Below are 279,920 nucleotides of genomic sequence, written 5' to 3' on the forward strand. Positions count from 1 at the left end.
ATTTTTATTAGGGCAGGTAGTGACAGGATGAGGGGAAAGTGGAAGAAAATAGATTTAGACTATATATTAGGAAGAAATTCTTTACTGTGAAGGTGGTGAGACAGTGGAACAGTTTGCCCAGTGAGGTTGTGGATGCCACCTACCTCCTTGGAGGCATTCAAAGCCAGTCTTGATGAAACTTTGAGCAATTAGTTCTAGTGTGAGGTGTCCCTGAATATAGCAGGGGGGTTGGAACTAGGTCCCTTCCAACTCAAACCATTCTATGATTCTACAACTAGATTTATCTGCTCTGCTGCCATTACATCCCTGGCCCCAGCTCCCATAGTGAGATGCTCTGGATTGCTGTGTCTCAGTAAATCCTGATTTTCCTAAGCTGTGAGATGGATTTCGCACCCTACCTCATGCTTCATGCTCCTACAGGATTCCTGCTACTTGCACTTCAAGTGGGTATTTAAAACTAACTTGGCACCTCCAACCTACACCAGAGTCATAGAAAGAACCTCCACCAAGGCTGACTCACAGGCAATTGTATTGCATGTGACATGACAGCTGCTGTTGATTCTACCTTAATATCATTAACCTATGAAAATACATTCAAAATAACCATAGCCTGCCACGCTGCTGAACTTCATAAAGTAGTTCAAATCATGTTTGCTGCAGGTCATTAAGAAACTAGTAAACAGACTATTTAACAATGCTGCTAATGTAAATTTTCCATGACAGCAGTCACTGGTATCTTGCTGACAAATGATAATGTCATTGCAACGTGTCCTTAGAGCTCAGTAATTATTTCTGTATTCATGAGTTTATATGGCTGGAAGTTTTCCTGTTCTGAATGTAGAAACTCTCAGCAAAGTTCACACATGCCTGTGCATCATGAGCTCATATGACATGAAATGTTTAAAATACCTCAGAAGAAATATTCTATTCACCTAGGACATCACATTGTGTTCTTCCCACAACACAAGACTCCTCTTGAAACATTTCTTTACTGAACAATTGCTTTATCTCCTTACCTTACAAAACTGCTCGCTGGCCTTCAAGAGGTTTGGATAATGCCCTTAATAAGGAGGTACTTTCACTTTTGGTTAGCCCTGCAGCGGTCAGGCAGCAGGGGCACAATGATCTTTGTGGGTTTCTTCCAGCTGTACTATTCTAATGGTAATCCTGAAAAAAATGTTTCAGGGAACAAAGCATGAAATACTTCCAAACAACTGCAGCGAACTAGCTTTGAATGTGTCCTATATGAAAGTAGCTTTTGTTATTTCAAACACCCCTACAAATGAGTATTTTTGCTGTTGTGGGGAATCTTACCAAGAGCTAAAGCATAGTTTTATGATGGTGATTCTTTCAAGGTGTTTTTAAGCCTTCTAGAGTATTAGGAAGTGCAACATCTGAGTTTCTGTAGTTAAGATATAGTATCTAATATTTCTAAATGAGATTTATATATTAAAAAGTCCAGGACATGATTACATTTACCTCCAAGCATATAAAGAAATAAATAACATTACCTTAAGCAGTAGTGCTTACACATGAGAAGTCACATTAAATAAAGATGGTCTCAGAAAACAAGAAACTGGGTATCTTATAGAGAGGGATAATAGAGGATTCAAAGAAAACAGATTATTTCACATAGCTACATTACTACAGAAAAAAAAAAATGAATAAATGTGCAAATGGTGAACTTACCTGCAAGAATAATAAAAATAGACAAAATTGAACTTTGAACAAATTATGTCAAACTAAGCTAATTTCCTTATTGGATGGGATAACTGGAATACTGAATAAAGAACAAAATTTACTGTGTCTTGAGTTCAGGGAGACTTTTAATATTTTCCATATTCAATTATCACAGGAAAATAAGGGAAATGTCATCTGGATGAAAAAAATCATAAAAGACAGTGTGTGCCTTGAAAAGCTTTTCTGAAAGAACAGTTGTCAGTACCAAACAGGAACTTCCTTTCAAGTTGGTTACTTCTGAGATTTCAGGCCCAACTGTCCTCAACACTTCATTAAACGTGCACTTCAAAGTTAATGGATGAAATCTGTAGGTGTGTTAGGGTTACAGAAGGGTTACAGAAGTCTGGAGAACTCCAGAATTCAAAAGTACCTTAATAAAGACATAATCCAGATTAAAAAGAAGGGAGGGAGGGAGGGAAGAGAATTTAGTGCACAATAACAAAATGACAAATAAGGAAGAAGGACTTGCATTTTGTAACATATTAGAAACAACCTGTCAGTCAGTATGGACTATTACTGAAAAGGAAGGAAAGGAACACCTCCTGCAGTCAAGAATTTTGCAGGCAAGATCTGGGTGGGGATTGCCTCCTTGCTCCACAGAAATGTGCAACTGAAGTAGTGTGAGCAGTCTTAAATGCTGTCCTCCAAAACACAGGTAGTCGCTATGAAAGCACACAGCAGCAAACAGCAAGGTGGAGAAAAGGACTCAGAATGCATTATCCATGAAGGAAGACTGCAGAAATGGGGTTCCTTTAATCTAGGCAGGTAAGGAGTTGATAAACCTTCCAGGATACAGAAAGCTGTTAATAAGAAAGACAGTGATAGATCGGTACCAATTGTTCACCAGAAAGAACGATAAAAAGAACCCAGTGTAACTTTCAATAAAGGCTATATAGGCCAAATGCTAAGGGAAAATTGAGAGGAAAAATCTCAAACAGGACACCCTCAAAAAGTCTTTTGGCAGAAATTCTAAAAAAATATGTTCCAGATAAAATTCTCTGTGGGAAACTCCATTGTATTTGATTCTTCCCCAGTGCCAGGGGACTGGACGATGTAACCTTTGGAAATCTATTCCATCCTGCATTTCTAATTCAGCAACCACATGATGTGCTTTAGCAAGGACCATTTATGGATTTTTTATGAGTGCTCTAAGTGACATAAGGTTAGATAATTCCAACCTTTCACAGAGCATTTTCTTGCCCAAAAGGCACCCTACTTCTCTTACAGTGCTATTCAGCACAGCTAAAGACAGAGAAAGTTGTTCTAAATTGTATTTGGGATTATTTAAAAAAATATGACTATAAAGAAAATCTGTCCTGACTCACAAGAGTATCTGTAAAGATATTACTGTTTATTAAGTAATAAATAAATCAACAACTTCAAAATTAATTGTTTTTAAAGGATTTTAGTGCTAGATAAGATCATTCTAGCACAGATTTGCTCATGTAATTTCACCTTATAATGCAGCACATACCCACCTTGATTTTGGTTAGAAGAACTCCATTGTATATATATTTAAAGAGTTAACCGGCTAAAAACAGACGTGTATTGATCATCAGGATACTCCTAAGAACATACACTTCGGAACAAATACCAGGTATGCTTGCAGCACTTAAGTCATCAAAGAGTGTTCTGATTTTCTAGGAAAACATCCTAGTTGTACAAACAGAGAGCACGTGGCTACAGCTGAATGGCAGCAATTATCTAATCTGCAGCTTTCGCTGTGGGGACAGGTGCTGGAAGACAGTTACAGCTGAGGCAGACAGACAGATTTATTTGAGATAAACTTCAACTCTACCACTGAATAAGGAAAGTAAGAATATGCAAACTGTGGGCTGAAAATGCATTCTCTAATGCATACTAATGCATGGCCCATGTATGAGCTCTATTGTATGAGCTCTAATTAATGTGAAAATTAAGTAAAATGCAGAAACTGTGCATGTTAAGAAAAGCATTATATTTTTTGATCTTTTTTTTTTCTTTCCCCAGAGCTGGGAAATAGCTTCTTGTAAATAATTAATGCTTTGATATAAAAGTACAAACTGCATGATGGCAGTGTATTTGTCTCTCAGACTTACTGATATGGGTCAGTTTGGAACTAGGAAAGATAAGACTAGATCACGGGACATACTTGGGTGAAAATAATCCTTGTTATTGGCAATAAGCCTAATGAAAACTAATTTTATTTTAATGAACAATTTAATGTATCAAACTGCAGTTACATTCTACAAGTATGATTCTGTAGAAACAGCATTGAAGGTTTCCTGGTTATTGTGCCTAGATTTTTCTAGAAAAATTTATTTCAAAATCATAGGGCAGTGGCTTCTTCACTGCCAGCTCAGCAATTTCCCCATCTCCTTTCTTCTCACCTATCTGGCATCTAGTCTACATCCTCTCTGCCCATCTGTCATCATCCACACTGAGGCTTCTGCAGCTAGAGCTGATGTGGTAAGTCTGGAATATCCAGCATGAGCCACAGAGGGCCCAGCTCGCTCCTTCATGTGGGTGGAAGCACTGGGAAAAACAAGAGCTAAAAAAAAAAATCTACCACCCTCAGATTAAGGTGAATTTTCTGTTTGTTTTTTACAGATAATGCTAATTAGGTCAGTACAGCAAGGGAGCTGCTCTGGGTCATGAGCAGATGCCATTCTTTATACTGTTGTGAGTTTTTCCTGACTCAGCTGCTTACATTATATCACAGAAGTTATAGCAAGATATTTTAATGAGAACTGGTCAGAACATGAAAAATATTTTCTATCAACTGTTGAGAAAAAAATTTTTTGAGAAAAATAAATTTTTTAAAGGAAATAGCATGATGTTTTGATACTGGCTTTGCTATTGTTGTTCTTGTTTTCTTAACAGAATCCAAAGAAACTGTCCTTTATCATTTGAAAAATAAATATATATAGAAAAAAATGCTATTCATAATAATTCACATTCGAAATATCTGTAATAATCTAACTTGAGTTTCTGTCTCTCAGTGACTTTCTCCTGGGTTCTTTCCATCTTATTCCAAACTGAACTCAGTTTTACTGAGTTTTCAATTGCAGGGGTTTTTCATTGCCACTGATTTTGTACACTTAGACAACATAGAATCAATATCATACTCCCACTCAAAAAACATATTATTTAAATATTCCATGGTCCAGGAGGGCCATATGCATGCCTCCTGTCTGTAGCAGAAGAGTGTGTGCTGAACAGCTTTTTGACCTGCACACTCCCTTTCATGGGTGGCCACATCAAGGATGCTGTGCAGCATCCATGATCACAAACCAGATGCCTCCAGCACAGCCAGGAGAACTCTCACTCTCTCATACTACATTGCTGAGGTGAACCAACCACTGCATCGCTGAGCTCACATCCACTGTTTGGTCTCCATAAATATTCAGCAAATGTTAATTAATCTCAGTGAGCATCATTTTTTCCTCATGGAAGAATTCATTTCCACACCTTTGCTTCATCTGCACTTTGATGTCATACACCGTTTGTTGAACCATTCCTCTGCTGCCATCTGCCTCACTGCAACAAAATGTAACACAATATTGGTGGGAAGGTTCAGCCTCTACTGCCATATCATCATCCTCCGACATCATGAACCAACTTAATAAAATAGGAGGCATGTCCATAATGCGCTTATATTCTATGGTTCTGATCCAAAAACAGATCAGGGCCAAAGAACTACACTTCGATACCAATGTGGTGAGCAGTAAAATGGCATTTATTAGTTGCAAACACTGACTTATATATCCTTCTATGTGCTTCGTGTTCACCCCATTAGTTTGTGTCATATCCGACATGGCAGATAACAGAGCAGGGGAGGTCCTAATGCATCACATCCCGGTAACGCCCCGTTTGCGCCTAGTACAACAGAGGCATTACTTTGGAAGCAGCCCTCATCCATTTATTTTAAACACTATTTCATGTAAACTTACTGTAAGTTGGTATAAGCCATACAACACCTAGAAGACTAGCAATCACTCATGCATTATTTGTGCTTAGGATCCAAGTATTATCAGAAGTGATCTGAAGAAACCAGCATTAGCAAAAAATTGATAATTTTCACTATAAAAATAGTCCAGTTGGGCTCAGGTGGAATGCATTTAAGTTGGTGCAGTTTCCCACATATACACACTTCTAATTGACGAGGAAATTGCCCCATCCTTCAGACCTGCCTGGCATTCACTACTGCAATAAGCTGTGCTTAGGAAAGAAACATTGCTTCAAACATTCTTACTCTCTCAGGTACATCTCATGATGCAGGTCAGGTTATAAATCTGACCAGAAGAAACATATAGCACCATTAAAAATGTAACAAAGATGAGATTAAATTTAAAGGGCACAGATTCCAATTTTGCTCTTCTATGAAATTTACAGGGACCTTCCTGTCTGGGAAGTATTATAGAAGACTCTCACAATACTAATTGACTGAAGCAGTGAAATGGCAGATGAAATTCAGTATAAAAAAATGTAAAGCAATGCACATGGGAAAAATAATATTAACTATACATTGACAATGATACAGTCTAAATTAGTTATTACCATTCAGGAAAGGGATCTTGAAGTCCTTGTCGGTAGTTCCTTAAAACATTGTCTGCATACTCAGAAAGAAATGACATTTTTGGTACAAGTAGATAAGAAAATGAGTAAAATGGAAAACAGTTTTACACCTGGAAAAAAAAAAGTGTCCTATTCTGGGTGCCCTATTTTTTTCAAAAGTTGTAAGAAGACGTATAGAGAGCAGTGGCATGGAGTTCTAGCATATAGTGCAGACTATAGGATATAGGAGGACAAAATAGTTGGAGCGTGGATTCTTCACCTTAAAAAAGGCATGACTGAAGGGTGATATTATAAAGTATACATAACTATGGGCAATATGGTTCAGTAAATAGCTTTTACCTCTTTTTTTTTTCTTAGGAAAGTGCCAAGGATGGTAAATATTAAAGATGTAAAACCAAATAAATAAAAGAGTTTCTTAGAATGAGTTTTAGAGCTCATTTGCATAGCATAATGTGAACACTGAATGTATAAAAAATGCTCAAGATAAACTGGATAAATACATAGAAATTATGACCACAGGCAACTCTTCAACACATCAACCTCTCTGAAATCTTCAGTTTGAAAACCTGAAATCTGTGACTGTCAGGAGCTGAGAGCACTTAGCGAGGAAGGACTTCTCCAAAGTTCCCTCAAGTTTAAATGAATGACTGCTCAGATTCTCATACTTCTCCCTGATAAATCACCATCAGCTTTTTTAGCTTTCTGCCAGACAATCACAACAGCCTTTCCTTTCATGATCAAGATCACTTAGAATATATGTTTAATTTCTTAAATTTGGTACATTAGTAAAGAACAGTGTTAACAGGCACTGGCAGAAAGGAATGGGAGCAGTGGATGAACACAGCCAAAGCCAAATGATTTTACTACCCCTGCCTCAGAATCAACATAACACTGTTAATGAGAAGCACTATTAAAAATAATTACCTGTTCTGGTTACCCTAGCATTTAGATGAATGAAAAATAAGTCATTGAGAATGAAAATGCAAGAAAGCACTAAGGTAATTTCCTGAAAATGAGTTCTGTGACTGAAAGAAACCTATCTTGCTAACTACCTTGTTCTGGTGCACTGCTAATCTATTCATGTCTGCTGGTATCACTTCAAGAGGTGATGGGGTATCACGCCAAAGGGTGGAGTGCAAACAGCTCTAGATGAATGATTTGTATTTTATTTACTTTTATTGCCCAGAAGTGCTAAGCACTTTACAGAAGACATATCTTTGTCTCAGAGTTTACAGTCTAATGGATCTATCTGACAGGTATGTGAGCTACAACATATCATAAGGCAAGAAAGGACTAAGAAAGGACAGGGTGCCTAGTGAATTGTTTTCTTCATTGTTTTTTATTGCTGAAGCATCCAGACATAGTGAATGCTGCAGCGAGAGTTGCATCTGAAGCAAGACTAATCTAAATGACTGAATTCAGTTTCCAGATTGAAGTCAACCCAGATGGCTGTGCCATGGGGAGCCTTTGTGGAACAGATATTTGCCCACTTGGAAGGAGCTCATTCAGCAGCACTGACACAAAAGGCAGAGGGAGGGTGTTCTCTTTTTTCATGCTGTCACTACCTCACTGCACCTGGAATCTGATGGGGAGGAGTGGTGATGGATCTTTATTTCAGTGTCTCTTAGTGAAATCACTCTTCTCTTCCTCTTTCCTCCTCTCCATACTCTTAGTTCTCAACCTATCCTTGATAATAGAACAGCTTCTTTATGCCTTTCTCAGCCAAGTCCTCCTCTCCCTCACAAAGTTATGTGTCTTCAGAATCATAACAACGTGCCTTCTTAACAGATTGTGTAGCTGGAATTTCTATGTTGAATGCAAGAATGTACAAACACGAATCAAAGTCTCTGCTTCAGCATATGGTATTTATCAGTACATACGCATTACAAGTAGTGTTCACAAGACGAAGTATCTATGTCTATTTCATATCTTGCTTTTTCTCTAGGATTCCCGTAAGGTGAATGCCTCTGGTTTCTCCTCTGTAGTTTTACTCCTCCTGGCTAACATACAGCCTTCATTTCTTCTACAGCAAAAATCTTGTATTTCTCGTCTTCCTTCAGGGTCTCTTCATGAACATATTCAGTCCAACCACATGTCTGTCTGATGAAGAAAACAGCTAAATGTTTTCAATCCTTGCTAGAGGGAAACTGCATTGTATTTATACATCTTCTGCAGCAGGATTCACTCAGGTGCTGCAGTAGATAGTCTCAGCTGATGCTCTGAAAAAAAAAGTCCTCTCTAGCAGTGGCCTCCAGGCAAGGCCAGTAACAGCGGCTACGTGCCCTAAGGCAAAGCAAGCATTCACTAGTTCCATTCTAGTCTATCCCATCCTTAATGCTCACATATTCAGTAAAACACTTTTTAATCATTTCATTGTTTTTTAATCATCAGTAAATTACTTTTTCCCAAGTAAAATCTGTTTGCTTTTGACAATGACACAGTGGTCTCCCTGTCTTATCTTGACCCCATGAGAGGTTCCCCTCATTTTCTCCCTGTGTGCTGTAGATGGGGGCTGAGGGAGCAGCTGCATAGAACCTAGCAGTCTAGCTAACTACTAAAGCAGCAGCCTAAAAACCTACCTCCCCTTCTTCACTCTCCACCTCAGTCTTGATTACATCCCTGATGCCTTTTCTGTACCAGTTTTTCTGAAAGGTAAACATTGTGATCAAATACTTGATCGTCTACCATGCACTTCTCCAAACTTTGCTGTACTGAACTTTTCAACTTTGACATTGCATCCTGTCTTTTTCATTTGTATCACTTTACCAAATCAGCTATATATAGGAGGTGGTCTCCTACTATTTGTTTCCTCTGCTTTCCAGAACTAGGAAATGACCCAGAGATGTCTACACAAGGCAGTATAAAGGGGATGGGATTATCTACAGGAACAGCTCCGAGTGATAATGATACTGGAATAGTGGCTCTATTTCTGATCACCAATGTCAGAAACCAAAGCTAAGGAAATGCAGGTTTTAACAAATGAGAGTAGGTAACAACTGGAACAACATACCCAGGAAAATGATGGATTTCCTGTCTTTTGAAGTCTTTAAATCAAGATTGGATGTTTCACTAAAATATATGGTTTTTCTCCAACAGAAATTACAGACTTCATGTAGGAACTGCTGAGTGAGACTCCTGGTCAGCTCAAATTAGACCATTGTAAGAAATAGTCCCCTGCAGATTCTCGAATTAAATTGAAGTTACTATGTTACCATTATATTTGAAAAACACTTAAAACATACTCCTTAGGGAGTTTTTTAAGTAAAACATTACTCCTGATAGGCAGTAACTCACTGTGCCAATATAACGGCATCTAAATCGCTAATCTTGTTCACCTGGAGTACTGCATCCAGATGTGGAGTCCTCAGTACAGAAGAGACAAGGAGCTGCTGGAACGTGCCCAGAAGAGGGCCACAAAAACGATACAAGGGATGGAACACGTCTCCTGTGAGGACAGGCTGGGAGAGCTAGGGCTGTTCAGCCTGGAGAAGGCTCTGAGGAGACAAAAGAGTGGCTTTACAGTATCCAGAGGGGTGCTACAGGAAAGGAGTCGGACTCTTTAGCAGGGTCTGCTGTGACAGGACAAAGTGAAATGATTTCAAACTAAAAGAAGGAAGATTTAGGTTGAAAAAGCTTTTTATTTTTTACAATAGGGGCACTGGCACAGGTTACCCAGAGATGTTGTCGGTAGGGCCCTGTGCCTGGCCACACTCAAGGTCAGGCTGGACAGGGCTCTGAGCAGCCTGGTCGATCTGTGCATGTCCTGTTCACTGCAGGGGAGTTGGACTACATGACCTTTAAGGATCTCTTTCAACTCAAATGACTCTGTGATATGTGGCATGAATTCCATGTGTCAAAATAACTGAATAGTTCACAAGTTTCCAGATTTACTTGCTACAAGTAGTGAATAATCATCCAGCCACTTTGAAATGGAAATAGTATTCCATCCTCATTACTGTATTTCCCTGTTATTTCCAAAGTCAAAAATTTGAACGCTGAAGGATGGAAAAAAAAAATTAAGATCCATACTTTGAGGAAAGTTCAGAGAGACAAAGATTTTTTGGCAAGGAGGAAGAAGAAAATGACAAGCAAGAGCAAAACCAGAGGTCACAAAAAGCTATTGGTAAATAATGGACAGCACGAGACAGTGGATTCAGAGAAGGATGGGAATATATGGTGGAAAAATAAAGGAAAGTTGAAGACCTACCGAAAAATAAAGGAATGAGTATTCTAATATGCAGGTGAACTCTCTTTACCATTGACCTGTGAAGAAATCTCTCAAAGAGTAATTTATTTGCAGGAACACCACCGTCTACCAAAAACACACAGTCACGCACAGGTGCACATGCCCATGCAAATAGCTTTATGCACCTGTTTTCAGTGCTCTTTGCTTGCTCTTTGGAGGATGTGGTTGATGCTGAGGAACTCAGCATCATTCTTCAGAAATGACTGTCACCCCCTGCAGCAATTCAAGGGGATCTCTTTTTCCCCCATAGGGTATAGGGAATATGGCAAGAAAACAAGCTTGGGTGAAAGCAGACAGGGTTTTGGTCTTGGAACAAATGTATGTGAACACAAAACAACAAAGTTCACCTTAAAAGTCAGTATTATTTCATACTGCCAATTAACATTTCAAAATTAATTTATTGAGGCTCTGATCGTTCTGTGCAGAAATCTCTGCAAAGCCACAGGTAAAACCAGAAACTCCCATCTCTGACACACAGTTATTTTGGGATGATTTCATTCCCTATAATTTATTGCATGTCTTTTAATTATTAACTGCCATTTCCCCAGACCTCTGGCAGCCGCTTTGGCGGAACTTTCAAGGCTTCAAGCCCAGCGATAAGTGTTTGGATGCAAAAAGCTCCATGATTTTTCCCACCGAAGGTTAAAATAAATGAAGAAGCGGGAGGCGGAGGAGCTGGGAAGTTTTCCTTTCATTCGCTCGCTCCTTTTGGCACCAATGCCCGTCAGATCTGAGCGCATCCCAGGCTCTCGCCCCCATCTCTGCCGCAAACCCCGACAGAGGGGGGTCGTGCCGGGACGTCCCCCCTCCCCCACACCTCCGCAGCTCGGCGCAGGTGGATGCGCGCTGTCACCTTCATTAATAACAACCGGTTCTTAATGACAGCGGCCCCGGGCTGCAGCATTCCACCGCGATGGGGTATTCCTTGTTCTTGGCCCCTCTGCGGTGCAAAGTTCCGGATATGCAGAAAACAAAATAAATAAAATAAAAATAATGAAGAAAATAATAAAAAAAAAAGAAAAGAAAAAGAAAAAGGAAAAAACGAAACCATTCAAACCAGCGGGCTCTGATCCGCGGGGTCGCGCTTCGGGGCGCTCCCCTCAAAGGGCAGTGGCTCCGCGGAGGGACGCGGAACGTGCGCGGCCGCTGTCCGCCCGCGGCGGTGCGAGAGGCGGCGGCGGCGGCGGCGGGGGTTGGGGGGGGCGGGATTGGGGGGGGGGGGGGGGGTTGGTGGGGAGCACAGCGCATGTCCGCCCGCGCCGCGCCGCCGCCAGCCGCTCCCCCCCGCCGCCAAACTCACCACCATCTTCTGCATGTGCATCGCTCGCAGCCGGACACAAACCGCTCCCCGGCGATGGAGACTGCGGGAAAAGCCCGGCGCGGCGGGATGGCTTACTGAAACTGCGGCGGCAGAGCGGCAGAGAATAGGCAGCAAATCCTAAAGCAACAGCAAAATAAAAATTGAAAGAAAAAAAAGAAAAAGAAAAAGAAAGGAGAAAACCTCTCTTTTTCTCCCCCTTTTCCCTCTTTTTTTTATATATTTTTTTTATTTTTAAATTCTTGATTTTGTTTATAGCCGCCTCGTCCTCAATGCCTCTCTGAGAAGCATCTAGCGAGCGAGCGGGAGAAGGCGAGAGAGAGGCAAAAGAGAAGATGAGGATAATTTGCAGACAGCTTGTCTTGTTGTTTTCTGGCTTTTGGGGACTAGCAATGGGAGCTTTTCCTAGCAGCGTGCAAATAGGTAAGCGCTGCATTGGGCTGTGTGCGGGTGCCCAGGGGTGCCTTTGCGAAGTGAGTTGGGAAGGCGGCTCTGAAGGCAGCTTGCAGCTTTCTCCTCCACCACCATCCCATTTCCATACCTTCGCTGACAGCCCGCGTGCATTTGTGTATGTGTGCATACGTGTGTGTGTGTGACTGCGTGCCGTAGAAGGATGCTCATCTTCTGCCCAACTCGCTCCAGTTCTGGGGTGCACAGGGTGTGCAGGAGGGAAGGGCGCTTGGGGAGATGCCCCTGGGCTGCTCCGGCTCCCTCCAGCTTCCCGTTTCCTTGCCGAGTTGTGCGCTGAGGTTGCGGTAGCGTAGGCATGGGGCTGCAAGGCAGCTCTTCTTTCCCTTCCCATAGTTGGAAAGTTTGGGATTTTGAAAGCATCCCCACGTAGCCCTGTGTCTCCTCCTCACCCGTTTCCCATCGCCTCCCGCTTCCCTCCGTCCGGGCGCGTTTCGGATGGGACGCAGCTATCTGAATTCCTTCCAGCTCAGCTCCATCGCTGCATCATTGCCCGTGGACTTGTAGAGATGCTGCTAACGGAGCTGAGCGGCTCCCTGCCTGCACATGGCTGTGGAAGAGCAAAGTTCATTATATTCCTGTTTAGTGTAGATTATACGACACCGAGTGGGTATTTTTTTTTTTAATCTGGAAAGCATCGTTCCCCTTAATCAGACCGCCACTTCATGTGAGAGGCTGCTGAGTAGCTGATTTAGCAGTGTGTTCAGTCGCAGGGAGATGGAGGCTAAACACTTCCAAAGGTCACTGTAATCATGGCAAATCTGGGTATTTACATGTGAAAGGCTGGAAACCGAGAAGTCGGGAAAGAAGCATGAAGCGTTGGGGAGGTGAATATCGATTGAGGACAGTGATTTAAAGGCAGCGGTTGTGATTATGAATGTGATTAGTTCCTTACCCATTAAAGTCTTAGGACTTTCCTTACTGTGCAGCTTTGGGAGAGACGGTTGCTTGGTGTTACAAGACAGTGCCTTGCCAATAATTCACCCTACTTCCTCTCCTTTTTGCTTTTTTTTTTTTTTCCTGTTTTTTTGTAGGTGGTCTCTTCATCAGGAACACAGATCAGGAATATACTGCTTTTCGATTAGCAATTTTTCTTCATAACACCAGCCCCAATGCCTCCGAAGCACCTTTTAATTTGGTTCCTCATGTAGACAACATTGAAACAGCTAACAGCTTCGCTGTAACAAATGCCTGTAAGTAAACATGCCATTGATCTGACCACCTTATGGGTAAATTGCAATTAAAATAACAGGAAATCACATTGCTATCGTGCATTGGAAGTACAGCAGAAAGTCAGTCTTTGGTGTAGACACCCTAGCAGAAGAGCGGGGGGGGGGGAGGTGGGGGCAGCAATCCTTGTTAGTCCTAACTGGAGCACAGACCCCTCTCCTGCCTTGTGCTGACTAACCTGACATGACATTTACTTTAGTGTTATTCCTGTAGTTTCTTGCTTTCTGGTTTCTATGGAGATGAATTTTGTTATTGTAAAGAAAAATTATGAATGTCTTGAACCGTCCATAATCCCCACTGTTGCTCTTGTTCGCATTTGGGTATGACATGCCTTGTATGTGTTTGGAAATATACAATAATGTGTATGCTCATGAATGCTTTGCTAATGCTTGGAAAAGAGATAGGGAAGCAGTGGTGTACAGGATTATATATCTGAGTCAGTTGACGCTGCAGTTGATCTGGTGATGTCACTTGAGGCAGCCCTGCTCTTATATTCTAGGTTGTAAATGTCTCTTATCATCTCGTAATGCATACATCCTGTGGATATGTCTCTATGCATCCATACATTGGTGCCAAGTCAAGTTAGTATCTGATCTACTTGATTTCACAGACCACCTCAACTGGAACAAATATTCTCTTCCTACTATATATTTTACACACACACACACACACACACACACACAGGCGCACATACGCCATGAAAGGGAAACAGAAAATGAGATGCCCTTACTAAATACAGTAGCAGTTTATCTTTTTTTATTTTTAACAGATTATAATTAAGTGAATTTCATACATTTAGATCACCTCGGGGTCTTTAGCAGTGGCTGAAACACATGCTGAGTACTGCTTGGTCTCGGAGAGCAGCAAAGCATCATTTCTATTTAACTTCACGTATGTCAGGCTGATAAGAAGGAATTTTCTTTATTACATAAGACAGTGGGATACAGAGTGGCAAAGCTGAGCGCTGTAGTAACATCACGTTCATATTTCAGAATTTGATTCTTAAGGTTTTCCTCTGTGGCCTTTAAGTTTTTGAACCTCTTCTCTTCATTCAAAAGCAAATTGCCTCTGGATGTATGTGCCCTGAGCAGCATTGCTATTGAGTTTAAAATAGAAACGCGCTGGAGAAGGTCTTCCTGTCCACTGTGCCTTTAAAATATGTCTTGTGTTTCTCTCCAGCTTCTCACAGACATCTCTGTGGCACTTTTTAATATGTAAACATGCCATGCACTGTGCAGTTCTCATATATGATTTATTGAATGAGCACTAGATTTATTTATGAGTCTTCAGTACTATAAGTTTCAGATGACCTTGCCACCTTATTTAACAGGAAAAGCTTCTGAGCTGCCAAAATGGCTCCATTCATTTCAGGCAGGAAAGACTGATGCCCCATTAAGTGTGAATTCTATATTAAGCAATGTATTAGTTGTGTTTAGCATGAAAATCAATATCAAATTCCATGAGAAGAAAGCATTTCTGAAGGGCTTTTGAAACTGGGAGGTGTCAAATCTATGCAGGTGTAGTTCATTGAGAAAGCATTACAATCCATGTCAACTTTGCAGGTGCTCATTATATATTCCATGAAGACAAATGACACAGTGGCTTTTTTTAAACTTTCGTTTTTAGTGAAGGAGGAAGGAACTAAAAATACTGCATATTGAAATCAGTAGTTTTAGATAAAGTCAATTATCTTAGATTCTGCCTACTCATCTACTTCTGCCAAATAATTTCAGAGGCAATTGTTACTTTTTGGATTAAGGGTATTGCAGAGAATTTCCATTGGAGTGCTAGTGAATTAATTCTGATTTGCACATATTTAAGATTATCTAAAGTTGGACCGCTTCTGTGTGTCAAACTTCAGTGTCTTAGATTCAGACAAGGGTTTGTCCAAAACTTTCCCTAATTTCAGTGATCCACAGCAGATTCTTCTCTCTTGTTCCAACCACCTCAGGTTATTTCAGCTTAAAGTATTTGAACTGAGGAAAACCCATCCCTTTTTATTTGCTACAATTTATAGAAATAGTGATTCATAACCTTGTTCTTTTTTTTTTCTTTAAAGCGCACCCATTTTTATTTCTAAAGAATTTAATGACTCAGAGATGATAAATCTGTACTGTATAGGGGGAGGCAGAGAAAGAAGGAGAGTAAATGTATATGTTTATATGTGTGTACACTAATATAATTCTGTAACCATATTAAATAGATGTAACTCTACAGGCCTCTTCAGGTCTGCTCTTCTCACTTAAGCCAACATGTATTTTTGGTCCAACTTTGTGTTTACTATACATTTTGCAGTCTCATAACTTGTTTCTTACTTTCCATATAATACTGAAGAATATATTTTAAATAACAAATGTTCTACTAATGAAACACAGGCAAAGTGAACTGACGAGTGAATGAGCATATCACATGTCCCTTAAGCTAAATATGAGCAGAATCCTGCAAAAATCAATTGTCTGATAGCTGGAGGACACTGACTTCCATGCGATTGAATTTACTGGCTTGACAGAGGCTTCTAATGCACAGATGTGTGAGGTTTTCTAATCTAATTAAAGAAACCCCACAATCAGCTCAGAATTAAATGATTTCATGGCAATATAAAATGATGACTCTTTCCTGGACTGCTATTAAACAGTGGCTTTGGACCTTGTTACTTTATAGAAAAAGTCCTCTGTGCACACATCTCCAGATACAAAGTACAAAAGCATTATTGCTGCTGGGCTGAACTGAATATTCAAGCAAGTTCAAGCATGAAGAACTAAGATCACTTACCTCTAGATCTGTTTCCATGTGTACAGATGATACTTGTGAAGATCTGTGGCCTGGCTCGTTGCATGTGTTAGGGACACTTAAACAGGCTAATACAAAGGCTTATGGAGGGTGCGTTGGTGGATAACCGACTGCAATGCTGGAAAAAACATGAGATATTCTTTATTTTCATTACATATAAACATATAGCCAAGTGTACATACAAGCGCCTTTGGAATCTGAAGAATTTTGTATTTTCCATTTAATATCTGTCTTCTAATAATTATCGTGCACATTTTTGTGTTCTTTAAAAAGGTCTAGGCACTGTTATTTTTATTCTTAAGTGCAAATGCACATGAAACAGGTTGTTTAAGCACAGTCTCTATTGTAAGCAAAATGGATCTGATCTGTATCAGTTTGGATGTAGTCTTTCTTCTTCTTTCCCCTTCCCACTTGCGTGTTTTATTTAAACTCTGTTCGTTTTTGCACTGCATACATTATTCAGAGAATCTCTCTTACTGACAGAGAGAGCTGAAATTATTGCAAAACATGAAAAGTACAAGGTTCTTACTCATCGGAGCACAATACACCAAAGCTGAAACATTTGACTCTTGGCATACATTGGTTTTCACATTACAAGTGGGAGATTTTGCTCATGATTGGAAATTCAAATTGAGATTGATATCAGAAGTACAGACTTTGTGTTAGTTATTGGAGAGCATTTCATATATTTTTTCAGCTTAATGCTGAAAAATTTTCTCCAAAAGATTTGCATGCACAATATATTGCATTAGTAAATGTCAGCAAAGCCGTCAACGTTAAACCTGCCTGCATCAATTTGAGAGGAAGTTGTACAATTTCACAAAGAACCATCTGCCTTCCAACTCTTGTCTTGTGGTTGGGAATTTTTATGTTGATATTTCTGATGCAAGCCAGGATGGCAATTTAGAATAGTTTGACTGGAAGGGACCTTCCACGATCATTGCATCCAACTGCTTGATCTCTTTAGGGCTAACCAGAACTTAAAGAATGTTATTGAAAGCATTGCCCAAATGCATCTTGAACACTGAAAAGCATGAAGCATCAACCACCTCTCTATGAAGCCTGCTTCAGTGGTCAATCCCCCTTACGATAAATAAATTCTCTTAATATCCAGTCTGAACCTGCCCTAGTGTAGATTTGTATCACATATGCTTCCTGTTTTTTAACAAATCAGTAATCACTGCATTTATCTCAGCATCCATCATGGTATATAGTGCATAGGTATTAAATTCCGTATTGTGCATAGGTTTTAACTTCTAAGGGCCTTGAAGGAGAACTGAAAGAAGAAATGTTTTCTCTGCCCATTGTGGATGAGGCATTCTGGTTACCCGTAGACTTTGCACTCCAAGTTGCAGGGCTGATCCTGAGCCTAAGCTTGTTTATTTTTTTCATATATAATCTCTATGGATACAAGAAGAGATCACACCTGTTCCACACCTGATCACACTGTTTTTCAGAGTGATTTCCTTTTTCTTAAGCCTTTGACTCCAAGACCTCTGATTTTTATGGCTAAGTTTCATCATTAAAAACACACTACATGGTGTCGCTTAGTTGTAAAACATGTATAGCTGCCTTGGTTTCAGTTCAGATCATAGTACATGAGAAAGCAACACAGGAAGCTTTATTGTGGAATGTAAAGCTTAGCAGAGCACCATGCTACCCAGGTTACCATGTCTTTACTATCTTGCAAACAAGCTCGTTAAAACATAGCTAGAGTTGTTCCTCCATGCATGAGCAAAAATATGGCAGTCAAAAATACGTGCTCTCTTCACAGCATGGTGAACTGTGATATTCATGGTGAACTGTGATATTCTATTCATTACAGCATGACTTCACAGTGGCTCAACCTTGTTTCTGTCCCTGTCTTCGTTTGGTGCTTCCCACAGTAAGTGCAAAGGAGCCCACCTCACTCCCTCTTGCATCCTTCTCTAGTCTTTACTCTTAACATTGTCCCTCTTCTCAGCCAAAGTGGTCTGGTAAATACATGTGGCTTCTGATACTCTGGCCACTTAACCTAATAGATTCTTGTCATAGTTTATGAAGAGTCAGATCATTCTAGGAGGTGAGCTAGAGATAGGAGATTAAGATTTCACCTTTAATACAGGCAGCACTGACACTATCGGCAGCATCTTATGACTATACCCTTGGTCCAGGCCATTATTCCCAGTCCTCTCTTGATTATGTGGAAACCACTGCATGGGAGGAGACCTCTCTAAATCTATGTATGATGGGTCCATTTCCATTGCAGTCATATGAAGAAAAGGAATTATCAAGGACAAATTAAACAGATTAGAGGGCTGGGCAATCACCAACTTCATGATGTTTAAAAAAAAACGTGTGCCAGATTCTGCACCTGATGGTTGGACTAGATGATCTTGTAGGTCATTTCCAACCTAATGTATCTATGAATCTATGAATATTTTATGCAATGTTCTGTTCCACAGACTATGAAAATAAAAGTCCACCAATCCACTTGGTTTGTGAAAGCTCTCGCACAGGGTCATGTTCTGATTTTTTTACTGGAGAAGTCATTCTGGAATATGCACACGCATATACTCAGTTGAAATATTTGTTTCAAAAATCTTTCATGTGTAACCAGTCTTGCAGTTCTTGTTCAGGATTAGGCTAAATGGGAAAGAAGAGGTCTTGGTTCTTGAGTTTCATTTGTGCCTCATATTAAAGCTACATCTTTTCCCATTGAGTCAGTTCAGCTTCATGTGTGTACTGAGATGAACATATTCCTAATGCATATAACTTGGGGCAAATCAAACACTCCTCATGTTTCATCTTGCACACAATCCACTTCTCACCAAATTTTTATCTCTTCCCCAAAATTTTAATCACAGTAGGAAGTATTGAACAGCAGAGTTTGCTACATGTCATATGATCGGGGGAAAAAAAAAGCCTACTGGAATTTAAACAAAAAATTGTGTCGTGGAATAACTTCACTCTTTCCAACAGTTTGTTTCTTTGACTTTAATGCCCACCATCTAAGGGAGAGCTGAGGACCTGACACTAGAGGATCTGACTACCTCAACAGAATGCAGTTTCTGGTTGAGCTCCACCAAGTTTGGATTCACCCCAAGGGCAGATGAGAACCTCCCTCATACTGCCCTGTCTTTGGTCCAGTTCTGGCCTTGTGATGTTGGTTGTGAAAGAAAAGGCAGTACCATCTGGGAATCTGTGCCGAAGCATTCAGGAAGCTGAGAAAATAGGCTTAGATGTAGCATTGCTTTCATATAATGACTGTGTCATTTCACTTTAAGCAAGTTCATCTTTGATTTGCTAAGATTTTCATTAAATTTGATAACTAATTCTACTTAAATAATTACAACTCACTTTAGCAATAAGTGTGTAGCTTTAGCTTAATAATCTGTGCCATTTAAACTGTGATGGTCCTTATTTAGAAAGTGAATTTTGATAAACGTTAAATGTATTTTCATGGAATCAGAGAATCATGGAATAGCTGAACTGGGAAATAATCTCTGGATCCCTCTGGCCTTTGACCGATTTCCAGGGATCTCCACAGCCCCTGGGCAGCCTGTGCTAGTGCTCCATCACCTGCACAGCACAGCAGCACTCCTGGTGTTCAGAGGGAACCTCCTGATCTCATTTGTGCCCACAGTCTCTTTCCCTGGCACTGGGCACCACTGAGCAGAGCCTGGCTCTGTACTCTTTGCACTCTGGTTTCTGTATTTATGGACATTGATGAGATCCATGTGTGTCTGTTCTCTGAGCTGAACAGTCCCCAAACTGCTCTTTTGCTTTCAAGAGTATTACAGCAATCCCAAGGGTGCAGTTTGGAGTTCTGAGGTAGCATACAGGCATAGCATGGGCTCAGGTTGGAAAATTGGTGTGCTAGTTGCCTACAAAAATTGAAGTGAATTAAATCTTATTGTTCTGAAATAGGAGTAATTACAAACAAACAACAACAGTAACAAAAATCCCACAACATTTGAAGAGAGTGTTTTTCTTTAGTATATGGAGCTAGTCTCCAAGTAAACCACAATTCTTGAAAATGATTTATCTTAAAATTCTGTTATCTGAACTTGCTGATGGAATCAAAGAATATGTGTGTACTTATGTATCATTTACTGTATGAAGGATTTTGTGTATGTGTACCTGGGAGAACATCTACATTCAGAGTTTCCCAACTCTTAATGTGATCCCTGTACAATAGCTGTACAGCAGAGAGAAAACCAACCATCAATAGCTCCAATTCATCAAAGCCTAGATTTAATTTTCAAGGTCGTTGTTGAGAAAGTAAATGATGGGTCTTTGGTGAAGTATAGTCAGATTTCCTCAGTGAAAATTCAGAATATGCATTTCTCTGGCATGAAATAAGGCTTTCGTCTTAGCATTCCACTGGACTGGCTAAAACTGTAAACTCAAAAGCTTTATTGGAGGCTACAGAACAAATTTCATCTTCCTTTCATGGTATTAATGACAAAGATTGTGCTACTTCATTCCTATTGCAGAAGCTAACACAGTGCAGTGCAGTGTTTTTTTGTCTAAGACAAAAGCACTTTACAAGAGTAAATTAAATGGATTAACTTCAGCTTTATCATTGCAATCTAACTTTGTATATTACTCAAAATAGCTCATGCATTTCATTTTTAGATCTTGACTGTATTGAGACTTGCTTGTTCACAGGAGAGAAAGCTGTCTGCTTTGATTTCTTAGCCATTTTACATCCTACTATGAATTCTGCAAATTTAGGTTGTGAGCAGGTGCAGTTATTTCAATTTAAATATGTTAGGACAAATAATCTTGTCTTACAGGTCATATTTCTTAATATGTGACTGACTTAAAGGGGGTGACTTTTGTGCTAGTGCAAATGTGAAGAAATTCATACAATTGGAGAAGTGTAATTAAAAGGAAAATTTGGTCTAATGTCTGGATTTCCATTTCTCTGTACAGTTGGCTAGAAGCAATGATTTTGGACTAGCACAGCATAAAATCCTCTAGATTGGCCTGGGCTGGAAATCCTGCAACTCTGATGGGCATACTTAGATCCGAGTTGTGTGATGGGACAGAAAGCCCAAGTAGACCATGTATTCCTGTATAAATCAAGAATTATCTTTCTGTACTTAGGAAAATAAATTTATTCAAGAGGACCTGATCACAGTCTTGTTTTGAAATTTTGGTGTTCTTTACTTTTAAGCATTTTTCTCAGTTCTGTATTCTTCCTCTGCCTAGTTTGGGTTTTTACCTATTTTATTTATTTTTTTTAAGATCATGCTAGAGTTTAACAATGATAATATGGATTCTTACATTCTGGCATGCAGAGCTAGTTCTAGTATTTCCCAGTATCACCTGTCTTCCCAATGGGAACTGCTTATTACTGAGCACTTGCGAACATCTGTCCTTATCTGTGTGATAAAGTATGGGTCAGAAGCCTTGTTTCAGTAGTGTTAATTCTTTGTGAGGATGTTGTTTCTTCCCTTTTTTCTTTCCCATGATCCTGCCTGACTTGTTCAGGTAACGGCTGCTTTTGTTAGATTTCTGGTTCATCATGATCAGGTGGAACCAGAGTGTGACACACACACCATATTTATATTGGCCATGCAGTATGAAGAGGCAGATCATCCTCTTCACAACATTCCTCAGAAGCCGATTATGGATAGGCTTTCTGTGGGAATCAAGGGGGAAGACCTGCATTCACAAGCTGCTGTTCTTGCTTGGCGCTGGCCAGCTATGCTGACATGAGCAAAATCTGGCACAAATATTGTCCCTTATCCCACAGTTCTTTCTACAGGCAGAGCTGTGCTGAGTTAAGTAGGGGCTTTACATGCACTGTGATTGCAGGCTGGAACCCTTTATAAGGAAGAGATAGTAGGGTGAAAAAACAAAAAACAAAACAAAAAACCCCATACGTTTAGAAATTGGTTCACTACTGTGCTATTGCCTATTTTAAAAGAATGCCATATAGGCTGTTTTCACATGTTCCTCTTTTCAGTGTTGCTCTTACAAGCAGCCATTGCTCCTGAAAAACAGTCTTGTGCAGTACCTTGTCCACTGCAGGTTTTTTTCTGTAATTGCAAGTAGAGCACAAGTGAGGCAAAAAGCAGTTGCAGTGCTCATTCATTACCTTCTTGATGGGGAAAGGTTTTAAAACATTAGCAAGATTCATACTAAAATACATCATATTTTACTATTCATAAGAATCCCTCATTTTCTTACTTGCAGACCTTCTCTGAGGTAGATTCTATGCCATTTCTGCATGCACATCTTCCGCTTGATTTTATGGTGTGTTTGCATAGTAGTCTCTTAAGCTCATAAAATTTGAACTTCATTTTTATGTGAATGTCACCTGTTCTTACAGTTCAGTTTCCCAATGAACATCCATCAAATAGGTGTTTTTGAAAAGCTCACATATAGTGCAAGTTAACTGATGAAAAGAATTGAGACCTCTACTCTTTCTTTGTCTTAAAATCTTTTGAATTTAAATTTTGTCACTTTGCTGTAAAAAGCAGTGTATGTGTTAATATTAAAATTACTATACAAATTAATTAGGAATTACGGTACAAAGTATTCTGTTCTTGTTAATTTATTTCGCAGCCTTGTGTTACACTTCATTTCCTTTGGTTAAACATTTCACGTGGCCTTTTTTTCAGTGTCAGGGTCAGATCTGTTTCCTCAGTGGATAAAATGATTCATGTAATACATATTCAAGGTAGAGGTGGGGAAGAGAGAGAAAATTCTTCTAATGCAGAGAGTACAAAATGCAGATTATTCCTGATCCTCAAAAGATTCCTGTTCTGCTTCAGTGTTCCTGATGTACCAGTATTTCACGCTTTGAGTTAATGTGAGGTACAGATTTGGACAGTGCTGTGGTCAGCTCTGGAAAACTACATAGAGTGCAAGCGAAAAACCATTTATCAAGCACAGATACGTTCATGTAAAATTCAGGAGTAAAAAGCTCTAATATTAAAAAGAGGAAATCTATACATCAGTACACTAAGCACTTAATTTTTTAAGCCTTTTACAATGATAGGGAGAAAGGAACAAAGCTTTAGAGAGCCACAGTCTCCACAGAGTTCTGTTGGGCTATTTATTAATGATTTCCTCCCAAGTATCCTTCTACCAGGTTTGGTCATTTCCACCCAGTTAAACTGAGAGGGGTGTTGTTTAAGAAAGGACTTTTCAAAAACACTGCAGCTGAGAGGATAGTTTGCTTTGGAAATCAATAGTCATGTGCTCTTGCCTGACTCAGGAGTTTTTCCTAATCTCTCCCTTCTACTCCAGGCAGTAAGCCCAGGCAGGGAGGGAGCTGGCTCCTGGGGTTGTGTGCACAGCCAGGTAACACTGCTCTGCATCCTGCTGGTTGTGGTGCCTCCAGCACAGAGCTCTGCAGGATGTTTTCTTTCTATAGCTGTTTTTGTTCTGTTGCTCAGTATCTCTGGTCTGTGATTCTCTTGGGTAGTAAAAGCAACAAGGTAAGACTTGAGGTGATACCTTATTGTGTATTATTATTACTACAGTGGAGCCTGCTTTGGCAGGGGGGTTGGACTCGATGATCTCTAGAGGTCCCTTCCAACCCCTACAATTCTGTGATTATGTGATTATGTAGATAAGAAGAATGGGAAGCTCTGTGTGAAGGCACAAGCAAACGTCCGAGGAAAAGAGCATAAGAGGACATGGGTGCATTGGGAGGACATATATATGCATCTGTTGTGAGGTTACATATGCTTCATGAAAGTGGCTGGCAGATCAGAAGTGGTGCCATATGGGAAGTGATCCACATTACAAGTCCTTACAGATGATACAGAAAAGATGTGAAAGCAGTCTGGAGGATGAACTGTTGTCTGATGGCTGCAAGCATCAGTGCTTCAAAGAGGAAAAAGCAAAGGAGCTCACCAAAATAAATGGAGAGTGGGTAGAATGTAATAGTATTCAGTTTAGTGTATTTTAAGGCTAAATGGGACCATTTTGATCACCCTGTCTCAGTTATAATATATTAATCAGCCATTCTCAATTAATTTCTTTATCAAATCCATAATTCTTCTCTTGCTGAATACCCAACTTCTCCAAAAAAATCCTGTGTTGACTAAAGCCTGGAAGAACCATGGGTAAATTGTCATGCCATCAGCACAGCATACGTAATGTATCACTGTCTTTACCCGTGTGTGGTATGCAGTCATAGTCACAGAGTCACAGAGAGCAGGCAACCAGAAAAAAATTTTCTCCCTGGTTTTGTTCTTAGGTACATAAGTTCATAGGTTCATTAGGTTGGAAAGGACCTACAAGATCATCTAGACCAACCATCCTCCTATCACCATCCCTACCCACTGAACTACTAAATCAAATCCCTTAGCACCTCATCTAAACGCTTCTTGAACAGCACTAGGGATGGTGCCTCAACCACCTCCCTAGGCAGGCCATTCCAGTGCCTGACCACTCTTTCAGAAAAAAAATGTTTCCTCAATTCTAACCTAAATCTTCCCCAGCGCAACTTATGGCCATTCCCTCTCGTCCTGTCATTATTTATCACTGTCATTATTATAACAATTTATCATTATTTGTTACTGGTCTCTGATTTAGAGAGGGACTGCAGTCAGTACTGCTGGAGCAGAAGGGCAGTGTGGGACACACTGGCAGCAAGAGCCATGTCCCTGCAAAACACTTAGGGAATTACTGGGGCCATTCTCATGTTTCCTTGAAAAACTTCCAGTAGACACACATGTGGGTGTTTTTTCCCTCTCCTAACCCCACAGGTGGAGTGTGGCTTGAAGCACAAAGAATACAAAGATGGTTCATTGACCATGAGTATGTTTTTGCAAATGAATGCACACCAATTCCTATGATATATGTGCAAAGGCTTGTCTAGTGGCCAGTACAACTTAAAGGTCATGTGAGTTTCACATACTTCACTTTTTTCAAGCCACAGACTATGCAAATCTATTACCGCTTTCACCTGGAGGATTCAGGCTGTTAGCTTCAGATGAATGTGGCTTTGGAAGTCCCTGGTTTCTTCTCAGTTATGTGTCAGAGGAGATGGCAGTCTGAACACAAATATGACGATGAGATCTAATAGAGAAGAGCATTTGCAGGAAGCCAAAGCCTGAGCAAAGGAATACAAGAGGTGCTCCCATAGCTAGCTGTCTTTGATAACTCTGAAAAACAGGCGCAGTTGATGCAGTGCACATGTGCAGCATGCAGGTGGTGCGGTTTGTCTGTGCAGTCCAGGATGTGAAGGGATAGCTTTGCCCCTGTGCTTCAGGGACCCTCATGGACCCCAAGGTGGAACGTTGCCTGAGAGTGGGAGTCAGACTATTTGAGGCCATGCAACTGAAGGTTCTGTTTGTCCTCAGTTTCTGAAGTGGGAAAAGGAGTTCAAGATGCAGCAGAGGGTTGTGAAATAGCATTGTTCTATGTTGCGGAATAAGGCTTCTGGTGAGTGCTGAGAGCACTATGTGCAGCATAGCTTATGGCTTTATGAGGTGGAGCAGGAATGTACTGCTGGTGCTTGTGAGCTAGGGATTGCAGCTGGTGCAAGCTGAGATGGCTTTGAGGAACTTGAAACTGGACAGATGTTATGCTAAGCTGAAAATGTAGTATGGGGAGAGATGTAACATGCCCAGCAAGCCCAGTGGAGTACAACAGGATTCAATAGATGTGGGAGAGCATAAGACTAAAAATACTGTTCAGAGAGAGAAAACTGCTCCTGCATCTGCTGTCCTCACGGCAGTGCCCCAGTCCTCATGGTGCAGCAGGAGTTGCCTGCTAGGAGTGGCCACAGTGGCAGTGGTGGGCACGGCACTTCCAGCTGCACACAGCTGGAGGGAACCACAGGCATCCAACATCCCATCGCCCCGCTCCCCTTCTGCCCCGCAGCGCTGCGGCTTCAGCATGGTCCATATTGATTGCAGATAGCTGTCAGCTTAACCACTGCAGGGAAAGGAAGGGAAGGACAGAGAGCATCAGTTTCTTGGTTGAGAACAATAAAGGAATTACATACTTACAAAACCTCAGAAAAACTGTGCCAGCTCCCATCTCTGCCTCACTGTCCTCAGCCTGTCGTAGACTCTGTCATGGTCAATGCTTTAATATTTTAAGGGAGTGAATGGAAGAAGGGAGTGGAAGAGTTGTACCACAAAAGGCAGTTTATACAGTACAGATGAATTGGATTGCTTTCCACCATTCTTCTCTAAGTTTCTGACAGGGGTAGAAGGACTCCTGTACTTTTATTTCCTGATGAAAGCCCCAGGAAGCCCATCATTCTTTCGGTTACTGGTTATGATCGGAATCTTTTGCAGTTCAGTAGAGCTGGCAGGCACCGGAGCTTCACACCTTAATCACATTTCCTTTGTCAGCTTTTCACATACTATGTTAAATGAGAGACTGGTAGAAAATCCTTTGAGCAATTACAGTAATAGGATAATAATAACAATTGTGGATCTTTGCACTTACATAGCGTCTGTGAGAGGAAAATGAGATCCAGCATAATGTTGCCCCTTTGAAAAGGTGCATCTGTTCCCTCACAGCAGCATCCCTTTGAGAAACTGGTCTCAGTTCCACGGCCTAAGCTTTTTGCTTCCTTGGTTGTGGTACAGTCAGGGGAGAATCTACCTTCCCATTCCCATCCATGAACTACTGACTTCACAAATAATTGGGAAGAATTCCAATGAGAGGAGTCAGAAGCATGGGGAAGGGTTTACCTGTGTGGAGCAGGAGAACATTAAAAAGCATCTTCAGTTCAGGGGGAGCACACCTAAATGAGATATGTGTGCCCATTTTATAGGACGAGTGGAGAATGACAGGACAAGGGGAAATGGTTTCAAAGTAAAAGAGAGGAGGTGTAGATTGGATGTAAGGAAGTTTTTTACAGTAAGGGTGGTGAGGCACTGGCACAGGTTGCCCAGGGGGGTGGTGAAAGGCCCGTCCCTGGAGACATTCAAGGTTAGCCTGGACAGGCCCTAGTTGTTTTGTTTTGGTGGTGCAGCATGTAGTTTTCTGTGTTTAACTTCAGGATACAGAACAACTTCAACTCTTAGTGAGAGTCTGTCCCTTTTTCCAATCAGTCTGAGGAGATCCAGAGATGGGAGCTTCTGATACCCACCAGAAGACAGTGAGTAGGCTGTCTCCTGCCTCAATTACATGACTGACAAAATCAGCTGTGTGTGTTGCCTCAGTTAACTGATGTAGCATGATGCTTGACTTCCAGAAGGCACAGAATGGCTCAGAGCACCTAAAATGCAGGACATGCTACTCTCGTGGCTCCTAACATAGCCAGTTGTAACCCAGTGTAGAACCCAGGGCTCTTCAGTCCCTTTAAACTCTCCACTTGGGCTTTATGTTATATAATTGTAAATATATAGGAGGCACTTTACAGGAAGAGGCTTAAGGAGGCCAACGCATCGCACATCCTGGCATGGAAAGTCTGACAGCACAGAGGAAGCATGAATGGGATTTAATTTACTTGGACAGAGTTATTGTTCACTTCTGGTTGAAACTGTTGCCCAAAAGCCTGTGTAAATATGTGCGGCTAACAGAGAGCTGTCCTTCTGTACATGCATTTTCATATTTCTTTCAGCTAATTCAGTGATCTAAATACTAAATCTAGCAGTTAGTTTTTGGATTTATGGCAGTCCCTGAAGGACTTTGACTTACAGTTATTCATATAGGTAGTTTTTAAAATGTATGACAGAAATAGTAATTCTGTTATGGTGTTCTTTTTGCTTATTCAGAGTACCCTGTGTGAGAACAAAAAAAGAGCAGCTGGAAATTCCTGGGGCAAAGCTCTGACTCCAGGCTCTGCTTTCCCTCACAGTGTATGTCAGCCAGAGAAATTTCAGAGACTTTAGAAATTTTTCAGAATTTGTAGAGATGTAAAACCAAAGTGAAATTTAGCCCAGAGCAACTACCTAGCATATGCAACTGTATTTTAGAGAACCTGCTTAACTTTTTCCACTTAATTATTGTTTTCTGCTCTTCAGGGATATGTGGAAGCATTTTGTGAGTTATTATTATAAGGACCTTATCAAAAGGACATTACTATCATAAGGACCAAGAAGCAACTTCAGTTTTAAACCTGTAATATCAAAAGACTTTCTCATAAGAAGAAAGGGAGAAGTAGTCAATTGTAGTTGTTTTAATTTGTGACTAAAGTATAAAGAAAGAAAGAAATATATAATGAATGCATGTGGGTAAAGCTGCCAGGAGCGTGGGGTCAGGAAGAAGTGATGCCTGCTGCCAGCCTGCAGGCATCCTGGCTGGAAAGCAGGGCAGCAGGGCCCTGCAGGTGCACCAGGCATTCTCAGACAGAGGTAATAGCTTACAGACACTGGTTACCAATTTCAGACGTGCTACAGTGATCACTGTCATTAATAGCACAGAAGTAAACATCAAGGTGATACACTAAGTGACTGCAAAACTTGCAGGCTTTCTGACAAGCCAAACAGTTAGTGCTTGTTTGAGTGCCTTAAAATTGTGGTAGTTTTATTTCAGTCTTTAGGGTTAATACGCTATGATCATGTCTTTAGAACATGTCTGCTATGTGTTTCTAGCAAGAGTTTTTGAAATGCTGTCAGAAGATTTAGAGAGCTGCTTACCTTGCTTTTAACTCTGAGCAACAGCTTTGCATTGCGCAGTGTCCTCACATGGTGACGACTGTAAACACTGGGGTGTAATTGTCACATATATTTATAATACACTAATAGGAGGTAGACGAATAGACAAGGCAGGCTAAGAAAACTGAAGATGGTGCGTAAATAATAGATACTGGAGCAGAATGTGTGGAATTTTTCTTTCCTCCATTTTGCTTTGCTGCAGCTATTTGTGTGAACTCACAAAGTTGTTCCAGGAAGAGGAGCCAGAAATAGGACAAATGTACATCCATCAGCAGTGTGATATGAATTCTGAAAGTGAGCTTTAAATGTGGCGTGGACTGCTGAACACAAAATGAAAAGGATTAGCCCTACATTCTGTAGTAAATATTTCTCCAGCAGTCCTCATTCAAACTTTGCATATACTGAATAAAATATTTCTTAAACCATGTCCTTTCCGTTTTTTCTTGAATATATAATAAGTTGTATTGACTTCATGATAAACATTCCAGGAAATGTTTATTAGTTTGTGTGAGACAGATGATCTGTCATTGATTTAATGACATAAAGTCATATTTAGGTCCTTCCTTTATAAACATACAATCACAATTATTTTTCAGGCTAAATTAAAAGTTACACCTCAAAAAAGATAATGTATATATAGCCTATCACATACTTAGCTGTAACTTGAATCTAGGAAGCAGGATGCACTGTTGCCTGACTGTCAGGCTGGCTATAGAGGAGTAATCAGCTATAAGAAAATGATGAGTACCTAATTTTATATAATTAGAGATAATTATTGCAACTGGGAATGTTTTTAACCTAAAGGTGAATAAATGCCACCTGTGCAATATATATGTTCGTTCCTTGAAAGATAAATTTAAGTGTTAGATGATAGTGAAAGAGAAAATTGGAAATCTCTTTTTGTACATCATCTTGATCTTAGGCAGGTGTCTTACGGCACTTGAGATGAAAATGCCATTTAATAGAACATGCTAGTTGTGTACAGGCCTAGTGGTGGGTACGAGTTGCTGTTTTCCTTGGTGTGGTGGTCTTTGACAGTCTGGAGCAGGGCTTGGCGAGGAGGCTCCCTGGTGGCACTTACTGATGCCAGGCAAAGTTCTCCAGCGAGTAGCTGCGAGGAGAACTGCCCATGGCCACTGACACAAAGAGCAGTAGTGATCTGGGCTGTTTTCTACCAATGAGATGTCTGAGGCCTATCTTTTGGCACTGGTGTGTTGAGGACACCTGCTGCAGTAGGAGCATGAAGCCTAATGGGAGTTGTGCTTGTTCACTTCCCAGAGAAGGACTCAGTTTGGCTCGTGATTCTGACAGCATCTATAAAGCCTGTTTATTTTGTCTGGATAAAAAAGCCAGAAGGGTTTCTCTTAGAGCCTATATGGAGGCTTGGTCAATTATGGAATCAGTAATTTTGCAAAAGGACTTTAACCGTCAACTTCCAGTTCAATTTCAGTTTGTAAAATAAAAAGAATCAACTGAAGTCCCTGTCTTATATAGCTTCTGAGATAGCTGGAAGCTTCAGAAAAATTCACTGCCCAGCTTTATGTGCTTTATGTTCATTGGCATCTCCTAGGTACACAAATGGCAAAACGACGGTATTAACTCTGTGTTCAGTTTCCAGCAGTTTAAACGAAGATAGAAATTTCATTTTCTCTAGATGTTCTGCTGTTTTAATATTTTTCAATGAAAAGTTAATGCAATGGACCGTTAAGATGTAAGTGAAAAGAAATATTGCCTTATGATCCATCCAATATGTATTTTGCCCAGTGAGTTGTGAGGCACTGGCACAGGCTGCCCAGAGAAGCTGTGAATGCCCCATTCATGGAGGTGCTCAAGGCCAGGTTGAATGGGGCCCTGGGCAACCTGACCTGGGGGGGTGGCAGCCAGGCCACCGCATGGGTTGGAATCAGGTGATCCTTAAGGCCTCTTTCAACTCAAGCCATTCTATGATTCTGTGATTCATTTAGTGATTCTACTTTAGAGTATGGACGCTATTGTTCATTTCTAAGTTTTTTCACAAAAAAGAATTCAGCTCAAAGACACTGCAATTACATGCACGTGTAAAGATAGTCATACTCCTAAATGCTTTTCTGAACAAAGCATTCAATGCATTGCAGTGTTCTTCAGGCTAAGGCAGAAATATTTTACAAATGGGGAAAGAAAAGTGACATCTTTGCTTGAGGCCAAGGAACCAGTTGCCAGAAAGGCTGGATGGAACTAAATTCTCTGATCAGCTCCTCATCAGAGGGAGCACAACTTTAGAGCCATTTACATATCTAGATATTGGTGTAAGGAACTCACAGTGGTTATGTTTTATGTATGTCTTTATTCTCTGAAAGTGCTCTGACAGAAAAATAGGAGATTTTTTAAAGAGCCAATAAACTACTACTTGACAATATATTACTAGTGTACAAATAAACAGGAATTTATGCATATTTTCATCTTTTTGTGTTATAGTGTTGTCATGCCTTAGTATAGATAAGTTTATAGCCTTAGCAATATGTTTCATTTTCCCCAGTGTCATTAAAGATGTCATTTAGTTTTAGTGTATGGTGTACAATTGCTTGTCAGTTTATCATCAAGTTTAAGATGATATTTCCTGCAACATGGAGTACACTTATCCTGAGCAAAAATAATTCCCTGATTGTAAAGGGTAAGAACAGATGCTGAGATATTGTATTATTATTCTGTTTTCAATTTTAGTTTTATACATAGTGTAAACATCTCACACATTAATCCTTGCCTGAAAAGACTTTCTGAAAAAAAAAAAAAAATTGCCTCCGTTAACCTTCCCATTCATATCCACGGGTGCTCCACTATGTGGTTAATTACATCTCTGCCAATCTCTGTGTTTCTTTGCAGGGATAAACTGGATTAGATGACCTTTTAAGAAATCCTTGAAAGGTCTCTTGTGACACTAGTTTGTATAATAATAAGGAAATGTGTAAAGGAAAAATTATGTACATGTTGAATTTTTAAAAACTATGATGTAAGTGAATTACTAATTTTCTCTACCAGAGGGCAGAATAAACTTTCAAAGTTTTGGAAGTACTTCTGGTGTAAAATAAAATCATTTGTTCCAAGGTCTTATTTTTTATATATCTTTGCTATGTTTACCCAACAATGTTTGTGTATCGAGTTCAAAACAAACAACCAGCCAGGTTTCTTACCTGATGGATTGGGGACCTAAGGGACCCTTTACTGAAGAAAACTGGATGCAAAAATTTGCACAAGTTCAAGTAGAGGTTAGCTGTGTTCTTGAGAAAGAGGTCCATGACACCAAGCAACATCTGACATGGAAAGTCCCATGAGCTCTAAGTAGTGTGCTGGGAGGGTATTCAGGGGAAATACACACTTAAGGCCACTGCTGGAGATAGGTGGGCCCTTCACCAGGGTCAGTATTTCAGGTTCTTATTTCTGGGGTACTGCCAATCCCTGTACATTTACAGACTCCTTATGCAAAATTATGCGAATGTAAGAACAGACTAATCATGGCAAACGAATGTCTTTGGAGGCAGCTGTTTGATGGGAGGGGCTGATCTCTGAGCATGACTTCCTGGCAAGACCTGGAGGATGCTGATCATGGTAGTCAGTGTTGGTTTTGTGATGGTGTTAATGATGGCATGAGATGTGAAAAGGGAGACGCTTAAACTCTGTGGGGTAATTATGTGCTCCGTGCACGTGCCAGCACTAATGATATACCTCACAGGTATATCCAGAGAACGTACCCTTTCTGCTCATAAACATCAAAGGATCTGTAGGGTTACTGATTAGGAACTGCAGCTTCTTTTACTTAAGGAAGGCATGGATAATTAATGATTTTGCGTTCTGATTAGAAAATTAACATAGCTAATGCTGCTACTAGATAACTGAATTTTGGTATTATAAAAGCCTTTTGAAATGCAATTTGACAGAGCATATATCAGATTAAATTGGATTGATTATGGGAGTTTTGAAGTTGTTGATTTCTTTGAGAGCTCTGTTAATGAAGCATTATATTTTAACAGAAGCCATTAATAGCCCTGTTCTACTTAGCTAACAGCCCATTTGCCTCAGTAGGTAATAAAGTACATATGCAAGCTACCATGGGAAGCAAGGTGGGACATGGTGTTCCACCAGGTTCGCCACAGACCTACAAAACAGTTCAGATATCATGGTGCTGCAGTGGTCAGTTTTCACTGTGAACCTGAAGTGGTTATTTTGCATCCCACAAAACTGTTATCAGGAGACAAAACCATGGTTTTGCCCTCAGCCTGCACTATTAGCACTCGTGAACTGTTGCAAAAATACCACGTGGCAGGATGGCCTAGTGACAATATTCCATTTATTCAAGGAACTAATGAAAAAAATGGGTGCTGTGATCCTTCCCAAAATGTCAGTGAAGTAATTGCCCACAGTTTTCCTCAGTTTCTTCTTACTGAGCTGTTTTTCTCCCTAGTAGCCAATGCAACTGCACTGTACACTGAGGTACCATGGAAGAAGTACAAATGTGTGTTAAATGAAAACTAGGAAGATAGATTCAAAACTGGGAGTAATTAGAGGCTTCATCTGCATACCAGAAGATCTTCTCAAATTTTTTACAAGCTTCCACGTTTTGAATCTTGACCAAGAATGTATCATGCTACATATTCAAAACTTCGGAGAGAGGAATCCTGGGTGCCCCATTTCTGAATGTTGGCGCAGGAGCTGTGGGGCTCTTCCACCCACAGTGACATACAGTCACTCTAAAGGTCCCTCTGAAGTCAATGAGCAATGGCAAGGTATGACCCAAGGTATCATCCAGTGGTGCAAAGATAATACCAAGAGTTGTTTTTCATCTTCTCAGCTTTTGATTCTAGCAATGGTAAAGGAAAAGACATTTTCTCTGCTGACAGCTGAAAACTGCACTTTTTAAGGTCAGGAAGATAGAAGGTCAAAAAATAATAAAACCCATGCTGCTATCTTTTCTTCCCTTTTGCAGTGAAATTGCCCCTTAATTCACATTTTTCCAAGTCTGTCGTTCCCTACCATGGCTTTCTGGAGTTCCAAAATAAAGTAGCCTACAGAGGTGGCTACTAATAGGGGAAATACGTGACACTACAGACCTTTTGCCATACTTGCATGCATAGTCTGCTTTGTTATGCCCAGCAGATAACAAAAAAAAAATATTCTGTGAAGAGAGTTTTGGAGGTGGTAGGAAGATTAGGGATGTGAAAACTAATGTATTTTCAGGATATTTCTCTTTACTTGCCCTATGAATCTTGACTATAGATGGCAAAATCTGGGCTCTGTAGAGGTTAATAGGTCTGAAAGCAATAACCACTGTAAACCTAAATGCACCTGTCAAAGACTGATAAGAGCACAGGTCTGTCAGCTGCTCTTATTGAAAGAATCTGCATTTCTGTGGTTCCGGAATTGTGTCAGCCCAATTTCCTCTCTATTTTATTACTTTTCAGTAACAAAAAAATCTTAGAGGCGTTCTGGTGCCTTGCAACCCCAGAACATAATTCAAATTATTCATCACCGGAACTGCAGTTACAGTCTTGGCACATTAAAATTCTGCCTCATTGCAGGGGGTAGGTTACCCAGTATCTAACATTAAGGAGGAAAAAAAAAAACCCAACAGCAAAAATGCCTAGCTGGCATTTTATTTTAGACTCTTCTGTCTTGGACTAAATTCTATTCCTTTCCCAGTGAAAATGGCTTCACACGGGGTTAATTATACTGAGTTCATTGGCCTCCATCTGAATGTACAGTGAGTGTTGTCTCTTTTCTTTTAGTGAGTGTTACTTCTTAGTACTTTGGTTTTCATTTTGAAAAGTACTCTCCACATCCAAACTTTGTATTGTGGAACAGGACCTAGAATCAAGTAAAACTGGAGTTCCAATTAGAGAAAAATACTATAAAGATAAAATCAAAACTGGAATAGGTGGATTTCAACTGGAAAGGTGATTGTTTTACTGTATTTTTATTTATTTTTTAAGTGAATTTTTTTCTGAGGAAGAACGAGTGAGTCAGGGAAATGCAAAATGGTTAAAAGAAAAGGACTGACAAATGCTGAGATGGTGAGGAATCTGTTGTTAATGTAGTATCTTAGTCAAGATATCAAAAGAGTACAAAACAGATGGATTCACTGCCACAGGTAAAGAGGGAAGTACAAAGGCAGTCCCCAGACCACTGTAGCATACAAGCAGTTGTGCAAGCTGGAGCCATGTCCATCTAACCATCATCCAGCCTCCAGCAGTTGCTCCTGTAGAATACTTAGAGAAGAAAAAGGCCTGTGTGGGTGATGATTCCTGAGTGATCTGTACAACTTCCACCGGAGTGTAGAGACTTCTGGAGCCTGTTTATGTCCATACCATGCCATCTAATTCAACCACTTTTTCAGTCTTTCATGACTTTGCCTGATTCCTTTCTGAAGTCCTACATCCTGAAATCTAAATCACAGCATCCTGTGGGATATTGTCGCATTCATGCCCTACAGTGTGCTTCCATCTTTGACCTGTTGGATAAGCGGGAAGGAGTATGGGGTTTATGTGGTAAGACTTTGTTAGTAGGGATGGCAGCAGGATAAGCAGGTCCCAGCAGTGCCCCATGTCAGAGCAGAGCAGCTCCAGCTGCTCCCACAGGGACCTGCTGCTGCACTGTGAGTGATGTTGGGAGAGTGGATTGGAGGGAGAGAAACAGTGCTGTGGAACTGCACTGGGAGAGTGGTTGCTGGATGAGCAACATGGCCAGGTACTACACACGGTCCAGACGGTTCTTGCAATGTGGTGAAGACAACTTTCTGATGCAGGTGGGGGAGGAACCGACACTGAGAGGGGACCTGATCCAGGTTTATAAATATCTGAGGTGCGGGGGACAAAGTGGCAAGGCCAGGCTCTTTTCAGCAGTGTGTGGAGACAGGACAAGGGGGAATGGACAGAAACTGCAGCACAGGAGGTTCTGCACGAATGTGTGCAAGAACTTCTTTACAGTGAGGGTGATGGAGCACTGCCACAGCTGCACAGGGGGGTTGTGGAGTCTCCTTCTCTGGAGATATTCGAGATCTCACCTACCTGTGTGACCTGGTGTAGGGAACCTGCTTTGGCAGGGGGCTTGGACTCGATGATCTCTAGAGGTTCCTTCCAACCCCTACGATTCTGTGATTCCCTGAGGGATGGGGGAGAAGCAGCCCTACAGCCCCCAATGTCAGCACAGGGAGAGGGTAGGAGGTGCTTCAGGTGCGAAGCAGCAGTTCCCTGCAGCCCAGGAGAGGACCACGGATATCCCCCTGCAGCACACAGGCATTGTACAGTGTGCATCTACACGTGCAGTCATGGAGGAGCACATGGGGCAGCAGTGGATGAGGGCTGAAGGAGGATACCCCCTGCCTGTGAGTACCCCCACAAGAGCTGTCTGGGCCAGAGCTGCAGCCCATGGAGAGGAGCCCACAGTGGGGCAGGAGGGCTGGGGGAGCTGCCGTCCATGGGGCTGTGCTGGGTGCAGGCTGTGCGAGTGGGCCCTGTGGGATGGAGTCATGATGGAACAGTGCTGGGAGAGCTGTGACCTATGGGAAGCCCACATGGGGTCAACTCAGGAAGGACTGTGCCCCTGGGAAGGAGCTACTTGGAGCAGGGGCAGAGGACCACGGAGGAGCAACAGAGACAAAGCGTTATGGAGTGACTGCAGTCCCCATTCCTCTGCAGTGCTCAGGGAGAGGAGGTAGGAAAGACTGGCTGACAAGAAAGTGGTTTTAGTTTGAATTTGCTTTTATTTTAGTTCTCACTGCACTTGTCTATTGGCAGCAAGCAATGAATTACATTAATATCCCTTATGCTGAGTCTGTTTTCCCGTGGCAGTAATTGCTGAGTGATCACCTTGTCCTTATCTTAACCCACGAGCCTTTCACATTTTGTCCTTCTGTTCTTTTGAGTGGTGGAGTGACAAAGGGGCTCTGATGGAGTTGAATTGTCCATCAGGGTGAAACCACCACAAGGAGACAGGGGCTTCTCTAAAATGTATGCAGAAAGCTGCACCAGACAAACCAATTAAACTTTTAAAAATATTTTCTTAGAAATATCACTTAGTCAAATGTATGGATTTGACCATGTTTGTCATTTCATTAAACTGTTTAAGTTTTTCAAATGATGAAGGTTTCATCTCCATCCATGGCGGATATTGATTTTATTTTCAGAATCACAAAAGAACTGAAAAATAGGTTACTTAGAGAGTTTTCCTCCTGCATCTTCAGAAAAAGGCACTGTCCTAAGCTGCTGAAGTTCAGGGAGCATTTGGACAGCGCTTTCAGACATCAGGTATGGATTTTGGGAGGTCCTGCATGGAGCCAGGGGTTGGACTCCTTGATCCTTGTGGGTCCCTTTCAACTCAGGATATTCTGTGATTCTGTACAACTTTATTATTCATATAATAGTACGCTGCAACATCAATGTACCTTGCAACACAGAAGTACGTAAATCCATTGGCCCTGATGGGATGCATCTATGTGTACTGAGGGAGTTGGCAGAGGAGACTGCTGAACCGCTCTCTATCGTCTTTGAGAGGTCTTGGGGAATGGGAGAGGTGCCTGAAGACTGAAGGATAGCCAGTGTCACACCAGTCTTCAAAAAGAGCAAGAAGGAGGGTCCGGTAACTAGAGGCCAGTCAGCCTTACCTCTGTCCCTGGAAAGGTGATGGAACAGTTTGTTCTGGATGCCATCTCCAGGTTGCTGGAAGATAAGAGAGTTATCAGGAGTAGTCAGCATGGGTTCACCAGAGGGAGGCCATGTTTGATTAACCTGGTGGCCTTCTATGATGTCATTACTGGCTGGGTGGATGGGGGGAGAGCAGTGGATGTAGTCTTCCTTGATTTCAACAAGGCATTTGACACTGTCTCCCACAACATCCTTATAAAAAAGTTGAGGATGTGTGGAGTAGATGAGTGGACGGTGAGGTGGATGAGTGGCAGAGCTCAGAGGGTTATGATCAGTGATGCAGAGTCCAAATGGAGGCCTGTACTTAGCAGTGTTCCTCAAGGGTCGGTGCTGGGCCCGGTACTGTTCAACATCTTCATCACTGACCATGATGAGGGGATAGTGTCCACTCTCAGCAAGTTTGCTGAAGATACAAAGCTGGGAGGAATGGCTGGCATGTGGGATAAGCTGCTGCCATTCAACAAGATCTGGACAGGCTGGAGAGTTGCGCAGAGAGGAACTGGTTGAGGTTTAACAAGAGCAAGTGTAGAGTCTTGCCCCTAGGGAGGAATAACCACATGCACCAGTACAGGCTGGGGGATGACCTGCTGGAGAGGAGCTCTGAGGTTTGGGACCTGGATGTCCTGGTAAATGACAGGCTGGCCATGAGCCAGCAGTGTGTCTTGGTGACCAAGAAGGCCAGTGGGATCCTGGGGTGTATTAAGAAGAGTGTGGCTGGCAGGTCTAGGAAGGCGATCCTCCCCCTCTACTCTGCCCTGATGAGGCTTCACCAGGAGTATTGTGACCAGTTCTAGGCTCCCCGGTACAAAAAAAAAAACCATGGATCTACTGTAAAGAGTCCAGCAGAGGGCTACAAAGATGATAAAGGATGTGGAACACCTCCCTTATTAGGAAAGGCTGAGTGACCCGAGTGTGTTCAGCCTTGAGAAGAGAAGACTCAGAGGGGCTCTGATTTATGTCTATAAATATCTAAGGAGAAGGAGATAAAAGGACGAGGCTGGATTCTTCTAAGCAGTGTGTTGTGGTGTGTAAGTTAAGTGCTTCCCCTTAGCACTTCTAAGCAGTGACAAGGGGAAATGGCCACAAACTAATGCACAGGAAGTTCCACACAAACATGCGTAAGAACTTCTTCATAGTGAGTAAGATGGACCACTGGAACAGGTTACCAGAGAGGTGGTGGAGTCTCCTTCTCCAGAGATGTTCAAGACCTGCCTGGACGCCTACCTGTGCAACCTGGGCTAGGGAGCTGCTTTGGCAGGGGGTTGGACTCCATGATTTCAGAGGTCCCTTCCAACCCCTATAGTTCTGTGATTCTGTGATACCCATTGGTATATTCCTCAAAATAATTTCAAAACACTGTCTTCGGTATATTGAACAAACAAAAGCAGTAGCATTGAATTACAAAAACGATAGAGGTAGCTGTTAGCAATTATCCAGCTGTGTTTGTTAAAGTAGTCTCAAGTTTTTGTGACTGTTGGGTCAATGCAAATTCAGAAAAAAATCTAGCTGTTAAGGGCATTCAAGATTTGTCAGAGTACTTTGTAGAGGTGGGATTTTATTAAAAAGAAGTTCAAAATGACAGAGTAAAACAATCTGTAATATTTGTGACTTCTTTTTCTGGAACCACCTCACTACAATTTGAAGCACAGGGACTGTTTGAAGACTTCCTCTTGGAAATTGTACTTTTATGCTAAGTAAGCCCTGAACAGTTTAAAGGATATTAGCATGTCTGCATGAGTGACCAAACGATTTAATAAGTAGGCACAATACTTTATGTAATGTCAATGAAGTAAGGCAGCACACTGAGCTGGGCAGTGCTGAGATGTGGAAGTCTTATTCAGGAATGGTACAGTTCTCTGCCACAGTTGTTAGGACTCTGCTTTCCTTGTGAAACAACAGAAATCCATGTGCTTGCTTTAACCTCAATTTTATAGAACACTGAATTCAGTGAGAACAAGAAATAATCCTGATGACAGACAGTGTAATTAGATCATTTGCATTTTATTTTCTCTATAGTTTATTCCGACTCTGTACTTTATCACCATCTGCCTAATTAGGAAGACACCCATGGTAGGTGAGAAAATTGCTTGGATACTGGGGGCTTTTTGTTGGCTCATTTAGAAGCAGCAGAAGACAACTAGAATGAAGAAGAATGTTCATACGCAACACTTAGTATCATCCCAATTAATGTTTGGCAGAAGTCTTTTATGTAGGAAAAGCCATTAAAAAAAAAAAAGCAACTTTTTTATACCAGACCAAATGATAAGCCAGGGGACAGAACTTCTAATGTAAATTAACACGAAGCCTGAGCTCTGTCTTAAGTTCTAAAAGTGGCATAAGAAAATTGACTGGAATGTACAGTTTCTAATGTTTTCTAATTCTTTTTTTTTTTCTCTCTACAAAGTGAGTCATGTTTTTTTCCCTTAGTGGAATTTCAGTTTTCAGAATTAAATATGGTAACCTGTGAAATAAAGGTATTAGAATAACATTGCAGGCTACAAATATGTCAAGAGAAATCACTCACATCCTCTCCTAATTATTGCACATGATGTTCTAAAAGCAAATGCGAGATTTTTTGTCTCTATCAGACTGGCTTCTGGTTGCGCAGGCAGTGGCTGAGCAGGATTTTACATCAATATTCTCAGTAAAATTAGACAGCTGTATTAGTAATCTTGCTCCAGTCTGTGTGCTGACAAGCAGTGCATGAGTAATGAAAAGGTCTTTCCAATGTGACCCCACTGCTGAACACTAATGAACAGGGATGTGCGGTATTAGTTGATAGTACATACCAGAATTAGAAAAAAGAAATGCAATTTAAGGTCCTGCATACATATATAATGTTCTATCTAGTTTACTTTAGGAACAGTAAAGAAATGAGACTTCTGCGTTGGGTCTGTCTAGCTAGTATTTTCCTTATTCTTCAAGGAATTAATGTTTTTTTCAATAGTGATGTAGAAAGCTTCAAGAAATCACTGTTTCTAGCCTTACAGTCAAAAGGCAGACATATGACCTGTAAAAATATTTCCATTTAAATTAGAGTTTGGATGAACAGATAAATGCTTAAAAAGTGAACTGACATGCTCTGTTACAGAAAGTGAATATTTCACCTACAAATGCAAATCTGTCTACATTTTAGGTTTTGCTACTCAATACTACCTCAGAATTAGTAGTCAAGCAAATGAACTGTTTTCCATCTTCTTCTCTGACATATGCCAGCAGACCTTTTTTTTGACCAGTTATTTTTCTCGCTTTATCACAGTTTGATGATAATGGGCAATTGTGCATTTGTAATGGCATCCATTTGTGCATACTTTAGGCCACAAATTAACCCTTCCTATTCTGAAATTTCAATTGGTGCCACAGAAAGAGAGAAGAAAAAAAAGGTGATAAAATTTCCTCTCAGGGTGACTGTAACCCATAGGTGGTCATTCCAGTGAGATGACAGTCGTGATTTTGTCACAAGTCCATGGATTTAAAACCTAATGGCACATTGCTCGAGTTTGGCAGAGTCAACATGGGCATTTAACTCTGCATTACTAGCATCCACAACACAGCCATGCCTCAGGATAGAAATGGAAAGAATCATAGACCAATCTAGGTTGGAAAAAGGCTTTCCAGATCTTCTAGTCCAACTATCAACCTGCCCTATCAAGTCCAGTCATTAAGTTATGTCCCTTAGTGCCATGTCCTCACATCTTTTAAATGCTTCCAGGCATAAGGAATCCACCACTTCCCTGGGCAGTTTGTTCCAATGCTTGAACACTCTTTGAAGGAATTCTTCCTGATATCCAAGCTAACCCTCTCTTCATGCAGTTTGATACTGTTGATGCTACCCACCCAAGACTGGTGATTCATTAACTGGTGAGATGAGTTTTATTCTCCCGCAGACTTTCAGCTGTGTGTGCACAGTTTTCCACAAGATACTCAGGGAGAATAAGTGAGAAAAGAGGTGTGATAAGCTTCATGTTGGATAGGATGCATGGCAGGGTGAATAGTTGGTGCAGTGTTTGCCCAAGGAATCTTTGGCCCTTGGACCAAAGATGTCTAAAGTGGTTGGCAAGTATTTCATCAGTCATGCTACTGTAGACAATGTTGTTTGTTTCCATTCAGCTTTTAAATTAAATTAAAGATAGATAAGAATTGAATCTTAAAGGATGGTGATCACCACTCTTGAATTTTTACTCCAAACCTTTCTTTGTCCCAGAACAACTGGAAGCTTTGGAGAAGTTTATTTAACTTTTCTAGCTTAAATTTCTATTGTTTATCATTTTATTTCCCGAAGATTCTCTTTAAGAGCAAATTACCTTCTAAAAATGATGAATTCATTTAAAAACAAAAATAAAGCTTTCAACTTACTGTTTTATTGTTTTAAGTACTCTATTGTGTTCCACATTAAGTGTTTCATTGTCATTTCAAAATAGAAAAGGTGTTTTTCAATCTAACTAAACCATGTATGTATAGGATAAGGAATACCTAGTTTTTAACTGAGTGTGAAATCATCTATCTGTGATGTATCTATCGATCTGTCTGTGATCTGCATGTCTCTCAGATGATTGAGAAAACCAAGAGAAATTGCTTGGAAGACAAACCATCTTCCATGTGCAATACAGTGTGATTTGTTTAACTGCAACACCTAGCAGCTTGGTTCATCATATTGTGTCATAAGTGGTTATACTAATACTGCATAGAAGTATGCAGAGTGAGGATTCATACTTGGAAGCATAGTGAATGCAATTCTAGTGCTGACCTCACAAGAAGTCCATCAAAATATCATTGTTTCATTAAAAGTTAGCCCCTAATCTGTATCCTTGATCTAGGACAGTTGTGGACATAATGAACAAGGGAAGTCACTCATTATTATTGTTCCATTCAATTTGTTCAGTTTGGTTTCAGTGAGAATTTTCTTGTATATTTGCTGTTACTGTCCTGTGAGATTAGTGCCAAGGAGAGAATCATTTCTTACTCTGTTGAGGGTGTTCCATTCATATGAAGAATTTTCTCTTATTATTGCCAGTTTGAGAGTCCACTTTCAGACATATATTTCTGTGTTTTCCTCAAAGCTTTAAACAAATTTATAATTTACATGACTGGAGAGAACAGGTAACGTGGAAAAGACATCTAGCCCACACCTTTTTTTCAGCAGTTCTTTGGTGGCCCTTCTGGGCTACATCTCTTTTCTGTTAAGAGATAGGCTCAGTGTCTCGAGTGGTGCACCTGTACTTCCCGAAGTCATGTTGCAGCATTTTACAAAGTGGATAGAATTTTGGAGTAGAGAAATGTAAGGGACTTCTGCTTCTTTTTCTGTTTTACACTAGGTACTTTAGCATGTGGGTCTTTTGTCTCCATTTATCTGCTTGGTAGGCTCCTTTAGAACCTTCAGTAAAAATGCAGACAACATCCATATGTAAATGTATGCATACAGTTGTCGGATGAATGTGTGTATATGTCACACTTAAGTGATGAAGAAGATTGTCTTGTCACAAGTCTGACAATTGTAGTGAAGTCACTGTAAGTGAAGGAAGAGCTCTTATCTTAAGGGTAAAAAAAGCTGTGTGCAGGCATGCTTCATTTGTTAATGTTTATAGGAATGTCTGCATGGAGTAGCTAGACATGATTTTTCTCTGGCCTTCTATTTTTTTCTATTTGCTGGCAGCCAGGTTGATGTGCATGAGCAGTCATGGGGACCTGCAGGACTGCAACTCAATTCCTCCTCAGCTGCCCTGGACACTGGAGGAAATAATCACAGGGACCATGGGAAGTGGAAGCCTTTGTTCTTTGTGATGGAGAATTTTTGTGTTGGGAAGAATTACTCTGTTGCTGGACATGGGTAATCCCAGTCTTGCTCTGAGAGGTGCAGTTGCACCACAGTCTGAAGCTATGCTCTGCCTGTAGTTTCCAGACCTTAAAACTGAAAGTAATTAAAAAACTGTCTTACAAACATGATTTACTATGATTTCATACAAACAGCTCATTATATTGAAAATAGCAGAGGTTTAGATTACATGTTAGGAGTAAATTCTTTGCTCAGAGGGCAGTAAGGCACTGGAACAGGCTGCTCAGAGAATCTGTGAATGCCCAATCCCAGAAGATGTTCAAGATCCAGTTGTATGGGGACCTGAACAGCCTGATCTGGTGGGTGGCAACCAGCCCAAGGTAGGGGGTTGAAACTGGATGGGTTTTAAGGTCACTTCCACCCCAAGCCATTCTATAGTTCTGTGATTCAATGAGTCTGTTATTGTATAATGCATCTGACATACCATATCATCTTGGCCACAGAGGTTTTCTGATGCTTTTAAAGTCTCTTGGGGCTCCTGGATAGTCTCTGCTTAGACTCCATCATGCAACTACCAAGGGCAGTTGAGTCTGTTTCTAGAAAAGAAGGATTTTGCCCAATGAAAACCACTGAGGGATAACCTTAAGGCTTTCCCAATGGAAAATATAGCATACGTTTCACTGTAACCCTACTCAGTAACCCACTCCCACCAAAATGTAGCTGAGTGAGCTGTGAGTCCTGGTGTCTTTAATGGAAATATTTGTACACTTAAGGTAATTCAGGTCATGAAACCTACTCAGAAACTTACTGGAGGGAGTGGTGATTGTGTTATTGTAATATGTGATTTGAATATATAAAAATATTTTTATCATAATCTAGACAAACATCTGTAATCAGAAATCTCTACATAAAAATAAAGCATGGTTTTAAAAGAGTAAGTAAAATATTAAATAAAATTATATCTTACATTTTCATTTTGCTGACTGACAAATGTTAGCCATACATCTCTTAGACCATTGTGAACTGATACTTGTTTGCTGACTATCTGTATGTGGTTTAAATCATTAGAGTGCTCTCCTATTTGCCATGCTATTCTTTGTGTCTTTCACCGTTATGTACCATGATTTCTATAGACTGGGTGTTAAACTTCTACCTTGCATTTTGTTAGGGAGTCATAGTGATGGCACAATGAAGATTTGCATGTTTGACAAATGAAATAGATTTTCATGTACCAGGAGCAGTACACACCAGTACACTCCAAAGTAAGGCCTAAGTGGCATACTTGATCACATTTGTTGGATGATTTAGTATTTAGTGGGTAGGGATGGTGATAGGAAGATGGTTGGACTAGATGATCTTGTAGGTCCTTTCCAACCTAATGTATCTATGAATCTATGAATATAGAAATGAAGAATCATAGAATTTCTTAGGTTGAGTTCTATAAGATCATCAAGTTCAATCATTAAACTAGCACATCCAAGTCTGCATGTAAGCCATATCTTTAAGCCTCACATCCACAAGTAACTCCAGGGATGGCTACTCATCTCCTTCTCTGGGCTGCCTGTTCCAAAGCTTTGTGACATGTTCAATGAAGAAATTTTCCCAAATATCCAAACAAAACATCTCCTGGTGTAACTTGAGGAAATTGAACTGAACAGTATTGAAGAGTACTGTTTCTGGCTTGGAGGTGATATCAAAAACAGAAGAGTCGTGTAACTCATCTGGGGCCTCTTTAGAAGGCTGCTCTAGAAGGCCTCTCTAGTCATACACTATGAAATCTTGCATCTCTATGTGTTCTGTTGACTAAAAATCGTAATTAAAACATATAAAATATACATCAAAGTGTCTGCTGAGTATGAAATTAACAATCTTGTACTCTGCCAGGTTGACTGACAAGATAATATATATTTAAACAAAAAATGACAGTGGAGCTCCAACCAGGCTTCTCTTGAATTCAAGCAGCAATTAAATATTACTCAGTGCTCCTAATGAAAAGATAGAACAAGCAGTGAGGAAACCCACAGTTAGAAAATATCAAAACATAAAGCAATCATTAGCAGCAAGTCAATATTTACTACACTGCAAATATGCAAAGTATTTTCTTTTTTTAAAAAGAGTCAAACACGAGGCCATAGTAAATGTCATATCTCTGCAGTGATGACTACTGTAACTGCAAAGAGCTATCAAATAAATATGCTGCCAAATGCTATTAGCACTTGGGCTTGCTACAGAAATCAGAAAAGCTTGCATACAGTTCTTAAATGAGGGCAGCGTAAGTAGCTCTGGGCAATAATTCAGACTGCCTGATCATGTCAGTTTTACAAGAGAATGTAACTAACAATAGCTCACAAGCACCAGGAATAGTAAAAGCAGCTTGCTACACAATCCTGCATGTGGAAATTCAGGTTGTGGCTCATCTCAGTACTGCTCAAGTGGATGCGCCTTGCTTTATGTTGCTTTAAATGTAGATGAGGGAGAGCATTGGATGAGGGAGAGCGCAGGGAGATCAATCGGTATAACTGAGAAGAAAGAGCTAAATATGTATACAAACATTTATTCCAAGATCTCAGACCTTGGAGAGTTTTGAAATGAATTTGTTTTTTCAAGATGAGAGGTTCAATTTGCAAGATGTGGTAAAGACAGTATGTGGTAACATTAACCTGTGCAGGCAGTGGGAAGCGTGGTGTCACTACTGAGTAATGCTGGGAGCTCGCTGCTGAAGAAAAGCCGAATCACAAAATTACAAAACATGGGGGATTTAAAATGTACTAAATTCAATGAAGTGAATGAAAGAATACCTTAATTGACAGCATTTGAGGAAAAAAATCACAGCTGTTCCCATCAATATACTACAACAGGGACAAAATCTGTCACAGTGTAACAAAACTTTTTTATTCAATTCTGAGTTGAAGCTGCTTGACTTAAAGTATTTGTTTCCTCAGATCTCTAAAACGTATTGTAGACTTGACAGAGGACAATCAAAATAAATCACTGTCTAAACCTAATTTCATTATATAACTGAAATGGCAAACCTGGACTTAAGGTTGGCCTGCCAGATTCAGTCTCGTAAAATATTACTATAGCCTAATACTAATTACTGATGGCCTATTACTATTACTAATACTGAAATGTCAGTCATGCTTTTACTCAGGCAATGTACAAAGTTTAATTAACAGACAGGTTCATTAAAATTAATATTACAATTAATTTGAAATGTTCTATCATTTGAAATGTTCTAGCATTTGCCTTAAGTGGAGGTGACTTGAAAATTGCATTTGTCTTAACTGGAGGTGACTTGAAAATCAGAATAAACTCTCAGAAGCCCTGAGTTTTTGAAGGGTAGAAATTAGTATAGTGATGTTTTTTATTTTCCACTGGGTATAACAGCTAAGCATCTTCTCGGTACACTTTCAGCCCTAATATTTAACATGAATAGTATATTCATGAATTATGTAATGTTCAATTTGACCATGTTCATTAGTAACCAGTGAAGAATGCAGTGGCATAAAACATGTTGCTCAATATGGTGTCCTAATAATGTCTCTGAGCAGAAAAGTCTGCATGTGAGGAGACTTGTAATACATTTGTTACTAGCCATGCTTTTCTAAATAGAAGAAGGAACAGATGCTCAGGAACAGTACTTGATAGTGGTATTGAATAACCAGACCAGTGCTGTTGACTTATTTTCTTTCCAGGCGGTAAAACCACTCAGTAAGTCACATGACCATGTGGGGAGATTGGTATAGTTCATTTGCAAAACTTACCATACAGAATCCAGACCTCCCATTCAGGCTGGATGGAGCTTTGAGTAACCTGGCCTAGCAGGACATGGCTGTGCCTTTAGCACGGGGGTTGGGAACTAGATGATCTTAAAAGTCCCTTCCAACCCAAACCATTCTGTGAATCTGTGATTCTCTGTGCTGTATCTTGCTTGATGACTATTTCAGTTAATACAAGTACTACTTAAACCAGATGGAAGAGGGAATGTGATCTGGTAATTCAGTGTAATAGTGTTGCTAGTATTGCTGTATTTGGTTAAGTGCCTGTGTTTCAAAATTAACAAATTCACGTTTTACGCAGTTAGCTTTGAGGTAGACTTTTTAAAGAAGCATAGTACATATGTATATCACATCAGCCATTCATATGAAGTTTTTTGTGCTTTGTGAGTTTCCAGAAAAGGGAGATATTTTTTCAGGTAACTGATGAGACTTTTGAAATAAAAGGCAGATGTTTTCAAAGGATTACTGGGATTACTTTAAAAAATAAATAAATAAAATAAATATCTTCTATTAAAATTACTTGGTGATCTTAACTTTGGTCTATTCTTACACTTCTGTTTTCAAACTCTGGTGCCAAAAATTTGAAATGTGTGAACTATTTTAAAAGACTGTTTACAAAAAAGTAAGGAAATTTGTTTTTTCACTGAACAAAGGAAAACATTCTTCTGAATTTTTTTTCAAAAACATCTGCCATTTCTACTCTGTTCTGGGTTTCATAGACAGAGTAGCACATAAAGATAGCACAGTTACACTCTTGAATTGAATCCTTTCTCATTGTCAGACTCAAAGATGAATGTTTTCTTATTGCAAGGGAAAGTAATCACATTGGTAATAAAAGAAATACCTGTTCAGTCTGGAGAAATTAATGCAGTATCAGACAAAATGCCTGTATGAGTTCGGTATAACAGAGATACTATTAAATTTACTTTGCCTTTTGAAACTTCTATTATATATGCATTTCAGTTAGATATGTCTCGCATATCTGTGCACACTACTTAACAATATGACTTGGCTTTTGAATGTCTTTTCTCCTCTGTAGTTACAATAGAGGTGATGTTGTATTACTTGGTGTTAAGAAACCATCATCATTTAATTACAGATACTCTAGTGATAATATTATAAATGGAATATAAGCTCCTTGGGATAATATATTTTGAAAGTAACACCAGGCTTTAGTTTGGAGTAAATTATACAAACCAGACGACCTTTGTGCCTGCGATTGATCTCATCCAATCTAATAAAAAAGGCAAACAAAAACAGTCCCCTGCTGAAATGGAGATGAGTGAGAACTCTGTATTTTGGCTTCACAGTTCTTTGAAAGTAGTTAAGGAGCATCAGGATTGTTAGGAAATCTGTTAAATAGCTGCACCTTGTTCCCGGGTAGGAGCCCCTTACAGCCTGGTTGCAGGTGTTAGCCATGAGCAGTTTGGATTCTGTGTGAGACAGAAACAAGTGTTCCCTGCTGTATGTCTAAAATATCCATGTGCCACCTTGACCTGGCACCCTGGATCCTCACCAGTCCATACAGCTTTTTATTGCCATACATGTGCGTGATGGATTAGCTTCTGTGTAGCTTTGTGCAAAGTCACTGTAAAAGTACTGCCAGGTCCACATCAGAGTGGCATGCAATTCTTTCTAACATCTTGTTTTTGTATTTTTTTTTGGCAAAGCATGAGTGTCTGTGGGAAGTTCAAAGCAGGGAAAAGCAGACAGGATGGAAGCTTTTGGTCTTACTTCGTTGATTTTGTCATGAAAAGCCTGAGGTGTTGGCTAGAAGTGTATGAGTAAAACAATAGAATCGCTGGAGTTGGAAGAGACCCTTAAAAGCCATCTACTCCAACTCCTCACCAATGAGCAGGAACACCTACAGCTAGATCAGGTTGCTCAGAGCCCAATCCAGCCTGAACTTGAATGTCTCTGAGGTCAGGACTTCCACTATATCTCTCTAGATCAGGTTGCTCAGAGCCTAGTCCAGCCTGAACTTGAATGTCTCCAAGGTCAGGACTTCCACTATATCTCTGGCATTTTTTTTTCTATGTCTCCCAACCCTCTTCTTTTTGTTGCAAACTTCTTAATTATATCCAATCGAAATCTCCCCTCCTTTAGTTTGAAACAACTTTCTCTCATCCTGTCAAAACAGACCTTGCTAAAGGGTCTGTCCCTTTCTTATAGCCCCCCTTTAGATACTGAAATGTTGCATTCAGATCTCCCCGGAGCCTTCTCCAGGTTAATCATCCCCAGCTCTGTCAGCCTGTTCTCATAGGAGAGGTTTTCTATCCCTTGGATCACTTCTGTGGCCCTCCTCTGGATGCACTCCAGCAGGTCCACATCTCTTCTGTACTGAATATTCCACATGTGAATTCAGTACTCCACTGGAGGCCTCCGTAGCACAGAGTAGAGGGGCAGGATCACTTCTCCTACTCTTCTGGTCACACTTCTTTCGATGCAGCCCAGGATATGGTTGGCTTTCTGGGCTGTGAGGGCACATTGCTGCTCATGTTCAGCTTGCATTCTGCCAGTACCTCTGAGTCCTTTTCAGCAAGGCTGTGCCCCATCCATATATCCCTCAGCTTGTACTGATAGCAGAGGTCAGCATGACCCAAGTGACACTTGAATTTACACTTACACTTGAATTTATGGAACCTCATGAGATTCAGCTGAACCTGTTTGAGTCTGTCTGTGTCTCTCTAGATAGCATTCCATACCTCAGGCATGTCAATTGCACCACAAAGCTTGGTATCATCTGCAGTCTTGTTGAGGGTGCACTCATGAAGATGTTGAAGACCACTGGTCCCAGTACTGACCTCTGAGGGACACCACATGTCACTGATCTCCATTCAGACATCCATCCATTGACTACCACTCTCTTAGTCCTTATTCATCGAACAGTCCTCCCATGAAATCCATATCTTTCTGATTTGGAGAGAAGGATGTTGTGGGGGATTGTGTCAAAGGCCTTACTGAAGTCCAGATAGATGGCATCAGTAGCTTTTCCCCTATCCCATCATTGACCATCATAAGGAATGATAAGATTGGTTAGATGGGACCAGCCCTTGGTGTAGCCACGCTGGTAAACTGATGTGACTCCAACTGTTAAATAATAATTTCAAGGATTATTTGTTACCATTTTCTAGTGATTACCACATGCCATTGGCTCATAGTTTGGACACAGATGAGGTTATAGTGGGTTTTGGGTGGGGGGGGAAGGAATAGGTATTTTAATTTATTTTTTATTTTTTGCTAGATCCCTTTAAAATCTCAGGAGCTAAAATATCTTTAGAAGTGAGAATTGTGTAGTATAGAAATAGAAAGACTGTCTTGGTTATGTTGAGGTTTCTGTTCGGTTTATAACATCTTTGTGACTATGGCTGAAACTGCCTGGTAGCTCTTGATTTAAAGTTTTGGTAGTATGTATAGACTGTCTACATTATTGTTCTAAAACAAACAGCAAAGTATGTAAGAATCTTTCTGCCCTATGAGTTTTTCTCTTTGAAAACCATCATGTAGATAATATGACTTACTTGAGGACTGAAGCAGCTCAAGAAATTTTTTTATGTTCCCACATCACGTCTTTCTAATCGGACTTGGTAGCTACTTTGTATACCTGTTACAACCTGTAAGTCTTTGAATGCTATTCCTAAATATACTGTCATGAAAGCATAGCATTTATCATGAATTTAGCTTTGCAGTTAGACAGAAGTGTGATGCTAGTATGTATTAATTTGGTATAAACATATTGAATATTGACCATTAAAATGAGAATTTAAAATATGAAGTATAAAGAAAAGTAGGCAGCTGGTAGCTGCTTATGTGAGTCATCAGATGTTTAGATGGTGATTTGTATATCATGAACGTGTCACACTGATTTTCTAGTTCTGTTGTTCACTACCGAAAAGTCAGTTTGATACAAGCATTTCATTGCAACAGGTGTGATTGTATATGTACTGTATTATTGTTCATATCTGTAATTTGAAGGTAGTAACATCCAAGACACACACTGTTAGACAGCGTAGCAGCTTAAGGACAATCTTTGCCCAGGGAAAGTTCTAATCTAAGACATGAAATGACTGATTGACAAGTCCAAAGAAGAATGAATAAATCACAGTGCTCATATGTATTGCAGGTCAGTAGTGGTATCAAACTGTACACTACTTGTGAATGAAACAACTGTATTGATGCAAGAAAGAAAATAGCCTAAGTTTTTAACTGCAAGTTTTTTAGTAGTTTGCATCAGTAGTTTCTTGTAAAGGCTGTTTATACAATAGTGTTTGATCTTAGAAGTCTTTTCCAACCTTAACTATACTATGACTCTATTATTCACATGGTAACAATTTCTCACATTTTGAAGACCACAGTAAGAAGGCAGAGAAGAATGAACAAAACTGTGTAGAATAGATCGCTATATCCACAGAAAGAAACTGAACAGTCTGGTTTTGCAGAAGCCTGACCTTATCACTCCTACACAACAATCTGCAAAGTACTGTGTAATTCTCTTTCCATTTAAGGTCAATATTCTGGCTTCTAGGAACTGAGATCAAGAGAATCTTTCTGATATTTCCAATGTAGTAGTGTTTGAGCCTGTTTCTTACAGGAATAAAAACTTGAAGACTGATCGTTCCTCCAATGAGTGCACTTAGAATTGTCCTTTAGTATCTATAGAGGAAGAAAATCAAGGCAGGCAGAAGTATTCAAGGATAAAAATGGCTTTCAATAGAGTTAGCAAAGCTGCACCTTTCCTCTGATTTTCTCTGTGTTCATTCTGCTTCTCCACACAGCTTTCTTTCACACATTAAATGTTAATTAGATGGTAATGTACTCAATTAAATTACAGGAAACATTCTTGTGTTTTTATGCTTTGAATTTTGCAAAATCAGTAAGGAAATACATTAAAGGACTCGTGCAGATATAGTGCAGTTATATTCACTTCTCCCAAATGAGTGTTTACTGCATTTGTCTCATTGTCATAAAATCTCTAGAAAATTGACATTTTTGCACACATGCAATAATAAACATTGGAGTCAAAACAAAATGGAAGTACTTGTTCTTTGTCTTCTCACAAAAATTGTGAAATTTGGAAATTGTGAAATTTGTTAATAATTGACTGATAAATGTAAACAGAATAAAATTACACAGATATTGTCTTAAGTATATATTTGCAGTTATAATATTGCCACCTTATGTGCCCTGTCATTGCCCAGTGGCCTTCACAGATACATACCTTCAGAAGTGTGTCATACACTCATGGTCAGTTTGTGAAAGACGAAAGGTGGCAGCGAGCTTCAATTTGCAGTAGGTCTTTTAGCTTAGTTGTATGACCAGTCTCCTAGAACAAGGAGATTTGGCAAGTTTTCTTCATTGTAACTTGCTGAAAAACAGGAAGAAACACCTCATTTACAAAGGAGGTTTATGGCTAGCATGTTTTGATGATGAGTACATTATAGCATTGATCTGGAAGCTCTTAGGTGTTTATTTTTATTCCATGTCTACAGTTTGTACAAGCTGCCATAACTGTGTCTGCACTGTTGGCCTTTCCAGTATTAAGGTCTGGCTGTACATCCCATCAGTGTCCCAAATCTATATTCAACATAGACTTATTTGTAAGCCTATATGCTTACTTCTATGTTCCTGATTTTATTTTATTTCTAACCATAACTGCAGACAGAATAAAAGGCAGAGAGATAAACTCACTCTCTATAAGTGGTTTACACGGAATGAAATAAACATACTGAGCCTTTTTCATATTCTGTAGCTTGTCTTTGCTAACATCTGCACACTGCAAAGTAAATCAGCTGGTTGGTAGCTCAATGGGTTAAATCATAGAATCATCATAGAATCATAGAATGACTTAGGTTGGAAGGGACCTTACAGATCCTACAGTCTAGTTCCAATCCCATGCCATGAGCAGATTTGCTGTCTACCAGATCAGGCTGCCCAGGGCCCCATCCAAACTAGACATGAACACCTCCAGGGATGAGGCATCCTTAGTTTCTATCACAGCATCTCACCCTCTGAGCAAAAACTTTCTCCCCAGCATCTATCCCAAATCTCCCCTCTTTTAGTTTAAAGTCATTCCTCCTTGTTCTTTCACTATCAGGCTGTGTAAGGAGTTGCCCCCCCTTGTACTTGTAAGCTCCCTTCAAGTACTGGAAGGCCACATTGCGGTCTCCCCAGAGCCTTCTTTTCTAAACAAGCCCAATTCTCTCAACCTTTCTTCATAAGAGAGGTGCTCTTCATGGCCCTCCTCTCGACCCACTCCACCTGCTCCACACCTTGTATTTCAGTAGAGAATAGGAACGAATGCCAGTCAGGTATCCTGCCTGTGTCAAACCACCATACTTCTTCCCACACCAGAGCACTGAAGTCATCTCATCCTCTTGCTCTGTCCTCTACATTATGTGCTTCCTTGTGCAATTCCCTTCACAGGACTGTCCTTCCACTGTATTCCCTGCTTGGCAGTCTGAAACTTCTGAATAATTTGCACTTGCCCTTTATTATCTCCACTCTGTCTTCGTGTCTTCTTCTGAGCAACTCTATTCAATACACCAGTATTGCTAACATCGGATCTACAACTGCATAAGCAACGTTGTACACTTGCAGCACATTCTCACTCTTGCAGATTTGGCATCTGTCACTTTGTGATCATTAAGGTGTTTCTGTGAGGTTGGCTCCAACGACATGCCAAATATTCAGTTCACAGCTAATTTTGGAGAATGCCCTCACAGAATAAAAGACTGCTGTTTGTATTCCATATGGCGTACTGTTTTATCCATTGTTAACTCTGAAGATGCTTGCCATGAAGTCTATGCTTGTTTGAAACATAAAGACATACTATTTTCTTGAACAGCTACAATATCCTTTCTGTCATATACCCAGGTTACTAAAAATGTTCAGTTTTTCATTACTTATTCTTTGTACAGCTGCTAAAATAAAAGCTTTGCCATAATGCTTCCTACACAAGTTTCTGACACAGAAGAGTATTAGTAACAGATATTGTAAGGATACTAAAAGATCCAGCATTCCTTTTGGGCTGCATTAATATAAACTCTAAACCCTGAACATGGATCCCACTTCATGAACTCTATTCCTTAGCCTTCCATGAAGGTATTTCTCTCATACTCAGCTTTTTTGGTTAGTTCTAGTGTTAGTGTAATGTGCACGCATTCAATCTAGAAGAAATCATATCCAGGGCTCATAAACTGAACAGGATGCGGAATCAGGCAGCAGTAGTTTTGCAACAGGCAAATATTATTGAGTTGCATTATATCCTGTGTGACATTAGTGAGCATATAAATTGATCTGCTGTACTTTTTCTCCCAGTTGTCACCAGATGGATCACCACAGTTATGCAGCACCAGTCATCTGCCTTATTTCCACTTCATATTATCCAGTGGAAAGCAACCAGCACTAAAGTAAACAGCATGGTTCAATACCCTGTGCTGATTTATGAACACATGCAATACAAGAATGAAGTCAGAAGCGATTACAGTGCAAATGTAAAAAATGTCATTTTTGTGTACACCAGGGAACCTGAAGTTGCATTCCTAGTTTGGAGTCAGTGCACAGTGAAGCCCTTTCTCAGGAGAGAATTTCAGTACCCACTCAGCGGTGCTGTTTCTTGCTGTGATTCAGACTCCCAACCCAAATGCGCTGACCAGTGTGCTGCATTCTTGCCTGAGGGAGCAGAGGATGGTGTAGTCTCTGTGATCTTTGTGGTTCACACAGAAAACTTTCCCATTTTTCTTCGTGGACGTGTTGGGTTTCCGTATGGAGGTATGGAGGATCTCCCTCTTAAGATGCATTCACTTAACTATGTTAATCCTTCTGGGAGCTGTGGTATCAAAGTAAGCATATACTTTTATTCTCTAAGCAGCCCTCTAACAGGTTATTGGAATTTATAGCTCTTAACAATTTGCAGCAGTGTAGGTGAATAAAGAGTCTTTAAAATAAAGCAGCTGCTGACTCAGCCTAGATAGAGGCTTGGGAGCAAAACTGAGCATTCAGCAGTGCCAGTCCCTCCTCATCTATCTGCTGCATGAAAGTATTACCCTTTTCCTGCTAAGCCACAGAGACTGGAGTAATGTAAAGAGCTGGAGATATGGGTGTCTAAATAGCAGGAGATTGCTAGTGTTCGGAGATCCTTTAAAGGGTAGCTCCTCCGGGTATCCTCTCACAGCTGACAGGGAGAAATATTAAGGTTTACTTTACATCTAAAAGCTAACAGAACAGCTTGAGCAAAATCAGAAGAAATAACAAACATAGAAATGGTTCAGTTTGGTTTCCTTTGCCATCAAAAAATGGTAGAAGCATTTATGAAGCCACATCAGAACACGTCTACATTTTGATTACTTGAGATGAGTAAGGTTTGATATTCATCCTAATTGAGTGGCAGCCATCCAAACAGTTCATTGCTGGTATGTTTAATAAAGACTATCATCGCAGAACATCAGATTTATATAATTTGCTGTTGTCATATTATACAAAATAGACAAATGCTTGTTTGTTGAACGGTATCAGGAAGAGTTATATTTAAACTCCACATTCAAAGCTCATTGTTATATGAAACATCACTTTAACCCACAGATAATTATTTTAACTTTCCAGTTGTCCAAATGGCTGAAATATCTGCTTAAGATTTGTATATGTATTGAAAAATGTATACTTACATACAGCTTAGAAATAAACTGAAGTCAGACATGATGTTCCTTCTGGTAATTTAAAACCAACATCCTTTCAGACAGTTATATTTATTTCCTTGGATACTGGTAATATGATGAGAAATAGGAAATGTATAGTGGAGTAAGAATGTTGAATATATATAAAAATATTATTTCACAGATTCAACAGAAAAGAACAATGGTGTATTAAAAAGCTCAAGATTTATATTCTCCTTTCAATTCATTTATAATATCTGATGTTAGATTATTTATTTCTAGAAAATAATGGCCTTATAATTGTGTAACTATATATTTTTTTTCTAGTTACCTAAAATCATTCTGAGAATTTGGCCTTTCTCAGAGTGCTTTAAGAGCCATTTAGTTGTCATGCAAGGGGTCTTTCAGATACTGTTCACAATCATTATTTCATAGAAGAAACTAATTATGTACAATTTTGTATGAGCATATTGCAGCTAACTTTCAGTTTTAAAATGATAAAAAGAAAACACTGAATGATATATCTGAAGCAAGCAGAAGTTCCAATATTCCTGGTTTTTATCCTCAGAACCCATTACACGTTGCTTTTGAGTGAAATGTACAACTCCCTACTATGTGCCTACTTCATCAAGTAGAACACAAGAAACTAGTAGTATAAACAAAATCCCATAAAGAGAATATTGCCTTCAGTTATGGAGATAGAAGCATTCTGAAATTGCAAATGCAGTGAAAGAAATGCAAATAAAAATACTCAGTGCTTACAGATATTTGTGGAGAAACTTCTGGGATCATTAAATGCCTCATTTCATTCATAATATGGGATAGCAGCAAGATGCACCTGTGCAACGTATCGATGATGTGAGCTTTTACAACAAAATGCTGCGTGGGTTTATTCTGCAGGCAGATAACATGAGACAAAATAATCAGAACAATTATTTGTGTGTGTAAATACAGTGAACAGCGAAAAATAAATTAATAAAAGCCTTTTAAAATCTTAATGAAAGTGGGATATGTTTTGATTACTGTTCCATAGAGAGAAAATACTTTTCTTTGAAGAGCACATGATATTAGTAGTTAAATATTCCAAAGGCTACATTACACAAAATGAAGAAAGGTAGGTCTGGAGTTCATGTTCATGGCTTCAGTGTCTAGACATCTGCAAGTGAAATGAAAGCTGAATCCTGAACCAGCTGCTATGTATGAATGTAATTGCGAGTGAATATTGTGTAGCTGAGTGCAGTAGATTGAGCAGAGTGCAATAGAGAGAACAGAAAAAATATGTATTTTTAGTAAAGAAATGTCTTCATGTTTTTCATGTCTTCACTTGTGGTCAATGCCCTTCAAGGACTAGAAATTGGAAAGAATCCTGGTTCAAGCCAGGAGACTCTGGTGCAGCTCTGCTTATGTGTAGCAAGGGGAGCTTTGGTCCCAGCTGGCTGTGAAGTGAGATCCCCTGGCAAAGGCAGATGGTCTCTTCTGGAGCGAGCTGACGATGTTTTCAATACCGATAACCCAGCTCCATGTTGCAGCCTTAGCTGACTGTCAGGAAAGGCTGTGTGGGTGACTGCTGTCTTCCCTGATCCTCTAACCTTTCCCTTGTTTATGAGGGGAGTCAACCATGTTAGACTGAAATGCCGACACTATTGATTTAAGATAAAAAAAAAGATTTTGCTTTGAGAGTCTGAGTTTAGTAAGCACTCATGGCCTCCATTTAGTTCGCTTCGCTGTTGTCATGGTGATTTCCAACATGGAGGTGATAAAAAATGGCCTGAGGTAGTACTTGCAGCTGTTCCAGCTGCCTGAAAAGTGAATATGTGTCTGCAATCTTAGATGGAGGGTTGTGGCTTTCTAATTAGCTGTGAATTTCAGTCTTTAAAATAAATATAAATATTAAAAAATAAGCTATTGACATGTGTATTTATTTATATCCATAGGACCATATTTTAATTCCAGTGCAGTCAATACTACTAAATGTATCTGTATGTTGTGTTATAAGATTATATATTTTCAATTCTTATCTTTTTTCATTCAGTCTTGGGTACTGTAGTTCTCTCTGGTCTAGCAACAGAGATAGTCTTGTAAACATTAATTTTCTCCATAAAAATGTCCTTGAAAAATAATTCTATGCAATTAGCCTCCTATCATTTTGTTCTGCACTAACTGCAAATACAATGTTTTACTATTCAACGAGCCTAATTTATATTAAGTCTTTAGGTCAGGGCTGTCTGGTTACATCTATGATGTTATGTAAAGATGTCATATTATTGACCTAAATCATCATTTATCATCTTTTTTTTTTTTTTTAATTGTTCAGTAAGGACAAGTAAAGCTGTTTAATTACAAGGTGAGTGGAATAGGGAGAAAAATGCATTGTTGAAGGAGCTGGAGAGTTTTTCTCAGTCTTTACATTTTTCAGAGATGCTTTATAGGGAAGCTGAGGAGAATAAAAGCACAGTGTGTCTAAGGTCTCTATCTTCTTTTGCACCTCCTGCAGAAGTGTAAAGAAAGTGGACTTTCCCAAAATCTCTTCACAGAACTCAAAGGCTCTGTGAAGAATGTTCTGTTGGTGCTCAGTTACTGGAATCATTGGAGACTCTTCCAGAAGGCCCCATATTTCCTTTGTGCCCAATTATATTGCTACTCAGGCACATGTAATGATCTGGGAATGGGCATAGCCAACATGATGTCTTCTGGCATTGTCCATTGGGATACAGGGCCACATCTGTCACTGTACATTGTGCAGCATTATTCCTCTGAAGCTGAGAAAACTCTCCTTTTACAACTGAGAATAATCATTCCTTTCAGCAATGTTTCTATCTTTATCAGGTCCTTTTTACATGACTTATGAGGTATTTTCCTTCAGCTTTGAAAGAAAACTTGCTAGATATACTTAGCCATCGCTGACCTCAATTCAGACTGTGGGAAGGCAGCAGGATGGTTGCTGCAGAACTGTCCTAGCAGAATTAAATCTAGATCTATCAAAGATATTGCTTCATTTCTGTATATGTTGCCTCCAAACTTGGAAGCAGAGTTTTGGAGTCATATGAATCTGTGATCACAGCTTTCTGCTTTGGGCCTGAAAGCTTAGGATGCTTCTAGGTTTTTATCTTGGGCAAGCTACATCCAAGTCTTCTGTGTGGCCAAATGTGGCTCCTGTCTAAAATACTCATACAGACAGTAAACCTGAAACCACTTGTAGTTAGCGATCTCTAAGAAGGACGTTTATGTACAGTACTCAGTGCACAGTCAGATTAAGCAGGTTTGAGCTATACTCATGCATATATGTGCCTGATGCAGTGTCTGTGTCATTGAGCCAATTTAAATCAAGGAAAGAAGAAATATACAAGAGGATCCAACTCAGCTGTTGTCAGTGGATTTGAACATACAATAGAGGTTCTCAGCTTGCATACTGTTTGCTGTTCTCAAGGTTCTCCTGAAAGATTTCCCACACTGCCCCCAGGTACGGAGCTGGCCAGATATCTTGTGAGCCAGAGTTGGTATGCATAGCTCAAAGGCTGAAAAAGATAATGGAAGTGCTTTAGGATGATGCAAAGGGAAATAAGTTCACTAGGGCACACCGATCTGAATGCCTTAAGAGCATCCAAATTTCTTCCTGAAAACAGAATTAAGCAGTTTTTAGAGTTTCTCTAATTTGACTGAGGAGATCCTAACAGTATCTGAGGAATTCCATGACTTCAACTCACTCAGAGATCTAGAGGACAGTCAGACAATAATTCTATATGTATTTGCAAGCTCAGTTTCAGTCTATTATTGTAATTAGGAGCTCCTTAACATATATCTGTGTCTTTAAGTGTAATAAATTGGATAACAGAGGGTTGTCAGCTAACAATATATTTTGATTTCTATTTTTATTTTTACTTTTATTTTTTAATTATTTTTATTTTTATTTTTATTTTATATTTCTTCTGTAGTCCCTTCCTGTGCAAAAGACTGTCTTTGAATAGTCTGTCATTTCAGCCTTGCTTTTCCAGAGATGAAAATTGGGAAGAAAACAAAGTCATATTTTCACTTGTCACAGGCAAAACTGAAGCATTAGCCAAGTTAACCACATATAGCAACAACTGATAAGAACATACGATACATTGATGCTTTGATTTTCACAGTGTTTTTTGTAATTTGGTAATGATAATAACTGTTGGTGAAAACAAGAATACATAGTAGTTTTAGTTTCTTCCTTTTTTAAAGTTGCTTTTAGCTATCACAAAAATTATTAGTGTTGCAAAATTTCCTGCCTGCTTAGTTGAACGATAATATGTCCCTACAGATATTTTCATTTTTAATGCTACTTCCCATATTTCACAACCTGTTTGCAGTTTAAACTTAATCATGCTTACTTCCCTGTCATTGAGGTCTTTTAGAGTTACCTCAGAGATCTACATCTTATTTGGATGTTTATGGCATAATTCAATCTGACATATCGTACTTTGTTTATCTCAGTTAATGCCTATAGGCTTGATTCTAATAGATATGCAGAGGCAGAGCACTAAATTTGGAATAAAATCTGTATCAGAGAGTCTAATAGCAGTCCCTGTCCAAAACAGTTACTCTGCTCTCCTCTTGTCTCCTAAAATGTGTTAGCTTGGAAAGATGTATTAGTATTTTGTCTGCAATGAGACAATGACAGGAATTGGAGCCAGTCTGCAGAACTTAAGGCTCTTCTCCTGTTGCACGCTCTCTCTTTCCTTGTAAAATAAATACGGCTTTTGAACTTTCACATCTACTCTGCCACAAAAAATCCTGATCACCTCTATTTTTGTTTTTGTTCTTTTGTTTTTTTCCTTTTGCTCTGTTTCTAATAATGCAAAAATCTATTTATAAAGTTTAGCTTTCCTAGAAAGTCAGTCTGGACTGATGATATCCCCAGCATAACTTTATTCTCATGAGTCAATGAATTAATCATCACCTACAATTTGTTTTTTAACCTCATGGAATGAAATATATGGTTTTTTACCTTCTTTCATGTGTGTTCTGCAAGGATAAGCAGACACATGACTGCCATGATTTCACTGAACCATAGAATCACAAAATCATTAAGGCTGGAAAAGACCTCCAAGATCATCTAGAGCAAACACCCACTTACCATCAATATTTCCCTACTAAACCATGTTCCACAATACAGCATCTAAGCCTTTCTTGAACACAGATATCTTTCTATCTTTGCATTAAAATATTTCATAATGCTAGTCATGCATATGGCATACTGCAGTACACATGCTCCCCACAGTCCACTAGTACAGCTATAGTACTAGAAAGGGTAGTGCAATATGTATAGGCTGAGGATGCATCAACATTAACTTAACTGCTGTGTTTTTGTGTTTGAAGTACACTGACTTACAATCTAGAATGTGTTATGTTTCCTTGTCTTCAATGTGTGACAAAGCTCTGTCATCATCCTCATCTCAGAGATACATCTTCAAGAGATTTAGTAATTTGCTTGTGTCTGCCACCATACTGTTTTTCCATATTGGTGGTGAAGGATGGATAGATGTGAAAACAAGAGTTCTTACCTAGTGTACAGCGATTTTCCCTCATTAATGAGTAAACTGGTATGAAAATTGCTGTGTGTTCAGCTATGAGAAAACAGCATCTGGTATAAATAGTTTACTGCTTTCAGTTGAAAACCTGAAACATACCTGCCAAAACACTGAAGCTGCAATTCCAACTCAGACCTGGGTCCCTTTGTACCCCAGCCATGCTGGCTTTGCTCATCCCTAATTTAGGTGTGGTGTAATGCAATCAGAAGACTTGAATTGTTTGGAAATACATTTCAGCTTCATAAGTTCACTGATGACACAAAACAGGGAGGATTGGCTGACACAAGTGAGTGTCCAGTCAGGTCTTAAATATATCTGTAGAAGGAGGCTCCACAACCTCCATGCGCAATGTGTTCAGTGCTTCATCACCCTTACTGTGAAGAAGTTCCTTTGTATATTGGTGTGGAATTTCCTATGCTCAAGTTTATGTCTGTTTCCCCTTGTCTGGTCCCCACAGACCACTGAAAAGACATAGGCTGTGTCCCTTTGATTCCCACACTTAAGACATTAAGAAGAACATCTCTGAGTCTCTTCTTTTCTCAGGGCTAGACAGACCCAGGTCTCTCAGCCTTTCCTAAAAGAGGTGCTCCAGGCCCTTTATCATCTCCACTGGAGTCTTTCCAGGAGATCTAGGATCCAGGAGATCTTTTTTTTTTTTTTTGTATCAGGGAGCCCAGAATTGGACACAGTACTCCAGGTGAGGCCTCACAAGGGTAGAGTAGAGGGGGAGGATCACCTCCTTCAACCTACGGGCCACGCTCTTCTTAATACACCCCAGGATCCTATTGGCTTTCTTGTCCACCAGGGCACAATGCTGGCTCATAGCCAACCAGGTCATTAACCATGACCCCCATATCCTTCTCTGCAGAACTCCTTTCCAGCAGGTCATGTCCCAACCTGTACTGATACTTAAAGTTATTCCTTCCCAGGCGCAAGACTCTATAATTGCTTTTGTTAAACCACATCTTATTTCTTATTGCCCATCTCTCCAGTCTGTCCAGGTCTTGCTGAATGACAGCACAGCCTTCAAGTGTGTCAGCCCTTCCTCCTAGCTTTGTATCATTGGTGTACTTGTTGAGGGGGGACACTATTCCCTCATGAAGGTCATCGATGAAGATACTGAACAAGACTGGACCCAGCGCTGACCCGTGAGGAACACTGCTACACAGATCTCCAACTGGATGTAATAAAAAGACTGTGGCAGCAGAACAAGGGAGGTGATCCTTCCACTCTATTCTGTCCTGATGAGGCCGCATTTAGACTGCTGTGTCCAGTTCTGGACTTCTCAGTCCAAAATAGGCAGGGATCCCCTAGAAGGAGTCCAGTGGATGTCTATCAAGGTGATAAAGGACCTCAAGCATCTCCCATATGAGAAAAGACTGAGTAACCTGGGTCTGTTCAGTTTGGGGAAAGGAAGACTGAGAGGCCATCTGATAAATGTTTAGAAATATTTAAAGGGAGGTGGGAAGCAGATGGTTGAGGCCAGGCTCTTCTTGGTGGTATGTAGTGATGGGACAAGAAGCAATACCTAAAACCTGAACGTAGGAAGTTCTTCTATATTAACATACAGAATAACTAAAAGCGTGATGAAACACTGGAACATGTTGCCCAGGGAGGTTGTGGAGCCCTGATCTATGAAGATATTCAAGACCTGACTGGACACCCACTTGTTCAACCTATTTCAGGGTACCAGCTTTGGCTGAGGGGTTGGACTCGATGATATCTTGAGGTCCCTTCCAACCCCTAAAATTCTGTGATTCTGTGATAATCATCTATTTGTTGCAAATGATCCTTAAAGAGAACAAATAAAACTGTAGTAAAGTAGAAAAATATATATAGTGTTGAAAACTAATACTTCTAAATAATTTAATTTCTTATTTGTCTGTTTGTGTTGTTTTGGAGAAAACACAGCTTTATTAAGAAAAGACAAATGATTATATTTACTCATTATTCAGAAGTTCTGTGTATAATAATTAGCACTATACTTTTTTTGTATTTTCAAATTATAGAGTACAAATAAATTCTAATTGCTAATGATTTATAGAAAAGTTATTAATTTCTTTATAATAGAATGTTGGTACTGTGAAAAATTATTAGTGCAGTATGCATTTTAGACAAGAGTAGTGCAATAATTATTGTTACTATTAGTATTCTAGTACTAGCCAAAATTTACTGAGCCCATTGGAAACACAGAAGACAGCACAGCCTGTATCTTAAAAATGCATAGAGCAGTGAGAACAAATACACAGGGAGTCAGATTGATGCTAGCAAATGTCTCATTATTTACAGGTTTGATACTGTCTGAGTTTATATTTAACACATTGACCGTATTTAAGCTGTTACTGTCTGCCCTAATCCATCTGAGTTGGTGACCAACCTGTGGCTCTTGAGTAAATGACGTGCAAGCCCTTGGCAGTGCAATGTGTAGAGTTGTGTTGAGGCTGCCCATTACAGGCATTGCTGAGTAAATAAAACCCACAGTCATGGGATCTGAAGGATGCTTCCAAAGCGATTTTGACACCAAGAAATACATTCACACCAAGCCCTGGCTGTTCTGGTCTGGAAAAGCTCCTGTTAGGTACGAACTGCTCCAGAGTTTTGAACCTTCTTTCCTATTCCACTGCCTCCCAGTCCCACATGGGAACATACTGTCTTCTGTTTTAATCCCTGTGAAGCACCTGATAGATTGCATACTTGGCCACTTCTGATCTTATTTCTCTGTCAGTTCCTGGCTTAAAGTAATGTGGAGACCATACATGTTCCAACACCATGCCCTTTTGAAAGCATGGAGCCTCTGGGAGAGATCCAGCAAGGAGTAGGGGAGCTTGCAGTCAAAACAAGAGGCCTTATCGTGGAGAAATATAACAAATGGAGCATAAATAAGGGTATCATTACTAGTTGCTCAGTGGAGAGGCTGTGATGAAAAGTCAGGGAGTCAGGGAGACTGACAGAGATGACTCTTGCACATACCTCCATGCAGGCATCCCTGTGAAACAGAGTTTGAGAAGGAGCAATAGGAGGACAGAGAAAACGTGACTTAGTTTAAATGGAAAAAAAAAAAAAAAAAAGTAGTATCAGACATGACTTGTGTGAGTTAGGTGAAAAGAAGGACCTGGGGTCCTGGTTGACACCAAGCCAAACATGAGCCAGGAATACATCCTTGCCACTAGAAGACTAATAGTATCTTGAGCTGTGTTAGGAATGCACTGACAGCAGGCCAAGGGACATGGTCCTTCCCCTCTGCTAGACATTGGTGAGGCCTTGCCTGAAGTCCTGTGTCCATTTGTGGCCTCCCCAGTAAGTGATAGTGATTAGTGAAGCCCTCCATCACTAAGATGATGTGTGGCCTGGAAACCTCTCCCATGAGCCTGGAGAAGAGGAGCCTCAAGGCATCTTACCAGTGTCCATAAATACCTGAAAGGAGGGTGCAAAGGGGTCAGAACCAGACTGCTCAGTGGTGCTCAGTGCCAGGACGAGAGGGAATGGACAAAGTGGATCACAGGCAATTTCTTCTGGACATCAGGAAGTAGTTTTGTACATGTGTAAGCATTGGAACATTGGCACTGGTGTCCTAGAAACGCTGTGAGTTTGCTGTTTGGAGATCAGAAGCTTCCTGGACACGGTTCTGGGCACCCTAATTGAGCAGGGGTTGGAGCAGATGACCTCAGAGGTCCCTTTACAGATCATTGTGTAATTCTGTAAAAATTTGTTGAGTTATGTCAGAACTGTAAAGAAAAACTAAGTGATTCTGGAGGAAAGTAAAGATCTCCGTTTGGTCATGGTGAGTGATACTGTGAAATTGTGTGAGTTAGGTTGATTTATGGAAATTAATAAGTGGAGATGAGCCATCATTGAAGAAGCAGTACATGACAACTAACAGTGTTTGAGCAATCAAATTAGCAAAAAAGAGTGAGGAAAAACAACTCCAAGGGGAGCAATATTAGGAAAAAGCTATATCAGTTGTTGTGGAAGTAAGGGAATCAGTGAATATGGTAGACAATTACATTTGAGCTGAAAACGACAAAAATATAATTCACTGTTTTGCAGTTTCTCATGTGATAGTAAATTAACATTTGCCAACTGGTTTAAATTACAATAGTTGAAAATCAGACCATCATTAATGAAACAGGATGGCATATATAAAATGGACAAACAATAAATAACTTATTCGACCTTTATATATTATTTATAAAGGTCTGTGCATGCGAAGTGCTAAGCACTTTTCATTTTCATAGACTTAAACAACCAGCCTGTGTTGCTTTAGTACAGCACAGAAGGCAGTTAGGTTCATCAGAGAATTTACCCCGGTCCGTAAGATGTAGTCTTTTTTGTTGTCCTAGTAACATGAACCAGCTTTACAGTGATACCCAAGAGGAGATTAGAAATATATCAGTGCAAGAAGTAACCAGGCCTTTATGGAAATAGTGGTGAAAATAAAATAAAAGAAACTGAAGTCCACTGTTATGGATTAATTTAAATATCATTTACATTTAAGAAGTTGTTCTGCAAAGCAATCTTAAAAAAATCCTGTAAGGCAGATGAGCTCTGTTTTATGCAAGAGTGTTAAATGAGACTGGACTATCTAGGAAACTTATTGCAAGTCAAGTAATTATTTATATCAGGTGGCAAATTCACACCAGGCAGCAACTGGAAATGGAAACCATTGCAGCTGCAGTAGACTGCTCATGGGAGGTGAGTAAACAGTCATGGTCAGGATTTGCAGGATTCTGCACTGGGCCTATAATGTATGGGCTCCCCAAAGCCTATGGACTGTGTGCTACAGATTGTGCTCTAGATCAGTAAATGTGTGTGCTACCAGAAGCTATGGCTCTAGCATATGTTACTTTTAATTAAGCTGTGGAGAACAGAAGGAACTTCACAGTTAGATTTTTTTCTCTAGAAGAACAACTGTTGCAAACATACCTGCTCATCTCTATCAGATTTGATTAGACAGAACTTTTGTTACAACTGAAACCAGACACAAACTGTTATTATTTATTTTTATTTAATTTAATCAAATTTTGTATTAATTAGTATAGGCAGACCAAGTAAAACACTTTATCCAGCATCATGGTGGTTTCTTGTACAAATGAATGATTCTCTTAAATATTAAACTGTTATTTTTGTGGGTTTTTTTTTTTTTTTTTGTCTTCATGAATTCTGTGTCTACTGAAATAACACAGTTTAAGAGAATTAACTCAGTTTAACTACATTACAAAACCAGGTTGCTTTTTTATATTTTATATTTCTTTTTTTTTTTTTTTACAGAGTAGAGAATAGCTCACAGTACATTAGGAACTTTTCAGCCTCAATACTGTGGGATGGATTCCAGCAGATTTCATCGCTCAGTATATTTTCATGTCAGTGTCACTTTTTCTACCCCTCACAATCCTTCTGGTCTTCTAGTTGCAGCTGTAGGTATCTGAGGCAGTAGTGTTGCTGTCTTTGCTTATGAGGCAGCTAATCCATACATTTAAATTGTAGCATCACTCCTTTGTATTCAGCTTAAATTATGCATTAGTTTCTCTTTATCCTACTTCATTTTACAATTTGTGCAAACCTTAATATCTTTTTTTTCCTACTCTTCTATGATTTAAACATGTGCAGACAAGCAGCTACTAGTTTTCCATAATTTATGGAAGTTTTTCTGACGGTGGCAGATTTAAAGTTATTTTATTTTTTGAATTTTCTTTCTCCCCTTTCTTCCCGTCTCTTCTTATTTTGTATCACTTTTTCTTTAAAAAAAAAAAAAAAGCTAAAATAGAGTCTTGTGCAGAGTGTAGTGAGATCACCTCAGCAAAATGATGAACTCCCACCTTGCTGCTCTCATTCAGTCTTCAACAGAACAGGGGAAGAAAATGGGATAACAGATCTCTTCAGTCGAGGTAAGGGCAGGAAATAAACACAGGACTTCTCCCCCCACTTCTTCGTCTCATCCCTCATACTCTCAAGTGTTTTTTTGTTTTGTTTTTTTTTTCCTTTTCCTGTTCACTTCTTCCTCTTCATATATTCTGATGAACTTGGTTCATGCCCAAACTCTCTTGGTGACTCTTTTACTCTTCTGGACAACATTATCAATTTCACTGTTCTACTTGCCCTACTCTCTTACCTTCAGGAATAAACTATTTTTTTTCTTGAGTTTCTTTTATGTTTTTCAGAAATGTGATTGTTTTCTTCAGCTTCAGACATTTGGTTGGACATTAGTATGGCTACCCTACTGAATTCACATTTTCACTTCTGTTAAATAAATTTACATATCTTACAGTTTCTCTAAAAAAGTAAATGTATTTTATAGGTGCAATATTAACATTTACTTTCCTAAGTCTTAATCCACAGTTACGGTTTAACAACATAAAACAACTTTACCAGACTGGCATTTTACTCCTCATTGAAAATTACATTTTTCCTTCCTCCATGAGCTAGCCTTTATTCTAATGGTTTGAGCTTATTCCTCTTTCTTAATCGTAGGTCATTTAAAAGTTAACAGACTCATCTGTCAATAGGACGAGTAAAACTCACAGATATTGAAAATGGGAATAATTAGACTTGGAAGCTAAGTTTTCTCAGGGAGCCACATAGGCTTTTGTATTGTGAAGAAAGTTTAACAATATGAATTATCATTTGTCGAGTCCATCTCTGGACAGTTTTTGAGCACAACACACACTGACGTGGAAGTATCTGGTTTCATCTTTCCAAGTCTAAAAATGTGATCACTTTTGTGCTGTATTTAATGAGTGTTTCAAAACCTGATTCACTCAAGCTTTACTACAGAAAAACTGGTATATAATGAAATCCAAATCAGCTGTTCCTGTCTTAAAAAAATGTGGTTTCATATTGTCATACTTTTAAAACCAGTAATATTCTGATGTACTTATGCCAAGTTCTGACACTAATGAACATACATGTACATATAATATTTATGTATTTATGGTCAGGTGTATTTTGAATTGCATGGTTTTCAAAGTTCAATTCAGGTTAGTGTTTTGAGTAGCCCTAGCATCAGTTTTGACCAAATCACAAGTTCAAAATTCCTGTCTCTGCCTCATTTGTAGAGATTTTATCACATCTATACAGCATTCTGTGAGTACACTAATTACTGCAGATGCGATGAAAATCATGTAGGTGTATCTGTTGACATGTGCTGGAAAATGAAAAAGATTGATTTCATTGTTCATCCATATAGACTATAACTTCTGTAGAGACAGGCCAAGTGGCCAGGGAAAGTGGTCCACTATGGGAAAAGTACTCTGGCTACAGAGCTCTTTCTTAGGAGAGAATGAAAAATTGCCCACAAAGGAAGTGATTATAGGTAGACAGTTCTGAAACAAAATCTTCTTGATTATATTTAAAAAGAAACAAACAAACATAAACCATTTTGATATCATTTAAAAAATAAAAAAATATATTTACTAATGAAAACATGGAAGTTTTATGGTAATTAAAATGACAGAGACTTTTGATTTTATAGAAATGATGAAGTGATGGAGTCTCCATCCATGGGAGTATTTAATAGGAATGTAGACATGGCACTGGCAGACATGGTTCAGTGTTAGGGCTTGGTTGGGCAGGATCAATCTGATAATCTTGAAGATCTTTTCCAACCTAAATTATTCTACGATTCTGTGATTTTAGGTAACATTAGAAAAAGTTGATTTTCCTGTCATGCTGTACTCTGTGACATTACCCTTCAGTCTTTATTGATTAAAAATGAAGCCATTAGTTCTCCGTTATATGTTTTTATCATTTTCAGATTATTTTGTTGGTTTTTTTGTTGTTTTTTTTTTAACATATTTAAGCTCAAAAGATGTATGGAACAACACTAGGGAAAGTGAAGTCAGTAAATAATAATCTATGCAATCAAAGAACCTTCATGTTGCTTAAAAAAATCCAGCACAGACAAATATCTAATGTTTTTTCTCCTATAAGCATACAGAACAAATTATTATAGCAGACAACTTGAAGATATACACATGAATATATTTTTACCTCTATCTGTGTTCTGTATTTCTTGCTGTATCATCTTATGTTTTGTCCCTATTATATATTTAAAAACTCAGTTAAGGGAGCAGACGTAATTTGAAGAAAGTAGTCTTAGAAAGAGAGGATACGTTTTCTTGTTTTGTTTTGTTTTTTGACTACACAGTACACACAATAACACAATCAGAAAAATTGGCAGCATTCTAGATAAGAGAGGGCACTCAGTATCAGACACTGCTTAAGGCACATCTCACTAGCTGCTTGATTTCCTGATTGCTCGGCATTTTGCAGAAGATTGGAATTACACTAAAAGTAAACTTATGTGTTTTGTACAAATTATTTACTACTTCTTTGCTGCAGGGCTATCACAGAAACAACTAGGCGCTTTTCTGCTTTTTTTGCAGAGGACCTTTTATGATCAAAGATGGTGATAGCCTTGCGTCACCAAATCCGATGAGTGTAAATCAAAACACAGCACTCAGTGCTAAATACCCAGTATCAGACAAAACATCAGAAGGAGTTTGAAGTGCTGGTGGTTCCTTCTGATGCTGTTTCCTTTCATTTATCTGTTTCTGAGCAGAACCATTTCTAACCATCTGATGTCCTGGCGAAGTGTTCTGTGCAGGTCAAGTCTTACCCTTCGTAGAGAAAATTCATTTCAGATTTTCAGTACTCCACCATTCCCTATTTCCTCTGTTGGTGAATCTGAACTTCCCTTGCATGTGATATATGTGTGTGTGATATTCCTTAAGTGATAAATTGACAAAGTATATATCAAAGACCTTTTTTTTCCCATTCTCCCCATTAAATACAGCACAGAGATTTTTATTAACATAATCCCTATGTTTACATAGTAGTCTAATTTTGTTAATGAAGGACCTGCTATGCCTGTAAAGGAGCTGATGTCCACAGCTGTGTTTCATCATTTACTTAGATAATATGAAGAGGTGGCAATAAATAAATAATAGCACAACAGAACAAAATTCAGCCTCCATAGCAAGCTGGCAACTCTGTTCTGACATGTCTAGACACATGCCCTAGGCTGCACTGCATACAGTGGCAAATAATCCAATAGTGTTGTTTAATACACTCATTGATACATGTTTTATTTCCTGATGCTGAGGGATGACTTCAGGGTAGATTCCGGCCTTATGTGAGCACAAGCAAATCCCACTGACTTTGAAGCAAGGTGACTGCACAGAGGGCTGTGCTGTTGTCCCTCAGCCTTTATGGCAATACAATTATTTAATCAATTAAGTTGCGGTTTTGTCACACCTCATAGTACCCTCAGTCAATAACAAATGGTCAGTCTGTATTCTGGTTTTCAGTAAGTTATTTGGACTAAAACATGTTCCTGATTGTGTTACTAACATTATATCATAAGATCATCTGTGCATAAGAAAGTGCTTGATTTCCTTTTTGCAGTTACTGCTGGTCCAGATTTGGCACAATGTAAAAAAATATGACTACTGAGCACAAATGTGATATATAGCTTGATATATAGCTTGGCTCGTATTTTCAGAACTATATGTGTATTTATCTTCATTGGTATTGCCATTGATACCCTGTGTTTTTAAAGGCATTTTGTGTGTTTTATTTTGGCTTTAGTAGCTATGCAGGCTTCGTTCATGGCAGTTAACTACTGCTTATAGAGCTCAATGAAAATTGTGATGTCTTGCAGAGAAGCTCTTTTTAACCAATAATAAACACAGAAGAGTGCTTATTAACCAGTATTTGATTATTTGTCAGCAGTGTCCTGGGCTGTGTGAACAGGAGCAGAGCCAGCAGGTCAAGAGAATCAGCACCACTGAGAAAAGAGGCTGGGGGAGCTGGGCTTTCTTGGTCTGGGTTGTCTCAGGGGGACCTAACAGTATGCCCCAGTGCCTGTGGAGAGGACATCCCTCGGATGCAGATGGGCTTTTAAGTGGAACAGCGTGGCAAGAAAATACGCTGTAAATACGCTGAAATGAGGGTGAATCTGACTGACCATAAGGGAAAAATTGCCTCAATGAGGACAGTCAAGCTGTGTTGCAGGTTGCTCAGAGAGACTGTGCAGTCTGTCTCTGGAGGTTTTTGTCCCTAACCAGATGAAGCCCTGAGCATTCTGGTCAAACCTCAGAACTGAGACTGCTGTGAGCAGGAGGACCAGAACCCTCATAAGCACCTTCCATGTCTGAATAGCTCTGTGAGCCTTTCTCCATTTCTACCCTGAAACCCGCAAACTACGCTAGTAGGACTGGATCTTGTGCAACTCCTTGGTGTGCTTTCAGTGAGACAAACATTAAAACTAGTGAAACCTGCAAAGAAGTACAGTGACTCTTTCTAGATTATGTTTGATCTTTGGCAAAGGAATAGCTGGTGGCAGGCAGCAGCTCTTTCTTTCCTGAGCTATGTTGCTATAGGAGCATGACTACTGTGGAAATTTCATAAAAATAGAATAAGAAAAGCTGTGGAGAAATTAGGGTTTTAAAAAGACAAGTTTTTCTGTGATTCTGTGCATTATTTCTCATATTCAGCAACTCTTCTACTTCCAGTCGAGTTGTGAAAAATATTTTATGCCATTGCTTTAATAGCATCTTTGTTCCTTTGTGTGCCTGTGAACAAAACAAATCAATCAGGCTAAGGATAGTGAGTTTGATTCTGCAGAGCTGCATAGAAGAGAAAAATCATAGAGTGGGAGCATCGTAGGACCAAAAAATCATTAAGGTTGGAGAAGACAACTAAGATCATCTAGTCCAACCATCAACCCTTCACCACCACACTCACTAAACCACCTCCCTCATTGCTGTGATGACTTACTCCATACATTATTTCTGACTGATAGAGCTTAGGTGCAAGCTATCAATATTTCATTACACATATGGTTCACTGCAGCGGGCTTTACACAGTATAATCTATGTTTACTGAAGTTATGAAATGATTATTTACCAAAGTTTATTTTTTTTTGTATTTATGTATTTATATAATAAAATTCTGGGATCTAATTACCAATGTGTCTTCTGTATGTAGACATTTGTAGATCTTAGAACATTTTAAAGATGCATTTAATGTGATTTATTTTTTTATTATTTTTAAATACATGTTGTGATAGCCCTGGGCTACCAAAAATTGTTAGATTTTAATGGCAGAAGTACTTTTAAGAAATATGCTATTGTATCTGTATAAAAATGTTCTGTTGCAAACCTTATTCAGAAAAAAATCATTTCTGTTGATTTTTTTTCTGAGACAGAACCTAGAGTCGTTAAGAGAGAATCTCAGAAAGGAAGAACTTGCTTTATTAAAGCATTTTTTTTTTTTTTTTTTTTTAGTGCATCCTGCTAGAGTCATGAAAAGTGAAAAAAAAATGGTTTTAATATTATTTTATTTTAGAACTAAAAAGAAAAGACTAATTATATGGTTTTCTTAAAAATTCTGCCTACAGTGTTCTGCCTTCTTCTAATATGCCTATAAGCAATACCAATTCCTTATCCTAAGACATCAGGCTAATCCTGCACAGCACATGTACAGAAGTCACTCTGCACATCTGTGTTTGCGTGATTGATTTGGTTTGGGTGCACAATTCAGCTGTCATATTTCTTCCACCAATTCTTCAGCCATTGTTACTGATTTTATTTTTTTTAAATAGCAAGTCTGGTAATTATGAAAAATATATGCTAATTAAGACACGAAGATATTTTATAGATACACAAATGTTAATAGGATTTGAAATAGGAGGTAGCTTGAGGCCACTGCCATAACTAACAGACCATTTAAAAATTATTAGCATCAGGCCCAGTGGACCAGTGGAGAAGTACAGCTGCCTTGTACAGTATCTGCACAGCCCCTAGACCCTGAGTTTTACTCCAGTGATCACAGCTGTGGACTGTTCTGAACTAATTTTGCTTATTTCTGCAAATGCCAGCATAGAAGCTGCTAGCCTTACATAATGCCTGAAGTGATAGATAGAATACTTTATTATTGGTATAGCAATCTTTACAGCAAATTAACTTATGTACATCTGGATTAGGAGGGACATGCTCTTGCATTATTTACATCAAGATGTTAAATGTTTCATTAATTTTCAATGGTCTCTTTTAATGTTGAAGAATAACAGAAAGGAAAATAGAGTGGATTGCTCATTTGGTTGATTGACCTATTCAATGAAGTGAAGGGCTATGCTTTGGTCAGCCCTACAGTCTACAAATAAAATGAAAAACAAGCATTTCTTTTGAGGAGAGGTCTATTTGAACATAAAGTGACAGCTATTTTAAATCTTCTCTGATGACTGTGATAAAGAAAAATATTTGGCAGTGGCAAATTCTGTTTAATGATCTGCCTCCTTTCCCCTTCAGGCCCTGCAGTACACCCACCATTGGTTCGTTCACAGTGATAACAGGGTGCCAGCTAACCAATCTCAGCTCCCTTCTTATCTCTTCTCTTTTTTAAAACCATCACCAGCATATTTCCCAGCTCAGTAGAAATTCCAATTATAGATAGTCCATTTCGAACTGCCGTATGGATGAAGCCCAATTTCTGCCAAAGATGTGAGAGAACAAAATGAGAGGACTTGCACTCCTGTTTTAAACTGTGAAGTTGTGGAAATGCTTGCTTGAGATAGAGGCACAGAAAGACCTGAAAACTTGACAAGGAGAAAACAGGAATAATGATGGGTAACTTAAAAATAAATTGTATTACTGCTTTCTTTGTGTTAGTCAGTTTTCAAATACAGAAATCATTATTTACCTTGAGAATGTACATTTTTAGGGAAATGAGGAAAACTCATCACATGTCAAAAGATTTGAAGCATTGCATAAACCTAACATTAACAGCTGCTCTGGGATTTAATCAGCAATTTTGAGAAACAGTTTTTCTTTGCAGTTATGAGTTTAAATCAGTGGGTTGTACTGATATCTTTTTGTGTATTGGGAAATAGCATGAAAGATTACTGTGATTGAAAGATTCTGACATTATTTTAGTCAACAATGTAATAACACAATTTAGTAATACACTTGTGCAAACTGATTGATTCTAATGCCAGTTAGCAATTTCACTCTTAGAAGAGAATATGTTGTATGTTAGGCAATTTCAGTCTTTTATGAAACATTGCGTTGTTTACCTAATAGCTCTGACTCAAGAAGGACAGGTCAGGCCAAGCACCTTACCTACATCCTACAGACTGCTTCTATTGGGATAGCACCTAAGAGCTCCTTTTGCAGAAAAGTACATAATTTTGTTAGGTTTTTTTTTACAGATATAGTTATGAAATAGATGATCATTAATCACAGAACTCACTGTGATTATTTCATGGGAAACAATATTTTGTGGGTGGTAAATATGCTTTATGAGACCAGATGAGAGTTCTCACTTTGAATGTCAGACTGTAAGACAACAGCATGTTTATTTCTATAAATATATTCTGAATGAAATAAACTTCTCTTGATATTATAAATACAGAAAAGTATATACATTAGCCACAGTTTCAAAATCAGGTGCTTTTCTTTGGTGTATCTGCATTTTTCTTTAAATATGCCAAATCATAATATCTTAAAGTCATCATATCATAATGGCTTAATCATAATATCATAATCCACCAAAGTGGGAGGGACCCTGAAGATCACCCAGTTCCAACACCCTGCCATGGGCTTTTTGCCACCCACCAGATCATGCTGCCCATGGAATCTAAGTTAATGTCTGGCCCATTTTATAGTGGAGATTCATAAGTAATTAATAATACTATGACATTAGAATTTGTGATCTACAGAAATAGAAAATTATATATTAAAATATTTATATAGATGTATTTATTTATGTATTAAACCATTTCTTAAGTCTTGTCTTAACTGAAAGGAATTGTTTAGGAACAATACTCCCTTCATGTCATTTGATTCTGAGGCCTGCTTTTCTTATCAAGAGTAGTTAGAGCCTAAAGTCAGTAAGCACAGGAGCATGACCAGAATGCATCTTGTACTGAGATCTGATGAAGCTGATCTTCCATTTAGAAGTTGAATGGCTTTCACTTTAAATAACCTTGGTCAAACAGTTCATTTATATTTTATTTTTTGAATGGTAATTCCTTTTTCTAGTTGTTTTATTTATTTTATGAGACCTACAGCAATCTAGGAATGTCTTCTATACAAAAAAAAAAAAAAAAAAAACAAAACAAACAAACAAAAAAAAACCCACCAAAGATTAATTTTTCAGAGACAGAAAAAACATCTTGGTGTAAAAAAAATAGACAGTGGAAGATACATTTCCAGTAATCCATGCCAAGCATTTGATTTTAAAACCACCTCTCTATTATCGTCGCTGCTTCCCACCAGCATAACTGTAGGAAGCTAAGAAGGTACACAGGAAAAAAAGAGAATAAAGAAAAAAAAAAGAATAAAAAATGTCTCTGAGTTTTTTTAAGCCTTGGACTTTCGGCTGGCCCTACACACATGGTAATCCCTAATGTCATTTTGACAATGGATGTCCACAGTAAGCAGAATCTGCATCTAAATTCCCTTAGCTACAGTCACGGCATTATCAAAACAAGCAAGCCTCAAGATGCCGAAAAGTCTTCATTGCAGCAAGATGATAGTGAAGGCTACATAAAGGAAAAAGTGCAAGTGAAAGCACAGGTTGAGATTTCAGCATGAAATATCTTAATTAACTGTGATTTAGAGTTGTGTGGAGTCAAACAGGCTAAGATGCAAACTTCTGGAAAAGCAAAAGAAAAACTGTTTTGATATGGTTTTGTTTCTGTGAAGTTAATAGTAGTAATGCCTGGGACATTTGAGGGAGGGCTGCAGTATGAAGAAGACGATGCAAGAAATCTTAAAGAACTCATGTTGAACAAACCAGTGATGAATAACATTTATAATTATATTAGTGATTCTTTGGAAGTATTGTTTTCATTGCCATGACTTGATATATAAGTATTATAATCTTTGATTTTAAGATTGGAATACTGAAAGTGACTTGTCTATAGCTAGTGGAAAATACATAAAATGGGAGTTAGAATGAAAATACAGCAATACCTTTCCTATGTCTTACACCACCATCTCCATGGCATCGTTTACCTGTTAATTAGAACAAGGCTGGGAAAAAAGAGTAAAAACAATGAGATCACAAAATTCATAGAGTATTTCTAGGCAAAGTCAGAAGCATGTAAGCATTTTGGGACAGTTACTACTAGTGAATGTAAAAAGATACAATCCAACATAACTTCACATATCCTCAAAATCCATTCTGGATGTACATGAAAAAGTGAATTATGCACAATTTTTTTTACTTTACTCAGAGTTATAATATAGGAGAAAAATGATGAAGGATTGAAATCTCATATCCAATGGAAATAAAAACAAAATCCTCAAGTGTGAGAATACAACAATTAGCACTTTGCATATTTAGATCCCTGAAGGGCTTCTAAGAAGATGCCCTTGATTTCAGAGTAGCTGTGGCAGAGAGCCGTGTGCACTTTGTCATCAACTCTGTTCTTTCAAAACACTGTCACAGGCTGGAGAAGGCAGGAGAAGAGTTTCATTTCTGTCTTGGGAGGAGGTTTCTCTCCCTAACCAAGATGTATATAATCTCAAAATGTAATAATTCGTTCAATTTACATGAAATGATACTAGCTCCAAATTCTGCTTTGTGCCATGAGAGGGAAAGAAGGAAATAGAAGGACAGATTCTATCAAAATTAATCAGAATCTCTTGTAATGGATATCCCAACTGTGACCAAAAAAAAAAGCCAGAAAAGTTTTTTCACAAACTAGGATATGTATAATTAAATTATAGTATATGTTAACCCATAGAAAAGTGGGAAAAACACATGAATATTTCTTTATATGTGTCCTCTTAATATTGACATCACTTTCAAAAATGAGTAATCAAGTTTTCTGGCTTTAGCTATAACACCTAGATGTAGGAATAACCAAGAAAGAAGTGTTGTGTTTAATGTTTTTCAATCGACATTTGTGATGCATGACTTTTGAGACTTCTGAGGTGAATGATTCATTCTTCAGGTGGATAAATGCATTCCAGAGAAGGTTTTTTTTTCCTGTTATGTGAAGAAAAGTCAAAGTCAGTTGTGAGCTACTGTTTATTTCTGTCTTACATGTCTTTCCTTAGAAGCTCTAAGGACAAGTCATAGCAGAAATGATTTCAGCCCAGTCTTTCCTTTGTAGGTCAGTAGGACACTCTTGAGATGCAAAGTCTAGTAGGAAGTCCAAGAGCATTATTCACTCCAGCAGTTTACAGATAGCTAGAATAAATCAGAGGCAAGGTATTAAATATGCAAAGATATAGCTAAGTACAGAGTATTATTTTTGGTTATATTCTTTGACAGTTACACAAATCAATACAAGCAATGACTTAGGCTGTTAGTGAGGGGGTGTGGTAGCGTGAAATCTGTTACTGAGGGAAGAAAGTAGCCAAAATCCTAGCTCACCTACACCAGTGTTCAAAAGCTGGGCTGGACCAACACCACTGTGCATTAGGGAATGGTCTGCCTTGGTTATGCGATTCATGTAGAAGAAATGAAGACACAGATTTATGAGTAACATAAAAACAGAAGTCCACTGAAAGACAAATTGCTATTGTTCCTGTGCTCTGATTTAAAAGATAAAGCTATGAACCAGGCTAAAATCTACATTCCAGTTTTAATGACAAACACCTTCAGACCTTCCGTATAAAAGCAGGACCAAGTTAGCCACATCTTTTATGATTTCCTGCCTCCTTTTCCTTCCTTTTCTTACACATTTCAAGATCTCGGGAGAGATTTCCAAAGTCAAACAGAACAGTTAGGTGAATACTCCCCTTTTAAAGTCACATGGAAGTTCAGTAACAAACATACCTAATTATTTCAAAAATTGCTTTATTGCAGCTTCTAAGTACAGCGGAGTTCATGTTTTAATTTAGTTCAATTGAATAGAACACAAGGTTTGACTTTAATTGTTTACAAATACGATGTATAAATGATGATAACACTGAAATAGCACCCTTAAAACAGTTTAGGTCAGAATTCCTAACATATGCTTTAATATATTGCTCCAGCTCTCAAATTTCCTATGAAATTCAGTACATTACATTCTGTGATGGCTTTGCTTGCAAAAGTAGTGCAGAATTAGCATTTTTCTCCAAAAAGAAAAAAAAAAAAGTGTGGTGATTTTTTGTGTGTGAAAAGTACTAAATAGTTGTTCTTCTGCATAAGAAAAATCTGTGATTAAGTAGCTATGTTTGAAAATATATGTTTGTGTAATCAACTACCCATTTGATTAGATGCTCTCATATTTAAAATAGTACTGCTTTTTTTTTTTCAGTTCTGGCAAGATAAATGTCTGCTTAAATGTGCTGCTTTTTCTCTCTATTTAAGATAAAAAGAAACAGGAAAGCTACGTATTGTAGAAAATTGGGCCATCAAAGGATTACTTCTTAAAACAAAATTCAGACTCGTCTTTGTTCTGTTTCATTAAAGTTGGATGTGGGAAAAGGTTTCTATAAAATATCACATTGTGGGGGGGAATCAAGTCACTTTTTTTTCTTCTGCAAAGGAATGTCTGGATGAAGTTCAGACATTGAAGTGAAACAAATAACGTCATGTAAGAAAAAGAAATCAGTGAACAGCAAAAAAATAAATAAATTAATCACAGGCAATCTGGATGCATTATAAGCCATGAATTCTGCAGATATTTATAAGTGATCAAGATGAGCTTTCCGTCAGCTAACAAGCTAAAGAATTTTCACAAAGATCTCGTAACTGCCACAAAAGTATCCGAGTTGAAATGTTGACCTTACTTAAGCAACTGGGAATTTTACCACCGATTCCATCGTGTTTAACTGTTAGTCTACTTTAATTTCCATGCAATCTGTTATGCCCCTTTAAGTTTCTATTCCGAAAGAAAAAAGAGATAACTGTCAACATTTTGTCCTTGAGAAAACCTGTCAAAATCCTGGGAACTTTTTAGCAAATCCATTGGTCTTAACATTTTCTCTTCTCTGAGTTTGAAAAGTTTTGCAGTCCATGTGGTGATGGTATTTTTGTCAGTTTTTTAAAACAGACAAAAAAGAACTTCTGTACCAATTTGGATTCTCATTCATACGACTATGGAAGGTAAATGCTGCATATGAATTCTGTGTGGGAGACTGTTCGAAGAGGAAACTGTGGTTGAGTTAGAGAATGCATGTTTAGGTGCATTGATAGATGACTGTAAATGCCAGACCCGTGGTGTGTGGACTGCACCACAAAGGCACGAAGACTGGGTAATTTGTTGCAGAGAGCTGTTAAGTACTTTTAAAAATTAGAAAAGATTTGTTAGCATTCAGCACATGTGAAATTCATGAGAGGAGTTCTATCAAGTAGATTTGCCAAGGCATAACGGAAAGAGAAATTTCATAAATAAACCCAGTGGAAAATGTTTCTTGTGTAAAAATGTTCCATTGGATTTAAATTATTTGGAATTACATATTAATGAAAGTAAAATACCTTAGTGGTGGAGAAATGTTCTCATGGAAATTACTTGAAGATTAAAGCAGTTTTCCTCATAGAAATTTATGAAAGGCTGAGCTATTTTGTGTTCACCATCAAGAAATGAGAGTTGTCAGCACTTTCCAGGAAAACAGAGATGCATGGTCTGTATTGGAGAAATGCCTGCAGCCCTGGCTGGAAGGAATCTGTGCCCACTGAGTGAGGAGGGTTTCAGGGAAAGTCAGCTCCAAATCACACTGAAACTACAAATGGACAGGGAAGAAAAACACATAGGAAAATTTCCTTGAGTGAGATTAAAAAAAAAAAACAACCCTATAATATTAAATATAGCTATCTAACGTAGATGTCAAGTCTTTCTGAGTTGCAATCTATTTTTATTGCCACAGGAAAAGGACATATATACAGTGGAAAAATCTGCACAACCATTTTAAGCTAGGATGATCTATTTTCTGAACATACCTTTTCCTGTTGTGGAGATGGGAAAACCACCAAAAATACCTAATTTTTGGTGGAGGGATCAAATGAGACAGTCCTCATATCTCCATGTGTGCATGTATAACTAAAATATGTACATGCTCTTTACATGGATTTTTTGGGACTGGTTTGGAGAAAGCTTCAATCAGTGTATTAATTTGAGAGGAGCAAAGCTTGTTCCATAGGAAGCATAGAGTTCAGCAGCTGAATCTGTGAGTCAGTCATGTCTGGTCTCTATGGCCCTTCGTTTTTTGTTATTTTGAGCATCTCTCAGAATAACCTTCTAAAGCTAACGTTCTGTAACTTAGTGATCTGGTGGAAGACATCGCACAAAAAATATTATATTACAGTGTTCAGACAGATTTTGAAAGAGGAAAACCCTGTGCATGTTAATTAAGCTAATTCAATTTCTTTTCCATTCAGTAAGCAGGAAATGCATTATCATGTCCTGCTATTGTTTCAGGAACTTGAGCAGAAATAGCCTTTTAGAGACAATTCACTAGAATTGTTTCTGGAAATTTAATTATTAATTAAAAAGTGAAACAAGTCTGTGATTTGCTTTGTAGTATTTTCTCACATCTGCAGTTGCACAAAGAAAACAATACTTCCCAAATTACTGTATGATATAGTAAACCAAGATTTTCATTTTTTCTAGGAGAGTATTTTTAAATGAGCTGGCAAGTCACTTACGGATATGGTAGAGACCCACTGCTATGAGTTAAAGTGTAAACGAAACTCATGGCTTCCATACCTCAAGTTTGATCGATCTATCTGCTGATTTCTGAATAAGTACTCCTACACACTATGTGTTTAATTTTATTTATGCAACTAAACATATTAACCTCTATGACAAAAGCTTATGTGGTCTGTTTCTTTGAGTTCTAGAATTTACTGTAGAATTACGAAGTACAGGTCCATTAGGTTTAACATAATATTTTATATTCAGTCACACCTAGAGGCCATAGGTGATAAAGACTATTTGTTGATCTATTTTCAAACATCTATGAGGAGGCTAGCCTTTCTGTCAACTGCTCATAGTCTGAAATAGACCTGGCAGTTGAAAAGGTGGGAACTGAAAGATGGGAATCATAGAATATTCTGAGATGGGAGGGACACTTAGGAACTATTGATTCTAACTCCTGTCCCTACATAGGAATGTGAGATGATTTGACTTGGAATATGAATTTAGTTTCAAAGGGTCAGTGCCTGATATACTGGACTCATAATTATTGAACTATACTGTAGGAGAATAAGCAGTTGAGAGAATATTTGAGAGGGTAGTGTTTATGATTCAGTTTGTGGGGTTTTTTTTGTTTTTCTTTTTTACCAGAAAGATTTAGTTTCTTTTTTGTTCACCTCAATCATTAATACTATATTAAACTATAAAGCAATAAACTGATTTCTATTACAGAAAAAGTGTAATATTATTTCCAGTTAGAATGCTTGAGGCATGGTAGTACCAAAGTATGATGTGTGCCTCCCAAAGGCAGAGGAAGATAAATTTTTTTGCCTGAAGAAATTTATCTTGTAAGGGCAAAAGCAGATCATGTGACATCTACAAAATTGAAGTCATCATGTTTATGATGGGTATTTCTTTCATTGTACAGAGAAAACATAATTTATAAGAAACTCTTCAATTTTCTCCTTTTTTTGGATAGCAGTGTTTAGATATTCTTTTCTATGCAAGACTGTTCTTAAGATAGCAGTAAATGAGTCCTAATACATCTATAAAGTTTTTAATTTGCTCACTTTGGATAACACTGTCTTCAGTTCTATAATCCTATCCATCGTCTCATATCAATGATTTAACTGAAGAAGGTACCTCATTAAAGCAGTCTCAATGCTTGGAGTCTTGGAGTTTTTCTTAATGCAAGAGCATAATTTAGTATCAAATTAGCAGTCTTAAACATAAACTCAAGGAAGAGCACATTTAAATCAAATTTATTCTTGATTTGGTACAAGATGATTGAAAACTACATGGGGATGAATCTGGATCACTTGCTTTGTGATGTGGAGCCTCGCCTGACTTTGTGTCCTCTGTCAGGAGGTGGCAGTCAGTGAAGGGATCAGGTGGATCAGGGAGGACACAGAAGAAAAAGATGTTGAGTTCTGTGTAAAAGGAAAGGAGACCTGTTTGGACAGTTTAACAGGGAACTCTTGTCTCAAAGCTGTTTTAGGAGTTGTACTTAATCTCTTCTTAGGTCTTAGAGATCTCATGCAGATAGGTTGATAAATCATTTGGCCTTGGGAGACAGGTCTGTATTTAGATTAAATAATTTTCCCAATGATCCCTGTATCGACTAAGGTTGGCACAAAAACAAGGCAAAAGGCAGCTCCATGCACAAAGCATAAATTTCTCTGCAGTCCACCAGAGGCCCATGGTGAAGAAGGTAGCCCATGGAAAGCCCATGCCGGAGCAGGATCCAGGCAGAAGCTGTTGTCTGTGGAGAAACTCCCAGGCTGAAGCAGTTTTTTGAACTGGGGTTGGTGGGTGACCCATGCTGAAGCAGTCTGTTTCTGAAGGACTGCACCCCAAGTGAAGGATTTGTGCTTGAGCAGTTCTTAAAAAATAACTGCAGACCATGGGAAGGACCCATGTTGGAGCATGGGTTTGTGAAGGAAAGAAGCATGAGCTGAAAGAAGCAGCAGAAGCAGTGTTAAGAACAGATCACAACCCTCATTTTTTAACTGGATTTCCAAACCATTGGGAAATGAAGATATAGCAATGAAAGACCATTCTCATGTCTGGAAAACTCTCATAAACCAAACTGCTTTGAGCCTTGCAGTTTTGGTGCTTCCATGGTTCATGGCTTCATGGCAGACTGGTAGGCCTGTCAGTGTGTCTGCAATGGCTAACCAGAGGTAGGAGCCTAAAATCTAGAGGAAATCATTCTAAAAGAGAGGTCAGCACTTTGTTTCAGAGCCTGTGCCCTGGAAGTCTTAGGGTCATGGCTGTGAAGGATGGTCCTGCTACTTCCATGCTACACTGTGAGTTGGCCAAATTCCTGCCTATATGTTGTATGTACTATAAGGTACCAAGAAAAATTAATACTGTTGGCAGATGTGCTCTGCTTACCTGGCTTAGTTTTGTAAACGTCTTAGGAAAAACTGCCTCTTGAAGAAATCAGAAAATTTTGAGGTCTGACCAAATAATGAAACAAGACCAATATAGCTTTCACAAGGCAGACTTCTGCTTGCCTTGTGTCCTTTTTGATGCTACTGTTACTGCCATATGTGGGCTCTGACATTCCACTTGTCTGCTTTTAAACTTCGTGGGTATAACTTGGAATATCAGTAAATAAAAGAAATTGGGATTTTTTTTTTTTTTTGGCATTTCTTTTTTAAGTGAATGTTTTGTCTTTGAAGTGAGAAAGAAGACCACATATGCCATGACTGTATTTCTCAGTAAACACTGCAGTGTACTGTTTTTACCATCATGGCATTATGATTTACTGTTTTTAAATGAAGGTCTCATGTGTAACCTGTTCTTTTAAAGTGACAGTATGAATACATAATTCGAACTGCTAGAATAGAACATACTTAGTTCATATTATACATAGTAGGTAATAGTAGGTAATATTAGATAATATTATAGGTAAAAGGTAAAATTACCTTGTGTAGTTGATGTATTACATTCTGCTTATCTTTAGTGAGAGCAATGGTATTGCTAAATTTGCAGGTGAAAGTCATATGCGTAATACTGAAATAAAGTTGTCAGCTATGAAGTGATGTCTTGTTTAAAGACAAATTATCATTCAGTAAGTTTCAAAGTATGCTCATGAAAATCTGTTTGTCACTGCTTCATATTTATGGGAGAAAAATCTTAAAATTATCTTGGAATGCTAATACTAGACTGTATTTTACCAAGAGTACTTTAGTCCATTTATAATAAGTAAAATGCTTTTAGAATCATAAGAGAAATAAAGAATTGGGAAATCCAGGTAGTCATGTTTGCCTGGAGGCATTTTCTGAGAACAGTAGTGAGGTAGAATGCAAATCCTCATGGCTTTGCTGATTTTTGTAGTTGCTGCTGATTACTGTAAAATTGATTCAGGAGCGCTGCAGCATCTCTGCATATGTTTAAGCCTAATCTCCATAGTGTCATATGCATTTTTTGTCTCTGTGGGTATTGTACAGAGTAATAAAAAATTGTAATAACCTTCTTCATCTTAGCATTTCTTCTTATCAAGGAGCAAAGGACACTATTCAGTAACTTGCCAGTCTTGATCTGAAGTATAGCAACTTAAGCATTCTTGGTTTTGTTATTTCAAGACTTTGAAGATAGTCAGGTAATGTTTTATTGCATTTGGACTGTAGGCTGTGGCAAAGATAGTTTGCTTAGAAAATGCAGAACTATCCTGTTATTTTTAGTGAAAAGGTTAATATCATGTTTAATGATATTTCTGTTTTGGTTTTTTTTTCCTCTTTTTTCTGACATCTTGAGAATGATTCTGAGCTTTAAATCCACCAAGGGGACCATTTCACAGCTTGATACTGATTTCTTGAATTTTTAATCATGTAAAATCCTACTGTATGGACCATGTGTTAAGAAAAGTATTTTGCCTGCATAAAACTGGAAGCCCTTATCACCTTATAAACGCTTTTCTCTAAACTAAAAATACATTTATCAACTAGCACTTATGTGCACATGTTGTAGATTCAGCTTTTACTGTTGGTAATGTCAACTTGGCTGTGCTTGTGAAGGGAAGTCCTGATAATTCCTTACAGAAAGCGTTGTAGAACTTGGACAAATCCTTTTACAGAGGAAAGTAGCTTACAGGATGTGACTCTAGAACTGAATGTATAATTATTCAAGACATAAGAAACAAATGTTCTTAAAATCTTTAGAAGTAAGAAATCAAGAGATAAAGAGTGTTGTTGTTGTTTGTTTTTCAGAATATCAGAGTCTACATTACTGCTGCCAGTGAAAACTGAGACTTCCAAATCATGTTGATAGAACTGTAAAAGGTCATTTAGATTTATGAATACAAAAGGAAGATATAGGAAAATTACTGATACTGATATACATTGATGATGGAGTGAAAAATCGTGAAAATCTGGATATGGCTTAAAAAAAATAGGCACTTCACATTGATTTTCAGTCGAGGATGTTGATTTTGAAAAAAGAGGCCTGATGAGTAGTGGGAATTTGGAAATCACACCTTTCTCCATGATTCCTGAAGCATTGGTTTACTGAAGGGCAAATGGAATAACATATGTTTCTTAGTTGAGTTGTTAAATCAGTTGTGATATAAATGATCAGTGAACAGAAAGTATAATACTTGTTTTTAAAATGGACTTAGAATCTGCCAGCCATGCAGCAGCTGACATCAATAGTCTGTAGAGTAATTGGACAATTTTTTATGGAAATAAAGCTTTAAAATACAGCTCTAGACTTAAAATGGAGTAACATGCAACCAGGAATTAATAGGATAGAACGTATGGGACTAATCAATACCTTCATATTGCCCAGAGACTGAAGTAAAATAAGTATGCTCTTAAGGAAGGTTATCTATGAAAATAGATGCAAAGAGAGGAATTACAATTTAGGGGTGGAACTAAGAGTAAGATGGCAACAAATGCTAATAGAAGGTGTTGTACCAGGCTGGAGAACCATAACTGATGTCAGGAAAGTACTAAGAGACTGCTTTTATAACATATAACAGAGTTAAAAAGTCATAGTACACTGATGCAGTTTGCAGGTGAGGCAGACACAGACATCTGTAGATAGTTAAGGGTGGACTAAGAAAATAACTAGAAATGTGTAATTTTGAGGAGTACGGCAATATATGTGACATAATGGAAAAGTTGTATGTTGGTGACTAATAAACATACTGTGCACTAAGCAGAAACTCATCTTTTGGAAATGACCCAGGAAGACAAAAGAGCAGAATTTTGATCCTGAGATGATTGTCAGCCATTGCTGAGATGCATATTTAGAAGAAAAAAAAAGCAACGTGATCTTAAATTATGTCAGCAGAAGTGTTGTACAGTAGAGATGGGGAAGTAATGCAAAAAGAAGCAGAAAGCCTTCAATTGAAATTCTGAGCAGGTTGTTCATCTATGTTCAAGACAGACAAGATGAAACTGAGAAAGAAAAGAACAGCACTTTTTGGGATGATTAGGGAAATGGAGAGCCAGTCATTTGATGGTTTTAGGAGAACGTATGCTGTGTGATCCAGCAAAGCAAACACTAAGGGCTGTGTATCAACATATTGAAGGGGACCTTTGAAGAAGGAAGAAAGCTTTTTAACCATTAGAAATATTTATATATTCTGACTGTGAAAATCATTAGGTTAGGGGCTGAAACAATGAGGTAATACATAAAATCCCAGTATTGCCCTCCAGTGACTTGTTCCAGTTCTGGCTTCAGGTAAATCACTGAAATCTAACAAGAAAAATATATGAGTTTTATTTTTGCTCTTTATGCTGTAATGTGAAACAGTTAAAGCTGAACTGATTTGAATAAGACTGTTTGCTAAGAGTGTACGTAGCACCCTGACTGTGCTGATCTGTCTGGGTATCTGTGACTCCAGGCTGGAAGTGAGGAGAACTAGTCATCTAGTTAAAAAGGCATGCTCTGTGTTTTCCCTTGTTCAGTGTATTTGTAGGAACATCCTGGCAGAAGGGAGGATCTGGAACAGAAGAACTTAAGATATACATATCTATGATGACATCCTGTCTGTTCCTTTCTTAATTTTCTGAGACTGTGAGACAGCTAACTGATAATTATCACTCAGAGTTTCTAGTAAACTGTTCTATACTTCAAGAAAAATAGAATTCTTTTCATTGGGACCTATTAGCTGCTAGAAAGGCTGTACTTAAGAAAATACCCTCCTGTCTGTTTCTATGCACATGCATCAGTAAGCCCTTATCCAGTCAGATGAAATCAATAGAAGTCTTTCTTTATGTCTTAAATGATCCCAAGAGCAAATCAAAGTTCAGAATACATATTAAGGTCATTTGTTCATTTGTTTTTTTGGTTTTGAGTTTGACACAGATTAGAAATAAAAGACTTGGGGCAATAGGCTGGTCACAGTGACTTCCATTTTACTTCAGTTGGTCTCTTAAAGTCAAAAAGATGGTTCATTAAGTAGTTTGTTATTTTTTAGTGTCTTTAATAGTGTTAATGCAGAATGGGGTCTCCATGCATAAATGTGAGTGAACCTTCTACACACTTATATGATTTAAAATGTCCAGATTTCACTCATAAGACTGATGACATTTTTGTGATATTTTTCATGTTTTGAAATGTGAACACTCTTCTGCTTAAAATAATGTAAATGATCAAACCCTGATCGTGTACAGAGCTATGACTAAAACAGCACATGCTGACTTTCCACTGGTATGAAAAAACATATTATTTAGTTTCTATTTTATTTTAGAATTAAAAACAAAAACAAAGCAAAAAACCCTATAGATGATGTAAAGTTCTATGAATAGATTCCAAAAGTGACAAAATGTTATTTTGATATTTATGAAGACTCTCTAAAAGTAATGCTTCTTATTTATTTCCATGGAAACTACAACAGATAAAAAAGCACAGTTACAGTATGTGACAGAGCAAATTTCAAGCTACAAAAGTATACAAAACTACAAAAATTTCAAGCTATTTTTCAACATTTTTGTCTCCATTATCTATGTGTTTTTTTCAGTGATGAACAAGTGCCTTCATGCTTCACTCATAAAAATCTGCACCAGCAGAAATGACCCACTGTTTCAGAGGTGCTATGACAGCATCATTTTGCCCATGTAGTTCATCTTTTATCAGTCTGAACAGACGGAAGGCAGAAGGCACCAAATCTGGAATATGCAATGGGTGTGGTAGGACAGTCCAGTCAAGATTGGCAACGCACTCCATGGACTTCAAACTGTTCTGGGGTCTGCCATTATGATGTTGCAAGAGAAAGATTCTCTTCTCTGACCTGACTCTGGAAGTTTGAGCTTTCAGTTTAGTCAGCTTTGCAATTTAACAATCAGAGCTGATGGTTTGTCTGAGTTCCAGGAAACAATTTCCTATCCCAAAAGACAGAGCGCATCACTGTGTCTTTAACATTTTGCTCAATGGGAAGTTCACATATCACCATTCCACACACTGCCATTTTGACTCCAATTCATAGTGGTGATACCAAATCTCATCACTGGTAATGATGTGCTCCAGGAAATTGTAGCCTTCAGACTCATACTGGTTCAACAAGTACTGACGAACTTGCGTACAATGTTTTTTCTGTTTCTGTGAGAGCTTTCATGGGACCAACCTGACACAAACTTTGCGATATTGCAACACTGCCATAATAATTTCCAACACATTGAAGCTGATATTCAGCTCTATACACAGATCCTTGATTATAATTCTCTGATTGGTGTGGTTGAGCTGATTGAGACCTTCTTAAATTTGTGCTGTGAAAGCTGTGCAGGGCCATCTAGAATGTGGCTTTTCTTTCACGCTGCTGTCACCGCGGCTGAAATGCACCACCCATCACCTCACTTTGCTCACATCCACTGCTTGGTGTCTATAAACGGAAGCATCAATCAGTGTCAATGGATGCCATCTTTTCTGCATCTGAGGGTTTTAGGTACGCATCTTTGTTTCATCCACATTTCCATGTCAGAAGCCGTTCTGTCAGACTGCCCTTCTGCTGCCATCTGCCACATGGCAACGAAATGTAACACAACACTGATGGGAAGGTTCAACCTGCCCTGTTGTACCATCAACATCTGCCTCTGGGGTTGCAGACCAACATCATGAAATAGGAGGCATTACTTTCAGAGCAGCCCTTGTGTTTCTTGGTTTCCAGAAAGAAACACACATAAAAACTGAAGTTAACTATTCAGACAGAAATGGAAATCTTTAAATTAGGAAACAGGGATGTTGGAGTAAGTATATATTTACAGATTTATTCACAAGATGAACTCTTTCTTTTTCTTCCAGTCTGCTCCCAATATTCTAGAGGAGTTTTTGCAATTTTTGGACTTTATGATAAGAGATCAGTACATACCTTGACCTCATTCTGCAGCGCCTTGCACATCTCCCTCATCACTCCGAGTTTTCCCACCGAGGGTGAGAGTCAGTTTGTGCTGCAGCTGCGGCCATCGCTGCGGGGAGCCCTCCTGAGCTTGCTGGATCACTACGAATGGAACCGCTTTGTCTTCCTGTATGACACAGATCGAGGTGAGTTGTAACCTCTTTTATTTTTAGTTCAATTGACGTTTTCAGGAACTGTGTGTTTTTATATGGCATTGATAGCGTGAGGAGTCAAATTTAAAAGCTCTTTGATTTTAAGTACCTTTGTCTGGGTAGCTGTGTCGCTGAAGGAACAGTTCCTTCATCTGCAAATACTGGACATTGAATGCAAATAGTAATCGACCAGCTGAAGCCTGCAGTTCAAGTTTGGAATAATAAAACATTTTAATTAATGTTAGAGCAATAAAGATAGTTTGATAAGCAGAATTGTACAGCTCAGATCAGTCTTCCGGTCACTTCATAAGTGGCAGCATTAGCAAGAAGTTGAGAGGGATGACCACTTCTCTGTTGCACCTGCACCAGTGTGAGCTGAGATGTGAGCAAGCCCATTGTGCCTCTCATGCCTTGGGAGATCAGGACAGGCTCACCAAGCACGTGGCACTTAGGCTGCAGCACAGAAATTAAGGCTGATGTAGAGAGAACACAGCAGCAGCCTTCTCCATGTTCTTACTGCTTTCATCTTGGAGTTTCTTCTGCAATTGACCATACTTTTATAAAATATATAATGCCTCACAAAAGGCACTTTTTATTCATATTCTTCATTCCCCACTGCAGAGCATCTCAGAACTTTTAAGTGGTAAAAAACTAAAAGTGCATCACAGCACTGTGTCATTTACTGCCTAATTGCGAAGTAAAATCTCACGTTCTGCATGTTGTATTGTTCATTCTGGAGGCAAAACATTTTGCCTTGGCGTATGGAGGGAGATTCAGCCAACATGGCTGAGCTTCTGGGAAAGAGGCAAAATTTTTATGTTGATGGCTTACTTTCAGGGAAAAAGTGAGCATGGCTGTAGTCAAATAATCATTTTACTACAGCTGTTTCACTAAAGCTCCCCATGTGGACAGAGTATTCTGAATTGAAGCGGCTTTATTCCAGTGTCATTATTCTGCAATAGAAATAGGAAATCATTCTGACCTAGCTAAATCTGTTTAATTATTTCGTTACGGCTGTAGAAGTCAGTTTTATGGTATATACAGTCACTATATTTTAGTAAGTTTGTAGCACTGCCTAAATACCTGAACTTAAATTTTAAAAAAAGTAATGCACTAAAATAAAAAAGGGCTTGCTTTGTTCCATAATTACTGGTAGTGGTGTTTATTAGCAACAGGTTACAGATTCTTATGGACTGCCAGTGATAATTCACTGTCTGCAAAGCATGTGAGTTTAATCAAAAACAATACAAAGCATGTGCAAAAAAGCTAACAGTAATACAGCCTGGCCAGAATCACACTAAATTATAAAACAAACATTGCAGTGATTGCTGCATTTCCCAGGGAAGCACTCAGCATAACCAAGTGTGTGAACCATACCAGTAGGTGATGCTATGGGGAGGAAGAGAGGCTTAGTTGGTCAACTGGTCCCAGAAGTATGCACGTGTTCTACTACCTTGTGTGCAATGGTGTCTTCCCTAAGCTTCCCCCTCTGAAGTCATTTTTATACTATTTTCTTATTATACAGGTGGGTGATATATGCCTTTCTTCAGATTTCACTTTTAACAGTACAGGTAACAAAATTCAGAGCACATGCTTAGTGAGGGGTGGTCGCACCTTGGAGGTGGGTAGCTTTAGGGATGGATGTGTTCTTTGGAATTATGATGAGTGCATAAGGACTAAAATTCACCCAAAGCATGGAATTTGGTAAAAAAAGAGTGATAGACTTTTGGCCTAGGGTAGCAGGTAGATTTATCAGTGCCTTGGCACAACCAGTTGCCGTCACAGTATTGTTCTTCTTAGAGTCAGTACATCACCTTTTCCTGATGTCACCAACCACTAAGGTTGCCTAGGGAACTACTGCAGATCACAGAACTTGGCTGTAGAATCTCCACTTTGCTCTACCTTCTGTGCTGTTTAATGGCTTGCACTTTGCTTTTGTACCCAATGAACAATCTGTACCTTAGTTTTAAGTGAACAGTGCTATACCTTAATTTTCAAGTTGCCTGTGACAATTATTCTGCATTTTAGAACATGCTAGATAACTAAAAGAAAAGAGAAAAAATAATGAATTTAAGTGTTCTTACTCTAAACATCATAATGGGGAGCAAGTAAACAAGCACACAATTACAGTTGTGATCCTATACAATCAACAAATTGTCATGAGAAGAAGAGCAATACCAGCAGTCACCTTTCTTATCTAAATCCACATGCTTAATTAGATTGAGGCATCATTTTGCAATGTTGCACCAAGGGCAGTTTCAGAACATCTTCTGTAATAGTGTGGTCAGTGAACAGTTCTTATGGCACTGAACTCAGCAACTCTGAACTTATCAGTGTGTCTTTGATAAAGAGATGACACTTGCCAGCTGAATGCAAAGAGTGATACATTGGATTGTCTCTCAAAATCTGAATAGGTCTTGTGACTGTTTAATGCAGGAGAAAATAAGTTTTGATGTACCTTTAAGTATTTGAATAACTGCAAAGATATAATAATTTTCACTACCACTCCAAAATAAGATTTTGAATGTGGAACTCAGATATGATATGAAAAAAAAAGTAAATACATCTTTCAATGTAGTGTAATAAGAAAAAAAAAAATCACTGCTCTTTAATCACAGTAGGATTTCTGTGAGACCAGAACTTAGTCACATCTAGATTTTTGTTAAAGATCTTTCCTCTCCATTCTAGATGTGCCCGTCTCACCGTAGGGATGGGAACTGTCACATCTTCTTTTTTATATTGGTCCTATAAGTTTCTCTTTGCAGCTTAACCAGAAAGCTATAAATAAATCCTAATGCAGGAAGGTAAATAATAAGCATACATTCCAGCCAGACACAGGTGATATTTAGGAAGAAGGCAGCATTCAGCAGTGTTGTTCCCAGACATGCCTTCCCAGCCTTTCCATTCTACCTGCTTCTCTCTTCTGTTGCATGCAGCTCAGTTCTTAGAGGGCGAACAATTAACTCCTGTGACCAAGGTAGGTTTTTCTGTTGTATCACTCTGTTCATCTCTGGACAGCCCCTCAGCCCCCTGTACAACTCCAATCTTTTTGCTACTGGAATGCACTGTCACTGCAACTCTCCAGGTCACTGTCACACGCTGCACTTGGGTTTATGCCATGGAGTAGTCTTGGCACTCACAAACTCCAGTGAGGAGGTAGCTCCAGCCAGTACGTTAAATCTCCTTTTCTGATGTTCTGCCAAACTTGCAGAAAAATTACTGTCCTGTGACAGAATGTAGATAGTACGAGGAATGGTAAAGCTACAAAATGAATTGTAAATAGCAAGGGATGTTACAGAAAAGGAAAACAGGCTTTGCAAAAGACATCTGATCTGATGAAGGAATATGCAACTTGTTACTTAGCAGGGAAGGTAAGCAAATAAGAAGTGAGGCTAAAACCTTAAGGTGAAGTGTGAGAAGTTATAAGAGTCTTGTGCAGGCTTGTGTTCCTTGTCTGTGCTGTATGCAGTGTTCCTGAGAGCTGGGATGTTATCAGCACTGTGTGCACTGCCATGTATCTGGGGCTGGAGCCCAGAGAGCTGCAGGGCTGCGCAGGACAGTGAGGAGGACAGAGCCAGTAGGCTGAAAGGGCTGAGACCAAAGTAAAGCAGCCACTCAAATCTGTTTCCCAGCAAGAGTTGTCAGCCCCTGACTGTGACTAAGGAGTGATAGCAGGAGCTGGAGCTACCAGCTGGCCTAGCAGTTGGCTACGCAGAGACTGTAAAATAGTTCTCTAGAAATTAGGCATTGTCCATGAGCCTGTCTGTACCTTGGTTTTTGTTGTTGTTGTTTTTTTTTTTTTTTTTTTTTTTTTTTATTGCATCTTTTTCGTTAAACCAGCTCAGTCATGGTTGCAGGTGAGAAAAATAAGCTCACTGTGCACAACGTGAATTTAATTTCCCCAGACTTCTGCACACTGTCTTTATAGCAACTACTTTAAAGGTGGAACAATTGAATTTTATGAAAATCTGAACGTGGCAGAAGGGTTACACAAGTTCTAATGGCGAGTTCAAATTCATACAAAGCACTTAGAGCAGCAAAATTTGTTTATCTTCAAGCACCTGCAGAGGATCAATGAAATCTCAGATGTCTGGAGAAGGCAAAAAAAAAAAAAAAAAAAAGCTATAGGAAATATACAGCTCTCCCTCTATAGTTCTGGATTTTGGAATTGGTTATTAATAATCAGTTTATTAGGCTAATCTAATTTTCTTTGTTCAGAATAGCTGTCCCAGCAGTAAGCATCAGGTCTGCTTGCTATACTGAACTCCTCCTGCCTTTCATTCTCCCAGAAAATGTAGAAAACAGAGAAGAAGCTATAGCACGGTGTCTGGAAAATTATATGCCCAAACAGTTTTTAATGACACATTTTAAAAGTATCAGTATTTTTCACAAGAAGTAAGTGGTTTGTCTTTGCCCTGTTCCCGTGAACATCCAGTATGAACTTGCATGATCATAAAGAGCTTTAGTGGGTGACCAGCCTGGCAAAAGTAAGGAGAGTGATGCATAGCAGCTTTGGAGTTTGAAGTGATCTTACATAACAGATATATCAAGAAGAACTATGATAAAGGCAGGACAAAGAGTAAACTCGGAAGAGGAAAACCATAGTTACACATACAAAGTGCAAAGCAACTGACTTGACACCGGTATCTTCAGAAATGTCAGGAGTAATGGTGAGTCTTAAAAATAATATAAATCAAGACTATTGTACTGTTTGCAACAAATTAAATGTCATTTTGAGATTTAGGAAAAATATACTGCACGTAGGAAAAGGAAGATGGATGTTGTTCACTCTCAGCTGGCTGGGTTGCCATGTCAGATGTTGGGATTCACTCTTCAACAGCAGAGATTGAAAATATCTGTAAAGTTGAGGAAGTGGAATGGAATCAGAAGGATAAGACACGCAAAGGGCATGATGGTGGCATTACTGTGCCAGGACTATTTCCTTGCTATTTGAAAGCACTAGATACTGTTCACAGCTATGTCAAAGACATTCAGTATGAGCATGGCAGAAGTATCAGGCATCTGTGCTGGAATGGCACTGTGGTTACTGGTGATCACTTATGTAATTTTCACAAGTCCAGAAGAGAGGAGGAATGTGAAAAAGAATGAAATCATAACTTGTGAGAAAAAAAGCTTAAAGAATTGAGATTATTGTAGAAGAAGGTTGTTGAGGAGCAAAGACCAGTTCTTCTTTGTATCAGTTGTGATCAAGGCATCAACAAGAATTATTTTGTGGGGAGGTAGATTTAGGGTGTTAATAGGAAATATGTTTCAGTGGGGTTAAATAAGCACTGTAGTAAGTTGAGAAGATTGTGGGCATTCTTACCACTGGAGGTTTTAGAGAAGAGATTAGAAAATGTCTGCAGTGGTGATCTCCTTTACTACATCCCGCTTCTGACGATCTCTTAGGTCCCCTCAGGATTTATATTTATGTAAATTTTATGATTTCTCCAGGAAACTGGGAATGATTTCTCCACAATGCTAGGGACTCTGAAAATATAACTTAATTTTTTACTATGAAACAACTTTCCATAATATATTATTGCTATTCAATTATATATATAGCCTTTGTAAAACATTTATTGTGTTCTATTATTCAAAAATCAGATCAAAAGCATTATAAGTGACTTAAGGTAAAAACACTGTGAAATCAGGTTGAAGGGCTGTAATTATAATATGGCACTCAGTAAGCTAAGTTACTGTTTGCTGAGCATTCAGAAACTTCAAGAATTGGCCCTACATCAAGCTTTACTTGATATTTTTACTACACTTCTGAACAAATTTGTCAATGTCTTAATAATGAAAAAGAGAAGTAATATTAGAGCAGCTATAAAGTTATTTTAATATTTAGCTCAATTTAAGGAGCTAGACAAACCAAAGCTAGCAAAAATGTAGAAATACAGCCTGCATGTTTATTTGAATAAAAATACCAAATAAAGCTTCTTATTAGTATAATGAGTTAAAAAATACAAAATGCTGCTAATAAACGGCAAATTGAATGTGAAATTACAACACAGTACTGCCAAGAAAATATTATGCCTCTAAGTACTGTTTAACTCCAGATTATTTTCTGCATATTGCTTTTGATTCCAGACCTTATCACTCTTTATTGGCTGAAGCCAATGGGATGAGGTTCAACAAGACCAAGTGCTGGGTCCTGCACTTTGGCCACAGCAACCCCAGTTAATGCTACAAGCTTGGGAAAGAGTGGCTGGAAGACTGTGTGGAAGCAACAGACCTGGTGGTGTTGGTCAATGCTTGGCTGCACATGAGTCAGCAGTGTGCCCAGGTGGCCAAGAAGGCCAGTGGCATCCTGGCCTGTATTAGAAATAGTGAGCCAGCAGAAGCACAGAAGTAATTGTCCCTCTGTACTCAGCACTGGTGTGGCTGCACCTTGAGTACTGTGTTCAGTTTTGGGCCCCTCAGTTGAGCAAAGGCATTGAGGCCCCAGAGCGTGTCCAGAGAAGGGCAGTGAAGCTGAGAAAGGTCTGAAGCACAGGCCTTATGTGGAATGGCTGAGGGAGTTGGGATCATTCAGTCTGGAGGAGGCTCAGGGGAGACCTTACTGTTCTCTATTACTACCCAAAAGGAGGTTGTAGTGAGCTGCGGGTTGGCCTCTTCTCCCATGTACCTAGTGATAGGACTACAGGGAATGGTTTCAAATTGTGCCAGGGGAAATTCAGACTGGATATTAGGAAATACTTCTCTGAAAGGATGGTCACGCGCTGGAATGGGAGGTGCCCAGGGAGGTAGTGGAGTCACCAACCCTGGAGGTGCTCAGGGAACCTTTAGGCGTTGTATTGTGGAACATGGTTTAGTGAGGGCTGTTGGTGATAGATGGACGGTTGGACTGGATGGTCTTGAAGGTCTTTTCCAAACTTGGTGATTCTATGATTCTATGTTTCTATGATTTTATGTGAAGAGAAAGTTCATAACATACTGGAGAACATACAAAATACTGCACTAAGCTTGTCCCCTCCTTTAATATGATCTGTATTCTGTCTCAACTTAGTGAATACATGTGAAACAGTGAATACCATGTTTTTCATAGAATAAATCAGTGTTTCATTCACTGATAACTGGTATGTAGCAAATTTAGTTTGTCAAGTGTTAGCTCATTAATAATTATACCAGCAAACTGCCAACATGTTCTCATCTTCTTCACAGCTGATAACAGCTTGAAAATCTAGGTAGTAAATGTACACATGAAATAAAGATGCAGCTGCAACAACATCAGTGATGATACAGTGACTTCCTGTTTTTCCTTTGTCTTACTACCAATTAAGACAGTATAACTGTCTAGTAATGAACTCAGTGTTCACTACATATGCAAATCTTCCATGGGCTTTCAAACTGCTTTGTTAAATAAAAGTACACCTCTCATTGATTATAGTTTTTGAACATTAGACAAAGGTGGAGATTAACGGAAAGTGTAGATGTGGAAATCAGAAACTGAATGTGAGGTGTGCAGATGGGTGCTCTGATTCTGCTGTTCTATAGGAGTGGGTCAGATGTGGCTACATAGAAGTTCTGGAGGTTCATCTAGCTAAGCATGGAGAATACACAATGCAGCTTAATAGTGATTGTTGGATTGTTGGATCCTCGTGAGTCCCTTCCAGCAAATGCTGTGGTGGGATTTGATTTAGCAAATGCTAAGGGATTTGATTTAGTAGTTGGGTAGGGATAGTGATAGGAGGATGGTTGGACTAGATGATCTTGTAGGTCCTTTCCAACCTTATGAACCTATGAACCTATGTAGAAATACATCAGTCAGAATATATTAAATAAAGGGCTACCCATTGTCTCCCTGATCTAAAGTGTTTGCTTTCCTTCATTGTGGGTCAGTGGATGTTATGGAGAAGAAAAGGCGCATGTTCTTAAATTTTGCTTTTCAACTTGCTGTGTCAGTTAAGCATCTTTGCTCTGTCTAATTATTTGTGACAGTCCTGAAGAATCCTCAGAGCTTAGTTCTTTTCCAAGAAGCATTAGTCTCAGCCATACAAATATAACTCGAGTATGACTGTAGCTTCTACACGTTTTTGTATTGCAACATCCTAATGAAAATAGCATTTCTACTTCCCATGCTGTTTTCTAATGATTTTATACACATACAGTTTACTTGTTGTTACCTGCTTATGTAACACATTTCGTATTTTACTTGAAAGCTAAATAATATAGTTCTGAATACCTTTTTTCCATTTATTTAAGAGCATTTCTATAGCAGAAAGTTATATGTCACTAAGAAAGGAGGCGACCTTAGACTATGAGTAGTATTTTTGAGAAAAAAAACAAACCCTCTTGAACTGGAATTTTTACTCAAGATTCTCTACAAAGCAAAGTTAACTTCAGACACTCTTATGGCTTACTAGTACGGTTGTGTTTGTCATAATGGTCCTGAGCACAGGCTGTACTTGACTACATGAGTAGGCATTGTTCTGATTAGTATTTTTTTCACTCGTCCTATACAGATAAGTGTATAAAGTGCTGTAAAAATGAATGCTGTGATTATTTCATCCCATGTAATGTGCTTTATGTTAATACTAATGTGATTTACATTCATCTTTTGTACAGACTAAATGAATTCCATCCAGATTCCAACAGAGCTCTAAGCGGAAATTAATTGTTGTGATTTACTGATTATTTATCTTTCTTACCTTGCCATTTGTTACGTAGATGTGTATCAGTGGTATCACCACTGACAGAAGCTGCAAAAAGCTGTCTTCAAGAAAGGGACTCCAGCAGCCTTACACCAGAATATCCAAGAGCATTGTTATGAATTGCAAGGCTGTTCTATCTTAAAACGACACGTTGGTCAGTATTAGTGGTGCAGACAGTTGATAGATACAACCAACCATGCAGACCTCTAAAGAAGACCTTGAAAAGACTCAGATGAGGAAGCTAGCCACAGATCCAAATGCTTATGCTTTAGAAATTTATTTCAGCGTGGACATCTGAGTCCCGCAGCTGCTGTACATAGCCTTTTATATAGCCACAGGTGTTGGCTTCAGTGCTGGAGCAGAGAGTGGCAGCAAACAAAGGGGAGTATAGTCGATGCTGCCAGAGAGCAGACATAGTGCCAATTTAATACTGAATCTAAAACAAATACTTGTGCCAATTTGTTTATAAATGCATTTTAGTTAGAAAAATTAGCTTGTCTTTGGAGAGCATTATCTATGTGTGGGTGAATGTGCCAAGTTTTAATACAGTATAAAGCAGGGTTTTTAAAAAATCAACATAAATAAACAAAATATAGACTTACAAATAGCCTTACAACTTAGACTTACAAATATCAAAACATGTTTTGCTTAAATAAGTATCAGAATGTATTAGACCAATTTTTCTTGATCTCTCCATGGATTATTTAGTGAGACTAAGTTACCTCTTAAGTAGTGCAAGTGACTTCTTACATTCTTCAGTAAGAAGCAAAAGTAATTCAGCATTAGAATATATTGTGAAATAAACTTAAGTGTTTACTTCCAAGGACATTTTTAGAGCTGGGCATTTTTATTTCAACTGACCGATCTGTCATAGCATCATTTATGCAATCTTTAATTTAAGGACTTACGTTACCTACTTTTTATAACAAATGTGTATTCCAGTGCACTTAAATTTCCACTATTCTGAGATGTGTTTTGTCTGTGAAATGCTATACTTAAGGTATTTGCTTCATTAGTCACAGCTGAATCCTAGTTACATACATGTTTGTACAGCTAGTTTGTCTTTGCTTGAATTACAAAACAAGAGGTGGAAGTGTAGAGATCCTTTTAAAATGATTGACTAGTTATCACAATGCTACAGATGCTATTTCTGCCTCTGCACAGAGAATTTCCTTCACTAATATTTACAGATAATGGCATTAACAGCTGTATCTGATACCAAAATTGCAGTGACTGTTGAGAGATACTGTGCATTTTTCAATTGAAAACAGAGCTACCATAAGATCCTTAAGTCGTAAGGACTCAAAAACTCTATTGTACCACCTCCTTGGTAAGTTTTATTATTAATGTACACTTGGATGCTGCAGGACATTTTCCTGTGAGCAAGAGACATACATTTTCTTCCTAGTCTGACTTGGACTGCAATTGGTCAACTTTTAATGTAAGATCTGGGCATAATAAAGGACAGAATTTTCACCAAAGAGAGAAGCTGGGAATGCAAAACTGTGGTTGCTAGACTAAATGCCTGGAACCAATATGTACTTTATGTTAATCCTTCATTGTTTGTTTTTTTTACTCAGAAAGAAACTAGCCAGAGAATAATGGTTTTTATTCTAGATCTTCCCTGTGCTGATAAAGAGCCTTACTTGGTGTGGGACAGTTGTTATTCTGTAAGGTCCTAGAAAGACAATCATTTTACAGGAGCTCAGTTTTCTCTGTAGAGAGCTCAGAATAAGAAAACTGATTAAAAAATTGCAAGTTAGATACACATTCAAAAACTGTGCATGTAAAGATAATAAGCAGAGTGTTGTGAGTTCATTCAAATGAGCTCCTCATAACACAGAAATATATTTGTTGATGCTTGTTATGAAGTAGTTTGATTAGTACAAATGAAACAACATGAAAAAGACAGTTTACATTGTACGTAAACTTGGTATTAAGATAAAAGATAAAAAAAGATAAAAAGATAAGCAAGGTTTTAAGATATCTGTGTTTTCAGGTATTTTCTTTCTGTTAGTTAAAGTACTTTAATGGAATAAATGCTATCAAATATGTCTGATGCTCAAAATACTTTCAAAAAACTTAATCTACTGGAGTTACAAATACCTACTTTGCCATATACAGATACAGTTTACATTTGGTAGTATAAAGCAGGTTATGAACCTGACTGTCCCAAGCACAGACCTATTTCTGATTGCAGATTGGGCTCTTCTCTTGTGTGTGCTGATGGTGTAGATGGCTTTTTATATGTCTCTATATATGGAAATCCTTGCATATGTCGTTATATATATGGATAATAATAATTTTATTTCCTAGCTTTGTCTGGATGGAGAACAGCTGAAATCAATTAAATTGCAAAAATCTTACCTTAGAAGTTCAGCTCACACCACCAGAATCATAGAATTATAGTTTCGGTTGGAAGGGACCTAAAGATCTAGTTCCAACACCCTGCTGTAAGCAGGGACACCTCCTTCTAGACCAGATTGCTCGGAGCCCCTGTCCAACCTGGACTTATGCTTCTAGGATACCCAGAACCATTCTGGGCAACCTGTTCCAGTTCATCACCACCACAGTAAAGAATTTCTTCCTAATATCTAGTCTGAGTCTACCCTCTTCGAGTTCAAAACCATTTATCCTTGCCCTGTTACTACCTGTCCTTATAAAATGCCCTCCCCAGCTTTCCTGTAGCTCCCTTTCAGGTATTAGAAGGCCACTACAAAGAACCTCTGGCACCTTCTCCAGGCTGGAGAGCCGCAGCTGTCTCAGTTTGTCCTCATAGAGGAGGTGCTTCATCCGTATGATTGTCTTTGTGTTCTTTGTCTGGACCTTCTCCAACAGCTCCATGTCCTTCTTGTGTTGGGGGCTCCAAAATTGAACACAGTACTCCAGGTGGGGTCTCAAGAGAGCAGAGTAGAGAGACAGAATCACTCCCTCAAACTGCTGGAAAGTCTTCTAGCAGTAATTTCAAATTGTATGTTATTACATCTAATTTATAGTTTCACTCTCATTAAGTGTCACATTAAAAACAGAGTTTTACACTGTTAAACTAGTATGTCCCAATATTCTTCATGTTTTATTTCAAAACTCATTCAAAGTAGGATAATCTAAACCGGCTTACTTCCATGAAAAGGATTTTGTGTTTACTTTTCAAAGAAATGAAATTCGGGGAAAAAATATCTCAGTTAAATTTATAGAACAATTGCTTTCTTGAGAAATGAACATTCTTTATCTGAAATATTTCTTTAAATAAAGTTTTAAAAGACCAGTATGGCATTGTGTATATCTTTTAAGTTGTGCCTTGAATTAGATTGATTTCAAATCAGGTTGTGAGGAGGCAAAATTTCTTTCCCCTCTGGATTGGAATTTCTAGTTTCAGGTTCATAATCCCATGTCTTTATCATGTGCTGTGCATAGTACTGCAACAGTCTTCCATACATTCATAAACTCTGATCAGAAGGGCCTTCCAAAACTCAGTTTATCCATTTTGTTCCTCACATTTCCACTTCTTCAGGGAGATTTATTAATCTTCAAATGTGTTATATCATGAATCACCTCCACATCTATTTCTGCATTGTTTTCCGTATTTTAAACTATTTTCACATATTTCTCCAGATTTATTTTCTTGATTCTTCATTTTTTTATTTTCTTTGATCACTTATCACTGGCTTTCTTCTCTACAGTCCTTCTGCTTCTTTTCCCACACTTTCCTCTTCCACCTGTATGTTCATTTTTGCATTTTTGTCCCTGAAACATTTTTTTTTTTTTTTAGAATGAAGTGATTCTTAGTATTAGTTGATATCTCTACCTGCTGTGGAAGAAAAAGTGCAGTTTTGTATCCAGGTTAAATAAATAGTTCCCGATACACATTAATGCATTAGCACTCCGGTTTAAATGAAATGAAATACAGAAAGAATACAAAGCAATTATTGACTCATTTTTATTCCAAATAAGTTTAGAAAGGGAAATATTTCAAGTTTTTATGTACTTACATTATTGCTGCTAAAAACGTATATGGTTTTCATGTCCACATCTCATCAAACAGCAAAAAAAGAGGTTCACCGAGGGCATTGTCTTGTATCCTCAAATGCCCCTTCTGGCTACCAGACAGGAGTGATAATAAGAAATGCATAGAGGTGCAGTATTTTGTCTACACTAAGAGCTGAATTCACAAGTAGCCTAAAAGCCAAATTACATAATCTGTCCTCCTGCAAGTCAGGCGCGTTGCAGTGGCCATCGCACAGCTGCTGGTCTGGGTGGCATCCAGGCAGACATAGTCACAATTGGCCCTTTTCATCTGGGTCATTCTGAATTCCTTCAACAGGAAATGGAACACAAGCAGAAAACTTTTAAAAACACCCCAGACATGAATCAACAAAAGTCCGGAACATCTGCTCATCAAAGCTCATCAGAAAACAGTGTATTTTATTTACACTACTCTTCTGGATATTCTTAGAATGCCTAATGAGATTAGAAATCACTGGAAAATATTGTCAGTATGAAGTGTCCATTTCACTTTCCAGATATCCAGTGTAATCTACATAGAGTGTTTGAAATACAGTAAATCATATTCACAATGTTTGCAATTTTTTTTACTTATTTTAGTAGAAAGTGATGAAGTTTTATTAAATCCACAGTTGGCAGCAAATCCAAGCTGGCCAAAACCAGGTACTATATTTTAATTATTATTTCAGTTTCTTTTGAAGATTACAGAATCATTGAATGGTTTGCTTAGAAGGGACCATTAAGATTAACTAGCTCCAATCCCCCTGCTGCAGGCAGGGACACCTTCCACTAGACCACGTTGCTCAAAGCCCCATCCAGCCTAGCTTTGAATGCCTCTGGGTGGAGTCATCCACAACCTCTCTGTGTCCTGCCACACCTCAAGTCAGTCTACTTTATAACACCTAAAACCATACAGTTTTTCTGAGCCATAATCTGTCCTCAGTCAGGATCCTCACGTTCTTGTGCGAGAGGTTTTATTACTGGGATGGGTCAAATTTCAGCTGTTAGTTTACTTGTCCAGAGTAATTTGATGTTACGTTCCAGGTATTTCACGTGGAGGTGTTAAACTCAAAGATGTGTGCTGAGTTATCTGAGCTATTTCAGTTATTTTGAGGACAGGTTCACTTCAGCTATGTAGATCAAGCGCTGCCTTACAGTGATCATACTCCTCAGTAACCTTGTTCTTCCAGACTCCCTCTTGCTTCTCTCTGTGTACCAAAGGAAAGCAAACACTTTTTTTCCAAGAGTAGGATTTGTTGAGGAGGGAAGGGAATACTTTAATTTTACTTGCCCACTGATTCTTGTCTTTTTCAGATCTTGTAAATGCTTCCTGTCACCTCAGCAGTTTCCTCTGAGGCTTTTCTGTTTATAATCCTAGGAAAGCACCTTCCCTATCAGTGAGTGCTTTTGAAAGAAGACAATGTGGCAGCCTGGTCATCCTTTAAAAGTCAGCTTGGAAATTTGCAGTTTACTCAGTAAATTCCAGAAGCAGCAACACTGCTGTAATTCTGGCTTGGAGTAATAGGAAAACAGCACTGATGAATGTCTTAAGCAGCTGTAAATCACATAAGGGATAATTATTTTTCACAAGCGTGGAAGGGAATTTTATTCTGCATGTCTGCTTTGTGGCTACAAAATATTGCTGTCAATGCCAGAATGGATAAAAACCAGCTAAAGGATCCATGGAGAGGATTGTCTCTTTTTTTTTAAGCATACACTTATGCAATACGTACTACATACTGGACAGTCTCCAATTCTTCCCTCTTTCTCTCAGTGCATTTTCATCCATTGAATCAATTGTTCATCCTTTCTGCCTGACCTGTGGAAAATACATCTGTTGTGCAGAGAGGCCAAATATCAACATATGACATGTTTCAGTTACCCTGTGCCAGCCTTCTAGGAGGGAACACTGATTTGGTTTTCAACCGATCTGCTTCTGGATTCTGTTGTGTGAGTTTCTCACTGGGCTTTGGGGTCTGTACATACTGCTACTCCTCACCATTCTGGAAAGAGCTACGTGCTGATTTCTTTCCACCTGTGCAGCTGTAGCAGTGCTCTGCCAGCAATGCTAATGCTCCCTTGCCAGTTTTTAACCATTCTTCCAAGTAGTGAGAATTAATAACAAGATCTGAGTCATCTCTAAAGTAACCCAAATGCCCCTGTGTCCTCTTCCTTCATTATTATGTCATTTTTCAACTCCCGTCCAGTATAATAAAAAGGATCTCTTATAATCCCACAGCTGAGAAGTGTGTCAGGGCAGGCCACACCATTTATTCAGGCTACCCTTTTGCCTTTGTGGCTCTAAACATTTAAAAACCTTCAGGCCATATTTTCCAGTCCATGTCATGCTGCTCAGCTGGTGCAAAGTGGATGGATTCCAGCCAGGGCTGGCGAGTGGCCACAGCCTTCCCCTCATGCCCATGCAGGCATCCAGGAAGGGCAGCAAGGCCTCTGTCCTCATAGCCCCTCTGCAGGGCCATGTACAAGGCTATCCCACCTGGGCCCTGACATCTGCTGCCCTCACTGGGGCCCCGTGGTGGGTTAGGCATCATGTCTGTGTGCTGGAGGGGCACAGGGGGACATGGCTAACACTGCTGCCTCTATGGACATCCATGTTTCAAGCATGGCTTTTGGTGTTTAAACTGGAAAGCAGTAGAGTTAAAACAATGGAAGAATTTGAGTGAAGGTTAAATCCAAAGGGGCAAACTAATGAAACTGAATCATATAGCTCATAATGTTCACAATATATATACCTACTTCAATATAGATGCCATAACTTCAGTATCAGCCTCTCACTATGGTGTGGGCGATCCGATGTTCTTTCATTTGTTTTATTTCATTATTCTGCCTCAGTTTCTAAGCAGAATCTAAGATCTTAGAATACCAGAAAAGACTATCAAAAGTGAATACTAGAAGATGCTTTTGGATGGCTGCGTTTGGTTGGTACCATACCTTCAAGAATTGCTGCCAAATGACAGAATCATAGAATCATTTGATTTGGAAGGGACCCTTCATAGGTCATCTGGTCCATTTCCCCTTCGGTGAACAGGCACACCTGCAGCTAGATCAAGTTGCTTGGAGTCCCACTCAGACTGACCTTGAAGGTCTTCAGGGATGGGGCATTCACTATATCTCTGGGCAAGCTGTGCCAGTGCCTCACCACTCTTACTTCTTCCTTATATCTAATCTAAATCTCTCTTCTGTTAGTTTGAAACCATTTCCCCTTGTCCCATCTCAACAGACCCTGCTAAAGAGTCTGGTTCCTTCCCTCTTATAGCCCCCTTTAGATCCTGAAAGGGTAATATTCCTTTTAGGTTTAAAATATACTGTTTAACTTTTGTTTCAATAAGAATCATGGAATCATTGAGATTGGAAAAGACCTCTAAGATCATCTAGTCCAACTGTCTATCTACCACCTACCACTACCTATCTCACCCACTAAACAATGTTCCTTAGTACCACATCTAAACATTTCTTGAAGACCTCCAGGAACAGTGACTCTACCACCTCCCTGGACAGCCCATTCCACCACCCAACCACTCTTTATGAGTTTTTCCTAATATTCAACCTGAATTGTTAGCTACCCACCTCACCACAACCTCCTTTCAGGCAGTTGTAGAGGGCAGTAACATCGCCCCTGAGTCTCCTCCAGACTAAACAGTTCCCCCAGCTACTCCCCATAAGACTTGTGCTTTAGACCTCATTGCACCTTCTCTGGACATGTTCCAGGGCCTTGATGTCTTTCTTGTGGTGAGGGGCCCAAAACTGAACACAGTACTCAAGGTGCAGCCTCACCAGAGCTGAGTAAAGGGCAGTCATCACTTCCCTACTCCTGGTGGCTACACTATTTCTGATACAAGATAGAATGCCATTGGTCTTATTGACCACCGGGGCACACTGCTCATTCACGCTGTACTGAGCATCAGCCAATATCCCCAGGTCCATTTCCTCTGCATAGTCTTCCAGCCACTCTGCTGAAGCATGTATAAATGTTGCTTGAGGTTGTTGTGGCCAAAGTACAGTCGCTGGGTCTTGTTGAACTTCATCCCACCAGTCCACCAGCCGCAGCCCAGCTATCCATCCTCTTCACTCCAGATCCCTCTGAAGGGCCTTGCTACTCTCAGGAAGATCAACATTTCCTCCCAACTTGATCATAAGGAAGCTTACTGAGGGTGGACTCAATCCCTTCATCCAGGTCATCAATAAAGATATTAAACAGGATAAGCCCCAGTACCAACCCCTGGGGGACACCACTCATGACTGGTTGCCAGCTGGATTTATTCACCACCACTGTCTGGGCCCAGTCAGCCAGCCAGTTCTTTATCCAGAAAAGTGTACTTGTCCAGGCTACGGGATGAAATAAGAAAACTTGGCCTTTAGTCTCCAGAACATCTCCAAGCTGCATGATGTCATGTAGAGAAGAAGCAACAGAGTAGATGATACTCCAAGCAGCAGTCGCTCCTGTTTCTCCACCCTTTTAATTGTTTTAGCAGTTACTGGTGTGTTGTTTTGACTGAGTGTCGTGCGTCCCTTTCCCAGGGCTCTGAGGAATGTCTGTGCAGAAACAATCATAACCTTATATGCTCTCACCTCCATTCTCTTCCACCACTGCCACATGTATTAATCATGGTCTTTACAGTTTGGATGGCATCCTTGCTGATCTCCAGCTCTACCTTTGTCTGTGCTGTTTGGCTTTTCCCTGGTCATTTTGGTTCTGAGGTTGAAGTTCTGGAGGTTTGTTTCTTATTCTACAGCCTGCATCTTCCATTTACCATTAAGAAAAGGGAACAATACTGCCTGCCTGCCTGCCTACCTGCCTACCTAACTCTAATCACCAATGTGAAGATATTGAGACAGCTTCTACAGTTAGTGTGCTAAAAGGCATACCTGCCTGTGGAAATGTGAACGTGTTTTAATACTATGTTACCTACCACTTGGTGATCATGTGTTGATCTTTTCCTGCTTTGAGCTTGATGATCATGGAACGGTCATTGATTGTGAACTCTCCTCTGTGCTGCTTATAGCCCTGATGCGAGTAGTATGAGAGAAGGAATACATGTTTTTAGGTCAGGTACCTTGTGTCACCTCTGTTCTGGTCAAAAAGAGTCAACCCAGCTTGGTGAATTTTATTTTTTTCTGAAGATGTCTTCCATCTGTTTTGGGGCATCTGTTTGCACTTGAAAAGGTGTTAGCACTTTACTATGACAAGTTAGTTAGTATGGAAGAGTTATGTGGTACTAGCTGCTAAATTCCTTTTTTTCTCTGCTCAGTTTGTAGTAAAGAGGCAGTTTCTGAGGGCCTAAAAGTTATCTGCCTTGTAAAGAAAAATCCAGTCTCTGGCAGAGACTTGTGCTATAAAATTTGACCTACTTAGTAAAAAATGCTATTAGATGGATTTACAAGTGGCTCCATGAGATCAAACTGTCGAATATGAAGAATAGAACCTGAAACCTTTTACTATTTAATGCTGCCAGGTATATATATTTTTTTCAGGCTACTTTTTCTTGCCTGTTTCAGATTCTGATGCTAAAACCAATGCCAAATGCATTTGATCCATATATAACTTATGAATATCATCATGTCAAACTACTAAACTTACTACATTACAATTTGATAAACAGCATTGCTGTAAACAAGAAAGAAACCTTTAATCTGGATTTGCCACAATTAGTTACATGGTATTGTAAGACAGCTTTCCTCAGATCTCTGAAATAGTTCTCATTCTGGTTTTCTGCAGTCAAAACAATTTTTTCCTGACTTCGTAATGCTGCATCTCACCGCATGCTGAAGAACATGTGACTTTACTGCAAAGCTAACAGTACTGAATGTTTTCTTCTTGAGTCCCTTGCTTCAAGAGTCATGTTTTTGTAAAGGTCTCAGCACTCCTTTCTGTCCAAAGAGAAAACATAAGGAAGCAGATTTCTCACCTGCTTTGCTACAGAAAAGTTTGTGACTCCAGAACACTGCAGTGGCTCAGCAACTAGGGAGCAAACAAACCAAAAACCCAAGTATAAATTATCTGTAAATCTTACCTTATTAGCATTGTAATTATTATTTTTTTCTTTCAAGTATTGATGTTGAAAGTCTGCACCCTTAAGCGCAAGGAGAGGGCACTGCCGTCTTGAGCATGCTGAGCTCTTTCTGTTTGTGAACACTATTGGTACACTTTGTACGGTAAAGCAGAATTGCTTACTTTCTATGTAATAAAGTAAGGATTTCAGTTCAGCACTGTCATTTCCTATGTTCTTTATATTGGAGCTTATGCGAAGTCTTTCACATAGAAGATGTATGCATAATATTAAAAACCTATAGTAAATAAATATTCACTGACTATAGCAATAAACTTTCTCCATGATTTAGCTTTTAAAAATTGATGTAAATAAGTCTGCAAAGGGGGCTTCATTCCCAACTGTCAACAGAAACATCAGGGGCATTTATGCATTTATTCTCTGAAGTCTGGTTCCCAAGGCTCCTTTCTGACATGATAGTTGTGCCAGGAGCTTCTTAAGATAGCGAATTCACATTGAGGGAAGGTTGGTTTTATAGGCTTAGATACAGCCCAAGGACTCTCATGTACCTTTAAAAATGTGGGCACTCGTGTATGTGTGTGTATGTGTATGTGTATGTGAGGGTGCTTCAGAGTTTATTTTGCTCATTATCCACAAACATCAATAGTCCCTAGAATTATACCTCACCTTAGTTTGAGTTGGATAACTGAAATTGAGAGTACACCTATTCTTCATATGCCTCCTCCCTGTATGTTTAGCTCCAGAGGCTTTGACAATCTTTAGAACAGGTGCAAACAGAAGGTATGATATTAGTTTGAATTAATGCAGTTTACACCAATTTTGGATTTAATTGTCATAGCTGATCAAGAAAATGCAGGTTATTGATTCTGCATTTGTCAACCCAGTGAGGTTTACAGTGCATTTGACATGCAAGTATCGACCTTGATATGATGTTGGTCAATGTTATCTCCTAAAACATTAAAACCTTAGCTTCATCTAAATAGAATTGGATATCTGATTATTATCTCCTTATTCTGTATGAATTATTATATGTGACAATATATTAATTTTATTTGAATTTACAGATACATTATTTGAATTAAAAATAGTGTATTAAAGATCTCTGGTGAAATAAAATGGATTTATAAAAGCTGAAAACTGCAAGTGGAAACATAAATACTTATGGTGAATTTTCTTATCTCTTTTTAAATTTAATGTAGTATAATCTTTCTGTCATATCATTAATTTTAGGCTGTCACTAGTTTATGTGAAATGAAATTTAGAGCAGTTCATATGAATTAACATGAAAAATGGTATGAAAGGAGTTAATATCAGCGCTGCAGATCTGAAAGTATTTTAAAGCATATCTTGTCCTGAACTGAAAGGACCACTTGGGGATGAAAATTAAATTCTAGCTGAATTGTTTTTCAATTAAGAAAGTAAGAGCTTTTAAAACACTTTGTCATTTATAGATACTTTTCAGAAAGTGCACATGAACATGGCTGTTCCTTGAGCCTCATTCTGCTTTCACTGACATTGTTGATAACTGGGAGTAGCTCCAATGAAGTCAGTAAAGCTTCCTGAGGTAAGATGAGACCAAAATGAGGAATTTATTGTCACAGTTGTGGAGCAAATATCTAACAATGATGGATTATATCTTTATGGACTGTGACACTACCTCAATGAAGAAAAAATATTAGTGGCTTATAAGCAATTGATTTTTTTTTTATTTTTTTTTAACACTGAATCAAGTAGAACCACTGTTGGCCACTGCTTTTATGTAGAGAAACAACTGGAAAAGTCTTAAGAAATTGTACTGGATGTGAAGATCTTTTTAAAAAATACTTTCAGTTTAATAATTGGAACACAGTATTTTGCCATTTTACAAAGGAAATTATATGTTACTATAACTTCTGACAAAGTTTGCCTGATGGGAAACAAACTGGAGAAATGTATGCCAGAGACTTTCTAAAATATTCTTTATTTGCAGTTAGTGATCTTTAAGAATAAATTCTTAATAACTCCTTCAGATTAAGATATTTCATCGAATGTCATTTGAACTATTGCATGTCAATGTTGAGCTACATTTTTCATTTTTTAATTAGTAAATTATGGATTAAATTATTGGGTTAAAGAGCTTGATCTAGACTTCAATTTTTTATCTTTCTCTTAAAATGCTATTAACCCCCCTCCACAAATGTCAGCTTTACATTCACACAGGTTAGTTAAATGGTTGTATTTGATTCATAGTAAACAGTAAAAGTTACTGTCTGGTGCTAATGCCATTTATTAATCCATTTATCTTTTCCTTGATGTTCCATGTCCTCTGCAACTTATGTAATACTTAGTTATGATCCTCAGCAAAAAAAGTAAATGCATATTTCTCTTCTAAAGGAACAGATAATAGAGAGCAGAAACTGACACTTAATTCTATCTGTTTAAAAAGCCAATGGCAAAAGTTTCACTCAAGGACAGAATTTTAATAGCCAACAGAACTTAATTTAGTGGGAAAAAAAAGCAAAAGAATGGCAAACTATTAATTTTGTTTGAAAAAATCAGAAAGCTACAAAGATGTGGAAGTTAAGAAGAAAAAACTCATAAAGAAAACTACTTAAAATATCCATAGAAAAACTTCATCGTGGAGAGTCCTAGGTTAAGAAAGAATCGTATGGATAGAATCCAGACACTGGCAGATATAAAACATTGTAACTGTGGGACTACCAATGTTTCATGGAAAAGAAAATATCTATGGATTTTCCAGGCACAGAAGACATCAAGTTTTGTTTAGTGCCTATGGAATGATACAGAAGAAATATGCGTAGGAAGAAAATAAATATATCTGGTGTTAGAAGAGACCACGTGTGCCTCTTTCTCCATGTGAATATATATATACAAAAATATAGTAGATCTTAAAAAAAGGTGGCCATTAAAAAACTGATAAACAGTTTATTTATATAGAGCTTTGAAATTATACTATGAGAAAAAACATTCAGAATATTGCTGAGTATATCCTATAATACAGGATTTTACAAATGCAATAAGCTTCAGTTATCAATTGGACAATGCTTTGAGCAGCAATATCTGGACTTAAACTCCTACAGCCTAATTAGAAGACAACAACTTGTGTCAGGTTTGCAATTGATATCTGAATACCAGAGAGTATTAGAAAACTGATACAGAATCTATTGCATAACAACTGGTTTTTTTTGGCCTTCTTGTGAATTAGTTGGAGTTGCATATCATAAGAGGTGTGATACTGGATAACTTTGACTTTATTTTATTGTCTCTAAAATTATATTCCGTAAAAGAGGAATACAAATTAATTTCTAGTAAGTTTATAAAAAGCCTGTTTGTTAAAAATTTCTAAAACTGTCTATCTGTCTAAAGTTTCTCTTGGATAATTTATCCAATTGTATTGTCTAGTAGAACTCTGGTAATTTCTCTGAGATGACAGCAGACTTTGGAATTTTAAGATCAAATAGAAAAAAGAAGAGATTCAGCAAAACTGAGAATTAATCAGTCTTCTATTTCAGAATCGTAAAGTACCATAATCATAGAATCATAGAATCATGGAATCATAGGGTTTGGAAGGGACCTCAAGAGATCATCGAGTCCAAGCCCCTGCCAAAGCAGTTCCCTACACCAGGTCACACAGGTAGGCATCCAGGCAGGTCTTGAGTATCTCCAGAGAAGGAGACTCCACAACCCCCCTGTGCAGCTGTGCCAGTGCTCCATCACCCTCACCGTAAAGAAGTTCTTGTGCACATTCGTGCAGAACCTCCTGTGCTGCAGTTTCTGTCTGTTCCCCCTTGTCCTGTCTCCACACACTGCTGAAAAGAGTCTGGCCTCACCACTTTGTCCCCCAAACCTCAGATATTTATAAACCTGGATCAGGTCCCCTCTCAGTCTTCTTTTCTCCATGCTAAAGAGACCCAGTTCACTTGGCCATTCTTCATAGGGGAAAATAATGCAAATATACCTTTTTTTTTTTTAATCAATTACAGCATAAAGTGAATTTCTAGTTTTTGGAACAACACTTCATTCTGAATCTCAAGTTGAAAGATACAGTTTCCTTGCAAGGATCAGCTCCTGCATTTTGCATTGGGAGACTGTAAAACTCAAATCAGGTGATGACATTGACCTGCTACAGCCAGGCTAATATTTGGGTAGAAAATTTGAAAACTCAAATGCTTCAAGACAAACATTAAGTTACTTGTGGAGCAGATAAAATTATCTTGTTCGGGTTTGATAAAATTTTAAATTTAAGTGGCAGAATGATGGAAAGAAGGATAAGGGCACTTCTGTATTATATTGTGTTGACTGAGCAGTAGTGATACTTTGTGAAAGAGACTGTAATATCTGCTATCAAAGTCTAAATTGCCACAAACTATTTTACTGTTCAGTGGAAAACTATACATAATTCAATATTAAAATTTAAAAAATAATAATTATTGCCCATATCACAGAAAACATTGGGGTTTCCTCCATGACCAGTTTTAAGATGATCACAGCTTATCAAAGATGAAGAAATTAGGTTCATAGGTTCATAGGTTCATTAGGTTGGAAAGGACCTACAAGATCATCTAGTCCAACCATCATCCTATCACCATCCCTACCCAACTACTAAATCAAATCCCTTAGCACCTCATCTAAACGCTTCTTGAACAGCGCTAGGGATGGTGCCTCAACCACCTCCCTAGGCAGGCCATTCCAGTGCCTGACCACTCTTTCAGAGAAAAAATGTTGCCTCAGGTCTAATCTAAATCTTCCCCGGATTAGATCTTTTCTGAGTGACAGTAACAGAAGTATTGTGAAATCTAAAGAAAATATTTCAAGTGACTAATGAGAAAAACAGAACCGAATAGTTATTTTGATTCCAGGTAGTTTAAAAATGACGTGCTTGAAAAATAACCACATATATAAAGAGATAATAAATATGTCTCAAATCACTTTCAGTGAAGCTTTAAAGCAAAATTTTTCAAACATCACTGATATCTTTTTCAGATCTTAAGTATCGTCATTTCATAGCAAGGAGTATTTCTGCTGTATTTTTAATATTGGTGATAAACTGCTAATTAACAAATTACTGAATTGCTTTGCTGCAGATTGTCTCATTTGGAGGAATGACTACTTACAAGTTTTTGAACCAGAAATTTTTAGAGTTCCAAAAGTACAGACATGAAGTGTATTTGCACAGAGTAGACTCAGCACTTTCTTATCCCCTATGAAGATTAAAAATTTAATGATTTTCATACAAAACATATACTAGCCATTAATCTGTTATTTTCAGTTATTTCCAGTGTGTATCTGATAGAATGTAGTTATTTGCCATAGTTTTTCAAATGTACTTAACAATTTTTTATCCTGCCATTTTGAATGTTAATTTGACTGCCTTGGGACCCTAATTTTTATAAGACTTAGTGCTGCCATTGTTTTGCAAAGAAGAATTCAGTCTGATGTTTCAGAGTGTGCTCTAAAAGCTATTCTGTGCTTTAAAGTATATAGACAATCTGAATATGTCCTGATTGTTAGTAGTTTATCCACAATATATGATGAGTTATATGTGATATATAAGGTATTACTGATAGCCCTAGGAATTAAAAGTGTATACACTAATAGCAAATGAACAAAACCTTGCCTATCAGAAAGAAAAAAAAAAAACTGTCTAGAGTAATAAATTATTACAGGAAGAACTGGTGTATGGATTCATATTAGATTAATTATTCCACAGTAGCTTCCTGACTATGTGGAAGGTAGACCAAGTGGTCTGACAGCTTGCAAGCTAAGAGCCTGTACTTTGCCTGATAGTGACCCATTAATTGCTTCACATAATAAATATTTTTCAATGTCTAGTAATATAACATGACATTTAGGGACAGCATACATCAAACTGTCAGTCGTAATTCAAAATTCTTAGATTCATGGAATCATAGAATCTTAAGAGTTGGAATGGATCTCTGAAGGCCAGTTCTTGATTGAGTTCAAATCTAAGTATGAAATTATAAATTTGGACTTCAGTGAAGGGTTTAGCAAACTAAAATTAATAATGTAAGTAAAATTTGATCTACTACAGATATCAGTGTTTAAACCCCCAAATCTGGAAGACTTTGACTAAATTCAGTGCTTACCTTCTTGATTTTGTTTGATCTGACTAAGAGGCAAATTTGCCCTGAGTGCTGCAAAGTTTGCAGAGCAAGATTGCTTGTTCAAAAGTCTTGGACTGTCTAATATTCTTGGTGTATTCAAGCATAGATGGTAAACTTTACAAGTTACTTACTCATTCTCTGTTGGTTCCCAGTTTCACCTTACCTGGTTTTTCTTTTCTCTTTCTTATCCTTGAAAACAACTTCATCTGAGTAAGTGGCCAACCACTGACCACTGTGATTGGTGGTTTCAGGCATCTGCTGTCCTCCTGTGCCCATACTCTTCTATCATAAACTTTTATTCTAACTCATGGACTGTTCACAACATGCAAAACATTTACTCATTAGCACTGACAATTATAAATAAGTGCTGTACAACAGATTTGCACATAGCTGTACTGAAGCTAGCACATTTTTAGGCAATAGGCAGCTAACTGCTTAATGCTTTCTAAAACAAGCTAAAATAATCTCAAGAAAGTCCAGAGGCCTGCACTGTTCATAAGATGCAGAGCCTTTGTTCTTTTCTTAGTAAGGACAAAACCATTTTTACTGTTGTGCAAATACGATACTTCAAGGTATCTACACCTATTTTGGGGAATAAGTTTCATGGTTCAATATATGTTAGAAAACAAACAAACAAACAAGATTATCTGTTTTAAGTGAATGGTCATTTCTGCCAGTTTCCTTACAAGTTTATCCCCACAGTGTCAGGAATGAGTGGGCTAGCTTGCAGAGAGCAGGGGATCCTGGGACTGGAGCCAATAGCAGAACTACGCAGTCTACAGACAATGGAGTGAGACTGAAGTAGTCATAAAGGAGATGGTGGATGTTACCTTTTCTAGAAAGATGCTGGTGACATCCAGTATTGTAGAAACTATGTGATTTCAAGAGAAATCATGGCTATGAGTTAAGACATTCTGGCACAATTTCTTCTAGAAGGTGATGGGTCCAATAAGATTGGAACAACCTCCACACAAATTGCCACTACAATACATGAATGACTTTTTACAATACAATAAAATAGTTTGGAGTAATGAGCTAATAATTAGTAATGAAATCATTACAAATAATCAGAATGTTTAAAGCAGTAGTTCACATCAAGAACATTTAAAAATTGCTGTTCATTGGTAATGAATAGAAGAATATTAACTAGAAAGCTGATGCTGGGATGTGTTCCCAGACACTTTTTACTGCCTTGGTTAGAAACAACCATTCATTTGAGATTATACTTGCACAGATTGCATTGTGAGAGTTCACCAAAGTACTAACAGCATGCAATTTAAAGGAAGTGTGTTTCACCTTTTCATTTCTTAACTTTAGAGAGATCTGTCCCCATTTGTAGCTTTAAAATGAGAAACTGTGATCTCTCATTTCAAAGGATAAATCTGTCTGCTAAACTAAAAAAAAATCTAATGAACTAACAAAATAGAGATAAATTCCTTTTAAGACTTCAGTTAGTCTGCAGGAGAAACATTTATATTCTTCATTAACCAAATAACATAGCTCCTGTAGTTTTGATCAACACCCCTGCTGAGTCTTTGATTGTTTGTTCATCTTGGATTAAATTTACATATTCTGACTTCATTTATATGTGTTTCTTTATCTTGTCAGACTTCATATAGTTTTTAAAACAGATGAAAAGACTAGTTCCTATTTCACTTATATTTGAATTGTAAATTCTATTTATTTCGTTTGTATTGTAAATTCAATTTATTGTAAAACAGCATGTTTCTGGTAGCTTGTGAATGGTGAAGAAATGAAGGATCTCTTAAGGATTATAAGATCTGGTGGGTTGGTTGGCTGTGTTCATCTACCTGTTTATTTTACTATACACATTGCGTAGATTTTCTTGGTTTCATATATAACCAAGTGTATTTCCAGTTAAAGAATTTATTGTCAGTAGGGATTTCACCCTGAATAAATACATGTTTTACCAAGATCAGAACATCCGGATCTACATTAAAAAAAAAATTAGTGCAGAAGAAATTTTCTCCAATGGTTTTCTATTTGATGGAAAGTTCTGACCATGAGTCAGCAATGAGCCCTTGCTGCTTAGAAAGTTAATTGTGGCCTAGACTGTATAAGGCAAAGATTGCCAGCAGGGCTAAGAAGGTGAATCTTCCCCTCTACTCAGCATTCATGAGGCCATACCTGAAGAAATGTGTCTAGTTCTATGTCCCTTGGTACCAGGAGGCATGCTGGTGAGAGTCCAACAGAGGGACACCAGAAGGATGGAGGGTCTGAAGTGCCTCTCCTATGAGGAGAGGCTGAGAGAACTGGGACTGCTTAGACTGAAAAGTCTAAGGAGGACCTCACCAATATCCATAGATACCTGAATGGAGGAGTCAGAGAACATAGAGCCAGGCTCTTGTCAGTGATTCCCATTGCCAGGACAAGAGGCAATGGGTACATACTGGCATTTAAGTGGTTCCTCTGAACACCAGAAGCATTTCTGTGCTGTGTGAGTCTTGGAGTACTGGCACAGGCTTCCCAGAGGCTGTGAGGTCTCCTCCTTGGAGATCTTTCAAAGGCATCAGGGGTAGCCCTCATCATCCTGCTCTGGATGTCCCTTCTGGAGCAGGGGTTGGGCCAGAGGGACCCAGGGTAATTATGATTCCATTAAAAGTTTTGCTAAAGCTCAGTTTTAGTCTATACATATGGCATGTCAGCTTGATAATGATAAATCAAGGACTATGCACGCTTAGATGGCTTTCATGAACATAGCTTACCCCAAGTCCATAGGAATGTAGTAGACTGGAATCACAGAGAATAAGCTGTAGTGATTTGTGGGATGAGGCTGTGTAATAGGTTTCAGACAAAGCAAGAATAAGGCTAAAACACACATCTGAATCAAAAGCAAGAACATACCAGTGGTCCTGCTAAAATCATAAAATCAGAATAATTCATTTTGGAAGGAACCTCTGGATGTCTTCTGACTAAATCTTCTCCTGAATATGGGCTAACTTCAGCATTAGAGAAGGTTGAGGACTAGTCAGTCTTCAGGGATGGAAACCTCTGTATTTCTCTGGGAAATCTCTTCCTTTGGTCACCTTTAACTTTCACTGTGAACAATTAAAATTCTATTATTAGAACTTCAGTCTGCAGGGCTTCTTCCTTGTTTACTGTGTACCATCAAGAGTTTGGTTCCATCTCCTTTCCCTCCTCCCATTATGTAGTAGCACAGAGAGTAATATTACCTCCCTTAGCCTTCCCTCCTGTTGCTGCCTTCTGTCTCATATGAGGGCTGTGCAGGTGAAGGATGTAGCTCTCACAATTTAAATTTAACGTAACCAAGAAAGGCTTTGTCCCAATTTATTCAGCCCCAGGCAGGCAAAGCAATTATTCCTCAAAGAGTTAATGTCCTTCTGAGACTGCATTTTGAATAGCAATTCGAAAAGAGTAAGGAACCTTATTTGGAGTCATTTATGCCAGTAATAACAGTTTTCAATCTTAGTTATGGTGTCACTAGTATAATATTATAATAAGAAGGTTCTTTTCCTCTGCCTTAAGGTAAAGCTAACCACAGAGACAGAAAATGCATATTGTAGGTTAGACTCTGCCAGTTATATGCTCTCTTAGCAGAGGGAAAAACAAGCTGTGACACTGCTCCATTATGTATTCTGTAGATTATCAGCCCATCCCTTTCTGGGACAGCCAGTACAGAAACAGTCCTTGCAAAACAATGAGTGTCATGATTGAAATTTTTCCCAGCTTCAGTGTGTAGCACGTGAGGAAGTGGTCACAGAAGGACTAGGGATAATCTAATTGCGTGGAAATACTCCTCTTCTTCTCAGATATGTAAACACAGAGTGCCAAGGGCTGAATTTCTTGCTTCAGTGCCTCTGAGGATGGGGGCACAGCATATGGCTGATTGTGTTGTTGGTCTGCTAGCCACTGGAGAAAAAAGGAGCAAGCACCTTTCAGGTACTATTTCCCCAGTCTGCTGCATCTATGTGATCTGACAGAGGAAGACTAGAGGAGATAGAGATAAGAGGACACCATGGGTCTTACCCCCTGTACTCCCCTCACAGCAGACGGGCTGCTGGAAGGCAATAGGGATACACCTGGGTGACTGGAAGGGGACTGGAATGTGACTTTCTGGGTCACAATTCATACCCAAACCTGCCCCTGAGCTGTGCAATTATACGTTTTCTGTATGCAGGCTTCATGCTGACTATGTGATCTAAATTTCAAAGATTCTATTCATGCAACTGTGATTAGATGAGGTGGCACAATGGCTGTTTTTAAACAAATGCAGTGCTCTTGGCGTGTAGGATCAAGTTAAGTGCTGAAGAGAAGATGCTTAAATAATAATTTTCTTCAACCGAAGTTCAGTTTTTAGATTATAAATGATGGATTTTTCAGAGGGCTTTAGCTGGATTTTTTTCTCTCCTGGGAGATACATGTAAAACTCTCTACATCACTGATAAGGCAGTGACAAAACTAAGTTTGATGCAATAAATGGGATACTTCTAAGCTTTCTGGTGGCCGTACATTATAATGGTGTTTACAGCATGAATTAGCATAACTGTTCCTGCCAGGTTGCTCGTATAATTTTCTCTTTTCTCCAAGAGACAGTTCTTTACTTCTTTGCACTGAAAAGTTAAGCATCTCTTATACAATATACGGCTTCATAACTGAACCTAATGTTGTTATAAACTCCAACACAAATATATTTTATTTTCTTGATGCCAGATGGAATTTTTATCTCAGTGTAGCTCTTCAGAAACATAAATATATTAATGCAAAGCATCCAACATCTGATGATTATAAATGTACAGACGTCAGAAAATCTGAAGTTATTATTCCCACCCAGGTTGTATTTTTTTACTGGGTATCTCCAGTAGTCTGTATTTCTCATGAATGTTTTACTTAGTTTTCATTTCATATCTACCTTACATATGATTTATGATTACTGCAAGAAATGTTAATTCACATTTCCAAGGCTTTATCTGTTCATGCTCTTATATTTTTTTAGTGTGTTGTATATAGAAGAGTGTTGTGAGATTTTTTTATTTTTTTTTTAAGGGGAGGAGGTAGAGAATCAGCACAAAGTAGAGGAAGGAGGGAACTAAATATGTTAATTAAACAATTCCTGAAATATGCTGCTTAATTGTGTCAGAAGTGTCTCTCTATATTGTTGCTTCCTTCAGGCCTTAGGCTGTAACTGAATCATCATCTGATTGGGATGTATTTGTATTGTGACCTCTTAAAAATGTGCGTTATGATGAGATAGTGTAATGAGCAGAAGCACTTGTAGCCACTAAAGCCTCTCCTTGTCATTGCTTGTATGCAGCTGTTTACGTAAAGACTGACAATTCTGTGAACTCAAGATGAAAGCACTAGAGGGAAAGGAAAACCAAGTACATATACTCAGTAATATGCTGTGGAAAACTGCCAGGTCACAGTTTTTAAAGGATTATATATATTCTAGATCTGATTTAGAGTAATTCTGCCAGGGCAAAATTAGAACCTGAAAGGGAGATTGAAAAGTAACATAATTATCCTGACTCCTTTTTAGATATAGGCTGAATAAGCATGTACTGAACTGTGCCAGTCTGGTCAATCACAGTGACACCCACATGCTATGGAAATGCAAACAGTGCTGCTTTATCTCATGATATATCAAGTCACGTGACCAAGTAAATTTTGTTTATGGAGTGAGTAAAATCAATATGTCATAAGCTAGATCTCGTGGAACAACTAGCAGTATCTCATAAACCAGCAGTTGTTTATATCTCTTTTTGAACTATTCATTATGCTACCAAAGTTCACAGTTTTATAAAAAAAAATTTTAAAAAAAGGGATGAGAGCTACATGCAGAATGCCAAAATCACCAACTGCTGGTAAGTCCAATATTTGACAAGAAAAATTTGCTAAAACACAGAAATAGCAAAAACTTGCTCAATAGCCCTTCTCTTTGGAAATACATTTAACAAATGACATAAAAAATAGAAAGCAAAATACAGGGGCACCCTACTTTAGTCTTCCTTGAAATCATTATTCAGCTTTCTGGCTTCTCTCACACCTACAAAAATTACAATGACTGATAATAAAACATAATTAGATGGAAAACACTTTTAGTCATGATGTGTCTTACCAAATACACAGTGAATAATTTATTTCTTTTTTAATTTTCCAACCTTTCTTTTTCTACAGTTATCTCCAACACACATCTTGATCACTTTTTTGCCCTCGTGGTTGCAGTGCTGCTTGAGAGAAAATATTGAGAAGCTTGTAACAAGGAGGCCTAGATACAAAATGGGACCATTGCAAAGAGCTCTGATTCTTCTCCTCTGTAAAAAAGCCTTCAATCCCCCATGCAGAATTACTCTGTACATTGCTGAAAAGTAATCATGTGGGAGTATGGCATAGTCATGACTATTTCTTACACCCAGTAGCATGTAGGATGGAAGAGCTGCTAACAAAATGTCTAGGTGATCATTTCTGCTGCAGTTTTTCGAAAGCTTTGGCTTTCAGCTTCCAACTTTTCAGATATAGTACTCTCACTTGAATAGCTCTGAAAAGTGATTCATTAAGCATCATTAGAAATGACTAAAGACAAAGTGAACTATGTCTACATTTTGTGCTATTCTTTAATCAGGAACCTTTTGTTTGGGGCTTCTTGATCTGCTGTTTCCGGGACCGAGTCACTTTTTTATTATATGTGAGATTCCTAGATACTCAAGAAACAGTTTGAAAAAAATTTATTCTTAAATATTCTTAATAGGTGAATAGCATAAAAATTTTAGAACAGAATTAACATCATGATTAGTCAGGAGTAGACTGCACCACCAGAAGTGAAGCAGTATGTTGATTTGACAATTTTTTGTTGTTATCAGCATAGCACTTAAGAGTGGTAGTAGAGGAACCAGAGATTTACACACAGAAGCATAATCATTCCTAAAGTGATTTTATCTACTATCTATTTTATATAGATAGGATAGCAAAAACATGTCAAAAGATGGGAGAACTCAGTCACACATGAACAATATTAGCAACATGGCAGTCTAATCATTGTCAAACTTTCTTGCAGGGGTAATGGAAAAGCAGTATGTTGGAGAGGTGACTAAGCAAACACTCACAGTGAGCTGGTGCTCAGCCTGCAGAACCACAAAGGAGAAAGCAGTCATGAATGCTGGAAAATCTCAAAAGTTGGCATGAGATTAGCATCAGTGATGGTCAGCTTCTCTTGAACATATGAGAATGAAGTGGGGGTTGGTCAGAAAGGGAATTGAAAGTGAGTAGAAATATTTAATTTTGATGTAGTCATAAAAGAACAGGACAAAGGAGTACAAAGAAAGGGACAGCTTCACCAGAACAGTGAAGAGTCATTAAGAATTGTTATGGGTGGACATGAGAGAGGAAAAACTATGAATGAAATAATATTTGAAAAAAACTGAGAAAAAGAATGGAAACCATGGTGAATTTTTGCTGTGAAATGAATACAGTATGCTAAATAGTAAGGAAGTTGAATTACAAAATAATAAAAAAACTATGTTTTACGTGACAATTTTTTGTGAATTCTGATGTATAAGTTAAGAATCTGATAAAATAGATAAAAATCAGATAAAATAAAATATAGGTTTTAGTTTATTACAGGATTTAAAAAGGTCAGTTTGCAATAAGGAAAACTGTTCACTAGAAAAAAAAAACAGTTTGCAAAAGAGAGACACACTAGGAAAAGAAATGAATAGCTTATACATGAAGATGGCAAAAGCAGTTTTGACTGATACAAACAGGTAGTGGGAGGCAAGGAAAAACAAGTGAGATGATCTAAGAGGGACTTGGTGAAGATGAATGCATGAAGGAGTTACAAACAACTCCAAAATCTTAGAGAGAAAGGAAAACTGAGTGGTATTGTAAAGGCGAATGCAGGAGGGTCAGTACAAATTCCCTGATCAGAAGGATGATAACTAATGTGTGTGTTAGAGTATATGCCTGTTATGCATATTTTTAAGCTTAGAAAATAAAGGCTATACTCCACAGGGAAGACTGTTTTTTTTTTCCACTGTGCCCACATTGCTGCTTGATTTGAAGTATGAAGGCTGTTTTTAGAATTTAGTGGGTCTGTTAGAGTAAAAAGGGCATAACATTGACTGAATTTCCAAGGCACCGTATTAAATTTTTCTGTTAAGTGCTTTGTTCCCCTAATTGTATAGGTAAGTGCTAAAATAACTGGTTTATATTACATTTAGAGTATAATACACAAGGGGACAGATGTTGCTTTTCTAAACCTCCTTTGTTGCAGAAAAAGATAATGAGAGCTATATAAAGTCCTGAAATCATAACCAATTTATCAGGCCCACTGTGTGAGCTAATGCAAGACTAGAGACATAACTGCATTGACTGCTGATCATTTAATATGACTTTTAATGCCTTGAAATGAAAAGAGAGAAATTAATGGAGAAATAAAGAGAAAATTGAATATAAATAATGTTTTTTTTTTGACATTTTGAATCTTACCCTATTATTAGTCTTTTTAATATGGGAAAAAAAATCCACCATTCCAATCAGATGAGTATTCAAATTCTTTACTTTATTCCATATGAGAAATAAGAGAATACTCAAATGAATGTTGCAAAATAATATGTTTCTGATAAGAATATAAAGCAAACAATGAATGAGATCAGACACAAATGCAGTTTTCCTAGTTCTGATGCTTCAAAATTCCAACAGTACTTGTTATTTGTGGCGCAGTGGTTAATATTTGTTCAGTATTTCTGTTACAGTACTTTTTTTAGAAGCATAAAATTTCTGAAACTTAATCATTATGCCTTGCTTTACTCTAAAAATCAATGTCAAAAACATAAGCTAAATTACCCTGACTTATTTTAAGTAAATAATGAGGGAGAAGAAAACAAAGAACAGTGGTAATAATTTTAGGCACATTTGTGTTCCAGTGACACAAAACTTTGATAACTTTGATTTCTAGTCTGAACAGTTGCGTTTAGTCCTATAAGAGGCTTTCATGCTCTTTCCTGGTGAAAGTGCAGTGTTTATAGTACCATCACAAGTGTCTGTATCCAGATGTGATCTCATGGGGAATAAACAGGCAGGATGACTATGTGCAGCTAGTGAGCTGGGACCATATATGGAATCACATATAGTGATGAGATGGATCACTATATGGGTGCAGAGCAGGGAATGAACACATGCTTTTCAGGAAGGATGGGCTGGGATGATGAGGAGCAGAACGTGTGCTCTGGTCGAACAAACAACTGCAATGTGTGGTAGCTGCCTGTAGACACTGCAAAATGGCCCAGAGCATGGTATTCATTAGCAGAGGACAGATGAGGAAGGATGGGTGGTACAGTAATAATAACCTTTAACATACAGCCTAATTAAGTCATTAAGAGACTTTTGTATGTTTTTTCCTAATTTGGAGCAGTCTGATGGGAAGATGTAAAAGGATCTAGAGTCTTTGCTCAGCAAGAGGAAAGGAGGCATAATTAAAAAGTTGCAGCAATAGATTTTCTCATTCTGTATTAGGGAAAACTATTCAAAAATTTTCTAAAGGGGGTGAAGCACCGAGACAGATTGCCCAGATATTTTCTAGAATATTTAAATGTTAAAATGTTAAAAATGTTAAAAATTTATCTGGACGTACTTTGATCAATCTGGTGTAATTGGTCTTGCTCTGAGCAGAACATGGAACTGGATGGCCTACAGAGGTCTCCTCCAGTCCAAGTTATTCTGTGATTCTGTGACTCTGTGTAAACAAATGTGCACAAAATTATTGGTAACAGTTCTAGAGATAAACTGAAGACTTAGATTCCACATGAACTCATTTTGATAGCATATATCTAGCTTTAATTTCATCAGTAGTTCTTCTGATGTTGATGAATGGAGGCATGGAGCTGCCATGATCCTGGGATGCCACAATAAATGGAGGTTAAAGAGATTTTCTGTCTTATTTCCCCAAATAATCTTTCCACTAAATAGAGCAATATATTTTTCTAACTTCCCACTAGGAAGAACATACACAGGATTTGTTTCAGTTAAAAAAGACCAGACTTGCAAATGCACTTCAGCACAAAATTGCTGTTGTTTTCCATGGAATATTTGATGTTTTATGATGTTTTTCTGGTCTTTGTGTTCTGAGAGGCCTTTTTGAGAACTAAATACTTAAATCTAGTCAGTCTAATGGAGTATAATTTTAATGTTTATATTGTGATCTTCTTGAACATTTAGAATTTAGGAGTTAAGTAAGGGAACAAATTTAGTACTGGTAATGGAACTATATAATAAACGTCACCGATTTTTTTACTCTCTCATTCCCCGAAGAACTATATTGGAAAGATTGCAGTAGTTTGTATTAAGTCCATTACAATATTCTCCTGTGTATTAATTAAGCACTTAATTTCAAAATGAACATATTTCCTCTTTTAAGACTCTTCAATAATTATTTTTTATATTTTTATCTCCTCCCTACCTTGTGCTGCTTATTCTCAAAACTCAAACAAATGTGCATACTACTTAGCAACAGCAGGTTTATTATGATACTGTATGAAATCTTACAAGTTTCAGCCCCTAAGGGGACTAAGGAGAATGGAGTTTCCTCATCTTTAGTGTTTACTTTAGGAGGTATCTTAATTAGATATAATAGTAAGCATCTTTATTAGAAATATTGGAGACTGGACAAGCAAGTATTCCTCATGCACAATTCATGCCTTTCTCCACCAAAAAAAAAAGATATCTAAATGTATTTTTGATCAATTTTTCATTATTACAAAACATTTTATATGGTGGCAAATTATTGTGGGCAATTTATGATGTTCAGTCAGTCTCTGGAAACTACTGTTCAGCTTTTTGCTCTCCACCTTCCATCTTTTGTCTTCTTCAGTAGCTTTTTTATTTTTCCCCGTGTACTAGAACATTTTTCAAATCATACAGAGAAAGAAATCTGAAGTTCTCTTAGTTCTCTTGAGGGTATTCCACATCTGGAGAACTGAGGTACCACTTACGTGGCTACCAATCTTGGTTCAAAGTGCTGTAAAATACAATTATCTTATGAGATGTTATGCTTGGTTAAGTTATTTAAATGCTTATGCATTTCATAACTCTTTATGATTATATTGCTTATTTTCTCAATGGTACAAAAGTAAGTTGTGATTTAAAAAATATATTCCTGTAAATAGTGCTAATCATGATAAACCGTTTCGAATTAATTAATGTATTTAGGTCCTGTCTGTTACTACCTCCTGTTCAGACCATTGCCTGCAGTATTTTTGTGTATTTTTTATGCTACAGTCTTATACATCGAAGAGCATTATAGGAAAACACTGTGCAGAGGCATTCTAAGAAGAGATAGCTAATCCCACAAACTCCAAAATAAATCAAGATCAAGAAGAGCAGCAATATGACCTCTTAAAATACAGTTCCTAATTTGTTGAAAGAGCTAGAAGAAATTCTCAAGGAGATAATGGTGTTAGTTAATTCTGGCAGAATGGCTTTATTTTGTTCCAGACTGTACACAGGGCACACTTCTTCCTTTGCATTTTCTTCCACTCTAGAGAATAGAAAGCAGATGAGGGAGAACTCCATTAATCCAAGAAGAAAGGAAGTGATTTGGGACATTTATTAAACATGCTGAACACAGAGATAATCTGGAGATCCACTAGATTATTTACATATGGATTAAAGATTCTGTCTCCTAATGTGAAATCTGAGATCAAATCGCCACAGTTCATTGAATTTTTCTGTGATTTCTTGAGTGGAGCTCTGAGGAGAGGGACCTGAGTGTCCTGGTAGATGACGGGCTGGCCGTGAGCCAGTACTGTGTCCTGGTAGCCAAGAAGGCCAATGGGATCCTGGGGTGCATTAAAAAGATCATAGCCAGCAGGTCAAGGAAGGTGATCCTCCCCCACTGCTCTGCCCTGGTGAGGCCTCACCTGGAGTACTGCGTCCAGCTCTGGTGTCCCCGGTAAAAAAAAAGACAGGGATATCCTGGAAAGAGTCCAGAGTAGGGATACCAAGATATAAAGGACATGGAACACCTCCCTTATGAGGAAAGGCTGAGAGACCTGGGTCTAATCAGCCTTGAAAAAAGAAGACTCAGAGGGGATCTGATCCACATCTATGAACATCAAAGGAGAAGAGGCAAAGGGATGAGGCTGGACTCTTTGTAGAGTGTGGCAACAGGACAAGGGGAATTGGTCACAAACTGATGCGTAGGAAGTTCCACACAAATGTGCATGGGAACTTCTTCGCAGTGAGGGTGACAGAGCACTGGCACAGCTGCACAGAGAGGTGATGGAGTCTTCTTCTCTGGAGATGTTCAGACCCACCTACATGCCTACCTGTGCAACCTGGGCTAGGGAGCTGCTTTGGCAGGGGGGTGGGACTAGATAATCTCTAGAGGTTTCTTCCACCCCCTACAATTCTGTGATTCTCTTATTATAGCTAATAACAAAATCACAGAATAGTTGAGGTGGGAATGCACGTCTGGATATCAATTAATCTAATTAATCCTTTCTCAAAGGAATGTTACGTAGAGCAAGTTAACTAAAACTGTGTTCAGGCATGGTTTATGTGTGTCTAAGGAGAGAAACTCTACCAGCATTCTGACCAGCCTTTTCCAGCATTTAACCATCTCCTCAGGAAAAGCTGTTTCTCATGTTTAAATGGAATTTTCTGTATTTTAGTTTATTTCTGTTGCCTTTTGTCATCTAAGGGTTACCTGTTTCCATCTTCTTTACTCCCCTGTCAGATATTTATACAGATTGATAAGATCTCCAGGCTGAACAGTTCGAGCTTCTTTGTGACCTCTTCATAAGAAAGATGTTCCAGTCCCTTAATCACCTCTGTGGCCATTTTCTGACTCTGCAGCATGTTCATGTCTCCCTTCTCCTGGGTGGCCCAGCCCTGGACACAGCATTCCAAGTAATCCTCACCAAGGCAGAGGGGGAGGATCACTCATCCTGTTGGCATTTCACTGCCTGATGCAGCCATGTGAGGGCACACTACTGGTTCATATGTCATATTATGGTATGATGAACCATATGTCCATCAGGAGCCCCAGGCCCTCTTGACAGAGCTGCTTTCCAGCCAATTGACCCCCAGCCTTTTTAGAGACTGGGTTTGTTTCTCTCCAGGGGCAGGGTCTGGTAGTCCAGCATTCTCCTTTTGGCCTATTTCTGTTTCTTCACTTGTCAAGGTCTTCCTGAATGCTAGCATGTCAATCTGGTATATATTTTTTCAAATATGAAACAAATTCAGAAACTCCTACAGTATGAAAACAATTCAGAAATTGTTCTCTGTGAGATTTCTATCTGCTAAGTGGTGCAAAGGGTGAGTATATATTTAAGGTAAATTATCCCAGGAGAGAGGAAGAAGAATTTAAGACATTCTCATATCCCATGGCAAATTTTGTAGCTCCTCTTCAAGAAAGAGGGATTTTGAGAAGGGTATTCATTGCTATGCATAACCTGTAAGAAGTCTCATCTGTAGATGAAAAGTAATTGGTTTCCATAAATATGTTAAAAAGATAATGGAGAAAATGTAATTGTTCAAGCTCAAGGATAGTGTTGACTCAAGCACAAAACAGTATAGCAAGGCCTAAAAAGACATTAGTGAATGTATATTGGAAATCAGAATATCATTAGTAAAAAAAGAAGAAAGTTATGGAAGAGCCACTGAATTAGTTTTATGGAAGAAAGACGGAAGCACCTTTAAGAGGCCCATTGATGATTCCTGTCTTATATTTTGTTCAGGTGATACATCAACTTTCAGAGCTTCAAAGAGAAAATGTGCGTCTATATATTATATATATATATTGTGTGCTTGTTACTGCAGTGTTGACTGTAAAAATGATATGCATACTATTGGGAAGGATACCATATCTGGAAGTATACAGAGAGGGGACAGAGATGTATAATAATTTGTTAACTAGTAACAGTAATTTTTTTTTTATAAAAAATATTTTTAGCATCATATTTTCAGTAATAATAAATAGGGTGTAATTAATAATAATAATAAGAAGAAATAAATATTATGTTTTGCTATCTGGAAGTTGTTCTACTTGCTGGGCTCAAATAACTCTGCTCCTTCATTAGATATGGCAATCTTTGACAGGATTCTTAGGAAATGAGTTCATTTCCCTTCAGATTTTTTCCTATCTCCAATATTATACCAGTATGTTCAGGAAGACCTCTTGCTGTTCCTATGGAATGTTATGTTTTACTTGTTGAACAAAAAAAAAACCCTGACTTTCATACAAGCAAAATGCACTTGAATAAAATCTTGCATAAAAACAAACGAACAAGCAGTTTATCAGCAAAAAGCCCTTTCAAATTCATGTTCTACCTCACAGACTTTATTTTTAGCCTGAATATAAATGACTGAATGCCTGCAGTAATATTACTCTAACTTTTTAATGTTTCACTGGGAATATGCAAACAATCTTCTTTTAGGTTCATATTTCTTAGTTCGCAAAGTGTACATGTCCAAATGGGATGGGGAGTGGAATATGAAGGCATACTTACAGGGAAATTATAGAGAGCATGCAGCTGGCATTCAAGAAGGCCTGGGCCATGAGATTGGACTCAGCTATACGCTGATGCTGACAGTGTGTGTTTATGAGATTGCAAGCAGAAGCACCAGACAAAACTCTCTATTGAATTGGTAGTGATGATGTGGGACTAAATAGCATAAAAAGGCTTAATTCCCTTTCATCACTGAGCATATTTCAGTGTGAGCAAGAACAACAATAATAACTCTCTAGAGAATTGGAAGAGGTTTTAACTCAAGGTGATAAACCTGTGCCACATAATGAGGAACAGTCACAGTTTTTATGTGATTATCATCAGTATCTTTGAACTTGATTACTGCAATCTTTAGTTACTTCTTAATCTCACCCTTGGAGTGGCTATACACTTGGAGTGGCTTGACATTCTGTTCTCTGAGAAATGAGGAGGAAATTACTGAGTGTGATTTTAAGTGTCCTTTTCCATAGTGTTCAGAATTTGAATGTAGGGTTATTTCTCAATCTGTTGTCCACTTTCAATATCATTTTTACATTTTCTTGTGGGTACGTTAGTGATGTAACTCTTAGTTTTTGCTGAAAGAGAGCATTTAAGTAAGAAATAGCACTGTAAAGGAATTAAGCAGATGGACCAATAAGTCAAGTGATCTTGATTCCTGTAGTTTCACTGATGTGTCTATTGTTGACTCTGTTCTTGGAGATTGGACCGCTGAGGGCTAGCGATTTTCCATGCTACGGTCACTTCCACATAGACACCAATATGGAGAAGTAGAAAAGGGCCTTTAATAATGCACAGCAGTTCTTTATATACATATATCATCGTCTACTCCCCTAAGCACGCATCATTAATCAGTCTCAGAGCAGAGGAGGTCCTGTCGTGTAACATCCCGATGTCCCAGCCACGCCTACTACAACAGTCCATAAATCCCAGTAAATGCTATGAAGTTCTCTAATTCTGCATGGATTTGGTGTTCAAGGAGAGTCCAACATGGAGATAGATTGAGAATTCTGAAAAGACAAAAGGAGAAATATTAGGAAAAGAAAATCTGATAATGCTTTTTCTTAGGATATGCCCATAATATCTCCTGTTCTGAATTCTTCATTTCCTGATAATTTTGCAAACCCACAGAATGCCAATCTAGTATAAAATTTAATTTTAAGTACGTTCAGGTATTTCAAGTGACTGTCAGTACCTTATAAATTTATAGTCTATTTATTTTGAGTACTACTTTGTCAGTTTATCCCGCACATGTGGCTTGTACTGTCATGGAATTTGGACTGTGACATTTATGGGAACTAGTATTTTAGATATTTCTTTGCTATCATTCTAGTTACTGTACAAAAGCTGATTCTCAGGCCACTTCTCACTATGTAGATGTAAGTTCCCAAGGACTACATAGGGTTTGGCACAGGTTTTCTTTATGTAGGAAGGTTAGATGCTTTCCTGATTTTAATTTCACATCTTAAATGTATCAGGGCAGGATATCAGTAGCTGGCTCTAACATTTCCATTGCAATTAATCTATAGGACAGAAAAACTTTGGAGTGCCAAAGAAGCAATATAATGGAAGACTGTTGCTGTTAGTTAACTATGTATAATAAGGGATTTAAAGAACAGTGTAGCTTTCAGATTTTCGTATGACTATCTTGTACTGTAAAGACCTTATTTTAGTACCAGACATGAGATCACAAGTTCAATTCCTTAGGGGTTTTAGTAGACGCACAATCTCAGAGCGTGCCCGGAGCAAGTTACTGTACCCACAAAGGAAGTTCCTATTCAAACTGAATGCTTAAATGTCAGTTTACTGCAAGTTATCCTTAATAAATCCTAACATCTCACTGCCAAATGTTTTGTAGTGTTTATTAGCATGATAGGGTTTTTGAAAATTTATTTCTTACCGAGATATTGACTGACTCAGATATAAAGTGGCTGAGTTTCATAGTGGAAAAGAGATTTTGCTATTGCAGTCCTGTCATGGTTTTATGATTTTTGTTATTGGTATTCCACATCATAACATCATGTAGTGCATTGGGAGTTAAAGAGTTAATACTCCAGTTCTGTGGATCTCAGAACTACGTACCACAGAGGACCTTGCATTGCTTTGCGTTTTTCCATTTTCTGCTCAGAGGGAAAGATAAAAACTGCTCTCTTGTCATGAGACATAGTTTTTTTTCCCTTTCAGATTGGCCCAGCAGCAGGGCTCCCTAGCTGTCTCGCGTTCACTGTTATCGTAAGATTTTCGAGCACTCTCTCTCTTTCCCATTTTTTATATTGTATTATGTTATGTTATTTTACATTCCAATATTTTTTTAGTAAATTAGCTTTCCTCCTCGCTGCTGCTGTTTCATTTTTAGGCCCATCTCCATTTTCCTTGTTCCCTTTTCCCCGTCTCCTTAGCTGGGGCATGGGTTCTTGGGTCCCCCAGACCAATCATCATGGAATCGGGCTAAACCAGCCCATAGATCATTGACAAGTCCATCAGTTTGTCCTGCACTTCATCCATTTACTTCTTCTCTGCTAGGAAACAGCTAATGTTGACATAATGGCAAGCTGACAACAAACTGTCAAAACTGTCATGCATATTAAAAAGAAAAAATATGTTTAAAATATGATAAAATATATTTGGTTGTGTTTTAAGTACTCCATTCTTAAACAAGGCATGGCATTTAACTATCAAAATCTGCTGCTTCCTTGAAAGCATCTCTTGAAAATAATCTGACAACATATGCAGTAGCTTCTAGGACCATGGTTTTGACATGCCAAAATTCTGCCATATCTTCCCACCATCCCGAAACTGAGGCTGTATGAAAGTTTCACAAGAAAAAGTTGCACACAGAAGCTGGACATTCAGTCTTAAACTGCAAAAAAATCCTATTTCTGGGAAAAAAAAAAAAAAAAAAAAAAAAAAGGTATATAAGGGAAGGATTTAAATTTAGCATAAACCATCAGCTCTGGTCTAGACTGTAATTTGCTGTGTATATTACCCAAGTTCAACTGCAACTTTTAATGTTTTGTGACAGGACTTTAGTTTTAATATAGAGTGGTAACAGCCCTCCAAGGATGGGTCCCCATCCTGCCTCCCTACATTCCTCTTGTAACATTCTTGCCTGTATCTTGGGGTTTCATTTTCCTAGCTGCTTCTTTGTTACCTTTAACTTCTTTTCTTTGTCAATTACATTTTTGCCTGGCACAGAATTAGTTGTATGTTTAAAATCTAGTCTATGTACTAAATGGAATTTGGAATTAAATGCTCTCAAATTTTCACTACATGAGATTTCAAATACTGGATCCTTTTCTTCTCCCCTGCGCAGTTCCATCTAAGGTCAATACCAATATTTTATGAGTTATGCAAAAGAATTTGTCCTACCTTTCACGAGTATTCCTAACAAAAAGCAGCATTTACAGCATTCTTCTGTTTCTTATTCAATTTAGAATATGGATCATGCAGTGATTCACCTATAAAGTTGCAAAGGAATGACAGAAAGGAAAATACAAGTATTTTTGTACTTAGTGCTTCATACTTACAGTATTTTAGTACTTAGCTAAATCATTGACTCCTAAATATATAAATAAGTATGACAAATATTTATATAAAAATTAAATATTTATGTAATTTTTGTTATATTGCAAGGTTTTTGCCCAGCACATTTAGAATAAATTACTGAATATTCAGGTGAGAACATTTTTTTTTCTTTTAAACAGAAATGAAAAATACTTTCAAAATTTCTTATGATCTAATTAAAAAAAAAAAAAAAAGATGGAAAAAATAAAGATAGCCTGTTGTCATAGTATATTTAAGTACAAAGTCTTTTCTGAGCTTTTTACTGTAAATGTTTTGGATAATAAGACCTCTGAGCACATTACTGATATAAATACAAACATTTATTTCTAGCAGGGAGCCTACAAATTTTATCTACGTTCTCTATCATAGAGTGTATTTTACAGGCCTTTCTCATATTTCCTGATAGTTGTCTTGGAATCAGAATAACCTTTTTAATCTTAAAAATGAATTACCAATAGACTCTCGCTGAAAGAGGACTTGTTTATTTAAACTACCATGGAGATGAAAGTGAATATTAACATTTTCAGACAGAGATAAAACCTTTAAGAAGTATCTACCAAGTAATTACAACCTTTTTGCTTGCATAAAATGCATTCTTTGCTAAGCCACGAAGGTTTTTTCACTATTTCATTCAGTGGTACACGGGGAAAGACGCCATCATAAATAAAATATTGAACACAAGTAAAACTGATATGTTCTCGAATATTTTTCAATAAACAGATGGTTCGATGTTTGCTTTATTAAATTAAAGAAAAATCTCTTCATTGTGGCTGTCATGAACGCCTCTGGGAGATGCTCACAACATGTTCCAGAGTAGCTCCAGCCCAGGGGAGCCTGGCCTCAGGGCAGACATCTCCACAGAGGAAGACTCAATAATACAACCAGAATCTGATGTGGTTAAGGAATTACATAGAGCTTTATAGCTGCAGCTTGGTCTGCTGAAGACTCTTGAGCATCCCCAGTGAAGGAGCTATATGTGGAGTCTTCCCTCTTCCTTGCTGCTACCAAAGAAAATGCCCTCCAGTGTTAGTCATAGCCCACTGACCTTTCTGGAATAATGTCTCAGCTTTCAAGTTAAAAAGACTGGACATCGTGCATTAAGCAGGCTGGAAAAAAAATCTGTCTTGTATCTCTTGAGTAAAATAAGATAGTTGTGATAATTTACAGCATTTAAGGTGTTCTGTTATCAATTAGTATCTTGTCAGCTGCATTGAAAAAGGCAGTGAGTGAGATCAGAGGCCAAAGAATATAGAAAATATTACTGGGCATTTTTGTTTTTTTTCACAGCATTTTTTCAGCAATAAGCCTGAAGTCAGCAGTTTATAAGGACACTCAAGATGCATTTAAGAGCACTGTATTCATAGATGATTATCATCTACAGTATTTTCGACAATAGATACTAATATAAAAGCACAGCAGTGAGAATCTCAAAGTTTGGATAGAGGGCAGCTGAAATCAGATCTTATTTGCTATTTTATTTTCATTAGACGTTATTTACTGTATTCAACTTAAATTTTACAGTCTAAAATTGCAGGCATATGCTCTTGGACTTATGAAGTATTACATATCTGTTGAGTATGACTGGATTCTCAATTTTCATTGCTCTCATGTACAGGAAGTCTCTCTTTTTTTTATTTTATTTTATTCTCCACTTGAAGTTTTTGCAGCCAGTTCACAGATGCTCTGCAGCTTTTTTTTGTTATTGTTTTATGAAATGCTAAACCACTGAAGTGTGCAATTAAAGCTTCGCACTCTGATGAATGCTGTTTGTACCACACTGCACAGAGGGAGAGTGTATCGCTGCCAGTGCTTTTTCTGGGTAACAATTAAGCAGGTACCAAATTATACCTTTTTTTTTTCTCTCTTTATTCACAGAGATGTCCTAAACTGCAATAGTTAAGAAATGTCAAGTTTTATTACATGTTCTTTCCACTCTTCTTTTTTTCATTAGCTATTTTCATTTAGCCAGTCAGAAAAACTCCCTCATTTTCATTAAGATTTGGGATGTCACCGGAGTGCACTTTTCAGTGAACAAACACCTGTTCAGGGGAAGGAAAATACCCAGCTCTAAAATGAACAAAATCCTTAAGGTTGTTTACTTTCAGAATGGTCAGTGCAAGTGCCATTGGATAATGAAATGTCACAGGCACTTAACTTTTATGGAGCAGTTTCTGACTGGCCACTGTGTTCATTTTCAAACATTAATACCAAGGTCAGTTAAAACTAACCAAAGTCCAGATCAACATATGTTTAATAGCAGAAACTTGCCAGGATTTTATTACAATTTTCTGTCCTGGCTTGTTTTCAGACAAACCATTCACAGCTTTTAATGTCTGTATTCTTTCACCTGTTATCTTTGTGATTATACCTTGCCTATTTCTGCGTTTCCCACTAAATGTCAGTTTCTACAGCTGAAATTTAATTTGAATTGTTAAATATATTCGTTCAACCAGAGCTTTGAACATGAGTTTATGATTACTTCTTGGAATATAGCTTGCCTCAGTGGGATGTAATAAATTAGTCTAATCATATAGTGAGTACTTCATCCTGTGTTTGTTCCTGCTAGGAGCTGAAATTGTCTCTGTAATTGTATGCAAATCCCTTCCTCAGAATAATCAAAGGAAACCTATGTGAAGCTGTCCAACCTCTGTAAGAGAAGTGTAAAAGTAACCTAACTTTTAATTCTACTTAAATGAAAAGTTGTGCCTTCATATGTAAGTTAATAAAATGGAAGAACTTAGAAGGCGTGTTTGTGGTGGGCATAGCTCTCTTCTTCTGTTAGCTGTACTTATTTCCATCACAAAAGTTCCACAACCTGCAGTCTAATAAAGTGCCTGAGAATAAAACATATCTTTCAGAAAGTCACTCAGGCATCAAAGGGCAGAGAATCTGAAGCAACTTCTGAATAATGGCTTATGGTTAAAAATCTTCTTCACTGTTAATAGTTTGCATTTTATTCTCAATAGCGATATTTCTTATGCACATATCCAACTAGTTAAAAGTAGCTTAATGTATTAAAAAGAATGAAACATCTTAGCCTGAGTAAACTGCCTCCATGGTCAATAGAGAGAAAAGGAAAATTTCTTCTTCCCTGAGGATACGTGTGGTAGACGTTAAGATGTTTTGTTAATTGCCTTCAGAAGAGGCCTGTTTTCCCCCTACTGCTGGCTGAAGGAGGCCAGAGTAACTGGCATAAGCTTAGTAATGTAACTGTTAGGTGGGAGAAATCCTTCTCTAAGTCTCTTACTCCAAGGCATGTTTTAAATATTGGCCTCAAATCATTCTGATTTGTTTCTCTGAACTCTGTCCAATATTTTACCATTATTTTTTATATTCTGGACTTACAAAAGAGGTTTAGTCATGTAGAAGTAGCCCAGTGTTCAGTGTGAAAATCATATCATTCTTGCCTTCCTCTTCCCCGTGTCTCCCTCAAAGTTGCTAGACGTTTCCTTAGCTATCTGATGTCATCAAACAGCTCAGATCTGTGTATCTATAACTGTAAAGCAAGAGTTGCAAAGACATTCAAATTAGGGAATATTATTAAGTGCATTTTGCCTCATTGTTTCTTTTAAAAGGAGAGAGTGAAGGCAGAAGGAGCAGAACCAAACCTCTCTCTGTTCATTTCCATGTAAGATTTTTTTCTTTTGGGAGAAGTCGGATACTACACTATTTTCATAAGTTCATAAGTTCATAAGTTCATAAGGTTGGAAAGGACCTATAAGATCATCTAGTCCAACCATCCTCCTATCACTATCTCTACCCAACTACTAAATTAAATCCTTTAGCACCTCATCTAAACTGTGAATATTTCTTAGTGTGAATATTTATTGTTTCAGTCCAAGACTTGCATTTTTCTTCTAACTCTGTAATTACATAAATTCTGGTTTAGTGTTCAAAGTTTTATGGTAAGAATTTGCTACAATTTTAGAAATTTTCTTCACTGCTATTTGTAAACTTCAGAGGAGCTTAACACTTCTTACCTAATTCAATTCTAGCTGAACCCTTTGGTATAGGTCAAGGAAAGAAAATATAAAATGCTTATAGTACACATGATAGTGCTTGGCATGCATTTGTAACTATGCTCAGGTGTGTTCATCTCTTTGTATATAGTCTTAAGAAAGGTTATTGGTCTTGGTGTTACAGTTTTACTTCAAAGTCATTTAGTGAAGTGGGAATGATAATGGCATCTGGAAGCTAGGAGAGCATGAGACCAGCTGTCAGAGTGTCTTCAGAACCAGGATTTTTCTGCAGTTTCTCTCAACTTTTCCCTCATCTTTATAGCTTGGTATTTTGATGAAAAACCTTTACAGTGTATTTCATATGGAAGGTGAACAGTGAAATGCAAAGAAGGGGAACATTTTGGCTGCAGAGTGGGTTTAGCACAAATGGGACTTGACATTGCCTGAACTTTTGATCATGAATTTCCACGTACAGTAACCAGGCCACCTCCCATGTACTTGCTGAAAGCATGTAACCTGCATGCTGTTGTTTCTCTTAAGACTTTTCTGGAAAAAAGTTTGTGGTTTAAATATGTTAACACCATTTCTTAAGTCCTCCTCAGGAAAAGAAAATTATTACATCAGCTGAAGTTATACATGCACTGCTCTCTGCAACACTGAGAGAGAGAAAGGAAGTCTGACCACAGACAACTGATAGAGCTTGTTTTAGAGGTGTTTACAGTACCAAGAAGTTATTCAAGGTCATAGATATTAGGGAACCAAGACGCATAAACTCAGGTCATAACGGTAAATTCCTTTATCATCATATATTCTGAAATCTGTGAAGCAAACAACAGTAGAGACAATGGCTAAGTGGGATCCATTGTTTCCATAGTTTCATTTCAGCTCTATCTGTAAAATTATCCTGATCACTGACAGTAATGATGACATAGTTCCTAACCTACATCATGACATAATGTATGTATAGAACATATGTAATATAACAGATATAACTGAAACTACATAGAATTTGGAAAGCTAAATAAACGCTGACCTGGATTTATTGAGAGCAAGTCATGCTGTATCAAGCACATTTCCTTCTTTTACAAAGTAGAAAATTTTATATAACTTAAAAAATAAATATGTGTCTCATTCTATTAGGAATTTTTACAGTTTAAATTATTTTTTTATAAATAAGATAAGGAAATTTTGTGTCAATTAAATTTCCAGAACATGACTAAACAATCATCACACTTGGACTCAGAAAAATGTGAATGAGGTTCACTGTCAAATAAGGGTCTATTAGGTGGTGGCTTCAGTTTTTTGCAGTCTGTTAATGGCTTAGAAGAAAAAATATTGAAAATATTTATTTAATTTTCAGATAATAAAAAAGTGTAAGGACTGTGTCTACTTAGGAATGTGTGTTCAAAATATATAGAATTTGCAGCACTGCACTTCAAGAAAGATATGGATCAATTGCAGAATATCCCGAGGAGATAAAATAGCCAGAATCTAGACTAAAGTATGTTCCACAAGAAAAACCTGAAAATCATATTTCAGCAAGAGAAGAGCAGGCATGAAAGGAATGAAACAGCTGTCTTCAGTTATGTGAAGAATTGCTTTAAAGAAGGGAACAAACCATTTTCCACATCTACTGGGATAGGACAGAAATGAGTGGCTTTAAATTGTGCCAGGGGAGATTTAAGTTTGACTTTAGGAAACATCTCCTAGAGATAAGGATAATTAAGCAATGAATATATTACCTAGGAAGCTACAGAATCCTCTTTAGAGGTTTTTAAGGACAAACAAAGATACCTGTCTAGACTGATTTAAATATAATTTATCTGTCTTTGGGGATGGAGGGATAGAGAGGAATAGATGGGATTGTTTCTCGAGCTCTCTGTCTTATTTTCCAATCTTTCTGTCAGTTCAGTGAATTAGATCTGAAAACGACTCAGAACACACTTCTAGTTGTAGCTTTCACTCTGGCATCTGACTTAAGCAGTTTGTACGTTCTTTATGTTGAGTGATCTGGCTGCAGCTTAAATGTGGAGAAGGTCAATCATGTGATGAGTAATCATGTGTCAAAGTTTGTATACCTGAGCTTATATATCTCAGCTCAGGAAGCTGCATACTGAGCAAAAATATATAAAAACAATAAAACAAAATCATGTGTTAATAAGAAGATTTCAACTGTAATGAGGAAAAACTAAAATACAATTGAATGTGGGTGTTTGTAGTTACTGGATGAACACATTCAGTACAATCATGCATCATTCATACTGTATATTATTTGTATGGGTTTCATCAATTTTGTGTCAGGATTAATCTTGCTAAGGTTTGGCTGTATAAATGGCAGGTGTTTTCAAGAGCCTCATGTCCGGACTCCTTTTCTGTAGAAACAGAAAAGCACATCTGAGATAAATATCTAACACCAAAAAAAAAGGTTTTTTTTAGGGGAGATCCATCTCTGCTGTGGAAACCTGAATGATTAACTTAGACACCTTCTTTATAGACAGCTAGTTTTAAGTGACAGGAATCCAATCCTGATGGTCAAGTATATTGGCTTATCCATACCAAATGATTTGCTCATTTGTTCTCCACTTCTGCTGCTTGTCGAATTTATAACAAATACATTTCTTTCACTGATCCTCATATGAATTCCATCAGACTGAAGTCACTTTCATAAAATACCTCCAGCATCAAAGCATCTGTTGCTGTAGGGATCATAGATAATTTTTGGAACATAATACGTTCCTGCTGAAGTTACCTGGATCAGAAAAAAAATATATTTGCAATTCATTAATGTGCAGTATGTCATGTCTGTTTTGAAAAAGATCTGTGTTATGCAGAGCTATCTTCTACTCCTTGGGCCATAACAGAAATGCACTGTGTATGTTGTTCCTAAGTGCATTACACTGCTAACTCGTGTCAGTCACTGTTGTCAGATCGCCTGGCAGAGAAAAGAGCAGTAGTAATACATAAACAATGTGCCCTGTGCATCATAGAAAATTAATACTAAGTTATTTTCTGTCCCATAATACCACACCATGATTTATTACTGGAGTGCTGTTCTTCAGAGAAAGCGGACACTTTGCTAGATGCCTCCTGGCAAACCCATCAGCAACAACTGCATCCACTTAAAGGGACAGTGGAAAAGGTTTCCCAGAATTAAAAGGTTTCTGGAAGATGAAAGTTATTGGAATTCTAATTATAATTCGTAACTGATCACTGAAATATTTCTGGTGAAAGCAAACAAGCAAGAAGGCAAAAGAAAAGGAGACAGAAAAGGAAATGAGCCAACCACGTGCCTGCTGGCAGGAAAAAAAATCAAGAAATGTTTATCTAATAGCTTCAGTTTATTCTGAACACACTGAGAAGATTTAGATATCAGATTTTCCTTTTCATTTAAATGGAAATAAAATGAAGTCACTGACTACTGAAATAAAATTAAATGGGGGCAAGCCTATCTAGTGCAGAAGAAGACAAATAAAAACACCTGAAGGACCATTGAACTCCTAAAATTGAAAAATCATGACTTATGATTTCAGCTTCATGGAGGGAAGGGGCAGGAAGGGTAAATAGACTGACAGTGGCAGTGCAGTACTGGCAAGGAGAAAGTCTGGGCTCCCAAATTCATGCACTTATAATGTGCTTTACACACTTTGTTCTCCAGCAAGTATCTGTGATTGTCTTTGAAGAATTACTGATCTCTCATTAAACAGACATATGACCAGGTCCAAACCTGGCATTAATCTATGGCTGATGTGTTTTGCAGTGGAAATCATGCCTATGCAATGAGGAACGGGAGAAGTAGGGTTAAAAACATATGAGGTTTTGTTGTAAGGTACTTAGCTGTAGTGTAGTTCCTAGTAAGAAAATTGGGGGGGTTAAGCATTTTCTGGTGTGATTTTACAAGAAAAGAGAAAAACAACACTTTGTGTTTCTTTTTGTTTTTCAACAGGACAATTATTGGGTACCCATTTGGAGAACAGTAGTAGAATGTCAGATTACTACAATTCCATCTCACTATAAAACAGAAGTAAATAGGCTGAGAGAGCTGGGGCTCTTCAGCCTGGAGAAGAGGTTTGGGGAGACCTGAGTGTGGCCTTTCAGTACCTGAAGTGGGGCTGTAAGAAAGAAGGGGACAGACACTTCAGCAAGGTCTGATGTGACAGGACAAGGGGAAATTATTCCAAATTTCAAGAGAGGAGATTTACATTGAACATAAGGAACTTTGCAATAAAGGATGGTGAGGCACTGGCACAGGATACCCAGAGATGTGGAGGGAGCCCTGTGCCTGGAGACATTGAAGGTCAGGTTGGATGGGGCTCTGATCAACCTGATGGAGCTGCTGATGGTTCTGCTCTTTAAAGACTTTTCCTGTCCCAGGCTTGATTCCAGGGTAGTGAAGTGGAGCTGCTATTACTGGACATTGAGCAGTTGTCAATAGTGTCTGCATTTGATCAGTGACCCACAAAAGCAGTTGGCAAATTTCTCATCTGAGTTCATTAAAGGAAAATTCCATAGGATGACAGCTCCATGAAAAAAGGAGAAACCATTCTTGCATATAACATCTTTGCGTTTCAGAAAGACTTCTACTATGTTTCCAGACTATTTCAGTTATGCTTTTTCTTATTCAGAGATTTCCTAATTTAAATAATCAAACTGCTGGAAGGACAGGTATTCTGTTGATAAAGACCTCCAACCTTCAACCAGTTATGTTTGGATCCAGTAATTTGCATTTTCTCCTAACGATTTATCTGGATTTAAAGGTTGAATTAGTTGATGAGGAAAGGTTATTATATATGTCTGACTACTTCTTTTTCTTTTGTTTCTTGGCGTAGACCTAAGCATTTTTTTTTAATAATTGTTCAATGAAAAATAAAAAAGACTGTAGCTCAGCTGACAGGAGTTAGCTTTTTTTTTTTAGTTTGCTTTTGTGAAAGCAGTAATATTCCACAATACATGGGATGAAATTTAAACATATCACTGAATATCCAGAAAATGAATCACTTATCTGTCTGTGACATGTTTAACTGAGGATAAACAGCAGATAACTAGAAAACAAATGCTTCTCAGATCATGGCTGTGAGATTCATGCCTGCTGTCTTTACTTGGGCAAACACAACTCAGAAGTCTAAGAATTTTGTCTAAGCAGATGTTTCTGCATTGGTAGTATTATCCTGAGTTAGTGTCAGTTGTTGTTTGTTGTTTTTTTTTTGCCATATAAAATATTTGCAGCATTACATAAAACTCTTTTCACTTGGCTGTAGTCAGTTAATTTGACAAATAGTGATTTTCCTCTGCATATGTAATTTTGATTCCAGCTGACCCTGTGATTGCCTTTATTCATTCTACACGTGCTCCACCCTTGTCAGGCTGTTTTATTAAAATTTCTTCCTGTACACTGAGTATATTACAGTGCCATGACTTACCTGTGCAGGAATCTCACAGATCTCATGGAGATGTGTGCTGTATCCAGTTACTACAGATTGCCTGTTTTATGCTATATGGGAAAGAGATACTAACATGAAAATCCTTGTCTGAGTGCCAGCTACTGATGAGAAGCAGTAGAAGCTTGAAGTGCCTAAATGGAGGTAGTTGCTAATGAAATATGGCAAGTCAAACCTTGATCCAAGGTAGAAGAAAAGCTTTTCTATGTGTTTGTCTGATATTTGTCATGCTTTAAACTGGGATAAACTCCCAGTTTGATCAAAACACATCTCAGTAAAGTTGTCAAAATGAATTAAGAGGGGAATGAGGCGATGTCAGTTGCTCTTTCAAGCACCATTCATTCAGAATCAAAGAAAATGTTAATTTGTGTCAGGAAGCTGAATTACGTAAATGTTGACTGCCTTTGTAGCAAAGACCAAGTCAAAGCTACAGTGTAAATGAAGCAGGAACCCCTATAACACTGGAGTAGTTTTAATGTACATCTATATATGGAAATGAATAGGAAATTTGGTGAGAAATACAATGTTTGGGAAATAATCGCATCATGATTTGCAGAGATAATTGCAGACAAAAAGGAGATTGAATATAGCAACAGGAAGAGCAGACTAATTATGTAGCAATTAACAGGAAAGCTGTATGGTTCTTCGAAAAAAATAGCCGTCACAAGGTTAAAAATATATGCTGAGCACAGAAGTGCTTTAACAATCAGTGTATCAAGTATTTGAATGTATTTCCTAAGGTAAAACACTGTTTCAAAACTTGAATGTCTCATTTATAAGATAAAATATATTACACAATTTATGAATTCATTACTGATGTTTGATTTTTTTTCTTAAATGTATAATATGAATTGGAGAAAAAAAAAAATAAAACACAATCATTTCTAAGTGTGGACAGGGAGTAAAATAACAAGAAAATGTGGATTAAGTTAGTGCTTCAAGGACTGCAATTCTCAGAGGAGCCAGAAAGGAAATAACTGCTCCTAGATTTGCCATACAATTAGTGTTGTATGTCCCAAAATCTTTATAGTCTGATAAAAATGAGTGTCTGATTTTATTTTACTGGATAGCAAGCCTGGTTTTTGGTGGTTCTGTAGGTCTTCTAGCAACTGCACACTCACAATACTCTTTCTGAAATGTAACTTACAAGATCCCTCTTGCAATCAATGGAAATCTCAAGGCAGTACCTTTCATAGGGAGCCTGACATGCAGTGATGCTTCCAAGTGCATTGCAAACACAGCTGGGGATCCCTGTGCTTGAGCATGGGACTCTCCTGTGGAAGAGAGAAAGAAGGCACCATGTATAACCACATCATCATATGAGAGTTTGAAAAGGTGAAATCTTTTGAAACTAGTGGGAAAAGCCCAATAGAAAGATCAGATTATTTGTGTTTTGATTCTGGACAAAGTCACTTTCTTTGAATTGGATAATTTCTATCAGCATGTCAACAAACATACCTGCCCTTGTTTTTCTTAAACATTAACTCTGGATCTGAGGTGTGCAACCTTCATTGCTTTATACAAATTCCCCATTTACTCTAGATAAAAGTTGGGTAATACATGCTTCCAGCTTCAGGAAATGTTTGGACAAGTCAGGGCAAGATGTGCAAGCTGTCCTGTGTAGGCACAAGCTCCTCTCCTGCCTCTGTGCTGCACATCCCCAGTGAGAAAAATTAGAATTGGGATTGATGTGGCTGGAGGTTGTGGGCAGGGAGCCTGCCCTGGGGGTTCAGGCAGAGACCTGGGTGCGGATGCTGCCTTCAAAGTTGACAGTGGGGGCATCAAATAGTAATGACAAAGAGCAATAATCCTGCCAGTAGTAATAATTAATGCCTCTGTGGTGCCCTTCATTCGTTGACCTTTATTCACTCTGCATACATTGATTAAAGCTATATAGGATCTCTGAAATAGATCAGTGTGATTTTTATTCGCACATCTTCACTGGCATAAATATAGAAGTTATTCTGAAAGTAATGCCTCATTATTTATTTCCATGGACACTGTAACAGATACAAAGAGCACAATAATGCTGTTTGATAGAGCAAATTCTCACCTGCACTACATTATTTTATCAACACAGTCACCGCCAATAGCTTTGCATTTTCACCAGCGATGTACAAGAGCCTGCATGCTGCACTCATAACAATCTGCACCAGTGGGGGTGCCCCACTGTCCGTATCACCACTGCTGAAGCTCACCCTCCCCACCTCACCATGCTCAGAGCCACTGATTCTTCTTCACAAACATTCAGCAAGAGCTGATGAATGCCAATGGGTACTGTTTTTTCTGCATGGAGGAATTCAGTTACACACCTTTCTGCTCCTAAGTATAAAAGCAGAGGCAGTAAATTCGTATTGAGAAGCATCAGAAGTTGCTTGGCTTAAGTGTTTTCAAAAACAGTGCACACCCACAGCAAACAACAGAGCATCTCAGTGACAATACACTGCTTTTTTTAGTGTACAAGTCTTTCTGGTGAATGAGTGGAGCTGGATATTTTCTTTGTTGTATCACAAGAAATTTCTGGATATAGGTTTGTATGAAATCGATCTGGGAAACTGAATGGTTGACACGATGAATTCACATGTATAAATCACATGTGGATCATCCAGAATACTGGGAATCATTGCAAGAGTTCTGATTATAGCAACTGTAATTTTCATTAATTACATAATGTCTGCCAGTCATGGCTAATAACATAGGTAGGGACACAGACTCTGTGCAGGAGCCAATGTTAAGAACAATTCCTGTTTAATGAAAAAAAAAAATCAGAAACAAAAAAACAATTATTGTGTTACTAGTGTGTTTGCATTGTATCCTTTTCTTTTAGGTTATTCAATACTTCAAGCTATTATGGAAAAAGCAGGACAAAATAGCTGGCAAGTCAGTGCCATCTGTGTGGAGAATTTCAATGATGCCAGCTACAGGCGGCTTTTAGAAGACCTGGACCGAAGACAAGAAAAGAAATTTGTAATAGACTGTGAAATAGAGAGGCTGCAGAATCTCTTAGAACAGGTAACACTCCTTTTAATGTCGCTGTAAGCACATTACTGAAATTCCAAATGAGATAACACTGTGCATTGCTTTTTGTTTATTTTCTCAGTGGAAATGAGTCCCCCTGCTCTTCCTTTCGGTTTTTCTTCATGGGCTGGCATCTGTAGGTCCACATGACTGCTCTATTTGCCTTACTATAAAATCCTTATCACAACAGCCAGTCCCTAAGCACTGAGCCCCTTTCCCAGCACAGGGCTCTGGGCAGCACTTCCCTAACCTGATCTGTCCCATTCTGGGGCCATTGAGCTGGTAGAGCAGCACAGTGCTGTTGAAATACCATGATGCCCTTCTTTTGTATCTTCAGGGGGAAAAACTCACCTTGTTTGAGGAAAAATAAAATAAAGCTTATTTGAATCCTGTATTACTTGCAATTCACAAGACCATGTATTTCTATCTATAAAGTGTTTTCCATTTATTATTGTTGATATTTAAGCTGATAGCTTTATTACCTTAGCACGGTGTTGATGAACATGGGGAACAGTAGGATAAAGGTGCTGCTGAACTGGGAAGGAAGGCCAGGTTCTTCCACAAGTTATTCACAGAAAGCTGCTGTTATGTTAAAAAAAAAAACACTGTTCCAGACAAACATCTTGCACTGAGCAGTACCTGTACCAGTGTATAGATCTGACTCCACACGATGCTTGAATGAGGCCTTAAGTACTGGAAAAGAATAAAATAATTTCTTGAAAGGAGCTTATTATTATTATTATTATTAAGAGAAGGAAGAGTAATCTAGGTTCACCTATTCACTCCTCAGTGATCCCACAGTTGGGGTGCAGGGTTCGGTGCCTGCTGGCAATGCAAGACCTGCAAGGCGTGATTGCCATCTGCTGGCGGCGGGGCCTGCACAATGCTGCTCGCCCTGGGTCCTGATGCATCCACTGCTGAAGTCAAAGAAATAAAAAATGCCATTTGTGATACAGAAGTGCATAAAATAATCCTCACTGACATATATGCATCCCATTTTCTTTTAAAGGCAGAAAATAAAGAGAGAAACTGAGAATTAATAGCATGGCTGATTTAGAAAGGACTTTTTCTATTACTGTTGCCAAGAAAAAAATAGATGATGCTGTATTGCTATGATATTCATTTATTTGTTTTTTGTATCAGTGATGCCATAATATTTTAACACATGCTTTCTATAGTTGCGATGAAACTCTCTTCAGGTTCAACCTGTGTTGTAGTAAAACAGAATACCCATTTGAGGGTCTTCTAAAATATCTTTAGAAAAATACATACCCCCTCAGCTTTATGTGTGTGTGGATTTATATGCAAGTAACTTCTTTCACACAGCGTGCAAACATAAATTAGGGAAAGAATGCTCTGTTACCAGGGGTCCTTAATACACCCACCATCCTACATAGGTGTATGCAATGAGCATGCACTCAGTTGCATAGTCAACGAAGTCATTTGGTACACAATCAGAATTCACTGATCTTAGACATAGATTTTATTTCATTCCTGGAGATAAGATATATATATATATATTTTTTTTTTCTGATTTTGGCATCTGCATAATCAGTTCTTTTTGAGAATAATCTGTGATCTTTGTTCAGATCATTCAGGACTGGACTGGATATTGATTTTAATGGAACTAGGTTTTGACCTTCTCTGACTTCAGAGATGGTCTGGATTTTACCCACGTAAAATAGGCACTTAGTGCATATATGACACCGTAAAAAAGCAGTGCTTGTCCTCAACAGGGTGAGTCAGACTTTGTGAGCCTGGCTAATGCCTCGGCAGGGTAAGCCTGAAAGCTGATGCACTCTTCTTTCCATTAACTGTGGTGAGAGAGTCAAGGGTAGGAGCTACACCCAGCTTACAGTGTTCCTGTATCTTAGCCAGTCATACGAACACATTTAGGAAGTCATTCATTTGACTGCTGTCTAATTCAGATGGGATTAATTTTACCTAAGTGAATCAGCTATTCTGAATTCATGCTGGTGAATTCTCAAAACTAAGTTTAAAATCTTTGTACTGTTATGTGGGCTTTCAAAGTTCTCAGTAGTGACCACTGACGCATTTACACTAGACCTAATTATATTGAATGTTACTTCTGAATATTTCTGCAGTTTATTCAGGACATGGATTCTCTTCTTCTGCTCTGCAGAAAAGGACCTCAGTGTCCTGGTGTCCTGGTGTCCTGGTGTCCTGGTGAACAACAGGTTGGCCATAAGCCAGCAGTGTGCCCTTGTGGCCAAGACAGCCTGTGGTATTCTGGGATGTATTAGAACTGGAGTGGTCCTTCCCCTCTACTCTGCCTTGATGAGGACACATCCAGAGTACTGTGTCCAGTTCTCCAGTTCTGAGCTCTTCAGTTCAAGATGGAAAGGGAGCTATCAGAGTCAAGCAGAGTAGCACAAAGCTGTTTGGGGCCTGGAGCATCTTCCTATGCGGAAAGGTTGAGAGTCCTGGGGCTTTTCAGCCTTGAGAAGGGAAGATCGAAGTGGGATCTTATCGATTCTTATAAAGGGCAGGAGTCAAGAGGATGGAGCTGGGTTCTTTTCAACTGTGCCCAGGGACAGAACAAGTGGCAATCAACACAGACTGGAATATAGGAAGTTCCGTAAGACATGAGGAAAAGCTTTACAGTGAGCAGGGCACTGGAACAGGTTGCCCACAAAGGCTGTGGAGTCTCCTTCTCTGTAGATATTCAAAACCCACCTGAATGCTTTCCTGTGTAACCTAACTGTAGGGAGCCTGCTTTAGCAGGAGAATCTGCCACAAAATAGAAAATGCAAAATAAGATCAGTTTTTACAATAATCAGTCTCTGTCTTTTTCAGTCTGTATGAGGACTTTAATAACCTGAAGCAGACAGGTTTGGTGACTTTACAAATGGGCTGAAAGTTGGAATGCTCTTCTCTACATACACAGAGGAATTCATTAAGCTTCAGTGACTCTAATTAGATCAACTTTTTTTCTTCCTGGTTCTTTTGAAATTGAGAATGTAAGTTGCAACTATACTGTAATACTTTGCAATGTACAAGTAAATATTCTGAAGAACATTTAGGAAAAGTAATTAAATCTCAGTAATTAGATGGTATCTCTAACTATTTTTCCCTTAAATATCTGCTAATGGAGAGAAAGAAACTGGCCTGTGGGCTTGCAATTTTAGTTTCAAGTGAATGCCCACATCTATAAACATTCACACTTCTCATGCTGTGGACCTCAAACAGTGAAGTCTTGGAAGCATTTTCACTGTGTCCAGAGACTGAGTGTGTGGAGTGCTTTCTTGCCTGTATCTGGTGCCCACTTATCCAACTTGGAATCTCCTACTCACTTTCCTCTCCCACCTGCAACTTTAATCTTAACATTTTCCTTTTTTTTTTCTTTTTTCATATTTTCCTTTCCTTTCCTTTTTCCTTTCCTTTCCTTTCCTTTCCTTTCCTTTCCTTTCCTTTCCTTTCCTTTCCTTTCCTTCTTTCCTTTCCTTTCCTTTCCTTTCCTTTCCTTTCCTTTCCTTTCCTTTCCTTTCCTTTCCTTTCCTTTCCTTTCCTTTCCTTTCCTTTCCTTTCCTTCCTTTCCTTCCTTTCCTTTCCTTTCCTTTCCTTTCCTTTCCTTTCCTTTCCTTTCCTTTCCTTTCCTTTCCTTTCCTTTCCTTTCCTTTCCTTTCCTTCCTTTCCTTTCCTTTCCTTTCCTTTCCCTTTCCTTTCCTTTCCTTTCCTTTCCCTTTCCCTTCCTTTCCCTTTCCTTTCCCTTTCCCTTTCCCTTTCCCTTTCCCTTTCCCTTTCCCTTTCCCTTTCCCTTTCCCTTTCCCTTTCCCTTTCCCTTTCCCTTTCCCTTTCCCTTTCCCCTTTCCCTTTCCCCTTTCCCCTTTCCCCTTTCCCCTTTCTCATTTATTTTCTCCTTTCCATGTTCCTTGGCTTATGCAGAAGCCGTATCCACACTCTGTATTTTGACTTCTGCCTTCATGGAAAATTTCTCTCCTGGAACACAACAGTGTATCTGAAATCCAGAATTTGTGCACAAGCTAGCATGTACATTTTCAGCGTATAGTCTTCCTTTCAAATTTGTATGTATTTGTAGTGAGTCTGATATTTTGGACAAGGGCCAAACTTGTAAACCTTTTAGGGATAAAGTATGGAGAGACGGAGTTTCATTGTCAAATTTTCATTCTAGAAAAGGAGCAGTGTTAAATTCAGAAGATGAATTCAGACTGTCCTTGAGGCCTTATGTCTGATTTACTAGGTTTGACCACAAAGAAGGTTTCAGTTTTCCCTCCTGTGGCTTTGCCAAGGCACACCATTATGGTTTTCACATTAAAGCTACGTTTCTCTTCTTTAATCATGCTCCCCCACACAGGACTACATATTAACTGGTTGATAGTAGAGATATTTGAGGTTGATAGAACATTTTACTTGGTTTTTGTATGAGTGCCAGTTGGCATGGCTCAGCTCAAAGCATTGTTTAAGCACTGAAAAAAGGCATCACCTTGAACAAGGTCATAATTGCTTTGATTTGTTGATTTGATTCATCAGTGACAGGCAGTGTCTTCAGCCCATCTGAGTCAATACATGTCCACCTACACAAAACAATGTGCTGTAACTAGCACACCTCATGTCCCTGAAAGCCCAGGTTATGAAAGACCAAACAGAAACATGAATTCCTTTGCCATAAGTTTTCCTTCGCTTGCCCATTTCTATTCTGCTAACAGACAATGGAAAAGACTACCCAAATGGTAAGGAAAACTGCCAGTTTCTCAATCATCTTATTCTTCCTATAGTACAAGCCCCAGACACAAGTCTGCCACTGCTATTCACCCCAAAATCATGAGTCTCAGAGCTATGCAGGAACATGGAAAGCAATCACTTGACAGTCTGCTACATGTCAGATTTCTTCAAAACTTCAATTTTGAAGAAGGCACATCTACATTTAGCAGTCGCAGAGGACTTTTTATGCTTGTTGGATTTTTTTTCTAAAACCTTGTAAATAACCTCTCTAAAGCTAATGATGTGTTTCCCTTATTTACTTACCTGGCCCTTTTTTTCATTTGTTCTGACACAGCCAAAATAAAAATATGCCACATTTTTCATTAAACAATTAAAGTTACGATAGTCTCTGTTTGTATTGCATAAATCACTGGAAAGGGAGAAGAAGTCCCATTTCACTGTGTTCATGAAATTAAAGATAGATTTTATTCTTAGGTTTCCAGTTCACCAGGACAAAATAGTAAAAAGGAACTAAACCAAAGATCTAGAAAGATAAAATATTCGTAGTTTTGTATAACAGGTATAGCATATATAGAGAGACACTTCCCTCAGGAAGTGTCAATCTGCCTGGGGGTAGCAGGTCCCTGCAGAGGGATCTGGACAGGCTGGATCACTGGGCTGAAGCCAATGGGATGAGGTTGAACAAGTCCATGTTATGGGTCCTGCACTTTGGTCACAACAGCCCCAGGCAATGCTACAGGCCTGGGGAAGAGTGACTGGAAGACAGGGCAGAGGAAATGGACCTTGGGGTGTTGGTCGATGCTCAGCAGAAAAGAACCAGCAGTGTGCTCACGTGGCCAAGAAGGCCAATGGCATCCTGGCCTCTGTTAGAAATGGAGTTGCCAGCAGGAGCATGAAGTAATTGTCCCACTGTATTCAGCACTGGTGAGGTCACACCTTGAGTACTGTGTTCAGCTTGGGGCCCCTCACTGCAAGAAAAACATTGAGGCCCTGGAGCATGTCTAGAGAAGGGCAATGAAGCTGAGAAGGGTCTGGAGCACAGGACTTAATGAGGAATGGCTGAGGGAGCTGGGATTGTTCAGTCTGGAGAAGAGGAGGTTCAGGTGAGATAACTACCTGAAGGGATGTAGTGAGCTGAGGGTTGACCTCTTCTCTTGTGGAACTACTGATAGGACTACAGGGAATGGCTTCAAGTTGTGCTAGAAGAGATTCATTCTGGACCTTGGGACATGCTGGATTTCTAAAAGAGCGGTCAGGAGCTGGAATGGACTGCCCAGGGTGCAGGCACCAACCTGGGAGGTATTCAATGAACATTTAGACATGGTATTCACGAACAGGATTTAGTGAGAGCTATTGGTGATAGCTCATTGGTGATGGTTGGACTGGATGATCTTTGCAGGTCTTTTCCAACCTTGGTAATTCTGTGATTCTGTTATAGATGAAGACATTTCTAGAGATTAGTATTCTTCTGTCAAGGACCTCAATGTCCTTGTTTGTCAGCAACCCTTTCTACTGTGAGCCACAAAACATTCAACAAGTGATCTTTAAAGAGAACAAAAATACTCTTTTTGAATCAAAGGATGAAAACACTAAGGGAGATGAAAAACTCTCTGCTTGTGCATCACTTCTTTCCAAGTAGTGTTTCTATAGTGCTTCCTGAAATTAGCACACACAACTTTCTGCTTAAGATGTAACTGATATTTTAAAAACATACAACTAATCCACCAGTACCAGAGGAAGCAGTGCAACAGCTGAACAGTCAAGGCCCAACTAATCACACTTGTCATGGGGAATTTTTCCTTTTTACTTCTGTACATTTTATTTTTCATCCCACATTGTAAGTTAGTGTGTTTGCATTTCTGGCTTTTTCACTCAAAATCAGAAGTCAGGTCATCTTTAGAATAAAAGCTGAAATCAAAAAATTCAAAATATAAAATTTTATAAATTTTATAAAATCAAAAAATTAGAAAATCATAACTTCATTTCTATTATATATTTACTGATTTTCTATTTTATACAAGCAGAACACACATTTCAAAACAAATATGCCTGCGAAAGAAATCTGTTTTTATTTATTACTCAGAAAGGTCAAATGAAGATAATACGATATAGTTATTCCAGCTGAATTAAAAAAAATCCAAGTCAGGCTTAGTTGTTCATTTGTTTAATGTTTATTGTTATATCATTTTTTTCTGATTAGTATTTATTAATTTTAATTGTTAATTTGTATCTTTGCAAACCCAAAATAGGAGAATGAAGCCATTTCGAGTTGTTAGAACAGTAAGAATTAAGAACTGATTCCATTTGGATTTTGTGAGTTTTATTTTACTCTTAGGCTAGTACTGGCACAAGTACTATAAAAACCTTCCTTCCAAATATGTACCAAACAAGAAAGAAATAGCATTTTCTATAGCTAACCAGGAAATATTTGCAAACTGACTAACCAGATAGTGCCCGTGTGCTGGCTGGTGAGCCATCAGGTAGGAGTCTTAAGTGCCTGGTTGCCCCTTTATCCCTTTGGTGGCAAAATCAGATGGATCTCTGTTAGTATTAATAAGCACTATACAGACTAATTGTCTTGGAGGTCTTAGATGATGCCCTAAAAACATAATCTTCCTATAAAATATAGCTGTGTGTTAAAAAGATATTGTACTGGAATATAGATAGACAGACCCACAGACAGATCAGCAGTAGAAATATAATTTATGCAAAAAGCAGAGCTATGGATACATAGTAAAATGCACACATTTAAGAACATGCACGAAGATGTACTCCAAGATATACTTAGATTTAGTTAGCAGGATTAATATACCTTTAACAAATACATGTCATAGATTTCTTTTGTTATTTCTTCATTTACTAACTTCCAAGCTAGAGTGAAGTGTAATAAAGTGATGAACTGTGAAAAGATTTGGAGAACAACAGAAAATCATTTTGAAGTTTTGAGTGAAAATGTGTTATTTGTTGAACCATGGTATTTGTTCTTTTTACTTCTTCAGACACTAATAATATGTATCACTGGAGACACATATTGTCATTTGGTCAGCCATAGCTGATCGCAGTGCTATGACTTAGTTTGTGTAGTGTTCAAAAATGTGCCTACATGTACAATGAGTTCAGTGCTCCAAATGGATTTTAAAATTAAATAAAAAATTTTAAGAATTATTTAAATGGCAGATAATAATTTGTTAACTATAACTATTTCAACTTACTTCCATTGCTTTTTGTTGTTAATTAAATTTAACAAACCATATAATGAAACTATCAAAAACATGAACACTGAAGTTGAAAGTTAATGGTTATGGTCTCTTATTTATTTTTCTGACAGACTTCTTGCTGGCAGCACATATGAAACACCAGAGAGTAAATAAGTTACAAGGAACAAGACTGGAGTCTCACGGTCAAGTTTTATTTTTAGGCAGATACAGATCTGTTTTTGAAATTCAGACTGTGAAATACTTATGCTAACAGGCCCTCTACAAACAGACATAGAATAGCAGAATGGATTGGAACAGACCTCTAAAAGTCATCTGGACCAAACCCTTCTCAAGGGGGCGAGCTTGGATTAATTACTCAGGCCCCACGCAAGTTTTGAACAATGCCAGGGATGGAAATCTTGAAGCCTGCTTATGCCTTATTCCATCATTTGACTTTCTGAGGGTAAAAAAATAAAAGTTAATTAAAATAGACATCTTTTATCTAGTTAAATTTCCAGTAATGCTTCTTATCCTGTTGTTATGCATATCCACAATGAGTTAGGTACCCTCTTCCCTACACCATTCCATCTGATATTAATGCATGCTCATAAGAGTCCCCTGTCTCCAGGATGAACAGCCCCAGCTCTCTTAGCCTCTCCTCTTCCATCAGGTTGTCCAAGACCTCAGACTCCTCAGCCCTTTGCCAGTCCCTCTCCAGTATGTCCATGTCTCTTGCACTGGGGAACCCAGCACTGGGCACAGCACTGCAAATGTTTCTCGCAGGGGCTGAGCAGAAGCGAAGGATCATCTCTCTCAACCTGCTACCAGTGCAGCCCAAGAGGCTGATAGTTTTCTTTGCTGTGATAATACATGACTGGCTCATAGAAACATATCACAGAATTATAGAATGGCTTGGGTAGGAAGGGACCTTAAAACCCTTTCAGTTCTAACCTCCCTGCCATGGGCAGGGCTGCCACTCACCAAAACAGGCCGCCCAGGACCTCATCCATTCTGTCCTTGAACACCTCCAGGGATGAGACATCCACTGCTTCTCTGGGCAGTCTATGCCCGTGCCTCTCCACACCCAGAGTAAAGAATTTCCCTGTCACATCAAACTCATCCTTCAAAATCTCCTTTCTCCCATGTCCTGTCAGTATCAGATCATGTAAAAAGTTGGTCTCCATCTTGTTTATAAGCACTCTTCAAATACTTGAAAAGCTGCAATGAAGTCCCTCCAGAGCCTTCTATCAGAATGCCCAGTAAAGCTTATCCCTAGCATGTGTGTGGGGTATGTGTTCTGCTCTCATTGCTGAGTCAGAAGAAGGGTCTGGACAAAACGTAGGGCAGTAATCTCCACAGATAACCTCATTTGCTACTTGTTCCTCTGCACAGAGATAAAGATACCTATGGGTAGGTGAACTATGTATCACCACTAAATCTTGCAAACCCATATTATGCTTGAATTATCAAGATCTAGAAGGAATACCAGGATGATCAGATCAACCTCTGTGCTACTGCAAGTGACTGTATCTACAACGTTCTTCGCAAAGAGGGCACGTTTCTACATAATTTTGGGTTCTCATTTACTGCTACTCAGTGCTCTGCTACAGTCTCTGTAATTTCTCACAGATTTCTTGAGTAGATTTTAAATATAAGTTGAATTTAACCATGTCTGCATGATGACCTTAAAGCAAAGCATGGCCAAGTAAAGGCAGAAGTACATGCTGACTATGAGTGCACTTGTTTAGGACTTCTGTGTCTACTCCTTTCCAGAAGAGTGTATTGTTACTCAGAGCTTCTGTGTCTGTACATACATTTGCATACAAAAACATATGCACATAGCCATGTGAAGAATTTGATTTGGGAAAAAAAAAAATCTGGAAGAACAGCAGTGAATTTGCTTTCTTTTCTTATGTCTGTAGCAACTCTGTCCTCTCCTAGTATCTCCATCTCACAAAGTTCAAACCTCAGCATTCCATGTGTTAAAAGTCTTACAAGGTGTCTGCTGCAAGCAGCAGCATCTTCTGAATTTTGCATTGCAACTCAGTTTTGCTGTCAGAGGTACTCAGTCTGGCTCCTGCACTGTTTGGCAACCTGATCCCAGTCTTTTTCTCCTTCCCAACCCTACCACAAATTGCTAAATGGGATATTTCCCAGTAGATTTCTCAGCTCTGTCAGCACTCTGCAACAGCAAGATGAAGAGCCTCTGCTTGTCTGGGCTGTATTCGCCTTTAAACACAGAGGAGAAAACTGCTGTGCATCAGCTGGCATGTATTTAATGCTTCAGTGTACACAGCTGAATTTATACATAATCATAAAAAGAATGTTCATTGTATTTTGTAATACTAAAAATTAAACACAGGTATAAAGTTGTCACGTAGGAAAGTACTAGTACTGTTAATCTTATCTTGTAAAAATTACAAGCCAATAAAGTCTAATTAATAGCACGTAACATATGTATTATCAAGCATGGCAGGGAAGTAGCTCCATGGTGTCTTGGACTGCGTTCATAACTGTCTGAATAACTCTGTTTTTCAATGTATTCTTTTCCATCTCTGATATTCAGCTTCCCCAGCCAGAAATACCATGTTAGTGTTAGCACTCCAAACCAAATCTGTCTGATGGGTAAGATGGAGAAGACTGTCATTGGAACGATTGATTATTATTGTTACTGGCAAAATGAAAGTAAATAAATGTGTGAGTGGTGAAAAATACAGCAACTGACTTATTCCACTCCTTCTTGTTCTGATTGAAATATTTTGCCACTGGCATGCTAAACCTGAAAAAGCAGTGTTTGATTGCTGAAGCTTTCTAAATTGATAAAGATGTAGTTTTTGCTGTTTCAAAAAATATGCTGTTTCTTAGCTTAATTTTCAGTGTGTCTGCTAATTGAAACTGGCAACTGACATTTTTACAAGTGATATTTTGATCAATTAATCAAGAATAATAAATTGAAGCAAATACATACGAAGAAACAGAAATTAATCAAAATCATGAATTCATCAGAACGTGAGCTGAATCATTCCTCTACAATTTCCTCTGATTGAAGTATACACGCATAGAGATTCACTAGCTCAATACATACAACTGTTCATCAAGAGATTTTCATTATATATAAATATATGTTTAATTGCACAATGAAGATTTCTTTATCCCTTGAAAGTGCTGTGAACTTGCCTGGCCTCTCCTTGTCTCCACATTTCCTGTTCATCCTTTTGACTTGGATGAACAAAATGTAGGATTAGTTCTTCTCAGAGAGGAACACAGAAGCAGATCATCAGCCAAAGAATTTGTTGCATGCATTGCACACTAATTGGGTCATAAGCAGCATCATTGGACTTAGGATGCTTCAGGGCCATAGTAGCAGCACTCTGAGTATCTTTTTTTTTTTTTCCAAAGGTTTGGAGAGACCCATAATGTGCCTTTTCCTCATCACTCTTGTCCCTCTGTATTTGTTTGCTTTTCCCCTAGAGGTCTATAGAGTTGCTTCTAACACTGATGTCAATGTAACCTGATAGCTCTTTGAGGCGGCCAGCAGCCAGCACTGCTACCAGCGTCTTCCTCACCCTGCAGTCCGCAGGGGCTGCCTGCATACGTGCATTTCCTGTAGAGCAGCTGGGATTTTGCACTCAGTAATAGACCCACACCACAGAGTAATACAAATACATTTTGTCGCTACACCACAAACTGATGAAGTTTGTACCCAAGAAATAGCTCATTTCGTGAACAAATAGGCAGTAGAAGACAACAGATGAATAGAAATGGTTTGTGAGATTCAGAAAGTGACCTTCTCACACTCTTCCTGTCTGTCCCTTGCTGCCCATCCCTGGCTGTGTCTCTGGTGTTCAGACACCCAGCCAGATCTGCACCCGCTGCACAATGCGGGAAGAAACACATAAATTGTAGAAATACACTTCTGCTTTGTTCAGTGCCTTCTTGTACACTGTACCCTCTGTGGTGATTTTAGGCTTTTAACTGTCCACCATCTCCCCTGCTATAGTGCCCTTTTGAGAGCAATAACTTTTAAAATTAAGCGTGTTTTTCAATGGCATTTTTACAGCTTTGTAAAAGATTGATCCTTGTATCAGATATTGTATAAAATCCCATTTCAGTTGTGGTTTATATCATCACTGTTTCTGCTGCAGTATTTCAGGTCAAGTCTCAATCTTCTATCTTTAACAAGTCCCTAGACTTTTTATATTGTGTTAGACAGACTTCTTTTTATTGCATGTATTCTTTTTCTTAAGGAACCGGATTGTGAGACAATTCCAAAGAGGAGAACCTTTTTTAAAGTCCCACTGGTAATGAACAGCTATCACCCTTTGAAGAGATTTAACTGAAAAGAAATTCTTTCCACACTACCTTTACTGACCTTCCTCTGTTGGAAAACATAATGAGAGCTATTTCATGCTATGGAAGTTAAGCATTCTTTTAAAATGGGTTTTATGAAATATCCATTTCTGTGGCAGTGAAGGGCAGAGACTGACTTGAGTCCTGATTCTCTGCTCAGACACTGATGTAAGTCTGTAAATGGCTTTATCAAAGTTTGTGAACATACCAGACCTGGAGGAAATAAAAACAACTAAGAGAGAGAGAGAGAATAAAAGCAGACACTTAGACCTCTTATTCTTTTTGATAATGGAATAGTCCTGAATTTCCTAGACCAGACTATTGTTCAGATTAATACAAAGAATAGCATTGCCTGATAAAGTCAGAAAATTCCAAGTTCTGTATAAAGCCTAAGTTTCATTCAGATATCTCTGGCTCTGCCTTTACCACACTTCAAAGTCAACAGTATAATTCTAGTTACTGTGATTATCACTTGACATTACTGACATCAGAATAAGGCATACTAGATCAACAAGTAAAAGTTCTCACAGCATACTGTTCTTACAAACAAATGCATTTAATAATGTGAATCATTTTCAATAGAGTCTAATACTGTTTTATATTTTTTTCTAAATAACTTCTTCTTTTGTGGACTTAAAGACACACATACAAAATGATCTTTGAAAAAAAGTTGGGTTAGATTCTTAAATAGCACTGATGGCTGATGTCCTTAGTATTTCATTTTCTTTGATTCTCTGTTGCCACATTTACTGAAACAAAATATTCACTAATAGTGTGAGTACTAGTTAATACATCAAGTGACTTTTGTTGTCTTTCATACTAATGATAATTTGGGGAGCAAATTGTGCTTCTTTATTCATTTTTCTTCTTAAGTGTTGCTTATTTAATAATTTCTTCAGTTGTACATACAAGTTTTTTAAAAGAGCTCTAACCCTCAGTGCTACACACCTTGCTCACTGGATTACAGCATGCACATGCCCCAGATCACCCTGCCCAATACTTTCTTTCCAAAATCTCCCTGGAGGAAGCTGAGGTCACCTTGAACTCACACCATAATGAAAGCTAGTGTTAATATGTGTGTGTGTGCTGTTAAGGAGAAGTCAGAGTGTGAGCACTGAACAAAAATAAGTATTTAAAGATTGAAGTGAGGAAGAAGTATATGAAGAACAGGGATGGAGGGCAGGGATGGATCTGGCCCCTGGTGCTCTGATTGCCAGCACCAGTTTGTTTTTTAACTGAAGAAACCTAAGGCTGTGTACAGGGTCCTACCTTACATGCCATGCCAGCAGTTTTGTAATGTGTGGTTATTATGGGACTGGCAAAGCCCTTCGCTGGTGCCTGGCCCTCCCAGGCTCTGTGCTGGGTTGGGTTCAGGTAAGGCTATCACAGGAGGCTTTGACATCCCACTCTCTTCAGAGAGTCTATTTTGAAATGAAGATGTACCCAACCTCACACCACAAATGTGCCTGCCACTTGCCCCACAGATGCTGAGGGCTTCTGTAGGAGAGCAGGGCCCACAGGCACAGGCAGCATCTTAATTTGCCTCAGGAATGTTTTTTTTTTTTTGGAGTGAATCTCCTGAGTGTGGCCATTTGTTTTGTGCTTTGTTTCACATCATTTCCTGTGGCCTCTAAATACATTCATTTCTTCTGAGTGATGCCAAATGAGCAGATGTGCCTTAGATGTGCACCAGCTCCCGTTGTGAGTTCTGTCCTGAGAGCAGGTTAGAGACAATCAAGAGTAAACCCCTGAACCACGCTTGGAATGCTTATCAGCTCCCTAGCACAAACTGTTTACACCCTATCCTATAGAGTTTGCTGCTTTCTGTCATGGATATGATAGATGGCACAACTCTGTACTTTCTATGCATTGTTACTGAGCTTGGCCTTTTGGCCAAATTTGGGAGTGTACGAGGAGCCACGTGGTGTTTTAAGGTGTCCCCAGACTTAGAGAAATTCTATAGCAAAAGTTTTCTCTGATACTCTCATATACCAAAATCCCAATCCTCTTTTTCTCTTTCAGATTAGATGTTTAGGTTTGTTTCTTTTACCTCATTTCTCTGCTCTACTACAAGGAAAAAAAAACCAACACTCTTCCCTGACTCGCTAACACTCATATTTTTACTTTGAGGTTCATGGCTTTACCTACTGTTATATGTATACAATGGTTGAAGTCTCATCTCTGTTAGACTCCAGTCACTGATATCAGTTAAAGAATAGAGAAGGAAAATATTAGAGTCTGTCGAGCACTTTTAGAAGCTCCTTTTCTTGTTAGGAAAGACATTCATAGCCTCAATTTATCTCAGTGCTGAAGTACAACATAAAGAGGGGTGTTTCATCAGGTAGTAATGATTCCGATCCTATTTTATAGATCATAAGCTGTACCTTAAAGTATTCAAGAAATAAAGGTGAAAGTTGTTTTCGTGAAATCAGGCACATTTTTTTATGAAATCATAAGTGATAAATAACCATAAACACTCCCAGATTCAAAATCAGAATTGTGTTTAATCTTGGTTGAAAATGCAAGCCGTATAGCATCTTTTCTCTGTGTGATCAACATTCTTAGGGTGAAATTCATCTCAGTTAACATTAAGGATATAAAATGTAGGTGCCTACATCAGATCTAATCATCATCAACTCTTCTGGTTGCCAGCGGGGAAAAATAAGCACTTTCAGGGCACAAGATGTCTAATTAATTTTAGACGAGTATTTTAGAATAAGATGAATCATTTCCTCAAAGTGTCTGCTCTTTCTACTGACTTTAAAGGAAGCACAGACAACTAGATAAAGGTAGATGTCTACCTTTATTATCTGCATATAGAGACAAGCATTGAAAGAATATGCTTACCAAAAAAAATCTTCTTTTTTCCCTAAATATTCTGTATTTTTGACATTAAATCTGGGAATTCTGTAGTTATTTCTGCATGTATATGCTAGGAAAAAGCACAGCAGCAAATCCATTTAATCATTTGCAATACTTACTCATTTTGACTATATGAAAAATTATAGACATGTAGCAGATATACCTCAAAAGATACAGGTTTATCTTATGCTTATTTAATTTGACCAATACATTGCAATAATAGTCATAATTTGTGTTACAGAACCACACCAGGGAACAAATCACTAAAGGTGTTAAATGCCAAAGTGTAATCAGGTCCCAAGAGCTCAAAACGAGCTGGAGTAATTTCCCAAGCTGAGGATATGGCCCGCAGTTATCATGTCACGTTCATTTTAAATCATGTGCACTTGTATTGAAACTGTGATACTGTAGGTGTTTATATTGTGGGGTTTTAATCTCTATCATTTTCCCTCTACTAGTGAGGCAAACATATTGTCATTACCATGGACTGCAGAGGGAGAACATATGTAAAAGAACTACTGATGTAGATATTTATATGGTATTTAATTACTGATAATAAAAAAGGTAACAAATTGCTTATTTACTTTATTACATTAAAATAGTGACATTAATTGCTATCAATCTGCTACACATGGCAAACATTTACCTATATCTTGTTTATTCATTTGAAAGGAAGATAAAACGTTTAAAATGTTTAGGAGAAAAAAACATGTTTTTATGATTCTGTGAGTGGTCATGGTGGTAATAAGTTGAAAGTTGGACTTGATCTTAAGTTTTTTCCAACTGTTATGATCCTTTGATTCTGTGATATATTTCTACAAGCAGGCTTTCTTAAAGTGAATGGTAAACATTGAATGCCATTGAAAATATGAGTTAAAAGGACTCGTCGCTGGCATTAAACACAAACTGCATGGTATCACAGGTATTATTTATTCGGTAAAAACACTTCTAAAGTCGAAAAGAATCTATTAGCACCATTTTCCATGAGGTATTCTCTCCTCAATTTTGGTTTTCAGTACATCATATAAGTGGCAGTAACATTGGTACAAGGTGAGGGTTGTCATTTGTTTTGTCTAATCCTTGTTGTTGAGCTTGCCGTATCAACCATAACACATCAGGAGTGTTCCCCCTGTGCATGGCTAAAGGCTCAAAAGTGTATGGCTTCCTCTGGGGACCAAGTGCTGTGTTGTCCCTCTCATCTCCTGCATCACCAGAAGCCCCTTGTAGCTGGAGACATGGGGCTTTCACACCAGCAAGCCTGACTGACTATTTTTGCTCCATCCTTGTTATTTCCCATTCCCAAATCTTCAGTTTATTACTGAGAACTGAATAACACTCAGAGTACTTGACCATCTCAAAGTCAAATAGCTTTGATCCCAGGAGGTGAAAACCCAGTTTGATTCATAAATGCTGCACTCATTTGGAATGAAAAGGTACATTAGCAGGTAGGCTTTCTAGCTAATGTGTGACCTCCTGCTTCTGAATTTGTGTCCTGCAGGTAATTGCTGTACTTGATGAAATACTGTACTACAGTAACACTTTCAGTCATATGGAAGGCATGCAGATTACCAGTTCATTACTTTATCCACTTTAATTTTAACTTTTTTTTTTTTCTCCATGATTAAACACCTGGAAAGTTATGGCTACTTTACTGGAGTTAGACCATCAATGTTATATTGCTACAGTTAAATGCTTCAGAATTTGTATCTATATGGCTGCAAAAAACACTGTATGACACTGTTATTTTTTTTTGTTTTGTTTTTTGTTTGTTTTTCTTTTTTTTTTACTTTTCTACAGATTGTGAGCGTGGGAAAGCATGTTAAAGGATACCATTACATTGTAGCCAACCTGGTAAGATCCTTTTCTAGAACTATATCCCTGCTTGGTAAGTGAAACACTCAGTTTTGCTTTGGAGGCTCCGAACTTCATCTGCTATTTGTCACTAATGTGTGCATATAATATATTCTGTAGAGCATGTAAAAGAACTTGGCTTTGTTCTGCCATCTGTACAAGAAAGAAAGATACAGTGTTATCCTCTTAAATCTTATCAAAATCAGTGTAGCGTAGGACTGCTGTGTGTTTCCTGTGGCCGAATTAGATGCCTTTACAGAACTACACTATCTATGTTGACTCATCTTTTTAATATTAATAGCATAACAGTTATTAAAGTAACCTTTCTACATTTTCTTGGGAAAATTCATTCTGTGGTAAGAGCATCTATGTCCAGTCAAATCTCTAATTCAGTATTTTCACTCTAAGTCTAAACAGCACAGTCACACGAATAATATTTAGAAGAAGGCAAATGAAGAGCAAATGTGATACTTTATTATTTAAAGAACTCATTTTTCAAGTTGAAATACCTTCCTGGTCAAGCACAGTGAATGTAGGTCAGAGTCTAATGTGTACTTCCAATTGTTTTCTTTTTATTCTTCCCTCAAGGAATTTCAGTGGGCATGAAATATGTTACTGTGCTTTGTTACATTGGTACCTTAAGATGACTTCAAATTATTTTTAATACTTCAGGCTTTTGAAATAAGAGAAGTCTGTCCTCTTAGGGTCTAAAAACTAGACTTTCAACGTACCAGAATTATAATTCTCCAAGTAACCTTTCCCATTCAAAGTGGTTGAAGTAGAATACACAGTGGAGACACCCAGAACTACTTCAGGATGGGTGCATGCTCCTATCTACCAGCTATTCAATAACATGAGTAATATGGCTTCCTGATGTTATATGACTTTTCATATTCACTGTTAGTCTCCTTTAGGAAATGAATCAAATCTCTGTCTTGAACATTGCTGTGGGTTGTTCAGGGTTTTTTGTTTTGTTTTGTTTTAATCTGGAGTATTGGGTCAGTAGCCCACAATTATTTTTTTCTGAAATCTGTCTGTAAGATATAATAGACTTCTTTTTCTACTGTTAAATGCCAATCAGAGGAACTGAAGAATGTAAAAAGAAAAAAATTCTTAGATAATATAAAATGTAGCAGCTAGAAAAGGAGCAAAAAGATTAATGTTTTCTTCCTACTTTAACAGTCTCCGTTATGCAGTCTCTTGAAGTTCAGTTGCATCTCTAAAGGCAAATTTTACTAAAAGATTTGTTTGTGTGCTTTTGAGAGAAATGACCCTAAAGCCAGTAAGTCAGGAAGTCTATGCATGTTTGTTGTTGTTCCATGTTGGGGATCACATCAGATTTCAGATAGTTATTAGATCTGCGAGCTACCACCACCATGTTTCACAGAAGGCTGATTCTGTTTTCCTTTATTCTTTGCACTAACATTGAAACACTCATTTGCTGTCTCTGCATTCTAATGCTCCTCATATTATTTCATAACTTGTGTAACTCATAAATTCAGCCTAAACAACGAATCCTGGAATAAATATATATGTACGATAGTTCTGTTCACTCTGCAAACATGAAAAGAAGCAGGCATGTAATGAACCAAGTACCAGCACAGTGCTTCTTAAAATCTACCAGCTGCAGTGGAAATTGATGCAAGGATTTCATATTCTGCAGGCACTTTTCATTTGATTCTCCAAACATACTCCTTCTAAAACTTAACGGCTGCCATTCCCAGCAGTGTGTTGCTGAGCTGTTGAGACCACTCTAGCAATAATGTGAGAATTTGGTTTTATGGTTTTGTTTCATTCTTTATAACACAAATGGAAACTGTGAACAGAGGTTTGATATTATTCTCTGGTTTTAAGTCTAAGCTGCTAATGGAAACCTGCTGTTGCTCTTCTTTATGCTGCCTTACTGACCTAGAACAGATTGGACTCTGATCGATGTATAAGGGCAAACAAAATCTTAAATTCATTTTCTAGGGATTCAAGGATATTTCTCTGGAGAGGTTTATGCATGGAGGAGCTAATGTGACTGGATTTCAGCTAGTAGATTTCAGTACCCCAATGGTAACTAAGCTGATGCAGCGCTGGAAGAAGCTGGACCAGAGAGAATACCCAGGATCCGAAACCCCTCCAAAGGTATTGATAAATCTGAAGCACAACCAAAATATCACTCAGATGTTCAAATTTCTGATTAACATTGATAAATAAATGAGTTTAAGACCTCAATATTTAGGCAGAAGATAAGGCAGTTGATCCTATTGTTACTGGCAACTAATTATGCCTTGTCCTTGTGATTGTATGATGGAAACAAAGACTGCAACACATTTCACTGATGTACTTTAATGTTTTTTGTCAGCTAGTCTACAAATCACCTCTTTACTGACAGGAACTAAAGGTCAAACACTTAACTGACAACTTAATTTCAACCTATTTTACATGAATTAATCTAATTATCTAGATTCATTTAGACCATAGAGCTTTCCTGACAGCTGAATTCTTCTGTGTATGAGATATAACCACAGTTGTAAATTTTGTACCCTTAAGTTTTCATCTGGAATTTCCTCTGGAATTATTTCTGTCACAAAATCGGTGCAAAAATCATTTTCAGGCACGATCTTACAGTGCAATTACATCCCAATGTTCCTCTATCCTAATCCTTCACAGATGGATAACAAAATATTTCTGTCACCTATCATTTTCTTGTCAAGCAAATCAAAGCAGGCAAATAGTTATGGATTCATCAAAACAGCTCTGATTTATATGTGTACGAATACATGTCAGACACAGCTGTGGCTCTTCTACTCTGTGCAGAGCTCAGAGTTCAACCATTCCATGGCTAGAAGAGCAACAATTTGGCAAAGCATATAGAAAGCATCAGGATGGGTAATACAAAGGATATCTACATCATTTGGTGAATATTCAAGGAGTTTGTTTTCTTGAGGTAAAAATGCCAACAAGTATGCTGTGGTCTATGAAGTGCAGAGATCCATAGTACTGTTGAGTGGAACAATTTAGCCCATAAGACTCCTTGTCAATGAACAGAACTGTGATGCATCGTTCTAAGAAGTTGACATGATTAAAATGTTTCACACATAATTCAACTATGGTTAACCAAAATTCGAGACTATGAACATATCCCAGTGGGTTTATAATATGCAAGACAAAGAACAAGAAGGAAATTAGTCTTCAACAGCTGACATTTTGGCATCTAAAGGGAATTTCAATATCATCCCTAGGATTATGATCCCCTTTTCCTGATGCAGGAAGTTCACTGGAGGTGATGCAGAAATGCCCCTTTGTTTATGTGCTCCAAGCTAAAATCTGCTGGATACATACTCTATGCATTTAATTTAACGTGTTCTCAATCTGAAGTAGTTATAATAGTTAGTCTAGAAACATAGACTACCTTTGATGACATGCCAAGCCCCCTTTATTCTTCTGTACTGTTCAATAGTGTGTATTATTCACAGGGTTGACTCAGGTTTTCCAATAGGAAGAACATGCTCTTTATCATTCTAACAAATCCAACAACTTGGATTTCATCTCATTTATTCTTGCTTATTATCTTTTTCAGTTACTATTTCTTTTATTCTTTTTTTTCTATTTGAGTAAGTTGGATGGGTGAGTGGATTGTTCAAACCATTCCCTAAAGGGTAAAACAGCTAGAAAAAAAAATGTTTGAGGAATTAGTTTCTTCAATTTAATTTGTTTATTCTGATAATTCTTCAGAGGCAGATTTTTCTGCACTTTTGAAACATAGTTTAAAAACTGGAACTAGTAGGATGTACTATGCTCGATCCTGCAGGAATGCTCTCTTCTCAGTCCTGTATTCATCCCTTAGGGAAAACTGCTTTTGGTTTTGAGGAGAGTTTTTTTCCTGATGAAAGTGTACAAACTGCCGTGTAATGCATCAAGCTAGAAAGAGGTGAGACAGCTGATTTTTGCAAAGATATACCAACTCTAAGGCACTGTGTTTGTCCATCAATTTAGTACACATCTGCATTAACATATGATGGAGTGCTTGTGATGGCTGAAACTTTCCGCAATCTTAGAAGGCAGAAAATAGATATTTCAAGAAGAGGAAATGCTGGTGATTGTCTTGCTAATCCTGCTGCTCCATGGGGTCAAGGAATTGATATGGAGAGGACACTGAAGCAGGTAAGGGGTGGGCTTTGTGATTTTTGTGAATATTACATACAAGTTGTATACTATGTGATTTGGAAGGGTACTGATGGAAGAGGGGAAATGTATTTGTCAACTGCCAGTTGGAATCAGCTGGAGCTGTTTCGATGTTTTGGTTTAGAATTTGATATGAATGCAAAGGGGAATTGCAGCTATAGAAAATTTCTAGTAGTTCTAGTCTTACTACATAGTTGGGACTTGTGTCCCTGAGATGCTGAGCTCATAGGTTCATAGGTTCATAAGGTTGGAAAGGACCTACAAGATCATCTAGTCCAACCATATGGACTAGAACAGCATATCTGTTGCACCTGGCTATGCAGATACTGTCATTTAAAGAAACAGATTTTTCCATCAAATATATTCAGATATTCTTCTGTCATCCTGAATAAATGCAGATTTCTTCCAGGGAAATCACCTAGGTAGTATTTTTCTTTTATTTAAAAAGACATAACCCAGAGCCATTGTTCACTGATGTCAGGATTTTGAATTCCTGATGAATATGGATGCCCAGAAAGTTCCAGATCTCTGTCAAGATGATTTAGCCTTTCCTTTGAATAGGACAGTAAGAAAAATAAAAATATTGCATTTGAATTTAAATCATTGCAAATGAGCAGGCTCTGCTTAGGAGAAGCTGCTGAAAAGTGACTGCTGACAGAGCTGGCATCTTTATGCCTGGAAGCCTGTGTTTCAGTCCTGGAGAAAAATCAGCACAGATACAAATGGTCAAAGGAAAAGAGTAAGTGGTTTAAATCCACATTCTGACTGTTAGGAGGAGAAATAAAACATTTTATCTGCTTTGCATAGTCTCTGCAGATGCAAAGATCTGTAATAATTGTGGTAAGCATGAAATCAGGCTTCTCAGTTGGGTTGGATAGCTTGAAACTCAAAGTCTGGCCAAAAATGCTTGCATGGCTGGATCCTGATACAATTGCAGCCAGCAGCAATATTAACATGGTTTCTTTGGAATGAGATTCACAGTCTGGGTATCCTCCAGTGTAGCAGGTCAGAGCAGTAAGAAACATGTTTTGGTTCCAGCTCTGATAAAGGTGGTGTAAAACTGCCCCAGCCAGCCTTGTGGCTTTACATCTGTCCTTCTTCACTGTTTTGGTTTGAAAGCATTTCTTTCAAGCCTTGCGCATCTCACCCATCCTCTGTGATAGTGAATTGCTTTGCTGGGTCCAAGGTTGCAGGCAAGGTTACCTTTAAGAGCAGCAGATATTCATTTTATACATTTAATCAACAAGAGTGTGAGATAAAAAGATTTTTCCCTACTCTATGACATTTGGAGTAAAGAACGTAGGTCTGGAACTTCATGATGTCTTTTCTTCCGTTTTCAGGTTCGAATACAAGGATTGACAGGAAACGTTCAATTTGACCACTATGGTCGCAGAGTCAACTACACTATGGATGTCTTTGAGCTGAAGAACACAGGTCCTCGGAAGGTATGTGCTTACAGTGTTTGTTATCCTTATAGTGCTTGATCTAGCAGTTGGCAACCCCGCCCATGGCAGGGGGGGTTGGAACTAGAAGATCATTGAGATTCCTTCCAACCAAAACCATTCTATGATTCTATGACTGTGATTCTTTTATAATTGAGCTTGCTATGACTAAAGAGTTAAAATAAATTGGATTCTGTGTCATTTACAGAGGACAGTATATCATCTACATGGATGGAATGTCTAATTTAAGCAGAAAGTCTATTTTCTACTATATATTATTATTCCATGCGAAAATTGAGGAACGCAGAAGATGTTCATCTGAGAGAGACGAGATGTCAGGCAGTCTGTAAGGCAAGCTAATAGTATATGTCACATCAGCTATGTCTGAATGCACATAGACCATCACTCAGCCCAGTCATTCTGAAGAGATAAGCCTTATGTTTTGTTAGCCCTTTCCCTTTTGTGCTAGAATTTTTCAATTTATCATAGTATAAAACAAATAAAGATAAGAAAATGTACTAGTGCTCAATGGATTTATTTTCTTTGGAGGCACTATGGCCTGTTTTATTTGCTAGGACATCAGAAGAAGAGAAAGTGAGAAGCTGGAGATGAATAGGAGAATCATTGCTTCTTGAACAGGACTAAGGCAATCAGAATTAGATTAGACAGTCTTCCACTGTCTGTACAGATTTATTTTCTTTGGAGGCACTATGGCCTGTTTTATTTGCTAGGACATCAGAAGAAGAGAAAGTGAGAAGCTGGAGATGAATAGGAGAATCATTGCTTCTTGAACAGGACTAAGGCAATCAGAATTAGATTAGACAGTCTTCCACTGTCTGTACATAGGTGACAGGCCCAGTAAATCGTATCCCACATGAGCAGTTTATCCCCAAAGATAAGCTGCAGTGATGAAGAGACAGAGTGTTAAACTGTGGATCCATATCAGAATTACACATTAGGATGCACTTACTGACAGTATGTCCCAGTACAGAGCTGTAGACCAAAGCAAAGAGTGTCCCTGCATGTCAGGTATGCAGTCAACTTTTGAAAGTATGACATATGGCTAAGAAATACACTGGTAAAGGTGATTCTGTCTTGCTTCTCTCTTGAGAAGCCCTGTGTCCTCTGGCAAAGAATTTGTCTGACCTTGTTGCCAGCCTGGCTGTGTGCCGTGCTGTTGACAGCCGGGAGGATGTACAGGTAGCTGTGTTGCATCCAAGGCAAGTGGGGAGTGAGGTACAGTCTCTCCATTCCCAATACCCAGTGGTACTGGAGGGAAGTCTAGGCAGAAAATGTGAAGTTAATTAGGTCACAACTTAGGTAGCTCATTAGGGAGTTTGCTTAGTGGAAAACTAACTACCCCAATTGGCTTATTGTTCTTGTTTCAACATTCCTCATCCATTTTGGAAATGGTACCATTGACTTGCACCTTGCAGGGATGTCTCCCTCCTCTCTTCTTGCCTATGATTTGAAGGAAAATGTGGTAACAAAAAGAGGAGTTATGTCTGTGCTGCTCTGGCATCCCAAGGTGCTTTTCTTATCTTTTCAGACATGCTTTTCCTTTGTCTCTCTGCCACTCTCGAACCATTGCCTGTCTTTGATATAAACAGCCGTAACAGCTCTGAAATGTCTGGCTCTTCACAAGAATTTTTTTTTTATGTATTGTTTGGGATTTTATATGTGATCATTGAACCAATTCTATCTTCCGTCCAGCCTGACAAATCCTATATATTATGTGAGAAGTAACTGTACTTAATTGAACTAAGAGGCCTTCACCTTTAATTTCTTCTCACATCTTAAATAACATGATTAATGAATCACCCAGCAATCTTTTCAGAACTATTCTTTCCAGTTAGAATAGCACATGCCTCTAATCTTTAGAAGAGTGATTTTTGCTATCTACAGCTTTAAGGCTGGGAATAGAGCATTATAAAACTGCACAGCTAGTGAGAAGATTTCCATATAGTGTTGTCAAATGGGAGACAGTAACCTATGCTCCTGTTGTTTTTGTTTATGCAGCTTTCTATAGTAGGTTCTTGTCTGCAAGACAGTAGTGTCAAGATTAAAAACAAAACAAATCAAATCAAATAAATGAAGTTTACATATAAATTCACATGTATGTCTAAGATTTGGTTTCTGACTTCAAACTTAGTCAACCAAAATGGAAATGATCAAAAATGTAGTTATCCATTGCTTTTAGTGACCTATGGGCTTCAGCAGAAACACCTCAGTGGTTGATACAAGGTACACATGCCTTCAGAAATCACATTATTCATTCCAAAGCCAAAGTGTTTTGACAAATATACTTTGAGGCAGGTATTTTTGCAGTACTGTTTTATGAGTGATAAATTCAGCCTCTCCACAAGTAGACAAAACTGCTAAAAAGTCTAATGGAAGACCATATTGAATTGTATTTACTTATATAATAGCTGAATTCAGTCCTTTCCTTTGAGAAGTTTTTCCCCTAAGGACTTGAGATTTTGAAGGTAAACACAATGTATTTTAGTGTTCACAGAGTTACTGTAAACCTACATTCTCATACATTTGTCATATATATCTTATGTATTTGTTAGTAATCCAGTTCCAGAGTTGATTTAGTGCAGATTTGAGGTGCGCAGGTTTGAGGAAACACACCTATGCAGACATAGGCTGAAATTCCTTTAAAAATGCCTGCCATTCCTCAAAAAGCTCCTTTATTTCTGTCTGCATTTTGCTATGGCACTTACTTTTACAACACACTTCATCATTCATTTTCTACTTTCCTTCTGAACTTCCCGGCAGTGAACACCTGCACAATGAAAAACAATCAGTCATTGTTATAACGAGCTTCCCAAACTGCCAGGTTTCAGCGTACACATTTTGCCTCCAGTCGGTCACAGATTTTGACAGCAACTTGACATTTTCAGTTATCAGTTTTATCTTTGAATCTGCAATTGTCTGGATGAAAGAGAATATTTGTTGCAGTGAATCCTACTAGGAAACCAACTTGCCTCTCCACTGTATCAGCAAAACTGAAGCTTCTGTTTGTTGTAGACACATAAATCGAGGCTTGTATGCTATAGAGAAGGGAGAAGGAACACGTCAACGAGAAGTAACACGAGTTGTGGATTGGAAGAGTTTCTGCCTGTTCACTAATTGAATATAAAATATTGGCTCATACCTACTTATTCACCTATACTCTGTTACTTCATACATTTGTCATTCTCACAAATGCCCATTTACTGCTGTGGTGAGTGTGCCTGAACATGGCTTTAGGGACAGCTAAGGTGACTTACTTCTCAATAAATTGATTTAATAAAAGGAATTGAATGGAATATTAAACATAATGAATTGTTTAAGAATGCATAATATTCAGTAATGCATGTGAACTCGGGAACCAAAAACTCCCCTGCACTTCCAGAATCATCTACTGCACCACCTCTTTGTTCCGAACAAGATGATTACCACATTTCATAGAGGCAGAATCCCATGTGAAGATGAGCTTTATTCTGGGTTCTGCAAAACCATTAGAAATAATATTGGCTGCAAAATTGATCTGAATGTCCAGCCAGTTTGCTTCACACTGAAGTCTCATCCAAACCACAGACTGTTCTTTGTCACTGACAGTTGCACTGAAACTCTATCCAGACCCCATTTTCCCCTAAAATTCCTCTTCCACTTCTAGTGAGATGGACAAGGAGTTCCCTTCTTCCACCTCTTGCTCTCATGAATTCCTAATTAATAAAGGTAGGCAGGAAGGAAGAGTAGTTGCTGACTAGTCCCCAGCTGCTTCTCAAGTAACCTACACCAGCTGGAACTGCTCATCTTTGAAAGGAACCTTTAAGAGCACTGCCACTATCTGTGCCTTTCCTGGGAAAAATAATCAGTTGCTAAATTCAGTTCATTAGGATCTCAGTCAACTGGAGAGCCACCTTAGGTGGGAGTACTGTCCTGGCGTATCGTTCTACAGACACTTCTGTATTCATGTTTAGCCACCCAAAGACTTAGTGTATAGCCTGTGTGCAGTTTTGGGGCAGAAGTTACCGTGTAACCCCCAAGCATATCAAGGTTGAAGGAAAGTCTCCCTATTTCAGGCTGCCTTCATCCCATCTGCTCTCACAGCAAGTAATGCTGGCTCATGTCTCATGCTCAGCAGCATCAATACCAGTGCAGAAAGCACAGCTGCAGGTTGTACTAAATGCCAGAGGTGTGCACTGCAAAAAACTGTGTCTGTATGTAAGAGGAGAGCTTCTGATTCCAGGCATTCCAACTATGGGTGATATATACTAATCTATGGGTGATTTAAACATCTCTACTCAGTACTTCAGCAGCAGCAATGAACTAAGGCAGTTGTTTCACCTTAAGGCTGCTCTGGGAAGGGCTGTGGCCAGGAAGCCTGAAACTGATTTGTTTCACCTCTCTGTCAGCAGCAGACTTAACAGAGAGACTTTCAGACTGTGGTCATGCTTATCATGCTTTAGAGTGAGTAGAGAAAGATAAGTACTTTTCTAGAGGGGAGGCATATCATTCATGAGCTGCTTTATAGTGCTCTTCTCTCCACTGAGTATATAAGAAAAAAAATAACAACGGGACCTGTAATGTAGATACTAAAGGTCAGTACCAATGGAAAAAGCTTGGTAAAGTCCTGGGCAGAAGGTCATGGAAGACCCACAAGCAAAGCTGCAATCTGGATGTCTTTCACTGCTCCTGAGACCAGATGCTGTGGAGGATTAATGAATGAAATCTTTCTAGAGGAGAACAAGAACTCTTGCATCTCGTTTATGCCCCAATAAAGGATTCATAATATTGCAGGTGGGGTTTAATTTCTGTGCCTGGTTGAAGTAAATAGTACAAGCCAGTCAGGAACTGCTGAGGCAACAATACCAGGTCTGACTCCAACAATGCTGCTAGATGGTATGTATACACAAAGTGCTGAGTGGATGCTACTTTGCACCCATCTACAGCAGTAATCCCTTGGTACAAAATTATTTATGGATGATACTGTTTTTCATGCAATAATTGTATCTGCAATTTCACCAAGTACCTACTGTAAATTATATTCCTTTTATTTTGCAGGTTGGTTACTGGAATGACATGGATAAATTAGTTCTGATTCAGCATGAACCTACACTTGGAAATGACACGTCAGCCATGGAGAACAGAACTGTAGTTGTTACTACAATTTTGGTAAGGCGTTTTTTTTTATCAGTATCTTTTTTTTTTCTTTTTTTAAAATACTCATACTGCTATGTGACACAGTCTCCGTTAAAGTTATAGTGCTATTTAGTCTGCCAGTTCCTGGGTAAGTGGGAGGGTGAGAGCCATATATCTTAATTATCTAGGCTGTTATGTTTGTTCAGAGGTTTTTTGGTATACATTTGAAATAATGATTCACTTGATGTCAGATTTTTAAAAATAAGTTGAAATAATTTTCTTTCAGTATATAATATTTTCCATTTTTTACTAAAGTAATTTCCAAAAATATAAGTGAATTCTTTCAACCTCTGATTGATAAATGTTGACTCACAAGAAACTGGAAGGAAAGAAAAACCTAAAATCTCTAACTGACACAGTTGAACAGATGTCTATAATGTCAGTGTCCTTTTTGTTGACACATTATAATTTAAAAGTTGACTTTAGTCAGAGCTAAAATTCTAAGCACTATGGTTCAGTCAGCCAATCAGAACTGGTTTATCTACTTGCAATTGTAAATGAAAATATGAATTTAGTAGATACATTTGAACATATTTCTAAATGTACTTGTTCAACATGTCAATACAATTTTCCATTTTAATAATATCTAAATAAATTTTAGATTTTTCAGTGTTAGGTATGTAATTAGTGTTTTTGAAGAGTGGTTGCAGACAAAGAAGAATGCAGTTGTTTCATTCATTTACATTTTTTAAATGGTTTTTCAAAGCCTTTTTTTCTTCTAAATCTGTATTTTAAATGAAATATTTAACAATTTTGATTCAGAAGTCAGAACTGCCCTTTTAAGCTGATGTTTATAAAAGCCAATTGGCAAAGGCTGACCTTTATCTGACCACATCTAAGATTTTACATCTCAGTTCACTGCCCTTTTCACCTGTTTCATTTAGACAAGATATTTTAACTCTTTAGGATAAGCTACATTTTAAATGGGAAGGAATATTCTGCTTATGTACCTAAGCAACAATTTTCTAATTTAATAAAGTACTCCAAAGGAAAATGTCACTATATTTTCTTACTCAAAAACTCAATAGTTGCCAGATTTCCAGCAGTGTGTATCAGCATTTATACATTAAGCATGTTTTAAAAAATCTCCTGTTGAAGATTATCATTCCAGGATGCAAACCAACCAAACTACTATGCAGGAATTCAGAGTGTAAATCCTAACCAAATAGTGTATTTTTTTTAATTTGCATGGGACATTTAAAATAATATGTATCTTTTTCCTAAAAAAAAAGACTTGGTGATGGAAAAAAAAAATACTTCAGTACAGTCCTCCTCTTTTCAGCCTCTGATGAAGAATCCTATTTTAAGAAATTGATCAAGGAAGAAAAGAGTCCCAAGATGCTGCGAACATTCCTAACTAAGGCTCAAGTATTAACCACCAGTCTAGTAGCATTGAGCTAATTTTTCCATATGGATTACTGATCCTCTGACTGGATGACCAGGCACTGAACCACCAAGAAAAGTTCTGTGACTAATCTGAAATGTCTAGAACAGATGACGTTAACCTTCAACTTTGCCAAGCTGAGAAGAGAATGATGTGAATAACAAGCTTTCAGTCGAAATTTTCCTCTCATACCAATCCTGATATCTTTGACTGAAGCTACCATACATGAGTACTGTAATTTCCGTAAATAGCTCCAAGCTTAGGAGAAACAAGTAAAAAATAATAATGAAAAGTAATATACAAGATTTCTGTTTGCCAGAAAGGAAAAAAAAGGAAAACAAGAAAGCTTTTAAAATGTGTTATCTTGCCTGTCCTGTTTGCAATGAAGCATTTTGATGTGCGTAATAAATGTTATATTCAAAAGAACTTTTCCAGTCCCAGTATTGAAAGGACTGGTGGGATAATTTTCAAAAACAAAAAGCTGAATTAATATTCCAAAGCATGCCCTCTGTTTATGCAGCATGTCATTTTGGGATAAATTCATTTATTTAAAAGCAGAACTAATTCTTGACCAAAAGTGTCCCCTTTCAATGTTTTGAAAGCACAGTGCAAGAGAAATATATCAGAATTTGGTTTGAATAAGAGTATATGGTGCATTCTGCCATGAGCTAGTCATGCACATCTCCCATTGATCCCAATGGGAGCTGCTCACATGATTCTGAATGCGGATTACAACCATGATTCTTAATATTGAGTTACTGGGGCAATTAATTTATTATTCAGAAGCATATAATCGCACTCCTAGACAAAATATATATATATATATTTAACTAGAGAAACTCTTTCCCAGACAGCGAGTTTTTGACCTCTTTATCGCCCTCTTCACATTGAAGGGAGGTTGAATCATTGTAGATGGCATATAGTTTTGGCTGCATGCCTATTTTCAACATTAAACTGAAACGCTTCTGCAATCCGTGCTGTCAGACTTTTCCATCTTCAGAGAGAGGTGTCATGGCAGAGTAAGACAAGTTTACAAGTTCTCAGCATGGCTTGCTTTAATTTTTGCCTGAAGCCAAATAGCACATGTTGTTTTGCCTGCTCTTTCTTCACATTTTGTGTCTACGCTTATTTTGCTGTAACACGGCTGTATGACTATGGCTCTGCACTCAAAGAACCTAGTACAGGATTTTCTACTTGGCAAAATGTTATCTTCATTTGTAATGTAGTAAGAGCGCATAGAAATTTTTGTACAGTTTTAGTTCAGCACATAGACACTCAGTCTATCACCCACTAGTCAAGTGGTGATGGAGCAGCCCAGAGGGAGCAGGCAACACGGGCAGTGACATTAGTCTACCAGCTGCCACATAGCTCTGGATTTTATAGTTCCTGGGAGAGCCATGTGAGCACTTCATGTGCTGCACATCCTCCTGCATGCCTGGCCCTCATAGAATGGACAGATGCTCTCCCTGTGTGCAGAAGTGTGCTCCCCAGAGGCCCCAGCTTGGTGTACAGTACCCTTGCTATATGGCTGGAGAAGGGACACAATGTATAACCTTCTCTAATAGTAAGGCAAATATAGTGGTTTGTTCAGTCAGGAAAAGTAATCATCTGCTTTAGCAAGGGGTTTGGGTTGGAATGCTTTGAGTTGGAAGGAACCTTCAAGCCCACCTTCCAATCCCCTTGCCATGGGCAGGGCTCCCACCCATCAGGTCAGGCTGTCCTGGGCCCCATGAAGCCTGTCCTTGAGCACCTCCAGCAATGGGGCATCTACAGCTTCTTTGGACAACCTCTTCCAGCGCCTCATCACTTTTTGAGATGTTGAACTAGAATATATGAGAGTAGGCTGAGATGACTACTCCAGATTCTGTAATCCCTTTCGTGCTACAGACAACATTTTACCTACTCTGAGACTGCAAAACCTAAAGGTCATAAAAGTTCTGTAGAACCAAAGCTAGACATACAGTGAGCTGTGTCTGCATTGTGGCTTCCAGCTTAGTATTTTAAAGATAGTCTTCACATTGGCAGACTAATCTTGAAGGGCAGGATCTCATTCAAGACTGTGTCATCTAAATGTAGATGTCTTTACAGAGGGTCTCAGTTCAGTTGCCCGCTTAAAGTATGCAGTGACATTTATGATGCTGTAGGATATACTGTCTACCCTTATTTCTGTAATTAAACCAGCAGGATGAACTTTTCCTGCCTGTCTTATACCATATATGATCAATTCATGTGGATGTCTTAGCTACCATATGAGGTGGCACACATGGGATGACTTGTTCCCCAAGTATGTAAGCTTTTGTGAAAGTACTCAAAGATTTAGAGATTGATTCAATTATCCATAGGTAGGTGGCTAACAGTGAGTTTATCAGAGCTACCCAAATCTGCAGAATGACAAATGGAGGGGGAGGCAGGCTACCACCACAGGGCACCCACGATGACATACACTTCCAATAGGTGACTAAATATCACCCTCTGTTTTGACTGATATATGCTTGCCCGAGTCTTACCTCAAAAATTCTTTGATCTTCTCATAATAGAAAAATATTTTTTCATAAAATATATTTATTAATTAAATTCTTTAGTAGACTAGAAGAAAAATAACATTTGTTGCATGACAATTACAAAGACTTCAAACCGAATCCTGGACACTTTATTCCAAAAAAAAAAAAAGGTTCAGTTGGCTTCTATAGAGGGTGGGTTTTTTTCGGGATAAAGTGTGATGTGTGCCACTCCTGTTTAAAAAATGAGACATTTCCTTGCACAAGTATTTGTCACTTTTACAAGTTATTTTTACAGTGCTTAAAGATTTTGAAATTAACTTCTTAACAGTAGGCAAGTCATACATAGATCTGTTTAATATTTGGACTAGTTACATTCTCCAGCTTCCATTATAGTATGAATCATCACTTGTGAGCATTTTATTGTACACATGAATTTGTGGGAATGTGGTGGAATGATTTGTTTACGTCTATAAACATAATTGTTGCAGACATAAACTTGTATTTACATATGTTAAGTATTGTTATAAAAATGTGAATTATATAAGTAAAGCTTGCACCATTTAAAATATCTATTCCTGTGCTAGTCATTGATCATTTCAATGTGGACTTTTCCTTGATTTACTACAAAATAGAATATTATTAAACAGCTGAAATCTTGCAAGTATTGTGATATTAAGCCTCACTCAGCAGTAAGTCAAATCTATGTTTTCCATCAGCAGGTTAAGAGTTTATTGCTCAGAAACTGTAGTAAATAAAAAGCTGGTGGGGAGAAATAATATTTTTATTAGACAAGATGCTATAACTGGAAACAATGGAAAACCTTCTTAGTCTTCAGCTATTTCAGTTGGTCTAATAAAAGATAATGCCTCTTCTCAGCTATCATGCATCTCTTGTAGATTTGGGCCAGTATGGTTACACTGGCATTACCTCTGGTTTAGAAAATGCTGTTGTAATAGGCTTACAGAAGAAATAATCTTTTTTCAGTGTCACAGGTAGAAAGTAATATCAAGATACAGCTGAGTACATGCTACTCATTAAGATGTTTCTTGACTTTGCAGCTTGGCTTTGCAAGTTCATGTGCATCAGCTGCTTCTTAGGAAACCAGTAAAACTTGCCTTCTAGTGTCCTGATGCTATTGCAATAGCATCTGCACACCTCATTAGCTTTAGCCCCTAAGTCTGACATGGTGACGTGGCCAGAATTGAAACAAGTTCTGCTATCTGAATTTTCTTGCAAGCAGTCTGTTATCAGAAAGCCACATTCAGTCCCATCCACATTCCCCAGACAAATTCTTCCTTGAAAACACATCTCATATTGGCAGATAATCTAGACACAAAAATTAAATAAAATTATTTATTCTGTAAAATAGGTAGAAAGGAAAGAACAGCATGGTAAGCAAGAGGAAATGTGTATTTCCTTAATTTTAATTGTATAGCCTCGTGCTGACAGATTACACTCAATTGTGGCTTCTTTTAAAGTACCTACAGCAAGTACTACTTCACTGTAAAACAGATTCACATTATAAGTGATGATCTTTGTTGTATCTTACTCTAAATCAGTAAGATGAGGATCAGTAGAAAGAAAAGCAGAAGGGGAATGAACCAAAATGGACCCTTCAAGTCACTCAAGTGGCCTGCCAGGTCTCAGGCCAAGTGAATCTACTCTCATAGGACCCTCCACAGGATGGGATCACTACTGCTTGCACCTACCGAGGGTGGTGCTGAAACTCACCGCTACCGCTCTTGGTGTTCCCTCAGAGAGCTTGGAGAGAGGAGGGCTGGGATTTATGTTGCCATTAACAGGATGAAACATCTGTTGCTCTGTTACGCAGAGGCAATTGAAAAGGGTTTTTTTTGTTTGTTTGTTTTGGTTTTTTTTAGCAGCCCTATCAATGATGTGCAGGGAGCAGCTCAGTGAGAATTCTGGGATAAGCTGGCTACCTCTGTACCTGTCTGGTTCAAATGTTTCTCCAGATTTTATTTATTTATTTTATTTTATTTTATTTTATTTTATTTTATTTTATTTTATTTTATTTTATTTTATTTTATTTTATTTTATTTTATTTTATTTTATTTTATTTTATTTTATTTTATTTTATTTTATTTTATTTTATTTTATTTTATTATTTTTTGCATGACTTTAATTATATGGCTTTGGTTTGGGATTTATAAGAATGTCTGAATCAGAAAAGCTAGCAAGCACCAATTCTGTTCTTTGAAAAACAAAATGACTTTTCAAGTGCAGCAAGCAAATGCAATTTAAGCTTGTAAGGAGAGTCCACAGATTAAAGATACTGGAAAAGACATGGTATTACCAGTAAGTCAGGAGACATGCTGTTTTTCTCCTCTGATTATTTTTAACTATTTCTCTGGAAAAACTTATGTAGAAAGATACAGGTTCTATCTTTTCCTCTAATGGGAACACAAACTGTATATGAGTGAGGAACATTTGATTCATTTGCCTGAAATACTTCCCAAAACTAAGATATTCCACAGATAGAGGACAGTACGCCTTATCCCTACTTTTCTCCCTCCCTCCCACTGGAAGACAGGAGGTTGACATTAAACTCATTTGTTAGGGGATGAGAATATGAGGAATGACATGGGCTGCTGCAGTTTTCGTTAGAAGAGCTAAACACTGCACTACCAAAGTCACTGCACTGCATCATCACAGTGATTGTAATGTATAGTTAATGGTGTAGCCCAGTGGTCTTCTCAATGCCTGAGTCACATATGCCAGGACAATAACAGCTTGCTTGAAAATTGCTCCGGTTTTAGCCATCCTTGGTTGCACAGTGACAAAATGATCAAGAAATGTGTCAATCTGCTATTATCATCCTCAGATTTATATGGGCTTTTACCTATGTGTATACACAGCAAGGAGCCAGGTAGCATATGAAAGTGACCACTGCAAACACTTTTTTATGCTATATAGTTCCTTAGTGGAATTAATGGTGGTAATGCATAGATGGCCTACAATGCTGAATTACTACCCAAGGATTGTGGCCCACATAGGCACATCAATAGCAGAGAATATCACAAGGGAATGATGAGAGGAGATTTCTGGAGATACACCTGAGAAGGAAATATTCCTACTGTACTTACTTAATCTACATCTTTGTTTAAGTAACCCCTGCTGCTTTCCCATTCCCAAACTGTTTTATTTAATCTAAGATATTTTTGTCACATTGAAGTAAGTGAACTACGTAACTTTCTTGATTCTCTTTACACAAAGCTCACTTCTGCCATTCCTATACCGAGGTGTGTCATGAGCACATTTAGCACAGGTATTAAATTTACATGAAAAAAGGAAATAGTGCCTCCCGCATATAATCTCTCTCTTTTCAGGTTTTCTGCCCTTTCATTCTGTAATAGTAAATTGAATATACTGTTCAAACTTGTCTATCAAATTCTTCTCTTGGGTGGGTTCAGATCCAGCTAACAGGAGCTATGTTTTTTTATCTGAAAGAAGAAATTTATCTGGCATGCTAAAAAAAGTTGGAATTGATTTATGTAATCCTTCATTACTCCTTTAATGCCACGTATCCTTTGTTGTTAAACACTGAATATAGGTCACGTAATAGCTGCTGCTTAACACTGACATTCATGTAGTACATGTAGAACAAATTCTCAGGCTACCCATTTACCTTTATTTTATTTGTGTACTAATTAGATTTGTAGGAAAGATGTGACTGGGGCAGAGAACTACCAAGGTCAGTGTCTAAAAAGCAATGCTTGCCAATAGCCATCACAGCTATAGCCTCAGAGAAAATTGAAATTGCCAGTATTTTATGATGTAAATTCAAACAAAGGGTGACATTAGTGACAATATTTTATCTGGAACTGGCTGTTAATATGGATTATGTGAAGTCATTTAAAATACCACCAGGAACTATAGTTTGACGTAATGATTGCTAGAGTCTGAATCCTCACAGAGCCAGATAGGAAAATGTCATTTTAGTTTCCCAATCAGGTATTGTTCACTTCTATTGGGGCAGCATGGTTTACAAAGAATGTTAAGATCCACTTTTCAAAACAACTTTCACTTCTTTCTGATGGCACTCACTAACCAAAATTGTATTTTGATACTTTGACGTGCATCTTTAATATCAGTCAGCTTTATAATATCCTTGTTCATGCACATTACTCAGGTATAAAATATGCTCTCTTTATTCAAAGGAGAAGATATGCTTCCTATGGAACATATTTACATATTCTCACTAGAATATACATAGCCTCCGAGCAACTGTGCGTTTTAAAACCCCAAGGAAGTGAATAATTCAGGCTGTGCACCTGAAATTGCGTATACAAAGTAATTACATTTTGTTACAGGATATAGAGAGGCTGTGCTGAATTAACGCCTCCTATTATTTCCATGGAAACTACAACAGATACAAAAAGCACAATAACAGTATTTGATAGCAAAAATTCTCAGCTACGAAACAATATTTTTCAACAGTCACTACCATTAGCTATATAAGAGCCTATGTGTTGTACTGGTAAAAATCTGCACCTGTGGAGGTGACCCACCTTCCCCACTGCTAAAATGCACCATCTATCACCTCACTGTGCTGTCATCCACTGTTTGGTCTCCATAAACGTTCAGGAAGTGTCTATGAATGTCAATAGGTGCCAGTTTTTCTGCGTGGAGGAATTCAATTACACACATTTCCTTCATCCACACTTCTATGTCAGATGCCATTTTGTCAGACTGTCCCTCTGCTGCCATCTGTCACACAGCAGCAAAATGTAATAGAAAAGTGTCAGGAAAGTTCAAACTCTACTGCCATACCACCAACATCAACATCTAACATCATGGACCAACATCATAAAATAGAAGCCATTACTTTTAGAACAGCCATTGTTCTCACAGAAGTCAAAAGTGTAATTTATACCTTATATTATCCAACAGTTGTTTGCGTTGTACAGGTGCAACCTCTGATCATCCTTTATATTCAGTATGCATTGTACTGAGATCTTTAATTTAGCACAAAGTAAAAATTATATACGTACTTTGGTATTTTTTCTGATTATTTTTTGTAGAGGATGATAAAGCTTGTGACATGTGTAAGATTGTGTAAATGGTATATCCAGAGAGATTTCTGTTCATATATTTAAATACAAATATGCTAATACTATTCATGTACTTTTGATTAAAAGTATGTTGTTCAGTCAGTAGATTGCATGTTGCTTTTCAGAGTATATTCTGTATACTTCTCCTTTACAGTTGTAATTCTTTCATTATAGGAAGCCCCATATGTTATGTTCAAGAAAAACCATGATACGTTTGAAGGGAATGACAAGTTTGAAGGATACTGTGTAGATCTGGCATCAGAAATTGCAAAACATATTGGTATCAAGTACAAAATTGCCATTGTTCCTGATGGAAAATATGGAGCAAGGGATCCAGAGACAAAAATCTGGAATGGGATGGTGGGAGAACTTGTTTATGGGGTAAGCATACCAATTTTTGAAGCAGGATTTAATTTATTGTAGTATTAGTCATAAATTAGGAAGTGTGTGTGTATTTTATTTAAATTTGAAGTCACAGAAAAGAAACAGAATTCTGTTTCATATCTCTGTGCTTACATTTATTTTCAAGAGAAAATCAAATAGCTTCATGCAAATTTTGCTATTTTTTCAACCAGTACTTTATGACATCAGAACATCCACAGTTTTCACATCACTTAAACATTTGTTACTCTTAGAATTAATAGAGGACTTTTGAGGCCATCTATTCCTGATATATCATAAAGTTTAGTTGGGAAGAATATTGTTCATTGATTCATTTTCATGGAATGGGGACAGATCTCTTTGAAAAGATAGGACTCTTGGACTAGTTTGAGAAATTGTTGTGTATTAGGACAACATATAGGAACATAAAAATATTCCACTGAAATGTTCTCTGAAGCAGCATATATTATACACTGATCTGGAGAAGGATTCGTCAGAACGAGCATGATGGTTAATAAGTCTGATGACAAAGCAGTAATTGTGAAAATAGTTCCAACAACCACAAGAGAAATATTTGTAGTATTTGGTGTTACCAAAAGTAGCAAAAGCTCAGAGCTGTGCTTTCTGGTTGCTTCAGCTGCTGCTATCTTCACTGAGAACAGATCCAAAATTTTTGACAACCTTCAGTGATGGAATAAAAAAAATCCTGAAGCTGTTTAGATGAGAACAGTTCCGTCAATGATCATGTAACATGATTCCACCTTTATGAAGGACTACTGAGTAACAGCTGGCCCACCCACAGTGTCAGTTTTGGCCTTGCCTGTCCAGTAATGCTTAGGGCCCTGCTCTGTTTGGTCAACTACGTAAAGCTGACAAATTTAGTAGAAGTCTTCTACTGTAGCATCAGTTCAGATATCTCCTCGACGTGAAATAGACTTTATGTGGTAAAAGTATGGGAAACACTGTCCCCGAGTTTGGTGATTCCCCTTGACATGGGAATGGGAAGATTATGTAAGCCTCACAAACTCCTGTGTGTTTCTGGAAGCTCTTGAAGGAGCTAATCTCATGGAGGAAGAGCTGAGAAAGCAGCACAACTCTCAAAATGTTAAAAATAAAGGTTATGTACGGTACATCCTACACAAATGTAGAAAACTTATTATCTGGCCTTTAATTACAGTGACCATCAAGTAGATGTAATCATTATTCACTTTCACATCAGTAGTTTCTTTTAAAACATCTGAGAAATTTTACTGATTGTGAGAAAACCCCCTTGTCCAGATTCTGTAGAGTTTTGATAGTGGATAGAGTTTTACTAACTTATAATCTAATGAAGAGTTGTGGAGGAAAATTGAAATTACACTTTTTCTGTTTCCTGATCATTTGTGGGTTGTTGGGAAGTTTTGGGTTTTGGTTTTGGGTTGCTTTTCTTTGTTGTTGTTGTTTTTGTTTTCTTTTCTTTTGTCCTTTTTTTCCCTTATCTTGAAAAAATTACCTCATGAAACACAACCATCCCTAGTAATAGACTGACATACAAAGTGCCATTGGGAAGCTCAGGCAGAGGTTCATGCCAGTCCTAGAGTATGGCTGCTGATATTGACAGACTTGAAAGCAAGGAAACTTTCCCAGGCATGAGCAACTTGTTGCAAATAGCCTTAAGAGGACATCCCACAATACACGGACAGCGTTTCATTTTTTGAAGAGGGAAAAATGACATGAAGTCTCTTTAGAGGTTTAATGGTCAAGCTGAAAGCTTTCAGGAATGCTTTTTTCCCTAAAAGAACTAGTAGTACTCTGCTGTTGCCCAGTATATTTCCTGTAGCACACAAAAAACTCCTGTTGTTAATGTTGATTCCAGTATATGAGCAGTTCCAGAGAATGCCTCTGGGCACTTGAACTCTCTTGCCTGATCTGCTAAATTATCATAGATATATACAAAAGTCCATGGTATATTTCTGCCCATAGTTATTTTCCAAAATATTTTCTGGCTCCAGTTGGACACTAGCATGGGAGACAGACCCTCCCCTATGAGCAGCTTGAATGCAGCCATTCTGGCTTGGAGGTTCAAGGACTTTCATGGCAGACACAGCTTGTCCTGTGCCAGCTGGCCAGGAGCTCCCCAGCCATGTTCAACTTACTTTTACAGATGTAGCATTAAAGCAGATTGTTCTTCCTGCTAACGTACAAAAGTGTGCTATTTAAGATTTCCACAGGGAAATCAAGAAAACCATTCTCCCTGCAACCTCGTTGAGTCCTTGCCAGATGATTTACACAGCAGCAGGCCCCCATTTAGAGAAAGCAGGAAAATCAGCCCATCCTTCCTGCAAAGCTCTCCTGTAAGGGGCTGCTCATCTTCTCTGGTAGATCTGCAAATCATAATCACAAAGTCTGAATGTTTGGCTGTACTTCAAGCAGGGCTTTTTGTATGCAGGCAGGATTGAGAGCAAATTTGCAACTGAATTAGCAAGTTAACAAGACCTGCTTGGGAAACATTTTACAGATACTAAATGCCAGCCATATTAAAGGATAAACAGATAGCATTGTGCCACCGAGTGAGAGTGTTTCTGTACCACACAGGACAGTCCCTGTGTCTCCTGCTCTATCCACAGGGCCCTGGTATGGTGTAGCACTGCTCATGTTGATGAGGATGAGTGCATGAGCCCGTTAATCCTATGCTGCTTCAGAGCCCATATGCACCTTTTGTTGTTCTGGTAGCTGAACACCTTCAGATACTGTGCAAATGGATTGAGTGTTACCTGAGCTCTGTAGCTCTTTTTTTTCCCTATCATGTCACAGTGGAAACAGCATGAAAAAGTGCTGTGATACAGAGCTTAGCTATGACCGTACAGAAGGTCATAGCAAGGATTGACTTATTTTCCTATTCTGATTCTAGCACTCTATGAAAAACTATCAGAAAATCTTGCCCATTTGCCCCGATGTATCTGAATGCCCTCAGTAGTCCCTTGTGAGGCTCTATAGCCCTTGATAACTAGCTCACTCAGAGAAGAAACGCTAGCTGAGGTTGAAATACCATTAAGCATGTTTAACAGGTGTTTCCAAATGCACTGACAGTCAGCCTTGATTAAATATTTTTTGCCCTGACAGAAAATGCTACACTTGTACTGTTTCATACAAAAGGTTAGAGCTCATTTCTCTTTAAAATCTGAGAAGACGTGCTTCCATAGTTGAAATTACTTGCTGTATGATTTTTCTCAGATGGCTTTACCACCTTCATATGGACTGCACCAAGCACAAATTTTATTTAAAAAGTTGCAATAAGATATTCTGGAAAAGTGAAAATCTGCACCATCAGACTTAATCTTGTTCCATTGTTCTAAACTGGAAGAATTCAGAATCTATCTGTACGTGGTAGTGTGCAGCCTAGATTGAAATGCCACTACAAATTGAGTTGTTTTGAGTTTGAGGTATCATTAGTCTTTGTCCAAACAGATTTCGCTGGGATCATGAATAATTTGCACCATTTTTATACTGTTACTCATCTAAATGAATAAACAATTTCAACAACAAGGAGTTTATGTGGGCCTTAATGTGCCACAATATAGCCATAAAAATAATAAATAATATGATCAGACTGCGTAGGTTGGATTTTTTTCCAAATATTAGGCATCTGATCTTCCCAATTTACATTCGTTGTCATGAAACAAGTTTATCTACATTATGAACCATCTGACTTTAGACTGCAATTGTAGTGAAATGGGCTAAGTGCTTATTTCTCCTCTTCAACTTCTTAGGGTATTATAGGCAGCTCATTCTGCAGGCCTTTTAATTTGGTAAGAAGCAGCTCTTCCAATGCTTTGTGTACAACAGTGTGCTAATTAGGTCTTTAAACTAATCTCCACAGCTAGCGCCAAAGTGTAGCTGTCACTTTTCCACCTCACATAAAATCTAATAACTCTCAAGGATCCTTTTTTTTTTTTTTAACACAACCTACAGACACAGAAAAAAAACAAGATTCAGCAACACTTTTGAAAACCAAGCTGAGCATTTACATTGTGTTAATAAAGATATCACTATGTGACTGTGACAGAGAATTAACAGTAGTAGATTACAATTTCCCTGAGTCTTTCATGTGTTTGGTTTCAAGGGCTCCACAGAAGGCGTTCACAGAACTTGAGATTTAGGATTATAAATGACATTGACTCTAAGGATGGAAGCTGTCCTTCTAGAAAGAGGGTAGTGATGAGTAAGATAAAATACAGAACTATGCAGCAATGGCAGTAACTCCAATCATCATAAAGTCCTTACATTTCAGACACTAGAGTCAATTCATACTTGTCAGGATATTTGAAAGTCCATTTTAGACATTATTTGTCTTTATATTTTTTAACCATGAAATGTTACTTATTTCAGTCAGACTTGTGAAATCACAACACTTCAAGAAATGAGGTTTTTAAAAATGTCTTGTATCACAGAATTTAAAATGCAGAGAATTAGCAGTATTACCATAATGATTGCCCCAGATATTAACACCAGAAATATCGGTTGATATGCTTGCAAAGTGAAGATTTTAATTACACTACTTAAACTGTAATATCTTCTCATAAAGTTGGGATGAATATTTGCATCACAACTCATTCAGAATTAGATATAATCTGATGATTAATATATAATAATTTAAATATGAATTTTCATTTTTGGACCATTGTAATGAGTCACTTATTTAAATGTATTCAGAATTATACAGCTACAAATATAGATTTAAATTATAACTACATTCAATTAGTTTAAAATTGAATTCTAGAAAATATTTATAGCATAGTGTAACAGTTTATAAAAAAAATCAAGAGCATAATACTTGAAATGCATATATCTGTTTTAAAGTTTAAAGATGACAAAAATCCTACATTTCAGTTTCAATCTTTCTAGATCATGCAGGCTATTTATGTAACACTCGGATTAGACAAACTATTTAAGCACATCTTTAATTTTCAGCCTGTTTTAATTTCGTTGAAATTTGAGAGATTTAAATATGTCCTTCTGTATTTTACTTAGTATGTATGTACTGAAGAACTTGATAAAAGGAAAAGATGCTAAAATGTTGATAAACTTTGAGATATGTGCTGTATCTGAAGATGGTATTCTGTAAGATGAATTTGGGCAAAATGAGTATTTAAGAAAGAAAATGAAGGCAGTTAGATTATGGAGAATAACTCAGTTGTGCCTATGAAGATGCTTGGGCCTGGAATGGGAGGAAATACATGCAAGAACATCTCATATGTTGAGATCTGAAGCAGAATATGGCAATGCAGAAAGGCAGGTTGTGAGTCTACCTTATTTGCAACCAAAAAACAAATTTTTTAAATAAGAATACTTAGTCCATTGTCTAAGATGCTCTTAGAAGTGTCACAGAGCTCTTGGAGTGGGTCCAGAGGAGCACCACTAAAATGATCAGAGGGCTGGAGCACCTCTCCTGTGAGGAAAGGTTGTGGGAAGTGGGCTTGTTTAGCTTGGAGAAGGCTCACTGCGGCCTTCCAGTACTTGAAGGGAGCATATAAAAAGGAGGGGGAGTGACTGTTTGCACAAGTTGATAGTTACAGGACAAGGGGGAACGGTTTTAAACTAAGACAGGGGTGATTAAGGTTAGATTTTAGGAAGAATTTTTCACCCAGAGGGTGGTGATGCACTAAAACAGGTTGCCCAGAAAGGTTGTGGATGCCCCATCCCTGGAAGCATTCAAGGCAAGGCTGGATGTGGCTCTGGGAATCCTGATCTAGTGGTTGGCAACGCTGCCCATGGCAGTAGGGATTGAAACTAGAGGACCTTTGAGGTATTTTTCAACCCAGGCCTTTCTATGATCCTATGATTCTGTGATTCTATTATAAGATGTCCAGTGTAGCTGGTGAGCCTGGGCTAGCCTTTATCTTTATGAATCCACCTGGAAATACCACTATGGTAATCACAGAATCATAAAACAGTTTGGGTTGGAAGGGACCTTAAAAATCATCTAGTTCCAACTGCCCTGCTGTGGGCAGGGTAACAGGATAACAGGATGAACAGGAGAAGGTTTTCAGCAGCTTCTGCATCCCTGTTCCCCCCTCACCAGTGCATCTTCTTCCCATTTCCTTTTACAACTCTCATCTACTGCAATCACAGCTTTAGCTCACAGGGCAAGGAGCAAACCATAGTGTAATACTGGTCCTGGATCACAGAAAAGATGATTAGCACAGCTGCAATACCTTGTAGTTGATGTAGACACCATTGTTAGCAGCCATAATCGCCATCATCATCAGTAATGATTCATTCAAGACGGACATAAGCATATTTAAAGAAACAGATACTTTAAAAAAATCTCTCTGATGGAAGTGGATTCAACAAAGTTTTTTATCATTTAATGGCACAGTTTTGTATCCTATTTTCAATATATTTACTTTCTGTACTGCCTATAACTTGATTTCTTCATACTGAACTATCTTTTCCCCAAGATGTCTTCCTGTAGTCTTGTGGTATTTTGGCACGTTTGCTACTTCATGAAATTTGGAATTTCCTTGAGATTCTGATCTGGCTTGTGCAGAATAATGATTGTACCTTATTAAAATATAATAGTAAGCAACTAGTTCTGCAATCTTATAAAAAACACCAATATATTCAGTGACAGTTAGGCCATTTTCATTTTGCATCCTTCCTTAAATTCTTTAAATCTGAATTGATACCTAAAGCGACCTATATACACTGATGGCCACCTCTGTAAGACTTGAGAGACTTCTCTTTAACAGGAAAAGGAAGTATTTCTGTAGTTCTGCAAAATAAAGCCCTGCAGTATTTTTCTTTTACTAAAAGCATATTGAGTAAATGTAGACTATGATAGAATGAAACAGAAACATAGTATAAAGAACATGTAAAACGCACTGTCCTGATGTTGATAACATACCTTTGGAATTAGCTGCTTAGCTGAGTCAAAAAGCCAAATCCAATTAATCTATACATCTATATTTCTTTTTTCTTTATAGAAAGCAGAGATTGCTGTTGCGCCTCTGACCATCACTTTGGTACGAGAAGAGGTCATTGATTTTTCTAAGCCTTTTATGAGTTTGGGGATATCCATTATGATCAAAAAGCCCCAGAAATCTAAACCAGGAGTGTTTTCCTTCTTGGACCCTTTGGCGTATGAGATCTGGATGTGCATAGTCTTTGCCTACATTGGTGTCAGTGTGGTCCTGTTCCTAGTTAGCAGGTTTAGCCCATACGAGTGGCATACAGAAGAACCAGAGGATGGGAAAGAAGGACCCAGTGATCAGCCTCCCAATGAGTTTGGCATATTCAACAGCCTCTGGTTTTCCCTGGGTGCCTTTATGCAACAAGGATGTGATATTTCCCCAAGGTTTGTGTCAAATCTTTTTACGTTTGAATTTTATCTTCTACACTGAAGCGTGAAATCTTCCTTTTTATTTTCCTGGCAGTGTTTTGAATGTCATTCTTTAAGAAGCCTTTTCATTTTTCTTATTTTAATAACTACAATAAGAGTAACAAAATCTTCTTTGAATTTCAGCTGTTATTATTTACATATGTCAGTGTGCATAAATCACAAACAGTTCAGAAACAACAGGTACACACAGGAGGAATTCCACTGTGTGGGCTTCAGAGGAATCGCGTTCTTCCTAAATTAGTTCCTTTGTATTACAGTCATGAAATGCACACTATTATGCTACTTACCTTCTATGAATGAATGTCCCATTTCTGTTCTCTATTAAGTTCTGCAGTGCTGCTGCCAGAACATCACTGTCTACACGAGAGAGTATATTTGACCACCTGTATGTGAAAGTCACCCTGTAATGCCAGGCTAGGCCTTATGGAGTGGGTTACCTCAGATGTAATATATGATCCATCTCAGTCCTGTAGTTCTCAACCTTTTTAGATGTTCTGGAACTTTAGTGTGCAGTAACTACAACTTAATTTATGACCCATTCTTTAAAATTTGAATTAACAATGAGATTTTACAGCATTCAGCATTGACCTCTAGCTCTGCTATTACTGAAGTCAGAAATAACGTTACTGCTGATTAGTATTGGACATGCATTCCTCTTCAACAGCCTTCACATCAAATTGCAAGTGGTAAAATGGAAAAAGTAGTTTTTATGTATCATAAAGATAAACAGTTACCACAAAAGTGCCTGCTTCTTAAATAACAAAAATATGATAGGCTGAGTTATTACAGTTTCACACAGGATGTTTGATAAGTCCTTGTGATAACTGAACATATGTTATATGGGTGACAGGATCATTTTAATCCTGGAACCAACATTATGCATGTACAGATCTTTTTAAAAGAGAAAACAGAGAAAGCTACTGATTTGCAACTATTGTGCTTTACTCTTGTCTCAAAAAAGAGCTTACCTACCTAGGATTTTTGACAACATTTTTGCCACGCTAGGCATTTCCTGAAATAAGAACACTGGGATTACTGTTCAAGAAAATTCATACTTCTGTGTATATGAGATATGTGTTACTATAATGGACTGTATTCTATAGGCATTAAGATTAAAGAGAAAAAGTGAATATTAATATTTAAAATGCAAATAGTTTCCTTCCCGTTCTCTGTTACATAATGACATGTTCAGTAATAATGGTGCCTTCTTTCTCTTTCTCTCTTTGTGGCTGAAGAGACAGGAAAATGTGCATTATCTTATTCATGTTTAGATCCCTCTCAGGTCGCATTGTTGGAGGTGTCTGGTGGTTCTTCACGCTCATCATTATTTCATCCTACACTGCTAACCTCGCTGCTTTCTTGACTGTTGAACGAATGGTCTCACCCATAGAAAGTGCAGAAGACCTTGCCAAACAAACTGAAATTGCTTATGGGACACTGGACTCAGGGTCAACCAAAGAGTTCTTCAGAGTAAGTTGGCATATCCATTAGAGCAGCTTTCTCTACTGATCACTGTGATAAGATGCTTGGAAGGATGAAGTACTACTACTTTGCAATTATGTGTAATACGGTTTGTAACTCATGCAATACTTATTCTACATTTTTACCACCTGACTCCTTTTGTTGGAGTTTTCAGTTATTTTAATTCATGGAAAACTTATTGATTCTGTCACATTGGAGAGGAGAATTGCCCCAAGGGATACTGAGGCATGTGATAATTAAAGCAACATTGCACTATTGATTCATTTGAAGCTACAGCACTGAAATGATGTGAAGCGTTGAAAGTCTATGATGATAATATGCATTCTTGCAGGTTTTGTTTTTACTTATGGATTTGGCTGCATGCATTTTGCTTAGGGTCTTGGGTGGTGGATTGGAAATGCTTTTTTTTTTTTTAATTTAGAGACTTTCAGATGAATAATAAAGAGAAAATAAATATTGAGGGAATGGGGTTGAAGCGTTAGGGAATAGCCTAAATGGACATTCATATGTCTGTGCTATCTCTATTGATTACTTCATTTTCATTTGCTTTCCTACACATCTGTAGTTGACCTGTAAACCTCTTCCTTTTCCAGTCAGAAAACAGGGAGTCTAGATATCAACTGTACATAATAAACAACCCCTCCTGCTTTATTTCACATTTCCAGCAAACGAAAGTTAAACAGCTAACTGAAGGCGTGCGAATTTAGTATTTGAACATGGCTTTGAATAAATGTTGTAAGCCTGTAATTCTCCCTTGGTAACTAAATGATTCAAGACTATTAAGACTGATAGTTATATGGAAGGTACAAGTTAAGGCATTTTGAGAAGAAAAAAAGTTTGTCTTATTGAAAACGTACTGTTCTGTGTCAGGCACTCCCATGCATCTTGAATGCATTCAGTATGGCCACACTGAAGTCAATCAACAAAATTATGAATCGATTTTGTGAACTACAGACAGTATCAGTTCAAGGAGAGCTACTGAGCGCTGCCCAAAAATTCTGTAGAGAAATATTTTCATTGAAAGGTACAGCTCCACAGAAAACTTGAAGATATTTTCTAGCATACTTTTTAGCTGTGAAAGTATGGTGCCTTATGGGAGTTTACTCTAAGATAGTTTACTGGATTTCTTCTCTAGATACTGCATCCTGTATGGGACAAGAGTTTTATGATGAAATAAGTATCTTTCTCTTTGCACCAACTCTAGAGTGATCCATCAGAAATGGCTGTGGTGCTTGGTACTTCATATTTTTATGGGTATGTTTCAGGGACAAGTGTCTATACCTGTTTTCTTGCAGTCAATATGCTGCTATACACTGAAATGCAGTGTTACAGATGTTTTCTGAGAGCAGACTTTTTTTATCCCTGAGGTGGTAGAAGCTCAGTTTTTTATTCCTGGAAGCCTTGATTTCACATCTGACACCTGCCAAAACGGTGGCTTTCAGATACGGGAAGCTTATCCAAAAACTGAAACACTGTAATCCTTGAGATGTCTGGATTTCCTATTTTCTAGAAAATAACATAATCCCTCAGTATTACTTTTTATTTTTCTTCTCCTATGCTTAACCCATACATTCTTCTTTAGTTTAATTCATGCAAATTCTGGCATTTAATTAAGAGAATTCCAGTTTTAATCCATTAAAGTGTATGCATTTCAGTAGTTCTTTCAACAAGCATGAAGCTGTGATAATGATTAAAACCAAACAGGTTTATTTAATGAAGCCGAGAACCAAGCAGCTTTATTTTTTTTATTTATTCACTTCTTGCATTCTTAAGAACATGCAGTATTTTTTATGTGATTATACAAAAAAAAAAAAAAAAGATTCTCAAGGAAGTAAAACAGAATAAAGCAATTTGGTTGTTTTCTTAAGGGTTTCGAAACACTTTTGGAAGTAAAGAAGTCAATTCTTGTGACATAAAAACAGTCTTGGTCAAAATAATTTTGTGATTCTTTGAAATCACCCTGTAAGCACAAAAACTTTTTTGTATGAATCAATAATTCATGCAAGTAGCAAGATCTTTCCTTAAAAGGAAAAATATCCTTTGTCCTCTATAATAGCTGTTATTTCACTTTAATCTCCTAGTGTTGAGAAAAAAGAAAAAAGAAAAAAAAAAGGAAAATCAATGAATATACATAGGTTGCTCAAAAAGTAATGCCTCCTATGTATTTCCAGGGCAACTGCAACAGACATGAAGAGCCTAATATCCCTTGTTTTTAATAGAGCAAATTCTCATCTAAAAAACCAGTGTTTTACAACACAATCACCACCATTAGCTGTGCATTTCTGCCAGTGATGAATAAGAACCTGCATGCTTGTAAAACCTCGTACCAGTAAAAATCTGTACCAGTGGAGGGGACCCACAACCACTGCCACCACTGATGAAATGTACCACCCACTGCCTCACTGTGCTGTCATCTTCTGTTTGATCTCCATAAATGTTCAAGAAGTGTTGATGAATGTCAATGAGTGTCAGTTTTTCTGCGTGAAGGAATTAAATTACACACATTTACTTCATCTGCACTTCCATGACAGACAGTGTTTGTCAGACTGCCCCTCTGATGCCATCTGTCACATGGCAACAAAATGGAATGGAATACTGCTGAGAAGTTTCAACCTCTACTGCCATATCACCAACATCCACCTCTGACATCATGGGCCAAAGTAATAAAATAGAAGGCATTACTTTGGAAGCAGTCCTTATATTTTTGTCTTTATTTCAAACTATAAAAGAATTCATTCAAAACAACTCCAAGTACTAGATGCATTTTCAGATGCAGAATTTGAATTTTTATCAAGTTTTATATTGATTTGATCACTTAAAAAAAAAAAAATATAACTGAACCCCTGTCATCACATAGTTTTAAATTTCTGCCACAGTAATGTGATTGGTAGTGCTAAAATATCCAGTATTTGTATGCAGTCTACCAGGGGTTGGTCTTGTGACTGTTGCTCTTCAACATCTTTATTAATGATTTAGAAGGTGAGACCAAATGCACACTCACTGAGTTTGCTGATGATACCAAGCTGAGTGGGTCAGTTGACACAATAGATGGAAGGGATACAATCCAGAAAGACCTGAACAAGCTTCTAAAGTGGGGCCAGTTGAACCTAATGAGATCCAACAAGGTCAAGTGTAAAGTGTTGCACTTGGATCAGGTCAATCCCAAGCATGTGATGTGAACAGACAGGGAGAGCTCATTGAGAGAAAATTTGGATTAGACATTAGGAAATTATTCAGAGATTGGTGAGGTGCTGGCACAGGCTGCCCAGAAAAACTGTGTATGCCCTGGGCAATGTAATCTGGTGTGTGGCAACCCTGCCCAGGGCAGAGGGTTGGAACTGGATGATCTTAAAGGTAAAGATGCCTCCCAACCTCAGCCATTCTATGATGATTCTATGTCAAGAAATTTTTCCGGAAAACAGGAACAAAGATAAAGTATCATTGACAGACATTATTCATACTAGCAACTGTTTGCATAATCCATAAGCTCAGGCCTCACCTCAAACAATAGAACAGTAGTACATGGAGATTTTTTTTCCAATTAATCTATTTTTTTTGTTTTGGTTTGGTTTGGTTTTTTTGTGGTTTGAAACAATCATCAGTTTTAATATTAGGGTAACTTTTCTTTCAGCAATTACTGAAAATGATTACTGGCTGTAATCCATCAGGACATTTTCTTACCATTTGATTGTTTCTGATCAAAACATCAGAAAGTCATAACAGACATTCAGTCTGCTTTAAATCCAGACTGAAAACAGAAAAAGTCATTTTAAAGACACAATAAAGAAAAAGAAGACTTTGATTCTATCAGCTATTTTCTCTTATTTTCCTGTTTTGGAAGCAGCAAGAATTGCACTGTCAGAGCAGCTTGCTGGAGGAAGAAAGCTTACCTATAGCAGTCTCAGAAAAGCCTTAAATGAAAATCATCCTATCTTGACTGACTGCAGGGGAAAGCTGCTAAGCTTTCTCATATGATAATAAGGAATATCTTCAGTTTTCGCTCTGGGTTGGCATGTGCAATTTGAATGTTAACAAATGACAGTCCTCACAGAGCAGATGACTTATTAGACTTTCTGTATTTTTTCCTTCTTGACAGGCAAACAAAATTAGATCCAGAAAAAACATAATTAAATGAAACTTTTTTTTTATTCACTTAGGCAATAATTTCAAGTTAATAATAGTACTATTTTGTGTTGCATGCTTCTAGTTTTGAAGGAAGGTGATCTATTATAAGTTTACCTCATGAAATGAATATTAAGACGTAAGAAATAGTTAAAGATAAGCAAAAGCAAGTAAATATTCCTGAAATGTTGCCTGATTCATTATTGTTCCCTTTCATTTTATTTTTTTCTTTCTGTAATTTTAAATCCATGGAATTACATACAGTGTGAAGCAAAGGATGGCTTGGCTAAGACTCTGCTCTTAGCTGCTATTACGTAAATGAAAAGGAGCTGTGTCTGCAGTGGAAAGAGAGGGCAGTAAGTCAGAATGTGATTACAGACATGCACAAATATTATTTAAGTTTTAATGTGTTTGACAAACAAAATAGGGCAGGTAGACAAACTAAAATAAGCATGGATAATTTATGACATTCCAATGGATAGTATTTTTATCGAATATTTCTGGTTGAATGCTGCTTATTTTCAACTTAGATGTACTCCCCTATCAAGTTAGTTTCTAAGCCATAATACCATCAGTCAGTATTTGCTCAGAGAAATTACTCTTAACCTATGCAAAGTCTTGGTTCCAGGATTCTCAAAGCCATTCTACATTTAAATAATTCCTAGATGACATTATTGTATGTTTGCTTAAATATACTAAGATCCTTTGGTTTGGGGCCGTATAATAAAAGTACTATTTATTATTTTTAGTCTATACTAAAAGTCCTATGCTCAGCACCGCATAGGAAAGGGCTGACAGACCAAACCTCACTTTTCATGAAAGTCTTGTTGACTCAAAGAGAAGCTGACTTGAATCATGGCTAGAAAGAATCTTTTTTGTCCCACACACTAGAGAAGACAAATGCCATCTCTTATTAAATAAAAATTCTGCAGAGTGGTCAGCTTACACAGTGCTGGTTTGCATGTAAGTATTGCTGTTGCTGTATGAAGCAGAGGAGTTACTGAATTAATGTAACAAGCACGGGAATCTTCTCATCTTGACAGCAGTCTCACCGCTGTGTTTTACAAGTTTAAACTCTTCCCTTTCTGATGTTTTCTTTCCATATTTATTTATTTTTACATCAGGTTTATCATTCCTTATTTCTTTATTTATGAATACATCATGCATACCCAGTCAGGAAAATCTCCAGCTAAGTCATGAGTTCCAGCACATTCCTTGAGCAAGCACATTTCCCAGCCAAGTTCTTGCAGGATGTAAACCCAATTTATTTATAAACTGCTATTTTAAAAAGATACCTCATATTTATTTGAGACAAAATGCTCTCAGCTTTAAATCTCCTTCAACAGCTTTTTTTGTGCAGTTTTCTGTTTGCACATTTTATTGTGAGCCATGTCTTCAAATGTACAGAATCTAAACAGAAGTCCAACCAGTTCTGGATTGTGAATAAGCAGGAATCTTACATAAGCTATTGTGGTTTTGATGATGTAAGAAGTGTGTATAAGAGCTGAGAATTAACTCAAGATACAGCTCAGTATTTATGGAAGAATTGTTTTATTTTTTCTTTTCCCCATACAGGTTTCTTATGGATATTTATTTCATACATAATTCCCTAAAATGCTCCTTATAACATTTACTGGGTGAACTGCTACTATATAAAAATAAATTCAGGCTCTAAATATAAAGTTATTTTATTGTAAATACTAGAGGCTAATTGGTTTTATAAGTGATATTTTATAGTATCTACATTATTATGTCTTTTTTTAAATAATAATCATTGAATTCAAAGGAAACCATTATCCAAGTCAGACTTTCCCAGTACTCATTATTAGAAAAATTAAGTGAGATGATTTCATTTTGAGCACCACCACTCTGAAATGTTGCAACATTCTCTTGTTCTAACTTCTTTTTAATTTTCTCCAGAGATCAAAAATAGCAGTGTATGAAAAGATGTGGACCTACATGAAATCAGCAGAGCCTTCAGTGTTCACTAGGACTACTGCAGAGGGAGTAGCTCGTGTCCGCAAATCCAAGGGCAAGTTTGCCTTCCTGCTGGAGTCCACCATGAATGAATACATTGAGCAACGAAAGCCTTGTGACACCATGAAAGTGGGAGGAAATCTGGATTCGAAAGGCTATGGCGTAGCCACACCGAAGGGTTCTCCATTAAGGTGGGTGGAATAGTATAACAATATAAAATGTGTTGTTATAGTATTCCACCTTCCCTGATGTCCCTGATATAGCTATTTTTGTTTTGTGTGTGAACATGGTATGTTGTTTTTCTTTTCTTCCATTTCATATTTTGTTTGATCAACAAAGGTAACAGTTCCTAATTGCAATATGGATTTAACAGCTATAGTTGGCATACCTTTCAAGGCCATATAAAAACCAAACTGGTTGAACACTAGCTACTTGAAGTCAGCCTCAATAGAATTAACATCAGCTATTCTATCTCATCAGCTTTTTTCACCAAATTCAACCCTTTATAGAGTACTATGCATACATTATTTGCATCAGTAGCCACATCAATAATATGCCTACATTTTATGTTTTGTTCATTGATCTTGGCTGCCAATTTCTGAAAAAGAAGCTGCTTTTAATATCTTTTTTTTTAATGTCATCACTTAGAGGCAATTGTTCTTTCATTTAAGCAACTTGAAAAACAACCTCTATTAAAGCACCTTCTTATTTAGAAAACAAAGGTTTTGTTTCCAGCATTTTGCATTTCAGTACTGCCTTCAAAGTCACCAGCATTTTTGTTATCTTGGTGTAAAAAACAGTCAAGTAGGAGAGTTTTATATTCACAAACAGAACATCGTTTGCTCTTCATTTGGATATTCAGGGTAACAGAAATGTAGGTATTTGTTCTGTGTTAAAATTGGCAATATTTACCACTGTGATGTCCTCAGCATTTAATGCAAACAAAGTTGCCTTTTTCCTATGGTAGAATTGCCAATTTTCTTCAAAGCATAAGAGCAACAGGCAGATGGAGTCAGTGTGGCCTGTGATATCTTACAGCAGTAGGGTGCATGGGATTCAGGAGAGGGAATGGGCCATGGAACAACCAGCACTCCCCTGCACGAATTTCACCCATGTGCTCACAAATAGGGGTTAAAACAGTCTCTTACTGATAAGATAGTCACAAGTGAGATGAGAGAGATGCTGCAGGTGCAAATGGAGACATTGCTTTGAGCAGAAAGTAACAGGAGATGCCTGTCTACATCCATGAGTGCAGAGGAAACATCTTTTCAGATAATTAGGTTAGCTCTTAACTCACTGATTTAAACTGCATGCTATACTAAAGACCTCAAGGCTTAGCTGCACCACACTGATGGGAATGGAAATACTACCATGTCCTTCTGCAGCAAAAAAGGGGTTTGTACATGCAGAGGAAAACCAAGCCAGTTATTGCAGGGATTGATTATGAATTTTTGGTCCTTAACGTTCTGTACCTCTCAGATTTAAAAACTGATGCCTTTGCCACTGAATGGAGTGGTAAGAGAACATAAGGAGATGAAAGAGAGAAAATGTCAACAATAAAATGCTAATTGTAAAGAAATTATGTCCAGAGCTCATAGGGCTGTTAAAGCAGAAGGCAACAGATAATAAAAAAGGGGGATCTATTATCTGAGTATATTTCCAAAGCACACAGCCACGTTTTTAATTTTTATTTTTATTCTTTATATTACTATCTCTCTTTCAGTGCTGTAGAGTGCCTAGAAGAGTTAGGCAGCGCTGCAGCTGAGTGGAGCTGCTTTTCTTGCAGCTTAGATAGTCTGCTCAAAGTCAGAGCAGACTTCTTTAGAAATCATTTTAGCTGTTTGAGCATATATCCTAACAGTGGTCTGTTTACCCTGAGCATGCCTTGTTTTGCTCTTTAGTCCTTCTCAGTATTTTCTGCCAATTATTTAACACCAACAGTAACAGACAGCCTATTAACCTGAGCATTAGCCACCAGTAGTAGTTGTTTTATGTCAAACTTAGGTTTGTTTCAGGTTTGGTTGGCTGGCAAGATAAAATAGCTTAAAAGTAACAGGGCTGAGACATAAAATGGTTAGACCAGGATGGAAGAGGGCCTGTTAAGACAGCTTAATAGGAACAGAAATGAAAAGCCATGATCACAAGGATAAAGTATGAAAACCTGGTTTCATCCCAGAGATAAATAGAGCTCCCTTATCTTTCTGTGAGGCCACAACTTGGTCTATGTGAGAGTCAGAACGTATCATTAATGTTATATGATCAACAGCATTTAGTTTTTCACCTCCTAAGTTCAAACATGGATCAAAAAAAAGAGATAGGGAGAATCTTACCCAAGCTGAAAATCAGACCAAATCTTCTTTCAAGCTGTCTCGACTGGCTGTCAATGTCCATGTCTTTCCTGAGCCTTTCTTTCACATGTGCTAAGCTGCTTGTTCTCCTGCTGCACCCCATTCCCTCTCTAGCCCCAGTGACAAACCTCAATCAACACATTAGTGCTTCTTACCTATTAAAAAACATTAAGGAACTAACTTAATGTTCTGGACAAAAAGAAAGAACAAGCAACACCTCACACTTCTACCACCTGATCCATTTATCCATGTAGAACTAGTGCTGAGTGAAGAGGGGAGAGGCATACTAGCAATGTCCTTTTGAACAGAAAACACTCAAATGTAATTTTAACTGCATGCTTCAGTATTTTCTAAACTGTTTGAAATTATAGAGTGTGCTGAGTTTACCATTTGTACTGCTACTGGTCAGGTGACTTATGTAACCACTGCTAGCACAGATAATTGCAAATATTGAACATGCAGTTTGAAATTCATGAAGGGCAGACTAGTTTAAGCTCATTACATAAATTAGTCAAAAGACATAATTTGATGTGGGAGTTGAGGATTGTAAGTTATTTAATAATCATAATTTCCTTTTGGAATTATGTGTATGCCACAAATTACTTGATGTAATTCAGAAATAATTGCAAGTAACGCATAAATGTTAAACATTCACACTCTGTTCTTGGGTTGTTCAGGACTAAGGAAAAATATCAATTTTTTTCAAATGAATTATTCATAGCAAATTATTTACTAAGCTCTTTGAACACCTATTTCACTTGAGATATTCTGTTTTTAATCTTCATCCTATCTACAATGATTGCAAAACAGGAGTTTCTTCACTAAAAATGTAGTAACAGCTTTGTATAATATTGATGTATTAATACGGAAAACCAGGCCATACATTTTTTCATATGTAGCACTGACAGAAAGTGGGAGAAATGTAATCAGACTTCTTCTTTTTGATAATGATTTCCAGTCATCACATCACTGGGCTCACGTTCATTAGAGTGCACATACCCATCCCTTTGCTCATGCAGATGAAATCCACCTTTCAGAGTGACCAGGGCCCGGTCTCTCTTGCTCATGACCCTGTGCATGAGCAGGTTAGTGGATTTTAATTTGAAAGTCTTCTGTATTGGATTCCATGCCTCACTCCTGCAGTGTTCAACCAGTAGTTATTGGCTAACTTAAATGATTTGTTCTCAGCGCTGGTGGAGTAGTAGGATTCATTCGTATATCACTGGGTGGAAAAGAATGAGAAATGCCTGATGTGTGGTTCTCTTATGCCCAGTGGGCAGTATCACACTGCAAATCATGTGTTTCTCCTTCCTTCCTGCCTCTTCAGTGATATCCATTTCTAGATAATATGGTAAAAGCCTAACATATTTGAAAAGGAATGTGGGATTGAGGGCAAAGACTCATCACAACAAAAACTGAGTTTCTCTCATAGCACTACCCAGTCGTCCCTACTGCTTCCTCTTCCTACCACGGTAGGTATCTGTCCAGAACCACTGTGCAGTAATCAGTGTGACATAACGAGCGTTTTTCTCTGATGGTTGTGTACTGAAAGGGGGTTAAGAGAGTGCTGCTGGTCTGCTTATCCAGACCTGCCTTTGTAGATGTAGTGTTGTTAGAAGATGGTCTGGTAGCCAGACTTCTGGTCCCTGTGGACCACCCCTGGCTTGTTGGCCTTGCCACATGCAGTAATCTGAGTCTCCACAGGGCAGTACCTAGAGGCCTTTCACTGTGTGTATTCTGTGCCTTGCATGCTTACACTCTTCTGCTTTGGATATGTAGGCATCATAAACAAGTTTGAATAGCTGTGAAAATGAAAGTTGGTCACTCTGAAGGGTAAAGGAAAACTAAGCAAGGGCAGTATTGTCTTAAATATATGCTATGGTCTTTTTTCTGCTTTTCGTTCCTTGAAGCCCTTTGATGCAAGGATAACAGGTTGAGTTATAACGTCATTGTTGCCGTGACTAAGGACTTTGTGCTTTCACTAAGGACGTTGTGCTGGGCTGGCCTGCAGCCACAGCATGCAGTGTGAATGGGTGCAAGGTTGTCAGGTGATGAGTGCGGATGAGGCTCTCTCTGTGTCCTGCTCAGTGTGAGTGGTAGGATTAGATGCACCTAAATAATTAACAGCTGTTGTGTGAATAAGTGTGCTGATGAGATGGAATAAACTGGTGGGATTGATGGTGGCTGTTCACCAACATGATGAAATCCAGAGCTGTATTACATTCCTTCTATTGACATTACAGTGAGTGTTTATAGATATGAATCTGGGATTCAATATTTCATTATTCAAGTCTCTGTTTTTTCTGTATAGCAAAGAATAATGTCAGCTTGACTTTAGAAGGAATTGTTTATGTTCTGGTCAGGAAGGAGAACATGGCTATGTGGCAATAACCTGGTACATTAACAGACTATCAGCTGAAGTGCCAGTTCTTCATCCCTTCCACACTGTGTTTCTTGTAATGTGTGTTGGGGTAACATGGGAAAGGCATCAGTGAAGCAGGTGATGTGGATGTAATTTTCTGGTCGCTGGTGTGAAGTGCAGAAGTGCAATGGGAGCAAAGCCATGGATTTTTGTTTCTAGCCCTTGCAATTTTGGATTCTCCTGGTGAATGCTTGGAGTGAAAAGGCATCCCTAGAGTGTTCTGACAGTATCTTAAGCATTCATTTGTTTGAATTGCTTGAGCTGAAAGACTTTTACCTATAGGTGGGGATTCTGTGATGGAGGAATCTTTTTCTTGAAGGAACTTTTCGTGAAATCTCTGTGTGAGGAGCTTTTCAACCTACTGTCTTGATATTAGTGGCTTTATGACTAAAGTCCAAGTTTTCTTGAGATCAGTCTCCAAACTGTTGTCCAGCTGTCCATCCAGCAGCAGTTTGATGTCAGTGCAGAAATAGGCTCTGTGAAGACAAGTAGATTGCTGTTCAAAGTAATTCAAAGATATATGGATGTATTTTTTGTTATTTATTTTTGTCAGGACACAGAAAGTGCCATGAGTGCAGCATCATGGACACTAATTAGGTGTTTTTTCTAGAGAAGAAACTCTCAATAACAACACTTTTCTCTGCAATTTTGTGGCTTAAGTCAGGATTGTTTCTATCTTCTACCTTTCCACTTGCAAAAACTCTCCCAAGTAGATGTTACTTGAATATATTTGCTTGTTCATCCTGCAGTGGAGCTCTTTGTCCATACAGTGCATTTATAAATGCTTCTTCTTTTTTTCTTCTTTTTATTGTACTCTTTTCTTGTAAAGAAGACCCTTATCTTGGTTAAAAATTAGAAAGTTAATACATGAGATCACTGTGGAACAGCGGAGTGTAGGACTCTCATCTCTTCTATCTCTGCTCTCAAGATCTTCTTGTTTTTTTGTTTTTTTTTTCATTTAAAACAGACTTTCTTTTTTTCAGACAGAAATAATCAGAAATAATCCAGGTAGCAGAAACTAAATATGCCTCTGAGGCTCAGCTGAAGGAACAACTTGCTAACATTCATTGCCAGAGTTTCTGTTGACTGATTTTCTTTTGACCCCTGACTTTTATATTCTTACTGAAGAGTGGCCCACTCTCTGCCTTTTCACCTAGTAAATGTTATTTCTGGTTGACAGAAAACCCAATGCATTCTGAAGGATTTGACCTGTTTGAGAAATATCCATGCTAGAAGCTGTGACACTGCATGGGTAATGGGGTGTTAATTCATGCCTTGTTATGCCTAAAGTAAAGGGAAGAATATTATGTGAAGTCATACCGTATGATCTACACCATCAGTCAAAATGGGATAATGTTCACAATATGCATAAGATGTTACAGATCACATTCCAGTTTTCAAATCATTTTGCATCACGGAAACAAATGACCTTATAAAAATTCAAAAAAGAAAAATTCCCAACTAAAATTCTGTTCTTGATAAAACCAATGCAGTGCCTGGAACTATGCTGAGATACCTGTTTTCTTGCTTTAAAAGAGCAGAGGTCAAACTCAGTGATTTCACACCAATACCACATTTTAATCACCCATTATTCACCAATTGTTTCTGTATCTCTATAGCAGCCATAAACAATGCTAGCTCCTAGCTCCTTACAGTGCTCTTCTGAAATGATTGCCACCATGGTGATGCTGCTTACAGGCAAGGCTAGGAATTCTGGTGGAGTTAGAGAAACACATTTAAAAAAAATTGAACTTGCTTTTTCTCTATCTCTCCTCACTGTGAACATCATTTGTTTTCAAAATCTGGGGAGGTACAAAGCCACATGGTGGTACCTCTGCTTCTGTCCATCTGTTTCTTACTCCCAGGGAAGATCCCTGTGATCTTAGTGAGACCAGTTGTGAAATGAGATTTTTGAGCAGGTCTGACAGAGTGAGCTGGAGATACTGCAGTGAGGAGCACAGTGATAAACGCTGTGGAAACAGCAGTGAAACTTTTACGTACAAAGGTAATCTTTATCTAAATGTTGTACTAGCAGCAGATATTTTTAAATTTGCAGTTGCTCTCCATATAAGAGGTTAAACTACTATTCTACCTTTTCAACTTCAGGCATGGCTTAGCAGCACAATGAGGTGGGGTTTTTTTTTGTTTGTTTGTTTGTTTGTTTTTTCTTTCGTTTTTTACAGGATATTTAGACAGGAGCTTTCTCCTTCTGATATTTAGTTATTGCTGAAGGTGAAATTTCTGTGAAATTTCTTATAGAAGGATTGATGGGCACATCAACATCTGCAGAAGAAATGAAGACATCAAAAAAAAAATCATGTTTCTTCATTTGTTCTTTTGTTTGTCTGCTCCATGATTATTTGAATGCAAACAAAATAGGAGCTACCAAATCTGACCAAATGAAGTCTGTCACGTTGTTCACTTCTGTCAGGTGAAAAAGGGATGCATGTAAATAAAGCATAATCAATGAACTTCCCTGAAACTATCAGCAAAGAACCAGAATCTCTCAAAAATAAGGATATCATGGCTGTATATGTCTTACTGACTTTCTGGAAGTTTGTCTACCCTTGATAAACATTAAGCCCCAGAGTATGCCAGTGGGATACAAAAAAAGGATTATCATTGTTTCCCATCTACAGATACTTGAAGGACAAACTCTACTTCTTGGCACTTCAGAAGTAAATTTCTCCTGTCCTTTTCCCTGCTGTTTCCCCAGTCTCTTTTATAGCAGCTCAGCAGAGAGCAAGATGCAGCTTTTTATATTTTAACAATGCAGCTTGTTATTATTTCTCCTTTTTCTTTTTAGTACAACTCTTTGGCTGTTTAGGTGTCAATTTCCAGGAAATGGCCAGGCTTCAGAGTATGTATTCATTAAAGGCACAATCCAGCCACCCTTTGAAGTTGATGGTACAATTCCCACCACGTGAAAGATCTATCCCACTAAGATAGTAATTGTCCAGGTAAATTGTAGGTAGACTAAAGCAAGGGAGCAGGGCACTGAAAGGCATCTCAGCAGCTTTTAACAATACCTCTCTGTGGAACTGACATTTGGAAAACAAATAGCACCTTCACAACAGCTTGCAATTAATCTTTGTGGTAGCTGCAAAACTGCCCACTTCCAATTGATGGTAGGTACCAGATGGACTTCTGAGACAAAAAATAGACATGTAGTTTTTTCTGTACAGCCTTGGCTCTTGCAAAAAGTCCAAAATCAGATATAGGAAAAACAATTTCTTTTCTTCCACATGGAGTTTAAGTGAGCTGAGTATTTTCATAACTCAGAACACTGAGTGGTGGAGGGATTGAATATCCCAGTCGGCAAAGTGGAAAACTGTTTCCAATTAAGTAGAAAAAGATAAAAAATTGAGCTCTAAAATGTATCTTATTTCCTCACATCAGCAAGATATTCCTAAGGTGCTCAGGTTCCAGATAAAAATGGCCATACATGTATTTCACAAACCAACATGAGTTAAAAAGATTCTTAATAGAACAAATGCTTGTGGTCAACTGGTAGTCATTTGTCTGAATTGATCTACCTTGCATGTGGTAGGAAGTAGAGTCAAAACTTCTGCTCTTTCACTGTTGTCTTCAGATGTCCTTTGTGCAAGTCTGTCTGAATTTTTCCAGCTAGAAGATTAACTCCCATCTTCTGTTTCAGTTCTTCTGCTATCCCTTCCATTTAAGTCACAGAGTACTTAAGCTGAAAAAGGATTTAGCTCCTGTTTAACTATATCTTTTAGCACATCACATGATGCTGAACAATTCTCTCTTCTTTTGTTGAGCGAGACTCTCTTTTAACAGCTTTCAGCAGGACTATCAGGTTTCTACTGTCAGTGTTTGAGAACAATTTTCCTTATAGTTCTTTAAAGCCAAAGTTCAACTGGATGAAAGTGGAGTTATAGGTCCAAGAGTGACCTGATACAGAGACCTATTTTTCTGTTAAACTTCAGTTATTTCTTTCCACTCTGAAAAGATACATTAAAAGAGTAATCTGTCTCTAGGACACAGAAGAGGCAGGGTTTTCTCCCTCTCTCCCTTCCTTCCTCCCTTCCTCCCTCCCTCTCTCCCTCCCTCCCTCCCTTCCTCTCATGTGGCCTGGAATAGCATATATTCAGGAAGATCCAACTCCCTTGCACCTTCCATTATGAGCAGCAGGGATAACCAAAGTCTGCAGGTGAGAGTGGCCCCAACATCTGGCAGCCCATCTGTTACCTTCAAGGTAGGATTCCCATCTTCGTAATTATATATTAGTCTGATTCTAATCTACTGCTTATATGGTTTAATCTACTGAAGCCAAAATTTGCAACCATGTGTGTCTTAGGAGAGATTTTTTTATATTTAGAATGAGAAGTTTGTCTTCCTTGATATGGATGCAGGCAACTAATTTTGCACACATCAGTGTGGAAATTCTTTACGCAGAATTTCAGGTTGCCATAACTGTGTGATTCAGATCAATTTTGGATCATAAAACTGAGTATACAGAAAAAATCACTGTTTATGGTTGGAAATCTGTACATTATTTCCTACAGAATATTTCAACTTCTTGTGGGTAAGTTGAATCACCCTCGTGTTAGGTGCCTACATGCAAACATTCCTTGGCGATTGTTTTCATGTTTTCCATTTTAACCGAAAATTTTGAATTTGAAGCTTTTCACAAAAGCTTTTTATTGGTTGCAACGCAAAGAAAAAACAAACAAAACAAAACAAAACAAAACAAAACAGGAGCAAGGGTATAGGTTGGTGCTTCTCTCATTGCTGGTTTTAATTTAAAAAATTACACTTCTTTCTGTGTGTAATGTCTGGGATCAACCCACATTCAGATGCTCTGTGCTAAGATCCAGCTCCTCAGGTTTCAATCAATATGTTACTATTTCAATTACATTATAACCTTACCTGCTGATAGGGAGTTTGTTGGTTTTACTGTATTTTCCTTTAAATTACACATGACAATTAGTTTCAGTTGTGCAGAGTTTAAATAACATGAACTTGGGCTATGAAAGTGTTGAAAGTAAACAGAAAATCACCAGAGTTTCTTGAAGACTTCAAAAATTTTCCTATCACAGATAATTAAACAGACTGCTACTTATGGCATCTCTTTTAGATAGTGGGCAATTATCCAAGGTTATTTCAATTAGAGTGCTTTAGTTATCCAATTTGTAGGCCACAAGAGAAGATATTTTGGCATCAAATGAAATAATTGCAAACATTCTGACTGTATCTCGAATACGACATCCTTTCTTGGTCCTTAATTCAAGAAAAACATCAATATATTGAGCAATTTCTGCAGAAGGTTGTCAAAACTGTCAGGAACTGGAGCATGTGCTGTGTGAGGAGAGGCTCCCAGAGCTAGGCTTGCCCAGCCTGGGATAGAGGGCTTTGGGGAAGAGCTGACAGTGGACTCCACTGCTTCTGTGGTGGCCCCCGAGGAGACAGAAGTGGGCTCTTTGCAGCAGTGCAGGTCAGGAAGGTAAAAGGCAATGAACATAAAATGAAACAGGTGAGGTTCAGTCTGAATATAAGAAGAAATTTTTCCCCCATAAGGATAGTCAAGCAGTGGCAGCCCAGAGAGGCTGAGCACTGTACATTGTCAGAGGTTTTCAGGCAACAACTGGGCAAAGCCATGAGCATCCTGTCTACCCTCAGAAATGACCTGCTGTGAGCAGGAGGCCAGATCAGAGACATTCTAAGGTCTCTCCCAGTCTGTGCCATCCTGTGATCCTTTTGTGGCAATTACAGATACAACACTTCCAGCCATCACATTCAACCTCCTGGAATTCCAGGATTATTTGGGATGTGTCAGGAGCTTATGCAGCAAAATGTTTGTTGCTCTTCTAGTAGCTGGTCTCATCTGCTTGTACAAAAGCCGCTCCTTGGCACCACACTTCAGTGACAATTTCTGTGAATCACAAGTCAGTAAAGTTGCTCTCATCTAAATCCCAGTTGCATGCTGGAACAGCAAAATAGTAAGGGTATGTGAACTAAACAGAAAAAAGTGGCAGTGCTTTGTATCCCTTCTTTCCCTGGACACAGTGAACACTTAGCTTCCTGAGTGACCTTACAGAATTTCTGAGTGGTTGATAAACTTTGTGGAACCCCTAACAGTGAGGTCAGAAAGAAGTTTTTTACTGTGGGAGTCAAAGCCCTCAGTTTGGCTGTCCCTTACTTTCAGAAGGGTGTGCTGAAAAATAAGAAATGTTTTGTGGTTAAAGACTGAGTTGAGGGAATTGAAGCACAGTTATTTAAACTTAGTCTGCCTCTAGGAAGTGACTTCATTTGAGGACAGAAGGCTAAATTCTATAAATTCTTGCCTGAGAAGGCCAAAAGATTTCTGAGAGGTAATGAAATGTGGTTGACTGAGCATGAGGCTGGAAGTCATGTCAAACTGATGAGCTTAATTGTGATCTTGCTCCCATCTCCCAGGAGACTTGGAGGAGGTCAGCTCACCTTATGGCTTCAATTTTACCTTGGCAAATTGAGGGTAATGACAATTGCCCATCGACCTTAGAGGGATAGTGAAGATGAATTGCAAAGTGTTTACTGTGCTGTGAATATGTAAAGTCTGTCATTATTTCAGATATTGGCATCATTAACTTAAATCCGTGGAGATGTGTTCTTCAGAATGAATCCCCACTGTAAATTTATCAGTGTCTTTGATGAAGGAGACGGTTTTAGAGACAAAACAGTAGGAATGGCAAACTAGCTAATGGCTTGTAAACAGCAGTCCTTTTAAAAACACATTGTTCCATCTTTCCTCTAGAAAGCAACAGCAGAAATATCTATCACCAGTGGACCTCTTTCTCTCCAGCTTTTTTTACTAAAAAAGAGTGGCATGTGGGTATGAGCTCAGGACAATAATTGCAACAGTTAGATCTCTCTATCTACTGTGGAGATTCTTTCCATACCTTTTTTTTTTTTTTTTCTCTCTATCTCTATAGCCTGGCTGCCTGTGATTGAAACATTGGAAGCATGAGCATTACCTGTGACTATGTGTAGACTACCTGGCCATGAGTGCTGGTGAATTTGCGTTTTTTGCTGTGTGAATATCTGTACCAATGATCGCAACATTTATATAGCTGGTTGCCAAAGGGATTGGATTGTCCTTGTGTGTCAGTTTTACCTGATCTTGGGCTGATGTTCAACTGGCTTCAGGGCATTTTAATTATCAGCACAGTGGTTATTGGGCTGGCCATCTCATTTGATTGCTGGCACCATTTATGTTTGTCTCAGCCTATCAGATCTTCCCCATTAACTTCTGCAATAATATTCAGACAGAAAGTCCTAGGAACTCTTCCAGCTAATCCCTATTTTGGCTGCTGACCAAATAAGGCTTTATATGACACAACTGTAATTGCTTCATTTGTACGGTATTGATCTGCCATTAGACAAAACACAAGCCAGCATTTCACTAAGGCTCAAGTAATGCAGTATTATTTATTGTTTGCATTGCAGTTGCAGCCAGAGTTGCCACCTGGGGAATGGACCCCCTGTGTTTCTCTCAGTCCCTGCTTCTAATTAAAATAATGAACTTCAAAGTTCTTGCATTATAATTAGATGAAAGCTTAAGAAACCATCTCTTAGCAGGGATCTTTCCATTTGTTGCCTTCCTCCTAATCAGTTTTTTCTGAAGAACATCAGTATGAAGTCGCAACACATGTAGCAGTACAGAAATCTCTCATGGCTCTTCCCGGTCTAAGTTTAGCTCTCATAACAGTATCTTAGCCATGCAGACATCACGAGCTAGTGTCTGCTTTTGGAAACAGTAAAAATCATGTAATTTCTTAGTATTATCAATGGCTTCTAACCTGGTGGCCATGTCATTTTAATACCTTTGTGGACACTGATGTTGGTGAATAAACTCCCTGAGAAGTAAACTTCATTTTCCTTTGCATTTTTCCCATGTCAGATTACTGTCCCCACAAGGAAAAATTACTGAACAAAAGCAGAGTGCTTGAATGGCATCATTTTCAGTACCATACAGTATGCTGACAGTATTTGGCATTACAGTCTTTTCATGCTTCTTTTTCATTGAGGTGAGACTGAAACTTGGTTAGACTTCGACAGCTGAAAGTCCAGGCAGAATGGAGAAAGACTGATGCTGACTGGAAACAGTCCCTAAGCTGACAGTAATGTAGTTTGTGAAAAAGATGTGCATGGATGCTCAGTCAGGCGCCTTTATGTGTAGCAATTCCTCCATTCCTGATAAGGAGAAAGCAAAGTATGCTGACATACAGGTGAAATTCTCTTATTTTGTTTTGTAGAAATTTTATTTCAAAAAAAAACCTACATTAAGCAAATAATATTCTGACTTAGGTAGTAGCAGTCAATACTAGTGATGCACCAGTCACTAGTATAAGTTATTTAAATTTTCAAATTCAGTGTGGAGGAAATAACAATAAATAAATAAGCTGTCAGTAGTAATAGTAACCATTACTAGTAACCATTGTCTATCTAAACCAAGTTACTGAAGACAGCCATATTTTACTGGACGAAATGTTCATAAAAAGTAAAGATTAGCATTGCAAAGGTATTTTTGAAAAAGGAAATACAATATTATTTGAGCCTTTCTTAAAGAAAATTGTCTCTCTCCCTGCTGAAGTCACGACGCTTGCGGATAATTTATCTTATTAATATAGCTGAAATTCTATAGGTGGTATTTTAAACAACACAGACATGGAAAAGGGAGACAGCATGCCACAAGTGAAAGATTAATTATTTCATCATCTTATGTGCCCCTGAAATAAGCAGTGTTATCTTGTGTTGTTAGGTTTTCTCAATCTACTCATATGTTGTAAGGGTTGCATCTGAAAAGTCCTTGATATTTTCTAGTGAAAGCTTATTTTATTGTATAAACTCTGCTGCAATCAAGGCAGATGGAAGATTACAATTTCTTAATCTTAAACATCTCTGACATCTTAAAGTAATCAGGTGTTGTTTTGAGGTCTTGCTGCTTGCAAGGAAGGAAATGCATCATAAGGAATAGGATAACAGGAAAATATCATGTAAAATTAAGTATAGTCCCTCTTAGTCATATTGCCATTCTATATTTATTAAGATTCAGCCTAGTGTAAGTGACAAGTTGCAGAAGTCTGATATTGCCAATTTTAGACCAGTTTCCAAAAATTCCAGAGAAGCTCAATAGTAATGCATAAAGAAAGATTTGAGGTTTATTATATTACTTGCCTTTCTATCCAGAAAACATAGCATCATATAGCACATTGAGAAATGATGGTGTATAGAATCAGAAAAACTCATTTTCACAGTGAGTCCCACAGAATATTTTACTTTCTACGGTTCTTAGTGAGTCAGCAGTGAGCCCTGGCTTTCTGGAGGTCACATATGTGACCTCCACTTCTGAGGACAGATGATTCAGCCCAGGGCTAGGTCTTACCACAGATGAAAGCTGTGAAATTCTCAGTTGAGGGCACAATATTTCTGCCACTGCTGGGACATGTTGATGGAGTGAAAAATTAAAAGCTGCTGAAATGGCAGCCATGCACTTTGTGCTGGAAGTCTTTGATATACCCAAGTCTTCCTCTTTGCTGGGTGGCCAGTGTGTGATATTAATAGGCAGTATTAATCCAACCGTGATATCAAACATATTGAGATGGATATAGAGGAGAAACAACTTTCTGGAGTGTAAGAAACTGTATCCTATTTCTCTTCAGTAAGCATCGAACTGCCTGCAAAGGAGACACATTTTTCCTGGTCTCAGCCTCAATGAAAATATTCACTCCAGGACATTCAGAAACATAAACTTAGAATGTCTTATAAATATAGCAAAGATATTATGTAAAATTTACTGGGCAACATCAGTAATGTTGAATAATGTTTTCAGTCCTGCAGAAAACAAGCCATCCACTCAAAAAAAAAACCAAATAGTAATTTGTGCAGACAGTAAACTGCAGCATTTGGCTTTTTGTTGCAGAAAGAGTAGCATAAGCAGTCTGGATGAAATACGCCTGGATAACACAATGTAGTGTCACTTAGGCCTGCACTGATGCAGTCCAGGGAGGACGTGAGATGTGGTAAAGGGTCATTGCTGTGCCCTCACCACAAACCCTTACTCCCCGTCACTTATTTGCATCCTGTGCTCCTGCCACAGATTCCGTACCCATTCTCACCAATGCTGCTATTTTCTCTCAGCTGAACACCTCTAAATGTAAGTTACTGGAGAGTCAGGTGAAGCAGCATCCAAAAACCCCACTGTGTCAAGACTGAGCAGAGATCTGCTTCACCTATGGTGTGAAAAGGTACAAGGCTTTGTGCTGACCATACCAGAAATGAGTTTTATTCTGAAGGAGTTAGGTAAATATATTATTTTAAAATGCTCGTTTTAAACATTCCCAATTTGAAAATATTTTGATTGCTTTCAGCACTGTAGGATGAATAAACAAAGGCCCAAGATTCCCAGCGTTTCAGAATTGAGAAGGTTTCAGCAATGGGATAAAGGTATGCTCTGAGCAATTCCTAGCCATGCGGAAACTGAGTTATACCAATGCTAAGACACTTTTGAAAAATCCCACTTGAGCTTTTAAAATGTATTTTGAGTTGCAGGTGTTGGCTGCAGCAGCCTATTCACACAATCCTGCTTATGCTGAAACCAGCAAGAAAAACTGCACTTTGAAAAGGGGTGTTTTTCCATGTGAACAGGATTACATTGTTGTTAGCCAAAATTAAGATAGCTCCGCGTTGAGATAAGCTAGTGTTTCTGCATCTGCTGAACCAATATGAGGAGTTACCCTAGGGACAATTTTACTTGTTTATATTTACTGTATAAACCAGAGAAACAAGCTGAGTTGCCTTCCCAGATCAACTGCTGTTGTTTTCACTCAAGCAAAATATACATTTAATTGTTTGTGCCAAGAAACATTTGCATACTCTAATTGCAGTATCTCACTGCAAAACAGCTTTTGATTTATATAAATATTTTAAGCTACAGTCATCAGACCTCTAGCTGGAGTAAATTGTCAGAACTTCTTTGAATTCTAAGTGGCTATGGCAATTTTTAGCAGCAGTGGGTCTCCCATTAATTGGATCTCCTGCTGATCCTCAAGGTGTCACAGTTTGGTTAATATTTGTCTACAAAGCTCAGTTGAAGTAACTGAGCTGCATACTTAGGATATGCATGGAAGCTGTAAATACTCAGTGCCCCTGGAAATTAACCACCTTATTTGGATGTCTAAAAAAAGAGCGATGTACTTATTTTAATCAGCTACAACAGGAAATCTTTGAACTCTGCTTTAAATTTTTCATCTCTATAAAAGAAAAGCAATAAATATGGACTCTTGTAAAGATACTTTATTTCTAGTATTTGTAGAATGTTTTTAGGTATTCTTCTGGTAGAGGTGACTTAAATGTAATTTAACAGGTGATTTTTAAATAACGTATAAATGATAATTGCTAACACAGTCTGATGCCAAGGAGACCCAGGTTGCCCATAAGTTTTCAGCAAGAGGTAGCTTTCTACAGACCAGACAGATCCCTGGGGACTGTCCTGATGTGTGCTCAGCCGGGCAATCACCCGGGGTGGCAGGTCATGTCTCTGCTCTGAGAAGTATGTATACAGCAGTGGAGGATCTTGGCAGGATAGCCTGTATAGACTTAATGCAGTAGAGTTAATATCATTGTGAAAGTCCTCAACTTGAATACTAGTCATTCTATATTTAATAGAAATGATGGATGAGCTATCAGAACAAGTGCCAAGGGCTCCATGTTGTTTGCACTAATAGATACACATGAAACTGTTTGGTGCTGTGCTTCATTTTATTCATTTAAATAGTATCGCAGCATGCAAACCTTCATCAATTCTAGTACAAAAATTATTCCCATAAATTTTTGAATGTGTTTAAAAAGCATGATTTCAAAGTTGGTCCTTTGTCTTTAAAATTTCAGTTGTTTTTCTTGTAAAAATGTACTTGCACTTAGCTTCCTTTTTTAATATTTGCATTATTGATTGATCCTTCAGGCCTTTTGAGTATGGAATGATGTAAGCTTTGGCTACATCTTTCTCATTAACAGAGTGCTTGTTTCATTTCTAATTTATTAAGCACATTCAGCCATCCCCATGCAGCTTTACACTTAATTTCTCTTGATGAGTTGTCAAATGCCTTTCAACTGTGCTGTATTTGTGTAGTGTTATGATCTGCCATCAGCACTTTTCAAAACACGGTTAAAATAAACAGCTCAGAAGACAAGGCAGGCTTTCCTCTTTTTGCTTATAAGGTTGCATTTTAATTTTTTCCCATTTGAAATGATCTGAACAGCTGATACAAACAGGCTGTATGAACACATCCTGTGTGTCACCAGGCAGGCCTGAGCCAGGCCCTCAGCTGCAGCCAGGCAGTGCTGAGTGAGCCTGCTGGGTCCCTCTCTTCCCAGCCACCTGGGTGGAGGAATAACTGTGCCTTGTGTCACCAAAATAGGGTCACTGGTCTTCAGGAGAGAGTAACTATGACATACAGTGCAGAAATACTGTCACTGGACTTCACAGGGCGTGCTCCGTTGTGTCCTGAGGGAAGGTCTCTCCAGTCAGGGGGGCTGAGCAGTTTGGTTGTGTCAGCAAGCAGAACAGCACAAAATTCAGAGGAGAGGTTGTCTTGCTGGAGAGGTTTCAGTGGTGGTCAGCACATCTCTGGATTCAACATGATATCCTTTTGATAAAGGAAAACCTTTATTTTGGTGAATTTCTCTTCCAGGTGTACCACCACATCCATGGCTTTGCTTCCCATTGTGCAGTAGTTTCTTGGTCCTCACTTCTAGCCTGTCACTACTTACATAGGAATGACAAACTAGTCAAGTATTTCACTGGAATGAAAAGCAGAACCTTGTATTTTGCCAGTTCATCCATACCTTGTATCTAACCCCTCTACTGTTCTTTGATAATTTAAAATTGATATTATTTTTTTGAAATTTGCTGTGCATTTAAAGAATCTAAGGTTAGAGAGAGGTGGCATCCCTCTGCATTGTGTCACTACTAAGCAGCTAAGTGATTTCTAAGGTTTTCTGATCCCTCTGAGAAATATTTGAGAAAAGGCTTTTACATGATCAGGTTCTGTGCTTCTGCCTCAGTGCTCTGTTGTAATGCCACCAGCAGTGCTGGGATGATACAGTGTGCAGTGCAGCTGAAGGTTAAGCAAAGAGGGCTCTGTGTGTGTAGAATCTCCTCAGTGAGTCATGTTGTTTTTACACTTCCTGCTTGTTCATTATTTCAAGTGAAATACCACCCCAGAATAATGCTAAATGGTGAAACAGCAGTGCCACCATCTGTGAAGGTAAAGTCAGAATTTCTCCAAGAGTCCGCCCAGCACTCAGGGAAATATTTTGGCATCTAATGTGGCAGTTACACAGGATTTATGAGTCTGGGTTCAGAAAAGGGATTCAGGAAAATGTCAAACCTGTTAAAATAGCTAAGACATTTAAGTTTCCCAGGCAAAACTCTACCGGTTGCTTAAAAAATTGCTATTAAATGCTCCCAGCAGAGATCCTGCCTTTGTTGTAATGAGTACCTTGGGACCTGTATGTGACTTTAGGCCTTTTATTATTCAAAAATTGGTATCCTGTGACCTGGCTTCATGGAGAAAGTCTGTTTGCTAAATGTGCTCTGGCCACGGCTGGCTCTCCAAATGGCTTCTGCAGGTGGTGTTGAGTAGTGCGAAGAGATGTGCTTTCCAGCCAACCCATAAACACTGTGCTTCTGGGAATTTGGGGAGCAGCTGTAGCTGAGACCGTGGATACTAGTTCAAGTCTAATCAAGCTGGAGAGACTTTTTCTACCTCAGAAGAACATCTCAGAGCACAACATGTTGGTGCTCTGAGCGTCAGACTGTTGAAAACAGACTTTGCCTTAACATGAAGGATGGGTTTAATGTGTTCATTTCGGGTTCCTTCTGATGCCCAGTTGTAGTACAGAAATAGATACTTCAAGCAGTGCACTGGGCAGCATTTGGTGCCCTCTCCTGTGCTGTTCCCCCATAGCTGTCTCAAATTTTCAGCAGTGCCTGCTCCTGATTCAGAAAGTGTAGTGATAAGATGATGATAGGATGAGGGGGAGCAGTTTTAAACTAAAAGAGGGGAGATCTACATTAGATATTAGGAAAAAATAGGGCAGTGGGGCACTAGCACAGGCTGCTCAGAGAAATTGTGGATGTCCCATGCCTGAAAGTGTTCAGACCATGCTGCATGGGGCCCCTAGATAGCCTGATCTAGTGTGTGGCAGTCCTGCCCACATCAGGGAATTGGAACTGAATGATCTTACCACGCAAGCCATCCTGCGCTTTTCTGCTGCTTGTTGTGGTCCCCAGCTCAGGTCTTTGCCTCATTCACTCATGGGGTAGGGACCTTTATGTCTCTATATGGATCCCTTCTCCAGCTGAGCATGTAATTACTGGTTACCACAGTACTGTGTGCCAGAGTGTTTGTACATAATGCCTACCTGACTGCTCTGTAAAGACTGAAGTCCAACAGATGGGCATTCTGTTAACTGTAGTGACCAAGCTCACTGGAAGCTCTACTAGCTTCCCAGGGCTTTGCGTAAGCACCATGCTGTTGTTCTTTTGGGTAGCAGAGAAGTTCTCTCTGACCAGTTTCATAGATGTTGCTTTGGAAATGGATGTGTAGGTGCACTGTCACCTTTCTGTGCAAGTTTATCTTGTGCTAACTATGAAAAGTCTATCCTCAGGTGGCACAAATAGGTTCTTCAAAACAAGTGACGCTGATTAGCATTTTAAACAGCTTCTAACTATTTATTTATGAGGTAGGGAAAAGTGCTTTTAATGGAGTGAGAATGATTTAATTCTCATCAAGTTTTTCATACTTTAAATCAGTAGGCATTTTACATAAAAGCTGTGATCCTTACACTGAAATCATTGTCCATGCACTCATGTAAAAGTGAAGAGAGGAATCACTGTAATACAGAGGGCTGCAGTCTGGGCTGAATTAGTGTGATGTGTGTATAAGGACTCTGTTTTCTTCTGAGTAATAGAAAATGCAGGATTGTTCAGTGACAGCAGGGATTAAGAGTCACTTATTAAAGCACTTGCTGGCTTTCTACTGTTAAACTCTTACTCTTGCAGAGCTTTCAATTCCTGTATTGATACACAAATTGTTCTTTAATGGCAGTTTTGCCTAAGTGTCGAATTGAGGATTCAGCTCTACTTTTTAACGATGAAAGAACATAATTTAAAGAACAACATTTCTGCCACAGATAGTCAAGTCTCAAAATGTCTTCCTCTGTGGCAAAATGCAGCACTATTGAGGAAGATCATGAGTGATCTAGCCTCACTCTGAGGTCTAAGGTATATAATTTTCAATGTTATCACCACTGCACTTACCAGGATCTCAATTAGAGCATTTATATGCGGGATACAGCATTGTTCTCTGTGTTTTGCTGACCAGAAGGAAATTGTTTCCACATATTGAGGTGGACCTGGATAACAAAGCAACAGAGAAAGCGGTGTGAAACTAACCCGTTTTTACATGGCCTAATAGACATGATGAGGACAATAATACGTTACATTTACAAACAATACCGTTTAATTTCAGAGCAATTATTGCGGCTAAATCCACATTTACGTCGTCATCCTTTTTATTTCCATTTCTCTATTGTGCTGTGAAACTGTCTATGGATATGGCTAATAACCCAACTAAATAACCCTCTCATGAATGGGTTTTATTTATTTATTATTCTAGAATTACTATCAACCAGCTGCAGCGTCTCTAAAACACTGTGGAAAAATTTTCCTTGATAATCTTCAATGTTTTGAAAGAAAAATTCAAACATTTGGCAAGCTCTCCCCCTCCAACACTGAAAATAAGCACGAACACTTACATTATTGTAGGATACGAATCTCATCTGCACGTTCATGCATTTCTCTGATTAGATGACAGAGTGTTTGGCTACCTTAAGAGAACTGTAGTTACTCCCGACATTTATTCACGTGTCATTGAACTTCTTCACTTTGACAGGGCACTAGGCAGAAGTCGGTGCTAATTTGCCTAGAATTTTTTTATTCATCTTTAAACAGCCACGTAAAAGGCTGAAGTAGGCATTAACTTGAAAAGCTTGAAAAACTCTAAAGATATTTACAATGTTGAAAAAAAATTTCTACGTTTTTAGGCAACTCGAGATAAGATGAACATTGAATAAAAACTTCCATAAATTCTACGAAAGCATAAGAACTTTGTCTAATTCAATGAGATTTAGTGTTCTTACTTAAAATGTAGCTTAGAGGAAATAATATGAAAATGCTTTTACAGATAGACTGACATGACTTTAAGTCTGTTTGAAAACAGGACTGTGCTGAACTGACTCATGGAATGGAGCATTAGTGATGTTCCTTGAGATGCATTTTATCCTTCACAGGAGTGATCACTCCTGCCTACATCTCTATTACTTTCAAGGGGGCTATTTATATTATTGCTACCCAGTGTGACAATTAGACACAACAGCATTAAATTAGACCTTGGTCTGGTTTTCCTCAAAAAAGCAGGAGTTTTGACACTGATTCTGTAGACAGCTCAAGCTATGAATTGAAGCCATTTTCTGAATGAGTAGTGTTGATCATAGTCAAAGAAACAGTGTTTCTAGGATAATTTTCATTTATTGCTCAGTCCTAAAATTCTTTCAAAAGTGAAGATTACATTTAGTATATTAGAAAGGGGGATATTAAGTGGCAGGGCTGGCCACACTGCTATCTTTCTGAAGGGGGCAAAGAGGCAAAAAGTCTTAAGTTCCATAACTAGAAGCTGAGTAGAAAAAAATCTGTAGTAAATCTGTATAACTGACACAAAAGCAATTGCTTCTGAGAACAAAAGGGACAAATGAACAACTTCATTCCAATTTTGTTATTTCTCTTCTCTCTCTGGAGTGCAAACCATAATTAGAGCACTTGTACAAAATCACTTTTGTCAGCTTGGCTGTTAAATTCCTCTGAAAGCTTTATCCACAAAGAGCACTCTGATGCTAGTCCTGCAACAGCCTAGACTTGCACTTGCAGGGACAAACAATTACTTTATCTGTATGAAAATCTCTTATAAATGCACTCTCAGTGATACTAGGTAAGGTTAGTTCTACAGAAAGCTGTTTCCAGACTTGCTGATCTGTGGAGACCTGTCTTAGTTCCAGCAGGAGCTGTATGAAAAGCTGTTACCAGGCAGTGGAGGTATGTCTTAAAGTTGACACTGCTCCCACAAGCAGAGTCAGTGATGGCAAGGAATGCTCCACTCCATGAGCTGTGAATTACCACAGTCTATACATTCATGCCAAGAATAACACTCCTAATGAGGGAGATAAAATTTTCTACTCTAACACCAGAAGGGATCTTCATGGACAAGAGACTAGCCATCTCCAGTGAGGGTGAATTACAATCCCCATTTGCTTCTGGTACCATAATATCTGCTGGATGCCTGTCATCAAAAGGATCTCTCTTCCCAAACACTTCTGCAAGTGTTCTGAAGGTGTTGTATCCTCTCATAATTGGTGAAAACAAGATGTCATTGAGATACATTGCTTGCTTGACAGGCAGATCTTGGCAGTACTAAGCAGCTTCTAAGAGAGAAACTCCATGTTTCTCAGTATCTCTTGTCCCCAAAGAAAAGTATTTAAGCTACCAGAACAGATACTTCTCTCCTATTAGAGATTTGTTGTGCCTCAAAGCTATGATGCCATTGTTCCATGTCTCTACACGTCCATAGGCAAGCCTGGGCAGACATGCATGAGAAGCAACGCACATGTCTGATAGTCATAGGAGCACTACGGATGCTTGAAAAGGGAATAGAGACATTATTATGAATTACTGATAAATACTGATGTAGTTGTGTGCCATTAGGATATGACTGTTGAGGTTGTTAGTAACAATGATAGGAAGTCATACTCTTAAACAAGTGCCAAACTTTCTCAGGAAATGTGTAAGCTCCCTGACAGATTAGTTGTCAACTGATTTTAAAATGACATACAGGGACTGTAACTCCTCTACTAAATCTAGGTGCCTCACTGGGTTTGCACGGTGGGTCTGCCCTCTGCCATCCAGTTCAGAGTTCTTTGGGTACCAAGAGGAAAACCTCAAATCATGGGCAGAAGCACTGCCATCCTAGGAACATGTTCCTCTTTTGCCTGAGTTTCCATACAGTCCTGACAGCCTGAATTTCACGTCAAATAGAAACGGTGCTTCTCGTTAGCCTTCATGCTGGAGAGGGCTCAAAGCCTGGGCAGACCCAAAGTGGTGCTTCTCTCACCTGGAGGAAGAGCACTAAACTTGAGATGGAGGACTCTGTGTCATGGAGCCCCTTTTGGCCTGTGTGCCTGTGCCACTGTGCTGAAGTAATAGAGGAATCACATTCCATGCAGTGACACTGCAGTGCTTGTAGACTCTTCAGGGAGAAGTCACCAGCACATCCCAAACACCCACTTGTGTCTCAGCACCTAACTGGGCTCAGTGTGGGCTTCCTAGTGCTTGTGTTTCTGCCTAGGTGTCCTGTCTCCAGGTGTCCCCATGGGGATATCCTCCATCTCCACCTTCCTCCCCAGCACCAGTGCTGAAGGAGTGAAGCTGCTCTCCCAGGGAACAGGAAGTCCCTGGGACAAGGCTGGACCTGGGGTCTTGCATTTCAGCTAAGCCTCTACTGTGCAAAGGTAATGGGACTGCTCTTCAACCTGCATGCAGTTAAATGGCCTTAGAATGTTCTTACTGAAACTTCAGACAGTATTAAACACATTCAAATAGGAAACCTCCATGTTTCTCAACTTCTTGTCCCTGAGGAGCAATAGTTAAGCTACCAGGACAAATACTTGTCTCCCATTGGAGATGTATGCTGTCTCAAGGATGTGACACCATTGTTCCCAGGCACTTTTCCTATCATTTACTACTGCCAGCAGCCAGCACACACGCTGCTAACTGGGTTCAGTGTCACCTCATCCTCTGGAGCTCCAGACCAGAGCCAGGATCCCCAGAGCCATGTGGAATCACACTACTTACTCTATGTCAAACCTGTAAGTGGTGTAGCAACTGGCAGGACCTGGCCTAAGCTAGCTTGATCTGGCCTGTGTAGGACATGGGAATGAATTTTTCCCATCTGATTGAGAAATCAACCCAGGCCCACGCTAAGTACATTTTCTAAACATAGATTCAAATAAATCTCTGTAAATGGTTTGTAATTTCAGACAGAGTTTTATCATCATTTTAGCAAAAAACTCTTTTAGTTGGTTGATAGAATTTTGTTGTTAAAATTCAAGCCACTCTGAAAATCTTTTCTATACAGGAAATACATTTTTCATATTTGAAGGTAACTACAATTATGTATGCTGCAAAGGGCTTTGAAATATGGAAATGAGAGGTTTATTTAGTGTGTGGATCAAGCTTATGAACAGCTTAAGTCCTCATTCCTTCTAACATCTTAACAGCTGTGCAGTTTCTTACAAAATATGTTTTATCGTTTCAAGAAATGCTGTTAACCTCGCAGTTTTAAAACTGAATGAACAAGGCCTCTTGGACAAATTGAAAAACAAATGGTGGTACGACAAAGGAGAATGTGGCAGCGGGGGAGGTGACTCCAAGGTTAGCCTCAATGTCACCAAAAGCGGGTAAACAGTATGTGAAGTAATTGGTGCATCTGCTGGGGTTTAACCTGCACTGAAATAGCTTCTCCACTATCACCGCACTGCCGGCACCTGCAGTTGAAATCTAGGTGTATGCAATTACTGTCAAAGCAAAAATATTTGCATGTGTTTAAGCATCCCAAAGGGAACTCTTAAAACACTCCCTGCTATGAGATCTATTGCCAGTTTTCAGAAATCTGCACCTTTCGAGATCATGATGAGCCTTTTCAGAGCTTTCTCTTGCGAACAAGCAGCTTGAAACCCTCAGGAGCAAACACCAGTTCAGGCTTATTTTCCACTTACATTATACTCCCCGAAATCATTTTCGGTGACAGTAAAGGAAAAGGATGCAAATCAGCGTGACTGCCTCCTAGCAGGAATTTAGTGCAGGGCCCATACTCACACAAACAAAACTGGTACCAATTGTGATTTTCTCATGAGCAGCCAAAGTGGGTGGGCAAAGTTTGACTGAAATATCTTTGCATGGACGTTTTTACGATATCTTACCAGCAAACAGAAATGCATAGTTGTTCCCTTGACAGAATTCACTAGGCAGAAACTTCCCAGAATTTAAAGCTGCTGTGGCATTCACAGCCTTTCACCACTTCTGAATTTTAGGCTGAGTTAATGACATCTTATTCTTTGTTCATTTCTAAATCTTCCACATGGCCAGTGTACTGTGTCACGGCCTCATCACAGCTCCCTTTTGGGCTGTGAAACTGGAAGATGTGGTAGTAGGGGAGGATGAAGATACTGACAATTCCCCTTCAGTGCCAGGCAGCATGTGTTAATACTTATGTGCTTGTGTGTGAACAATATATAAGAGAACACTGCACAAGGTAACGGTGCAGGCACAGAGCTAGTCAGACACAGATTATTAAATTTGACAGATTTGTCATACACAGTTTATATAGCTTCCTTTACAGTTGCACACATATATTTTTTCTATTTTCTCTCCTCCTTCAGTCCCCTTGCTCTTTCATGCTGTGTCCTGGCCTCAGGGACCATCCCTTGGGCTGCGCTGCACTCACCCAGAACTGCTGTCCTAATCCTCTTCACTTTACCTTCAGTCCTGCTGCTCTACCTATTTTTTCCCACCGCTCTGCTTGCCAGCAGTCACAGTTTCAAAAATGGTCTCTATTTTCTGTTCCAAAGTGCATAGGCATATTAGACTCGATAGCACTTATGTGCAAGTGGAGCAGACACCAATGTCTTTTAAGAAGGCTGACGTGAACCATGAATCTCCCATGTTGCTACTATTACAAACTCCACCCTACCCTGAATTTTTGTACTGTTGGTAGTGGAGGAGGCATTTAATTCTTTAAAAAGTCACAGGCAAGGAGTCTTGTAATTTAGATATCTCAATTTTCTTAAAAATACACTCCTCACAAATCTAGTGTGGTTGAAATATGAGGTTAAAGTTAGGTAGCAAACCAAAGATTTATACTTACTGGTGGCTTGAGTCACAAAGCAGCTCAAGAGGAGTAGCAGGGCTGGACCAGGGAATGTGTTTGCAAGATTTTGGAGGAGCACATTTGTGATGGTGATTGACAGAAGAAAGAATCATGATGTGATGGTGAGTGACAGAAGAAAGAAACAAAGAAAAAGAAAAAAGAAAAGACAGATTGCAGTTCATGGAGAACCTAGGAGGATCTGTGAATGCTGGTGAGAGTTAGGAATGCATTGCCAATGAAAATAGGTGACATAGGAGGGACTCTACGATGGAGTAGAAAATATAGTGGGCAAGACATTGCTAGATAAGACTGAGGAACATGATGGAGCTCAATCTGTGGTCCTAGGACTACAGGCAGCCTGCCAGGAGCAATGTCTTTTTTTCCTATGCGCAAAGGGAAGAGTAGCCTGATCTGTGCATAAGGATTGTATTTGTTGAGAGGAAGCCCAGTGATTTTGAACTACCATGTGCCTACAGAACCCTTGCTCAGGAGGAACGGATACATCATGGAGATGAGTATACATTACTTGGCTCTTCAAATTCTGCATTACAGCAATATCTGATCTTGTTTTTAAACTACATATACTCTGACACCCAAAACTTTTGGTCAGCCATTTATCATCTACAAAATTCATTCCCATCTTCATGACAGTCTTGTAGAATCTGATCGATTAAAGTAAATCAGATTCTTTCAGTTGAATTAACGGGGCTCTAAATATTTTAATTTGATACGCTATCACTTGATTGTTAGTGGAATAAACAGAACACTGAGCTCTGTTGCAAAGCTGACAACTGCTATGGGGTTCTGAACCTAACCAATGCTAGTTTTCCAGGATTTAGAAAGATCAAAATTTGAGCTCTTTTAGCAGCTCTTGCCCAAATTACAGGGCTTCCTATTGTAACGATGAACAATAAGAACATTCTTTTTGTACTGAAATCAACAGAGCACCTAGCTCTTAATTGGTCAGCCATGCTGTTATTTTCTGAGATTGATTGGAGTGTGTAAACCCAGAATAACCTTCTCCATTGTAATAGATTTCAGAAATCAGGGAGTTTCATGAGAGTTCTAAAGGTTTGTGTTACTCTGCAAACCAAGATTTCTCCTACTACCACTCTGTGCTCTTAAAAGCTCATCTGTAAGCTCTCCTGTCATTGTTCCCCTTAAGTAACAATCTTCCAAAATTCAGAAAGCGGTTCATAATGTGGACCACAATTTCTGCTTTCCCTCAGAAGACTGTTACCAGCTAGGTAGCTGGCACTGCCTTCCCCCGTAGCTTGGTGACCTTAGAAGAAGTTATATTTGAGGGGAAGGCTGAGATCCAACAGTCATTTGAGTGCTTCTGAAAATACTACTTCTAATCTCATCTGCATGCCAGCATCAAATCCATTCGGTCCACGGAGAGCTGTTTAAACCCAATTCTGCCTTTATATTCCATAGTTTTTATAAAGCTCAGGGTTGAACGATGCTGTGCTGGTGGAGCTCTTCTCCTGTCTCTGCTGGCAGCCTCAGGAGAATGCAGCATCCCTTGTTTTTCATTCAGCAGGTGAGACTGACCTTTCACTTAATTAATAGATCAGCCCTCAGTGAGTAATGGAAAAGTTCCTAAAGCATACTCATGACTGGTTTTTATAATTCTCCATCTCCTAAAACTGCGTATTGGTTTCAGAATCACTCAGCATTGTCATTTAAATGCTATAACTTCCCGTTCATTGTCCTGTACGCAAGGAGCTCAGAACTTCATTTACGTCATTTTCAGGCACTTTGATTTTGCTGAAGTTGCTGGCACCAGATTCAGCCTTGGGCTCTAAAAAGTCCTTCTGATAGTAAGTGATGAAAGTTATGGAGGACAGGATGGGAGGAATATCCAAGTTGTGAAGATGCCAAGAGGGGTGACTGAGGACGTTGTGAAGGTAGAAATCCACTGTTCCTGCACTCAGGTCAAGCTGTGCCACCATTGTCTTCAGTATACGGAAGAGCACAGTCTCCTCTGCTACATCACATAGCATTTTTGCACTGCGCCTAGATGAGACAAACTCATCTTCATATATAAATGTTATTTATAGTTATCTTTTTTTTATGTATTGTCCTTCTATGATTTTGGCAGGTGGATTCTACGTATATATAAGGGTGATTCTCAGGAGCTATACACTGGAAAAACCACACTGACTTTCATTCCAGTTTGCTTTAGTTGGAAATTTAGTCCAGCATTCACAATTCAAAAATTGATAAACTAACTGAGAAAAAAAAAAAAAACAGGTTATAATTTTCTGCTTTAATATTGAGTATAAAAGACTGAACCTGATGAGAAATTTAATCCTAAATTATGAATTTATCCTCAACAATGATTCAAGTAGATTGCCCTTGCTCATGTACAGTAGATCATATTGATTTTTAATTTCTGCTCCTTTTAATGTCAGTGGGACTTCTCAGCAACCAGTTGTGTAAGTACTGTAGTAACACATTGTAGCACACAACTAGCATGATCAAAATGATGCATATTTGGAGAGAAGGTTTTCAAAGAAAAAAAGATGTCTTAGTCAACTTGACCTGAAAGCCAAGGTGATGTGGGCATTCATCTCTCATGGTAGCTGCTGAAAATCTCCTATAAAGTGTAAAACAAAGTAAAACAGCTTAAAATGCAACAAAATCACCACACCAGCAATCTCTTCCTGTGATTGCAAGCAGATATATACGTTGTGTTCTGAAAACCGTCAGCTAAAACTTTCATTTTCAAATCTGCAGCCCTTCAGCTGGGCTTTACTTACTGGTTTGAGTGTGAATTTCTCCCATCATGCCTGTCTGATCTAATCTGGGATTCAGGAAGAGTTTCAGCAAAAATAGTGGAGAGGAGGAACAAGGGCTTGGCACCTGACACATGACTAGCTGTATTTAAGGGAAGAGTAGGAATGAATTGCCTCATCTATGCTCTCCATTGCATTCAGTTATTTATTGTTGATAGTACAGTAATTTTGAGCATGAAATTGATTGCTCGTCCCAAAGGAAAACCTGAGAGTTTCTTCACAGAGATAGTGAAGAAAGGCTGGCATTAAAAGAATTACAGTGGCAAAGAAAAAAAAATCCCTGCCTGTATCAGGTTATATATACCTGAACTGTTTGTGCTGGGGAAAAAAAAAATAGCTGGGAAACATCTGTCTTCTGACTTGTCCAAGCTTGTTGCTGGTCTTAATAGTTCATACAGAGCCCTAATTATTACACCACTTTAATCAGTTTAGTCTGCAATAGATTCACAAACTCCTGATCACCTGTGTAAGAACGGGACCTAGATGTCCCCAAACCTTGTCACAGCCAGCCCTTGGGATTTTGGGAGCACTCTCAGTGCCAGTGCATGGCAAGTCACAGATGTAGGCTACCCAGATAATACTAACTATTTCACACTCATATTAGAAGCAAGCAGAGGATTGTACTGCCAGGCAACATGCCAGAATCCCAGGTTGCTGCCCACTTCTTTTGCTCTGGGATTTGCACATCCCTCTTTCAGCCTGCACAACCTGATGCCAATGATCCTGAAGGCAAAATGTAAGTTTGAATACTGAAAAAGATTGAGAAATCCATACTAGCAGCACCATGTTCAATATGAACTCAGTGTGTGGGATTCTGAAAGTGGCTAAAGCATTTCTTTTATTTAAAGAGATCACTTGAGAGTTCCTAGGGATTTTCTCACCCAGATGTCAAAAACTGTTATTTTGATGTGACACTGAGACCTGCTCAATAGTAAATCTGGGTGGTGTGGTTCAATCTCCCTTAGTAGCTAAACCCACCTTTTAACTACATAGAAGCCTGGACAGGCATAACTTTTTGGTTGGAGTGCTGAAGTGAGGTGAATCTGTATATAAATATATACAAAGAGTAACAAGAAGATGTTGAAATCCAGGATCCACTAAGCTAATAGCTGCAAACAAGTTTCAGGAGCTGTTATGTGTAGATGAAATCTATGTGTGTTAATATATACAAAAATATATGTGTACATAAAATGTCAGAGCTTTCCAGTGAAACCAGTTAGAGAGTACAAGACCCTTGTCTCTTTCAAATGCCTACTTTTGTCAACTCAGTTGTTCTATAGCAAATAATGTTTGGATCATGTTATCTATTTTTATTTTAAGTTTTGAATTCATGAGTTGACATTTTAGCAGGGTACGGATTATGGTGCATTATGAGAGATTAATGGTACCACAGGAATCTGCTGGCACACACAGGACCAGTCTCTGTCATTCGTTATCACCAGCAGCTCGTCTATCACACGCTGCTTTTGTTTATCTGCCTCTTTCTCTTATATATATTGTATTTTCATGCACACCTGCACATAAATAGATAACTAAATGCCTATCAAGTTAAGATTTAAAGAGTCAGTGTTTCACAGCAGAAAGTATGGAAAATAAGGCTTAAACATTTGATAGGTTTTGAGAAAATGAACTGCTGCAACTACATGAAGCAGGGCGATATCGTAGCACCCTGGGATTATTCACTGAATTTAAGCAATTTCAGTGTAAACTCATAGCAGTTCATGGCTTTGAGGCATAAGATTAGGTTTCTAATGTTGAATTCCATTGTCTCATCCACAGCAAATCCCTCAAGAAAGAGAAGACACCCTGAGCAGTAATTAATAATCAACCTGGAACCCCTCAAGAACTTATTTGAATAAGTGAGATTGAAAGAAAAGCCTTGACATTGAAAAAAATGTTGGAATAGGATCTGGAAATGCAAACCTGGTAGAGATGATCTCAACAGAGGCACATGGCAGTGGTAGTTGGCACCCAGAGAGAGGGCAGGTCTGTGCCAGGGGCTGCAGTGGCAGTCAGCAGGAGCTGCTCCTTCTCTTTCCAGCTTCATTTTGAGGGCAGTAAATGAAATAGCTATGGCCATGTCCTGTCACTAGTTTGTATGCTTGCAAACCACAAATGGATCGAAAGCAAGGAACACAATATGTTTAAGTCATATATGCAATTGTATTTTGTCTCTGGAGGCTATGTTGTTAATGTGCTTATGCCAATAGTTTTGGGTTCACAGTAATTGCATACCATTTATTTACAAATCTTCCCCAGCAGTATGTGCCTGTTACCTAAAGCGATGGAGCAGGTCCCGGTCGTATGTCTGTCTCTAAACCTGGGCCAACAGTACATGACATAGCACCCACTGTGGCCTCTGCTCTGTCACTTTGCAATGCGATTCTATGTAGTTTTACTTGAATAACATAAAATAACATATATAATGTTATTTATGTTATTTTCCACGTGAAGAACTCCTGTAAACCTTGCCGTTTTGAAACTCAGTGAGGCAGGCGTCTTAGACAAGCTGAAAAACAAATGGTGGTACGATAAAGGTGAATGTGGACCCAAGGACTCTGGAAGTAAGGTCAGTCGCTGCAGTTCGGGACCTACTATCGTGTTCACAAAGCAGTAAAAGGAGTAATGAACAAAATTACTTAGAAGTAAAATAAGCAGCTGTAGACACTCACAGAACGAATTGGCTTGGCCTCATCTTGATGGGAGTCATGGTTTAGTTTAAAGAAGCACTATTGCTTTTTGAAGTCTTCAGGAATATGTCACCCTTAATCACCTTATACCCTCCTACCTTTTCAGGGCAGCCATTGAAGATTTATAAGGCAGAGTTTTTTTGAGGGAGGCAGGTTGAATTGTATTTTTCCATCCTGCCAAAGGGGATGCTCTGTCACCCTATGCTGCTCAGGAGCTATACGGCCTGGCTTCATCTGTGCCTTCTCCTTTCAGAGCTGGCTGGCTTCCTGTTTTCAGACAGAAGGAAGCACTAAGATTTCCTTTGTCTTCTGTGCAAAGGATGGCTGTGCCTGGATTCTGTTAGGGAGGTCCTTGAAGAAGGACCTAGGGAGGTTCCTTGAAGAAGCAAGGAAGTCCTAACTTGAGCTTTGAAGTGAAAGTCTTCAGTAATTCACTGCCTTCTATTCCTTCTTGAATTTACCCTAGTCCATTCCCAGAGTAATCCTTGCTGCTTTGGGGAATGAAGACTGACATTTGTCTGGGGACAAGGCCAGATGCAGGCATTTTTCTGGTACATTATAGTCAGTGCCAGCCCTGTGTGCTGGAGTCAGACATGTCTTCGTAGTGCCCAGAGTTGGGAGGACAGCCCAAGGGCCCTAACTGCTCACCATCCATGCCCTGCACATTTTGCTTTTTCTTGCAAGTGGTTGGAGAAAAGAGTGAAAGCCATTACGAAGATGACAGAGCACCCATAGAGCATGGCTGAGAAAGTCTCTACACACTGTGTTCATTAGATCAGATCTTTCCCAGCCCTGCCTGCTCCCTGTTCCCAAGCACCGTGTCAGCAATTAGAACCGGAGGATCTAAGTCATGTACAGGCATTCAGAATCCTCTTATCCAGCTAAAAAGGGACGGCCAAAGCAGAACCCCAACTGTAAGACCAGGGCACCCCTTTACATCCATGGGTATTGCTACTGTGCTGGTCTCCTGACTGCACAATTAATAGTGCCTCTTTAAATTAAACCCAAATACTGAGAATAAGTTAATTTTTTCATACAAATTATAATTGGAAGTTAAGTATTCTCCTTACTTTAGGTAAAGATAATATAGTCTGCATAAGAATAAAGCTTTATAAGTATTTTAAGGCACAGAATGTAGTAGTAGTCGATCCTGAGGGAGTTCCTTGATAACTGTGCTATAAATTGCACGTGGATTTCAAATCATAACATATGTGAATCATAACTAAGCAGTGAAGTATAGAGAAATGTAGAATAATTATTTACAACAGTAAGTCTAAAAAGGTGATTGCTTATCAGATGTTGAATATTTACTAATTTGCTAAAGAATGTTGTAATTATTTTCTAAATTATAAATAATGTGTATGATTTAATAAATCACTTTTTCTAAGATCATATAACTGCAGAGCCTTAGTAGTCCATGGGCATGTTCCAGGTCTGCATCTAGAATAAAATAGAAACAAAATACAATAAGAAGAGGCAAATATGTGATAATGTGTATGGCACAATGTGCACTTTCAAGAAGTGTTTGTTCCAATAACTTAAGCCTCACATGTTATTTTTACCTGTCGTTTAAGTAGCAGAAAGTCAGTCTGGATCTTTTAAACAGCAATGCCTACCACAAGTGAAAATTGTCTTCTAGTGAAGATCAAGCAAAATCTTGTTTAATGTAAATGGATTTCTGGATTCCAAAGCTTTTAAAGAGCTTTGTGTTTGATGCCAGTGTTAAAATGTCCCCTAATGAGGACTGGATGTGTCATTGTTTAATACTTCAGCTAGTGGAAGTAATCCTTGGCAATAAGTAAACAATGGCATCCTGATATACTGGCAATAGATTTATGATGCTTCTATGTTGACCAGGAAAAGTAGGTGCTTAAAATGCATTTTATAGATCCTGATAGGTAAAGTTTTGTGAGAGGCATGTAAACGATGGTCATTTATAATTTCAGCTGAATGTTGTTGTTTATTCCTATTTCCAATGCTTTAATGTGTATCTTGTGCTGCAGGGGTCTGGATGACGGAGTTAACTGTGTTGCTTCTGTTTCCCCAGGACAAGACGAGTGCCTTGAGTCTCAGCAACGTTGCTGGAGTCTTCTACATTCTGGTTGGAGGCTTGGGCTTGGCAATGCTGGTGGCTTTGATAGAGTTCTGTTACAAGTCCAGGGCAGAGGCAAAGCGAATGAAGGTGGCAAAGAGTGCACAGACTTTTAACCCAACTTCCTCGCAGAATACCCAGAATTTAGCAACTTATAGAGAAGGTTACAACGTATATGGAACCGAAAGTATTAAAATTTAGGGGTAGGACTTAGGGCCTACTACAGTGAGTGGGTGATGCATCTTGTACTGCAGTGTTGTGACATGTCTGTCTAGTGGTGCTTGCTTCTAAACAGAGCTTTATATTTTGGAAAACTCCAGTGCAAAGTGGTTCAGTTTTTTTGGCTGCAGATGTACAGTATACTATTCTATGTTGCTAATAGACATCTGCATTGCAAGAAATTTTTAACACAACGATTACCTTTATAACAACCCAATGTTATTCAATCTGTTGGGAGATTACAACTATTTGAAACTGAGGTCCTAAAATACATATCCAGAGGGCCAGTGTTTAATTACTTGATTGGCCAGTCTGTCCTCCTAAAGGTTGTCGCTCTACTGGTGACAAATTGATGTAAGCTTTTATTATTTTCTGTTGGCCCTAACTGGATCTTCCTTACAATGAGGATTTAGGATAGGCAACGTCACTGAACCATAGTTAACCTAATGGAAGACAAGGCACTGTTACAAGAAGTCTAAATGTTTTACCTTTTCCTCCTCCTCACCACCCTTCCCCTTCACCCTCCCCTCACTACATGTTTTATGCTAATTGTGTGGCTTTTTTTTTTCCACAATCTCCTGCTTCAGGTCAAGCTTTGCCCACCATAATAACCACCAAAATTCACTAACCAGTGAACAGACTTTGATTACTGCCCTCAGCTTTCAGTAACATAAGCTCTTTTCCTTGTTCAGGACTCACAGTTCTCAGGTGCTCATGCAGTGATTTCAGACTGTAATGCTGATAATTGCTGAGCTGCATCCTGCAGAGTTCCCCTTACTAAGCATGCAAGAATAGTTTACCAATGCATTTGATCTCATCCATGCAGTGATTATCTCACCAACTAATCATTAGTAAAATAGTCAGATCAGCTCCCTGACCTTTGGAAATGTCACGCAGCTTCTAAACATAACTCTTCCATAGCTTCCAAGCTATTCTGGCTGTTTTGTAACAGAGGTGCTGCCAGGACGCTGCCATCTCATTGCTACCTCAAGCCCCTTTCCTCTGCACACAGCAATCTCTCTCTCTTCTAACATAACAGCCACATCCTCCTGAAATCCCTGAGCTATCCCTATAGAGGAAGGAACAAGCAAAAATTAAGCAAAACGAGATGAACAGAAATGTTATGTTGCCACCTAGAAAAAAAACTCAGAGGAAACAACTGGAGATGCAATGATCATTTTTTATTTATTATTCGTATAGCGCTGGAGTACACGGCGCTGTACTATAGGTGAAGTGTGCCAAGCACATAACAGGTCCCTGTCCCGAGGAGCATACAGGCTAAAGGCACAGCCGGTTCAGTACCGAACCATACAGTACAGAGCAGACACAGAGTGAGCAGAGCATGGTGCTTGAGCATGGTAGCTGGAGCGCTGCAAGGAATAGGTGGGTTCTCGCGGTAAGGGGGGGGCTTGGCATGCGCTGGCTGGGGAGTTTCCCAAACATGTTGTGGTGCAGTTTCCTTTGGTTCCCTGTTGTACGTAACTCATGATCCTGGGTACGTGGTCATTGCCATGGAACCTGATTTTATGCCGTGCCTGATGTGCACATGGTAAAACATCAGTTTGCTGTTGGACCATCCGGCTAAGCAGGTGTCATCATGGCTCCAGGCATGATTGTCACTACTGTGACAGTCTGCCTGCTCTCCGTAACAAAGGTCTTAAAAAGAAATGAGGCCCTGGCACAGACTGCCCAGAGAAGCTGTGGATGCCCCATCCCTGGAGGCATTCAAGGCCAGGTTAGATGGAGCCCTGGGCAGCCTGAGCTAGTGCTTGATCTAGCAATTGGCAACCCTGCCCATGGCAACTGGGTTGGAAATGGATGGGTTTTAAGGTCCCTTCCAACCTAAGTCATTGTATGATTCTCTGATTCCATGAAATAATCCCATGAAAGTAACTGTGAAAAAAAAAAAGAGATCTTTTCCCTAAGATTCTTTAGTGCCCACCACTGATAGCATCCCCAGCCCAGTACAAAGAACAATACTTGAAGTTCCAATGATAAGTGCATTTTTATATGCAAACCTAGGCCATATCAACAACTAATTTTAGTAAATTACAGTTTGTTACAGTTTTGCTGTGAACAGTGCAGGTTGGCAGTAAAAAAGACCCAGAAAGCATATTTCTTGTTGAGCTTAGAAAGCACAATCAATGCATCCAAAACAGAGTCCTAAAGAAAACAAAGAAGCTGAAGCTTTGACTGAATTACTGAGCTGGCCCTATCTGGTTTTCCAAGCTAAGCATGATTTGCCTTGGCCATCCCTGAGTTACTGCCCAGATCTATGATTCCAGTACAAAAATGCTGTCATTACACTTGCAGAATTTATTTACCCTTACTATCTAGGGCAGAAAAATTTTGTCTTCTAAAACAAGATCCTAAGTACATTTCTCTAAAGTTTGGACTTTTCATGGAACTTGTTTAAAACAGAAAGATTAATTCTTACAGGAGAAAAAAAAATAGATATTTTTTAAAGCCAAGGTTTTATTTTACTGAAAATCCATCTTTGGGCCAGTGGTATCTTCTGATAACATCTTAAAAAACATTTCAGGGTGCAAACATTTAAATATTTTCAAATTAATTGAAATTGCTTTGGATTTTTGAGCAGATGTTTGTTGACTCCAGAAATTTTTCATTCTACTTACCTTATTTTCTGTAATAGTTACTGGAGAAATGTTGGCACATGAACCTGATACAGAAGAGCTTATGCTTGTGTGAGGCAGCCTGCTGAGATGAGGTTGTGCTCACCAGAAGTGCAGGGCCACGCTTGTGCCCTCTCCTGCCCACACTGCTCATAGACTTCTGCCGGCCTGCAGCAGCATGGAGCCACAATGCTGCTCACACATATTTCTGCAGATATATGTCTGCATTTAGCACAAAATCTCAAAGTATTGGATGTGCTTATTTATCTGAGGGGTAAAGGGATCTTAATGGAACTAAAACTTGCTAATATGGAAAGATGCTTGGCAATGCTAACCTGCATGAGTAACCAACATGCTTATTTTTAAGCTGACATCAAATAGTTTTCATTATTTATGTGTTAAACTGATAGGAAACAGCTTAAATAACCCACTTGGAAATTAACATTTATTACTTTTTTTTTCTCTTCTTCTAATTGAGTCCAGTAAGAAACAAGTAGCCACAGGGAAAGTCACCAGTCTGTGAGGCAGCAGAAAATGGAAACGTAAGACTGGTGCACATACGTGTGGTAAAGTTATTCAGAAGGGATGACAGGGTATTGCATCTGCCCTTGGCAAGGAAGGAAATGTGCTCTGAAGTGGGAGCAATCCCTTCCCCTTCCCCAAGCAGCACTTTTCTATTTTCTTTTCTTAGTAAGCCAGTCAACATGATAGTCTAGAAAGTCTAGAAGCAATGCGAGCCAACATCCATCTCGTCAGCTGCTCTAGAGAAAACCACTGCTGGGTTCCTTCCATCAAACCCACGAGTGACAAAGGGGTTATCCCAGGGGCACCTTCCCAGCCACCACCACCACCACCATGGTCCTCAGTGGGCTATGAGACCCACCAGCTAGCTCCCAGCTCCACTGCCTTTGCTTGCTCTCCCACTTTGTGCTGGTTATAACTGATCAAATTAATTGCATAATTTACAAATATACATATATATATTATATTTATATGAAATTACAAGATGAATGGCTAACAAAGCCAAATTCTAAAGGATGGCTTAGTAAATCTGTAATGTACTTATCTTGACTTACATACTTCCAATTTCATAGAAAAAGTATTTGAAAGTTCAACTTCAGTATCTGTGCAAAGAAATTCCCAGGTGACCCAAGCACTAGAGACATCTGAGCAACAAAGGAACCCAGAATCTGGGTATTTGTAGTATTTGTATTGCATACACTGAGGAGATCGGCTTCCTAAATTCCTATTTCCTGCTAGGAACAGGACACTCAATATTTTCACATGATGAAGTCAACAACTAGTTTAATCAAAACTAATGACATTAATATGAAAACTACTGCTGAGTTTGAAAACTAACAGTGCTAACTGCATACACTTACTGCACAGACTTCCGTAACTCGGGTAACATTTGCAGCAAATACCAGGAGTTTTCCCTCTTATCCCAGCCTCTCCTGAAGTCATGTTTAAAGCCAGGCCATAAATCTGGAATTGTAACAGCACAATCAAGCACAGGATTAGCCTGGCTCATTACCCGCAGCTTAGTTTGAAATAAAACACAGACACATATCTGGTTAGTTTGCTTTATGGCACCTCCCTGAGTACAAGTTTGACCTGCTCCTGCTGGCTTTGTCGACTGTCTGGGTTGTTTCCTGCAGTGTGCTGCTGAGTTGTTGTTACCCTGTGCTGTGAGAAGAGAGGAATTGCCTTACTGCAGCTTTTTCTGTTGTTCCATGGAAGGCATCTGAGAACTTGTTTTTCTCATTTGCTTTTCTTTTTCTTTGGTAGATCCCGTTTTTACTGTTTTTCTGTCCTGAACATGTTGTCAATGGCCAGAAAGCCACGCAGCTAGAAAAAACTCAACCTTTGCACAGCTCACATATCCCCTGTAAACATGAGCCCTCTGATTTCCCAGCAGCAAAGAGATGGAGAGATGCTGTACACAGTGACAATCTGCTGGGAAATCCACCACATCTGGAGTAAGCTGTCCTGCTTTCAACCCAGGCTGCGTTCTGATCTGATCTGGTCTCTCATCCCTCCCCAAAATTCAGCTAAAGATCTTTTCTTGCCATTGACTGAAACACGTTCTGTGCATTTCTGCAGACAGATGATCCCTGATGCACATTTGCAGCAGGACATGCACCATGTGGAGTTACACCACATTGCATTGTATCTGTGCTTTGCAAATGTAGTTTTTTATTTGCTGCTGGGTGTAGCTGATTTTTTTTGTATTCAGTAGAACTCTGTGTGGGTCCAGGTCCTCACTCACTCATTATCTATTTCTCAATTTTTATATCTAGCTGTTGAATTAAGACAAGATCTGCTGGGTAACAGTCCCTGCCACAGAGTACTGCAGCAGCAGGGAGACTTTCAAGGGATTACTTTGGATGTTGCAATTGATGGTTAACAAAGCCAAAGTTTTCAGCTTAAGGAGTATGCCATAACACCCTTTCTAGGCTGGGCCTTCTCCTGAGCATTTTAAAGCAATCAATATGGGAAGGCGCCCTTATATATATATCCTACTGCGCCATAAGGGCAGCTATACTTGGAAGAATTCTTCTTTGAAGGAGCTAGTAATAGCAATGCAATATGAAGCAGGTGCATTTCTTAGAGGTGCACCCAGAAAATGTGGAAGCATTTGGGAGTTTTAAGGAATCTCCCGTTATCTCAGCTTAGGATTTCATTGCTATCTTGGAAGGAGAAACCTGGCTCAGAGGGACAAAGCTCTGAATGCAGAGATCAGTAACAAGGCAAATAAAACGACTTCATGTTTGTCATCCCTTTGCCCCTATGTGAATGCATTCTCCTGCCTCCCTCTTTTTCCAATCAGTATTCCAGATTGCATCCCTGCACATCAGATACAAGAGTCAGCTGCATAGAGTATGGCTTCTGTTAGCTAGAAATGAGAATTACCCACTAATTATTACCTTAACACTGTCTTTTAAATCTGTTTTAATACAGAGTGGTTCAGGTGCCTGCTGTGCCAGACACACCTTGACTTTTTCTATCAATATAAGTCCACATAGATTAGATTCCTAATTTTAGGATGGCTGAAGTTAGATGGAATAACTATAAATGTTTTTTCTTCTGTTTGAGGCAATCAGCCTCTAAACAAGATATTTTGTTTTGATTTATCTGAAGGTAATGATTTTGAGGTAGCAAAACTTTAAATCTTCCTGTGGAAAATTTAGTCCTAATGTAGAAAACTATAGAAAATGTGTTTGTTTGTTTGTTTGTTTTTCTCAGGGAATTGTATTTCCTTTGAAAGTTTTTACCTTCCCTAATTACAGGAAAATACATATATGAAAAGAGATTTGTGAATGGATGCATTATGAGTAGAAGTAATAATTGCTTTAGATTTGCTCCGTGGAATTATCACAAAGATAACTGAAAGAGCTATACCAATTTATATGCAATTTTCAGTAGTTTTTTTTTAACCTTGAAAGACCTTGTTGAAGGTCTCAATCTATAAACACTCGTCCATGACTTTATTCAAAGGTGCTAATACTTTCAGGTTCACAAAAGGTCTCGACTCTCATTTCACTATATATGAATGTAGTTTAAAGTACTTTACATGAAAGTGTTCCCTCTTCTGTTAATTTCCTGTTCAAATTCGGAACTTATATTTAAATGGATAATGATTTATTGTAATAAAATTTACCTTCAGGATCTCAAGCCTTTTTCCCCTAGTATGCTATGTATTATATATATATGATTATATTAACTTTAATGTTAAAATGAAAAAAATGCAGATGTCTAAAATTTAATATTTTGGTGTTTGCTGTGTTCTGGTTTCTTGAAGGGTAGAACCTTTCTAACACTTTTTTCTCTTCTCCCTTTTTTTTAATTTGTTTTTTTTTAATCATAGCTTACCTTTTCTGAAGCCATAAGAAACAAAGCCAGATTATCCATCACGGGGAGTGTGGGTGAAAATGGCCGCGTATTGACTCCCGACTGCCCGAAGGCCGTGCATTCTGGAACTGCAATTAGACAAAGTTCAGGATTGGCTGTAATTGCATCGGACCTACCATAAAAACCAAAAAAATAATCGAGTGCCTTAATCAAACTGTGTTGGTGACTGATGGAACTCAGCACAGACTGTAACGACATGGGAGTGTCATTGATGAACTAATGATTTGGCTGAGAAAGGGAAGTACGTCCAAATGCGCCAGTCATCATCAGCAACAACGTGTGCATGAGCTCAGCTCGGAAACCCAAACTCAGATTTTATATCAGGAAAATTCATAATTTAGTTTTGTTGGGGGGAGGGGGCTGGGAAGGGTGTATTAACAGCAACAAATTTCACTTGAGTGGACTAAAAACTAATAAGACTTGCCAATTTAGCGCATTAAACTGTGAAGAACATGCTCAGAAATGACAACATTTCGGTCTTTGTCTTGACAAAGAGAGAAAAATAGCTATAGAAGTCAATGAACATGCTAACCTGTGTCTCCAGAACATCAATATATACAACGGAAGAATATTCAGCTGTTCAGCTGTAGAAATGAATCACTAAACTGTGATAAGAAAATAATAAATATGTAAATCCTGTGAAAAAAAATAAAGAAATTATTTACATTTTCTTTGAAAAAAGAGGAATATTGAAACATGCTTGCTTTTTAACTGATGTAAATTCGGTAGAGGACAACACAATTCTTTTTTCTAACCATCTTAGGGAACAATTCATTGCAATAATTGATATAAAATGCCATCACTGTAATAAAATTCAGAGACTTTTTTTTTTATAAAAGTTGTTGGTCATCCTCTTGTTTGCTGTTACCTTCATTCTGTTCCATCATTCTGTGTTCCACAGATTTGCATCTGTCTAATACAAGAAAGAAAATGAAAAAATGTTTAGAATACATCATCAGTCTGCAGTGTAGAATCAAAAGAGACTACGGGTCACTCATGTTACAGATATTATTTATAATCTTGTTCTGTGTAAGAAACTGTGGTTTTTGTACCCACCAAAAAGAATAAAACAACAAACGTTCTTATAATATTGCCAGAGCTTGAGTTGTTTTCTGATTGTTAGGGACAATTAGGGGCATCACCTGGGAAACTGAGCACGGTGGTTCACTAATGACTCAAAAATGCAGGACCTTATCTAATACAGTCTGAGTGCACATCTGTGAAGTGCTTTGAAGCCCTTAGAGAGACAGGTCTCTAAAATGTCAAAGTATTGCAGTGTTTATTTGCTAGGTATTTTAGTAGTAGTCACTGAAACTGATAGGTTACGGAAGCATTTAGTGATGGTGTTTGTTCTCTGGGCAGTTCAAAGGACGCCATACTAGGGAGCAGGGAAATAATCTTTCAAACTGACTTGGAACGTAGATTTTTCTACCCAGCAACCTCAACATTCATCATCCATCTTTCCAGTGACACCAGGGAAAGGCTACTAGGCACCACTTGAATCAAATTCAGTGTCTATGGGAGCAGGCACATCTATCTCCCTTCTCATATGATGGCCATTCCCCTTGGCCATGCTAGGCAGTGTGGTGGTTTACAAATACAAGCTCTTAGAACCAGTGTAGCAGCTCCATGTCAGAACCCAGGCTGCAGATCAGATCAGATTTGGATTAATCACAACTTCCAGTGCCCACAGGTGATCATGTTTGGATAGCTTAACTTTTCCTAGCCTCTGTTGCTGGTCCTCCTGTCAGGTCCCAGGCCTTCAGACCCTCACAAAAAACAGTGCAAGCTGAGAGTGGAGCCTAAGTGTTAGCTTCTGTTGAAGTATCAACAATATAGATTGGAATTTCTCTACCTCAAATACTCCAGACAGCCTTTAGAGTTACTAGATAGAAATAATAAATGCAATTGAATGATCTCATCTTAAAGCAGACATTAAAACACCAAACTGCTGAATCATAGCACAAAAAGGCTGTATCTTTCCACTAACTGTAATCTAGGCTGAGGGTGAGCAGTTCTTACACAAATCCTGACAGCTCAGGCAAAGGTGAACATAAGGTGATGCTTACCCTAAGGCATAACGACTATAGAGCGTGCAGGTGTTTCAGAGGGAAAGGGCATGTAACTGTGCAATGAATGGCTGTGATTCAACCTACTGTATATCCTTGTTTTACTGGCATGTTTATCTCATTCATGAGTTACTATGGACTGTTTGTGTCTGTGGCCAGAATGGTGACTTGTCTGACTTTCCTGTAAAGCTATAAGCTCTCTCTCATACTTCTTTTTACACCTGAATTTAAAAAAAAAAAAAAAAAAGAAAGAAAGAAAGAAAAAAAAATCTTTTTGTTAAAAGCATAATAGGTTTCTCTTGACTTTTTTGTAATGTTGTAAAGTGACTGATTTGAGGCTGAACAGAATGGGAGATTGAATATAAGGAATGCTGTCAGGTCTGTTCTACTGTGCCTGTCTATTTTTCCAGGAGTTTGTCTTCAGCTTTTCTTCATTCAGGACTGTGAGCAGTGCCATTGCTGTCCTGAGATATTTTACTGTCTTCCTGTTTTACTCCTGTTACCTCCTGCTCTTTGATGTTTTGCATTTACTCTACGCTTTCAGCACATTGCCGCAGTTTTGAATGTCACCCCATGGAGCCTCTGGGTTTCCACTTGACAGCCAAACCCTGCAGTCCTTTGAGATGTCAGTAACTACTGAGGATTCCCATGGAGAGGATTCACAATGGAGCAGCAAGATCAGTGTTGTCACTGAGCATCACAGCCATAGGGTGGCATGACCCACGCAGGGGCACATGGCCAACAGCCACAAGGGGAAGAGTTCCATCTCCTCACTGCTCACAAGCCTTGTCCATGGCCAGGGAATGCTTTGCTCAAAGAAAGCTTGGTTAGATGTGGTGAAGAGAAGACTGTGATGCCTGTAGTAAAATGCCACGGTTATGAATTAAAATTAAAATAATAAAATAAAAACTTCTTCCCAGTGCAGTGACGGAGCAGTGGCACAGCTGCACAGAGAGGTGGTGGAGTCTCCTCCTCTGGAGACGTTCCAGACCCGCCTGGACGCCTACCTGTGCAACCTGGGCTAGGGAGCTGCTTTGGCAGGGGGTTGGACTCCATGATTTCAGAGGTCCCTTCCAACCTTACCGTTCTGTAATTCTGTAAAAAAAAAAGAGAACTAGATGGGAACTTGGTACAGCAGAGGACATATTATAATATGGGGAGTATTGTTCTACCCTCACCGTAGTAGCTTACTCAAGTATTTTATTCTAAGAGGTAACCTTTAATGACTCCAATGACCATTTTCATATATCTATCTCAACTATCCCTCAGACTTTTTTGCTTTTGCTTTTCGCCCTTCTCCTGAAATGCATATTATTCACTCCTCTGTTTCTCCCTGATATTTGAGTGTCTGCCAGAAGATAATCTCCTCCCTTCTATAGGTGGGAAATATGACCTTGGGAGGACTCACCCTCAGGTCAGGTTCAGGAATTTTATGGTTTCCAGTCCAATGAGTATGAGGGTCTGAGACTCTGTCATTAGATCGGGGCTGCTGCAAGGTGCTGAGAAGCAGCGTTACAGCTCCTGTTGGCAGCTGGATTGCATCCTGTTTTCCTGGCACAATAGCCTCAGCAATTTTCCATGCTTCTAATTTGCTTTTTCTTCGGACACTGTGGCAATCACTGGCTCAAATTGAGGTAAAAAGAATAAAGGAGGTTACTAAATAAATGAGACCATTCATACTGAGGCATTTACTCAAATACCATCCACATTTTTTTTCCAAGATTTGTCCTCAGACAAAATACATACAACAGAACTTAATCCAGTCTCTTTCACATAGGCATCCGGTGCCAGTGGGGGTGCCCCATACCATTTAGCCTGGCCTCCAGCTACAGGTCCAGTAAGTTTCCCATCAGCTCAGAGTCATATCAGTCAGTCCCAAAGATGCCTCAATCATTGAAGAGAATCAGAAAAAAAGTGCAGGATAGCCACATGTGGCTGAATTAATTTTCTTATCAAAAGAGTGATCTGATCAATTGAAGTCTTATTTTTACTGCATAAACCTAAGGGCCCTATGAAGATGTCTCCAATTGCCTAAGCCACCTCAAATTATAATGGGCACAGTAAATGTACTGTGCTCCTTAGTCTGCTCAGGTAATTTATTTTCACATCTCCATTGACTAGATCTCCACAGAGTACAAAAAGACCTCAGACACATAATTTTCCTATTAAGATCTACATTTGGCTATCTCAGTCATGAACTGAATGTTGTATACATTCATACGTTTCTAAAATTATTTCAGATCTGATACAACCAAGTCCAATTGTTAATATTAATACTTACACTCATCTACAAATTAATTACCTGTCTGCAAATTAAGTGTACTCTGAGCTAGTGTCACACTAGGCCAAGACTGCTTTGACATTCATTATTGCATTTGTTGCTTTTCATTCAGCACCTTCAACTCTTCTACACTCATGGTGTATCATACTAAATATCTGCTACATTCAAAATCAGTACAGACTTGCTGGATTGTTTAAGGATTTCACATGCATTGTTGGGTAAGGTGAAGAAGGTATCTGTCCCTTGCTGTCCCTTAGTAATTGTGTACTGTTTTTTGCCGTGGTAGGATGTCAGGATGAGGAATAATTATTCCTTAATTTGATGTAGAAGCTCCAGTGTTCTGCCATCTCAGTGTACAGGCAGATCTTCATCCACAATTGGATGATTACAGCAGGAGGGAGCTCCTACAGCAATATTGGCAGAATGTACCCAATACACTAATTCTAAAAGCAGGAAAAGAATGGTACTCACTGTTAACATGAATTAATGACAACTGTGACAATAAATATGTAATTGGCATGCAACAGGCAGTTAAACTTCTGCTAGAATAGATAAGAAGTCACCACGGAAATTATAAATAGATGTTTGGAATCATTTCCATTTTTAAACGAGATGAATGTCACAGATTGCAAGTAACTTATTGATTTCATAACAACTGTGTTGAATGTGAAGTCAGGCAAGCTGAAACCAGTAGATAAGAATCATAGGATAATTCATGTTGGAAGGAACATCTGAGAGTCATCTGCTTCAAACCTCCATTTAAATCAGGTCCAGCTTTGAAAGGAGATTCAACTTGGAAGTTGGAGAGATTGCCTTGGTTAGTCCTGCTGAACTTCGAATGTCCCATCCCGAGGCAATGTAACATCTCCAGGCAGCTTTCTCCGAGCTTTGACCCTCAATAGGAAAATATTTTCTTAAGTTCAAAATCTTCCTAATAATTTTGTTTAGCTCTGCATTGACAGTGGTTTCAAAATTATAGCAATATATACTCCAAGAATCATTCCCAGATGCAGATATGTATTATTCGTGCAGCTGAGTTCAGAACCTGGAACAATCTGAAAGGTTAGAGCAAAGGCAAACTGTCATCATCCTTCTGAGGAGCATGCATTGCTGCCAGCCTTTCCTTAGGGCTAAAAGGAGGATTCACTCCCTTAGCTCACCAATCCACCTCTGACTACCAGCACCAAAAAGAGAGTTATAAAGGCCTTGCCCTGCATCTTTTTAAAAAGTGTCATATCTCTAATAACTTTAAAGAACTTTGTTAAGGCTAAACTACTGAAGTGGACTTTAAAGCACTTTAAGAGGAATAATATCTTTTTCTAAGTTTGTAGAAGGAAATCATACTTTATCAGTTATTAGATTTGATCTATTCTTGTGAGAATTCTGATACTAAGGCACTGATTCCACCCATCCTGATATGAGATGCAAGCAGCGGTGCAGATGAAAAGTTCTGATCTGGTGAGACTTCTACACCTACTTTGCTCTAACAGTGTAGAAGTTTCACGGAGTTTGGAAGATATAAGACCGTAGAAGTTTAAATACAGTAATTCTGTTGAAGAGTCTTACATGTTACAGTAGTTATCAAATCCATAGCAATGCAAAAGAGGTGCTGCTTTCCCTTCTTCATGTCAGGGTGTGTGAGAGACTTTCCAGACTTTGTTGAGAAGATCAGGCCAAAACACTGAAAAAAAAAATTTGAAAAATAAAAGATGTCTGAGGATATCTGTGATGACAATAACTTTTAATATCTCCAGTGTACCTATCTCCACTGTACTACTAGAAATTTGTATGATATAGCATATCTGATTGATTTTAGATTCATTTTAGATGACCGTTCATAGTGGGTATCATCATTCCTTACCAATCTCTTCTGCTCTTTGCTGATGAAGGCAGCCAAGGATGACTAATTTGTATGTCAACATTTACACTGCAGATGTCTTGACAAGGAGACTCCTACCTGGGGAGACCTAAGTCCAACAAGTAAATTGTGAAAATGACTGAGACTAGCTCTGCAACATCAGTCATGCAGTGACTGGCATCACCTCCAGAGTGTATGTTTATGACATTCAGTTTCTCAACATCTGAAGCCTGGAGGTAGCTTGTTTTCCACCCATGTGCAAACAAGCTATTTAGGACTCCCTCCTGTTCTCCCTTCTGCTGTTTACATAGCACCAGCACCTAGAGCTAACTGATCGCCCTCAGCTCCAAAAGGTTATGTTGGTTAGCACATGTTTAATTAAAACTGCTGATGCCAATAGTGAGCTGGTGAGAGCTCTCATTATGGCAACAGCCGGGTTCTCTGAAATCGAAATTCTCTAAGTAGAGGTGGGGGAATGTGAGAATGCATCTCCCTGCTGGGGCTTGATGCTCGATGCGTCTGCAGCACACCTCAGGCACAGCTATTAGAATGGAGAGGGCAGAAGCCACAGCTGTCCTGAGCATCTCTGGAGGTACAAGGCAGCTCTCTGTGCACGTAACCAAGTTGAACCTGTATCTCCTATGTCTAAAGTGGGTTAACTGTTATCAGTACAAATATTTCTGCATTCATGTTACTCTGTTAATACTTAATTCTTCACAAGTGGCACAGAAGAACCTCATCCAGAGCAGCCACACCCCCGCTGTTTCAAAGATACTTGGGCCCTGCTCTAGATTCCCACCTCTTTCATAGAGTCCCAGCACATTGTCCTGTTCTGTAGTTTCTCTCTTTCACCACAGCCTCTAAAGCTTGGTTTACTGCTTAGCATCTGATGAAAACAAGATCTATTTTCCACTGTTTTTCTCCATACTTCTCTTCAGACTTCAAGGAATTTCATTTTCCATGAGAGTTTTCAGGGTGCCTTAAGGTCCCTCTGCATCCCATGGAAAACTGCCACCTATTTCAGAATTGGAGATCACACAAAAGCAGCAAACCACTTAGGTGCTGAGACAGCATGCCACTGTGGAGAGTAATGCCTCAAGGCTCTGGGAGATGGTCCCAGGTACTTGCAGGCAAGCTGGTTTCAATTCTTGTTGCTGGCACTATTCTGTGGATTAGAACCAAGGTAGTATATAAATGAAAATTGATTCCTTTATATAAAGGGTAGGTATAATAGCTCAGTGGATTTCTTAAATACATAGGGAATATCTACTGTTAACTCTAACACAAAGCAATGAAAAAAGATCACTTTTTGAAACACTGAATTGTATCATTCCCAAAGAAAACATAGCAAAAGAAAATATCTTCATTTTAAAATAAGTAATTATTGCTATGGTTAATGTTAAGAAAGTATGCTTGCTCATTCTCTAGAGACTCTTGTGGGTACGAGGGAGCTGTCATGGAGCTGCAGCAGCCCCCAGAAAAGAGGCTCTTAGACAAGCTGAGTTGCACTGATTTCCATGTCAGACTCAGGTTTGATATTTTCCAAGTATGAGATCAGTCACTGAAGGTTTTGAAATGGCAAGTGTGATGCAATTGAATCTGAAATTCTTCCCAAGTTTCAGAACAGAAGGGGAGGTTTCTTTCCTAAGGTCATGGGCACAGCTTCTAGCCCATCTCCTCTTACCCTACATCAAATATGATCAGGCTCAGGAGTGAGGGTGTATTTAGGACCACTGCTTTCAGACAAGTTGCTCAATAGAAGATTAAAGCTGATGTTCCAATGCTGCTACTCCCTTCTCCTCCCATTATATTTGTCACAGGGGACATGCAAAGCCTGAAAGAAGACTGCAAGACATCTGAGTCATTAACATATAGATCTGATGGGATTGCAGTCATGCTCATCTCCCCTCCATTCAGACCTGGCCACCCGATTTTCACAGCCCCTATTAGGACTGAGAGCCAGAAGTTACTGTGACATTAAATCAACCTGGGAAAATAATCCATTAACATCAACACTTTGCTTCTGCTTTTGTCAAATTCTGTGCCATGTTTCTATAAATAAGCCATGGCAATCCTGGAACAAAGAGGAAATGGGCTGCAATTTCCACCCAGCATGTTTTCTGAAGACCAGAGGAACCTGTTGGGACTGTGTGTAGTAGTACAGCACTAGTAGTTTGTGGTTCAGAAAGACAGAAGTCTCTGGAGATTTAACAGTCACACCAAGCAACAGAGGCTTTTGTTTTCCAGTCGGTGTAGTGAAAGGGAAGCCCATCCCACCAGAGTCATACCGTGTCATCTTACCAGACTCAGTAGTGGTCACACAGTATGCACACAAGTCACCTTGTGTGGTGTCCATTTGGCCACCTATAGATCAACTGAGGTTCTCCACTGTCTGCTTTTCTGTTCATAGTGCTTCTGTTATTCCCCCCACCCTTCTAGCTCTCTTTCCTTAATTTAAGGCCCACATCTCTTATGTCTAGCATATTCCTGTCACACCTCCCTCTGTGTAAACCCTGCTCAACCCCATCATGAATTTCCTTCCCAGCTCTGGGTTCTCATAAAAGTCATTTTACCTTCCAATTTCTGCTCACCTACACCGTACTCCAAATCTTTCTCATATCCAGTGGGGTTTCTTCTACTGCCACTGTAGCTTGAATGGTTTCTCTATGCCAAGAAGTTTTCATTTATCTCCAGTAAAGGCTGTGATTTTGTCACCACCCAGACAACTCCTGTGAAGCAATACAGTACAGCACTTCCAGTCCTCCATTGTTCCTCACCTCAGATGAACTTCTACAACCCAGACTGCTTACACTGTTGTCACAGAACTCTATATTATTTACACAATGTGTTATTTTTGTAGAAAACTCCAATAGTTCATACCATATGAAAAAGAATAAAGGGAAAAGGAAGGAGACAAAGTACTTTAATTGTGAGAAATATTGATTCCTTGAGACTAATTGACAGCTGCAGGGCAATTAATATTTAGTATTATTGATTTGTTTTCAAAAGTTTTCTTGCTCAAATGGTGATTTCCTTCAAAACATTTTGCAGGAAGGCTGCGTCTAAAGTCATCACTTCAGAGTTATTTCCAAAACAATGGTAATTCAGTGTTTTTGTGACATTAGGAACAGACAGTGTTAGGTTGTTATGGCAATGAAAGTGATGTGATGACTTCATGGGAGCAAGTGACATTACCTTGACAGTTTGGGAACAGCTGCTTCATTTATGAGTTTGGCTATGAAGAAATAAGACAGATGTAGATTTGTAAATATATAGCTCTTCCATGCATACTGTGCCAAATATCCTAGCTTTCCTCTGACTACACCTGAAAGAAGTTAAAATCATTCAACAGTACTTTGTCAAGCCAATTTACTGTAATATTCATTAAGAAAATAAAATTTATACTCAAATACTGATTTATCATATGGACAAAAAACAGTTATGTAAAGGCAGTATATATGAAGGGTATGCCAGCAGATGGAAAAGGCAAGAAAACATTTCTAGGGAGGATAACATATTTTTCTTTTCTGTTTATGTAAAAAGTCCTCAATGAGAAAGATTTCTCTTCCATTTTTGAATCAGACCTCTTGAATAATTCCTAACATTGAATAAAAAGTATTTGTTTATTAAAATGATGCTAAGAAAAAAAAAAGACTTCCTTTCCTAGAACATCTTTTCTTATGCTCTTTGAAGGAAGAAAAAAATAGGAAAGAAAAATTTTGTATGTTTTCCAGGAGTGTTATTGAAAATTGACACAGGTCATCAGAGCATGACTAAGTGCCACTGAGCAACGTTTCAATCAGTGTGGAGCTTGGGGTCAGCTCACAATGAAAATAAGGAAAATACGCCAAGCACCACAGTTCCAGTAACTATTACTGTCAAACAGAAAGATGCACAGATGAAACAGCAACAAAGAGTATTGCAGCAGTATTCACAAAAATGAACAGCACTTGGAGAAAACCCTTGGAATGAGATGTAGAATAGACAAATCTTTAGTACCGAGCTGTTAGTAGTGGTCAAGCAAAAATCCAAACCTCTCATTAGCACAAATTCAAAGGGAGACCACTCCAAGGGAACAGAGAGCATCTCCAGAAACAGCATGTCAGGAATTGCTTACAAAGAGCTGAAGGGACAAAGAGACAGTGTGAGGACAAAACAATATGGACTAAAGTTGCAGCAGCGGAAAATCCATTTAGAGGCTTGTAAACAAAATTCTCGGAGTACCAGGTCAAACATGGGGACAAGCTGCTCACAGGTGCTGTGGGGGTCCCATTCTTGTAGACATTTAAAACTTGCTAGCTGCGTCAGGAACCTGACCTACCACCAAGCTTGGATGTCCCAGCTTTGAGAGGCGACTGGTACAGAAAAGCTCCAGTGCCTCCTTGCAGCCCAAATTATTCTATGCTTCTCTAACAAGAAGCAGCTACATCCCTATTCTCACAGCAGAGCTAAATTAAAGCCAGTGTTTCAACTCCTCCAGTTCTGTGGCCTATCTTTCAGACCATCGTCAACACTGTGGGGGTGAGGACAGAATAAACCTGCTCCCAGAGTGAGTTCAGCATTACATGACATTTCTCCTCCCTGTATAACACAACAGGTGTGCTGAACACATGCACTGGCTTCTACACTTCCATTTGTTTCGGGGAACACTACTGTGGATGTGAGCACCAGACAGCATCCGTCAGTGGCTTGAGAGGCTATGCAAAGGTTGTTGGCTCAATGCAGTTTTGTGAGATGGAGTCAGACATGCCCAGTATTCTCTCACCCTAAACCTTCATCTGAGATACAAAACACATTTTGTCTCCACATTATGTCTTTTTCAGGATCTCCTATCTTACTACTTTTTTCTTCCTTTTTATTTCCCTGCTGCTTTAGAATTGCCCATCTGTTTGTCTCCCAAGATAAGCATAAGAACATGCAAAACTGCTTTGGTGGAGATTATATTTCCTAAACATTCCTGAAAACTCATCCAAAGCAATAATGTTTTTATTTCTCCAGCGCACTTGGTGCTAAAACATCCAGGGATTTCTTTACCAGTGTGTACAGCAAAATTCATTTACTATTATATCATAGAATCATAGAATCATAGAATCATAGAATCTTCTGAGTTGGAAGGAACTCAAAGGTCATGCAGTCCGGCTCCCATAAATAGAAATAAACTCCCAAATTAAATAATAAATAAATTAATTAAATGAATATAAATAAATTCCAAAAATATCCTTTTGTATTTGATGTTTTCATGTGTATGTGGAAATTACCATCTCCCTCCCTGATCTATTAAATTCATTACATTTAAAAAACAGTAATAATAATAATAAAATAATCTGTACAAGTTGTAATTTTTCACATTTCCATTTATTTATTCATTTTATAGTTTTTCTTTATTAGTTTTCTTTTCAACTATCTTCATCTCACAGTTGAACTTCTGAGTGGCTTCACTGAAACTTGGGTCCCTAATGAAATCACACAGCTCTGCTTCTGCTCAGTGGTACTCTCAGTGACCAGGAATGTAAAAAAATGTAATCAGAGGCACACGGTGTGCATAACTCCTTCTGATGTGTGAAACAGCAGCAAAGCTGAATTTACCAGCCGTGAAGAACCTGGGCATTGTTTTACCTCTGAACTCTTCCATATAGATTAGACATGCTGATTATATGTGACCAAGCATAGATGACCAGCATCAACAGTTTTAGCACCACCAGCTGCTCTTCTACATTTTTGGTATTATGGCTTATTAAGCTGAACCCCAGAAGTTTCTAAAAGAAACTTGGGACTTTCACTGTTGAGGCCATTTTTCATGTAGGAGTATTAACTGTGTGATGAAAACAGGATACTGGGATGTGAGAGCAGCAATACCCTGGTTACATCTGGTTCAGAATACAAGTAATTGACACCATGATTTGAAGAGGAAGATACAAATCATTGTGAGCTGACTTAGTGATTGACGAATTAGCTGTCATTGATCAGACCACATGTGTTCAAGGGCCTCCATCTACACAGAAACTCAGCTATTCCATGAGCATTCTTGAACCTCAGTCCTGATCTGACTGATTGTCTACAAACCTTTGGATTTATAATCTGGAGGGAATGGGAAATGGGATTACTGCTAGCACTGCTGTTGACATTACAACTATTGCTAGCATTATGTGTTTAGAATTAGTTGGGATTTCCGGCATTGATGAGATGACTGTAGCAATGAGTGAGTATGCAAGCAACCAGCCTGCATACAGACAGCTGTAAGTGCTAACCTACTGGTAGACATAGTCTTCAGGAAACTTACTACACTGTAAAACACTGTTTATCCTAAATGAGGTACCCTAAAAATTGTTAATCACCTTTCCTAGGGATTACAGCTTCTGCAAATCTACTTTTCTGTGGTCAAAGGCAAGCATTCAATTATTCAATCACCTCCTAAAATATCCACGTTCCAATAAGCAACCCGAATGCCATCTGCAGCATGCGCTGGAGATCAGTGTCTGTTAGAGGGTCAGCTGCAAAATGGGTACCCCTCTGAATTCTCCTAAAATGATTTTAACAAGCATCACCTAGGAAACCTGCAATGGCCTTGAGTTTCTCGCAAGTTAAATGCTACTCTGATAATGTTATTCACTGGAGAAGTGTTCCAGACATTGGCTCTACAATATGAAACAGTGCTGTTGCTAAACTGAAGAATCTAGAGAGTGATAAGAATAGTTGCTTGGAGGCCAGAAGAGGAAAATGTAGCAGGGTTGTCCAGTATGAGACTAGGGTCACAGCAAAAGTATATCTGACTAGTGCAGAAAAGTGGCCAAATTTTGAATTTTTGGCCAGCAGTGTGGCAGCAATGAGTCAGAAAGGCAAGGGGACAAACGGGTTTCTGGAACAGAAAGACCAAGTCATTGTGCTGAATATGCACCAGTGTGTGCTGGGAGGTGCTGTGATGGTCGTGGAGGTGCTGTGATGGTTGTGGTTTAAGGTGTTGATCATGCACAAAACTTAAGTCAACTGCATAGCCAGAGATCCTGATTCACTCATCCCAATGGGGAATGGACATCCTCACCATGGATCCATGCCTGGTAAAAAAAGGAGATCAAATACATAAAACCCTTGTGTCCCATAGCATCCTTCTTTCCCCTAACCTCCTTGCTCCCCTCTGCTCCTTTTAGCACCAGGTACCAAGCATTTCCCAAATTCCTGATACTAGGAGGCTCCCCATTTTACAGTTACATTTCACATTTTGCAGTTGCTTGACCTTCTAATGGTAATAGTCACAACTCTGTAGATACAAGAAAGAGGGATATTTTCACCTCTAAATAAGATTTTAGGACAAAGTCCCAGCAGAGAAAAGAAGATATGGATAGAGAAAGTGCTGGGAGGTTATCTCTGTTGGAGCAAGCAATTGTAAAAGAGAAAAAGCAAACTGTTGGAAGAAGACATTGAATTGAAGGAGTGCAAAGAAACAAAGAACAGCTATCAGTATATTATATCATGCATGTAGCACTAAGATGGCTGGGAAAACACAGACAGTAACACCCACAGTGATGTTCAGGCTGGCTGTTTGGTTTCACGGGCTAATCCTATATGGTGGTTTCACACACTGATCTTTGTGTGGTAGATGTCGATTCCCATTTCACGATACTCACCTAGCATCTGGAGTGTGTGCCTTGTTGAAAAACTGGGACCGTGATCATCGACTAGCATGGGCAGCCTGAGCAATGCTTTGTTCTCTTCACTTACATGTCTACAGTCCAGAAGGGAAAATTACAGGTATCTCATTAGGCAGCATGTATGCCATGGGCAGCAGAACTTCCCATGCTGGTGCAGGGCTTTCAAATACCACTTAGGACTGACTTAAAGATTTTGAGTGGCCTTTGAGGTCCATTCCAACCCAGGCCATTCTACAATTTGATGATCCATGGCCAGCAGCCTTTGGGACACTTAGAGAATATAGGGATGAAGTCAGTTCCCATGATGGTACCTCTGGGACAGTTTTCTCCCTAGAGCAATGCAGCCACCCAAACCCAGAGCAAACACAGACTGCAAGAGGGAGGACAAGGTGGAATGCAAGCCCGACCACGCTCAGCAGTGAGTTATTATCACATGCTGCCGAGAACATGTGATGACTTTTTTCCTGCCCACTCCTAGTGGGCTTATGACCTCATTCAGTTAATGTTAGTGGGAAATGTGATGAGTAGGTGAATATGTCCTTTGAATTGGTATTTCAGGCAGAAACGATTAATTTATATATATTTGATAATTGGTGTTGCATTTCTTGATTTCATTTCTTTTGGATGATTTTCAATATACCCACACACAAAATAAAACAGATAAAAAGTTTTTTGGCTGCTTCACTTTGTTTTTGTCACTGGTATGGCACAAAATGAGTAGGGTGCTTTTTGCATGGATTTTTTGGTGTCTTCTTTCTTTTTGGTTTGCTTTCTTCACAATATGTATGAGCTGTTCAAAGTTTCCAGCCAAATTTCCTTTGAAATTTAATTGTTCTGTGTAACTCAGGGAAAAAATATTACATAGGTGATAGCAGGGCTGGCTATCCCTAGATAACTCAGGACATTGTGGCATTTTCCTTTATCTACAGAAAGTACCACGTCCTGATTTTCACTCTCATGCACTCTTTGCATCTTCTGTTGTGCCTCTGAAGAGATGGACTGCTTGGTATTTTTGTGATGAGGTTGTCTGTCCATTTGCAACCCCACTGAGTCATCCTGGCGCTGTGTCAGGCTTTTGTGCAAATGTATAGGAAATCACTAGAAGAGAGTACAGTGAGAATTGATTTGAGGCATTCTTTCTGTTCCTGACGCAAATATGCTCAGCTCTTGCAAAGCTGTTTATCCCTGGAGATTCCTACCAATATCACAGCACACCAAATGGTTGCAGAAATTTACAGAAGTGCCATTGGAGGTTGTATTTTTGTAAGAAACAAACCAAAATCACAGACTGAAATATCCAGAGTTTGGAGGACTGTCTGGTTTTAGTTCTCACAAATCCCTCATTATCCCTTCCTTTAATACTTATTTAAAATGTGTACCTACCTTCTTTTGCTCAGTCCCTGCTATTTCCATTCCTTCTCCATTATACAAAAAGCTTGTCTGTGGCAGAAATTCCAGGCAGTCACTGTGCATAATGATGGATAGAACAGGACATTTCTGCTCTCCTTTCCCTCGCTACGCCAAATTAAGAAGAGACTTCAAACTTCAGTTGGAACTCCAAAATGATTTTTTTATATATATAACAATGTCAAAGGAGCAGAGATGAGGTTGGAACAAATCTTTCCAATTAAAATGTCAGATAAAAAAGATCAGAGTGGAATTTACATTTTTAAGAAACAAAGACATTAACAGAAAGCAAGCTTAATGGGAAAACAATGGTTCCCCTAAAAACGAACAAAACAAGGCAGTCAAAGCTCCACATTTGTATCTGATGTACTGAAATCTGCTTTCTTGCATCTGTTTTTGTGTATCAAATTAGAATTAACCCTGAAGAATGAAGTTAGTTGTAACACATAAACAGTATCTGCTCACTTAACTCAGACACCCATCCCAGGGAAGTTCCATATCCTGGGCCCATGGCAAGAAATTATTTCATTGAAGTGTGTTATACAACCAGCCTGAGCAACTCCACCTCACCATCTGGCTGTATGATTTCATTTTCCTTGGTGCATGCCTAATTTTCTGACAGTCTCACCAGGCAAGTTCATCACTTGTTCTGGAGGAACAATCTCAGCCTGAAATCTATTTAGTTCAGTCTCATCCCCTCAGTTCGAATAATCAATATGAACACTTCTTAGCAACAGACCTGGTTTCTTCTTTTCCATTTTTCAGTTTCAAAGCAGTTTTTTTTATTATTATTATTTTTGGCTCAGGAGTGTTTGAGTCACTGCACATGATGTCCTCTTGGCCACTGGATAGATATAAGCACTTTAAGTTTCTTTAGGATTTATTGGCATTGGAAATATTCTTTCTTTTTGGGAGCATCTCCAAATTCTTCATCTGTCCTTTCTCTCCATCCCTTCCTTCTTAGATCCATCTCTCAGCATTACAGTAATGATGGTGAAGATGCTGTGCAGCAGGTAGAAGACCGGTTCTACCACACTGGGTGTGAAAAATAAAATAAAACAAGTTTGTTTCCACAGGGGTCAATATGATCCAAGTACAAATGTCATGCATAACAGATTTGTAGAACGCATTTTGACAGTGGCAAGTCAAAGCACTGGATAGTTCATCTGCATCACCTGTGGACTCCCACTCTGGAGACCTTGGTGCCCATCTCCATCAGAACCTATATTCTTCTAAACCTCATTTAGGTTATACGAATATGCACATATGTACACACATACACACCTTTCTATTCAGATCTCTATCAACTAAAGAGCAGTAAAGACAGTACTGAGCACAGGGAGCTTCCCCTGGTGTAGGCAATGGGAAGGACATTAGCACAATGCTGGTGAGGAGTAGGAACCACTCCAGACAATAAAAGCTATGCTCCTTGTACCATCAGCGCCATGTACGAAGCCCTACTGACAGGAGATGAGAACAGATAATGTCTATCCAAAGTTTTTTCCCCTCTGTTTGGCAGTGATAGAAGAGGTTTGAGTAGGCTTTTCAAAGTCTATTCCATTTTCACCATTTTTGGTCTTTTTTCCCTAAACTCCTTCTGAACTCTTGGATGAAAATGTGTGAACTAAAGCTCTCAGAGCTCCATTTCTTGTTCCCACAAAGATTTTTGTTTTACAGGAAATAATTCTTTTCTACAAAGTGAATAAACATATGAACCACTCAGACTTAACAACGGTCATCTATCAAAAGAGACAGTGTGAAAAGGGCACGAGGGACTCATCATTTGAATGGGTTTGCTCATCCTGAATAAAAGTTGGCATCTCCAAATAGATGGAATTTTCTTTTCTAGAGACCAGTCCAGTTACATTGACAAGTGTCTGAGTAAAGCCTACAAAATAAACAGCCTTGTCTCCTCCTTGCAGAAAAGTTGCAATTTGTACAAATACTGCAGATGGGAAAACAATTTGAAGGAAAGGAAGCTGGCAGGCCACAGGAAGGAGGAGGAGCTGGTTGTGCACTTCGATACACAGAAAGGATCCTTTTGTGATATAAATGAAGCAGGGCAAGTTGTTAGGGTCGCTTCTGCTTCTGAAAGAATTGCTTCCAGAAAATGTTATCAAGATGTTTTAAAGACAAAAATCTAAAAAATAATGATCAAATATAAATCTTTTTTGAAAATCGTGTTACAATGCATGTTTCATTGGAAAGAAATGCTGTTTTTTTCAGTCTGACACATCTCAGAGGTTGTTGATAGGCCTTAGCTTGTCTTTTAGAATAAGATCTTTACCAGACAGACACCATTCTGGGTTAGTCCTCTGCTGTATTCATAGGTAAAAAGATCTCTCCAGACCCAAACTGGAACAGAACTAGTTTTTAGATGTAGTCTAGAGTTAGTCATTTAGTAAGTCATTAGTTCTCTCCACCACTGTATGCAAAGTTTTCCAACCTTTTCTGCGCGGTGTTTACTTTCTCAGTTATTACTCCGCTGCAACAGTGTAAAAGGATATGTGCCTGAAGTAGATCACCTGATCTAGCTCTGCAGCATTTCTCCTGAATCCTCTTCAGTAGAGCAGTTTGCTGTGCTACTAAGCAACCTGCAGTTTTGCAAATAAAAGACCTCAGCATTAATAAAAAGTGTATAAAGGAGTAGAGACATTTCCATTTAAAAGTCGGATGCATGCAAGGGTAGATAGAAAAACATATTGGTTCTGGAAAGCCAAGAGGTGAAGTATAAGCCCTGCAGTCACTGATCTTAACCATAAGGAGAAGCAGGGCACCATGGGTCCAGTAGCCAACCTGCACCCACTCAATCATTTCACTGGCTGTTCAGTTTCCGCATGTCCATCTCTTTCTTCTTCTTCAAGTGTTGTAGTGTTGAGGCCACAGTCATGGTCATTGACATATGAGGATCACTTCTTGTGATCATGGATTATCAGAGGCCCATAGTAGACAAGAACGTAGAGGCCTGATTTCCAAAGGCTCTTCTATTACAGATTACTACTTGTTGAACAGGATATACCTATATACAACAATCTATTAATAAATTACCACTAGGAGAGCAAGTATTTCTTAAAAGAGTAAAGCAAATCTATGTATTAAAATTTACTACAGAATTTAGATTTGTGAATACTTAGGGTCAGAAGCATCCATTTTGGGGACAGAATACCTAGCCAGTTGGACTATTGCTTTTTTTCCAACAAAACAACCTGCACATAGGCTGTATATTATGAGATGTTACTGGTATGACACTCATGACTAGCCCCAAGAGTGAGGCTAATTGATAATGGAAAAAGTCCTGCTTCAGAGATGATCCATGGAGTCAGCCAGGTATTGCCAGTGAGGCATCCATCTGTTCTGGACATCTCCTACAGAGATCTTGTGCAGAGAAGATCTCTCAGAGTTGTTTATTTGGAGTAGATGTGGGAGTTAATCTTTATACCCGTAGCTACACTAGTGGGATAGGATATCAGATCCTGAAACAGGTGTTTCTGACTTTTGCTTTCTTGGAGGGTGACTTTGTTATGATGGTTTCTTTGCCCTGCCATCTTTGGGTCCCCTAGCTGAGTGGATTTTTGTTACTGACACATTTGACAGTAACTTTTGGGGGTCACCTTTATGGCTGCTCCTGTCACCTAGTCACTGTGTTCAGCTTTCTTAATACATACTCTGCTGTGATGATGGTTATAATCTATAAGTTCATAAGGTTAGAAAGGACCTACAAGATCATCTAGTCCAACCATCCTCCTATCACTATCCCTACCCAACTACTAAATCAAATCCCCTATCTTAGTAACCTAGTCCCCCTGTTACCCCCTTTCCCTTTAAATTCCACCCAGATAAACACTGAACTTCAATCCTTTCCAAAGTATTGGATAGAAGATAACATTGGTACTCGCATCTTAGGCATGGTCAGATGAACAAACTCTCTTCAAAGCGCATGAACTTAGAGTTTCTGAAGGACATTTAACTCTACGATACCTGAGTGTTGGGATCTCACTGCCAATTCTTAGAGGAAGGGTGAGATATCAGAAGGAAGACAGGTGGAAGAGAAGACTGAAAAGTCTGAGGCGTAGACTGGTACAAAAGTCAAACAGCAATGGGACATAATTTTATTACAGAAATAAGAATATTTCACCTATAGATTTTCTCAATAAATAGGCAATTCTAAAAAGATATACTGGAACATGAACGTCACTTTACTGAAGCAAAACAATAGTTCTCTGGCCAGAAATTCTGTGCCTCATATCAGTTCCCAGCAGGTACTTTAGAGAAAAGTGCACCATATTATGGTTCACCATAACCTCTGGGCATTAGGGTGTCATCTGATCAAAAAGCTCATAGCCCTTCCCACTGTTATTCCCTTAGCACAGTGGCTCTGGACATCTTGACAACTCACTGGCAAACACTTTTTAAAGACTATAGCTGTAATTCTTCCCATGTTAAGGAAGGGCACTTCCCACATCCTAAGATACTTCAAAAGTTGGTTGCCAATTTAGAAAATTTCTTCACTCACAAACACTCCTGTGACTAAAAATAAACCTTTTGGAAATTTTATTTTTCATGGTCCTGGTACTAAGCAGTAGTAGTAGTAGTAAGACCAACAGCTCATTTCACACAGACCTTGAAAAAGTTACAATAAGTTGTTAATGGTTTTGTCCAGCACACTGAACTAAAAGACTTGCTCTCCATTAACAGAGTAATGGTGTGGGGTAAATAACTCCCAAGGATGGTACTCTGCAAAGAGATAGTATAGGGGATAGCATATTTTTTTATTTACTAGCAAAACTATTACCTTGGACTTCCGGAGGGCAGACTTTGACCTGTTCAGGACACTTGTTGCAAGGGTCCCTTGGGACTTGCTCCTGAAGGGTAAAGGGGTCCCGGAAGCCTGGATGCTCTTCAAGATGGAAATCTTAAAGGCACAGGAGCAGGCAGTCCCGGAGTCCTGTAAGTCAAGCCGGAGGAGCAAAAGACCAGTGTGGATGAACCGGGATCTTTTGTTGAGACTCCGAGAGAAAAGGAGAGTCTATGTCCTCTGGAAGATGGGTCAGGCTACTTGGGGTGACTACAGAGAACTGGCCAAGATCTGCAGGCAGAAAATTAGAAATGCTAAAGCCCAGCTTGAAATTAGGCTGGCTACTGCTGTAAAGGAGAACAGGAAACCCTTTTACAAATATATTAACAGCAGGAGAAAAACTAAGGAAAATTTCCCTCCTTTACTCAACGAGGCAGGCAATATAACCACAGATGATAAGGAAAAGGCTGAGGTTCTCAATGCCTTCTTCACATCTGTCTTTAATAGACAGGACAGTTATCCACATGGTACTTGCCCTGACCTGGAAGTCCGGGACGGGGTGCATAATGCACCCCCTGTGATTCAAGCAGAGATGGTCAGAGATCTTCTCCTCCATCTGAACTGCCACAAGTCCATGGGGCCAGATGGGATCCACCCAAGGGTGCTGAGGGAGCTAGCAGAGGTGATTGCCGAGCCACTTTCTGCCATCTATCAGCATTCCTGGTTATCTGGAGAGGTCCCACAAGATTGGAGGCTTGCCGATGTGACTCCCATCTTCAAGAAAGGCCGTAAGGAAGACCCGGGGAACTACAGGCCTGTCAGCCTGACCTCGGTATCAGGGAAAGTTATGGAACAGATGATATTGAGGGAGATCACACGACATGTGCAGGGCAATAAAGGGATCAGACCCAGCCAGCACGGGTTCACCAGGGGCAGGTCGTGCTTGTCCAACCTCATCTCCTTCTATGACTGGGTGACCAGACAGGTAGATGAGGGAAAGGCTGTTGATGTAGTCTACCTGGACTTCAGCAAGGCCTTTGACACGGTCTCCCACAGTATTCTCCTAAGGAAACTGGCAGCCCGTGGTGTGGACAGGTTCACTCTTCTCTGGGTGGAGAACTGGCTGGAGGGCCGTGCCCAGAGGGTAGTGGTTAATGGAGTTAAGTCCAGCTGGCGTCCTGTAACGAGTGGTGTCCCCCAAGGGTCTGTTTTGGGGCCCATCTTGTTTAATATCTTTATTGATGACCTAGATGAGGGAATTGAGTGTACCCTCAGTAAGTTTGCAGATGACACAAAGCTGGGAGGATGTGTCAAACTGCCTGAGGATAGGGAGGCCCTCCAGAGGGATTTGGATAGGCTGAACAGCTGGGCTGAGCAAAATGGGATGAGGTTCAATAAGACCAAGTGCCGGGTCCTGCACTTTGGCCACAATAACCCCATGCAATGCTATAGGCTTGGGGCAGAATGGCTTGAAGAATGCAGAGAGGAAAAGGACCTGGGGGTGTTGGTTGATGCTCGGCTCAACATGAGCCGGCAGTGTGCCCAGGTGGCCAAGAAGGCCAACAGCATCCTGGCCTGTATTAGAAATAGTGTAGCCAGCAGGAGCAGGGAGGTGATCATCCCCCTGTACTCAGCTCTGGTGCGGCCCCACCTCGAGTACTGTGTTCAGTTTTGGGCCCCTCACTACAAGAAGGACATTGAGGCCCTGGAGCGTGTTCAGAGAAGGGCAACAAAACTGGTGAGGGGCCTGGAGCACAAGTCTTATGAGGAGCGGCTGAGGGAGCTGGGATTGTTTAGTCTGGAGAAGAGGAGGCTCAGAGGTGACCTTATAGCACTCTACCACTTCCTGAAGGGGGGTTGTGGTGAGGAGGGGGTAGGCCTCTTCTCCCTGATAAGTAATGACAGGACGAGAGGGAATGGCCACAAGTTGCGCCAGGGAAGATTTAGATTAGACCTCAGGAAGCATTTCTTTTCTGAAAGAGTGGTCAGGCACTGGAATGGCCTGCCTAGGGAGGTGGTTGAGGCACCATCCCTAGCGCTGTTCAAGAAGCGTTTAGATGAGGTGCTTAAGGACTTAATTTAGTAGTTGGGTAGAGATAGTGATAGGAGGATGGTTGGACTAGATGATCTTATAGGTCCTTTCCAACCTTATGAACTTATGAACTTATAAGTAGTTCTATATAAACAGTATACAAATAATACAAAAGAGAGGTTGGCTCTTGGCTCACCTTTATGATAACAAGGCTCACAGGGGACTCCACATAGGAGGGATCTCCAAGAAGAGATCCTTCCCTGGTGGTGGTCAGCCCTTAAATGGGGTTTGGGAGAGGTGGAACCAGGCTCCACCCCTTCCACTCACACAGGTATATCACCTTCACCTGTGGCCCCATGGCTGACTCAGTGCTCACTTCAGGTGACCAATCAGTGGTTCAGGCTGTGATTCAACAGTTCCCATACAAATGGACAACAGCTTTCCATGGAAGAACATCTAATTTATATCCTTCCTGTTTTGCAAACCAAAACTTCAGAAAGTGCTTTTCAAACTGCAGTTCTATTTTTTAAGTTCTTACTTCTGTAATCTTTTCCTATCTTGGTGAGATAAATATCAGCAGTGTTCAAGTAACTAAATTGACAGAGGAGCAAAATTAAAAATTTGCTCCTTCTTTTAACTCTTCTAAAGTCCATGATGGGACTATCCATCAAGAGTGAGCTATCTCAGGATTGATCACAAGTCTGGCAAAATGTAATTACTGAACCAGAAGCATTGCATTGTATAGCATGAAATGAAATAGCAACTTTGCTATCCACATTATGAACCTGTTGACTAATGATGGAGTGTTGCAATTAGAAAATATGGAAGTAACAAGACAAGGTATTCCACGGTCTGCTAATGTGTAGAATAAAACTACTGATAGTGTAAAGTAGGGAAATTAAAAACAGTAAAACTGTAACAGAAAGTAACAGAAGTATTCTTAATAAATTATAAAAGGAGGGAATAAAAGCGTCCTCTAAAGTAGGTCACGTTTAAAAGGATTACTTGTAGTGTGTGAAAAGAGCTGCTTCAATAGAAATTGTATCAGTGAACCTATGGTTTGTATTATTCTTTCTGATGTTTGAAAACTGGTGCCTTCATTGGTATAGTAACTGTGACCTAGAATTGTTTTTTTCTGTAAGAAGCCAGGAAGGAAAAATGATGAGTCTGGGAGTGAGAACCCAGTGCTCCCTCCTGGACTCCAATTTCATGCTGTGTGAGTGACAAATGGCCAGATCACAGAGACACAGAGCCAAAAGCACTGGTAGCATAACTAGCTGTTAGAAAAGTCATCATTTTGGTATAAATCAGACTAAAAGGAAAAAATAAAAAATAAACAATAGAATGAGAAGAATGAGAGGGAATGATGGAGTTCCTCCAGGTCAGTACTGAAGGGGTTCTTCCTCACTGTCCTCAGGTTGCATGGAACATGTTTCTTCAAATGAGATGGTTATCTGGAATAAGAAAAGGTTGAACACTTGTGTTAAAATGCACTTTATTGTTTTGGAATTTGGATTACCATCTTTTAATAGTCAGGATACCATCTACAAACATTCAGAGTCAGTGATGCAAAATGAACAAGATAACATATGTAAGAAACTGGCCTATGTACAGTTTATCTGTTAGCTGCAAACTTCTATAGTGTCTGATGTAGGGATCTAGACATCTACTGACACCCAGGTTTGTAGGAGGTTGTAGCTGCTGCTCCTCTCAGTCTGCTAGCTTTTAAAAAAGTGGTTATTTGCCACACATATTTGCCTCCCTAGCACTCTGAACTGCACATGGGCAGGTAGCCATGCAGCCACCATCAGGCCTCCCCTCAGCCTGCTCTGCTCTGGGCTGAACACCCAGGGCCCTCAGCTGCTCCTCACACAGCTTGTCCTCCAGACCGTTCCCCATCTCTGTAGCCTTCAGAATTCTCTCCATTAGTTTTATATCTTTCTTGTACTGTGGGTCCCAGTCCCAAAGTGCCAACAGATGCCACCTTTACAGAGCTCCTCAGTGTGTGCAGTGCTCAGTGCTCCGGCAGTGCTGCAGCTGCAGCCACACGGTAAACTACGGTAAACATTAATGGGATGCTAAAAAGGCTGCTTGGGAGATATGAAAAGGAGAGGACTAGAGGAAACAAGAAGACTGTCACAAGTTATCTCCTTAATATTTCAATAATGATGACAGTTGTCTCTTCACCTTTAAGGGACCTATTGAAAATTACAGGGTGTCATAGCTCCCAGAAATGAAAATACGGCATAAAAAGCTCCCAGAAAAAAAGCAAATACAGCATAAAAACCTTCATGTTTCACAAAATATATATTATTTTCATTTAATCACACTAAAATACTGCAAGACTGTTATCGCATAAAACTTGATAATTGCTTCGACTTTTTAGGTAAGAGAACATTAGAGATAGGTTACAAACTGTTTGCTTCCCCATCAATCCTGCTCTCCAAAACTTCTTTTATAACAGCCCATGATTAATGGCCAGTGATATTTTTCCCCTCCTGGGCTGTTTATGACCTTGGAGGGGCAGGTTTCACACGAGCAGGAGAAAACACACCCTGGGTAGAGCAATGCTGAGCTGTGAGAGAGCTGCTGGACGCTTCCCAAGGTACGAAGCTGCCCGGCTGTCCCTGGCCAAGGCAGCAGAGCTGAACTGACAGCCGATGTGCCACGCAGCAGTGCAGGAGCAGTGCAGACCAGCAGAGGCCTGAGCCGAGGGCTATGCTTCCTCCGTGCCTCCCAGGAGCAGCCCCCAGCCACAGGGATGTGCTGGAGCTGTCTGATCCTGGGAACTAAGTGCAGGTCCTTCGCATCCTGACCAGCATTTCACTCGCAGCACATCCAGGCAGTTGTGACAGTGATTTGGACTCATTCTTCCATGTCTCGTTGGCAGCAGTTTAAGAAGGCTGTTACGTCTCCCCTCGCTCCCTGCAGTGTCATTCCACAGGAAAAAAACAGTCCCTCTGACCCTGAACAAGGTCAAGGGCCTCAATGGCACCTCCAGCCCTGACAGGGACACAGGGAGCTGGGGCTGAGCTGGGTTGTGTAGCAAAGCAGCTTGTGCATGGGAGAAACAGGACACATGCTGGGAACTCCTAATTCTGTTCGGAACACACAGGGCCAGTGTCTCACATCAAAAAGGCAAAAACAACAGACTGTGATATGAGAACATATATGGGGCCATAAGCAGTTGCTTGTCTTAAAAATCAGCATGTGATGTCTACTGGATTGCAAGGACATTACAGCCAACTGTAAAAAAAAAAGGTGGGGAGAGGAGAGGAGAGGAGAGGAGAGGAGAGGGGAGGGGAGGGGAGGGGAGGGGAGGGGAGGGGAGGGGAGGGGAGGGGAGGGGAGGGGAGGGGAGGAGAGGAGAGGAGAGGAGAGGAGAGGAGAGGAGAGGAGAGGAGAGGAGAGGAGAGGAGAGGAGAGGAGAGGAGAGGAGAGGAGAGGAGAGGAGAGGAGAGGAGAGGAGAGGAGAGGAGAGGAGAGGAGAGGAGAGGAGAGGAGAGGAGAGGAGAGGAGAGGAGAGGAGAGGAGAGGAGAGGAGAGGAGAGGAGAGGAGAGGAGAGGAGAGGAGAGGAGAGGAGAGGAGAGGAGAGGAGAGGAGAGGAGAGGAGAGGAGAGGAGAGGAGAGGAGAGGAGAGGAGAGGAGAGGGAGAGAGGAGAGGGAGAGAGGAGAGGAAAAGAAGTGAATACTATTGCATTTAGTGGAGTTTTCTGACACCCTCTGGCTTACATTTACTGATTCTAGCAATGATAGAGCAAAATCTGTCTTTCTTCCTCCTTTTTCTCCCACTTAACTTCTCTGTCAAGGCTCCTGAATGACGCTGAGTAGTATTTTTGTGTTTATAAAATATCAGGCCCAAATCTGGCTTCATCTCCTTGGAGCTCTCTGCCTTTCTGGGGAGGCTTCTGGGACAGCGCAGGGAGAGGTAGGTGGTATACTAATACTCACTTGTGGCAATTGCCTCAGAAGTTTCACGGAAAGGCAAAGAGCAGTGAGTTATCCGCACCTCTGCTCAGTTGCAGAGGGGGATTTTATCAGATAGATTTGGAAATTAGAGTTTATTTTAGGCAGGGGACTAAGTGTGAATGTAGTTCAGTGCTCTGAAAGGGCACAGGGCAGATTATTGTCCAGTTCAAGGTGTAACATACAAACGACATGCTCTGGATTATTCAGACAACTCGCAGTGTAGCAGTACTTTGGGCAACTTCTACAACCAAGCACCTGGAGAGCTGTCTGGTATGGGATGTCCGTATGAGTGGTGAGGCACTGGAATAGGTTTCTCAGCAAGGCTGTGGATGCCCCATCTCTAGAGTTCAGGGCCAGGCTGGATGGGGCTTTGGGCAACCTGGTTAAGTGGGAGGTGTTCCTGTTTATGGCAGCAGGGTTAGAAGAGGCCTTTGATCCTTTCCAACCCAAACCATTTCTGTGATTCTGTGGTCTGGCTGACAATACAAGGACATCAAGGACAGTCATCAGGGAGTCTGGACCTCCCCGACTGTTATCAGATCAATTTGCTGTAACTGTAACTGTGCAGCCTCCTGCCTTACACTGCTCCCTACCCTTTGCTCAAACTGATGGGAAAATAGCAAAATGGTGTGAAAAATCTCAGGAAATCTGCAGAGCAGAGCCAAGACGGTTAAGATAAAGCTACAGACACAGGTGGGATTGTTGAAATAACATCAGAAGCAATTTAAGGGGGACAAAAAAATATCAACGTGCAAAGATTAAGAATCCTAAAACGACAACAGCAAAAACAAATATATATAAGAAGACACTGGAAGACAGCAGCTTAGCACCATCAAAGAGCTCCAGGGAGCCCAAGAGGATGACTCTTCCTCTCCTTGCTAGAAGCCTCCTTGAGGGTAGCAAGGATACTGTTGCTCAATCTGAGCTCAGCATTTGTTAAATATAAATCATCATTTGTCTTAATAAATAATGATTTAATAGTTTGCATAAGTACTGTTTGCAGCATCTTATATGCAGTTAGATTTGTTCAAAATAGCTCAGAGATAATGCAGGGCACCCTACTCAACGACGTGAAGTTGGTTTTGAATCCTATCATGCCTTCACAGGTGCGCTATTGGGGCATGGGCCGCTGTTCACCCTGGGTTCACACTTACAGCTTTGCCCTGTGAGCTTCTCCAGCTGTTTTTGGGATACTATAAAGCATTAGCCAGTCTGTATCCAAAGTGTACAGAGAAAACATCTAGATGCACTCTGCTTCTATCCATTGATGTCTTGGCAGTTGGGACCCATTGCTAGTATTAGACTGTGAGAGACTCTCTGCTGTAACCTTTATTTTACCTTTGCTATTTGGCCTTCTGGCCCTAGATAATTACTGGCTTCATGACACAGTGGACATAACAGGTGCTTGCTGGTTCTTCACCTCACCTCTTCCATGGGTACATTTCCACCAGGCTCCACAGAGCCAGATCAGATTTGAGTGCACCAGGAATAAACTTGATGAAGCAGCTCGTAATGACCACTAGGGGTATTATTATAGACACTGTTTCTCTGCCACCAGCTTCAGTCACTTTTCCACTTATACTGATCTTTACCTCTCTCCTTTCATTCCCCCCTCAAATACTTTCCCCTTCTTCCCCTCTTGTCTTAAAGCAAATCCCAGCCTGGGAATATCACTCCAATTACTTACAACCACACACCCTTCTTTTAAGTAAGAGTCCAAATGTATCTAACATAGGAAGTTGTGTGTATCCTGGCTTTGGTGACACCTACATGGTCTAAATTTTACCCTTAGGCTTCACTGTCAGGACCCAGATTGGTAAATGAAGCAATTAAATTTTAAGAGTTTGCAGATTAGTATTTGAAAATATGTCTTTAAAATTTAAATTATAAAGTGACTGCAATTTTGGCATGGAAAAAAAAAAGGCAGGCTAGAAAATTATTGTATTAAACTCTGCAATTTGTTCTACTTTTAATGTTGAAACTGTATTTTCAATGATTTATGACGACGCTTAATTTCACCATTCAGTATTTTCCGTGTAACCGAGGGCTCCATCATTTCTCTAGGAGGCTGAACAGACGGTTGTTGGAGGAAATAATTGCTTGCAGGCTGTTCTATTCACATTTTGGAGGAGTGTTCAAACGTAAGGAATGAAAAATGAATCATTTATATATTTCTCAACTTTTTTCCCCGCGAAACTTGGGGGAAATACTTGAAATCGTGCCCCAAGAGATGTCCAACATAAAATGTAAGCCATTTTTCTAATGGTTAAGTCATTCAACTAGAGCAAAATACAAAGACAGATGCCAATATTGAGCAGGAGCATTAATTCCCAAAACAGGAGCCAGACTCCACATCTGCTCTTTCCTGGATTACTTCTAACAGACAAGGCCACAACAGTATCCTCTGTCCTGGCATGGTCCACCTGGTCACAGCCTCCCCCACTAGTGCTGACATTGCCCCTCATTCCTCAGTTTAGCACAGCAGTTGTATCTACAAGGTAGACAGCCACTGTGAAGCCCAAGTTATTCATTACAGGGCAAGTACTCGACACATTAGGCAGTCCTGACCCATTTTCTGAATTCTGCCTCTTCCATGTTTTGAAAAGGGAAGAGGAAGATCCTTCAAAGAAGCATTGACACATGAGCACATAAAGCAATTTTTAGTATAACTTTGTTTTTTAAACATGTCAGGGACCTGAAAATGACTATTCTATTTCAGGAAGAAGAAAGCATCTCAGGTACGTTTACCCCTAGGGCATTTCTATCCAACTGGTTTTTGTCTCTTTCCTTTTTCAACTAAGTGCTGCTTGATTTGAATCCTATCCCCAAATGCTTTTTTTTCCTCCCATTTACAACACAAGGAATGCAGACAACAGCATCTTTAGGGTGTTGTGATATTAAGAATTCAAGTTTCTTTTCACATACTGCTCTGAATAAACACAGTCTCAAGAGCAATTTTGGGTTGCAGTAGTCAAATTTATTTCCACTGTAGAAGCACACTTGTCTCCGTAATAAAAAAATAACATTTTCTTTGCAGAATAAAAGTAATCCTATAGTGGTATAAATCTATTTACTTGCACAAGAATCCATGTTAAGTCACTCAACATATATTCAGATTTAGTATTCTCATAGTTTCAAATGGAGTCCAAAAAGACAGCTGCTCACAGAAACATGAGAACTCTAAAGTAGGCTCAGTTGAGATTTACACATACATACATGAAATCACAGAAAGCGTTTCATAAACAAATACATTACATATGAAATGATGACCTTCAGCACTGACCACTTCTGTTTAGCTAACTAAAGCATGCTGTATGGCATCTGTCATAAAAACCTCTGCAGGCTGCCTCACGGAAATGACCTGGAGGTTGATGGCCCTGCCTATGGCAGGGGGCTGCAACTTGATGATCCTCAGGTCCCCTTCCAACACAAGCACTATCAACTTCAGTGTTGGCCAGAAAGAATTAACATCAGCAGTGCTAGTGTTCAAGCTCAGTTCTCATTAGCCCTTGCTTGGTCTCTGTCACCTCTTCCAAGTCTCCAATAGTCAGCTAATCTCTTTGAAGAAATAAACCAGGACTAGAATCCCTTCAGGGGATGATAGCAGGCTGATCGCACAGCTGTTACTTGGTGCTACTAAGCCCCCATGCTATACTGACAGGTAATCAAGACATAAAATACTTCATGAAACATCATTAATGACCTGATGCATCCAAAAAATCCCACTCATGGTAGGTATGGTTGATGTGCTATGAATACTTCAGAAAAGGCATGAATTAATCTGCTATGAATACTTCAGAAAGGCAGAACACAACCTTCTTCACTTCCAACAGTAAACACCACTGTAGGGTACTTCTTGAGCTTTTAGTGAACACCTTTCAGCTGTGGAAGTGGAAAAAAAAAAGGCAAAATAAAGTTTAATGAATCACATCATGACTGTATGTTACTATGTGCTGCAGTATTAAAACAAAAAACAAGTACAGCGTTCAGTCTTGATTCTTCTTCATGTCTTTGAGAGAGGGACACCAAACTGTTACAACACAATACTGAAGACAAGAGAACATAACACTTAGTTCTGATACACTGAAAAGCAATTTCATATATAAGCATATTTACACAGGCACACTGACTTATTGAGCACCATTTTTTTTCCTCCTTTTTTAAAGTTTAACATCAACATTCAGCTCTGAACAGAAGAACATCAGACCTTTACGACAGTTTCAGCATCAGGAAAAGAGCTACCTTCATTTTACACACATCAGAACACTAGCATTAATACATCAGTTGAGATGCTCACTGCAAGTGACCCTCCCTCTGAATTCTAAGGCGTTCCTTCTCCACTTGCAAGCGCTCCTTCTCAATCTGCAGCTTCTCTGACTCAAACTTTAAGAACTGCAACCTTTCTTTCTCTAGCTGCAAGCGTTCTTTTTCAAGTTTTAACTTCTCAGTTTCTAGATCCAGAGGCTGCATGACGGGTTTTTCCGACTGGGTGAGGTCATTTTCCAGGGCAGGTTTCTCAGCATGCAGAGTCTCTAGCCTCAGTTTCTCCCGCTCAATCTGAAGTCGCTCCTTCTCAAGCTGAAGTCTCTCATGCTCCAAGTCAACATGCCTCAACCGTTCTTTTTCAATCTGCAGCCGCTCCTTCTCCACTTGCAACCGCTCAGCTTCAATGTCTAATCGCTGCTTCTCCAGCTCCACCTTCTGCTTCTCTAGATCTATGAGCAAGTGTGAATCTTCATAAGCTAATCTAGCTTGAGCAGAACTTAGATTTCCGAACTCCTCAATGTGGGTGAAATCTGGTAGGTCGTTTTCTTTTTTTGAATCTGGCAAAACTGATGACAGAATTTCTTCTTCTTCCTCAATAGGGAACTGCAGAGAGGAATGCAATGCACAAGAATTACATTCCAGTCTCCGTAGCAGAACAGCATTACACACAGCTGCACTGGAAATAACAGATGACTGCTGGCTTTTTTGCTATATCTTAAGTACTCCAGAACTTAGATTCTACAAAATGATCATATTAGATCAAAAAGCTTTGTTCGTTATTACATAGGTTACATACGAGAGTAGGAGAAAAAACACTGCACGACAGATAACAGCGAGTATTCAGAATCACTGTCAGAAAACTAGAACTAAAAAGCATGCGGCAGCCTTACTTTTCACAAGGCTCAGTGACATTTATGTAAGCTACTAGCAATTTGTTGTGACTAATTATTGATCAGAGCAGCTGGATCCATAGGCTATGTGGTATTAAAGCTAACCCAGCCTTCATTAACACGAGGATTCAATTTCTAAAAACATTTAACACTGCAGTATTTAAAACCATCTGGCATTTTTCGCATGGTTCTAACCCTTCAATCTGTGTAAGTGGGTCAGTAAACAGGACTTGTTTAACCAATTTTATACTGCCATTTTTGCTAGAAAAACTCTTATGACACAGGTTATTAGGAGGTTAGTACCACTGTTCTTGGTGAACCATAAAGGCTGTAATCCTGCAAGAGCTATGTGCTGCACATCATAATACAGAAGGGACTATTTTTTCCCATTACAAATACTGCAAATGGCAAACAGAGGCAGATTTGAATTCAGAAAACACTGTAAGGCAATGAAAGCCACTACCAGCACTTCAGTTTTAGAGAAGATAGACACCTTTCTTCAGCAGCTGTCAGGCAGCAGTCTCACTACCATTTATAAGAGCTTATGCTGCTATTTTTTCCCAGCTCACATTCCAAATGAACTAAGACATAATTTTGAACTCATGTTAAAACAAAATTATCCGAACATTTGATTTCAGTCTCATTGGCTGCCCATCTCAGAACAGCCACGATGCTACTAAGAACAACAACCTGGCCATGGGCTACAATTCTGACAGAGGAATGGCTGATCTAATTACTCAGGTCATATTTTCATCTCCTGTGGTCTCATTTTAAGAAATGCAAAGAGTATTCTATTTCTTTCCGTACTTCCAGGTAACACGCACTTTCATTTCTTAAAGAGGTGCATTTATCTTCTCTGCTCATCCATCCTGATATCCTAAGTATTAAAACAGCCAGTATCCTTCAATAATGTATTTTTCATTCCACTGGCTGAAATAATTCGTATCTACAACACACAGAAATGGAAAACACGCTCAAATACAAACCTGTATTGAGGGTTACCAACCTTAAATACCACTGCAAGTTGCTAGATTTGAATACCTTCTCTCTGAAGCACAATAGTTTCTACTACTAAATTCAGACAAAGCAGAAACTGATGCTAATGAAGCTCAGTGAAATCCCGTGCTGAAGTGGGAAGACAGCCATACTCCATATTGCTAATGTACACCAGTCACTTACTTCAAAATTTTGTGGATCCTCCTCTTCTTCTTCTACTTTGATTTCTGTTAAAGACCCGCCTGCTCCTCTGAAGTCAGTGATGTTCTGCCACTCAAAGCTAGACTCATTTGCAAACCCCATTTTGTCATCCATATCTTCATTGAGAGAGTCATCTAAATCGGATGAAGGAAGGTGAAACCCTGCTCCTACTGCCTTGATGTTTGCATTCAGTCGTTTTCTCTTCATGAGTGCTCTCCAGTCAAGGTATCTCCTTTTCACTTCTGTCCCTGTTCTTTGCTCACCTTCCCCTACAGCATTCACACACTCTGCTATTTCCTCCCACGCTTTCCGTTTCATCTCATTAATTGTTGTATTAAGCTGCTTTGAAAAGAGTACTTCTCTCCTTTTTCTGATTTCCTTAAGGAGAGTTTGAGTTTCCTGAACACTAAAATTGCTTTTCCTTTTCCTTTTCAATTGTTTCATTTTTTCCAGCTTTAACCTAACAATTCTAGCACAGCAGGTTACAGAGGCTATTTGACACTAAGCAGTTATTAATACAAAGTTTATAAAACAACAAAAGCAGAGATCAGTTCTTGTTAAATGTATTTTGTCTTCACTTTGTAGTATTTTCCTATTTGTCAGGGTTCCTATGAGAAAAAAAGCAAACAAAATAAATCTCAAAGATATACACTGTATATTTTCATTTAAAGAGCTTGGTTCCATTATCACTAGTTAAGGAATGCAAGTTCTGAACATACAGCTCATCTGTTAGAAGAAAACAATTTCAGCATACTCTAAACATAAAGCAGCTACGGATGAGCTCCCATAAACTCATATGAATTATAAACTTATTAATATATCTTTGCCATAAACAAACTGTTGAGGCTGAGTTGATATTTCCATTATAGAAATACAGCTATTTTCCTGTAGCTCTTGCCATTTTTGCCTGCTGAGATATGCTTAAGGCTGAAATTTGACATACACAACTTAGTCTGAATGTTATTTCAGAAAGAAGCTAAGAGTTTTACATTGTTACTTCAAAAACAAAATGTTTAGGAAATGAAATTTCTGAAACATTTTTAAACTATTTCTATGCAAAAAAGAAAAGTGGATATAAATAGGTACATAACAAAAATTGACCTCTTAGAGGCACATCACAAAAAAGTACTGAAGACATCTTGCTGGATGATAGAAAATAAGTGAACTAAGCGTTCAAACAAATGTGATGCATTAGAGATTCTTCTATTAGAAGCAGGTCTAGGAATAAGCCATTACTTGTCCATGTTGAAGCCCTCCTCCATAGCCCTCACACTGTAAAATTCCTCAATTCATGCCAGATTCAAAGCTCATCCAGTCCTCTACCCCAGCTACAGCTGATCCTGTGCCTGATGCTAGAGAAAGCTGAACTCAGACATACAACTCTACATATAGTTATACATACACCTCCTCTATAAAGAACATCAGCACATGAGCAAAACTGCTGTATTTGAGGGACAAAGCACTAACAGTTTATAGTCTGCACGTCCTGTGCACTGTTGACTGCACACACCTAGCTTACTTACAAAATTTTCCAAGTTTTGCAAGCTGCACATTTCCGATGTATGAAGCTTCCTGCCCTTCTGAAAATGAAATAATTCATCTTGAGAAAAAAAAAAGATTGAAATATATACTATAACTTGGGGTTGTAATGTAGATGCACTTTTTGCTATGACCTGTATTAAAAAAAAAGAAGGAAAAAAAAAAACAACCCACCCCCAATTATCTACCATTTAAAAAGTCAGATTTATACCACACCACAGTGCTGTATCTCTTTATCTGCTAGAACGACACGTGTTTTTCAGAGACCTTTTACCTGATCTTTAAAGTTTGCCATGAAAAGATACTTAGTTTTCAAGGAAGCAGCATCACACTTACTTCTCTCTGGCAGTAAATCAATTTATTTGGTACTTACTGTGCTTTTCAAATCCTAATTACAGTGTTAGTTCTTTTCTGTTTTAATAGTAATTGAATTTCTTGACCTATCTATTAAACTCAAATTCATCTTCACAGTTTATATTAAAAACTTTTAAAAGTCATTGAGCAGGTATATTCACCAGAAGAGCTACCAATACACAAAAGGAACTAAGACTGCTTTTAGAAGTTTCACTGATAATGAGACAATTATTCTAGACTAACAAATAAAAAGATTAAGCTGAATTCCTGGTGCCTAGTACTTCACATTGGCTTCAGAAACCGTGCACGTACATGTGCGTTTGTCTGTTTTCCATGTTAAAAGAGGATTCTTAAGAGTTGGAAGGGACCTTTGCAGGTCATCTAGTCTGACTCCCCTGCAATGAAGAGGGACATCCACAGATTGCCCAGGGCCTGATCCTGAGTTACACTGAGTTCTAACACACAGCATAGACAGTTTTTCTGATTTATCACTACCAAGGCACCAAACCTTTGTTTAAAGTCAAAACTCACTTGTTTTTACTGAAACTGATAGAACTCCTTGAATTTAAGTACTTAGCTAGCTATAGGACAATAGTCAGATTTCCTCAAGTACTGGCAAATGGGATACACCAAACTCTTGGAAGTATTAATACATAATTAACTGTCTTTTACATTACCTAAATATCAGATTCAGGTTTTAAAATCAATTTTTAATCCACGCTGCTTTCTAAATGCAATTCTACATGAATGTGGAATACAGGCAGCTGAGCTTCCCTCTTGCTCACAAGTTAAAACGCACAACTGCCAGGTCACCCTGCAGGTCCGTCCCATTGCTGCTCACCCAGGTGCTCTGCATCACTGCCCTGATCACCCATCCACTCTTCCACAAGTGCCAAATCTTCGGTTTGGATTTCAAGTCAAGCACTGCACTACTACACTGGGAATCCATGGCACACAGTGCAATTTTGCATAGCTTTCTTTTAAACTCTTATTTTAAACTCTTATTCTTTTAAACTCTTTCTTTTAAACTCTTTCTTTTAAACTCTAAATAAAGCTGAGGCTGGTAATATTCTGGTTCTAGTACTGTGATATTTCTAGACAGTATTCAGGATATTACTTTTTAGTCAGAAAAAAAATGAGCTGCTCCATGCTTAAACTATTTAATGAAGAAGAATAACAGCAGGCAAGGATTTGTACACATTGTGGACAGCTACAAAGAAAGAACAAAAACAACTTACCAGCAATTTGAAAAGATTAATTTACAAGAACAAAACATATGGCATGTTTGATTTCTGGTTTGATCTGAGGTCTATAACATGAAAACGTATGTTCAGAAATAATTCCAGACAAATGTTTCAGCTTTTACCAAAATCAGAACTGCAAAACTTTAATGTCTTTCTGTCTTTAGCAGAAGATTCCACAGCAAATAAAGTCTGCTGAGTGCACAAGTTGGGAATAAAGGCGGTTCACTCAGAAGAGGGATGAGGAGATTAGAGCAGAGATGACAAAAGTCTGGTTATGTGACAGAGAAATCCCAGAGAAGTGACAGACAGTACAAACAGCCTCTGATGTGACTAGCAGCTGTGCACTCATTACTTGGCAAGGTTCTAGCTGCAAATGCAAAATGTGCATATACGTATTTGCACCATTTGGGTACAAATGCAAAGTGCTGTCTAGAGAAAGAGAAGGGCTTCCAATCATGAGACCACAGAAAGCTTTCAAGGTTATGTCCAGGAGAGCCAGTAACATGACACTGAGTTCAGTACAGTCCTGTCAGGCCAGAATCAACTGCAGATTAAGAAGGCCTTCACTTCTGGTCTAAAGAAAGTGGAACTACTTGTCATCGCAGAAATGAAAGAAGTGTTGTGAAACAAACCTGAACAATCCATAAATATGCAGAAGATTCATAACCTCAAAATACAGCGGAGGCACCTACAGCCTGCTGCTGTCCTTATAGTCCCTTTGCTCACATCTTACTGCGTGAGCGCACGCTAAAACGGAGCATTTAAATACAATAAAATAAAATAAAAATAACCAACACAAAAAACAAAAACTGTCCGACCAACCCCCAAAAAATCCCACAAAGAATCATCTAAAAAATGCATATATACAGACTGCTTTTGCATTATTCCTCTTGGATGGTTGCCTTCGTGTTTAGAACTTCCAGAAGTTATGGCTGAAGAAACAAGCATTAGATCAGGAGGTTTTGTAACCTCTTTTTCCTCAAACCATATTTGTGACCTGCACAGCCTTCACATAATTCTAAACCCGGGGTTTTCTGGAAAACTTGAAGGGCTATTCCTAACAGATGGCTGCGCTGGCTTGGGACAAATTTTAGCTTTGTATTGAGAGACGGCTCAACTGGTGCTACTGCACACACAGAACGGTTTAGACGGATAGTGACGTGAAGATCCACGCAGTCCCAATCCCGCCGTGGGCAGGGCTGCCCCGCACCAGCTCAGGCCGCCCAGGGCCCATCCACGCTGGCACTGAGCGCCTCAGGGATGGGACGAAGTTCTCCCTAACGTGACCTAAACCTCCCCGCTCTTATGGGGGAGAACAGAGGCCGCACAGCCCCAGCCTGTACCCTCCCGCCGGGCGCGGCCCAGCCCCGCCAGGAGGCGCTGGGAGCCCGCACAGGGGACAAAGGCGGCGGACTGCCGCACCGACATCCCTCCCCGCGCCGGAACTCGGCCAATGGAAGGCAAGCAGGCCGCCCCACAAGGCCCTGGGAGAGCGACTACCTCAGCCCCACCGCGGCCCGCACACACCTTCACAAGAACCGCGCGCGGTACTCACCTCCACCCAACTCTCCCCGCCGGGTCACCGGCCCTTTAACCACTGCCGCCTTCCTATTGGCCAAGCTGAGTGCCCATCAGCCCTTCCAGCACACCTATTGGCTGTTCAGGCCCGTCGCTTGCTTTCTCCTGTCCCGCCTTCCTAGACGCGCCGGAATGCCCCGAATAAGCCTCTGAGCGGTGCAGCTCCCCTGCGGGGACACCGCTCTCTCAACCCCACGCAGCATTGGCTGCCTGCGCTGCTTGTCTTCCGATACCTTCCGTTGATTGGCTAATTTCTGCCAAAGCCCGCCCTCCCCTCCATAACCTTCCGGCGGCGCGTTTTTGCCACTGAATAGGTGGTGGGCGGGTGGGCTGCAGGAGGGGTGGGGTCTCTTTTCTCTCCAATTGTTACTCCACTATAACACAGGCTAATTGGTGTATACCAGCTTCCTTCACTCTCTGAGCCTTTAGACCACCTTCATTCGCGGGAGCCCTCTTGTATTTACATGTAGCTTGACTGAAACAGAAAACTGAAGATACAGTTTAATTCCACATTTCTTTGTTCTGCGTGTCACTGGTAATGGTGAGAATTTGTTTTTGCAGCTAGAGGATGTAATGAAAGCAGAGGACTAAAGGCAGGAGGAGAGAAAATAACCCACAACTTATGCTGTCCAACCATAAAGTTATACATAATTATGAAGGGACAGAGGAAATGTGCTGGTCAAGGAAGGTGACTTAGGTGTTAAACAGTGAGCGAGTTCTGTGCATATTCCCTTTAAGTGTTTAACTTGCATAGTAAGAACATTGAGTGTCACGTCTTAAAAGTGATAGTGTCTTGTGTAAGGTAAACCAAAACTCATTACATTTCTTCTAGAACACTGACTTCCATAAATTACAAACTGCACTCAACAAAAAAATTGCATTCAGTGTTAAATAGTGAATTGTGAGAACAGCTTCTCTACAGTATGAAGGTGTTACTCAGTCTTGAGTTATCTGTTGAGCCAGATGTGTTGGATGGGCATAAATTGAACTAATAAGCTTGTCCGATAAGAATGCAGGATGGACATCCTGTTGTCCCAACAAGATAACCAAACAGATGTCTCTCTTCAGGAATAATGAGAAGCTCTCCCCCTTCAAGGTTTGAAAATTTACAGCAAAATTGACCCTTAGGTTTAATTCCCTTGATAACCAGAGTTTGGAATGTGATGAATGTGCATGTGCTATACCTTTAAATATTTATTCATTTCTCTCTTTGGTGTGCATGTTTGGTGGAGAGATCCCCTATGCACCCAGCGCTGTAATAAAGGGAATACCTGCTTGACATAATGTTGTGTCAAGTTACTATGTCTCTATAACTCTATACTATGTATGGATTTCTCGGCATCAATAGTATCTGATAGTATTTTCTAGCTTTTACTCAGATTATGCCCTTTTTTCATTTGTTAAACTTCTAAAAGTCATTTGTGGTTCTTCTAAATAAGCAGAAACTGGTTACAAACTGTAGCAGAGAACCAGGTCATTCAAGATTAATGTAGCACCCAAAACCTGCCTACACTGTGCCATCCAGGCTTATCTGCCACGGGCAGCAGTGCTGTGCCTGCATTCTTTCTGGCTCTATATTTGCTTCACATGCAATACATTTTTTTTCTAAAATACATTATATCCAGACTGTGAAGGACCTGAATTTCAAGTTCTGGAGGAATATAAGAACACAGGGCTCCCTCACGTTTCCCTCACCACATCTGCACCCTCTGCACATGAATTTTAGAGTAGCAACTTCTAAAATAGTATGGAAGGCCACTTGACAATAAATATATAATCATTTTCAATATTTCAACTATTGAAAATACTACATACCAATCTGATTTAGATGTATCCAATAAAAACATATCAATTTAAACAAGTGCTATGCAGTAAAAAAAAAAAAAAAACAACACAAAAACTTCAGAACTTTCCAGCAGACTGAATTAATTTATCTCGATAAGAGCAAATTGATTTACCAAAGATATGCAGATAAAAGGTCCAAGGATAATGAAAAAAGAAACAAACCAAATATGCTGTCACTGCAGTTGTGCCTGCTAATTACATTCTTGGTCATATCCTAATACTGAAAGTGTTCACCAGTTGGAAAAAATTTTAGCCTAATTGAAAATGTTGTAGATTTCTCTGTATTTTGAAACTCATTGGAAACAAACAAGCAAAAACCGTAAACAATAACAGAGATCTAAGAAGGATTCAGTTGCTTGGTGCTTTATTTCACAGAAGAATGAACATCTCAGCAAACATAACAGCAGTATCATACTTCCACATATCAGCAGAGCCCAGGCAGCAACACGATTTTAATGATCTCAATGCTTTATCAGATGTTAGAAGGGAAAAAGTAAACTGAGCATAATTTTCACTTAACAAATATTGTCAAAATATCCCTGGTTTAATTATGTTTCAATTAAAATAGATCTTATGCTGCCTCCTGTCGGTCGACCACAAACACGAACATCTAAGATTAGATTCCACATTTCCAAATGCTATCAGCACATTCTATATCCTACACCTTACCTAATGCTTATTACTAATCAGAAGAGGTATACAGATTTCTTAATGGAGTAACACTGGGAGCAAATCTGACCCAGTAAATCTTACACCATTTTTTAAATATAATGCATTTTTAACAGGAGTAAACTGACTTACTACTAATGTATTTTGAACATAGAAAATAAATTCATTAATACAGAAATAATAATTATCAGGTCTGTGCAAACATAATCAATATAAACACCTGAATAATTGATATTTATTGTAACTAAACCAGTATGATAACATTGCCAAAGTGCCTTAATGTTTTCAGTGCATTCTTATAAAACTATCCAATATAATCATTACAGGGTATTAAAATCCCACATGTACATTATCTTAATGTATATTGTACTGGTCATGCTTATAATGTGTTCTGTGACATATAGTAAACAGCTATTAGAAATGTTTTGGTTACATCATTTAGGTGCAAATCATAGCATATACTTCTTCATGCAATTTGTATGTTTTAAACATTTTAATATATTTCAGTGAGAACCTAGGTAATCATTATCGAGTACTGCACTACTTTCAGAGAAACGTATTGTTTTATTAAGTTCTGTGAGCTTTGACGAGTCAGAAAAGTTGTAGGAAAAAAAAATCATCCTGCACTAATTTTGGGATCTTTGTAACATTCTGTAATTGCTGCGTAGTCAGCTAAAAATATATATTTGATCCAGACCTACAGAAGTAACTCATGCAAGTAACCCATATTGTTTTGAGTACTGTAGCTGACTTCATTGAGATTTCATCCATCATCAGATATTTATCAAAGGATTTGTAATACGTCATTAACTTTATCTTAAAGCCTTGTTTTTAACCATGACTTACTAACATAGCTTCTTCTGCCTTCAATTCCACTATCAGATTTAGCCCTCCATCTGATTCAGAATCAGCTGAGTTGGAAGAGACTTTTAAAGGCCACCTAGCCCAATTCCCCTTCCACAAACAGGGACGCGCACAGCTCCATCAGATGTTCAGAGCCCCACCCAGCCTGACCATGAGCATCTCCAGGGACAGGGTGATCCACCACCTATCTGAGCAGCTGTGTCAGTGCTTTGCTACCCTTTAATGTAGAAAAATGTTTCTCTTATACATAGTCTATATCTCCTCTCCTTCAGTTTGAAACCATTTCCCCTTCTCCTGTCACACTGAAACTTCAGTAAATAACCTTTTGTTTTTCCCCTCCATGGGTTTACCTACATCTCAGAAGAAAATTCATTCTATTTCACAGTAACTTTTTATAATCAATAGTAAAAAGAAACTGATGCTACTAGTTAATTTCCTCATCACCAATTAAGAGAGCAAAACACCATTTGAAATTCATGAATGACTTTTCAGATTGGGAACTGATATTAGCTCCTGTGCAAATGCAGCATAGAATAAAAGAAGCATGTCTTTTTCACAGTAAAGCTATGTAAAGGTTTCTATTTTATTTTTTTCTTCTCTCTCCCTATTTACATTAACAATGAGTAATTTACCACATATACTCTGTTTGATGTCATATGCATACAGCAAGTGGCTGGATGGAAGACCACCAAATAAAACATACTGTAAGAAAATACTTGGAAGAAAGAGCATCACCTGAATTTGTGACTGACTCAGTGCTGTTTATGCATCCCGGCAATTTGGTCGGGACAGAAGCAACAGAAAGTGTTACTTGCAGTTCTTTAGTCTCTTCCAACTTGCATAGCTGTTTATACCCACATAACATGGGCATAAGGTATCACTGTTATCGTTGTATAAATTACATACTCATTACTTGTGTATAAAAATAACACTAAGCCATAAACAAACAAGAATTAGGCCTCTGTTCAGCAAAAGAAGGCAATGACAGTACCTACTACTCAGGTGTGAGCACTATGGAGCAACAGAAAATAAGGAAGAAGAAAAATTGCTCACTCCTTCCAACAACCAGTGATAACTCAAGAGGAACACAATCTCTATCCAGAAAGATGCTGCTACCTCAGCTGCTAACCCTAAACTGAGAATGAGGAGGGATGGATCCAGGTTCCACCTTTTCAGTCACTCAGGTGACTAGCTTGCACCTGAGCTCTCTGGGTTAGCCACTCCTTCTCATCTGATACTCAACCATTGGTTCAGGCTGTGACCTGGCAGTTCTACTGCAGCCTTGGATTCCTGATGAAAAGTGACAAGTTGTGATAATTAAGTGAAGTCTATGCCACCCTGAGTAGCCTACTATGCTAAAACTCCTATATTTCTATTTGTTTTTTCCCTTGATATTTTAATAAGCAGGAGTGATATTCTCCATCTGTCTTAAACTATTCAATACATATAGCTTTCATTAACAAAAAGTAGGCATGTTCTCATTCAAAAATGACTCTAAGGGTTACCAATCTAACTCTAGTTATAATATGATTTGGAGATTCTCTATGAAAAGATGAAAATAAATGTGGAACTCACCTGAAATACTACTATAACAAACTATTTACTTCTACAGAACTGACACATATCTTAATACAAATTATTGAGGGGAAAAAGTTCCACTATTAATAGGTTATCCAAATGAGCATAATTTTCATTTACATCTTTATGAAAATGTGTATAATATTATCTAACATTTAAAAGACATCTGATAAATTATAAAAATGACTAAATTGGAGATTTCCATTGTTTACTGTTTGAAAGAGCAATATGTTGTTAGGCAATATTAAGCTTTATGTATTAATATTGAGCTTTACCTTTGCCAAAAGTACGTGCAGCAGAGATGTGATGACACAATTACCACAGTTGTCTCAAGCCATGTAAAAGATGCATGAGGTACCTCACTAAATTTTCTTCATTTTTAAGCTGCTTAGAAAAGACATGCTTAGATGTTTAGAACCATTCTGCCTGGCGTAACACCACTTTATGGCCTAATTAGTACATAAGGGATACTGAAATCTTATTTAAATACCTGGAAAGAAAGAAAATTCTCAGGCTGTGGAAGATAACAAGTGAGTTTATGAAACCTAGATAATTCCAGTGTCCTGTCAGACACTTTGTATGCATGAGATCAAATTTCCTTCACACTAGTATTAATACTGAAAATCCATTACAGTTTTAACATAATAGATTACTATAGAGTTTCTCAAGCAATATACTGCCTAGTGTTTACCTTGTAATAATGTAACACTTAAAATTGCAATGAAGTACTAGATGAAAGCGTTCTAATTCATTTAAACTACTACAGAAGTTTTAAAAAATGATTTCTTTCCTTCAGAAAAACTATTTACTTTAAGTATGGGTGCTTATTTTTCTACCCTTGTATTCTATGTATTACAAGATACAAACTGTTCCGGTATTTAACTGAAGCAACAACTAAAACTTAATTTTGCAA

At 38.8% G+C, this 279,920-nt stretch overlaps 2 protein-coding genes across 10 annotated transcripts; one reads left to right on the forward strand and one right to left on the reverse strand.

The window, feature by feature from the left end:
- Window positions 1-11,870: 11,870 nt before the first annotated feature.
- Window positions 11,871-237,995, forward strand: GRIA4 (glutamate ionotropic receptor AMPA type subunit 4). Of its 5 annotated transcripts, none has more exons than XM_065730040.1 (16): window positions 11,871-12,284; window positions 13,364-13,522; window positions 89,178-89,417; window positions 144,502-144,686; window positions 161,603-161,656; window positions 163,628-163,786; window positions 165,641-165,808; window positions 167,170-167,274; window positions 172,327-172,437; window positions 181,596-181,802; window positions 188,768-189,138; window positions 190,455-190,653; window positions 196,708-196,955; window positions 220,969-221,083; window positions 230,117-230,251; window positions 236,882-237,995. In XM_065730040.1, exons 1-16 carry the CDS (start codon window positions 12,197-12,199, stop codon window positions 237,044-237,046), a joined length of 2,709 nt encoding a protein of 902 aa, XP_065586112.1. In that variant the 5' UTR covers window positions 11,871-12,196; the 3' UTR covers window positions 237,047-237,995. The 5 variants fall into 5 exon arrangements, with proteins under 5 accessions (XP_065586112.1, XP_065586111.1, XP_065586114.1 ...); XM_065730039.1 differs by lacking the exon at window positions 220,969-221,083 and adding an exon at window positions 227,834-227,948; XM_065730042.1 differs by having other exon boundaries at window positions 230,117-230,386; window positions 236,882-236,895.
- Window positions 237,996-266,765: 28,770 nt separating this feature from the next.
- Window positions 266,766-274,188, reverse strand: MSANTD4 (Myb/SANT DNA binding domain containing 4 with coiled-coils). Of its 5 annotated transcripts, none has more exons than XM_065730046.1 (4): window positions 274,029-274,188; window positions 270,847-270,916; window positions 269,319-269,944; window positions 266,766-267,852 (listed from the first exon to the last, which is right to left on the reverse strand). In XM_065730046.1, the coding sequence occupies exons 3-4, from the start codon at window positions 269,778-269,780 to the stop codon at window positions 267,277-267,279; spliced, it is 1,038 nt and encodes a 345-aa protein (XP_065586118.1). In that variant the 5' UTR covers window positions 269,781-269,944; window positions 270,847-270,916; window positions 274,029-274,188; the 3' UTR covers window positions 266,766-267,276. The 5 variants fall into 5 exon arrangements, with proteins under 5 accessions (XP_065586118.1, XP_065586120.1, XP_065586119.1 ...); XM_065730048.1 differs by lacking the exon at window positions 274,029-274,188 and adding an exon at window positions 272,071-272,208 and having other exon boundaries at window positions 270,860-270,916; XM_065730047.1 differs by lacking the exon at window positions 270,847-270,916.
- Between the last annotated feature and the right edge of the window lie 5,732 nt (window positions 274,189-279,920).

The sequence above is a fragment of the Cyrtonyx montezumae genome, unplaced genomic scaffold (assembly GCF_038088225.1).
Source record: "Cyrtonyx montezumae isolate F1298 unplaced genomic scaffold, pur_monq_1.0 scaffold_12, whole genome shotgun sequence".
Taxonomy (NCBI): Eukaryota; Metazoa; Chordata; class Aves; order Galliformes; family Odontophoridae; genus Cyrtonyx; species Cyrtonyx montezumae.

Bases quoted from the DNA above. Each gene is read 5' to 3' on its own strand.
- GRIA4 (XM_065730040.1), top strand. From the start codon at position 12,197: ATGAGGATAATTTGCAGACAGCTTGTCTTGTTGTTTTCTGGCTTTTGG. The intron at 167,275-172,326 runs GTATGTGCTTAC...TTTATTTTGCAG, and splicing joins AGAACACAGGTCCTCGGAAG to GTTGGTTACTGGAATGACAT. The intron at 230,252-236,881 runs GTGGCAAAGAGT...TTTTAATCATAG, and splicing joins CAGAGGCAAAGCGAATGAAG to CTTACCTTTTCTGAAGCCAT.
- MSANTD4 (XM_065730047.1), bottom strand. From the start codon at position 269,780: ATGAAACAATTGAAAAGGAAAAGGAAAAGCAATTTTAGTGTTCAGGAA. The intron at 267,853-269,318 runs GTAAGTGACTGG...TCCTCTCTGCAG, and splicing joins AGGATCCACAAAATTTTGAA to TTCCCTATTGAGGAAGAAGA.